This window comes from Podarcis filfolensis, assembly GCF_964270895.1.
Source record: "Podarcis filfolensis genome assembly, chromosome: Z".
NCBI lineage: Eukaryota > Metazoa > Chordata > Lepidosauria > Squamata > Lacertidae > Podarcis > Podarcis filfolensis.
The window spans coordinates 8,848,508-9,131,430 of NC_139617.1; the positions used below are offsets into that span (position 1 = coordinate 8,848,508).

Consider the following 282,923-nt stretch of genomic DNA (forward strand, 5'->3'; position numbering starts at 1 on the left):
TTCAAGGCACACACACACACCACCCTCATTCTTAATTGCCCAGTCATCTGTACATATGCAAATTTACATCATGAGACTGTGGTCCGAGTCTTGTAACTGTTTAGCAGCAGCCCCCCCCCAAAGCGGATGTTGAACCTCCTGACCATTGGCTGTCGATCTAACTGGTTCCATAGTGGTACATTTTGCTGCTACAAATGTATTTGCAAAACAGACGAACCCCCCCCCCCCCAGCCTTTCACCCCTTCCGGTATCTGTTGGGATGTTTTTGTTCCCCTATACATTGCTATTTCCACCCTCTTCCTAAACCGAGCTTGTAAAAAGATTTGCTGCTGCTTCTTCCAAAAGGAACCTGATCATACGAAAGGAAAACAGCTGGGAAGCCATAAATTTTTCCCTCCCCCCCTCCCATGGTTGACAATGAATGAGAGTTATGTCTGGCGCTCTCAGCATTGACTCAGAAGCTGCATCAGCATTTGCTGTGGCAGAGAAGCATCTTCTGAATGAAGCCGAAGGAGAGGCAAAAGGCGCAGAGAACAGAATGAGCATCTCTTTCTATCTCTCTCTCTCTCCAACCACCCACCCCTGCCACCCACAACATCCCAATACTACGATGCCAGTGGAGACATCAACCTTCCACAGCTTCATGCAAGCTTTTGGCACTTTAAGAAGTTGTGAAAGCCAAGCTGATTACTCCCAATGACTGGTGCTCTACTTGGCGAAACAGAATTGCTCTCCTGTAAGTAAGCAAAGACCATCTGGCATTGCAGTTGATCAAGGTTTCCCTCAAAGCAGTGCTTCCAGGAGAATACTTAAGGGAATGTACAACAACTCGAGCCAAAACCATACTTAGAAAAGACTTGTTAGCAGACGAGTGTTGAGAACAGGTTTCCTATGCCTAGAAAACATGGGTCCGAGTGGTTTCCCCCTTGGCCTGCTCCTTTTGAAGGAAAACCCACTCTTTAATGCAAAATCGGATAAAACATCAATCCAGATGTCCGTAACCACCATTGCTAGTATCCGTAGTTAGCCTTATATCCCACAAATTTGTCCAATCCTCTTTTACAGCCCTTCACCTGAGGGTGGCGTTTTCTACCAGATCATAGTCTTACCTACAGTAGGACTCAAGACAAGTTTGAATCCTTCTGTACTCTTCTTGGGACTTATCAACCTCCCAGGCTCCCACCCTCTTCTTCAGAAGTGGAGCGCCTTCAAGGAATAAATATCTGGCCTGGCTCCTAACAGTCTTCCTGTCGGTAGCAAGGGAAAACTAGGTATAGAAGGAGAATTCATGGATGGCAAGACCCAAGTTTGGGGATGGTACTCTTTGGTGAGAGAGCCCCAGTAGAGATTTAAAATTACAAAATATGCAGCAAAGCAAAGGGTGGAATATAAGCTGTTAGACCTTTCAAATACCCCCTTCTAAGCCAAAGTTCCCCTTCTCCCCTGGCATAGAAAAATAGCACGTTTAGTAAGTTAAAAATGGTTTACTTACAAACTCTTCATAGGTCAGATTCATGTGCTTTTCCATTTAGCTAAGACCTCACACATTGAACTTCCCTGGTAGGAGAACAAAGGCTTGATAACCTAATCGATTCCAAGGTGAGCTATCCCTGGCAGGACAGCTTACTCTATGGTCTTAATTCCTTCACGCATTCATAAGACTTAAGCATGTTGGTTATATGAGGCTGGTTACCCCACACTTTCAGCTCCACTTAACTCCCACATAGTTCATTGTCAGCAATGGCAAGCTGGCTGGAGAGGAGATGGGGCTGATTTCTCAAGGGAATCTGGTCCCGGGGCTGAGAAGCCCAGCTCAAGAGACTTCTTCCAGGTGTGAGTACATGATGCTATTTATAATGGTGGAGAGCTGCAGTCAGTCGCTGTTGGCAACCAACAATGGACAATGACCTTGCCAGAGGAATTATTGAAATTAAAGAATGAAAATTGCAACGTGTGAGAGGGACTGAGCAAGTGAGGGTTGGAATGTCAGGGGAGTTAGGGAAGGATTATTTCTCGAAGACACCATGAGAAAGGGACAGAGAAGGCATATGCACAGGGGCCTTTTGCATATCCTTGGACAAACAGGAGGCGAGAATGAATAGATAAGGAAGCTCATAGCCATGCCTTGTGCTTGTAGCTATGCCTCGTGATGAACTGCCTCTTCGCTTATTTGAAAAGTAGATAAATACTGCTGTTTGATATGCTTGTGTGTGTCACACCCTCAATACTTGCTGGTTGCTGAGGTTGTGGCATACTGGCCTTGCAAAGCCTAAATAAACATCCTGTTTTGCTGAGCTCTGAAGTCTGGATTTTATTGAATGTGCAGGCTGAACCCACAAGGTGTATGGTATTGAACCCAGATATGTCCCCAACGGTACCAGTGTTGTGGAACGCTGAAATGCAAGAGTCCCATGTATTGGCATTCCACCCACTTCTGATGACACACTTATTTACACAAGCATTCCCTTCATCTCTTGACCCAAATCTCCTGTTTAAATTGCTGTTTCAATGTGGGTTGTTTTTTCCCCACTGTGATTGTGCCTCCCATTTTCCTGAACAAAGAGAAGTGTGGGTGCAAACGTCTGGATTTTGTAAAGCTTAAAAGAAGCCTACTGCACAAAAGTAATAGTAGCATCAGTTGCTCTGCCCATTTTTTGTCGCCGGTAGCAGCTCTCTGGGGTTTCACATAGTGGCCTTTCTTCGTTTTGCTGGACATTGTACCTGGGGCTCTCTGCACACAAAGCATACCCTCTGTCAGTGCCACTGAGCTATAGTCCCATTCTACTGAGTTCAGCAGGTCTTATTCTCAAGGAAGTGAGCTTATGGTGGCGAGTTCATACACCTCATTGTTCTGATGCAGCATGATGGATTATGTAGTGTCAATCAGATGGGCCTTATGGAAATTGTAGTCAAAATGTCTGCATGCGCTATGCCAAGGGCATATAATTCCTTTGCATCAGTTGTTCACTGTGATGTCTAAGCAACAATAAAGATTGATGGACCTTTGGCTTCCTTTGTGAGTTTATTGTAAGCATTTATTTTGTGCCCCCCTTTAAAAATACACAGTGTATGTACATTTAGAAAAAGATGTCATCTGAGAAAGGACACTTGGTATTTTGTTGCTATTGAACTGAGTTTGTGTTTATTTAATTTTACATGCGCAATGCAAAGAGTGGGGGAAGTTCCTTGTGGTCGCTGGAGTCGCTTTGTCTTAAGAGGCATCAGTGTTATGTGTCTCCCTAGCTAACATTTTATTTGGGGTGGCTGCCCATCCCATCCCATTTACGTAACCGCTGAGCATCGCATAAGGAGCCCATTTAATTTTTGACCTTTTGTCATCTGATCTTCCACTCATGCCAAATATCTGTGGGCACCAGAGGAATGCTTTCAACAAACAAAAACAGAAGCAGGGAAAACTAGCAAAAACTTCATCTTCTTTGGGTACATATGTATTTAGCCAAAGCCTTGGTCTACAAAGTTTATTTTTTAATATATAAATTTTATTTTTCAGTTTTAGAGATTTTTTTACATACATACAAATTGAATAACTTCCGAATGGACACATTCCCTCCACCCCTTCTGTGGTTTCTTATAATTTTAATTTATAATATTGCATTTCCTATGTTTTCCCATTTATTAGTTACTCCTTACTTTGTTAAAGAAAAAGTAGGGAGTAACTAATAAATGGAATAACATAGAAAACTGCTTGTTTTACGTTAATCCTGATGACCTCAATTGTATATGAAAACTTTTAAGATCTGCAAAGTTGAAAACTACATACAAAACACTGAAGAATGCTGGTCGGTGGGGAGACAGGGAAAATAACAACTCATCATTATTTATTTATTAAATTTCTATCTCCCCCTCAAAACAATGCAATTTAAAATAAAGACATATTTAAAACATACTGCAGAGGCACAAAAGCTACATCTTATTTGTTGAGGGCACTTGTACCCTTCTCCTCAAAGTCTCCCAGAATGGTTTACATGCAATCAATTAAAACAAAGCTTAAAAAAACAACACACTAGCAAACAAGTCACACAAGGGGGGAAAAACAGGCTGGGAATGGAGGGGGTGGAAATCAAAACTCCGTCACCTTTTCTTAAACAGTTTTTCTTTTAATGAATAGCTGGCACGGTTAAGGGGCAGGAGGTACCCAATGGAGCTACTCCTTTGGCAAAGCAGATGGAATGAGCCTTGCTTCCTATCTCTCCCACTGAGATAGTTTGATGGAACAGCTGCCCCCAGGTGATGGTTGCTGGAGAGGTGGCCAATTCTTCAGTTGCTCAACTACAGTTCTTTCATCTTGTAAAAAAACATGACTTGGAAGATTGGATAGCTAGATCGTGTTGGGAGCAGATTGAATAATAAAGTTGTTTGCATGATGAATTCAGCTCTCAGCATGCAGAATTTTGCTTCTTTCTTTTTTTAAAAAAATGCACCATCCATATAACCTTATTTCTAAGGTTTGAAATTACCAATATGTTTAGATTAAGCAGTGCTTTTCAACTCTGGGGACCCCAGATGACATCAGACTACAACTCCAGTCACTGCTCCAAAATTATGGGCGCTGTGGATGACAAGACACACACACACACTGTTTTGGTCCAAAGGAAAGCAGAACAATATGTTTGGCATCAGCTTGGCTGCAGGAGTTGCCAGAAGGAGGCGTACAATGCGTCTTAGTGTAGGGTGTACTCCGTAACTGCTGCTTCTCCCAAAGATACCTTGCAAGGCAATGGGTACGGATTGTTCCCCAGGGTTTATTCCTGAAGCCTTTCTCACAAATGAGTATAGCTGCAAGGCTGAAGATGTTTAGGATCAGATCACCACCATATAATTAGCTACCAGACAACAGGTGAGCTCTTTCTCCTTTCAACTTGGAAAGGTACTGCATGCTCTCCTTTGCTTTTTGTTACTCAGCTTTGCAGAGGGAAAACATTCTCAGTTTTGGGACATGTTCAAGGGTAAATGGGGGGCATGGTGTTTTAAGAGCATTTATTGGAATGCTGTTACTAATAACTCTGATCATGTTGTTGATCAAAGTGCAAACTCTCTTGCTTTTATATTTCTTTATGCTTTGGGAACACAATTCTAGGCCCATTTCTTTGCTTGGAAAAGTTGTCCCTGTCCATGTAGACCCTGCAACAAGAAATATTGACACTATTGAAGAATAAGCACCTGTGGGCTAAAACATGGTCTCTGTGTGTTTGTACATACCACCTCGAGGAGTATCCACTAACAGGGGGCGGGGATGTTCTAGTCTTTTTTCTGCCTTTTACAGCAGCCTGGGAAAGCTGCAGGAATCCGTGATTGAAGCTTTTTTTTAGCGCATGAAGATAAAGTGTGACCAGATAAAGCACCTGAGACAAAGTTGACAACAACAACAACCTGCATTCCAGCATGGTTTTTTTTTTAAAAAAAAGACTGATAATCTTCCTTCTTGTTTCCCATTTAATTTAATTGGGAGCCCTTTGTACTCTAGATTGCTGTGCCAAAAAAGAAGAAGGGAAAGGGAAAGGATGGTCTGCAGCTGTGATGCTACTTAATACAGTGTAAAGGACATTTCTAGCTAGGATTCGGAAACCATTAGGAATTTAACAGTCTAGCTGCACTTGCAAAATGTTTCCAGTTACAGTTTTATGCTATCCCACTTCCATCCCTCCTCCTGCTCATCTTTTCCCAATGGCTGACAGAATTTCCTGTGACTTTTTTGGGGGTGGGGGGAGAATCACCCTCCCTCTGTCCCTCTTCTTCCAAACTAAATGCAAAGTGCGTAGCTGGACACCTTTCAATCTTGCTTCAAGCCTGGATATGGCACTGAAAACTCCCTTGGTCACCCTGGTCTGTTGGGGAAGTGCAGTTTGCTGGTTTTCCTTGACCTCTCAGTGGCTTTTGATACCACAGTATCCTTTTGAAGTGGCTCTGAATGTTGGAAGTTAGGGGTACTGTGCTACAGTGGTTCTGCTTCTGAGGTGGATTTCAGAGAGTAGGAATGTGGGACTGCTGCCTGGCCCCTTGAGAGCTAAATTGTGGGGTTCCTTGGGGGGTTAGTCTTGTCGTCCCCCCATAGATGAAGTTACTAGGAGATTTTGTCAGGGGAAGTTGGATTAAAGTGATGACACTGTGCCCTATCTCTCTGCTGCATCTGAATCAGGAAAGTTGTTTCACTGTTTCCTGTAAGTGGAAATGGGCTGGATACAGACCAATAAATTGAAACTGAACCTAGGCAAGATGGAGGTACTGTGCATTGCAGACTCTCAACTTCAGGAAATAGGGAAATGACCAGTTCTGGACAGAATTGCACTCCTCTAGAAGGAGCAGGTGCATAGCTTGGAGTAATCCTTGCTCCATATATATTGTTTGAGGCCCATGTAGCCTTGGCTATGACTACGTTATTCCAGCTGTAGTTGGTTTGCTAGCTGTGGCCCCTCCTGAAAAGGAACGGCTCAACCACAGAGCTCCACACTCTGGTAACTTCCAGATAAGTCTATTCCAATTTGCTATGTGTGGTGCTGCCTTTGCAGAAGGAGTTCAGAAATTGCAACTAGTACGGAGGGTATCTCTGGCCAGACACTTGTGCTGGTCTTGAAAGATCTGCACAGATTGCCAATTTAAGGTCATCATATAAAGATCTAAATGTCTTTGACCCAAAATATCTGAGGGAGCACCTTTCCCCACATTGATCTGCCTGGGTGTTAAGATCAGCAAGGAAACCCTCCATGGCTCATGCAGATGGCAGTACATGAGAGGGGCTTCTTTGTGGTGGCCCCCAGGTTCTGGAATAACCTAACACCTGAAGTGCATCTTGCTTCTGACAATTGGTGAAGATGTACTTCTTTATCCAGGCCTTTGTTTGACTAGATATCTCCCTTTCTGCTGCATTACTGTGCACTGCTATCCTGCTATTCTGTAGTTTAATTGCACGACTTTAACGTAATTTGTACTTATTTTTAATTGTTATTTTTTGTAATGTGCTCTTGGAGCATTTGGTGAAGGGCAGCCTATATGTTTGAGAATTAAAGAAATCTCACCACCTTTTCCCCTGCCCAAACCCACAAATAAGCCAGATTTGGCCAACTAACAGCAAGTTACTTTTAAAATTCAACAAGTTAAGACTGTGCCATCCAATAAACTAACCTCAAAAAAAGTAAAAGGGGAAAAAAGTGTGCATGTGAAAATTCCAACACCCCCCCCCCCATTTGATCTACGTCTGGGAAGGAAGTAAATGCTGACACCAGAGACTCATTTTATTTTAATTATGCTGTTTCTTCATTAAGAGCTCAAATCAGGAAAGATCTAGTTATGATTTCAGCATAGCAATTGCTTTTTGCTGCAAAGGTAAGAAAATGTGGCAGATAAAAGCCTTTTATCCATAAACACCCTTCCCACAGCAGTGGTGAACCTGCAACCTGATGGGACTTAGAGTCCAACCACATTCAGAGGGCCATAGATTCCCCATCCCTGTGTTAAGCGATGGGGAACAATCCGTGCAGAACTGAAAGGGTCGGCCTCAAGAACACCTGGAGACTGGATGAGGGCAGACTGACACTGATGGGGCAGTGCCCTAATGGGCCAGCCGCCACTGTTATTACCTTCTACTTCTGATGTTCAGTGGTAAGTGTCCACATCCATGTATCCAAAATGGCAGCACTCCCTGGCACATGAGGGGGAGAATCCCAAAGGTTTGCAGAAACACAGAAAGTATAGATTTTTTTTGGGGGGGGGGGAGAATCCCTAGAAGAGGAGGAGACAGTGAAAATTGCCTATTGAGGTTGAGCATACACTCAAAATGCTGACAGGGGTTTTTTGTGGGGGGAGGGGCAGGAATGAAAAACCAGTCGCAGGATAGAATGGGGCACCTAGAAACACAAACAAGTGCTTCAAACACCAACATTTTGTTGCAGGTCTCCCCTTGCAGATCTTATATAGAAGTCATTGGATATGTTAAAAAGGGGAGGGGGGAGCCATTTTCTGGCACTCAAAGATGCTACACAAAGCAGTGACATACCTGTCCAGCTGGCTCTCTTAAACATCACTTCACACATTTCAGAAAGTGTTTGTTTCTTGAGAAGTATTACATTTCACCAGAGTGTTCAGTCCCATGTATAAGAAAGATCTGAAGGGGTTTCCCCCCCCCCTCTTTAAACAGTTTAATCAACTTTGGAAGGAACAGGTCATTGTGGGAACTCATTACCAGCTCTGGTTGGGATCCAAAGGTTTATGTCGTCCCACGCAAGCCTGGTGGGGTTTATTTTTAATTTTACTTTCAGCAGCTGAACCCTCCATGTATCGTATAACAGAGTGCTTTTGAAACTCCCCCTAGTTTGAGTTTCTTTCTTTCTTTAAAAGAATTTTGGTGTGCAGTATGGTGTCTGAGAAAAACAGGCTCATTTATTATGGGGAGATATATATATAACATAAAGTCTGTAAATTGGGGTAAGGGCTGTAACTCAGGAATGAGGCATCACACTTCATCTGTTTCATTTTACAAAATTTATATACTGCTTGATTTTAATGAAGCCTAAAAGCAGTTTACAAAATGAATAAAATAATAAAGCCAACTCTTTAAAAACATCCAAAAACAATTGCAATCAAAGATAAGCTACAAACGAGAACAGAACATTCTACATGTACGGATAGGCTTTCCTAAGCAAATATGTTTTAAGTAGGCATTGAAAAAGAGTACACAGTGAGTACAGCTACCCCAACCAGGGTAACTCAGGACTGCATTACCTCAAGGACCACCTCTCTCCATATGAACCTACCTGGACCCTGAGATCATCCTCTGAGGCCCTTCTCTGTGTACCTCCTCCACGAGAGGTCTGGAGGGTGGCAACACGAGAACGGGGCCTTCTCTGCAGTGGCTCCCCATTTGTGGAATGCTCTCCTGAGAGAGACTCGCCTGGCACCTTTGTTACATATATTTAGGCTCCAGGCAAAAACATCCCTCTTCTTCCAGGCCTTTGGCTAATTAAACAATCTATGGCCTTTTAAGCTGTGTGTGGTGGAAGGTTATTGGTTTGTTTTGGTTCTTATTTTTATTTTGCATTTTGTGCTGTTTTTTAATATTGTAATTTAATGTTGCGAGCCGCCCTGAGATCTGCAGATGAAGGGTGTTATACTAATTTAATAAATAATAATAATAATACTACTACACAACTGACCAATTTCTTGGACAGAGGAATTTCTTGGACACAGCACCTCCCTCTTGCCAGGATTCAAGCTCAGCTTGTTCTTCCATGTCTGCCTCACCACTGCATCCAAACACTGATTCAGGGATTGCACAGCCTCTCCTGATTGAGGAGAAATAGAGCTGAGCATAATCAGCATACTGATGGCCTCTCGCCCCCTAATGACTGCTCTCAGTGACTTCCTATAGATATTAAATAGCATGGGGGATAAGATAGATAACTTTCCCAAAGCCACTCTCTGGACTTGGTTCTGAAGGAAGCAGAAGTACTATAACACACAGTTTCCTCATTTCCCATTCCCCAAAGCCACTGCAGGAGGATATCATGGACGATGGTATCAAAATCCAACAAGAGATCAAGAGGCAAAAGCAATAATCACACTCCTCCCTGTTCCACACTTTGCATGCAGATGGTTCTTGGGTCCAAACCCAGTGTGATGGCCTGGGATTTGGACTCGGATGCTGAACCTGAGGGATCCCAGCCTGCACAGGATTCCCCGCCTCCAGAACCAGCTGAGACGGGGCTGGGGCATGAACCTGAAGGGTCCTCACCTGTGCTGAATCCTCAGGTGCAGGCATCAGCTGAGTCTGCTGTGGCTCCTGAGGTGATGGAGGACCCATTGCCTGCAGGTGCTCCACTCTCAGCCCCGACAGGGGAAGAGGAGGTTGCCTCTGGGTCCAGTAACCCTCCAGCCTCTCCTGAGCTGCAGAGGCTCAGGGCAGAGAGGCGGAGGGAACTAAGTTTCCGCAGGAGGAGTGCTCGCCTCCAGGCCAGGAGAGGCGAGTCACTAGAGGATTGGGGCAGCCCTATGCCTCGGGGCAGATAAAAGCCAGCCAGCCCCAGTCCCAAGTTGTGAGAGCAGCATTGTTGGTTGCTAGTTCCTGCCTGAACCCTGTCCTCCTTTCCTGCCTGAGCTCTGGACCCACCCTGGCTCCCTGCTTGCATGCCTGTTCCTGACTTCACCAGACTCCCTGCCCAGCACTCAGCTTCAGCTACTATGGACTGCCTCCATGTTGCACCTTTGACCATGGACCGGACTTGGACCTCACCTCTCAGGTAACCCATGGGACCAGCACACCCAGCTCCTTCTGCATCTGGGATTGTAGAGAAGCATTCCTATTCAAAGTAGACTTCCCTGGATGAAACAGAACAATTGTGTGACTTTGGGGTGTGGAAATCTCCTACGTTCTCCTATGTAGATTAACCTTGAATCTCAGAGGTTGCTCTTATGAGTGGAAGCACTTCTAGACTGCTTGGGGCTGAGATTCAATCACCTACGGCTTCCACAATTATATCTGATTGGGAGGTCTTGCGAGAAGCAGGGGAGCCCGACCCATTAGAGCAAGTAGGGTGTCGCCCCACCAACCTCAGTCTGCCTTCAGCCAGAGCTCCACCTCCAGGAAAAGCCATAGTTCAGTGGCAGAGTATCTGCTTTGTATGCAGAAAGCCCCAGATTCAACCCCCAGCATCTCCGCGTATGACTGAACTCCTGGAGAACTTCTGCTGCCAGTCAGAGTAGAAAATACTGTGGGCCAAACTCAGTGTGTGGCAGCTTCTTCTGCCTGCCTTCTGACTTACACAACCAGTCCAGGAGACAGACTGCTTGCCAGCTTCCTCCTGCTTAATTTCAGTATTGCAGCCCAATAACTCTGCAGAGAAGAGGATGGGGGCAGGACTGGCATTAGTTGGCTCTGCCTGTTTCCATCTACTGCTGTCATCTCTGCCTTCCACCCACCCAGTCCTAATAGGCAACAACCACTGCTGCCCAGAAGCTCATACTTTTTGAGATGTGGTAACTAATGGATGCGGGTGGTGCTGCAGTCTAAACCACAGAGCCTAGGACTTGCCGATCAGAAGGTGAGTGGTTCGAATCCCCGCGACAGGGTGAGCTCCCGTTGCTCAGTCCCTGCTCCTGCCAACCTAGCGGTTCGAAAGCACGTCAAAGTGCAAGTAGATAAATAGGTACCGCTCCGGCGGGAAGGTAAACGGTGTTTCCGTGCGCTGCTCTGGTTCGTCAGAAGCGGCTTAGTCATGCTGGCCACATGACCCAGAAGCTGTACGCTGGCTCCCTCGGCCAGTAAAGCGAGATGAGCGCCGCAACCCCAGAGTCGTCTGCGTCTGGACCTAACGGTCAGGGGTCCCTTTACCTAACTAATGGGAACATGCACTGTGGAAGTGCAGGATAGCACTTGCCTGGGTGCAACATAATCTAAACTCCTCACAAACAAATCAGAGCAAGTGCTCAGCAAATAGTTGACACTGTCAGATCTCTCTGCAAAGAAAAAGGAAGAATGACGTGCCCCAGTGGTTTGGTTGGAATATTCCACTAGTTTTAGCAGGAAAGTACGGTATGTGTCTTTCTCTTTTTCAGCACCAGGAGCTGTTCACACACAAAAAAGTGAAGCCCTTATGGAGTTCCCCATAGTAATGACTTACGTTTTCATTTTTAACCCTTATGCACAGATTGATTTACAGATGCTGCAGTGGCCAGCTAGTTCTTTGATTAATGCCAAAAGTGGTCAGGTGTACACAGGGGGAGCAACTCTATCCTTTCCTGTCTGAGTCCCTTGGCAGTTGAGGTTTTTTGTAATCAAAAAAATGCAATTTGTAGTAATAGCTGCAGAACTTTTAGAAGAAGAGGAGGAGGAGTTTGGATTTGATATCCTGCTTTATCACTACCCAAAGGAGTCTCAAAGCGGCTAACATTCTCCTTTCCCTTCCTCCCCAACAACAAACACTCTGTGAGGGGAGTGGGGCTGAGAGACTTCAAAGAAGTTTGACTAGCCCAAGGTCACCCAGCAGCTGCAGGTGGAGGAGAGGAGACGTGAAACCCGGTTCCCCAGATTATGAGTCTATCGCTCTTAACCCCTACACCACACTGGCTCTCCAGTGTTGTGTAGATCCTAGATCCTAGAAGGAGGAAAGAGAGCATTTAAATAATTTGCACAAATTCAGTGCAGTCCTCAATAGACATCCCAGTGTGTGTTGAGACTCATGGCAGGGAGGAAGATATGGATTTAAGAGGTTACCTGTACTTTAAAATGAAACATTATGTTTAGTTTATGGGGGGTGTTGGTGTTGGTGTGTGTGCTGGTTGAGTCTGAAAAAACAACAAAAAACAGCAGTTCCCAGACTTGAACTGCCATGATAAATACATTAAAGCAGCAATACTAACCCCATTGTGGCAAACTGGATGCTAGACTGGGACACCTTTGGTCTGATCTGACAGTGCTCTTTTTAATTTACTGAAACTTTTCTAGAGCTCAAGGTGCCTTTCTGAAGGGGAAGCTGCTCTCTACACCCATTGCTCTGGTCTTGGTCCTTTCCAGTTGGGAAGCATATCTGGAGCAGTAATTCACACTGAAGGGCACCAGAAATAGACTGGCTAAAATTCTTACCCAGTCTCCAAACTAGCCTTTCCCTGCTTCGGTGCCCTCCAGAAAATTCTGGACTAAAACTCCCCTCAGCCCCAGTATGATGTCCACTGGTCAAGAATGGTGGGAAATGTTCTCCAACAGCATCTGGAGGCAGAGCCGACCCACCCCTTGGACAAGGTGTGGTGACTGCCTCAGGCAGCAGGATCCAAAGGAGGAGGAGATTCTGATAGGAGCTCTTTATTTTCTCTTTGTTCCTGGTGGTGATCTTCATTCCCCTCTTCTTCCTTTTGTGGCTTGCCTCAGGTGCTAAAATGTTTTGGGCTAGCCCCGCCAGAGGACACCAGGTTGGGAAAGGCTGTGCAAAATAAACATTTTCAGGTATAAGAATGAAGCATGCCTCCAATTTTAACTCAGGGTTGGGGGAAGCTAATTTCAGAGATGAATCCACACCTATCATAATTCTTCAATTTCTCAGTCCAGAGTAATATGTGTAGCTTCTGAGAGGCTAGTGCTATTGTGACAAAGCATTCTTTCCCATCATTAAATTTCAAACTTCTCTAACTGTTGAGTGGTCTGTAGGACCATTTTAAAGCAAATAATGGCTTGCTAGAAACCCAGAAGTGTTATTTCTCGTTGGGGATAGAAGGACTCCTGAATTGCAGCGTTATCAACACAGGTCAAACAGCTATTTCTCTTTCAAAGCAAGGAGTTGAATGCACTTAACCTATACATCTCAACCGTCCTGATAAAACCAGGACACCCTGCTTTTTCACAGGAGAGCATGGTGCCCATTTTGGGCAGTGCAATCTCATGTCGCAATCTCATTCGGGGGGGGTGCTTTTGGGGGCTGCAATCCCACACAGCTCACTTGACTTGTGCAGGAGCACTGCCCCGGAAGACGTGCATCCCAGTTTTTTCACCTCAACATGTTTGAGGGTATGATTAGCCCCCCACCCTTACTAAATACTTAAAGTAATATCATACCATTTAAACACTTACAGCTTCCCCCAAAGAATTCTGGGAACTGTGGGTTGTTAACGGTGCTGAGAGTTGTTGGGAGACAGCCCTCCCATCTCTCTCACAATTCCTAAAGTGGTTTAACAATCAATCAATCAATCAATCAATCAATCTTACCAGGGAACTGTATCTCTGTGAAGGGAAGAGAGGTTTCCTAACTACTCTCAGCACATTTAAAGACTACAGCTCCCAGAATTATTTGGAAGAAGCCATGATTGTTTAAACTGGTTATAATACAATGGTACCTCGGGTTAAGAACTTAATTCATTCTGGAGGTCCGTTCTTTACCTGAAACTGTTCTTAACCTGAGGTACCACTTTAGCTAATGGGGCCTTCCACTGCTGCCACCGTGCCACTTCTGTTCTCATCCTGAAGCAAAGTTCTTAACCCAAGGTACTATTTCTAGGATAGCAGAGTCTGTAAACTGAAGCATCTGTAACCTGAAGTGTCTGTAATCTGAGGTACCACTGTAGTGGTGTAGATGTGGTCTTAATTGTGCAAAAGCATTGGAGGAGGCTGTGGTGAGTAGTGTGGCTTGAGGGGAACATGGCCTAGGGCCAGATTCAGAAATGTGCATTTGACTTCTGGGTCTGAGGTTCCACTGCTCCTAGCTTATGACAAGAGTGATTCACTTAGAACTATAGGTGAACTGACAAAAAAAAAGTGTCCCTCATTAATTATGGCACCTGTTCCTGAATGTACTTAAGACGGCTAACTCATTTTACTGCCCCAAGTCTTTGATCGTTCCTTGCCATGGAGAAATTAAGCAGGTTTAGCTTTATCTCACTGCCAAAAAAACAAAACAACCCTCAATTGTTTAACTTCTGTTCCCATGTGAAATCCCTTGCTTTTTGATGTTTTATCTTGCTATGTATAACAGGGCATTAGTTCACAAGAAAAGCTGTTTCATTTGTAATGCCAAATGAAAAGAAAAGTCTGTGTCACAAAGCTGATGGTCAAGGAAGTGGGCATTAAATAACAGTTAGAAAAGTATCACCATTTACATATTGGTACTGAAATTTTAAAGTCTGAAAACATATTTATTTAATTTCGTTTTAATTCCAGCCTTTACATTTGTTCCCTTCCTAAGACATGTGGCAATGCATTAAAGTAAGATACAGCTAAAAGGCTAACACTTCTTGAGAGAACCTTTCCACTGTTGCTTGTTGACATCCGCCTGTCTCGAGAGACAATGGAGTGCATTTCTGGGGGTGAACTCAAAATGCTGCGTGGTCAGCACTGAAGTGACCTCCACAGGGTGCTAGCCTGGGTAGTGTGCATGGAGATCCTGGACTGCCCAGATGACAAGACCCCCCTCTCGGCCTTCCTGGTGTGGTCCAAAGGAAAGCAGGGCAAGATGTTTGTCACCATCTTAGCTTCAGGAGTTGCTGGAAGGAGGTGTACAAGGCGCCAACCAACCATCTTAGGGACTCCACTCTGGATTTGTGTAAGGTTTACTCCTTAGCTTTTTCTTCTCTCGAAGGTGTTCCATAAGGTTTAGATTAGAGTCTTTCTTCTCCTAGATGGGCTAGCTTCCCCAGTTGACAAGCCCCACCTGCCCCTCATTTCCCTCTACAGCACAAGCAGAAACCGTGCCTGTGGACATGGTTCAAGTATTGACAATGGCAACTAGCATTCAATACTTTAGTGTATGAAAGTGCAGTCGTGTGGCGGGTATGCATCATTTACATTTTAAAATGTGACTTTTAAAATATTGTATAAGAGTAATCCCAAATGTTTTTGAGTGCCAAAACATTTGAGTGAGGTTTTATCATACTGCATTGCCAAAAAAAGCATAGCTGTTCTATACTTTGTATTGTTATTCATATTAACATATCCTATATTGGTGTCTGAATCTAACTTTTTTAAAGAAAGTTGGATTTTTCTTTTTGATTTTGGTTGAGAGTTTTTTAAAAATATGCAAAATGCCAATGAGATTGAGGGGTGTATGTGTGTGTGCAGTGAAATCTTTGCTAGATTATATTACCATATTGTGAAAGGCAGAGCTGTTTCAGTTGCCATAATAAAATGTAATTTTTCCACAAATCACGCAACCCCAGCTCGCCCTCCCATCCTAAATCATTTTAAGAAGTGTCCCATTGAAAAAATTACAGTTCAATCCTTTACATGTCTATTTGGATGAGAGTCTCTTTGTGTTCATGTTATTGATTTCAGGTAAAAAGACTGTAGCCTCAAAACAGCACGAATCAAAGTATTAAACAAGTGCTTACTGTTATTTTCTGTTCATGCCAAGGAGCCTTAAATAGGCTCAACTTTGGCTAGCGTGGCCTGATTTGTTTTTCTGTAATGGCTTACCAAACTGAGCTTGGACTGGGGTTCATTTGGAGATTCATTACAGACTAATTGCTTTAGTGGTGTTTTGAGTCAAGATATTGCTGAGATCTGCGAACCATTTGTTGATGCATTTGTGAATGGTCAGACTCCTATTAAAGTTAATCAGCTTAAGCTTGCTTTGTGGTCTGTGGTCCCCAAGTATGAAATGTCTTAATGAAACAGAAGTACTTTCCTTTGGCTGATTATTCTCCCACAGCTTTGAGCGAAACACTTTGTTAAAAGAATTTGTCTATATTTTAACTTTTCTGAAAGGAGGCAGTGGAATTTCCTTTAGTATAATTACCTCTGTCTCACCAACCTTCATCCTGGTCTCAAACGGTCTCTGTAAAACTTCATCACTGGTTTTCTTTCTAATGCACTGAACCAGGACATCTCTTGGCACCTTTCTTAGTTTTGCACAGAGTGAGTTGGTTCCGTGTGCCTTGTCTATCTCTCTTCTTAAAAACCGAAGTCCAAGTTTTATTTTTCTTTTTAATCCCGCCTAATGAGAATTAAATATAGGGAAATTATGAGCACATTAAAACCAATTTTAAAAGGCAGGGGAATAAAATAGCATTTTTATTTTCTCTTTCTAAGTGTGGCAAAAAGCATTTGTTAAGTCTGTTTTGGTGAAGCGATCCAAGACCTGGAGACTGGAAAGCACCTTTTTCATTAGGAATGGAGTACATTTTCATTAGGAATGAATTTGTCACTCGCTCTGACAAATGAAAGGGTGAAATCTCACCCATGTTATATACAAGCATCTTATTAGCAGCACGAATGCTTTTTTCTGGGGGGGGGTGCAGGGGTACGCATACCCCAAAACATTGTGTGAATCTAAATTTGGCCTCATTGAGGGGCAGTATTTCAATATGAGTAGGAAAATGAGAATACCCGAAAACATTTTTTAAGAAAAAAACCCCTGAGCTTATTTGCTCTGTTTACATATCTGTCTGTCTGTCTGTCTGTCTGTCTGTCTGTCTCCCTCAGTTCCACATTGATACATGTCTATATACAATGATGGTCAAGGAATAGCCAACTTCTGTATTTTGGGGTCCCCAAGATCAAAGGCAGCATGCAATACATTTTCAGCACCTACCCATAAGGGAAGGGCGAGGGGCTTCTGCAGCCCAAAATGTTTTCAAGTGCAACCTTCAGGGACAGATTGTGTGTATAGCAAAGGTGTCAGAAGATTGCCCTGTGAGCCTGTCTTTAACTTTGCCTCTGCACATTCATACAGAGATAGTGCTAACCTACCTTAGCAGAACATTCATAGTTTTAAGCCCTTGATGGAGACAGTAGCTGACTCACTGATAGATGGAAGGGAGAGTACTTGGCCCTCAAGCAAGAGGGAGGAACGGGTCACAAATCTTGACTTGCCATGTCATCTGAATGTGGTTTGTTTCTTCAGGCCACAATCCTATGTTTGGGTTTAGTGGTGGGTCGTCCCACTTGCGCTGGTGGAGGGGGTGGCTGCAGTGCTTTGGAGGGGGGAGTGGTAGCATGCATAGCTCTGCTGCTTGTTCCTAGTGGTTTGTGGTTTATGGCTTCCTGTAATGTGCAAATGTGGTCGGTGCATTAAGGCAAGCCATTTGATAACTATGGGCATATGTTTCAGCTCATTTTAATACTGTATTTTTATAGCCCATCCTGGGACCTTATGGTGAAGCATGGTAAAGAAATCTGATTAAATAATACACAACAAAATGCACACCTTTTATCTGTTACCATATGTCCACAAATGGAAACAAGAAAAATATGATGAGTTTGACACCACCTGCTGACAGCATGCCCCCCCCCAAAAAAACTACTTGATAAGGGATGTGACCCTTAACTGCCTGTCCCTAATTGAAATGTCTGGGCAATGTTTTGAAGTCTGTATAAAAGTCCATATTAACCCCTAGAGAGCAATCCTAACTATGGACAGCTGGTGTAACTTACGCTAGTGTAAGTTACACTGGAATAAATTACCCTTAGGGACACAGGTGGTGCTGTGGGTTAAACCACAGAGCCTAGGACTTGCCGATCAGAAGGTCGGCGGTTCGAATCCCTGCGACGGGGTGAGCTCCCGTTGCTCGGTCCCTGCTCCTGCCAACCTAGCAGCTCAAAAGCACATCAAAGTGCAAGTAGATAAATAGGTACCGCTCTGGCGGGAAGGTAAACGGCGTTTCTGTGTGCTGCTCTGCTTCACCAGAAGCGGCTTAGTCATGCTGGCCACGTGACCCAGAAGCTGTACGCCGGCTCCCTTGGCCAATAAAGCGAGATGAGTGTCACAACGCCAGAGTCGTCCACGACTGGACCTAATGGTCAGGGGTTCCTTTACCTTTTAAATTACCCTTATCCAAACTCCATTCAGGAAGAATGTGGAAGAACTTGACTTGTAGCACCCTTTTTAAGAGCTATGTCTTGCCAGGTTGCTAGGTAAGGTGACTGAGGAAAGACATTGTCCCTTCCCAGCTCCTGCAACACCCCTGTTTTGGCATTTATGCAAGTTACACTGGCTGAACCTCAGCAGACTGGTTTCAGAATCAAACCTTCTTCTTGGGGAACTCTGCGAATTGTCGCTCTGATCTGAGGAATAGAGGCCTCCTAACAATTCTCAGTGCATTTAATAAATGTCCCATCAATTTGTTATCTCAGGATAGGTTTGCAGCATAAAATAACAACATCCAAAAGAGCATAGCAACCAACAGAATGAAATGGCTTAAAGTGTCCACGAAAATTAAACCTCAACACTGAATACTAAAGTTTGTACTGGTATATCTACTGTTCAAGGACACATTCCTTGAGCAGAAGCCTTTGAAGGTGCAGAGCAGGGCTGGCAGTATGTGTGTGTGTGTGTGTGTGGCTTAGGCAGCCACCCTGAGACCTAAGCTTGGGTATTGTGTACAGCAAGCAAATCTGCAATGGATTTCTCGAGCCAAGCAGAATCTGACTAACGCGACATTCTCTCACCCACGCAAAAGTTGCGAGGGATTTGACTTCCGAAACTACACCACTCATCTTTAAGCTTACTTCTCATATGTAATAAATTCTTTAATTTGTAGTTTGATTACTGGCGCTACTCATCTTGTCACTTCAGTGCAACATTATCCTGTGCTTCTACAGAATATAAATTAGCGACGTCTCTCCTCCAGACGGAAGTTTGATAAATTTTCTAACTGATATACATGCAGAGCAGAATCCTCCAGGAGTTGCCCAGAAGTGATTTAAATGACAAGATTTTGGACTTTATTATTACGATTAAGTTCCCACCATCCCTGCCAAAAGAGAAGTTTTTTTATTATTATTTTTTGTCAACTCCTGCACAATCCCAGAGGGCTATAAGTAGTATTGTTTTATAGTGGTTTATTTTACACATATTGCCACTGGATGCAATCGTGTATCTAATATTTGTAGGAAGGAAATAGAGGTTGTGAATAATTTCAGTAGTAGTGCTTCTCCATGACAGCCATTTGTCTGGCTTTGTGCACTTTTGGATCAAGGCCCCCAGAGCTGTCACTGTGCAGCAGGAATGATGCTGTCATCTGTCAGAGTGCCAGGATAATGGACCCTCCTTGAGTTGACAAGTGAATTGGGTGATAACAAGACTCCTAAACTTGTTTGTGACAGTTTGGTATACAGTGAGGATGGGAGCCTGCGGGCCTCTAGGCTTTAGTGGACTCCAATTCCCATCAGCCCCAGTCAGCATGGCCAATGGGCAGGGGTGCTGGGAAACGTAGTCTAGCAACATCTGGAGGATTCTGTCCCTCTGGGACAGAGCAAGTGTGAGAGTGAGGAAAAATCAACAGAGGTTGGGCACCTCTTTCCCTTTCTTTCCTGCAGTTCCTACTTCAGTCTAGCAGTTTCAGTGGCAACACTCCCCTGTAAAAATGTTTGCATTTCTAACAAAAAAGCTTTAGGTTTCTGCAATTAAGTTAGATTAAAGCACTCATTCGCCCTACCACAACAAATCCACTTCAAAACAACAACAGGCTTTCTGCTATTTTGAAAGTGATGGTGCAATCCATTGAAAAGTGTAGGATGATCAAATGATGAGTGGGAAGATGCAGAAACACCTCATAAGCAAATCAGGATGAATGCTCACCATGACTTTGCTTCACAGTGGCCAACCAGATGCTTTTGGAAAGCCAGTAAACAGGACCTGAGCACATCAGCACCCTTATGCACTTGCAATTCCCAACAACTGGTACTCCCAGTAGCTATTGATAGTCTTCTTGTTCCTGACTTTGCCTGATCTTCTTTAAAAGCCATCCAAATGGCTTGTGGCAGTGAGTTCCATAGTTTAACTGCGCATTGTGTTAAGTAGTATTTCCTTTTGTCTGCCCTGAATCTTCCAACATCCAGTTAATTGGATGCCCATGAGTTCTAGTATTATGTGAGAGGGAGAGAGAAAAAACACATTTCTCTATCCATTTTCTCTACCCCATGTATAATTGTATACACCTTTGTCATGTTCCTCCTTACTCAATCTATCTTTAAATTTTAAAACTCCAAAAGTTGCAAAGCTTTCCTCATAGGGGAGTTGCGTTAACAACAATATTATCCTAGCTACTAATTGCTGTGGGATGCGGGTGACACTGTGGGTTAAACCACAGAGCCTAGTGCTTGCTGATCAGAAGGTCGACAGTTTGAATCCCCGTGACGGGGTGAGCTCCCGTTGCTCGGTCCCTGCTCCTGCCAACCCAGCAGTTCGAAAGCACGTCAAAGTACAAGTAGATAAATAGGTACCGCTCTGGCGGGAAGGTAAATGGCTGCTCTGGTTCGCCAGAAGCGGCTTAGTCATGCTGGCCACATGACCCAGAAGCTGTATGCCGGCTCCCTCGGCCAATAAAGCAAGATGAGCGCTGCAACCCCAGAGTCATCCATGACTGGACCTAATGGTCAGGGGTCCTTTTACCTTTACCTTTACTAATTGCTGACGGTAGATTTCTTGGCTGTAACTTCCTGTGTCTTTGTCCATGGAGTTTTCTTGGCAGGGATACTGGAGTGGCTTGCTGGTTCCTGCTCCAGGTGGATCACCTTTGGTCAAAACTCTCCACTATGACCTGTCCATCTTGGGTGGCCCTGCACGGCATAGCTCATAGCTTCTCCGAGTTATTCAAGTCCCTTCGCCACGGCAAGGCAGTGATCCATGAAGGGGATGCTCCAACTACCGCAAAGAATGCTCCAACTACCGCACAATTGCACTCATTTCACATGCTAGCAAGGTTATGCTTAAAATTCTACAAGGAAGGCTCAAGCAGTATATGGACCGAGAAGTCCCAGAAGTGCAAGCTGGATTTTGAAGAGGCAGAGGAACCAGAGACCAAATTGCAAACGTGCGCTGGATTATGGAGAAAGCTAGAGAGTTCCAGAAAGACATCTACTTTTGCTTCATTGACTATGCAAAAGCCGTTGACTGTGTCGGCCACAGCAAACTATGGCAAGTTCTTAAAGAAATGGGAGTGCCTGATCACCTCATCTGTCTCCTGAGAAATCTCTACGTGGGACAAGAAGCTACAGTTAGAACTGGATATGGAACAACTGATTGGTTCAAAATTGGGAAAGGAGTACGGCAAGGCTGTATATTGTCTTCCTGCTTATTTAACTTATATGCAGAATTCATCATGCGAAAGGCTGGGCTGGATGAATCCCAAGCCGGAATTAAGATTGCCGGAAGAAATATCAACAACCTCAGATATGCAGATGACACAACCTTGATGGCAGAAAGTGAGGAGGAATTAAAGAACCTTTTAATGAGGGTGAAAGAGGAGAGCGCAAAATATGGTCTGAAGCTCAACATCAAAAAAATGAAGAGCATGGCCACTGGACCCATCACCTCCTGGCAAATAGAAGGGGAAGAAATGGAGGCAGTGAGAGATTTTACTTTCTTGGGCTCCATGATCACTGCAGATGGTGACAGCAGTCACGAAATTAAAAGACGCCTGCTCCTTGGGAGAAAGGCAATGGCAAACCTAGACAGCATCTTAAAAAGCAGAGACATCACCTTGCCAACAAAGGTCCGTATAGTTAAAGCCATGGTTTTCCCAGTAGTGATGTATGGAAGTGAGAGCTGGACCATAAAGAAGGCTGATCGCCGAAGAATTGATGCTTTTGAATTATGGTGCTGGAGGAGACTCTTGAGAGTCCCATGGACTGCAAGAAGATCAAACCTTTCCATTCTGAAGGAAATCAGCCCTGAGTGCTCACTGGAAGGACAGATCGTGAAACTGAGGCTCCAATACTTTGGCCACCTCGTGAGAAGAGAAGACTCCCTGGAAAAGACCCTGATGTTGGGAAAGATTGAGGGCACAACAAGAAGGGGACGACAGAGGACGAGATGGTTAGACAGTGTTCTCGAAGCTACAAACATGAGTCTGACCAAACTGCTGGAGACAGTGGAAGACAGAAGTGCCTGGCGTGCTCTGGTCCATGGGGTCACGAAGAGTCGGACACGACTAAACGACTAAACAACAACAACAACTTCCTGTGTGTAGATCACTTATGTCATCAAAATAGCACTGCTTGTAGACAAACCAAAGGGCAGGTTTAGGAGAACCCCAAGTGACCAAAGAACAACCCGTTTTGGAAAAAATAAGGGGAAACAAAACTAGCCCAAGGGGGCGTTGAGCTAGCTCAGAATCCCCTAAACCAGTGGATCTTACAGGGTGATGCATGGAGAGGATGGTAAGTGTGCCAGGAAGATTCAAAGACAATTGAATAAACGTTTAAACATTTCAATGTGGTGTGGTATAGTATCGTATAAATATAATTTGTTTTTGGGTGAACAACCAGAAACAGTATTCACACCTCAGTTCAAGAGCATTGGCTATTCTCCTACAGTTCTATATATTGTGGTGAACAGTGATTTTCAACTCTGACAAACATGAAAGATCAGAAAAGAGTAAGGCTTCTCTGTGCTGATGAGGATGTGAGAGCTTGTTTGTCTCAAATTAGACCTAATCTAAATGAGATTACCCGCCAAAAGCAAGCTCATACCTCTCATTGAGTTTTTATACATACTTAAGGTACATACAGTGAGGGGGGAAAGTATTTGATCCCCTGCTAAATTTGCCCGTTTGCCCTGATGAAGAAATGACCAGATTCCAAAGTAGCCACCATGACCAAGACCAAAGAGCTGTCCAAGGATGTCAGGGACAAGACTGTAGACCTGCACAAGGCTGGACTGGGCTACAAGACTATTGCCAAGCAGCTTGGTGAGAAGATGGCAACAGTTGGTGCAATAATTCACTAATGGAAAAAACACAAAATAACTGTCAACCCCCCCCCTCGGTCTGGGGCTCCATGCAAGATCTCATCTTGTGGAGTTGCAATGATCAGGAGAATGGTGATGAAGCAGCCCAGAACTACACGGGGGGGGGGGGCTTGTCAATGATCTCAGGGCAGCTGGGACCATAGTCACCATGAAAACAGTTGGTAACACACTATGCCGTGAAGGACTGAGATCTTGCAGAGCCCGCAAATCCGCTTGCTCAAGACAGCACATGTACAGGCCCACCTGCAGTTTGCCAATGCACATCTGAATAACCCAGAGGAGAACTGGGTGAAAGTGTGCAGGTCTACAATATTGTCCCTGACATCCTTGGACAGCTCTTTGGTCTTGGTCATGGTGGCTACTTGGGAATCTGCTGGATTGATTGCTTCTGTCCACAGGTGTCTTTTGTACAGGTACTGTAACGAGCTGGGATTACAGGTAAGACCTTTCCCTTACAGCAGGTGCTTCTAATCTCAGCTTGTTGCATACAGTGAAGATACCAGGTAGCCTGACATCTGGCTGGTTGATAGGGGATCAAATACTTATTTCACTCATTATAATGCACATCAATCTCTGATTTTTGTCTTCTGGGTTTCTGGGGGTTTTCCTGTTGTTATTCTGTCTCTCACAGCTACAGTAAACCTACCATTAAAATTATGGACTGGTCATTTCTTCATCAGGGCAAACAGGCAAATTTAGCAGGGGATCAAATACTTCCCCCCCTCACTGTATGTTAAGAGGCTTGTTTATAATATATTTTGGGGGTGTTTCATGTTACTATGTAGCTGCACTGTTTTATACTTTCTGGGTGTCCCAAGATCACACTACAAAGTAGTTCTGTTGTCTGTTATAAGTCAAGCAATGCCGGGAGTTGTTTCTTTTTGTTTTCCAATGGATTTATCCAATTAAAAAAATTGGTGTGGCACAATCAAATTTTTATTCTGAAAGTGTGGCCCAGAGAAATAAGTTTGAGAGCCAATGCCTTAAACACAGATTATCTTTTTGAGGGGAAACTGTAGGGTGGGGTGAGGAGACAAGGAATGAAACACAGGGTGTGGGGTGGGGTTCAGCTCAAAGGCCATCTTAGCTCATAGGCAGTTTGGGGGGACCGTATGACAGTCATGGGTAGAATCAAAGGTGAAAGTGGAAAGGGCAATGGCTCTGACTCTCTTGACTTTTTGAACAGTGGGCTACTTGTCCACCCAAGTCCCAGAAGTAAATTTCATTGAATCCAACAGGGCTTACTCCCATGTAAATTGGGCTAGGATTGCAGCCTGGGTTTTCTCACTTGCTTGCTATTGCTCCAGTTCAAAGGTTTGGAAAGCTTTGCTTATCTGCTCATGTCAGTGGGAGTTTTGGTGGGAAATGAATGAAAACTCTTTCAAACCACAGATTAAACACATGGCAGATAAGCAACTGGCAGATATCTCTCCCCCTCACTTTTCAGGAAACATTATTAGGGCGGGTGCGGCAATTATTGGGAATCTTGGAACTACCACAGGGGGGACTGGCAGGGTGAGAGAGGAGGGGTGTTAAATAGAGTGTCAATCCCAATGTGAAAGAATATTTAGATTATTGCCACATTAGGCTTCTCATAGATTTAAATTAGAATCGGATTAACCTCTGGCTTTGTAAGCACATGGGGTCTGGCAAATTGTACCCTGCAGATCACTTTTCTTCTCCATTCATAGGGGGTTTTTTTTAGCTACAACAGGGAATATGTTTAACTATGGAAGTTAGAGGGAATGACCTAAGTGCCTGGACACCCAGGGAGCTGTTGTACCTAGAACAGAAAAACAGAGGTCTGGCTTGAAAAGAGGCACTGGTCATTCCAGATGGGGAAATCCTCTAAAAAGAGGATTTAGTACTACAGTTTTTCACTACCCATTGCTTTCCAACTTTTAGCAAGCCAAGGCAGATTTTTTCTGAATATCTTTGCTCCTCTTATTCCCAGCCCCTTAAAGGTGTGAAAGAACGAAAGGTGTGCACCCAGAGGAGTCCACCTACCAAGCATTTCTATGAGGCAGTGTTCTGCCCAGAACAGTGAGTCATGCAGGGTTGCAGCAGCAATTCTCAGCGTTTGTCTTGTACCTGTTTGGAAGATGGATGCTGGACTCATGGGCCAACAGCATCCTTATGTGATGGCTCCGCACATCAATGTCTTAACAAATAGTGCTATGGATACAACCCTGCCTCATATTATAATAAAATGAACACTTAAAACCATTAAATATTGTATAATAAGTAATAAATCTTACAAAATACAGATAATCTGTACCTATATCTAGCTTAAAGGTAAAAGGACCCCTGACCATGAGGTCCAGTCATGGCCGACTCTGGGGTTGCAGCGCTCATCTCGCTTTACTGGCCGAGGGAGCCAGCGTACAGCTTCCGGGTCATGTGGCCAGCATGACTAAGCCGCTTCTGGCGAACCAGAGCAGCGCACAGAAACGCTGTTTACCTTCCCACCGGAGCGGTACCTATTTATCTACTTGCACTTTGACGTGCTTTCGAACTGCTAGGTTGGCAGGAGCAGGGACCGAGCAACGGGAGCTCACCCTGTCACGGGGATTCGAACCGCCGACTTTCTGATCAGCAGGTCTTAGGCTCTGTGGTTTAACCCACAGCGCCACCCACGTCCCTATATCTAGCTTCAAAAGCACTTCCAGTGGTGTCCTTTCATAAAGCTCAGTAGGCAGCCTTGAACCCATCACAGTTTCCCAGCCTAGACTTCCTTACAAGGTTGTTGTGAGGATAAAATGAAGAGTTCCTTGTTGGAAAGACAGGATATACAGTAAATGTAAGTCCTGTAAACGTGTGAACCCTGCTACTGCTGTTACAATCTTAAAAACGGCCTCTAAACTTATTTGGAGGAAAGCTTCACTGAGCTCAGAGGAGCTTCCTTCCACCTGCACACAACTTGGCAGATATACCTTCCTCAGAAAAATATATTTGGTACAGTACTTTTATAAACTTTGTTGGGTCAGTAACTTTCTCCATAGTGCCACGCTCATTCGGGGTGACCTAACTGAAGTCTTATTCAGTTAGAATTTGACTTATATTTGGGTGTTGGGGCAAGCTGAAGTTCTGAACTTATTAAAAAAATGTGCATTTTTCTAGTTGTGTAGTTTAAGCATGGATGGGGAACATGACAGATGAAAGTTTAACCCCATGGCATCATGCTTCGGTAATAAGGTTGTCCGATTGCAGCCCGGTTCTCTTTTCCCAAAACACCTTCTGCGTGTTTATCCCCCCCCCCCCCGCATCCAACAGAATTCGAACCCAAGCGTGTCAGAAAAGGACTGCAACCGGGCATCCGACGAGGAGATCCCATGAAATACACACCCCACGTTATCAGGGTATGCATTCCTAAATGCCGCTCCAAATCATTAATACGCATTGCCTCATCGGAAGAAAATCAGCTGGGGTGGTTTCTGCAAAAGTTTAGGTGTGCTGAGGCGCCAGACTAGACTCGGAGAGACAGGTGATTTGCGTACAAGCCCCTTGAACTCTGCGTGGGCTTGACTGCCCGAGCAAACACAGGTGGCGATCTGGATGCTTACTAAGATCCCCGATCTTGCAAAGATGAAGATGATGAAGAAGAAGCGCCCTCCAAACCTGCCAGGGTCAGGTGGGCTGTGAGACGATCGCTCTGCAGCTCTTTACCTCAGCTGTGTGTTCTGCTATTACTTTACTACTGGCAACTCCACGAACTTCCCACCCCTTGTTTTTTCCCTATTTCCAGAGTGGTTTGTGGCTTGGGTTTTGTGTGTGTGTTCCCATTCTGCCAGGCGGGTGTTCTTTTTGAATGAATGACTTAACCGCTCGCGGCCAATAGGCGCTGGGCCCTGCTTAATATTCAGGAGCCCCTTGTCCAATGGCAGGGCGAGGAGGTTGTTTTAAACGGCAGAGCCCCGCAGCCAATCAGGCCGCTCTCGTAGGAAGCCAACGCGAGGCTGAGCCACAGCTACTAGCGCTGAGTCTTAGCGCGTCGTGTGTGCGCCTCGCTCTCTTCCCTTGCATATCGCCTAGGTTAAAGCGAACAATACAGGTAGGTTTCGTGGAGCACTTTGCAACTTTTTTCCGGGGGGAGCGGCTGCTTTGCTAGCCCTTCTTTTTAATTTCCCCTTTTAAAGAACAAAACAACGCGCTCCATTTTTAATTGGGGGAGGGAAAAAAATCTTTTGCATTTTTATTTTATTTCATTTCTCTTGTCTCTCAATATCCCGATCAACTTTTATCTCTTGGCTTCCCACCCACCACACCGTTCTTTAACTAGGCGTGGGAAATCAAGACTTGTCCCGAATCCTGGTGTAAATGGAGCTCGGTTTAATTTTTATTTATTTATATTTATTTTTAATGGGGTGGTGGTAGCAAAAAGGAATGGGGGACGGAGGGCGACGGCGCACGGCAAGGCTATATATAATGCATTCTCGTCTCTTACTCTGTAAGGGGGGGGCGGCGGGAGATAATAAAGATCCACACACAAAGTAGGTGCCGGGGCGGGGGGCACGCGTGGATTTTCCGCTGGTGCATTAACTTCCCCCGCATGGGCTGCGGGGACCTCCCGCTTAACGGGCATGCCAGCCCGGTTCCCCGCTTCTCCTCCACGCGTGTCGCCTCCTGCCCTGGGCTCGCCTTCTTGGGGAGAGAGGAAAGTTGCCTTAGCCGTGCGCATTGCTGGTGCCTTGCTGTTTATTCTGCATTAATAATGGCTGTCGCTTTAGCAGCTGACAGGGATAAGCTCTGCGCGTCCCGGAGAGAGAAGGGAGAGATGATAATACACATCTCTCTTCTCCCCTCGCCTCTTTATTCCTTTCAACTACAATTTTTTTTTTGAAAAAATGTATATTTTTATTCCCTTTCCCTCTCCACCGCGCCTTCCGACCCGTCCCGAACCTTTCGTTTCCTCCCCGTCTCCTTTTCCCCTGTCCGAAAAGGTGCCCCTCGTCCCCCTCCGACCGCCGCTAAGCCCCGGACCGTTTCCCTTTCGCCCCTTGCTACATTGCTTTTTGAGCTGAGCTCTTGTGTGCATTAATATGGCTGGCGTTTCGGTGGCACTGCTGAAGGAAGAAAGACGCGTAAAGGCAACAGAGAGGCGGGGAGGGGGAGCGGCGCTGGGAAAAAAAACCCGGTGGGAGCCCCCAGAGCCCCCAAACCTTTCGCTTCCTTCCCCGGTCTTCCTTCCCTATCCGACCGTGCCCTTGGCGGGCTGTTTGGGGGCCGTTTTGGCTTTTTCCAGCACTTTTATCTCCTTGCGATTCGGCGCGGCTGTGTGCTGAGCCAGGGCTTGTAATGGCTGCATGGCAGTCTTTGTTATACAGGCTATTGCGCTAAGCAGGGACATGGGAGGAGAGGGGGGGTGGCTGCTTCAAAGCTGCTTTTCCCCCCCTTCCCGACCCCCGGGCGCCCCCAGACCCCCCTCATAGGAAAGAGCAGAGCTTTTTCTACAAGGCTGGCTTGTTTTGGGGAGCCTTGGTGCTTCGGTTTCCTTTCCTGGGGGGTTCATCCGAGCAGACGGGTGCCGGTGGCTTTGTTAGGGATAGCAGTCTCGCTGCCTTGTAGAGAAGCCATTTTAGCGAATGGAGCTGGCTGGCTATGGGCGAGGGGGGAACTCCATATCCCTGCCTTAGCAAAGCACCAAGACTATAGAGATAGCTATAGCAAGGGCAAGAACCCCGCCGCCTGCCCCAGCTCCAGCCGGCTTTGCCCCCTAGGGCTAAAGGCACCCCGTAGGAGAGCCGAAGGGATTATTTGAGGGGTACTTTCTTTCATGAGTAAACATTACACAAAATGGAAGATGAATTATTGGTGTCTTTCGTGACCTGTCGTTTTCTCTCTCCCCCCTTCTCTCTTTTCACCCAGCTTACCGGAGCCACTCCAGCAAATATATAGCAATCCCAGGCATATCCCAGCTGCGTTCGCTAAGGCAATAAAAGGGGCTTTTTTAAATGCAAGTTGTCCCAATGTAGTAAAGCAAAAAAGGAGGACGCGGGGGGGGGGATTCCCCCCCAATGACCTTGGGGGCGGGGGGAGTAAGGGACAGAATTTATTTATTTTTTTAAAAAAGAAAGGAATAAAGAAACGAAATGTGGGTGGGTTTTTTTCCTCCTTCCTCCGAAACTTTTTCAGATAGTCATGCAGCCTTTTAATAAGGGACTGAAATAGGATTTTTTAAATAAAAATTTTTTTTCCGAAGAAAGGAAATTTGAAAAAGGGAGTGTTGAGCTCTTTTTTTTCCTGGGGAGGAAGAAAATTAATTCCAACTTCTAAAGACAGCGTAGTACAAATAATTATTTAAAATACATTTTTTTTAAAAAAAAATCACGAACAGTTTTTTCTCTCCTTTTTAACCCCACAAATGGTTGCTTTTTCAGGAAACGAGATGGGAAAGGTGCATTCATATCTAAAAAGTTAGCAACTGCTCTGGAAATTAAACAAACAGCGACCAACCTGACATCGAAAGTATGCTGTTGCTTTACCAAGAGAGCCAGTCTTATAACTTGTGCTGTAATAAATAAACTCTTTAAACACATTTTAAGCTGTTTTTTGAGATATGGGTTTTAAAATGCTGAAGTGCCCACAGATGATGCATGACAGCTACTCTGACATGAAATGCATTTTATTTTATTTTTAAGTTCTGAAGCAGTAGCAAGGGAGTTTTCCTACTGGGTGGGCCAGCCAAGGAATGCAAGTCACAACTATGTGTATTAGTTAACCCTTTTAATACTTTGGTATTATGGGCTAGTTCACACATGTGCTTCACACTGGAACTTGGGAAGCTGCCTTCTGTTGAGTCAAGTCCATCTAGCCCAGTGTTGTCTTCACTGGCTGGCAGCAGCCCTCTAGTTTTTCTGAATTGGGTGCATTCCCAGCCCTACCTGAAGATGCCAGGGATTGAACCTGGGACTTTCTGCATGCAAAACAGATGCTCTGCTATTGAGTTATGGCCCTTGATCATCAAATGTAAGCAAATCAGCTGGAAGTTGATGCTCAGTCAGGTGAAAATACCATACAATAATGATGTGGGCAAGCCAACAGAGGACTTGCATGATGTCCATTTCGACTCAAAAAATACACACAACTTCCCAGTGGACAGAAATGGGCACGTTTTGGCTGATAACTTTTAAAAGTGGTGCGTGCATGCATGCATGAAAGTGCAAATACGCTTTGGGCAATGCAACTGATGTTTTCTTTGCCTGGTATAAGCAACATAAATCGCCTGTTGCGGTGGTAGGTGGTGATTTTTTCCGAATGTCTTTCCAGGGAGTAAAGATGGCTAAAGGTGACCCGAAGAAGCCGAAGGGGAAGATGTCTGCTTATGCCTTCTTTGTGCAGACCTGCCGTGAAGAACACAAGAAGAAGAACCCGGAAGTTCCTGTCAACTTCGCAGAGTTCTCCAAGAAGTGCTCAGAGAGGTGGAAGGTACTGTCTGCAAGACCCAAATTCTTATACTTGCAATAAAGACAGCAGCCTAATAAGAGAAGCATGTGTGCTTCCTGCACTTTAAAACACACAGAGACACACTTTCAGCTTTAGGAACAAAGCAGCCTCCATTAATTCAACTCATTAAGCCCCCACTTTGAGCTTTGTGGCACTTGTCTCAAATAACTGCAGAGAGATTTGCAGCCCAAGTCAAGAGGTCTAAAACCCTGCTTGAGTCATCGCTTTCAGCAATGAGTATTCATTGGGCATTGCCAGAAAACTTTCAAGCATTCTTTATATAGTCTTAGAGGCTACAAACTTATAAATGAGAATGGAAGCTCTCAGGAAGCTGAATTCTGCATCCTCTGATTTTAAGGGTGGGAAGGAAACGTGGCCCTATAGGGACACTGGCCATGTTGGAGCCCTAAACATCTGGTGAGCACCATGTTGGCTACCCATGCTCCGTTTTTTCTGGAATGGCAGCATTTGCACAGGTCTAGCTACGGCTGATCAGTCAAGAAGATGGTCTTAAAATCAACATACAGTGTGCGAAAGGAGCAAAAGGTGCAAGCCATCATATCTAGCCTTAATTTGGAGCTTGCCTCCCATGTGTACAAAGCATGCATCAATGAGCTGGTAGTCCTACAGACTTGGGCAGGGGGCACTTGGAAGGTCATTTCTGTGTACACATGGCTGAGGGCATCTCAGCCAGGTTTTTGGAACATAGGAATCTGCAGTGGCACACTAGCCTACTTGGGAAGGCAGCAACTCTTCAGGGTCTCTTTCCCATTCAATAATTTGTGCCTGGGACCTTCTGCATGCAAAGCCAATCTTGATATATGAACCTGCCTTTGTTTGTGGCTCTTTTGGGTGGGTGGGGAGAGGAAGGAAGGCAGATGAGTAACTGCCTGCATTTGCCTTTCAGACCATGTCAAGCAAAGAGAAGGGGAAATTTGATGAGATGGCTAAAGCTGATAAAGTGCGGTATGATAGAGAGATGAAGGATTACGGACCAGCAAAGGGTGGTAAGAAGAAGAAGGACCCCAATGCCCCCAAACGGCCACCGTAAGTAACTTCCCTGCATCAGTATACATACATAAACTTACTCCCAGATTTGTTAGGTAGCAAGATGCAACCTACATTCAAACAAAGTTAAGAAAGAAACAAGTAGATCTGGCAGTAGGAAGCCAAAACAGACCATTGGTCCACCTAGGCCAGTATTGTCTACACTGACTGGCAGTGGCTTCCAGGGTCTTTCCTAACCCTACCTGGAGATGCTGGGGATTGAACCTGAGACCTGAATGCTAAGCATGTGCTCTACCACTGAGCTATCCTCCCATACCCCCCGGGATATCAGACAAGCTACAATAAAGCACCTCTATTTATTTTTTTTACAAACCCTCTTCAGAGCTGGCTGCAACTTCTCACTCTGCTGCTTTTGGTGAGAGTTAACCCATTATCAACAACAAACTGTTAGAAAGACTTGAGAGTTTTCAAGATAGTCATGCAACTGCTAATTTAAAGAAACAGCAACAGCAACAAAGTTAATGCTTTTGAAGGCTGCTAATGCCTGATCACTTAAGCTTTAAATCTTGGCACTGAGTAGTTGATTGAGAGTGGCACCGTTTGCCACTTATGTGACTATCTTGGAGGTGGGGAAAAGGAGCTTGAAATCTTGACTTCCCTTAGTGACCCTGATCTCCTAATTTTATTATTTAATGGCGCTCCAGAGTGTTCGGTGTGTCATAACATTTAGTGCTTAACAACAGTCCTGTAAGATGAACCAGAAGTTGCGTCTCCATATGACGGGGTGGGTTAGGGATGCGGGTGCTGAGGACTAGTGACTTGCCAAGGCCCATCTAGTGAGGTTTTGTTTTTAAAAAGGTAGAATTTAAACCCAGAAATTCCTAGCTCCTGTCTAGGTTATATCTTCTCTTACTGGTTTCGTTCTAGTCAAAGTGTTAGGGATTTCTGCTACCTCACCCCACAACAAATGCCCCAGGACCTGTAATAGTGCGATGCTAAAACAGTGCTTATAAGGAGTAGCGCTGTCTGCTGTGGGTATAAGCCTCAGTCTCGTGAACTCCTCACTCGATTCTCTGCTGTGAGCAGGAAATGGAAAGCCTTTGCTTCCAGTCTTGCAGCAGCCATGTCCAGGGGAGCATTCAAGGCCAGGGCTGAGGCGTGCAACGCTAAACCTCTGTAGTGTTGCGTCAGAACCAAGTAACTGTGGAGAGGAAGCTAGACCAGTTTTTTTGAAGTGTAGGTAAAAGACCCTTGGCCCACCACACCAGCTCTCAACTGTGGTTTGTCTTCTCCCTCCCACCCTCCACAAGGTCTGGATTCTTCCTGTTCTGTTCAGAATTCCGTCCCAAGATCAAATCCACTAATCCTGGCATCTCCATTGGAGACGTGGCAAAGAAATTGGGTGAAATGTGGAACAACCTCAGTGATGGGGAAAAGCAGCCTTACAACAACAAGGCTGCAAAACTGAAGGAGAAGTATGAGAAGGTAAGGCTCAGGTGGCTTCTGTCCAAAGGGACCCTTGTTTGCATTTGCTCCCAAAACAAAACTTTGTCTCATGGCAAACACTTTGAAGCAGACTTCTCCAACCTGGTGCACACTCTAGGTGTTTCATTGCACTACTAGTTCCCTTCAGCACTAGCTAGCACAGGTAGGAGGGCACACTAGTTTGGCGAAGCCTGCTTTAGAGGTGAACTGCGGTGTCCCCAGTTTGGTGGAGTATTTTCCAACTTAACAGGGCATTCCAAGCCAGCTCCTTAACTGGGAACGAATTCCAGTGACATCTGCGAATGCAAACTTACCAGGAAAAGGTCCTTAAAGGCATCTCTCTTGGCTCCAAGGCCTTCTAGCACCGGCAATGTATGGTATGTTGGTCTTCATGTCACTGGAGGAAACCTAGGCTTTGGCTGGATTGGAATTAGCCCACCCCGTCCTGGAGGCTCAAGGCAGAAACAAATTACTGAAACACTCTCAGTACTGAACATTTTAAAGCTTTCCCAACTTGCCCTGGCTCCTAGAAGCCAGAGTGCTGGTTTGCTTTTTTAAAATAAAGTTGTAAAGCTGCAACTTCTTTTTCCATCTCTTCTCCATCAGCCATCGCAAAGGAACAGTGATGGGCTGTGCTAAAAGGCTTGAAAGCTTCATAATTCTAAATAAGAGAGTAGGAAAAGCCCTGTTGGATCAGGCGTGTAGTGCAATATCCAGAGGTTCAACCAGATTCCTATAGGAAGCCTGCAAACAGGACCTGAGTCTCCACAAGAGATGATATTCCCAAGAGGTGGTATTTTAAAACATTTATTCCCCTCCTTTTTCTCTTCACAAAAGGGAGTTGCTCAGAGCAGCTTACAAATATAAAAGAAAGCATAAGGCACAAGTTATCAAAGCTAAAAATGGCAGCAAACCCTCCACAAATACCAGCATTTGAATCAGTACAATTAAGCATCAACACACAATTCAAAAGCTTGGGGAGTGTTTTCAGTTGCTAGAAGAATACAAATAAATGAAGAGAGGTAAACATTGCTTCTTGCCACAAGGAATTCTGCAGATGGGGTGCCACCACATACGAGGCCCATTGCCCAACCTTATTTCAGAAGACTGTGGTCTATGCAAGAGATGTGCAACAGCCAGTTTTTAAAGGAGAGGCAGATGCACAAGAGATCCCTAGGAACAATAACACAATCTTGAATTGCACTTGGTAATGGACTGGTAGGAAGATGCGTACATACAATTCCACATGTATTCTGTTAGTGAGCAGAGAACTGATACAGAGTTCTGATCTGTTTTTTTAAAAAACCAAAAAACCCTGTAAGGGGCTTTTTTTGGGGGGTCTAAGCTCTAAAAAGTTACATGCATTGGAGGAATGATGCAAGGTTCTTAGGCATATCAGTTAGGTGTAAAATTACTATGGGAGAGGTGTTCTGACGTACGCAAGTCAGCAAAACTCTTAAGGGAAAAGCAGCAGTTAAGATAAGTTTCCAAGGCTATTGTTAAAAGCTTTTGGTTAAATACACACCATTTATATAAAGCACATGGCTTCCCCCCACAGAATCTTGCAAACTGTAGTTTAAAGCTACTGGGGATTGCAGCTCTGAGTGGCAAGCTACAGTTCCCATGACTCTTAAAAGTGGTGCAAGTGTGTGTTTTTTAGTATATGGTGACCGTGTGCAGAAGGGACCAAACATGAGTCAGTTGAAAGGGGCTGCATCACATGTGTACACATACCTTACCTATCAAATCAGGACCACCAAAGCAGATCTCTTAAAGTAAACCAGTTAACACCCAGCACATTGAATTGGGACAGGAAACATACCAGAAACTAAGCTCCCCAGAAAAAAAAATCTGTTTCTGTGGCTCTTACTCTAAACTCATGGCTTGCAATTTGGAGGTGCCTTTTGGCACCTCTTGTAAGCAAAGAGGCAGCGGGTGTCACTGATCAACTTGTTCAGGGGCTGAGAGTTCTGGAGCATCTTTGCTCTCTTCTTCCTAACAATTAGGGCAGGAGATAATGCAACTTTCCTTAGCTCGTGTAAATCTGTATAGCTGGAACAAGGAACATGTGGCTGTCCAGAGGCTGTTGCAGCCCCTAGCCAGCACACACCATTGTCAGGGCTGATGGGAGTTGTTAGTTGAACATCTTAAAAAAGGGGACCACTGCTGCTCTTTTTTTGGAAGGGGGTTTACAGAATTTTGACACCGAATCTTGACTTCTAAAAAGCGCAGAGTGTGACGTTGCTAGCTAGATGCCTAGAGCTCCTTGGGTGAATGGGAGGCAGTCCTCTTCATGCTATGCACACATCTCCAGGTGGAGTGGCATCTTATGGGGGGGTGCAAGAGGCTTGGGGCCCCTTGTTCAAGTGGCAACCCACCCACTGTTCTCTGTAGGCAAGCCATTGTTTCTAAACGCAAGTGTTATAGCCGCTAAGGACCACCACCAGCTTCCAGCTAAAGAAGTTGCAATGTTACAAAGTCAATCCTCCGTACTGACGGTTTTGTTGTGTGTGTGTTGTTGTGTTTTTTTTTAAAAAAAGATCCAGACCCACCCTTGTCATCTCCCCACCTCTCGCAAGGTGTCCCATGGGTGACTTGTTCAATAGCGCTCTTACCTTCTTCCATGTGAGAGAAGCTATTCTGAGTCACTGTCCCACTTAAAGGGGGTTGGGGTGGGGGACACACCTGCTGATTATGCCAATGCCAGTGAAACTCACCCTCTTGCTGTTGCAGGATGTGGCTGACTACAAGTCTAAAGGCAAGTTTGATGGTGCAAAGAGTGCCGCAGCTAAAGCTGCTGCTGCAGCTCGGAAAAAGGTAGAAGAGGAGGAGGACGATGAAGAAGACGACGAGGAGGAAGATGAGGAGGAGGAGGACGATGAATGAGAAACTGTATAATATTTGTCTCCATGTGAATACCATAGAGTAGGGGAAACACCATTTGGAAAAAGAGAAAACAAAACAAGGCACCTGTTGCTTAAGACGGTGTCTTCATTTGCCCTTTTTATTAGGCTTAAATGACACAATTTGGATTCTGACCACGCCGTACGTAGCTCCTTTGGGGAAGGGAATTTCGAATAAAACGTGCTCTAAGGGGGGAAAAGAAGGAAGGAAAAAAGCTAAAAAGCAACCAAACCACGGTTTACGTTAAGTGGCCGCGGGCGCCCTTAGGCACCCTGAAACTGTAACAAAGTTGTACATATTTCCAAACATTTTTGAAACAAAAACGAAACAAAAAAAAGTGGGAGCAAGGCGCTCTTGTGTTCTCCTCAACTCTGTGCACTTTCCTGTTGGTGTAACAAAGCATTTAAAAATGTTTCTCAAGCATCTTATTTTTTAATTTGTAAGGTGGTGTTTTAACTATATGGTTATTGGCTAGAAAATCCTGGGTTATAAAACTGTACATATCTATAGTTTGTAAAAACTAGACAGATTCTTGTGGTTCATGCTTTGAGCAGTGATGCCCTCAGGGTGGAAAGGCATATGACTAACTGAAGGTTGTAATGTTCTTCCACGGAGGGGTCGTGTCTCAAAGCACGCTCTACGAAATTAGATCTATTTACACTACAGTGGGCGTCCATTTAGCTTAAAGTTGTCTTTCTGTATATAGTGAAACTAGCATTCTGCGGCCATTCTTAGTTGTGGAAGGGGAGGGGGGGGACTTCAGCTGGCATGAGAAAATGTATGGAATCTTTTTTTTTCTTTCCCTTTTTTTAGTTAAGCGGGGTAGTTTTGAAACGGAAACTGTAGGTCTCTTCGTTGTCAGCTTAAAACGTGAAGAGAGGGCGCAGAAAACAAGTTCAAAAACACTCTGTACTTAAAAAGAGAAACAAATTTGCAAAAACGTTATGTTGGTTTTTTTTGTATGTTTAGAATGCTGAAATGTTTTTGAAGCAAAAATAAACAGTATTACATTTTTAAAACCTCTTGACAATATTCTAAAAATTTTCTGCTTTGAACAAGGTTCCCTGCAGCAGCAGCAGCAGCAAAAGGAAACATTAGCAGTTCTGGCAGCGTCAACCCAGCCAGTGGACCAGTTTAAAACTTATAGCAGATATTTTCCCCCACTTTCCCAAGGATGAACGTGAAGCACAGTTTCAATACTGGTCTAGGAAAGGTTACTACTTGAGTTAAAGATGCTATGCAAGTTTGAGTCTCTTGCTCCTTTGAAAGTAGGAGGCTTGTGATATTAAATTGTGAGAATTACCACCATTTGGAAAGGTAGGTGACTAAGGGGGAGCAGATGTTTCTTTCTAGCTGTGTTGGGTACCTTTATAGCCCAAATGCTATGCTTTGTAAATATTAAAATGTGCCTTTTTTGTCCTGTGTTTAAACTGTTTCAGACTTGTGGTGTTTTCCTGCCTTGTCCCTTGCCCACCAGCAGCCCGGGTATTGGTAGGAAGAATATTAGATGGCCATAAGTATTCATCGTTGAATCTTGCAAAGGCAGCCTTGGCCACCTTGGTGCATGGGTTTTCAGCACTTCTGCAAAGAGATGGGTTCAATGCTCTTTGGGTGGGTGTGTGTAGGGGAGGAAGGAGGGTTGTAAGTGCTATGCTTGGTTGAGGAAGCCCAAGTTACAGGATAATCACTCCAGATCTCAGCAACCTCTAGCGACCTAAAGGTTTACCCACACTTGCTGTACAGGATGAAGTTATTGGATGAAGATAATGTCACATTGGGTTACAGTGGGTTGGGGACACACTAAGATCCAGGGTAAGCTAGGCGCTTTTGGGTCCTATTGGAATCAGCGGAGACAACTTCTGTTGATCTTTGTGGAAGTCAAATGCAGCTAACTTGGTTTACACCCCACCCATTGTAATCAGAAAGGTTTGCTGTGCTTGGGTCACACCAAAACGAATAGGACAATTCAATTGGTTTTTTTAGGGAGTCCCAAGTGCAACTAAAACTTCTGTGTCAACATTTAGCTACTGTTCTGTTAAATTCTCACCACTCTGGAGTAGATTTGGCTGAAATGGTGATGTGCCCAAGGCTATCCAGTTTGATTTAGGGCTGAGCAACAATTTGAACCCAGCTCTTGATGGCTTGAGTCAAACTACTGCTTTATTCTGCTGCTCTAGGTACACAGCTTTTAAAATAAAACCAAGCGAACAGAGAATTCAAAAGAAAAGAAAATTGGAATTTAGTTTTAGAAATGCTTACTGAAAATACATCTCAATAACCTACTTATTAAGAGAGAGTCATTTGTACCACTCTTGGGAGAGTGTTCTGTAATCTGCGGTGATGGGGAAGATCCTTTCTATTTTTCTCACTATTTACTCTGCTCTTCACCTGGGTAAAAGAATAGACCAAACAACTTCAGCTGAGCACCAAGCGGCTGAAAAGTCAACTTTTGGTGGTAGTTTGAAACTTGAATTTTTATTCCTGGACTCCTCTCTCCGTCCCATGCTAGCTACATGCATGTTGTGGGGTTTTTTTGTGCAGGAGAGCCAGCAGCATATGTACAGCTGGGAGTCCTATGAAACTGACCGCATTTGGGGAATCTGGAATCTGCCAAAGCTGGAAAAATGGTGTGTTTGTGTAGGCTGAATACATGTGCAATTCCTTTTCTTCATCTTGTGGAAGAATTCCACTGTATTCTCACCACCAAAAATAAACTGGTAAAAACCACACCATGTTCGTTTGTAGCTGTGGGTAGTTTTAGAGCTCCTACCTAGCATGGTTAAGACTGAGCTGCAAATAAGGAAATCTCCAATTCAGTCCCTGTTTTTGGCCATCGGCTTGCTAGAGTGTCTTGCCTTAAGGCAATCTCACTCCCATCTGCTCTATGGGGAACTTCAATATGTGCTTATTTTATGATTGGGGCTGTTTGTTGAATTGAACTCAACAGCCTTCAGGGATACCCCGACATACCCTGATAGGAGCTGCTGTATTTTGGTGCCTTCTGACATGTCAGAAGCCCCAGGTGATCTCATGGGGAACAGTCTTTGATTCCTCTTCCACAGCAGTACTGTAAAAATGAGGTGGAAGATTACAGAATGGGTTCCTCTACCCCCTAGCAGGCTATAACTTCTCCCACTTTTGCAGTGCAGGCTTGGTATGCCTCTAATTTTACAGTTCGGGCAGCAATGTGTTTAGCTGATTGCTAGCATGTTGTTTTTAGTTTGATTGGAAAAAGCTTCGCTGCCCTAGTAATCATCAGTGTGAAAAATGCTACCCAAGGGATCATCTAAGAAACATTACTTCTATCCCAAATGAAGGACTCTTGGCGTATGTGGACACACCGCTCTGCGTGGGATGGTAATGCCCAGAAGTACACAAGCAGCATCTAAAGGCCAGCCCCATGTTTAAAAATAACAAGGCTGCAGCTGTATACTGGGTGGAATAGTGGGATGCAGGTGGTGCTGTGATCTAAACGACTGAGCCTCTCAGGCTTGCTGATCAGAAGGTCAGAGGTTTGAATCCTCACGATGGGTTGAGCTCCCGTTGCTCTGTCCCAGCTCCTCCCAATCTAGCATTTCAAAAGCACGCCAGTGCAAGTAGATAAATAGGTACCGCTGCGGCGGGAAGCTAAACGGCGTTTCTGTGCCCTCTGGTTTCTGTCATGGGTTTGTGTTTCACCAGAAGCAGTTTAGTCCTGCTGGCTACATGACTCAGAAAGCTGTCGTGTCAACAAACGCCAGCTCTCTCGGCCTGAAGCGAGATGAGCGCTGCAACCCCATAGTCACCTTTGACTGGACTTAACCGTCCAGGGATCCTTTACCTTTGCTGGGTGGAATGAAAGAAAAAATCATGGGGAAAGAAGATGCTATTGAATAGGGATTAGCAAATGAGGGGCCCCAACCCCTTTGGAAAAATAAGCACCATGCATGTAGCCAGGTGACTTCAGAGGGTGGGATTTGAGGGATAGGCTTGTCATTCCTGATTGTACCTTTCCAGCAGAACCAGTTGCTGACCCAAAACATAAATCTCTTGTGATGGGGGCGGGGGACTAATAAAAACTAGCGTTTTCCATGAAAAAGCAGTATTCCAAGCAGCATACTTTGTGTTTCAGGAGAACCCAATTTCCCTCCACTGGCCATGCTTCAGTCTATCTCAGGCTGTGTACGATTATGGGTCATTTCTAAAATATGGAATAACTACTGATAAGAGGTGTGGGTTCTGTAAAAATGCGTGGCTGGCAAGCATGGCCAATGGCCAGGGGTGATGAGAGAGTGAGTTCAGCAACATCTGGAAGGCCAAAGTTTGCTACTTCTAAATGATGGTGCAGCGCAAGAGCTGGAATGACTGCAAGCTCTGGGCTCAAAAACTCTTGACTTGAATCATATTTCAATGAGATTCTTGGCTAAGGACTGGATTGGTTGTCCATACATGGCAATACCCTAGTTTTTTGGTTTATTGTGGTGTATGTGTTGGATTGCACTTGCTGCGTGTTCCTCATTGCTTGAAAATCCTCAGGTGTGTTCTTACTTTTAAGTGCTTGCAAACGTTTCTGCCCATCCAGTTACCTGATCTGTTCCTTTTATGGGCTTAGCCAATGTGGAATCCCCCAGATATTTGCAGGTTCCAGATTCCATCAGCCCCAGTCAGTATGGCCAAACAGTCAAGGGTGATGAAAGCCCAGCAACATAGGCAGGGACCAGGTTGGGTGTCTCTGGCTCAACTTCATACCTGTGCAAAGACCCTTTATCTTGCATGCTGCTTCATTTAATAATAATAATAATAATAATAATAATAATAATAATAATAATAATTGGCTGGCACCTGAATGCTGCCGGTTTTGAACTGAATGGAAATATATATATGGCTGGAAGGGACTGTAGAGATGGGGCTACCTTTGCATTGTAAGTGACAGGAGTGGTTTACAAGAGAGCCTTTCACCTACATGATTCTATGGGAAAGACCTCCATAAAGCAAAATAAACCCGTTTTATTCCATCTTCACAACACATCATTACCTGTCAATTTTTGTGTTTTGCGCGATCTTTCACGTGACAGGAAAAGCCGCTTCTGGAAATCCAGCGGGATCTGGCAAACATTTAGCACTCATTACTGTGTTAATTGTTTCCGGGGTGGGGATGGAAATCCCATTGCAACCCTGTTAACTCAGAAAATCGTGGGAGCTTTTTCGTCATCTTCCTTGCAGTTTACACATCGTGCTGTTCCAGCACCATAAAACATTAGTGTGATATGCCACCATACGATTGAAAGCCACAGTTGCAGGATGGCTGGGAATTGCTACCTGTAGCCGATCTTCTGTTCTCGGTGGGGCAACTTGCTTCTCCATGGAGTCACATCAATGCAAGTCTCGGGGAAGTGTGTGTGTGTTCTCAGTGACTTGTCATCCACACCTCTCTCAACCAAGGAAAATCCCTGGTTTTTCCTGCAGGGCAAATTCCTGTGCAATTAGAAACCATTCCCATGCTAATTCTGTGTCGATGGATTCTGAGTCCGGAGTATCTAAAATATTGTCATCTTGCGAACTTAACAGTGAACTTGTTGCTCCTTGTTCAGAAAATGGCATCATCCATGCACAAGCAACATCAGGCTTGTGGGAAAGACCCAAGTTTTGCAGGAGAACAAAAATGGCGGGGTGGGGAGCCAGGTTGCTGGGGAGGGAGACGGTAGATGAAAGGGAGTCTGCTGGGAAAGGCCATGGCCGTTTGGAATCATGAGCATATTTTGTTGGAGGTCACACTCATCATTTCCAGTGTACGTATTTCTGTTTAGGAACAATTATTTGCCACTTAGAAAAATGAAAGAACTATTAAGTGGCTTACAATACCATTTCCCTCTCTCTTCATAATACCAATTAAAAAACAAGTTACATAAAAATCACCAGTAATAAAAATCGAGTCATTAACTGCTTATGTCAAGTTCTCTAGAACAAAGAAGCTTTTAGCAGGCACTGATGAAATACATTGAGTTTGTAGTGGGTTCCAAAGTGTAGGCACTGCCGCACCAAAATGCCAAATTGATGTGGTGCACTGGTAAAATTTGTGCCAATTTCACAGATCTAACGGGGTTGGTGAGTACATACCGAGTGAGGTGATCTTCCAATATATATATAGATGCTATATAGAAATGATCACTCGAATAATTATTTTGTGTGGTCAAAACTTCCCTGCATTATCTTAATAACCTTAAGAAATGAAGTGCATCTTACAATCTTTGAACCTAAAGAAAAGCAATATTTCAAAACTTCTGTGCTGCTTTCAAACCAAAAAGAGGTAAACCCCACAATTCTAAAAATACTTCTCTGTGTTGAAAGATGCAAAACACAAGCTACCACAGCCAGGGCTTAAGAGCCAGTAGCTCCAGTAAGATACAGATTTATTATAAAGTTTTTTTTTTAGTTTTTTTAAAAATTTTTTTATTGATTTTCCAACATGAATTAAAACACATTACAACTAACAATACATAGACAAACAAACAAACATATAAACACGTATAATTTCATAACCTCTTTTTCTTAGGCCTTATTTCAACGACTTCCCCATACCTCCCTTTTCTGCATCCCTGTTTTGAACTTTTTCAGCAACCCCTAATTTCAATTACTTATGATTCACTTTCTTTAATCCTTTTTCTCTTACCCAATCATTTATCGCTGCAATTCTGTTTTACGTTACCCATGACATTTTAGCACTCATTGATTTTACAACAGTTCTTAAGATAAACTTTAAATTTCTTCCAATCTTCTTCCACTGTCTCTTTTCCTTGGTCGCGGATTCTGCCAGTCATCTCAGCCAGTCCCATATAGTCTATCACCTTCGTCTGCCACTCTTCCAGCGTGGGTAGTCCTTGTGTCTTCCAATACTTTGCTAAAAGAACTCTTGCTGCTGTTGTAGCATACATAAAGAACGTCCTATCTTTCCTTAACACCAATTGGCCCACCATGCCCAGGAGAAAGGCCTCTGGTTTCTTATGAAAGGTACACTTGAGGACCTTCTTAATTTCATTATAGATCATTTCCCAGAAGACCTTGATCCTTGGGCACGTCCACCAAAGGTGGTAGAAAGTACCTTCAGTTTCATTACATTTCCAGCATTTATTAACAGATTTATTATAAAGTTTTTCTGCCCTGATACAGATGGGTAGGACCTCCTTGCCATAGCACTACTTTTGTTTTGCGATTGGCTGAGTGGTGCAAAGACTGGCACAACCTTCTACAAATAGGTTCTGTTATGTACTGAGTTGAATAGGATCCAAACTGCAGCAGTCTGATTGGTCCTAGAACAATAGGATCCAAAAGGCAGCAGTCTGATTGGTCCTAGAACAATAGGATTCAGAATGCAGCAGTCTGATTGGTCCTAGAACAATGCAGCAATATGATTGGTTGGCAGGAAACACCCAATCATGCTCCAGATAGAAGTGAATCCACAACCTGATTGGCTTACAGTAGAATTCCGGAATTAGCCAATCACGTGCAGCCCATTGTGTAAATAATGTATATAAAGCAGATACCTTGAGGGGACTTTCATTCATTCCTCCTCACCACTATGAGCTGAATAAAGAGCATGAAATCACCTCGCGACTCTGAGTATATTTCACTGGCGACGAAGGTGGGATCCCGCTGAGCTGACTGCCACACACAGCACCGCAGCACCGCCACCTGCCGCACCGCTGCCTCGCACCGTGTATCCAGGCTTCAGCTCCGGGACACAAGGAACTCAGAATGGCAACTGACAGCAGCTTCTCGCCGTTCAACCCAGCATCTGGAGACTGGGAAGCGTACGCCTCCCGTTTCACCTTCCTCCTAGAAGCCAAAGGGGTCACCGATGAAGAAGACGCCAAGAAGAGGGCAATATTCTTCAGCATCTGCGGAGAGGAGACGTTTGAAATCGCCCGGGCTCTCCTTGCACCCGAAGACGTCGCTACTGTTCCATACAAAACAATAATGGAACAGCTGAAGGGGCACTTTTCGCCACAGCCCTCTGTGGTGGCTCATCGAAATGCCTTCTATGCAAAGCGGCAAGCCCCTGGGGAAACCATAACTGGGTTTGTGACCTCTCTCCGCCAAGCTGCCCGGTTCTGCAACTTCTCAGAGCTGGAGAACATGCTTCGTGACCGCCTCGTCGGTGGCCTGAAGGATGAGAAGCTGCAACGACGCCTCTACGCTAAGAAGGACCTAACGTTCCAGGTCGCTCTGGAGGAGGCCCTGGCAACGGAAGCTGCCGAGAGGTCGACGCAAGAGGCACGGCCGAGCCAGCCGTCCCAACCGAGGGTCCACCACGAAGACCTCACCGACGACTCAGGATCCAACAGGGAGGAGGTGCACCGAGTACAGCAGCGCACTCAAGCAGCCCACATACCACAGCTGCCTCGACGAGAAGCAGGGAACTGCGCAAGCTGTGGAGACAGTCACGAGAGGAGAACCTGCCGTTTCCGCAACGCAGAGTGCAGGCAGTGCAGAAAATTGGGACACATCGCCCGGGTGTGTCGAGCTCGGCCCACCCGACGCCAGGCATCAGATGACCAATCCAAGAGCCCCAGGTCCCGGGGCCCAACACACCAAGGCAACTCGACGGAGCTCACGGACTTCCAGGTATACCAGTTGCCCCACCCCAACGTAGAGAAAATTTATGTAGAGGTACAGATAGAGGGGGCCCCATGCCGCATGGAGCTTGACACGGGTTCAACTCTATCCATAATCTCAGCAAGGACCTTAAGGAAACTGTGTCCTACTGGGGGTCCCAAACTCAGGCCGGCCCCATTCACCCTCCGGGACTTCCAGAAACGTAAGGTCCCCACAATGGGGGTGGGGACCTTCAGGGTGCAATACCGAGGGCGGACACGGCAACTGGACTTGCTTGTGGTCAAGGGCCCCTACATTAGCTTACTGGGATTGGCATGGTTTGGACCACTGGGGCTAGCCGTCACCGGGGTGAACCACACTACCTTACAAGTGGACGTGGACGCCATATGCAAGGAATTTCCGGGGGTTTTTGATGGGAAATTGGGACAGTATACGGGCCCCCCCATTGCTCTACAGCTTGACCCCGCAGTACGACCAGTCAGGCTCAAGGCCCGCCGGGTCCCGTTCGCCCTGAAACCCCGTATAGACGAGGAATTGGACCGACTCGTGGAGCAAGGAGTGCTGGAGCCGGTGCCTAATGCCCCCTGGGAAACCCCAATCGTCACACCCGTCAAGCCGAATGGTTCGGTCCGCATCTGCGCAGACTACAAATGTACCATAAATAAGGCCCTCACGGCCCATGCATACCCAGTGCCAGTGGTCAGCCATGTCCTTGCCACCCTGGCTGGGTCAAAATTTTTTGGCAAGCTGGACTTGGCCCAAGCATATCAACAACTGCCAGTAGATGAGGCCACAGCAGAGGCACAGACGATTGTGACGCACAGAGGAGCGTTCAGGGTAAAGCGGCTGCAATTCGGTGTCAGCGTGGCACCAGGTATATTCCAGAATCTAATGGACTCTCTCCTTAAAGGGATTCCTGGCGTCACCCCCTTCTTCGATGATGTGTTGATTGCCGGGCCCACACCAGAGGAGTTTGAGGACCGCCTCCGCACCGTTCTGCACCGTTTCCAGACGGCGGGTCTCAAGGTGAAGCGGGAAAAATGTCTACTTGGAGTGCCTCAGGTGGACTTTCTGGGATTTATGGTGGACGCAGAAGGGGTCCACTCGACTGGGGACAAGGTACGGGCCATTTGTGATGCCCCAGCGCCCAAGAACAAGACTGAACTTCAGGCCTTCTTGGGACTATTGAACTTTTACCATTCCTTCCTTCCCCACAAGGCGGCGGTAGCGGAGCCCCTACACAGACTCCTGGACAAGCGGGCCCCTTGGGTGTGGGGCCAGCGCCAGGAGGCCGCATTCCAGGCAGTCAAGGACTTGCTTGTCTCAAACTCGGTCTTGGCACACTTCGACGAGAGGCTGCCGGTGGTGCTAGCATGCGACGCCTCACCCTATGGCATTGGCGCTGTCCTGGGACACCAACTCCCGGATGGAAGAGAGGTACCGGTGGCATACTTTTCCCAGACACTCAACGCAACCGAGCGGAACTACTCGCAAATCGACAAGGAGGGTCTGGCAATCGTGAAGGGAGTAAAAAAATTCCATGATTTCTTGTACGGGCGGCCCTTCACCGTGGTGACTGACCACAAGCCCTTGCTTGGCTTGTTTGCCTCCGAAAAGCAGACCCCCCAAGTGCTGTCTCCTCGTGTCCTCAGGTGGTCAATTTTCCTTGCCAGCTACCAGTATGCACTGATTCACCGCCCTGGGAAGGCGATGGGCCATGCGGACGCCCTCAGCAGGCTACCACTACCGGAAACAGGCCCCGACCCAGCACCTGCACAAGAGGTTATGAGCCTGGAGCTGCTTCCCGACGGCCCCATTCAGGCACAAGAAGTTGCACACCATTCCAAGAAAGATAGGGTCATCTCCCGGGTCCTGGACTGGGTGTGGAGGGGATGGCCCAGCAGCAGCCCCGGGCCAGAATTCGCCGGCTACACAACCCGCAAACATGAACTGTCGGCCCACAAGGGGTGCCTGTTATGGGGAAGCAGGGTCGTTGTTCCCCAGCCCCTCCGCAAAAGGGTCCTCACAGCCCTACACGAGACACACCCAGGGGTAGTAAGAATGAAGGCCCTTGCCAGGAGTTATGTGTGGTGGCCGGGGATCGACGGAGAGATAGAGGCCTGGGTCAAACACTGCCAGGCCTGCCAAGAATCCCGCCCAGATCCCCCAAGGGCCCCAGTCCAGTCCTGGGAGTCCGCCCGAGCACCATGGTCACGCCTGCATGTGGACTTCGCTGGCCCCTTTCAGGGGAAAACATTCTTCATAGTGGTGGACTCCTACACCAAATGGCTGGAAGTTGCACTGGTACCGTCCACTTCTACGTCCGCAGCCATCCGGGTACTACGCAGGCTGTTTGCAACCCACGGGCTCCCTGACACTCTCGTCTCAGACAACGGGACTGCATTTACGTCAGGAGAATTCCAAACCTTCACAGCGCAGAACGCCATCCGCCACATCCGTTCGGCGCCATTCCACCCTGCCACCAATGGCCAAGCAGAACGTATGGTGCGGACCACCAAGGACACCCTTCGCCGCATGACGCAAGGGGATTGGGAGTACCGCCTTGCCACATTCCTCCTAGCACAACACAGCACCCCCAGCTCAACGACTGGCCGGAGCCCCGCTGAACTACTAATGGGTCGGCGCCTTGCAATCAGATTGGACCGCCTTCACCCCGATAGAGCTCAGGATGAGGTAGTGGTGGGGGAAGGCAGGAACCCCCGGACCTTCGAGGCCCAGGACCCAGTGTACGCAAAGAATTTTGGGGCAGGCCCAGCATGGGTACCCGCCACAGTCACCAGGGTCACTGGTCCCGTGTCGTACGAGGTGCTAACGGATGGGGGGCAATGCTGGCGCCGCCACTGCGACCAGATACGGCGACGATTCCCGGGAGAAAACCAGGAGGAGGAAAGGTCAGAGGAGTCCCAAGGGAACAGAGGGGCAGTGAGGCCCATAGAGCAGGAGGGGCCAGCAGGAGAGGCAGAATCAGTAAATACAGATAGGACCCGCGAGGCCGAAAGGACACCGGAACCAGAACCACGACTGAGCGAGCCGGTTGCACCAGACCAAACAGGCCCATCACAGTCAGCATCCTTGGAACATGAGCCAGAACCTGAACCCCGGACCAGGGAACACCCCAGGCCGCAACGCACACGTAGGCCACCGGCGTACCTCGAGGACTATGAATGCGACCTCCCGGGCAGGACTGGAACTTAGAGGGGAGGGGTGTTATGTACTGAGTTGAATAGGATCCAAACTGCAGCAGTCTGATTGGTCCTAGAACAATAGGATCCAAAAGGCAGCAGTCTGATTGGTCCTAGAACAATAGGATTCAGAATGCAGCAGTCTGATTGGTCCTAGAACAATGCAGCAATATGATTGGTTGGCAGGAAACACCCAATCATGCTCCAGATAGAAGTGAATCCACAACCTGATTGGCTTACAGTAGAATTCCGGAATTAGCCAATCACGTGCAGCCCATTGTGTAAATAATGTATATAAAGCAGATACCTTGAGGGGACTTTCATTCATTCCTCCTCACCACTATGAGCTGAATAAAGAGCATGAAATCACCTCGCGACTCTGAGTATATTTCAGGTTCGATGCAATTACTCTTATTGGGTGGGTGGGTCATGCCTTGAAATGCAATCAAGCAATCTGTTGAAGGAATTATTGGTTGCACAGAGAGGAATAAATATAGGAGGTGATGATGAAGGCAGGAGTTCCCAAACAATGTGTCACAACTAGAAAGTGCATAAGGAACAGTGGAAGCTGCCTATGTTTTTCTGATAAGCTTTCCAGAGCAGAGTTGATTAGCTCCAGTGGAGCATCTTTGACAGGTGGGTAAACCCACTTATCAATCTCTTGACATCACTATGGCATCTCATGAGACACAGGCTGCCACACCCACCTATCTAATCCATTGCCTGCCATCCTGTCTGGGCAGGGGAGAGGGGGGACTGAGCTCTTTTGCAGCACTCCCCCCCCCCTTTTAAATTTGCTCTTAGAGCATCTAGACTCTAGAGCCTCAGGCAAGAGGACTTTTTGACACCACCTGCTACCTGATTCCTTTAACTGGAGATTTTTGGGTTGAACCTCAGACTTTTTGCTTGTAAATTAGGTTCTTTACCACCAAGTGATCATCCCTATGAATGCCATATCTGAGCTCAAATTATCTTTTTGTAAAGGAGGCTGCTTGCTGTGCACCTGTATGAATAGTTGTTCTGTACTACCACTCTCCCAGTCAGCCACCGTTGGAGGACGTTAATTCTGTCCCATCTTTGCTTCAGGCATGACTGGAGCATTTGCTTGGTCATGTAGTGGGGCTACAGAAGGAGAAGAAGGTGCCTGCTGTATCTCTGTGTGAGTTACCGCTCTGAACTTGCCTTCTTTCAATCATGCAATACACCAGGAACAGTAAGTTACATAGGAACATGGCATGGGGAACTTAATGGATATCTGATCATTCTTTATGACTTCAAAATAAGGTAAGCTAACCTGGCTGCATTTGGGGATCTGCCAGCTCATTCTGCTGGGTGCCTCAAAGCCCTACCACGATGGTACCACTTTGCAGGTGTAAGACTGTGGTGGGTCTCCCTTTTTAATTTTTTTGGGAAAGGCTGTCCCAGTGGTCACGTGTCTGGGAAATGTCAGTCAAGGTGCATTTCAGAGGGGCATCTTGACACCTTTTTTTTAGAAGTTCATTTTTATTAAAGAAAAAATAGAACACGCAACTTTCCTCTGTTAATCATTTCCTTCTGTTCTTTGCAAACTTCAGCCTGCCAGCGTTGTGCAAGAACTGGTAGCTGATTTGCTTGGAATCATTTTCATTTGAGCTACGGGAACCTCAACAGACAGCTATCACCTTAGAGATACACACAGCCCAGACCGTAGAAGCCCCTTTTAAGGTCCACCGTTTGTGCTCACGAGCTGGGCTGATCACTTTCTTTCTTTGCATTATTATTAGGCTTTAGCACACTTGAAATTTGACTTGGAGTTGTGGGTTGGTGCTTAATGCCAGAACAGGACTTTGGGGGCAGAAGTCCAGGGCCTCGCTCAGCAGAATGAACAGAGGGCCCTAAAATACAGCAGGCCTTGATAACCACAGGTTGGGTAACCAAGCTCTTGCTTCATATGGGTGAAGCAATGCATGTTGCCATCTAGACCAACTATCAAGTTCAGAGTGTAAAATAACCTGATTACAGCACTGCTGGTGGTTTTTTGTATGGAGTTAAGTTTCCTTGGTATAGGAGGTTAAGTTCTTGATAGCATAAAACTTGCTACTCCTTGAAATGCAAACAGGAAAATGTCTGCAGACACGGCAGTGGTTTTGTAACACTTAGGTTTGCTGGGCATTCTCAACGATTCTGGTATCAGGTTGTCTCTTGGACAAAATAAGAGGGTGTGAAGGCAGGGCTGCAGGATGCACGATGCTCTGAATCTAATTTTCCAAGCCAATATGATTTTTAAAAGAAAGGAACAGTGCCTTACCCTGAGTTAGTTCGCACATAATGCTAAACAAAACTATAGCTTAGTAGTATCACTGTACCACTGTTATAAGTCATGGTTTGTTTTGGTATGTTGTCTGAATCTGGGCTTGTAGTTTGTCTTGCTCCGGATAAACCAAGCTTTGTTCTTCGGTTTACAACCTGTAGTTTTGGAGGAGATGACAGTCTAAGCCACATCCATTGTTTAACTCTCAGCAACAGGAGGAAGGAGGAAGGAATATTGCAGAAATACTTTGTAGAAGAGAAAAGGCACTGAATGAAAATAGAAACACCTAAGAACCACAAAGCTTTGCAAGTGCAAAGTGGTTGTGGAGGGCTAGTTGTTGCAGTAATAGGACACAGAAGTATTTGCTTTATTAAGGCGATCTCTTTCAGCAAGACAAAGTAAGATGCTGATGTTCATTTGCATGCGTTAATTTGCCTGCGTGTGATAATTTAAAGGTGTGCTATTGTCTAGTGCTGGGAGCCTAGGGGCTGATGGCTGAGGAAGGCTGGGAAGAGCAGAGGAGGTGATAAACTGAGAAACAGGAGACCTGGAAGTGACATGCCCCTTCAGAAGGGGTGGTGGTTTGAGGTGAGGACAGGACAGGAGGAGCATCTGGAAAACCATCATATATACAGGAACCAAGACCAGGGAGAGTTTACTCTTTACAGGGAAGGGTAAACAAATGTGATATTGAGCATTGCTGAACTTGTATTGAACCCGCAACCATATGGATTAGACATGGGGTATTTTGCAGGGCTGGTCAAAGAAGAGAATTCATGCACTGCCCAGAATACTCCTGGCTTGGGCTACTGTTCTGTTTTAACGACTTGGTAATATGCATGCATCTGCCCCCATTCATGAGAACAGAGCAAGCAGGGCATAGCTGTCAACCGTCCCTTATTTGGCGGGAAACTCCCTTATCCCAGCGCCGTGTCCCGCTGCTGTCCCTTATTGATGATGTCCCTTAATTTCCCCGGGTTTCATGCTCGCCCGGCTCGGGAGGGAAGCAGTGGCTCGGGGTCCTCCGCCGCGAGAGAGAGCGCGCGCATGAGCTGCCGCATCTCCGTCTCTCCCTTTTCCCCCTCAGGGGCACATCGCGAGGAGCTGGGTAAGCAAAATCCCTTATTTGGGCTGCTGATCCCTTATTTTTGAGGCTGTTGGTCCCTTATTTTCAAATCTGTAAGTGGACAGCTATGAAGCAGGGTGATCTCTGAAACGTCACATGCAAAGTGTACATTTAAAGCAGAATTGCGTTAAACCACTAGAAACAGTTGTGGTTTCTTGGAACAATCCTGGGAACCCTAGTTTGTTACGGGTGCTAAGAGTTGTTAGGAGGCACCTCTTCCTCTCGCAGAACTACAGTTTCCAGCATCTACTCCAAAGGATTGGAAGGAGCAGAACTGGAGGAAATTAGTATTTTCTTCTTCTTAAGTGTGAATTCGTCAGCCATTATCTTTGGCTGCCGCTCTGTGTATATGACTGACTGTGTTGCCTAGCAGCCATCCTTATCCGTCTGCCAATGTTCCAAAACAACAACAACAACAACAACAACAACTGAGGGGGAAGGTTCTGGCCGACAGTGCAGGCTGTGGTGGATGGCCTGAAGTTATACTAGACCAAAAAATCTTATGGAAAGGACAGCCAGGCTGCACATGCTATATACATTTAAAAGCACATTTACCACCTTAAAGAATTCTGGACATTATATTGGGTGGCATGCATATCTGTGGTATGACAAGGTTAAAGCTCATAAAGCATTTAAAAATCATATTGTCAGAAGAGCATTGTTTAATGTTTGGACAAGATATAAAGATTTACTTGAAAACAAAACCCCAAGGTGGCTATCACCAATGGTCAAGCTTGCAAAAATTTACCATTTGCCCGATAATAAATGTTGGAAATGTAAAGAAACTGAAGGTACCTTTTTTCACCTTTGGTGGACGTGCCCTAGGATTAAGGCTTTCTGGGAAATGATTTATAATGAATTGAAAAAGGTATTTAAATATACCTTTGTGAAGAAACCAGAGGCCTTTCTCCTGGGCATGGTCGGCCAATTGGTGTTAAAAAAGGATAGAACTTTCTTTATGTATGCTACAACAGCAGCAAGAATACTCATTGCAAAGTATTGGAAGACGCAAGACCTACCCACTCTGGAAGAATGGCAGACGAAATTGATTGACTTTATGGGACTGGCAGAATTGACTGGCAGAATCCGTGACCAGGGAGAAGAATCGGCAGAAGAAGAATGGAAGAAATTCAAAGACTTTGCAAAAATATTGTAATATTAAGGAACACTGAGTGATGTTGGATTGAAATTAAGGGGTTATTAGCTGTAATGATACAAAAGAATATGAAAAAATAGTTCTTTTTTGTACATAAGTAAAAGTATAAGTTACAATAATTTAAGAAGATGGATTGAAAATAAGGTTTATAGCTGTAATGCTATGAGATAAGGATTTGCTGGATGAATAATTTGAACTGGAATACAAGAAGGGGAGGTATGAGGAGGTCAAGGAAACATGTTACTGGAAAATATGACATGAAATTTATGTGTTTTTAATATTTTTTCTTTTTAATCTTTTTTTCCTCTTTTTTCTCTTTCTTTTTGATTTGTATAAAATGGAAAATCTTAAATATCTAAAAAAAAAAAAAAAAGAATTCTGGACATTGTAATTTGTTAAGGGTTGCTGAAAGCTGTAACTCCATGAGGGGCAAACTGCAGTTCCCAGAATCCTTTGAGAGAAAGAATGAGCTTTAAATGTGCTTTGAAGGTCCCAGAAACCTGGTTTATTGTGTTTTATCAAACAGAAACTATTTTATCCATATTTACAGAAAGGCAACTGAGTAGTCATATGCCTCTATTTCACCTGGTTCTAACTGGCTAAATCCTCTGGAAGCTTTAGGTTCCCTTCCCTTCCGTGATGCTGCTTTCAAGGAGGGAGTAAGGTCTCACCCACTTCCTAAATTGCACAAAATTTATTCAGCCGCCAGCCAACCCCTTAACAGGCCCTGGTAAGCAAAAGGACTAGCTTTGGTATGCCACAGCTACAAGAGAGAATGAAGTTCAGCAGCAGAACATGTGCTTTGCATGCAAAAGTCTCAGGTTCAAATCCTGCCATCTCCAGGGCTAAAAAGAAAAACCATTGGAGAGCCATTGTTCAAATGTGAACAATACTGAGCTTTATGAACCAGAAGTTTCCTATATGTCAGTTACGGGAAAATCTCTTGGCTCCCAGGGCCTAGATCCTTGCCAGAATTGGCCTCATGCGATAAATGCATCTCAATCACCTGATGCTGCAATGATATCAGGTGACTTGGCACTTTGAATTCCTAAAGCTGGGACTTCAAAGCACCTTGCTAAAATGGAAGGGGGAAAAAAACCTTTGTTTTGGCAGAGGTTTCAGTGCAAAATCACTTCCTGATCACAAGTGATCTGCACTGAAACCCCTTTCTAAAACGAAGGTCTGTCCCGTCCCCCCCCCCCATTTCAGCAGGGTTGTTGTGGAGGCTACGGGGGTCTGTGTGCATATAATGAATTGTGTATATGACAACAAGCTCTTTAGAGGAAAGGTGCGATACAAATGCAATAAATACATAAAAGATTATTATTATTATTATTATTATTATTATTATTATTATTATTTTATACCCTTCCCTTCCCAGCCAAGACCGGGCTCAGGGCAGCTAACACCAAGTATAAAACAACTGATTAAAATACAACTTAAAAACAAGATTGTAATACAACATTAAAATGCTCATTTCAGGAGAAACTCAAATCAAAAACTTTTTGGGGATGAAAACGTCAAATCTTCACCAAGGCCAACTATCCAGACTGGTCCTATGTGGGCCAGAAAAAAAGCCAAGGAAGTCCCCAAATAGTAGTTCCATCACAGAAGGAGAAAGGAAAAAGGATAGAGGGGAAGGGGATCAAGTTGATTCCAAGCCAAAGACCAGGTGGAACAACTCTGTCTTACAGGCCCTGCGGAAAGAAATAAGATCCTGCAGGGCCCTGGTCTCACGAGGCAGAGCGTTCGACCAGGCCGGAGCCAGAGCCGGCCTGGTTATACCAGGCCTTATACCATCTTTCTTAGTAGTATCTGATGGCTGTTCACTCCTCCCAAGGAAGAGGTGTCCGTAGGACTGTAGCCTCAGGTGAATGGGGTTCAGTCCTCTTAAATCTGTTACGTTTCTGTAGCTCTTTTATTCAGCACATGTTGGAAGAGGGACGTTCTGAGTGCCCAAATCTTATCTAAAGCAAGTGCAAAACATTATCTTGCTCCTGTGGTTTCAAAACGACCCACCACTTTCTATGGACCTCTTAATAGTATTAAGTGCCAAGACTGATACTCAGTGCAAAGTGTCAAGTGTTTTCTTTCCTTTTTTAAAAAATGATCTTATCGATGAAACAATCTAGTGCTGAATCAAAGCTATGCACATGCTGTGCGTCCCCATTTCCATTGTATGTTGAGTGGCTGGGTACATTTGGTATTGAGTGACTGGGACACACACACACACTGTGTTCTGAAGACATTTCACACAGTTCCTGTGATATTAGGCTCTAAGGAGCACTTGGGTTGCCGGAGCACACTGAAGTGAGCTACTGCAGCGAGTGAAATATTGGAGCTGTTTAAAAAGGTGACCCCTTATCTCGCACACTGAAATAGCATGACCTACAGCAAGGAGCAGCTACTTAGCCTGCTGTGAGCTTGGTGTAAAATAACCCAAGAGAGGACTCTTTCGTGCTCTCTGTGTGTTTCGAGGGTAAGGGGAGCACAAAATCATGTGGTGCTGGGTTCCGAATGAAGCTGCTAGATGTGGTGGCAGAGAATGAGCATTTCTACCTATGCTGCAGGCTTGTGCTATTCTTGCGCTGCTAGAGTGGTCCCTTCCAATTCTACATTTCCATGATGGTGGCTTTTGTTTTCAGCAAAGTGCATGTGCATTGCCGGCAGCCAACCAACTCTCGCTTGCCACTTTCGTCTGTCTCACTGGCATTCATGCCTTCTATTTTGTCTAATTAATTAAACCAAAGTACTGATATGAAAAAAGAACCAGCTTAGCTCCTTCAACAGTGATGAGAAGGTCTCTAGGGAGGAAGGTGCATGGGGAGGAGGGAGAAACATTAGATTATTAATTGCTTCATGTGCACCCTGAAAAGGGCCATGGCTTCTGCATGCATCTGTTTTGCATGCAGAAGGTCTCAGGTTTAATCTATGGCACCTTCAGTTAGGGCCTCAGTGGTGCACCTTTGGAGACTTAACCTAGGGCAAAAAACATGTCCAGCTCCCCGCCTCCGCTCCAGATGCAGTTCTGCCCAGCCCTAAGTGAAGGTGCCAGAGATCAAACCTACACTCAGCTCTCACCTACAAGCTCCTTGAAGCTGTCAGCATGTGACAGCGGCCACACCATGGGAACGGCTTTTGACCGGCTGGCTATACCAGGTGAGGGTAGTCGATGGGTCTCAAGCCCTTGGTCAGTTAACGACTTTCCCTGCAAGCAAAGACAGGCTCTGACAGATTGAGCGAACAAGACCCAACAGTACGTCCAATGGTCAAGAGGGCAGATTCTGCACATGGTTTACAGGGAAGTGAGGGGCTAAGGGGACTTGCCCATCTAGGAAAAGGAAATGAAATATACTCGGAGTCGAGAGTGGATTTCATGCTCTTTATTCAGCTTATAGTGGTGAGGAGGAATGGAAGTTCCCCCACAATATCTGCTTTATATACATTATTTACACAATGGGCTGCACGTGATTGGCTAATTCCGGGATTCTCCTGTAGGCCAATCAGGTTGTGGATTCACTTCCACCTGGAGCTGGATTGGGTGGCTCCTGCAGACCAATCATACTGCTGCATTCTGAATCCTATTGTTCTAGGACCAGTCAGACTGCTGCATTTTGGATCCTATTGTTCTAGGACCAATCAGACTGCTGCATTTTGGATCCTGTTCAACTCAGTACATAACAGGAAAGTTCTGGTCCTAAACTTCCGCTGCCTTGCAGCATATCTTTGGAAGAAGAAAAAAAGCTAAGGAGTAAACCCTACACAAATCCAGAGAGTGGGGGGTTGTTATCTGGGCAGCCCAGGACCTCCATACACACTGCCCAGGCAGGCTTGTGCCCCCATAGAGGTCGCTTCAGTGCTGCTAATGCAGCAATTTGACTTCAACAAATGTGGTTTGTTACGGGGACTGAGAGTTGTTAGGAGACCCCATTCCTCAGAATGTCAGTTTCCAGAGTTCCCTGGGAAGAGGGATTGTTAAGCCACTCTGGGAATGTTAGCTCAGGGAGGGGCATGAGGGTCTCCTAGCAACTCCAGCACCCTAAACAAACTACAGTTCCCAGGATTTTTTTTGACACTGCATTAAATGTAAGCTGCAGATGTGGCTATGGTTGTTGCTACTGTTAAATAACTGGGAGTCAAAATGATTGCTGATCAACTGCAAATCACCCCAAGGTAGATCCAGGAGAGCTTCTGCTCACTCCTGGCTTAGAGAATGCAGGCAGACTGAACAGCACACATAGCTCTGTCACCAACACCTTGCATTCAATTCCTACTTCCTACAACATGCTGTCTGAGGTAGCTGCTTCATTGTCTAACAGTAGGGCTGGTCCTGCTGCTGTCAGGAATTTGTACCCCTGCCCAGCTAAGGATGAAGTAGGCAGAGGTAGATCCCACCAACTAACGCCAGTTGTTTTGCGATGCTTTGCAGGATGTGGGAAGGGGAGAGATCCTTAGGAAGCCAGCATAAAGTGTAAATTAGCTGCCCAACGGAGCACTTCTCTCTCCTCAGCTTGGAAAATGCAGCGTTCAGAAATGCCCAAACCAAGGCTCTGTAATGAAGAGGAGGTGGAGGGGAAATCTGCATATGGTGTGTGTAATGCCTTTATGAATTGGGTCTTTAATAATTTACATGACCAGTTTAATATGTTGAATACAAATTATCCCTCTCATATGCTGTGCTGACAAACATAAAAATGGAGTAATCAAAGGCGTAATAGCACTACAGCAAAAAGACATAAAATGTCACTAGAAGGCTTAGGATAAGTTATTGCAGGCAGAGTGTGGCTCTATGACTCCCTGGTGCAGTTGGATGCAGTGCAATTTCGTCTTCGCACTTTGCATGCGGGTTCAAAAAGCCACTGCAGTACAGTAATACAGCATATGTTTTCACATGCCGTCATTGATAACAGTGTTGGTCTTTTTAAAAAGAGAATTATTCTCTCTCTCTCTCTTTTATTAAAAAAAGGCAAGAAGAGTGTCATTAAAAACAGTAATTACAATGTTTTGCTTTGGCATCTTGTGGGTTGCAAAATAAAATAAAATAATCCCACTCCTATCTGCTAAGTGCATCCAATTCCCCCCTCCCTGTGATTTGACGGATTTAGGAGTGTGGTATTATCTTGCCATCTTCAGGTAGTTGCTGAGAATTGCATGTTGCCCTGACAGCCATCAGGAATGCTGGGGATGGCAGTCTGTTAACAGTGCAATGGGATGTGGGATGTGTTAGGGCTTTTCACAGTTTCACACATCAGCTGGGGGGAAATGTGTGAGTTATCCTTTCATCTCCCAATATACTGGAAACCTTTGTTCCAGGGACATAGGAATTCTAAAACTGTCTAGTCACATGTCCTTGGCTCCCACACAGAGTGCAAATTGTATTTGCTTAATAATAATAATAATAATAATAATAATAATAATAATAGCAAGAGTTGGGTAGAATACAGAACTGTGGAGTTGGAAGGGGTCCCAAGGGTCATCTAGTCCAACCCCCTGCAATGCAGGAATCTTTTGCTTAGTATGGGGATCAAATCCTGAGATTAAAAGTCTCATGCTCTACCAACCAAATTATCCGAGCTGTTGACCCGAGTCAACAGTGTGATGAAGCAGCAAAAAAAGCTAATGCTATTCTAGGCTGCATCAACAGGACTGGCCAGATCAAGGGAAGTAATAGTCCCACTTTATTCTGCCTTAGTCAGACCACACTTGGAATGCTGTGTCCAATTCTGGGCACCACAATTTAAGAAGGATGTTGACAAGCTGGAACGTGTGCAGAGGAAGGCAACCAAGATGATCAAGGGTCTGGAAACTAAGCCTTATGAGGAGCGCTTGAAGGAGCTGGGTATGTTTAGTCTTAAAAGAGGAGACTGAGATGAGATATGATGGCCATCTTAAAATATCTTAAGCAACCTTGTTGTCTCCTGCTCCAGAGGCTAGGATCTAAACCAATGGCTTCAACTTACAAGAAAGGAGATTCTGACTAAACATCCGGAATAATTGTCTGGTGGCAAGAGCTGTTTAATAGTGGAACGGTCTCCCTTAGGAAGCTGTGGGCTCTCCATCCTTGGAGGTATTTAGGCAGAGTTTGAGTGGCCATCTGTCATGGCTGCTTTAGTTGAGATTCCTGCATTGCAGGCGGTTGAACTAGATGACCCACTAGATGTTAAGACTTTGGGTCTATTAAGACCCCTAGATCCTTTTCACATGTCCTACTGGCAAACCAGGTGTCCCCCATCTTATATTTGTGCAGCTGGATCTTCCTACCTAAGTGTAGAACCTTACATTTATCCCTATTGAAATTCATTTTATTAATCTGGGCCCAGTTTTCCAGTAATATTGAATCCCAGTTCTGTCTTCTGCGGCATTAGCTACCCCTCCCAGTTTGGTTTCATCTGCTAATTTGATGAGAATCCTCTCAATTCCTTCACCCAAGTTATTCTGGGTTGATGAGGAACCATTAGTGAGCATTGTTGGGGTTCGGTCAGTCAACCAGGTACAAATCCAGCTAACAGTTACCTCATCCAGCTCACATTTTACCAGCTTCCTCGCAGGAATATAATGGAGGACTTTATCAAAAGCCTTACTGAAATCAAGATACAGTACGTCCACAGAATCCCCCTGATCCACCAAGCTTGTAACTCTCTATCCAATGGAAGGGAGGGAAGGAGAGTCATCTGGCATTACTTGTTTTTCAGAAACTTGTGCTGGGTCTTAGTAATCATAGATAATGAGTAATTAATTCCATATGAATTAAAGAGATCTCATTTTTTAATATATTAAGGAAATAAACTATTTAATTCACATTTTGGAAAGCATGGTTCTTCTCTTACTCATAGTAGTGGCATGTTATTTGGTAGTGTTTTGTAACAGAATTCTTACAGACACAGAACAGGTATTATGTGGCACCTGCAGTAGTGCCAATTCTACTGATTGAAGTGGACGAGTTTGCATATGCGAGGTAAAGTAGTTAGGTTATTGCAAGACTTGGAATATCAGTGCAAACTAGACAACAAACAAACAAACAAACAAACAAACAAACAAACAAACAAGTACCTTAAATAAAAAGCAAGCAACAAAATGAACAGGGTGCATATTATGTGAGCCCATGTGTTCGAAAGCTCACATTTAATACACGTACCTTTTGACATTTTATGAAATGTCATAAGCACATAAGTAGAGCCTGGCTGGATCAGACCGAAGACCCATTTAGTCCAGCATTTTTGTTCCCATGGTGGCCAACCTATGGCAACACCGTAATCGGGACATGAGTGCAATAGCATCTCTCCTGCTTGCGGTGTTCAGCAACTGGTAAAAGATACCCAAGAGGTATCTTTTATACTTCCTGCTGTTGCCGTGCTGTTACGATGTTTATCGTGTAGGTAAAGAAAAACCTTGTAGTGCTGTGTAATATCGGCCAATCAAACTGGAACCCCTTGTAAAACATGTCCCTGCATGCAACAGGTAGCCATTTATTCCTTCTTATGGAGAAGGTGCACACTGCCGTTGTGTAGAACAATGTTTTATTGCTCACTAAAATGGTTTATTATTAGATCACATAGTCATGTCTGAGAAGGAAACATTCATAGCTCCATTCCATAGTGATGTCTTTAGAGAGAAAGGGGGAAATCTCTCACTCAGCCCTTCGCATTCCTCCCCACAGAGTGTTGTGAGAATTGTAGTTTCCTAGCAGGAGGTGCCAGTGCCAGGCTAATTTGTGCCTCAGGCAAGCCCACCTTGTCCCCCCAAATGGCTAACTTCAATTTTCAAAAACAGATGTCTTATGGGGGGGAAAGGAAACCACAAAGCCTGAAACTTCTAAATTGATTTTAAATTGCAATAATATGTAATACAACAGCCATTTATTATCTTTCTCAAATATGAAAGAAAATGATTTAGCACACACATCATTTTGAATAATCTTGTGATGTTAAGATTTAAGCCTCTTAAAAGTTTCAATTCCAGGCACATCAAAATTCACTTTGTGTGTCTTTCCTCTGCAAATTTTGCCACCCATTTCTCCTGGTCAAGTGCTGATGCTTGGGCATGTTCAGCTGGTAATAGTTGCCAAGCCAACTAGTCTCTTTTGCAACATTATTCAGCGCATGCAAGTTTTTATAAGGTTTGAGAAATTGCGTTCACCACTTGCCACTGACACTGGAAGTGTGAGGAAGATCCTAAGAGCCACAGAAACATTCAGCGCGCTATTCAGGAGTTTTTGTTGTAGTATGAAGACAAGCATTCCTTGCGGCAGCATGGACTTTGGAAGTCTTCGAGCGATTGCTATATATTCACGGTACAGATCTTCAGCATCAATATATTTGTTTACATTATGCATCAATGGTTTTTACAAATTCTTGCAGGCCTTAAGTACATCTTCAGTATATATAATTTTTGAAGATGCCAAATAGAGGAAGCCAAATAGAGAATTACCATGGAATGCCAAGAACTCTGATAAAGCAATCAAGCATTCCATATATATATAGTTGGTTTTCCATGGAGCGGTTAGTCCTGCAGGAGAGCCACCAAGAGTGCAGTTGGATCCCACATTCCCAAAGATTAATCCCCTTTGGGTTCCCAGGTTCACAGAGCCTTGTGCTCCTTTCTGATGGCCACGACAGACCAGAAGTCCAAGCATTCCAATATTGGTTGCCAATGTTGTTCTTGCCTAACTTTCTGCTGGTTAATAACATCAGCTGTTCTCTCACCACCCCCCGCTTTGATAAGTGCAATTCAAGTTCTCTCCAGGTTTGATAAATGGTCAGAATTGTTCTCATGTGAAAACAAAATTGCACCAATGTTCTGACAGTCTTTCAAATCTGTTTGTTGCAGGTTTGATGCACCTTTTGTGTTTTGCTGAACAATTTACAGCAAAACAAAAACAAAAAACAAAACGCAATATCCTTTGAGACTGAATATATCAACCATTAATGGCACATTTCTTCACCATTTACTAGTCTCCCAGAGATATCACCTTGCCAACAAAGGTCCGTATAGTTAAAGCTATGGTTTTCCCAGTAGTGATGTATGGAAGTGAGAGCTGGACCATAAAGAAGGCTGATCGCCAAAGAATTGATGCTTTTGAATTATGGTGCTGGAGGAGACTCTTGAGAATCCCATGGACTGCAAGAAGATCAAACCTATCCATTCTGAAGGAAATCAGCCCTGAGTGCTCACTGGAAGGACAGATCGTGAAGCTGAGGCTCCAATACTTTGGCCACCTCATGAGAAGAGAAGACTCCCTGGAAAAGACCCTGATGTTGGGAAAGATTGAGGGCACAAGGAGAAGGGGACGACAGAGGATAAGATGGTTGGACAGTGCTCTTGAAGCTACCATCATGTGTTTGACCAAACTGCGGGAGGCAGTGGAAGACAGGAGTGCCTGGCGTGCTCTGGTCCATGGGGTCACAAAGAGTCAGACATGACTAAACGACTAAACAACAACAACAGTCTCCTTTTCTAGTCTATAGGAGAAAATCTTGTTTTTGGTCTTTGGGGAGGGAAACCATGTGATACAAGCTGCTACAGTCCCATGCTGAATTATAAGCTGTTGCAAATTATCACTGCAATAGTTAAATCAGCCATAGCTCACTAGAAAAATGTAGACATTTTCTAAATAACATTAATACAAGACTGTAAGCTTTAAAATTAATATACAAATGCCCTTAATTGTATGTGTCTTCAGTCAAAGGTCCGCAGGGTGGCAAAATGAGAAAGGGCCTTTTCTGTGGTGGCTCCCCATTTGAGGAATGCTCTCCCCAGGGAGGTTCATCTGTCTCCTTCATTATACACCTTTTGGTGCTAGACTAAGAGACCACAGGACCACAGCTTCCCTATCCTTGCTGTGCAGTCACCAAGTGGGGTTGGGCAAGATCATGGCTGAGGAACTTGTGTCCCTCCAGAATGTTGGATTCCAAGTACTATCAATTGCAACCAGCATGACCAGTGGTCAGGGACAAAAAGAGTTCTAGTCCAAAACAGGGCCATAGGTTCTGGAGGGTCATAGGTTCTTCAGCCCTGGGCAGTATAAACATAGGTCGCTTCCTCTTCCATGCTCAACTTCCTCAGAGTGGTCAGGTGAACAGACAGCAACTGAGCTGTGATTGCACCTTCCTCTTGCTGCATGCTGACATGAAGTAAGCTGAGTTGTTATTATTTATTGATAATATTTATACACTGCTTACTATGCAAAATTCATAAGTGGCTTGCATAAAACCCAGTAAGGTCAGTACTAAAGAAAAGGGAAATCCATACATAGCATTGTAAGAATGGAAAACGAAAACAGAGAATCCATCAATAGAGCATTCAGTAAAGCATCAATAAATAATGAAACAGACCAGCTTGTTGATCTGCTGGTTGTACAGCTAGGGCTGCTTGGCTGATTAGGATGATGACTTGGTCCAACAGGAGAAGCAGGGCTGGACAGAGAAAAGTGACCAGAAGCGGTGGCTGGCCGGCCTGGCAATCTGCTGTTGCAGCTGCCACCACCAGTCCCCAGGCCGGCTTACCAAATTTTGTGGCCACCCTCCTGCACCGCTGCTCCTGGTGTGCATTCTTTCTCCTACTTCCTCTTTATTTATTATTTTGACAATTTATATACCACTTAATTACAACGTTTTCTAGGTGGTATGTAGGTAAGGTAAAGGTAAAGGGACCCCTGACCACTAGGTTCAGTCGTGGCCGACTCGGGTTGCGGCGCTCATCTCGCTTTATTGGCTGAGGGAGCCAGTGTTTGTCCGCAGACAGCTTCCGGCTCATGTGGCCAGCATGACTAAGCCACTTCTGGCAAACCAGGGCAGTGCACGGAAATGCCATTTACCTTCCTGCCGGAGTGGTACCTATTTATCTACTTGCACTTTGACGTGCTTTTGAACTGCTAGGTTGACAGGAGCAGGGACCGAGCAATGGGAGCTCACCTCATCGCAGGGATTCGAACCGCCGACTTTCTGATCGGCAAGTCCTAGGCTCTGTGGTTTAACCCACAGTGCCACCCATGTCCCCTGGTATGCAGGTAACTCAGCGCAATAAAAATAAAGGCTATAAAATAAGAATTCAGTTAAAACATTGCTGGAATAAAAAAGTACTCAGTAGGTGCCAGAAGTCCAACCAGGTGTGTTTGTTTGTGTGTGTGTGTGTGTGTTTGTGTGTGTGTGTGTGTGTGTGAGAGAGAGAGAGAGAGATCTGACCTCAAGTGGCAGAGAGTTCCACACACACATACACAGAGTTTTGGGCACAGAGTACTTGAAACCACTTGGTGGATTCAAGCTGCACTTCCAAGCCATGGCGATGCAGCTGCCTCAGGCAATTATCATTTTTGAATCCTGAAAGGGCACCATATATTTTTTTGTTATATAATTTCTGATTAACTTGTTTTTACTGCCAAGCAGATGTGCTTGTTGGATTTTCTTCCATGCCCAGGCTTGACTAATTTGGACCTTGATGTTGGGGAGAGGGTGGGATTTCCTGTTTCACTTCAGAAAGCGGGGGCATAGTGTGGGGACTGCTGAGGGGTGGGGGAGTAGTGACCCTGGGCACACAGTTTTTGAGGGAGTGCAAACCAGGGCCCCCCCAAACAGGTTTCCCCAGCCTGGTGTTCCTCTCTGCCCGCCAAGGGCCAAGTCGGCTGGCCAGGCTCCCCTCTGCACAGGTGGGCAAGCAGCTCAGTGCAGCCTGTCTTTGCTCCGGTGATGGTGGGGTCATTCCGGAGGCATCAGTGGTGACGGCAGGGCTGGCATCCCCCTGCCCAGTGTGCATGTGCCCTGCCTTCTCCTAGCATGTGAATATGCTCCCGCCCTGGGCATTGGCAACCAATGCTACACCACTGTCAGAAATCAAAATATCTTGGGAAGATGTCATGCTCACAGTGTTCATGGCAAACTAGTTATAAAGTATTTGCTGTTGTTTTTTTTGTTAATCCCAGAAACAATGTGCCTGCAGTACCATCAGCAAGAGACTCCTCAGGCACACACAGAAGGCTCTGGGCTTGATCACTTTCCTTAATAAAGTTCAGATGACTTTACGCACATCGTTGTAAACCTCTTCATGCATGGAGTACCGGTAAATGTCAGAATGTGACGCATCAATGTCTAGAGCCGGCCACCGTCTGTTTGCTGTTCAGCACTAGGCGTTGGAAGGCTTGCATTCTGACAGTTAGTGCAACATCTCCATGCAGGAAGAGATTTTTAATTATGTGTGTAAAGCTATCAGAATGTTATTAAGGAAAAATTCAGTAAACAAACAAAGAAACACACGCAACAGTTTTGCAGCCTCTTCTGCTTCAAAACATTTCCAAAGAGTAAGGAAACCACCTCTTCGGAAGGAAATACAATTATCTATTCCCCTATTCCAGTCAAAGAGCAGAAATGAAAAGCTTGCTGCTGCCCTGTTTCCCAAGCTGGCGTGGTCTTATTTCTTCAGGGGAGCTAGAGGACTGCATATTGGCTTTCTGCCTCGTTTGGATAACAGATGGCAGATTGCTACTGCTTGCACCAGAATCTAAGCTTGGAAGTCTCTGGCTGTGGTGTAGGGCATTTTCCTTCTTCATGCAGGAGGAAAGACAGAATTGCAAAGCAGGGGTAAGGAACCTCAGGCCCAGCTTCTGAGACTCTGTTCCACGTGCTCCTTTACTTGCCATGAGATGTGTCATGAGACAAATTGATTAATTTACCGCTGCGTGACAAGATGCACTCTTGAACTGGGATCACACCTCTTGCTTGCCTGGGTGAAGATTGAAGAGATGTGCAGATACAGATACCTCTGGGTCTTGCAGGACTGGGATGGAGCCAACTGTGCGAAGGTAAGAGCTGCATAAGTTGCTCCACCCAGTTTTTACCAGTTGTAAACCTGTGGTTTACAGGAGAGGAGAGTTGCTCCTGCACTCAGGTCCTCTTTGCATGCATCCCACAAGGATCTGGGTAGCTGCTGTGAGAACAGGTTGCTGGGTTAGAGGGTCCTTGGGCCCTGATCTAACAGGGCTCTTCTTACGTTACACATGCAAGGCTTATTCTCTGCTTCCGAACACCACAGGGACAGTTTGATAAGGTGGGGCTCAACAGAATGGATGTTGTTTCTTCTGTTTCTTTTAAAATGACTTTGCTGTTCGTTGTCACTATCCTCCCCACACCCTCGCTTGTCCCCCATTTATCTCTTCTGACCTATGCATTTTCAGCAATGCCTTTTAACAGAGCCTGCTGCTGAGAACATAATATGTTCTTGTGTACATCCATTACGCTCTCACAAAGCAATTTGTTCAGGGCCGTAAAGCCCAGTTCCTGTAATTGATGGAGCGGTTGGGCAGGGGGGCTGCAGAGGGAGGATCAGCAATAAATTCCTTAAGAGGAAACCTCTCCAATAAAATAATAGTCACCTGCTCTTATCAGGTGGATTCTGATAATAAAAAATTAGCATTGGAAATGTTATGCAGAGAGCCCACATTATGGTTCCGTTTACAAGCATACTCCCTAATTAAGCGCTCAGGGTCTGTGAGTAGGGAGTGTGTAAATATTCTTCGCCTTAATTTCTCTGGCATGTTAGTGGCAGCTTTAAAACAGGATGCACGCTGCCAGGTCCTCATAAAATTTCCAATAAACGGTTCCAAATCAGTCACCGAAGTCACTGATGGTGGTGGGAATTCAGTGGGAACTGTTATCATTTGCCTGGGAAAATGAGCCTACACAAGTTGGGTGTTAGGCAGCTCCGCACCCCCAGGTGACTTCTGGGGGCTCAAATGCTGCCATAAGGTAAAAAAAAAAAAAGGTAAAGGACCCCTGGACGGTTAAGTCCAGTCGAAGGCGACTATGGGGTTGCAGCATTCATCTTGCTTTCAGGCCAAGGGAGCCAGTGTTTGTCCACAGACAGCTTTCTGGGTCATGTGGCCAGCAGGACTAAACCACTACTGGTGCAACAGAACACCATGACGGATGCCAGAGCACACGGAAATGCTGTTTACCTTCCCGCTCCTGTGGTACCTATTTATCTACTTGCACTCTGATGTGCTTTTGAACTGCTAGGTTGGCAGGAGCTGGGACAGAGCAACGGGAGCTCAGTCCATCTCGGAGATTTGAACCGCCAGCCTTCTGACTGGCAAGCCTAAGAGGCTCAGTGATTTAGACCGCAGTGTGTCATAGGGGCATACCAGTGCTTCTGTGCAACCTGCTTGTCCTGTTTGTTCCCCTTCGTGTGGCAGGGAAGCTGACCGTTCTTTTGATTTTCCCACAATGCACCTGATATAGCCTCGCTTTCAACCATTTTGGAAAACTGAAATTGGTGTGCGGATTCTCAGACCCAGACACTGCCTCCCGTCAAGGGAGTGGGAGTGTAAATCAACAGGCAGCCTCACTATTAGGGCACTTCGCCAGGGACCTAGCATAGACCCTGCTGTTATGTATGAGGCCCCATATAAAGCATTGCCGTACACATTTAAACAGTCATGGATCCCCACCCCCAAATCTTACAAACTATAGTCTGTTAAAGGGTGCTGAAGGTTGTGCAGCAACCCCCTATTCCTCTCAGAGAACTACTACATCCAGAGTAGCTTCACAGGCAGTCCCTCTTTCCAGGGAATTCTGGGAATTGTAGCACAGCTGAGGGGAAGAGTAGTCTTTTACCAGCTCTCTGCACCCACAACCAAATATAGTTCCTGGGATTTTTGGAGGGAAGCTGTGAATACTTTCAGCAGTATGATACTGCTTTAAATGCATAGTGCTAATGGGCCCACACATTCATACCCAACCTCTCCTCCAAGAAGCTCAAGGTGACGTATACAGTTCTTCCCCTGCTCCATTTCATGTTCACAACAACCCTGTGAGGTAGATTAGGCAGAGAGACAAGAGGCTGGGCCAAGGTCACCCAGTGAGCTTCATGGCTGAGTGTACATTCCTGGTCCCAGCTTCTGGTGCTGCTAGACATCAGGGTCTCCCCTAGTTCCTTGGAGTGTCAAAGGTGGACAAAGTCTCTGAGCACAAAGAGGCCATGCTATGTGCTTCTTGCCAGATGTTTACCAGTTGGAAGGGACCTCGAAGGTCATCAAACCCAACCTGCCACCAATGCAATAAATCTGTAGCCAGGATCCCTGAAAGGTAGCCATCCAGCCCTTCTCTAACGGGGGAGAGCCTACCCCCTTCTGACGCAGCCTCTTTTGAACACCTTGTACCATCAATAAATTATTCCAAGTGTCCATTCTTGCAATTCCAGCATATTGGTTTGGGTCCTACCCTCAGCATGGGACGCGGGTGGTGCTGTGGTCTAAACCAGTGAGCCTCTTGGGCTTGCCGATCAGAAGTTTGGCAGTTCGAATCTGCATGATGGGATGAGCTCCTGTAGCTCTGTCACAGCTCCTGCTAATCTAGCAGTTCAAAAGCACACCAGTGCAAGTAGATAAATAGGTACTGCTGTGGCGGGAAGGTAAATGGCTTTTCTGTGTGCTCTGGCACTTGTCATGGTTGTTCCGTTGTGCCAGAAGCGGCTTAGTCATGCTGGCCCCATGACCCGGAAAGCTATCTGGTGGACAAATGCCAGCTCCCTTGGCCTGAAGTGAGATGAGCGCCACAACCCCATAGTCGTCTTTGACTGGACTTAACCGTCCAGAGGTCCCTAACCTTTATCTTTACCTACCCTCTACAGCAAGTCTTCATCCATCTGATGCCCTTCAGTTGTTGTTGGACTACTGCAACTCCCATCAGGCACAGCCAACAGGCAAAGTTGATGGGGCTTGTAGACCAAATCATCTGAAGGGCACAAGACTGTTCCGAAACAGCATAAAACAAAATTGTTGTTTGTGTGTGCATCCCTCGGCATGTAACTTTCTGCCCCAAGTGTGTGTCTCTGACGGGAAGGAGCAACAGGGTACGTTCTTGCTACCTTGCCCTGTACGACATCCTGGCGGGGCAGTTGCCCGTTCATTTTCAGAGGAGGTAAAGTACTTCTTCAATTGATGGAATAGTTGATTGCCTGTGCTTCTGTGCTGCTTTTCATTCAAATGAATCTGAAAGCAGCTTGCAAACAATAAATAACAATAACAGAACAAAACAGAATGAAACATCACAAATCTGGCATAAATCATATGAAGTAATTTACAAGTCATCATTAAAATGATTGCAATCTATAAACCACTATTAACAAAAATAAGCTAAACATCACAATTGCAGCAAAAGTCATGTTATATTATTAACAAATCAATACGGCATTTATCATCTGTTGGGATCCACCCCCAGAGAGGCTGGGGCAACCCAGCCGGATGGGCGGCATATACTAATACTAATATTGTACTACATACTACTACTAATAAGCCATATGAACAGCATTGCAGGTCTCTGTGTGATAACTGTATTTTTGTGCACATGGGGATGAGTGCTTTTCTTCCCCCAGGTAAAAGGGCCCACACCCACTGCAGAAGCTGTTGAAATATTTTTGCGTTAAGAGAGAGGAGCCAGGGAAGAAGGCAGGCAGGCAGAAGAAGAAGAAGAAAGGGAAGCATGAAAAAAATGGACAGGCCTGTTGTGAGTCCTGCCTCCACACAATTGCTCTCTTGTCTCCTCGCCTATGCTCTTTGCATTCCGCTTTTAAATGCATTCTCCTATGATGCGTCATGAAAAAGCCGAGGGGACGGGTAGCAAGCTGGTTGAAAAAGCTCTCCTCTTTCTCTAATTGGAGACAGATCTTGAAGACAAATGGAGCCACTGTCCTTTCTTGCTGAGGAGAAGGAGGAGGCAGCCTTCTCATGTGACCAGCATAGCTTTCTCAGGCCCTCACAACTGGGCCATGTTGACAACCAGGACGCAAATTAAGTCCTGCAGTAAAACCCATTGTCAGGCAATTTATCAGTGGGAGAGAGAGAGAGAGAGAGAGAGAGAGAGAGAGAGAGATTCCCCTTGATTTATATAGAACCATGGCTTGTTTTAAGCTTTATATGCCAGCCACAACTTTTCGCATTAGGCCACAGTGTGCCTTTTAATATGAGTAACCTTTAGCCTGTGCAATCCAGCAGTCTGCTATCATTCAGATTGCAGAACGTGAGGGTTTGTGAGTGAGTGAGATGCTATCCATTCACTACTCTCCTTTCAAAAGTATAAACAGGCTTATTTTAGAGGCAACTGGCTCTTAGCAGTGCCTCCGATAACACCAGGCAGCTGGGAATCCTGAGAATCACAGAGTGATTCCTTCCTAAACAGACTGTTTCCACCCTCCCCCTCAGTGTCAAACATTTTTTTGGATCCGAAAAGCTACACATATGTCAGTGTGAAGGATGGGAAATCTTTAGTCCTTCAGGGACACTTCCAGACTGTTGCCATTTTAGGTTGGTGATTCAGTCACATACGGTACCTGCAAATTCAGATTGTGCAGTTAAAACTGATTAGGTGGTCTTACACGACAAACCTCCTTCTCCTGCCAAATACCTGACTTTTTGCAGTAAGGAAAGTGATGGGGAAATGCACTGAAAAGTGTGGGATAACACTAGCTGTGATGCAATGTCATCTAGCCTTCTCGCAAGCAAATCAGAGCAAATGCTCATTGAATGGCCAGCAGGTCATCTGCAAGCACCTCAGACGTAGCTGGACTCCCATTTGTAACGGAATAATTCCATCCCTGAGTGTCTGTGGTCTTGTCCACTCTTCTGCTTCTCTTATTGCTTTCCCCGGAAAAAAACCTGCTGCCCACCACTGAAATGGAACAAACGTCAATTCTACCCACCCACCCCCATAGCTTGGCATTTATTCTAATTCAGTGGTAAACAGTGAGTTTTTCCCAAGTAAAGCAGCAGGACAAATAAAAAGTCTCTCAGACACATGTTTTCTAGGCCTGGGTCAAGGGGAAGCGTGAACGAGCCCTCTGTCAGCTCTTTGAAACAAATACTAGGCTTAGGCAGAGAACCTAACTGGACCTAATACTCCATTGTGATGCACAGACTAAAGCAGACATTGACAGCTTCTCTATTTTTGTGGGAAACTGTAAGTCAGCCTTCTGCAACCTGGTGTCCCCCAGATGTTTTGCACTCCAACTCCCATCAGCCCCAGCCATCGTTGCCTCTGGTCCAGGATGATGGGAGTTGCAGTCCAAAAACAGCAGGAGGGCACCAAGTTGAGGAAGTCTGGTGTATATGCTATATCTCTCACATGCTATTTTCTATTTGTTGGGAGCAAAAGTGTAAAATAATAATAATAATAATTATTCTACGTCTTTATCAAAAGTTGGTGGATTCATCATCGGAGACCAGATAACAACAGTATCTCCTTGACCAACTGTTAGCCACATCTATGTCTGAAAATTGGATTTGCAGAATCTGGATTCGAATTTCTGCTCTGCTAGGCACCCTAATGTTTGGCTTGGCCTGCTTTACAAGGTCGTTGTGAGGTTCAAAATGCTGCTCTCAGCTCTGTCCGGGAAGTGAAAACGAGGCAAACATTCCTCTATTTAGCAGGAAGAATTAAATATTGAAGTTACTCTAGCAGCTAGCATGACCCTTGACAGAGAGAAATCAGAGAAACTCTATGTATAATTCAGCCATCACCTTACCGACTCTTCAATTAGTAAGAGCCTTTTGGAATGAAATACTAATTTGAAACATTTTGTCCTCAATGTGCCGCCCACTGCGATTTCAGTGTGTCAGTTTGTAAAACTTCACATTAGAGCTGCTGTCGCTTCCTTTTAAACTCGTCCCCTTTTAAAGTGAACTAAATCTGGGTCATTCCAAAAAATTATTTCTAATGGTGCTAATTCAAACCCACCTCCATAGACCAGGGGTGCTTCAAGACTGTCACCTTTCTGTGGCATTCAAGTGCATAGTTATTTTCTGCAATTAAGGTGGAATACAGCACTCTATAGCTCTGGCACAACAAATCCTCTTAAAAACGACAACACCGTCTTTTTGCAGTTAGGAAAGTAACATGGAAATGTTCCAAAAAGTGTGGAATTAACAAATTGTTAATTAGAAGGTGTATAAATGCCCTCAAAGTAAATCAGGATGAATACTAATCATTAACCACCCTTTAAACAAATAAGAATAAATGCTCAATAAAGACCAGGCACAGGAGAATTCTGGACTGAGACTATTTTCAAATGGGATTCTGGCAAATCCAGGTTGCACAATTATAGTTGATGGGAAGGTCTTTATTGCAACAAACTCACTTCCTCAAAATATTAGACTTTATGCAATAAGGAAAGTGACAGGAAAACACACAGGAATTTGCAACCCTTGTTTTGATGTAGTACCATCTAACCTCCCTACGAACAAAACAAGGCAATGCTAATTAAATAGGCAACTTCATCTAGTCTCCTAGAAAATCAATCAGGATGAATGGATAAACAGGTGGTCTGGAGAAGCCCCAAACCTCAAGGGGAACAAACAGAGGAGTGTGGCTGTAGAATAATGATTTACAAAAGCCATTCTCCCTAAAACGGCATGCATCATTTCAGAAACCCTGAGCTATATTTTATCCTTTATAGTCTCATTAAATGTGGTATGTTTGGCGTAGAAGAAGAGACAATGGCAGATTTTTCTGTTTTGATTATGAATTGTTCAGTGAAATGTTATGCTTGTATACAATCAAGTACAATGTCTTCTCTAGTGGGTTTGTTTAGGGCAGGACTGGGCAAACCTGTGGCCCTCCAGATGATGTTGAATTCCAGCTCCCATCATCCCTGGCGATTGGCCATGCTGGCTGATGGAAGTTGGCATTCAACAGCATCTGGCTCCACATCCCTTGAATAGCCAAGGAATTGAGAGCCTCAACCTCAACCAACTGAGCTAACTGACGATATTATATACAAATGCGTTCCAAATGTCATTATACTTGTCCACACAAGGAGCACATCTATAAGCCGCAAGGGTCATCATAGCTTCCACCCATTGATTAAATGGAGCCGTACACTTATTGTTCCAGTGCATCAGTATCAGTTTGGCACCTTCATTGTACAGCTTTGTTGCATGCTGAAAATGCACCTCCTTACCTTGACCTTTTGACAGGTTCTCTCTTTTGTTTTGATGGACCCACTTCTTCTGCTGAATGTATGTTGCTCTGTCCATTTTACAATTGCATCTGTTTTTATCATTGTTGTTTTCCATTGCTTGCAACCTGCCCTGGGACCTTGGGTGGGTAAGAAACACTATAAACAAACAAACAAACAAACAAACTTAAAACTTGGAAAAGACTGCACGGCACTGTGAGCTACTGTATCTAGCTCTGGTCGGCTTGCCCGAGCTTTTAATTAGCTCAGATTCCTGTAGCGGCAGAACCAACATCTTCCCAGTCTGGCTACGAAGGCAGTGCTGGGGTTTTAGAAATGCACATGCCAAGCTGCTCATTTTCACAGGCGATTGCCCCATTGAGATACTGTATTTGTGAACTCAAGTGTTCCTCCAGTGCGTCTGTATATGAATGTAGGGACATTCTTTTCCTGGGAAATCTGCAGTTAGGGGAAAGGAATGTGAGGGCTACTGTCTACTGGAAGAGAGGGGGCTCATTGTAAGTTTCGGTCCAGCTCCACGTTGCATCGAGGGGGTGGTGAGTGTGCTCAGCTGCGGGGAACTAGCAGCAGGCTTAACTGTATGGGGTCTGCATTACTGCAGAGAGGACACACACATATCCATGCAATGCCTCAGCACATTCATCTCTAATATAACCTGCTTGCTAGTTCAGCATCTCTTCAAGCGGCACACTCTGCATCGGCTACCTGCTTCTCTCTGCAGTTCTGCTCATCCCTTGGCCTTCCTGGCTAAGTTGCTGTAAACCTTCTAGCAGTTAAGAAACTGGAAGCTGGCAGGGTTATATTTTGAGACCCAGGATCAATGCCTCTCTCTCTTTCTCTTTGTCCTCTCTGGTTGGCATCTGTCTGTCTTGAGAGACAAAGGAGGAGTGTAGCTTTGGGGTGAGGTCAAGCTGTTGGAATGTTGCAGCGCCTGCTTTGGCTGTAGAGACTGATACGGGAGAGATATGCTTTGTTGCAGCTGGGGCAGAGGAAGGCATGCAGTTGTGCTGCTGCAGATGCACCAGGGCGTTTCTTCTCTAAGTGCTCCTGCCACTTCCCCCCAGAAGAATCCTATTGTTCTGTTAACCCAGTAGGTTGGGGTAGGGAGCATTTGGCCATCCAGATGTTGCTGGTTGACAACTCCCAGCAGCCCCACCAAGGATGGCCAATGGGCAGGGATGATGAGAGAAGAAGGGCAGAGGTGTTCCCCACCCCTGCAGAAGGTTGAGGCAGCTCTTGATTCTTCAGCTTTTTTATGCCAAGGTTAACTAGGGTACTGGGTAAGGATGAAGTCTCTCTAAAGTAGTGCTTCTCAACCTTGGGTCCCCTCCTGCTGTTGTTGGTCTACAGCTCCCATCATCCCAGTGGTCCTGCAAGTTGGGATGGTGGGAGCTGTAGCAACAGCAGGGGACTCAATTTTGAGGGGGGAAACTGTTTCAATGTAAGGGTGAGGAACCTCAGGCCAGTGTGCTGAATGTGTCCCCTCCCCAGCCTCTCTGTCTGGCCTTTGGGACTCTCCCAAGATCTAGAACACACTCCTTCTCCATGGGCCACACCTCTGCTCTGCATCCCCTTTGAGTGCTTTTGCTTTGTTGGAATGTGTCTTTGCACTCAGATAGCATTTCTAGCTTGCCTAAATGGCAGATATGGAGGGGGTGTTTGTGTGTCATTCAAAAACTTCCAGATTTTATGATGCTGGAAAGTAGCCTCTTGTACAAAGCTAAGAGTTCCACCTGTTGTTCCACCCACTTTTGGCTGTAGCCCCTCCCACTTTGCACTCTGGCTCTGCTCCCCATTGCCAGGTGGCACCCCAAAAGGTTGCACGTGAGGGAATGTGGCTCCCTGGCTGAAAAAGCCCCTTAAACCTGCTGCGAACCTCCCTGGGGACATCAAGGAATCTGAAGGAAGGTCACGGGCAATATGTTCAGGGAAGGAGTTTAATTGAAATTGATTCAACGGCACAATCTGCTCAAGGAGCAGTTTAAAAGGTTTAGCAACGGCACAAATAATGGCAGGGGTGAAACAAAGGTCAGCTAACGATTGCAAGATGCAGTCCTGCTTCTAAAATGCAAGGGTAGGTAGATGCCCCTCTGACGCAGATTAAATTGCGGCAAGCTTTCTTTATATGTTTGTTGTGAAGGATTTGGGTTTGGACAGCAGAGATTTAAGACTGCTAGGATGAATGCTTTGATGTTCCTTAATGGTACGTGGTCCAGGCACATCATTTGCCAGGGAAATTACAGGTAAATGGCCCAGAAAGACTAGGAAACACTTGGAGAAGCTGACTGACCCCACTACCAGCACTTGCAATGAAGGGTGATGCAACCCAATCTGTATCTGTCCTGGATTTGAAATTGCTTTTACCTATGAAATGTATTTTATTTTTTACATATGGAAATGTTTTTAATTGTTTTTTAATTGTGTAAATGTTTTTATTGCCAAATTGTTTTGAGATATAGTCTGGGAAGCAATTTATAGCTGTAAATAAATCATGTGTGTTTGTGTGTGGGTGTGTGCATGTGCGTGCGTGCAAATATCTCTCCCCCACGCATAACTTGTTTTCTTAATCCATTCTTCTCCCTCTTTCCCCCCCAGTCAGTTCCAAAACTGAAGACTTCCTTGCCTGGCTACGTTATGACTGCCCAGACTGTTTTTCTCCAGCCCCTACCCAAGCAGGTAGGGAGATTTCATAGCTAGTAGGCACCAGCCATCACAAACCAGCAAGGAACATCTTTAGTTTCACTCATTAGCACTGAAGGAGAAAACATCACCTGCCATCAGCTAAAGAAAAGCCAACTGAAAGGTCATGCTTAGTTGTGGTTGCCTAGGCAATAGGTACACAAAATCAAAAAGGCATTGGAGAGCTGTGAAAGAAGAATTCCTGGTCTCCCCCTCCCCATAATTTCATATCTTTCCTATTTCTTTTCCATCTTTTTTTATCTGCTCCCACCCCCCCACCAAAAAGTTGTACTAATGTATGTTAAACTGCTTTCTCTGCCCTTCAACCTGGATTTTTATAGACGTTATTTTTCTTTGATTAGATAAGGATTTAGGATCAAAGGGAGGTATAAATAGCTGCTTACTAAATGGATCTAGATTTTGCGGGTATTGCAGTCATTCAGACAGAAAGCCCTACAAGTTGGACTAATGCAGCTCTGCGTGTCTTGTGTGTCTTTTACTGGGGTTGTTGGGGGAGGGGGAAAGAGACCTTTGATAAGATGTAAATTGCTTTTCTTTAAAATAACAGATAGATGCAGATTTTCCATTCATTTGGCCTTAAGTAATACTTTTTTTAAAAGTCTGCTGCATTCTGTGGCTTTGCATTAAAAAATGGATTAACTCCACATCAGATGAAAACGACATCCTTGTTTTATTTTTCAAGCTTGCATCTTGGAAAACGTCATACTACGCAATTTGGCTACAATAGATTTCTTTAGATTCCAGTAGATTCCCGCCTCAAGTTATCTCCTGCTTTGCTGATATGGGTTGCCATATTTTGAAGAGCAAAAAAGAGGACACATTTGCTGACTTCTGCTTTTAGCACTATGAAAACTCTGCCCATGAAAAAGAGGACATGTCCTGGAAAATGAGGACATATGGCAACCCAGATATAAAAAGCTGTTGTGCTTCTTTTTACATCTGTGTGGGTTGAGGTTGATTTGGAGGTTTCAGCTGGTGGAAGAATGCTGTAGCTAGGTTGCTTGTGGCTACTACTGCCAGCGGGACGCGGGTGGCACTTTGGGTTAAACCACTGAGCCTTGGACTTGCCAATCAGAAGGTCGGCGGTTCAAATCCCTGTGATGGGGTGAGCTCCTGTTGCTCGGTCCCTGCTCCTGCCAACCTAGCAGTTCGAAAGCACGTCAAAGTGCAAGTAGATAAATAGGTACTGCTCTGGCGGGAAGGTAAACGGTGTTTCTGTGCGCTGCTCTGGTTCGCCAGAAGTGGCTTAGTCCTGCTGGCCACATGATCCGGAAGCTGTATGCCGGCTCCCTCGGCCAGTAAAGCGAGATGAGCGCCACAACACCAGAGTTGGCCACGACTGGACCTAATGGTCAGGGGTCCCTTTACCTTTACCTTACTACTGCCAACATGCAATTCCTTGCTTGTGGGATTTGCACTGGCAGCCAGTCTGCTACTGGATCCAAGTTCAGAGTGTTGTTGGTATTAATATGAAAGGCCCTATACATTCAGGACCAGGCTGCTTGAGAGACACTTTCAACCCTTATATAAGCCTAGTGGGTCACTACAGTATGTGGGAGAGCTTCTCCTGCAAGTCCCAAAGATATTGGAAGACCTTTTCACAGTGACTTGGAGCAGATCTTTCAGTGTGGCTGCCATTGTAGAGATAAGACAGGTGCCCATCAACTTAACTTTACAGAAACAACTGGAGATATTTTTGTTCTAATAATAATAATAATAATAATAATAATAATAATAATAATAATAATTTATACCCCGCCCATCTGGCTCGGTTTCCCCAGCGACTCTGGGCAGCTTCCAACAGAATATTAAAATATAATAGTCTATTAAACATTAAAAGCTTCCCTAAAGAGGGCTGCCTTCAGATGTCTTCTAAAAGTCTGGTAGTTGTTCTTCTCTTTGACATCTGGTGGGAGGGCGTTCCACAGGGCGGGTGCCACTACCGAGAAGGCCTTCTGCCTGGTTCACTGTAACTTGGCTTTTCGCAGCGAGGGAACCACCAGAAGCCTCTCAGCGCTGGACCTCAGTGTCCGGGCAGAATGATGGGGGTAGAGACACTCCTGCAGATATACTGGACTGGCTTTTCCATGAGTGGCCTCTGCCATGGCCACGGTTTTTATCTAATGTTGCTTTTAACTGTTTTTGTTGTTGTTGAATTTTGTAAAGTGTATGTGTGGAAGGTGATTAATAACTAACTAACAAGATACATAACCTGATTTCTTCCTAACTTCCACTCCAACCATGCACCTGTGACTCAGGTTCATGCATCTGATGAAGTGCATTCTGGTCTATGACCACATATGTGATAATAAATTTGCTAGCTTTTAAGGTGGCATTTAAGGGACGTGGGTGGCACTGTGGTCTAAAACCACTCAGCCTCTCAGGCTTCCTGATCAGAAGGTCGGCAGTTTGAATCCCCACAACGGGGTGAGCTCCCCTTGCTCTGTCCCAGCTCCTGCCAACCTAGCAGTTCGAAAGCACACTAAATAGGTACCGCTTCAGCAGGAAGGTAAATGGTGTTTCCATGCACTGCTCTGGTTTCACCAGAAGCGGCTTAGTCTTGCTGGCCACATGACCCGGAAAGACTGTCTCCGGACAAGCGCTGGCTCTCTTGGCCTGTAAAGTGAGATGAGCGCCGCAACCCCAGAGTTGTCTGCGACTGGATTTAACGGTCACCTTTACCTTTTTTTAAGGTGGCATAAGATTCTTTGTGGCTTTTGTAGAAAGGGACTTTGCAGGTTCTCACCTCGGATTAAAAGGCAGGGGGAAATTAAATTACCGTAACCACTGTCCTCCTTAAAGCTTTTGAGTAGGCATGTTTCTTGTCTTCCAAGCAGCAAAAGAAAGCTCCCTGTCTCTGCTGTCACTCTCCCTTCCACCATGGTGTGTGTATATGTGTGGAGGCTGCCAATGAGAAGCCGAGATGATCAGACGCCTCTTTTAATGGATCCCACCCCCACCCTCTCTCAAATCCCCTGGTGATTGTTTGACAATCCTGACCTAAATTAGGAAGCCATAATCTTTGTATGCTTCATTCCCATGACTTCAAAGATAGGCACAGAACTCAAGCGGCTGAGAAAGAACAGAGGTTGCCAGCTTGACATAAAATCATAGCACTAAGGGACCCCGGTGTCATCTAGTCCAGCCCCCTGCAATGCAGGAATCTTTTGCAGGATCCATAGTTCTGCTCCCCAGCAGAGATTGCAGGCTCTTTCTGCTTTTAAACACACACACACACACACACACACACACACACACGTAGAAGCACAAAAGAAGCAAACAAACACACAACCTGCTTTCCTTCCTTTTTCCTGGTCAATACATTGATTGGCGGAGGGATTTCCCCCTGAAATGTAAGCTTAGCGTAGAGTGATTTTTTTTCAGTGGCTGCAAACTCTAAATTTAGAGGTGGTAAGCGGAGGAGACCTGCAACGAAGGTCACATCTGCACCAAGCATTTATAGTTCTCTTATACCACTTTTAACCGTCATGGCTTCCCCCCAAAGAATCCTGGGAACTGTGGTTTGATGCAGGGGCTGAAAGTCTTTAAGAGACCTTTGTTCTCCTCACAAAGCTACAGATTCATGAAGGTAGCCGTGTTGGTCCAATGCAGTCGAAATAAAAATTAAAAAAATTGTCCAATAGCACCTTATAGACCAACTAAGTTTGTTCTGGTATAAGCTTTCGTGTGCATGCACACTTCTTCAGATACATTGAAACAGAAGTCACCAGACCCTTATATATAGTGGGAGGGTGGGGTGGGGTATTTCTCAGAAGGGTAGTAGGAGATGGGTGATTGGCCCAATGGGTATAGTAAACCTGTTGATGACTGTTAACGACTGCAATTAGTCCAACAGGAAAAAGCAAGGGATAGCATGCATATGCATGTGTAATGAGACAAGAATCCAATATCTCTGTTCACACCAGGCCTCTCCATAGTTTTCAGTTTGGTGGTAAGATGTAATTCAGCAACTTCTCTTTCAAGTCTATTTCTGAAATTCTCTTGTAATAAGACAGCAGCTTTGAGATCTTGTTTTGAATGTCCTGGGAGACTGAAGTGTTCTCCTACTGGTTTATCTGTCTTGAGAGCTACAAAGTAGTTTAGCAGTCAGTCCTTCTCCCCAGGAAACTGGGAATTGTAGCTTCATGGGGCCTTGTGACAACATGGTGTGGATAGATCGAAGTTAAGTTTTCCTTTCCTCTTTTTATTTATTTATTTATTATTTTTATTATTATTTACAATGCACATACAACCACACATATACCAAAACTTAAATACAAACAATGCAGAAATACCAACATAAATACTACATTTAAGTCACTTCCCTCCATCATTATTTGTCATTTCTTTTTTTTAATGTTCTTATTTACATTGCAATTTGTATCTCTCATCCTTGGTATTGTTGTTTTACTAATATTTTGTTTTCTGAGTCAACTTTACAAACTTAATCTAAACATATCAGCATGTTGTCTTTAGAACAGTGTTTGCTCATGTATTCTTCAAACCATTTCCATTGTGACCTTAGTTTCTGGTTTGTTCGATATCTTATTATTGCAGTTAATTTTGCCAACTCAATAAATTCTAAAAGTTTATTTAGCCAATCTTCCTTTGTAGCTATGTAGTTTCCTTTCCAGATTTTAGCAAGTAGGAGCCTTTCTATATTTCTATAGAAAGAGGAACAAGACAAGGCTGTCCCTTATCCCTGTTACTTGTTCATATTAATATTAGATATATTAAATTTGGTAACAAGGAAGGAGGAAGAAATCAAGAGGATTACGTTAGGGAAAAGGTCCTTCAAGCTGAAGGCTTTTGCCGATAATATAATATTAACAGTAGAAGATAAAAAAAAAGCATCCCTAAAGCTTTAGAAAAAATAATAGAATTTGGTGAAGTGTCGGGATTCAGACTCAACAAAGCCAAAACAAAACTAATGGTCAAAAATATGCAGGAAGAAGAAAAAAAAAAGATTTGAGAAAAATAACAGGATTGGAAACAGTCAAAAAAGCAAAATATTTGGGCATCCAAATTACAATGAAAAACATTAATTTGTATGAGGACAAACAAAAGACTTACCAGTTCTAAAAAAAAAAAGGGAGAGCCTTACAAAGTTCACACAGAAGTATAATATTGTTTATTTTAACTCGCCTGTGAAAACAACTCAGAGGCTATTAAGAAGAAAAAGGATAACATCAAGAAGATTGGAAGATGGGACTGGTGAACATTAAAAGCAGCACAAATATGAGATGATCGAACCCTACTGAGCTCAAAGCATGGGAACCCCAAACAAAATTTATAATTTGCCAAAATATTCAGATTTTATGATTTGTATTGGTATAATTTGGAATAATTAATGTGGTATGATTGGATTGTTTAATGGAAAACTTAATAAAAATTATTATAAAAAAACTATAAAGAGACCTGGAAAGAAATAAGAAGAGATCTAGAAATCTGGTCAAGATTGAAACTATCATTCTGGGGAAGAATTTCAGTAATAAAAATGAATATATTGCCCATTTTGCCTCTTTCAGATGATTCCAATCATAACAAAAAAAAGATTGTTTCGAGAATTGGAGGAAAGTTTTAACAAAATTGATCTGGCAAGTAAAGAAACCGCGCATCAGTTACAAACTATTGATGGGTAAGAAAGAGAGAGGAGGATGTGCGTTGCCAAATTTCAAAATTTATTACGAAGCTGAGTGTTTAATCTGGATAAAGGATTGGATTTTATTGGGAAAATTAGCTATGTTAGACCTAGAGAGCTTTGATAATAGATATGGGTGGCACGCTTACCTGAGTTACGACAAAATAAAAGTCCACAAAGGATTTAACAACCATATTATCAGGAGTGCTTTATACAAAGGGTGGGCTACATATCAACCATTGCTAGAACCAAACACACCATGGTGGCTGTCTCTATTAGAGGCTTTCACGGTTAAAAGACTAAATATGACAGGGAATTGGGCAATGTATAGGGAACTATTAAAAGAAGAAGAAGACCAGATAAAGTTGAAATTAATTGAAGATATAAGGCACCACTTCACAGACTGGCTTCAATACCATCAACTAAGCAACCTCTTTAATTTGGATAAAAAATTAGGCTTTGAGAAGGAAGACTCAAAATTACAAAAAGTTGTACTGGGAAATAACAAAAAATTATTATCAAAAGTATATGATTTATTATTGGAATGGAATGTAAAAGATGATGTAGTAAAAGAAGTGTGTGAGTGTCTGGAAGCGGTTGGAGGATGGATGGCGGCTAACAGATTGAGGTTGAATCCTGACAAGACAGAAGTACTGTTTTTGGGGGACAGGAGGCGGGCAGGTGTGGAGGATTCCCTGGTCCTGAATGGGGTAACTGTGCCCCTGAAGGACCAGGTGCGCAGCCTGGGAGTCATTTTGGACTCACAGCTGTCCATGGAGGCACAGGTCAAATCTGTGTCCAGGGCAGCTGTTTACCAGCTCCATCTGGTACGTAGGCTGAGACCCTATCTGCCTGCGGACTGTCTCGCCAGAGTGGTGCATGCTCTGGTTATCTCCCGCTTGGACTACTGCAATGCACTCTACGTGGGGCTACCTTTGAAGGTGACTCGGAAACTACAACTAATCCAGAATGCAGCAGCTAGACTGGTGACTGGGGGCGGCCGCCGAGACCATATAACACCGGTCTTGAAAGACCTACATTGGCTCCCAGTACGTTTCCGAGCACAATTCAAAGTGTTGGTGCTGACCTTTAAAGCCCTAAACGGCCTCGGTCCAGTATACCTGAAGGAGCGTCTCCACCCCCATCATTCTACCCGGACGCTGAGGTCCAGCGCCGAGGGCCTTCTGGCGGTTCCCTCATTGCGAGAAGCAAAGCTACAGGGAACCAGGCAGAGGGCCTTCTCGGTAGTGGCACCCGCCCTGTGGAACGCCCTTCCAGCAGATGTCAAAGCGATAAACAACTATGTGACATTCAGAAGACATCTTAAGGCAGCCCTGTTCAGGGAAGTTTTTAATCTGTGATATTTTATTGTATTTTTGGTTTTTATGGAAGCCGCCCAGAGTGGCTGGGGAGGCCCAGCCAGATGGGCGGGGTATAAATAATAAATTATTATTATTATTATTATTATTATTATTATTATTAGTACAGATCAAATGGGCCCAGGACATCGGACAGGTAATATACCTAGAACAGTGGGATAGGCTTCTAAAGGCTGATATAAGGTTCACCGCCTGTTATTCTATAAAAGAAAACATTATGAAAATGTTTTACAGGTGGCACATAACACCTTCAAAACCTTGCCAAAATATACAAGTCAAGATGCAATCTTTGTTGGAAATCCAAGGAGGTAGAGGGAACCATAATACACTTATGGTGGGGTTGTGGAGAAGTTAAAAAAAATGGAGTTGTGTGCATGAGGAATTTAAAACATACTCAAAATTCCTCTAGGAAAAAAAACCTGAGGCATTTTTAATGAGCATATTAATGAGTCTGTAACCTGAAGCATATGTAACCCTAGGTACCACTGTATTCCTTCTATGAAGTATAAGATACACTAGTCATTTATAAATGACATTTTAAAAAATATCTTCCATCAATCAAAATGTGATTCACAATTTCTCCCCTACAGTGGTACCTCGGGTTACATACGCTTCAGGTTACAGACTCCGCTAACCCAGATATAGTGCTTCAGGTTAAGAACTTTGCTTCAGGTTGAGAACAGAAATCGTGCTCTGGTGGTGCGGCGGCAGCAGGAGGCCCCATTAGCTAAAGTGGTGCTTCAGGTTAAGAACAGTTTCAGGTTAAGTACGGACCTCCGGAACAAATTAAGTACTTAACCCGAGGTACCACTGTATTTTGTTTGCTTTATTTTCTAAGCTACTGTTTTGGCCCAAATATAAGCTGCACCTGCAAGTAAGCCGCACCTTTAAAATTCAGGGGACGGGGGGAGAAGAAAAAATGACAATACCCAAATATAGGCTGCTCCCTTAAAATTCCGCATGCACTCACACTCCCATTCCATCTTACCATATGTCTGTTTCAGCAGCAATACCGTAAAAGCCAATTTTTGTAAGGTTACGAATTTAAGCCGCAGTTTCCCTTTTCACAGACAGAATTTTTTGGGGAAAGTGCAGCTTATATTTGGGCCAATACGGTATGTGCAAAATGAATAAAAGGTATTAAAATCAATCAATGCACATCAATTGCTCCAATGTAACTAACAGCGAGACTAGTTTTGACATATAGCCATCATAAAAGGGTCTTTAGCACTGGACTGTGTAGAAGAAGCTAATGTGTGTAGAATCATAGAGTTGGAAGGGACCCTGGGGATCATCTAGTCCAACCCCCTGCAATGCAGGAATATGCAGGGATCGAACCTGCAATCTTGGCGGCATCAGAAACACGCTCTAATCAACTGAGCAATCCAGGAAGAAGCTAAGGAGCTGAGTTCAAGTTGCAGGCTTACTGTATTAAAAGTGCATATAAAACATTAACATTCTCATAAGAATGCCTATGAGTTATGCACACAGAGACTCACTATGTAACAGCCTCAGGAAGCTTTGCTGGTATGCTTAGCAGCAGCAGCAGTCTGGTGCAGTGGTTAGAATGTTGGACTAGGACCTGGGAGACCTGGGTTCAAATCCTCGCTTAACCATGAAGCTCCCTGGGTGGCCCAGCGCCAGTCACTCACTCTCAGCCTAATCTACCTTGCAGGGTTGTTTTGAGGATGAAATGGAGAGGAGAACTATATACGCCGCCTTGAAGGAAAGGTGAGACAGAGATGCAACAAACCAATAAATATAAAAATCAGCTCAGCCCATCGAAAACCTGGAGGGGAAAAGGTAAGGCTTTGTCTGACACTGAAAAGATGTTAGCAAAGGCACCAGGCAGGCCTTACCAGGGAGAGCATCCCCTATATTCTTCACCTGTTTATTTTATTTCATTTACATTTAGGTCGGGGCCCTCCAAGCCTGTCTGGGGGGGACACCCGCTTTCACCAGGTCTTTGCTGTGAGTGATGCTGGGATGTTTCACTTCTGTTTCCTTCATTTTCTTCAGCTGTCTGCGCTTCTGTGTGGTGTTTTATTTGTTATCCTTCCCAGGGCAGGGTCCTGTCCTCTTGTACAGTGGTACCTCGGGTTACATACGCTTCAGGCTACAGACGCTTCAGGTTACAGACTCCGCTAACCCAGAAATAGTGCTTCAGGTTAAGAACTTTGCTTCAGGGTGAGAACAGAAATCGTGCAGCGGTGGCGCAGCGGCAGTTTGAGGCCCCATTAGCTAAAGTGGTGCTTCAGGTTAAGAACAGTTTCAGGTTAAGAACAGGTCTCCAGAACGAATTAAGTAGTTAACCCGAGGTACCACTGTACTTTGCAAGGCCCCACGCACACTCATGGAACGATGCTGACATAAGCAACACTTCTTTTTTGTAATTCTGCCAGGATGGACTGGTGCACTGTCATCTCAACAGTCAGGTGCAGAGGTGAGTTAAGGAGGCTAGAAAAGGATGAACAGGGTGGCCCCAGTTGGAGGAAGAGAGGTGGGGGGTGAGGGTTACCTAGGGGGATACTAAGAAGCAAGGGACAGCAGTGGGGTCAATGACAATTTGACTTTCAACAGCGGGCATCACTGGATAAGTTCATTATTTTTCTTGAATTATCTGGATATTGAATGAATGTGCAATTAATTGTTGCTGTTTTGAACCTTATTGTTTTGTTATCGTCCATAGTGGGTTGTGGAAACTGCTGTTCTGAATAATGCATTTAATAGGGTAGGGGACACTGGGGGTTAATTGATGGAACCAAGCAGGCAGTGGCATGAACATTTAGGGACCACCAAGCAAGAGGATTTTAAGGCATGGGGGACAGCTGTTTTAGAGAGGTTTCCCAGCAGAGAAAGAGCAAGTAGCAGAATCATAGAATTGTAGAGTTGTAACGCCTGCTTCTTGGGAGAAAAGCAATGACAAACCTAGACAGCATCTTAAAAAGCAGAGACATCACCTTGCCAACAAAGGTCCGTATAGTAAAAGCTATGGTTTTCCCAGTAGTGATGTATGGAAGTGAGAGCTGGACCATAAAGAAGGCTGATCACCGAAGAATCGATGCTTTTGAATTATGGTGCTGGAGGAGACTCTTGAGAGTCCCATGGACTGCAAGAAGATCAAACCTATCCATTCTGAAGGAAATCAGCCCTGGAAGGACAGATCGTGAAGCTGAGGCTCCAATACTTTGGCTACCTCATGAGAAGAGAAGACTCCCTGGAAAAGACCCTGATGTTGGGAAAGATTGAGGGCACAAGAAGAAGGGGACGACAGAGGACGAGATGGTTGGACAGTGTTCTCGAAGCTACCAGCATGTGTTTGACCAAACTGTGGGAGGCAGTGGAAGACAAGAGTGCCTGGCGTGCTCTGGTCCATGGGGTCACGAAGAGTCGGACATGACTAAATGACAACAACAACAACAAGGGACTCTACGATTCTCTATACAGGATTAAAACAAGAACAGCATAAAGAAGAGCCCAATTATCTCATTTTACTCATCAGATTAACAACACAACCAATAAAGACCACATCTGTTTATTAACTGCAGCTAGATTAGTTATTGCGAAAAACTAGAAAACTTTAAATGCAAATCTTTTTGAAGCATGAGTTTTGCAAGCATGGGATGCTGTGCTGATGGACAAATTAACCATTTCACAAAAAGAATATCGATCTTGGGGGGGAAAGGACTCACACCTTCTGTACGACATGGTATCCTTTTATTGACTTTGTTAAGACAATCAAAATGATTTTCACCCTCCATCGACTCACGGAACATGATGGAGAGACACTTTTATTTAATTGCCTTTCTTGAAACATCGAAAACTACAACCACCATCCTCTGTTTTTCTTTCTTTTCTGTAACCTACTAAACTCTGTATTCGCCGTACAAATATGTTTTGTTGCTTGAAATTAAAAATCAATAATAATAATAAAGAACAAAAGAAGAAAGTGAGCTAACCTGCAGGCAAACCTTTGTCATAGCAACTTAAGGAAAGAAGGAAAAGACAGCATTTATGGGGCTGGCTTCCCCAATGGAGAGCCAAGGAGTGAAATAATTGACTTAAGGGGGATGGTAATTACACAACTGGTGATAGAGAGATTAACAGGGAAGAAAAACTGCTTTAATAGATCTCAGAAGAGCTCTAAACTGCTCTGAGTGAAGAGTTCTCCAGGGTTCCGTGTGTCCCCCTCCCCAGGCAATAAAATTCCCTAGGGCCCCAAAGCCCCTTGGGAGAGGCTCTCACAAATTTTATGCTGAATAATAATAATAATAATCTAAGAGCAAGTTTGCTAAAGGCCACACGGTGGCGCCATCAAACAGCTTCCTTCCTTCCCAGGATAAACTATCCTGTGTTCTGAGACTTCCAGCACTTTTGCTTGGTGAAATGTATATTCCCTCAGGGGCTCTGAAAGCTGCACCATTCTTTTCTGATCTGTTTTATGGGTTACCTCTTCCCATTCACGTCTTCTCACCACTGCTCTCCTCTCTCCCCCATTCAGCATCACAAAACAGCTCTCGGGCCAAGTGCTAGAGCAATTATTAAGGCGATGGGTGTTTTTGTGTGTGTGTTTTTTAAAAGAGAAGTGTATATTAGATTATGCTGAACAGCACCTGCAAACGAGAAACAAATGCTAACTTTCCTCTTCTGGGAGAGGGGGAGGGGAGGACTAGGTGCTAAATATAAGTGCCAGCATCCTGGGTGATGTGACCCATGCTTTGAAGAAGAAGATAAAACTGGTGGTATTTTTAGCTGATGATTAATTAATGCAAATTAGTATCTGGGAGTGGAAGAGAAGTGGAAGCAGCAACATGAGAACGAGAGAGGGAGCATGTGCTCAAGGGCATGCTGTGAAATGTGCCAAATTTCCTACAGACAATTGCTGGGAGGGGAGAGGAGCGGGCAGGGTGCGGTAGCTGAGACAGGGGTGAGGAATCTTTTTGGCTTACGTGGGGCAACTTTGACAGGTGCATAGGACCACCACCCCTGTCCATCATCTCATGCCATAATGAAGTACTGATAAGGACTGAGCGGAGAGTTCAGCCCTGCTCTCTGCAGTGGTCTGAGCAGGATTTAACCAGTTGAAAGGTGGAGATGAAGCCTGCTATTTTGGCTGTGCACACCAGTTCCCTGATCACCCCATCCGCTAATCTCACCCACTTATCGAAGGGATGCTACTCGATTGACAGTTGGGCATGGGTTTAGAAAAATGGCTTTACGGGCCAAATTTAGATGCCCCGGGGACCAAGACTGGCCCATGACCAGAGGTTCCCCACTCCTCCTCTACTTGTGAAGATAAAGACTAAATCACACAGGTGATATTTAGACTTGTTGCTCCAAATTCATTGTGCCCAATCCTTATCTTCCTAAGGCCCACCATATTTATTGATCATTCATCCTGATTTCCTGGAACAAAACTTAGACAGAGGTTAGATCATATCTGGACATTACTGAGCAGTTGCACTGATTTGTTCACAGGGTAATCATATGGGCATTCCTTCTGATTCATTGGCACACTTTTCATCCCTGTCACTTTCCAAACTGCAAAAGTCCTTTTTAAAAAGTGGCTTTGTTTCAGCAAGACAACAGAGGTCTTTAATCCACCTTAACTGCACAAACCTAACATTCCATAATGCACTAGACTCCCTCCTGCAAAACACTGATAATCTGGAGGCAACCTTAAATGCTATTATGAGGGCTGCCCTGGTTAATTGGGCTCAAGTTTGTTCATATGGAATTTTAATTCAAATATCTACAAAGATGGTAGGTGCCAAAACACTGTCTTAAAAAAGAGATCTCCCTTTTTCTTGCACACAACAAAGTAAGTTCTTCTGAGATATGCCTGATGGCACATACATATGTATCTAAAAATAAAAAGGCTGCTTTCCCCCCACTTTGGAATGTTTGTTTTACAAATATGCAAGTTTAATTGGTAGGTAGGTCAGTCCTACTATGAATCAGAATAATTCATCTGCCTCAGGTGGCAAATGCTGAGATTCAAGGAGTGGACAGACCTGTGTGTGCCTCCCTTCGCCCGCTAAACTAGCCTACTGCTCTCAGGTGCAGCAGACAACATGGTCCTATTGCTAAGGAGAGTGTCAAGGGCCAATATGACTGGATTTGGTATGTGCAGTGGAGAGGCTTGCTGATACCTTGCCCTTCACTTCAGGTAGCAAAATGTCTTGGACCAGCCCCTGTTAAAATTAATTGGGTTGGTTGAGCCACCCCAGTCTCATCTTACCATCTCACAAGAACAAAAGGAGAGCCCTTCTGGATCAGGCCAGAATAGTTCCACATCTATTCCAGCTTTTCACAGGGGCAAAACAGAGGCTTCTGGGAAACCTGCAAGCAGGACCTGAATGTAGACCAGCGTTCTCCCCTCCTGCAAGTAGAGTAGGGCCAACCCAATCCAGAAATGTATCTCATCACCTTTGGAAACCATTTTTTTTTTTTTTGGTATATATAATTGTTTCCATTGAAAGATTTTCTACAGATAACAAAGGTACATCTAACATCTCTGTTTTCAGTTCATAGAGTCCTGTCTATAGGTCAGTTACATTTGGTGTTGAGACACTGGTGTGAGACATTGTGAAGATGTGGGGAGAAAGAGGGGGGGGGAGAAAGAGGTGGGGGTAATTATTTTTCCTTCTTCTGCATTGTGCATGTGTGGGGTTCTTGCATCAGCATCACATGGATTGGTTCTTTATTCATTTGCTCGTTTTCATTTGGTGGTAGGAGAGATTGGAGAGCTCAGATCATAGTTGCATTCAGTTTATTGCAGTGTGTTTTCTATGTGGTTGGATGGGGGGGTGTTGGGTCAAATAAGCCTTATTGATTCACATACTGTTGTGGGGGGGGGGGTTATGTTGTCTTGCTGCGCTGTGTATGTAATAAAGGGAAGTCACACCATGGCGAAGGCATCCTCTTTTGTTTGTCCCCGGGCTAATTTCAGTTAGTTTATTAGCTTTTCTAGTATGGGAAGCCATTCATGTTGATGGTCATCACTGTATCTTGTGGGAGTGAGTTCCATTGTTTCCTAGAATTCGACACCATGAGGACCCAGATATGGGACTAAACCAGTCTTCCCCAACCTGGTGCCCTCCAGATGTTTTGAACTATAGCTCCTCTTAGCCTCAGCCAAAACAGCCATGCTGACTAGGGCTGATGGGAGCCAAAACATCAGTTGAGGAAGGCTGAACTAGATGGACCTAGATGGATCCAGCAGGGACCTTATTACTCCCTTAGGCCACTTTGTGTCCCTTTCAGTGTCTCCTCCAAGGTTTGCACTGGGTGGCACAGCTGCAGCATTTGGGTTTGCAATGCTTGCTTGTGTCGCAGGCTTGAAGGTCTGCTGGAATCCGAAAGGATGGAAAGCTTGAAAGAAAAAACCTTTTCTCCCTTTGCTTCTGTGGGTCTCTGTCACCAGAGCCGTCTTTCCCATAAGGCTTAGTGGTGCGTCGCGCCAGGGCACCGGCCTCTCAGGAGCGCCCCACAAGTGCGGGAGCTGCGCAGCTTTGCTGGCAGCCTCCCCTTTCCCTGCACACCTGCCAGCTGCGCCCTGCCAACTATAAGGCTGGCGGGCACACAGCTTGCCTCCCAAGCATCTGCAGGGATCGCTCTCCTCCTGGGGTGGCTTGGGAGGGGCGCAACTTCACTCCTAAGCCTCTGCGAGGATCACTCTCCCGCAGTGGCATGGGGGAGAGTTATGCCTCCCCGGATGGCTGGCAGTGTGCAGCTACAGCCACCCCAACACTATCCATGGTAATTTGGGGGTGCTGGGTGGATATTTGCACCCCGGTGCCATATCGGCTAAAGATAGCCCTGTCAGTTGCCTTCAACTGAAGTTGCCTTCAGTGTCACTATTTACTGTGTAAGTATTCCTGTATCTGGTGCTGGATGTGCCCCTTCACTATTGATCCTCATCCTGCATTTCTCCTAGCGAGCACACCTTTCGATTTCTACTCCATATTAACAAAACAAAAACAAAAAAGTTAAAAACAATTGCATATAAAATGGTTAAGAACAATTGCATAATAAGGTAGAATCATAGACTCGTGGGTCGGAAGGGATCCTGAGGGCCATCTAGTCCAACCCCCTTCAATGCAGGAATCTATTGCTGACTATGGGGCTTGAACCCAGGACCCTGTCATGAAGAGTCTTGTGCTCTACCAGCTGAACATTGCATGGCAATTAAAATATATTAAATATATTAAAACAAAACTCTAAATATAAAAAACAGTTTAAAACATCAGCACATACTTAAAATAAATTCAGATCCAAGACAGATAGCAACTGAGATTTTAGAAGGCTTGTTGGAAGAGGAATGTCTTTAGCAGGCATGGAAAAGTCAACATGGAAGGCACTTTGCCTCTATGGACAGCATTCACATTTCACATTATTATCCCTGTTGTTATTGTATAGCCAGCCCCCTCCTCCAAGGAACTCAAGGGGGTGTGCACATGGGTCCCCTCCCACTGCCCATTTTCCCCTAAGAACAACCTTGTGTGGGCAGGTTAGGCTGAGAGGCAGTCCCTGGCCCAAGGTCACCCAATGAGCTTCATGATGGCTAAGTGGCGAGCGACCAACACTCTTAACCATCCTGGCTCTCTCCCTTCCTCTCTGTGGCAGAGGAGGAACAGGTAGAAGTGGGAAAGCATATTTGAGCCTCCACGTCAATCCTTGCAGCTGGCTAGAGAGCAGTAGATCATCCCCAGCTCCGCGCAACGCGGAAAGCCTGCAAGCGCACGGCAAACTAGCGTTTGCCTTATTCCAACACGCTTCTCCAAAGTCCCCATTTTTACGCGCGGCTCAAGGATAGGAAAGGAGGGCACAGCCGCGCTGTCCCAGAAGGGCAGCCCCAGGAGGCGCCCTCTGAGGTGGGAGGGTTTCCCGACTTATTCGACGCTCCTGGAAACAGGGGCGTGAGCGTCTGTGTGCGTTTTTGTCTTTTTTGCCAGCCCGCGAGAGACAAAAGCGCAGCGTTTGGGTACCTCCTTCCCGGCGCTTCGGGAAAGGCAGGTGACGGGAGAAACGCCCGCCTCCATGCTACCCCGCGCAGTTTGAGACGCTTACCGAGAGAAGGGGGAGGACCCGTCGCTCTTTCCAGGCGAGCTAAACTTTTGGAGTTGGGAACCGGGCGGCTCAGGCTCTGCGGGCGCGCCGCGGGCGGGCAGTCAGGCGCTGGGGATTCTTTGCCGATGGGGTGGGAGTCCCGGGGAGGGCTTTCCCTTGCTCGGGACCTGCACAGCGGCGGCTGCGGCGCCGGAGCTGCGGGGAGATGCTGGACAACAACGCGAGCTGCCCGGAATGCCGCTTCCAGCCTGAGGCGCGCCACTCCCTGGCGGCCGTGCTCATCTTCACGATCGTGGTGGACATCCTGGGCAACGTCTTGGTGATCATGTCCGTGCTGAGGAACCGCAAGCTCCGCAACGCCGGTGAGTTTTGGCCCGTGGGAAGGAAGGGAGAGCCTTGGCTCCGGCCCGCTGATTAAGGCTCCTCTTGCTAGGACAGGGAGGGATTATGTGGGAACCACCACTTCGAAGGCCAGCACGTGGTAAGGTGCCGGAGGGCGCGGGCCGTCTGTGTGGCCCTGTTAGGGCAAATGCCCCCTGCACTTCTGACCGCCAGCTGTACAAAAGTATGGTAAGTGTCTCATCTCTTGGTAAGACAATAATATACATCAAGGGGAGACAGGTCATAGTGGTTTACTGCATGTTTACTGCAGAAGTTGGCTTTTAAAGTGTTTAAAGTCATTCACACCTACTTGACTTTATAATCCTTGACAGCAATTCTGTAAGGCAGCCCAGGTTTATTATCCTCCACTCCCATATTACGGGATGGGGCGGGGCGGGGCAGAGAGTTGAAGCTCAGAGTAAGGTTACCAGATTTTTCCCCCAATGAATCCGGGGACACTTTTCAACCTCAGTGGATTTTGTATGGGGGCTGATTTGTAAATCCGGGGACTGTCCCCGGGAAACGGGGACGTCTGGTAACCTTAGCTCAGAGGGAATTTCCTAGCGAAGAGCACCTCGTGTGTTTTATGATACAGCCGGTTTTCAAACCAAGGACTTCCGAAAAACCCATAGCTGACAGCGCATGCCTATAGAGAAGTAATTCCCACTTTATTCAATGGGGGGCTGCCTGAGCCCTAGGAAGCGCATTTACGATTGCTCAAGGTTACAGGCACGTTTACTCAGAAGAAAACCCCACCGAGCCTGACAGGGCTCTGCTTTCGCGTACGGGTGTATTAGAACACCCAGCTTCTTCCCTCGAGGAATGCCGAGCATTGCAGTTTACTCCTCACGGAGTTACAGTTCCCAGCAGCCTTTCACAAACTACCGTGTCCAGGATTATTTGAGGGAAAGAACGTGACTTAAAGGTATAGGAGGGTGCATGCAACATCCCCGTGCAAACAAGACGAAAGAAGCACTATGCTGCTGCAGCAGCAGCTATCAGTCTTAAATTGCCCTTTGTCTATAGGGAACCCTCGTTTTAGCTTGGCCTGGAAGTTTGCCCTCCTTCTTGGAGTACTCAGTGCTAACCATACAAAAAAGATGCGTGTCCCGTTCCAGAAGGGTCATAGCCCAGTCCTGGAGCACCTGCTTTACCTGCAGAAGGTCCCAGGTTCAATCCCTGGCATCTCCAGGTAGGGCTCAGAGAGATTCCTGTTTGAAACTCTGGGGAGCTGCTGCCAGTCAGTGCAGATATCATTAAGCTAGACGGAGCAATGATCTGACTTGGTAAGGCAGTTTTCTATGTTCCTTATGTTCCACTTTGGGGCTTCTTTGAGTGCACACATTCCAGTTCCTCCTTTGCCTTTATTGTTGCCTTCTTTCTTCCCAAAAGAAAGTAGGGAGGAAGCACCTTTCACTTAGGGCATCACTGTAAAATGGCCCACAAAAGTTTCTACCCCACCCCCAATTACAAACCTTTCGGCAGAGGAGGGACAGAGAGCTTCAGAATTGGAAGGAACCTCAGAGGTCCTCTAGTCCAACCCCCAGCCTGTGCAGGCAATCTACAGCTGATAGGGAAAGTGATTTGGGCTGCACTCCCACACACACTTCCTTGGCAGTACATCTCATGAACTCAGTGGAATTTATTCCTCACTGTATATGTATAAGATTGTGCAGTTCCAGTTCATGCCCCTGAGTTTGTGAAGAGCGTTTCCCTCATTGTCTGGACTACCATTAGGAAAACAAGTCTTCAGAGGAGGAGGAGAGAAACCTCTGTGTGCCCAGCGATCATTTCTGGTTTTTAGAAATAAAATCCTGCCTGCATGTAGGGCGAGAGCTGAAAAAAGGGCTTTTTAGAAGAAGATTTAGGCTCAGCACAGTCTAAGGACCCTGGATCTATAGGAAATGTAATAGCCGGAACGCAGAAGCATGAATTGCAGAGACAGTGCAATGCAGAGAAACGTTTCCTGGCGTGTGTGCAATGCATCTGATCAGATCTTTAGACATGGATGAGATCCCTAAGAGGGAACCAGAGTCTCTCAACTCCAACTTTCCTCCAATAATAAATTGACCATGAGATTGCTTTGAGGATGGCAAATCGGAGTGGGTGTGAAAGGGAACTTGTCGACAACAGCTTTAAAGTCTCTTTCTGGGTGCAGATGTGTGAGGGAAAACCAGACCGATGGCAAATACCAAGAATGTTAATTTATTTCATTCATTCTTCTGTCTGTATTTATTTGATTTAACTAAGCTTAAGTACAGATGATTGAAATAATTTGCATATTCTTCCCCTGTTCATGCCGTCTAAACTTTCTTCATTCTTGTGTTGAATTACAGATTGAAACGCCTGCGTGTATGTTGTAAAATGCCACACACATATGTCTGGCAGAATAAAACAACACTTTTACTCAAACTGACACTGGGGAGAAAGAAACAACAACACCAAAATTAAACAATAAGAGTGAAATAAACAATTAAAACAACAGACATGAAGAGCTTGGAAAGCTCTGCCTTAGGAGACCATTTTAAAGGCTTATGGATCACACTAAGGAAGCCAGTTTGTCTTACTTTGTCTCTGGGATGGGGAAGTCTCAGCCTGGGGGCCAAATACTCCTCATCTCGTCATGTGGCCCTTGTGATTCTTCCCAGGTCACAAACCCTCCAGAACCAGACCCATTATCAGCCCTCACTCTCCTGGAGTAGTTTTCCCCCCTGGCTGGGAACAGCCCCCCCTCCCCCGATACAGTGGTTAAGAACTTAATTTGCTCCGGAGGTCCGTTCTTAACCTGAAACTGTTCTTAACCTGAGCTACCACTTTAGGCAATGGGGCCTCCTGCTGCCGCCACATGATTTCTGTTCTCATCCTGAGGTAAAGTTCTTAACCTGAGGTACTATTTCTGGGTTAGCAGAGTCTGTAACCTGAAGTGTATGTAACCTGAAGCGTATGTAACCCGAGGTACCACTGTAATGAGTTGTACGTACCTGGGTGGAGGATAAAAAGGTGTGTGCCTGCTTGTAGAAACCTAACCAACTGTACAAAGGTAAATTTTGCATTGATTCCTCTGCCCACTTTTGCCTTCTCCTGGCACATTGGCTGGAGGGGAATGTGCTCTTCAATCTGAAAAGGTTCCTACCCTTGTTCTGTCCCGTTTGCTTTCAGTTCTCAAGGCTTCAGGAAGAGCCTCATTTTGGGCAGCGTGGCAGTGTCAGCCACCAAGGTCCTCCTCACAGTAAACCCCTAAGTAATTTGAAGAAGGGATGCGGGTGGCGCTGTGGGTAAAACCTCAGTGCCTAGGACTTGCCGATCGTATGGTCGGTGGTTCGAATCCCCACGGCGGGGTGAGCTCCCGTCTTCCGGTCCCAGCTCCTGCCCACCTAGCAGTTCAAAAGCACCCTAAGTGCAAGTAGGTAAATAGGTACCGCTTTATAGCGGGAAGCTAAACGGCGTTTCCGTGTGCTGCGCTGGTGCTGGCTCGCCAGAGCAGCTTCGTCACGCTGGCCACGTGACCTGGAAGTGTCTCCGGACAGCGCTGGCCCCCGGCCTCTTAAGTGATATGGGCGCACAACCCTAGAGTCGGACACGACTGGCCCGTATGGCAGGGGTACCTTTACCTTTACCTTAATTTGAAGAAAGGCCCATAGCTAACCAAGGAAACTTGTGTGTGCAGCATGCCCGTGTTTCTAATACACAGCTGAGCATCTCAGCACTGGAGAGTAGGACGCATTCTGCTAAGAAGGTGTGCCTAAGGTTGAAATCTCCTGGAAGCTTCGTGTTTTAAATCACCGGGAAGCAGTAAAGAGCACGGGGCAGAGACAGGGAGAGAGAGAGAGAAAAACAGACATCAAGTGAAAGCAAAAAAAACCAAAAACCAAAAACAATGGGGGGGGGGGAGAATTTTAGGGAGTTGATCTTTGGGTTTATTGAATGTTTCACTGAGTTGAGGAGCCTCAATGTGATGAAATGGAAACTTTACTTCTCTGCAGAGACACTGAAGGAGGAAGGGGGGTGCGGTGGGAGCAGTTCGCCCTGGGTGTCATCCATGAGGGGGGGTGACAGCGCCCCCCTGCCCCCTGGGATGCTCGCCCTTCCCCTGCGGGCAGCTAGCGCCACCCCCCAGTGCGCCACTCCAGGTGCCGGAGCAGCTAGCTCCGCCTCTGCGCAGAGAGCCCTCGCTTGTTATCTTGCTCCAGCGACGACTCCTAGCCAGCATTTATTTCTTATGGCAAAGGACTAGCTTGTGGCAAAATTGTGTTTTTCTTCTCTTCAGCACCCTCTCTCTCCTTTCTCCTTTTTTTAAAAAAAAAATATAACAGAGCATATGGAAGGCTGCAATTGTCCCATTTGCACACCCAATAATGAGGCACTCCTCTCCAGTTTAAAAACCCTTTGGAGAGGTATATAATCAGCTCACTTCTTAGGAGCAGGTTTGGGATTTCAGACTGAAGTGCCAGTGTACCTTATCCTTCCTCAAGGGCAATTACAAAGTTCACATTGCTTTGTAGACTTTGAAAGGCACTGTCTCTAATTGCTTCGTATAGTTTTGTTTCCTGGGAACTTTATATGTGAAACTTTTTGAAGTTGGGTAAGTGTGAGGGGTTTCTCTTTCTTTCTTTCTTTCTTTCTTTCTTTCTTTCTTTCTTTCTTTCTTTTACTGCAGCAAAAGACAATTGAGCAAAACAGAGCAGGAGGTGCGGACCTTAATTCCCTGTGTATATAACATTGCTATTATTTATTACATTTGTTGGGAGCATTTTGCAAAAAAGAATAGTAAAAAAGAAGTCTTTAACTGAACAAGAGGTTAAACAGTGGATAAAAAAACGATTAAAGCCAGAAATTTTAAAACAAGGTATAGTAACATAATAATGACAAGTCTTAATCCATCCCACCCAAGGGGGGGGGGCAGGGGGGCAGCTCCCCCTTAGATCAAGTAAAACAATGGAAATATTTAACTAGCTAACCAATCACATCGGTTCTGCCCCCCCCCCGCAATCAAGTCCTTCTCCCCCTAACAAAAATCCTGTCTATGCCCATGACTGCCATAGAGGTATCTGTGCTATACATTTGAAGCAGTGTCACTCCCCCCCCCTTTTTAAATAATTTTTATTAACTGGCCAATCACATCAAATTAAAGCACATCACATAAATTCCAAATTACAAAGCCAAATTTTTAAATTTTGTTGGGGGAACCCATACCTCAAGATCCAAAGGGGGATTCAGATCATCTTCTTATTACTGCGTTAATGTCCAAATCAGTCCAAACAAAATTCATAATTCTATCCAGTCTTATCTTGGTGTTTCCACATCATATCTTGTTCATATAATTTCTATTTTTCCTTTACGATCTCTTCTGTTAGTCTCCTTAAGCCGATAAGCAAAATAATAATCCTGTGTGGATTTCCCGTTCCTCCACTAAGTCCAGATGGTTTCCATATATCTCCTTCGTAGATAGCATCGCTCTTTCCATCATAAATTTGGCATTTGTCGCTCTTAAGTCCCACCGAGAAGTTGATCCACAATATGTAAACAACTCTATTTCTCTCTTTCTCCTCCCAGACCCAAGAGCTCCAACAATGCCTCCCAAAATGGCGACGGCATTTTTAACTGCGTCATTCCAAAACTCTTAGCTTTCCAGCTTCATGTTGAAACATTGCTTTGGTTCGAAAGTTTATCTCCACACAGCCTTAAATCCACAGCTTAAGTCCTTAGTTTCTGACTCATTAGGGGAGGGGATTCTTGTTAAATCACATAAGAAAAAGGAAGGCAGGTTTTTCCCCCCTCCCCCCCTTTGTCATACCGTATCTTGACGTATCTTCTCATATTTTATTCTTGTCTTGTTATCAGAGATCTCTTCTGTCAGCAGTCTTTACTCCCCTTTTTCCTTGAAGCATGTGCAATTTATCTCGTCCAAATTGTTTCTTTTGAAGATGCTTGCAACTAGCGGCGCGAATCAGGGACGGCGTCCAGGAGTGCCGGAATCCCACAGGAGGGCTTTGTGCCTAGTGCCCCCACCCCCACAAATTTGGGGGTGGTATAGGGCACAGCAGGCAAGGGCCGTCCCCCCCACAATCCTGGGGGGTTAAGGAGGCTAATTACCCCCATCATAGCCTCCAAATTACCTCGTGTGGGTCGGAGAGATGTTATTGTCAGCCATCTTCCGATGCGCCACCTAGTGGCCCCCGTCACTCCCCTTTTGACCATGGTGGCTTCCACAAATAATCCTGGGAAGTAAAGCTTGTTAAAGGTGCTGAGAGTTGTTAGGCGATCTAACAACTGGCTGTTCTCCTCACAGAGGTTCAGAATCCCCAGAGTTGCCTAAAAAGAGGGATTGATTGTTGCACCACTCAGAATCTTAGCTCTCTCTAAGTGCTGTTACAGTTCCCAGGTTTCTCTGGTGGAAGCCATGACTGTTTAAAGTGGTTCGTCACTGCTTTAAATAATGTAGATGGGGCCTTAGTTACCAAAGGCTTGAATGAAGGAAAAAGTCTTAGCCTAGTGCCTAAAACCCTGATAATGGTAATGGCAGGCGTGTTTCCCTGGGGAGAGTATTCCATAGATGGAGCCACCACTGAAAAGGCCATGCAGCCACCCTCCATACCTAACTTGGGTGAGCCACACAGAGAAGGGCCTCTGATATAGACTTCAAGATCTGGGCTGCTTCACCTGGGCAACATTTATATCCTGCCTTTCCTCCAAGGAGTTTGCAGTAGTATACCTGCTTCTTCCCTCACCTCCATTTTATCCTTCAAGGTAGGCTAGGCAGTCACTGGCCCATAGTCACCCACTTAGTTTCATGGCTGAGCAAGTCCCAATTTAGCACTTTGCCAAGGGTGAAGAAGTGGGACTGATGAGAGCTGAAGTGGAATGACATACGAAGGTCCACAGAACCCCTCCATCCCTGCACTGTGCCACCTGGTTTCTTGTATTCTCTAATTATACACCAGCTATCATGTCCAGTGATTGTAGCATTAGAACTTGCTTGGCCCCTTACAGTTTTTCCTCTGTTTTAGCCATTGCATCCAGGTCTGAGCATAAGTTCCTCTGTAAAATCTACAGCACCAGGGAAACGTGGGATTGAATCGCCCACGTCCACCCCCTCCGTCGCTTGTTGTCACTGCACTTGATGACTTTCAAAGGAGCGTGTGAACCGACAACCACTGAAAACAGTCAGTGTTCATTATCAAGGGTACAGCAACAGTAATTGCAATAAGTTATCAGAACCAGTAGGGGGCGGAAGGCATAAAGGTATCCTATTCCCTGGCTGATTCGTTCTTAAGTGACTACCTGTAGATTGTTTTCTCAGGCATTATTTCTTTCCTCCTTCAGTCGGTTAGCGCTGTGCCTTCAGTTGGTTACACTAATGACTTCATGATGGCCACATATCAGCTTGGCTTTGTTTGCCAGGAGTATCACGCCTTCAGGTTATTTATTCTTTCAGTTAGCCGTCTTACCAGACTGTTTATTTCTGCACTTTGCTGCAATATATATATATATATATATATATATATATATACACCAAACTCCAAAATTCATATTGTGCATTTCAGAGTTCTATGTTGTCCTAGGTTGGGCCTGCACGTGCAGCAGAAATGGACTGTACCACTTTGAATATTGCTTTGGAATCCTTCTCCCAACTGGGGGAGGAAACAACTACCTGCAAATTGAAAAAACACTGGGGGGGGGACGACCCCCGGCTTCCTGGCCTTTTGGCTTCTGTGCTGGTTTTTCCTTTTTATGGGGAGGTTTTTGCACTGGGGAGTATCTGAAAATATAACACACACACCCTTTCCACCTGTGCTCCCCATCTCATCCCACCTTGTTCAATTGCTGCATGTGTTTAGACAAAATCCAGATAATCCCTGTAATTACCTGGGAAAGTAGGCGAGTTTCCTTATCACCATATTACAGACGGGGAGACTGAGGCTGAGAGAGAGAGTCTGGTGAGGCTTGAATCTGGGGCTTTATTGCTCATGATCCCAGCCACTGCAGCACACACAAGACTGCAAGGCAAGGTGAGAGGGAAGTTCTGCTGGCCTGGCAACGGCCCATTCACACATACAAATCAACACTGGCTGCCGCAACCTCCTTGAGCAGCCCTTGGAAACTTTGCATTTGTGCGAAAGAACTTTGTTGGAAAGGTGATTGAAAGTTCTGGCCCCACATGCAATTCGTCACTCAACATGGCAGTCACTGAGCAATGAGAAGATTCATAGGTGAAGTCCTCAGATCGGAAGTTATTTTATTTCTCTTGTTCTTTGAAGTGGCCTTGACTACTAAACCAGAGGTTAAGGCAACTACCTGCTGCCTATTCACCCATGGTGCTTTGGGAAGCTCTCCATCCTAACTCCTTATTTGAGTTGGTCTTCTCTGTTGGCCACTCCCAATGGTAGGCAGTGGGCAGCTCCTCCTCCACATCCTAATTATATCTGCTGCACAGGCAGATAGGATCTCCAGGTAACAATGAAGAAGATGAAGGCAGCTCTTCTCTGATATGTACCTGGCAACCGCAGTTCTCTGTAACACAATCAGTCCTGGGCACTGTAGACACTTGCAATGACAGCTGTGCATTAGAGTACTGAAAAAAGGGGCCAGGCACGGGCAGCAGTGACCCTTACCTGAGAATACTGCCTGTTGCCAAGTTTCAGTGGCCTGGGTGGGGAGAGGGAGCTGAGAGCTCAGAGGTGGCTCTTGCACTGAGAAGCTGGCAGTAGCAGTTCAGTGGCCCACCACACAGGGGAGCTATGCAGGTGAGTGGTGAGCAAGGATACAGGTGTGTGAAGATTGATGGGGAAAGCCCTGGCTTTTATGCCTATCTTTTAAAACTTGATACTCAGTTGGGAAAGGGGGGAATACCCATGGGATAACCTGGTCACTGTAGGTGGGGATTATTATAGAGCAGGTGGAAGTATTGACCTGGAAGAGGTTTAGATGATGGCTATTGTTGACCATAGCCATGGGAAAGGGATGTGGTTGTGTGTTTTTTTGCCAAGGACAACACACCTTCTGCTCATGAGTTGAAGCTGGGCTGGCAAAGCCAATTATACTCCCTCCCCCTTTGTGTCACTGGTGTATGTAATAACTTTCCAAGTAAGATTCAGTTGCTTTTCTTGGCTGGGCTAAAGGAAAACGGATTAGAGTACATTCAGAAATAGTCACTCTTGGAGTTAATATTAAAACAACTGAAATGCATGCTGTCACAAGGTTGGAATATCCCATTATTTTTTCAGGACTTTTGCAGGCACCTGCTAAGCTTGAGATTGTTTCTGGTAGCATCTGCCATTGAATTGTTCCTTTGCCTTGTACAAGTTAAAACCAGAAGGTGACAAGTTAGGAGGTGGGGTTGTGGGCAAGGCAGGTCCAATGGCTAACCAAAGATTGTTGTTCCAGTGTGGCTGAGCAGGAAGATCCAGTAGTTAGCTGGGTTGGGGAGAGTCAATCCAGAGCCTAAAGGTCTTCTTCTGAGAAGCTGTGTGCTGCAGTTCAATGGTTCACCACACAGGGGAGCTGCACACTGATCTGGCAGCTGTTAACAGTCATACAGTAGACTTGGAGGTGGAGAAGGGAAATGCCAGTGTGTGTGGAAGCCAGTTTGACTTTCTTGTCATGGACAGATACTATCTTAATGTTGATTTGGATTGTTGGTGACTGGCTGAGAGGATATCCTGGTAACAAGGAGACGAACCACAAGAGGGCCAAGGCTCAGCCCACTTCTCCTTACCTTGACCATTTCAGTACTTCATATTCTGTTCCTGAATAGAAAGACGGGGAAAGGCAAGCTGCATTCTTCAGGGGGCCAGGTTCAACACGTAGGCTGCCAGTTGCTGACCCTTAGCAGAAATCTCAGTTAAATGCATCCCAGTGTTTATCACATTACAGTAACAACAAAATACTTGAAGATGCTAAGCTCTTTTAATTCAGAGAACTTTGGAATCCATCTTTCAAAAAATCCTTCATTTATTCAGATACTTAATTTTATTACGTTTTGTATATTTTTATTCTTGGTGGAAAGCATGGTTGAACAATGCCTGATTCTAGAAGGGGAAGAAAATACTTAAAATTTTGTAGAAATGAGTTGGCAACTATGGGAATTAAGAGGCAGGTTTCCTTCAATGCCCGGTGTGTTGGCAAGTTCAGTTCTCAGACAAAGCATAAAATAAAATAAAGCAGATCTGAACAGAGGAGGGAACAAGAAGCTGCTAGACCTCAGGAATTCAGATCTACCTACTTGCTCTGAAATGCACAGTGTCCCTTTGTATAGGCTCTATGGTGATGGGAGCATCAAATAACCTTTTAATTGGACCTGCTTCTTTTAATAGCCCCATCCAGATGGCAGTGAAAGCTGATCTCCGTTTGCCCTTGTGATATCCTAAGAGCAGAGTTGTCAGCTGCCATTACTGCGAAGGGGAAGGGAGCCTGAATCGAAACATCACAGGTCAGCTGAATGGCAACAGCGGCACATCTCCCCCTTCCCTAAATTAGATAGCTGAAAAGAGGAAATTTAGAGGGGAAACAGGAATTGATTTTCACGCGAAAGAGCTGTGTGAGCTTAACTTTATGGCACTGAAAACAAATCCCTATGCAGAGCACATCCACAGAGCTGCTCTGCTCCTTAAAATTCGGAATGCATTTTTGTTTTCTTCGTCTGGAGCAAGGCTGGGGGGACCCAAGGGCCACATTCTCAACAGGTCAAACTGTTGAGGGCCACATGCCTGTGCTGAGCGGGCCAGAGGCAAAAGTGGTCAGAGCTACTAATGTAAGCTTCCCCTTTGCACAGTAGGCTGCAGAATTATACACAGAATCACAGAATCGTAGAATTGGAAGCGGCTGCCGAGGGCCCTCTAGTGCAGGAATCACAGCCAAAGGATCCCTGGCAGATGGCTGTCCAACTTCTGTTTAGAAACCTGCAATGAAGGAGAGCCCATCACCCTCTGAGGGTGTCAGGAGAACCCAAGCACTTCCCCCTCCTGAAGTTTTTCAGCAATGGGCGTTCAGAAGCATCTCTCCCTCCAACCATGGAGGCAGAGCGTAGCCATCAGGGCCAGTAGTCGCTGACTGCCTTACCCTCCATGCGTTTCTCCAATCCTCTCTTAAAGCCATCCAAGTTGGAGGCCATTGCTACATAAGGACATAGGAAGAGCTTACTGGATCAGACCTGTTTTCTCAGTGGCCTCCTTGTCTCTGTCCTCCATCCAGAGAAGGAAGAAGCATCAAGGACACATCCCAGGCAGGCCAAAACCCTCAGGACACATTCAGGCCCTGGGGATGGTATTTCTTATCCCTCTATCACAGCTTATGGGCTGCTCTGGTGCTGGAACTCCTGAGGAAGGTGGGGTGGCGAAGGCTGCGCCTGGTCTGAGATACACTCCTCTGTATTCCCAGCCTCTTCCTCTAAGGATGGGGAGTTGGGAGTCCTGGGTCATGTCAGCTGCCTTGAGAACTGTCATTAAAAGCGGATATAAATAACTCAAATAAACAAATGAGCAGGCACGGTGGCTATTTAAACCCTACCAATAATCTCCTGGAATCGCTCTCATCAAACAATGCATGCTAGCCCAGCGGTTTTCATGATGGGTAATCTTTTTATTAGAGGATGTTTGATTTCAAGTCAATGTGCAGTCTGCAAAGCGGCACATACTGTTCCTGGGGGGATTCAGGTGCATTGAGAGGAGGTTTTCAGGAGGCAACGCTAGAGAGAAGCGTAAAGATGGGCTTTAGCTCAGTGGTAGGGCAACTGCCGTGCATGCAGGAGTTTCCAGGTTCAGTCCCCATCATCTCCTCCAGGTAGGCCTGGGAGGGGCAATACTGAGCTGGATGGACCAGAGGTATAAGTCAGCATCCTATGTACCATATTATAAGGCACGCAAGTCCTTCCCAGGATTGCTGAACAATGCTTCACAATGAAAGTCTGGCTAGCAAATGTCAAAAAAGGGAGATTGGGGCAGAGCCAGTCTCACTCTGCATGGGGTTGGTGTCTACTTGCAGCCTCCAGTCATGGTCGTTTGGCAGCAGCAGTGCTTCTCTGAGAGAAGGGAGTCCTCTGAAGATAACCAACACATTTCAAAGTATTGGGATTGTCAGCAGCTTGTAAGGAACCTAGAGCACTCTGTGTGTGTGTGTGTGTGTGTGTGTGTGAGAGAGAGAGAGAGAGAGAGAGAGAGAATTAACAAAGGCAAAAAAAGTTGTTTTTCATTTCAAAAGCTTTCCAGTCCCTTGACCTTTCCTTAAATAATAAGCACCCCACTTTGCAAAGCGGCATATCCAGTCATTAAAATGCATTAAACTACTTTAAAGAGAAGGAGAAGATGCAACAGTAAATTTACAGGAATAGAACAAATGCTTGCCCTCTTAACTGGACCTTTGAAATAGTTTGCTGCACACCAGCAAGTCCTTACGGCTTCTCCAGAGAACTCGCTCAGGAAGAGAAGCCTTCTTTTTGTTTCCCAGTGGATGGCCCTGTAAGGACTTTTTCCTGCATGGGAAACCCATTTTCTACACAGAGGATTTCTTTTGTCCCTCTTCCCCCTTGGCGTGGAGAGAAGAGCTAGAACAAGCAGAATTTTTATGGTCTGCTGAGAGTCCAGCAGGGGGTTTGACAGACCTAAATGTAGGAGTAGAATTGGGGGAGCAAGCTGGTTCCCCTTTAAGCTTTTGTATCATGTGCACAGCTCTCATTTCAGTATATTTGATGAGTTGATATCAGTCCAATGCTCCATCTCATGGATGATCTATGGCAAAGGTAGCCAATGTGTTGCCCTCCAGATCTTGTTGGACCACTCCTTCCAGCATCTCTTAGCATTGGCCAAACTAGGTGGCTTTGGTCCAAAATCTGCAGGAAACCATACTTGCTACTCTAGATCCATGGCATGCCCAGATCATGACTCACTATGTTGGAATCGGTAGTGTGGCAATTGTTATCTTGGCTTGTTCATTATAAATATATACCGGTATATATCCCAGTCTTCCACTGGGTAGCTCAAGGCACCATGCATGGTTTCCTCTCTCCGGTTAATCCTCACCACAACCCTGTGAGGTAGGTGAGGCTGAGAGACATTTAGTGATCCAGAGTCACCCAATGAGCTCCATGGCTAAGTTGAATCTGGGTCCTCCCAGTTCTAATCAAATGCTCTGAGGCCAATGCCTGCTTGGTTCTCAGATGCCTTGGTACTCAAACAACTCGGAACCCAAACACTGCAAACCCGGAAGAAAGTGTTCCGGTTTGCGAATGTTTTTCGGAAGCTGAACATGCTCCGTTTTGAGTGTTATGCTGAGGTCTGTCTGTTTTTGCTATTTATTTTGCTTTTTTGTTTTGTTTTTGTGACTGTGTGGAACCCAGTTCAGCTACTGATTGATTTATTGATTGTGTGACTGCAGTACATTGTTTATTACTTTCATTTTATGGATCAATGGTCAAGTTAGATCGTAAAATTCATGTTAAATCGCTTCTTTTAGCGGTTGTTTTTAAAAGCCTGGAGTGGACTAATCCATTTTGCACTACTTTCTATAGGAAAGCGCACCTTGGTTTTGGAATGCTTTGGTTTTGGAACGGACTTCCGGAACGGATTAAGTTTGAGAACCAAGGTACCACTGTAACCTAAATTGAGCCTACAATGAACTTGAACTGAAAGCAGAATCCACACTTTTTAATTATGAGCTGACTTTTCCTCTAGCAGGGTTATACACTGTGGAATATTATATTTATATATATTTTTACCGAAGTGGTTCCTCAGGTGGGGCAGAGCTACTCTAGTGTCTGAGTAGGTGGATCACTGCTGCTTACCAAGTGAGGAGGTTGAGGCAGTGCAAATGATCCAACAGTAGTACTGAATGGGCTCTGCTGGTGCGTTTGTACCACGCAGGCATTCCCACACTGCCCTCCTGCTAAGCAGCAGCAGCAACCCACCTGATAGGAAGCTAGCAAAGGGGCTCCACCCCATCCATTGAGACACTTGTGGTTTATCCCCTCGGCAAAATAGAATTTACTCCAGGTTTGCTGCAGCTACATTGCTGGAGTAAGACTGGAGGAGAAATTTGATGGTTCACATTTAAAGGTGACCTTGCCTAGTTCATGCTTCCAGAAACAATATGCAAACCGAAAGGCAGCCACCCTTCAATCTTTGCACTTCTCTAAATTTTGCAATGCAGTTCCCTAGCCAAGTAATGAGCACAAAAATGCATATGCTAAGGTATACTGAAAAGTCATTTTGTGTGTGGAAATAACACACAAAAAAGGGACGCAGGTGGCGCTGTGGGTTAAACCACAGAGCCTAGGACTTGCTGATCAGAAGGTAGGCGGTTCGAATCCCTGCGATGGGGTGAGCTCCCGTTGCTCGGTCCCTGCTCCTGCCAACCTAGCAGTTCGAAAGCACGTCAAAGTGCAAGTAGATAAATAGGTACCGCTCTGGTGGGAAGGTAAACAGCATTTCCATGCGCTGCTCTGGTGCACCAGAAGCGGCTTAGTCATGCTGGCCACATGACCTGGAAGCTGTACGCCAGCTCCCTCGGCCAATGAAGCGAGATGAGCGCCGAAACCCCAGAGTCGTCCACGACTGGACCTAATGGTCAGGGATCCCTTTACCTTTACCTTTTAACACACAAAAATGCAATACATTAGGGGAAATTGCTTTGCTAAAATGTATATATTAGGCAAAATTGCACAGTGTATATTAGGACAAAACTGCACTAATATGTTGACTATTATTATTCTTTTTAATAATAATAATAATAATAATAATAATAATAATAATAATAATAAATTGATTGAATTCATTTATGAGGGACTAAAAAGACCTGCAGATTGATGTGGAAATATGTACAAGTGAATTTAAGATTGGAAAAATGAGAAATGGAGAGAAACCGAAACTGAAGGATTCACCCATGCCTATGAGTAAAGCTGAAATACTGAAATCTAAAGCTGAAATGTACAGGATTTTTAACCGTCAGGTTCAGGTCCTAAGATGTTTTTTCAACATGATCCCCCTGAGATTTAGGTCCTGGCAACAGAACACTTTTGCTGTGCACTTGTTTTAGTTTCATCACATCCTAACCGTTGGATATATGTACTTGCTCCATCCAAAGATTGCATGTTTATGTGTACACCGAGACCACCTTGGGTGTACGAACCCAGAAAGGTAATGCATGAAGAGACGCCAAGCTAAACGTGGTGTGCATTCATGACTTGTGTAATAATTCACAGTCCAGAAGACAACACAATAGCAGCTGGATTTACCATGCTAGGAGAGATCCCAGACACTAAAGGTACACAAAGCAAAACAAAAGAACATCAGGGTTTGATATTTATGTGTCATAATATTTTGACAATGCATTTCAAGAATGCTATGCTTGCTACTGGAATCTGCGCAAAGACTTGATTATTGCTTTTTATTGAATTTTAATGGGATAAATTGTTAAGTTTGGCTGAGTCACTTCTGCCTAGCGGGGTTGCCAGTCAAACTCTGGTGCTTTTGCACGGCTGTTTTTGTTTAGGGCTAATAATGCGTGAAGAGCAGGTTCCAGTCTTTTGCATTCCAACACCAAAGCAAAGGCTTTTTATAGACATATCCATTTGCACAGAGGTCCATGGCATATTGGTCCTCGTTACGCACATAACAGAAATAATCATTCTGTAATGTTCTGCTTTGGGTGCTGTGTAGGAATGACCAGATGCACACCTTGGCATCGCTGAGTGGCAAGAAACCACACAGCTTTATTGCGATGCATAGATCCAAAATACACAGTACAACAATGACATCAACAGTTATTAAGGCGTAAGAGTGGCCTTGCTAACCAACAGAGGAGCTTTAGTCTACATATACTGATTTCTGATCATTACTGCCTGTGAGAGAAATTTTGCTACAGCCAGAGTAATAATATCAGTCTTATCCTCAAGGAGCACCTTAACACAAAAGGATTCAACTACAGTTAGGTAGCCGTGTTGGTCTGCCTTGGTCGAAACAAAACAAAACAAAATAAAAAATAAAAAAAATCCTTCCAGTAGAACCTTAGAGACCAACTAAATTAGTTATTGGTATGAGCTTTCGTAGTGTGCATGCTACTGGAAGGAATTCTTTAATTTTATTTCATAAAAGGATTCAGCAATTCCAGGTTGTTCTGTTAATATCGGTTTGATTAGAAGCTGTCTAACCTGTTTTTTTACAGACGACAGAGTAATAAAATGTGTTCCACACATTCAACATCCTGGGAACATGTGCACAGCTTAGCTTGGTATGGTATGCCAGCCAATCTTCCACTCAGCACTTCAGATGGAGACATTTAATCTGGCTTTAGAAAATAGATGGTACGGTCAGATTCTTAAGTTAGGGAGATAAACAGAAAACCCCACAGATATTGTATTCCTAAAACAGATGGGCCACAGGTCACATATGAGCAAGGTACAAAAATACTTTATAGTCTTTGAAACATATTACAGTAAAGGTAAAGGACCCCTGGACGGTGAAGTCCAGTCAAATGCGAATATGGGGTTGTGGCACTCATCTCACTTTCAGGCTGAGGGAGCCAGCGTTTGTCCACAGACAGCTTTCTGGGTCATGTGCCCAGCAGGACTGAACTGCTTCCGGCGCAACGGGACACCATGACGGAAACCAGAGTACACGGAAACGCCATTTACCTCCCCGCTGCAGTGGTACCTATTTATCTACTTGCACTTTGACGTGCTCAGTGGTTTAGACCATAGCGCTACCCGCGCCCCTGTATTACAGTATATAGCACCATTGCCACTATCGCCAACCTTAACTGCACCTACTTTAAAACTACCAGATCTCATCTATTACTTGTGCTTGCTGCTTTTTACTCATGCATTTGGGGATAGAGTAGCTCATGTGCTGGTGTGCCTACTGTAGGACTTGCATTTTGCAGACATACTGTTGTGTTGAGTAGTTGTGGCTTTATTGTTTAAATACTGATTTCATGGCAAGTTAGCTTGGATTAACAATGTTATTGAGGCATCTCCAGCACAGTATATTTTGCATAGCTGTTTATACATTTGAAGCTCAAAAGTTAGTAATCACTAATCAATCGTACCTGCCCGCCCACCTGCTGTGTTGCCTTTGGTCACACTGGCCCTTGTGTTGTCGACTAGTCATCCAAATAGAAGATCAAATAACTCAGGACTAGAAATAGGGAACGTATGGGATGGATGCATTATGTGGCTTCGACAGGCTTGGAGTCCATGACATGCACCATTGCGGTAGTGTTGTCTAATCTCATCTGACACTACTAGACCCTCCAAATGTCCCTGTTTTCCAGGGACAGTCCTGGATTTACAGAAGCCATCCCAGTTTCTGATCTGATCCCGGAATCCCTCCTTTTCCTTAGGATGTTCCTATTTCCATCAGAGAAATGTTGGAAGCTATGAGCTACATGCTTGTATTCAGTAATGTAGGTCCAGATTTTACTATCAAAGGCTTGCAGTGCATATGGATAAGCATGGCCATTTTGCCCATGCCCATTTTGCCCATTAAGTCTCTGGTCAGCTGGAAGGCATGGGGCATTCTTGGCATGACAGCATAGTCTGGCATGCTCCTGGCAGGGCCCCCTGGTTGCTTAGCTCTCTGAGGCCCGGGGCAAGTGTAACTGGTTTCTTCCCTAGCCTGCGTGGTCCTGAGGCAGCCAGTGAAAGCTCTTAAGCACTGGTGATAGTGTCTCGGTAGCTGCCGTGTTTTGCACCAGATGGAACTTCTGGACCAGGGCCAAGGGCAGCCCCACATAACAGTGCATTGAAACAATTGAATCTTGAAATTACCAATGCATGAATCACCATTCCTGGGAACTGGGCGCTCCTGAAATACCACAGGTGGGTTCTTTTAAGGGCTGTACAAAATGCTTAATATTGATGGCATGGAAGTTGAAAAATTCTTCCTGCCACAAGTGAGTGGAAACAGAACATGCTTAAATTAGCACAACGTGAGTGAGTACTCTGCTGTAGACATGAGTCTGCCTGAGCATTTTCAAAGAAATGTGTGGAAATCCCCGAGTATATATATAATTAGGGGATTAGGATTCTATTAGTATCACTCTCCCTCCCTCCCTCTCTTTCTCTCTCTCACACACATGGATAAAGATCTTCAGTTTGACTAATATTATGATTTTATTGTTTGGAGAAAGGCAGGAGGTTGGGTTATTTTTGGTTTAACATCATTTCCATGTATTGCTTAATACCAAAGTAGGACTATGCCTTAATAGGAAGACTACACACACACACACCCAATCCTTTTAAGTCATCTTCCTAGTAATTGCCTTCTCTGTTGTCGTTGTCGAATCCTCCCCAACTCTCTACCAGTAGCAGGATGAAGAAGCACACCTTGATTGTACCCTGGATGGCTCTCTGTCCTCTATCAGGATTGCTGATAGATGGTGGATTCAATGAGGCCAGAATCCAATTTGATTTATTGCCTTTAAGCTGCAGGGGCATTCTGGATTTGGACTGCTGTTCTAGGAAAGTAGGCATTCCCTGTGTAAAATGATATTGCCAGCGACTGACATTTTGATTGTCTCTCAGCACTTGGGATCATAGAACAAATCTCAGTGGGTGATCGTAGGAAAATCTCTGCTTTCTATAAAAATAAAGTCACAGTCCTTTGTGTGCAAATTAAATTCTGTGCTGGGATACTCATTAGAAAGGGGATGCACACATATAAGATAAAGCTCCATAAAATCTGGAAGAGGGCAAGGTTCAGTGATGGAGGCCATAGGTTCAGCCTCAGAAGTGTTGGAACGACAACCAGGGAAACACAGGTTTGAATCCATATTCATCCTCCTAAGCATAAGACTGCACTTGCCCTCAGTGAAGTGACACGTTACCATGTGTTAAATTCTGTGCTGGCATTTCTGGCCTGGTGGCTGGTCTTGTGAATGTGTCAGGACATGTCAATACGAGGCCCAGTGCGACAGAGTGGTTAGTCTAGGATTGAGGAGCCAGTCACTGTCCCTCAGCTGAACCCACTTCATAGGATTTTGGGTGTTAAATGGGGTGTGTGGAAACAGAATCATGTCCCTAGCTTAGGTTTTACTAAATGCAAAAAGCGTTGATGCTTGAGCGTGCGTAGAATCTGGGACACATGCATCCTGTCTGCCTGGTTGTCGTTTTGAAACGGAAATGCTTCCTTGTAAAATGATCCCCATCTATTGCAATAGCACCATGACGATCCCATCATTCTTCCAAAAAAATTTCTAGCCAGTGATTACATGGACTGAGAGTGGCATAATGAGCTTATTAATTCTGAATAATACATGGATTTGAAAGCTTCTGTCTAAAATGAGATGAGCTCTTTTATAGCGATGACCTAGCAGTACAATAAACCAAGAGAATTTATGGGGAATACTTTAACAGACAGAACGGTGGCTTGACCCATGAATAAATCAATTTCTTTGAATCAACTTGCAGGCTGGGGTGGGGTGGGGACAAAATCTGCAATGAGCTGAAAGTTTACAAGGTAGCGTATTGGATAAATGTGTAGAAGGCAACAGATGCTTCTCCAGACTTCAGGGTTTACAGCTGTGCTGCCTTTTTGTGGAATATGGAATCCAGTTCAGACTTAATGGCAAACAATAATTTGCCATGGTATCTTGAATAATGCTATCGTCTGAGCCCACCAAATCAGGACCTGAAACCATAGTTTGTCTGAGGCTTGTCTGCAAATCACAGTTTCAGCTAACTAGTTTGGCATTAAGCTGAACCAACAAAACCATGGTTTGAGATGCTCTTCCAGCTGTTCCAGGTTACTGAGATTCATAGGGAAGTCAGTGAAGAGAGAGACTGCATAAACCATGCTTTACTTGGAACACAAATTATGGTTTGGAGTTCCACATGTAGAAAGTTTTCCCATAGTTTCCCCTTCAATATAAGCTGCTGCTTCAGGTTTGGTCACTCATTGCGAGCAACCGGTAGTTAGAGTAGTCATATAGGTTGTGGCCATTTGAAACCCAACCTGCCCCCCCTGTGACTGCTGTTCACTTCCATGGACCTCAGCCTCACCTGGACTTTGCACACTTGTTTATTACAGTCATAATTCTGTGATTCCTCCCATGAGTTCAAGGTATTCATGTCCCTACTCAAATAAAATAAAATAAATAAAATAAAATAATAAAATAAAATAAATACTATTCTGAGAGATAAATAATACTCCAAGATAACACATCCAGCATAAAACACACCTAAAATGTAAATCCATATATAACAGTGCAGGATAACATCCCAGCTGCTGGTGAGGAACACCCACACATATATATAGTTTGCATTTCTCTGACACTTAGGTCATCTTGGGGACCGTCCTTAAAAGTAGCATCTCCTGACTCCAGACTGCAGTTACACATTCGAACTTTTTGAGTCCTAAATCTGTATATACGTGACTGGGAATTGTGTCTCACTCTCTTCCTGATTAATGAAAGAAGTAATAATACCAAGGTGTTCAAAATGAATCTGTTTCCTTTGGGTTTCTAAGGTGACATGCCAGTTTCTCCTTTATTGCTAAATCCCGAAGTTTGGTGCACCAGTTCTAGATATTTGGAACTATAAGCATTTTCCCATTGCTGTACCATCATTTAATTTGTTGCCACAAGCATAAACCTAATCAAGTCTTTAGAAGGTGCTTCTACATTACCATCAAAAGATACAGATAATAAGCATGGGCTGCAGCCTTTAACCATGTTCCCTCTGCTAATTCTATCCTTACAACGGCCCTGTGAGTTAGGCTATGACAGAGAAAGAGGGAGCGACAAGCCCAAAGTCACACAGTAAGCTTTGTGGCTAAGGAGGGATTTATGTGTGTTTTTCCCTGATCCCAGTCCAACATTCCACTACACCCCTTCCCTCTAACAACGGGAGTTGTACTTCAACAATATCTGGAGAGCCACAAGTTGCCTGTTCTGCATTATCTGGATGAACTAATTACTGGCAAATCAATGTTTTGGGCAGTGTTCAGCAGCAGTCCTAATAAAGGCTATAGTCTAGCAGAGCCAAAAGACACAGGTTGATGATAGCATGTTGGCAAGCTGTGCCCTCTGGGACTCACGCCTTGCTTTTCAGTGTCCGGTGGGTATCTGTTCTTTTTTTTGGCGGGGGGGTCTCCGTTTAAGTCATTGGCTGGGTGTCAATGAAAACAGTTTGTTCCATTGCCTTTAGCTTCTTGGTTGCCAGTTCCAAAGAGATCCTTGGCTTGCTGCATTCAACTGCTGCGGCATCTTGCTTGGATGAATGCGCTGGTGCTTTTCCTAAGCATATTTAAAAAAACAAAACACTTCAAGAAACAAAACAATGGCTAAGTAATAATTGCTGAAAGCATTGCAGTGTTGATGGAAGGACAAGAGCCAAATTTGAAGGGCAGAAATATGTAAGCAACAACATCAAGAGGGATATTTCTTACTGTTGTGGGTTGTATATCTTCACTTTATTGGACTGGCAGTGATGTCAGCCAGATGACTGTGTCCCTCTGTGAACTGAGAGCAAATCCCATAAAGAGAAGGGAATGTAAGAGAACAGTTATTAAAATTTGGTCCAGTAAGGTTTTGGTTGTGTGTGTGCTTTGGAAAAACCCCCGCAGTGAAGTCTTGTGTCACCTTAAATACTTAACAGATTTATTGTGAGATAAGCTTATTTGGTGCCACCTGGTATTTTATGAATTCTGTAGTTGACTTGGCATGAGGAAAAGTGTGTGCGTGTATATCTGTGTGTTTTTAACAAGGTGTCACATTTTTGAACTGCAATCAGTTTCAGAACTTGCTCTACCAAGTTACACTGGGTGCACTTGCAGAAATTTAAACAATGCTAAAGAAAGGGGGGGGGGGACACATTTTACATCCAGGCAGTTTAAATGAATGTAAAGGTTCTTTAGCCACCAATTTATATATTATGTAAATTGAGTAAATTGCCTGAGGTCTCTTTCCTTGCATAATCTAGATCGCATCTGCACCACACATTTAAAGCAGTATCATACCACTTTAAACAGCCATGGCATCTCCCAAAGAACCCTTGGAACTGTAGCTGGTTGAAGATGCTGAGCATTGTTAGGAGACTCCCTATTCCCCTCACTGAACCACAGTTCCCAGAGTAGTTCCCCTTTTTTTGGGAAACTCTGTCAGTTTCCTCCTCTCTAGTCTCATTGTTGTCCCTTGCAGAACTCAGTTGGGTGGAGAATGGTGCAAAATGTGAATTAGTTGGCTCTGCCTGTTGTTGGGTTTGGCTCCAGCTACTGTTTGGGCTCCCTGTTTTCTGCCCTACCAGCCACAGCCACACAAGACCCAATGATCAATAAGCTCCACCCACCTGTGGGGTGTGTGGTGGTGGAGATAAGGATCTTGCCTGGTGACTGGATCTGGTTCCCCACACCATTTTTAGATGGCTTTGTAAACACTCTGCCGTTTGCACGCAGTGTTATTTGTTTGCTGGCAGCTGTTAACAGTCTGGCAATGGCAATGACTGAGAGTTACTGCTATTCCTTCCAGGTGGGTTACACATTTTGTAAGGAAGTGGTTTTCTTGTTTATTTATTTTTTAAAAAAACCATTAAACCAAGCTTGCTTAAGTGAGAGTGTGGGCCTGTTGCCATTTATGAAACCACAGGACTCGGTCCATCAAAACTTAATGGATGTGTTGAAGGAGTCTGCCTAGCTGAATTCTGAGTATCATTAAATAAGATGAAATGCTATAATCTGGTGTGCCAGGCAGCCCCCCAGAATTACGCTTATGCACGTTAACTTTCCAAGTGACGCTGCAAAGTAAAGAACTCTTAATTGGATTGTCTCGCGCTGGCAGCCAATGCATGCTCATCTGTTATAATGAAGACTTTGTGTTCTGAGAAATGTTTTCTCCGAGGACTGGAAAGTAGTTAGGCTTTCGGGACAGGCAATGGTGTTGCCATTACCATGGTTAAAATGAGTTTTAAAATATCCTTCCCCACCCCTACCCCTTTTCCCCTTTTTTTAGAGTTCTACACCCAGTTTTATAACCAATGATCTGGAATGGCTTGAACAAAGATTTCCCAAACTTCTGATAGATGAGAACTAAACTAAAAGACACACGGGAGATTTAGAAACACTCTCTCTGCTTACAGCCCTGCCCCTCTGAACCTCAAACTAAATGTTAATAATTTATAGCCCACTGACTAGAAATAAAAAGTTATAGGATGTAAAATACAGAGAAAATACAGAGAAATACAGAGAAAAGGTGTGGGGGGAAAACCTCAGAAAGCAATAATAGATTAATGGAAACAGTGATAATTTTTGCAACTTACCTGTTAAAAAACCAGAGCTCTCCATCCAATAAAACGATCAGAGACTCTGAAGACGGGCCTGGGATGGTCTGTGTAATGGAGTATTATCACAGTTTCTCTGCCTCTCTCATCACCCCAGGATAAAAAAATCCAGTTTTTTTAAAAAAGTGCTGCTGATTCTACCTCTCTGTTATTACAAGGACAGTCTTGTTTTCATGATTTTTTGGTATACATATGCCCTATAAACTTTTTGAGGGAAATGCATTGAAGCCTGCAAAGGAGGTGGGGACCCACTTTTCTGTATCTGGTAATAGATAGTCAGTTCAAATCAAGCAGCCTATTCTGAAAACCGGAACCTGGCAAACCTGGAGGGATGCTTTTTTGTTTGGTTTTCAGTTGAAAAGCAGTTGCGTGCAGCTCCTTGTTTCAGTGGACTGCCGTGACCTGCATATCCTTCTTCCCCGCTTATCTTCTGTTAAAAGTCACCATCTCCAGGTTGCTTTTCACTCTGCAGGGGAAAAGACACAGGGATCCTGTTTCAGGACAGTTTTGAGTTGGGGAAAGAGGTGCAAGAAGCACCCTCAGCTCTGCAGCATCTCTGCAAGAGGAATAATGTAATGACAGAGTTGCACCTGGTGCAGAGATAGCATCAGAATCACCTGCCTTCTACACCTCCAACACAGGCAAAAGTAGATCTGTGGCCCTTGCAGAGAAGCAGCGGAAAACACTCTTCCATTCTTTATACCACACAGCTTTGGCTGAGCAAAGAAAACTGAGCGAAGATATGGAATTAGCAGACTTAGGAGTCCTTGTTAGCACAGGTGTCTTTAGAAGCACCTTCATCCTTTCCAGCTTTATTTGAGCTTGTTGGCTTTATCTCACCATCTTCTTATTCCAGAGAAAAAATTGCGCACAATTTTTTGTGCACCAGGAGAATCATAGCTGAAGCTTGTTCCTTGTTTGTCTCTTCCTCCAGCTTCATATGCCTTGTTGGCTATTGATTCTTTTGAAGAGAGTTCGCATCGAAAGCAAGATATCATTATATTGTAGGATGGGGTGAGGGGTTGGTTGGTTTAGATATTACCTTTGGGTCCCCTCTGTAGTTTTATACCTGTATAATGTTGAAGGAACTGTTGAAGTGGTCAAACCCGTCTCTTGGCCTTCATACACACTAACCTGTCTGTAGCACCAAAATGTAGTTTTTCCTCAATCCAGAATCGTTCATCCACAAGGTTGTGTGTGGTTACTTGATAGGTCTTTGATTAGGTTTCCCATACGTTTCCCTCCCTGCCCAGGTGAATGAAGAAAGAAGTGGTAATTGCAGACTTGAGGTATGCCCTCCCACATCATTGGGCAGGTGTAGGTACACATGTGTTTTCAAACAGGTACAGCCAGTGCTACTTTTCTAGAAAAAGAGGTGCCGGAGCTCACTGTGAACTTCTCCCTTCTTCTCTTAGAATGGCAATAGTGCCCACCTGACAGGTGCTGTCGCTGAGCTCTGATTGATGAGCTCTGGCTGAGGGAAAATACCCTGAGTACAGGGCAATGCAGAATTAATTGGCAGTGCACATTTATTTTTGTAATGCAACTAGTTTCTCTTGAAGCACTTTTCAGGGGCAAGAAATATGCAGTAAACCTAGTGTGTAGACTACATAGAAAAAAAGCAAGTACTCAATCTCCAATGATTAGGTTATCCATGTCTTTTCCTCCCTACATACAGCCCAGGTGAATGAAGAAGAAATTCATGATTGTAATCTTGGTATACACCCGGAGTCAACAGGTAGTTGAAAATACACCCCTACATTGCTAAGGCAGCCTAAATCTGTTTTAGCCTGTTTTTTTCCATGGTCATATGGTAGGGCAGTGATTTTCAACCAGTGTGCCGGGGTGCCTTGAAAAATGGTCAGGGGTGCCGCAGGCAACATTGGCCTCCGTCTCTCTTTCTTTCCCTCCCTCCTCTGATGCCCTCTCGTGTCTCTGCCTCCCAAAGGCTTGCACAGCTGTTTGTTGCAGCAGCACCGGCTATAAGCTCCCCAGGTGAATGATGTCTCTGGGGCTGGCCAGGGGGTGCTGGTTGCCAGGAGTTGAATAAGCAAGCAAGCAAGCGGAGGAGGGAGCCCAGCCAGCTAGTCCTCTAGCCCTTGCTTTTGGGAATGGACAGACAAGTGGGAGACCAGGCAGGCAGGCACTGCACTGGCCTTTCTTGTGCTTGCTGTGTGCAAGGCCTGCCTGGGAGCTGAGTGCCCGGTGCTGAAGGGGAGACAGTCTGCCATGCAGGCCCGGCAGTGCCCGCTGTTGCCACTGCTGCCTCCCAAGGTAAGGTGCTGGCCTCACAGTCATCTTTGGCCAGTCTCTGTTGGGCCACTAAGGCTGGGAGAATTTTCTTCCCAGGCCACTGTGGGGCAGTGTGAGGAGGCACCTCTCTTTGGGGCAGGGAGGGGCAGCTCAGTGACCAGGGGCAGCAGCAGCAGCTGCCTGGAGGACTCCCAAGGAGAGGGGAGAGGAGGCTGGGGGAACTCTACAAGGGAGGGTGAGAGGCTGCCAGCTCTGCAGGCAAGGGGTGACATAACTGGGCTCCTGAGCCCCACAGGACTGCCTCCTCACATTGAGTGCAGAAAGAATGTAGGGAGCCGTAGACTCAAAAGGTTTGAAAACCTCTGCTGTAGGGTAAAGGAGAATCAATATGCAGCGAGCTTTTATTTTAGGCATAAAGCCAATTTCTCAAGAAGCACTTTTCAGGGGCAAAAAAGTATGCAATAGATCTTGGTTATATGTGGATTACATGGAAAAAACAAGCACTTGATCCCCTTTGATTCTAGAAAAAAAATGTTGTGTAAATGCAGCCTTTGTTAAGTTAATGGATGTAGCCAAGCCTATCATGTACCTCTTTGAGGGACTAAAAAGAGTTGACCGAGAAAAACTGTGTTGTCATAGAGACTACTTGCTTGAGATGCTTCCAGAAGAAAGGAGAAAGACCTCTCCGCCACCTTCCATGGCAAGAGGCAATGCAATCCTGTAAGGTGTAGGAGAGTAATAGGCCAAGGATCAGTCTGGTGTAAACTCTTGCAGGTGTTCAACAAGAGGACGTGCACCAGTTGGAAGCAAAGCAGTATGTCTAGCCCAAACCTTTTGCAGGTGCGAATGGCATTGAAAGCCAGATTGCATGTAACCACCTTTATAACATCAGGAGCATAAGTCAAGATGTTGGCATCTGTCTGTCTTGGGAGGCAATGGAAGAGTGTGTCTTTGGGGGTGAAGTCAAACTTTTGGAAGGTTACAGTGCCTGTTATGCCTGTGGAGACCAATACGGGAGAGACATGTTTTGCTGCAGCTAGGGCAGATGAAGGTGTGTGGCTGCGTTGCTGCAGATGCACCATGGCATTTCTCCTCTCTGCGTTCCTCCCAGCAGTCATTTCTCCTCTGTTCACTGTTGTGGATACACAACCTGCCTTGTCTTTAGGCACTGTGGTTGTCTTGCAAGGGATTCTCACACAGCGGGGTTGATGTTGCCAGCCTTCATATGTTTGAAGATGAGTGCACAATGCAAATGGCGTCTGAAGGAGCACTGAGAGGCTTGAACTGCTTTCTGTGCTGAAACCAAAGCTATAACTTTGGGGAACCCTGGAAACCCAGTAGAGAAGCAGGGTCTGCTGGAATGTTAATGCCATGAGCCATCATACACTCAGTCTGCATATGTGTGTAAGTAAAACCATATACAGTGGTACCTCAGGTTAAGAACTTAAATTGTTCCGGAGGTCCATTCTTAACCTGAATCTGTACTTAACCTGAAGCACCACTTTAGCTAATGGGGCCTCCTGCTGCCACCGCGCTGCCACAGCACAATTTCTGTTCTCATCCTGAAGCAAAGTTCTTAACCTGAAGCACTATTTCTGGGTTAGCGGAGTCTGTAGCCTGAAGCGTATGTAACCTGAGGTACCACTGTATCGCCAGTGACACAGTAGTCTCTGGTAACCTGCATTCCAAGGAAACCCAACCTCAGGTCTGTGCAGGCACCTCAAAAGTATCTCACTGCTTGGAGATTGGAGTGCATGCAACAGTGACATTCCTTGATTCAGTCCAGCTTTCCTTGCTTCAAAACACAGCTCCAAGCACATGAGAACCCTTCTCTTCCAAGGAACATTAATCCATGACTGGCAGAAAAGGCTTAACAGGCAGCCTAAGATTCTGGGTGGACTGTTTATGTGCAGGGAAAGTAGGGGGTGGGCAGTTTTCTTATTTAATGGTTGTTGCCACTTCAAAAAAGAAAAAAGAAAAAAAAGAGGATGCTTAAGAGCAAGGGAAGGATACAGCTTTCCCAGCAAACTTTGCTTCTCTTTTTCACTGGACAATAAGAACCTTGGCGGAAGATTGAGTTACTCAGAAAGGGAAACCAGAATCAAAGCCAGGGGCTTACTCTGCATGACTGACTGGCTGATCCCTAAAAAGGATTCCATTCTCAGTTCCTGAAGGCATGTTCCCAAGCTCAGCTTCTCATAGGGGGTTGGACTCGATGGCCCTTGTGGTCTCTTCCAACTCTATGATTCTATGATTCTATGATTCATATGAGCTTGGAAACAAGCTGGAGGTAAAGTGAGTTAGACTGGGCTTTCCCACTTGCAGAATGAGATAGAGAGAAGCTCTTGCTAACCTGGTCTCATAACTTGGTCTGTTACAGACTGTTTTATCCCGTGTTGCAAATGTGGAGAATACTGTCTGCCCTGCCCTTGCAAGTAAGTCTAACAAAGTCACTGGCATGAGAAAATCTTTATTGACTCCTGTGCCCACCCTGTGCCTGCACTTAATTCACTTGTAACTACAGTACTAATTTGCTCACAGAATGCATATATTGTTTTTCAGTGCTGTGCTATCAAAGTAGCGCGTAATTAAATCAATTACATACAAGCAATTTAGAATTAATATATAAATAGCAAAAACCCCTAAAGCCTGCTTTAAAAAAAACTCTCACACAACAAAAATAAGCAAGATCAGTTGTAGATGACGAAAACGAGAAGCGGTGCAAACCCACAAATGCAGAAGGGCACAGAATGATATTCACTTGTTTGCAAAACACCAGTACATCTTTTCAAACCATCTTCCCAAAGGTTGACTGAATGCATGGAGGAGCAGCAAGATTGCGGCTAATGAATGCATTTGAATACCACTTGGTGAGGAACAGACATTGAGCATGGCAAGATCTGTCAGAAGAAGAGTCAAGGCCAGGCATAGGCAAGCTCAGCCCTCCAGATGTTTTGGGACTACAATTCCCATAATCCCTGACCACCAGTCCGGTTAGCTAGGGATCATGGGAGTTGTAATCCCAAAACATCTGGAGGGCTGAGTTTGCCTATGCCTGGGCAAGGCTATCTCACATCTGATCGCCTTCAGAAGATTATTTGTCTTCAGCAGGATGAGGAGACAAGGGACAAGCTTTTCTTCTGCGCTTTCCTATCCCACTGCATCCTGGCTCCTCAGGGACCTTGGTCTCCTTCTCCAAATGCTTTGGGGACTGTGTGAAGAACTCCCCCATTCCTTTTTGCTATGGCGGTGCTGGCCTCACACACACACACTGGATTGCCACCAGCATATTTACTTTCCAACTTTCTGTGGAGCAGGAGAGGAACCCCCACCAGCGTTTCGGGAGCACAGCACTTTCCGTGGAGCCCTGGCAGCCACCACTTCATTATGGTCCACATTCACACCCACTGCTGTTCCTTGTGACACATGAAGCAAGACATCTGAAATTAGGCTGTGTAGATCTTTCATGTGCAAAGCACATGTGCAGCAGCAGCAGCAGTCCAGCTATGTGTGTGTGTTACTGGTATGGCTGTTGACACTGTAATATGAGAAACAGATATCAGAAAGGCAGCACAAGGCCCCTGAATACTTAACCCATCTCTCACTTGCAGGAAATTCTTCTGTCCTACCTAATGACCCAAAAGCTTCTCATTCCCAGCCATGGAGATAGATTGGGGTGTGTGTGCGTGAGCAAATGCTCCAGAAGGCTTTGACCACTAGTAATGGGGAAAGCTGCCATTGCCTTCTGCCCTAATAAGCCATCACCTACCACTTTCTGGTAGCTAAGGCAGGAATGTGGGGCGCAGGTGGCGCTGTGGGTTAAACCACTGAGCCTAGGACTTGCCGATCAGAAGGTCAGCGGTTCGAATCCCCGCAACGGGGTGAGCTCCCAATGCTCGGTCCCTGCTCCTGCCAACCTAGCAGTTCGAAAGCACATCAAAGTGCAAGTAGATAAATAGGTACTGCTCCGGCGGGAAGGTAAATGGCGTTTCCATGCTCTGCTCTGGTTCGCCAGAAGCGGCTTAGTCATGCTGGCCACATGACCTAGAAGCTGTACGCCGGCTCCCTCGGCCAATAAAGCGAGATGAGTGCCGCAACCCCAGAGTTGGTCATGACTGGACCTAATGGTCAGGGGTCCCTTTACCTTTGAGGCAGGAATGTTGGGGGTTTGCATTTGCTGAATGACCTTCTGCCATCTGTAAGGGAGTTGTCAGGGAATGAGGTCTTGCACCAGCATGCTGTGCAGCTGCCAAGGCTCAAATCTGCAAGCAGTTCCTCAGAGTGGAATCCCAAGTGATGTGTGAGACTGTGGCTGCTGACTGGTGCGTATTGTGACTTGAAGGGCCAGAAGACAGGGAGCCCCATGGTAGATGGACCTGGAACCAATGGCAGGTGGAACGGGCTCATTCTAGTTTTGTCCCCGTTGTGCTCCCTGCTGTGTTCTACAGGGGCAAAACAGAGACTAAGGAGATGGAGGAAACTGACAGTAAAGGGCTGCCCCTTGTGGTGGTTTTTTAAAAAAATGATCCATATTCTTTATTTGTTTCCATCGTTTTGTACAAAAATGAAAATAGCGAAGGGGAGGGGAATGCTGTCGTGGGGATTATTGACGTCACCACCAGACATAATCAGCAGGATAGCTGATTGCTTGAACAGAGTTCTCCAGCTCAGACATGACCCTCTCCCCTCTAAAAAGAACCCCACACAGTCACCCTCTCATCCCCACCCTCTCCCACCAACCCACCCACCTGCTTCGTGAAAAGTCAAAGAGTTTGACACAAAACAAGCTTTGGTCGCTAGCAGTAAACATGGGAGTTACATTCGTTTTGTCTCCTAGTACACAATAATGTAGCCACGCAAGAAGTCGCCATACATTCAGCGCTCCCTATTCCGCAGTGACCCCGAGTACAGACTTGGCACCGGCCTGACTGCAATTTACATTGCTTGCCCTAATGCATAGTGTCCATCACTGTCTAAAATGGTAATGATATTGCCTATTCCAAGCAGGGATTTATTTGCAAGACCAAGCTGAAGAGTTTTAGAAACCATCTTGTCATTTAAAAAAAGGTCGGGGAGACTGACCTAAAGAATTTCCAAAACAATTCTGCAAACTAGTGGGTGGAAGAAGCTGCAATCAACCCCCCCCAAGAACATTGTTCCTCTTGGCTTGCAGATAAATCACTGTTATTTCAGAAGTCCAATTCTCTCATTGGTCGTAGGAAGATAGGGGAAACTCCCCCCACCCCTTAACCAGCTCTCATGTGGGAAAGTGGCAAGGTGCAAAGAGTGTGCCCCCTCTATGCCCCTCTGGTGCAAATGCCCACCACATGCTTTGGCTATTTCTCACACCCTCAAGTTTGTGAACAATCATCAAAAAGGAAAACTGGAAATAAGCCAGAAAAATTTACATAAGATATTTACAGATACTAAATATCTAAGAAATATCTTAGATATCTTATAATAAATATCTCCTCGTCTGGCCGGGGCGCAGCCACCTGCAAACTGCTGGTTAGAAACAGACCCCATTCTGCACCTCTGGTGGAAATGGTGGACTCTAGCTGAAGCAGCCTCCCCTCCTCTCTCCCTTGGGGTTGTTTTAAGGAAGAAACAGGCAGATGGGGTTGACTGAGGCAGACAGACTGAGATTGGTGAGGCAGTGCTCCACTTGTAAACTTGGAATTTAACCTTTGTACCTGTTGTATAGTCAGAAAGATGGGTGACAGACACAGCCCTTTATTAGAGCAGTTAGCACTGCTCTAAGTCTCTGAACAACAACGAAGCTGCCTGTCTTATATAATGCTCAATAACTTGTAACAGTAACGATTTCCAATTAACTACCCAATAGGTGAAAACAACTCTCAATCCTTCATTTGCATACTGGTGGCCCAGAGTGAGAACTGCAGCCAGTCTCATAACAAGACCAAAGAAGAGAACTGCAGGCTGTGCTGATAGGCCAGAGTGGCTCAGGTGATACCCCCTGGGAGCTGCCATTTTTTTTTTCTGTGGTGGCCATCATCTGCCCCTCAGCCCTGCAAGTTCCTTGTCAAAATAGGGCATTCTGGGGCATTAAGATAGCAGCTGCTACCTTGATGGAGCTTTGAAGAGCTCCAGTAAGCCCCCCCCCCCGCCAAAACATTTCCCACAACCTCTGGAATTAGCAAAGGGTGGGGTTGCTCCCACTGATTCTTACACCATGCTCCCCAACCCAATTTGGATGGAAAGTTTGGTTTTCCAAATTTTAGCCAGCTCTATTCTTAACTGCATTGGAGTTGGACCTGACAGCAAGCAGTATGAGAAGCACTGGTGGTTCATCTTGTCACCAAAAGGACAAGGAGGTAAATAGAGAACTGTCGATCACTACTTCTTCCCAGTTTCACCTGCTTCTCCAGTGTTTCTGTTCATGCCTGTGAAACTTCTCCACCAGCCCCCAGCATCACTGATGACGGACTGGTGTCTTTGACATCCTTCTGCACTGCAATCATAAAGGACTTTTAAACTTAAAGAGCTTCTCCATACGCAGTGGAGGCTTGGTCCATTTGGGCAAATGAGGCACTGCCCCCAACAAACTCAGTCAGCCTCCACCTCTCTTCCTCCTGACTTACAGCCAATTCAGGGGTGATAGCATTTGCTACTTCTTCTTTAGTCTCAGTGTTGCCGTTGCAGAATTCAGGCAAGAGGAAGATGGGAGCAAAACCAGAACAGCCTCTCTCTGTTGTAAGTATCTGGATCAGCCTGCTGTCAGCTCTGGCTCTGCGTACTCTTAGCCTCCCTGCATTCAGCCCCACTGGCCCCAAACGGGCACCAGCCACCACGGGCAATGGGTTAACTTCCATTACTGCTTCATAAGGCATATTTTCCAGGTGCTCAGCATTACCCAATACTTATGCCTCCCTTGATCCCAGAACTGATCCAAAAGGGAATGAGAAGCACGTGGAACATGCATCCCAGTACTACTCTGGGATGGCTTTGTGCTAAAATTAAAGACCTCTGTCTGGTTTGCATAATTCTTGGACTCAACAGAGCAAAATGGCTTCATTTTGTTTATGTTGGGTTCCTGCCATCCTAAGTAGCGTTGCCTTGGCCTCCCAGTTATTCCCAAGTGGGGAAAAGTCCTTTAAAATACAAACATACACAAAAAGGTGCTTAAATCTTTTGGACGGATGGATTAGGAATGGATTTCTATGCGAAATGAGCCACTTTGGTGGTTTATGCTCCACCACAGATGCTGCTAGTGGTTTAGGCAGCTTCAGAGGCATGTATTAATTTGGGATTGCATCCCACTGTTTCCCACTCTTACCGTATTTTTCGCACCATAGGACGCACTTTTTCCCCTCCAAAAATGAAGGGGAAATGTGTGTGCGTCCTATGGTGCGAATGCAGGCTTTCGCTGAAGCCTGGAGAGTGAGAGAGGTCGGTGCGCACCGACCCCTCACCCTCTCCAGGCTTCGCACACCTCTCTGCAAGCAGCGGGAGCCCAGCGCTGGGCTCCCGCTGCTTGCGGAGACTTGCCTGCATGCCGAAGCCTGCGCGCGCTGAACTCAGCGCGTCCAGGCTTCGCGGGCCTCTCCGCAAGCAGCGGGAGCGCTCCCGCTGCTTGCGGAGAGTTGCCAGCATGCCGAAGCCTGCGCGCGCTGAGATCAGCGCGCCCAGGCTTCGCGGACCTCTCCGCAAACAGCGGGAGCGCTCCCGCTGCTTGCGGAGAGTTGCCAGCATGCCGAAGCCTGCGCGCGCTGAGATCAGCGCGCCCAGGCTTCGCGGACCTCTCCGCAAACAGCGGGAGCGGTCCCGCTGCTTGCGGAGAGTTGCCAGCATGCCGAAGCCTGCGCGCGCTGAGATCAGCGCGCCCAGGCTTCGCGGACCTCTCCGCAAACAGCGGGAGCGGTCCCGCTGCTTGCGGAGAGTTGCCAGCATGCCGAAGCCTGCGCTGAGATCAGCGCGCCCAGGCTTCGCGGACCTCTCCGCAAACAGCGGGAGCGGTCCCGCTGCTTGCAGAGAGTTGCCAGCATGCCGAAGCCTGCGCGCGCTGCGATCAGCGCGCCCAGGCTTCGCGGACCTCTCCGCAAGCAGTGGGAGCGCTCCCACGGCTTGCAGAGAGCTGCCTGTTTGGGGGCTGGGGTCGGGGGAAGCTCGAGCTTCCCCGGCCCCAGCCCCGCGCCTGGGGGGGGGAATAATTTTTCCCCTTTATTTCCCCCCCAAAAAACTGGGTGCGCCCTATGGTCCGGTGCGCCCTATGGTGCGAAAAATACGGTAATTGTTTTAATTGCTTTTATGTATGTAATCTTTGTAGATGTAAATTGCTTTGGAATGCCTCATAGGAAGCAATTTTTCAATGAAAAAAAATATTATTATTATTAACAGAGCAGATGGATGGTGTATATTAATATATATCAGTGATGGCTGATGGATTATTCTTATTGTTAATGTGAGCTGACAATATTTATTCTTATGTTTTGTGTATTATTATTTTTTTGTATAAATTTAAAGAGGACTTGGGTTGACTGATTCATGGATCTATTAGCATATCCATCCCTGATTTTTACAGATCTAATTTATTGAGTTGTTCTGAAGATAAAATGGTTATTACAAATAATTGTAATAGAGATGGGATGGGATGCACAGATGGGGTGTAACTGTGGTGGATTATCTTCTTTGCATGCAAAAGACCTCTTCTTTTAATCCACGTAGGATTGAAGACACCCCTTTCTGAAACTGTTAAATAGTGGGAAAGATGGATAGACACAACTCTGTTGGATTCACAGCTCTTTATTACAGGAGTTAGAACTGCTCATGGAGTCAGACTGACTTCAGCCTAGCTGGCTGCTTTAAGTAACTTGTAACAGTAACAACTCCCAACTAGCTAACCAATCAGTGAGCGACAGTTCTCAATCCTTCATTTGCATACTGGTGGCCCTGAGTGAGAACTGCAGCTAATCTTAATACAGTGGTACCTCTGGATACGAACGGGATCCGTTCCGGAGCCCCGTTCGCACCCAGAAGCAAATGCAACCCGCGTATGCACGTCTGCGTGGGTCACAATTCAACGCTTCTGCGCATGATGTCATTTTGACCGTCTGCACATGTGCGAACGGCGAAACCCGGAAGTAAAGCGTTCCGTTACTTCCGGGTCGCTGTGGAGCGCAACCTGAAAGCGCTCAACCTGAAGCAACTTCAACCCGAGGTATGACTGTACCCCGGAAGTGTCTAGACAGCACAGGCAACTCCCCCTGCTTTCGTTGGGGTTATGTTGTGGGCCTCCGCATGCATAAGTAAAATGAGCACCATCTAAAGCCTCTAAACACCTGTTTTTTTAGCTGCTCTCCATTCTCTTTGTCTTCAGAAAGCCAGAAAGGACAGGGAACAATGCGTCTGAGCAATACAGCTTCCTGCCCAACAGCTATTGAGAAGGGTAGTGCCACAGTTGTGAGAGCTCCCACATGCCATTTTAGAGCTCATAAGTTTTTTTAAAAAATAATAATTTAAACCCTTACTTCTTGAATTTTGGCTTGCTGAGGTCCTCTTCAGGCTCTGGGGAGGGTCTCCTTACGAACCACGAGCACTTTTCAGCTCTCTCCCACCACTTCTGGGTTTGAATGTATTCATTTATTTATTTTGTGCCGCCGTGCATGTGTGCAGTAGTGCAGGAGTTGATTCTGCTCAAGTGGGGAGTTGCCAGGACTAAGCTAGATGGATCAATCATCTCAGGGTCAGGCAGCTTCCTATGTTCTGTATAAAGGATGGTTGTAGCTTTCCATTCAGCGGCAAAGGGAAACCTATAAATAATCCGATTTTTATGAGGACTCATCAGAATTGTTATGAATACTTCTGCAAATGAAATAATATGCAAATCTATTATAAAATGTCAAAATAGGTCCTTCTGTCCTTTTGGCAAAGCTCAGCATATATTAAAAAAGGCCTATTTTGACTGACAGCTGATTAGAAAACCAAAATTTCTTTTTCAGATTTTATGGCTGTCAAAATAATACAAAACTGGAGATTGGAAAAATCTGGTTGACAGGAGAGTAGCCAGAAATTAGTAGCAGAGATGTGCTGGCTCACTCATCTGAGTCCAGCCTGGTGTTTGAGGTGATGCAGCTGTCTCCAATTTCCTTTGCTGGAATGTCATAATGTCACAAATCCAGCTGAAAACTGAGCAGGGCTTACTACTTTCTGCAGGGGTTTGGAAAGTGGTCTTGGTAGATATCTTGGTTAAGCTAGACAGAAGCTGGACTGCAGACAATATTAGAAGTGGGTTGATAATTCATTTAATTGGTTGTTAATTTGGGGAAGAGGGACGCGGGTGGCGCTGTGGGTTAAACCACAGAGCCAGGACTTCCTGATCAGAAGGTCGGCGGTTCGAATCCCCACGACGGGGTGAGCTCCCATTGCTCGGTCCCTGCTCCTGCCCACCTAGCAGTTCGAAAGCACGTCAAAGTGCAAGTAGATAAATAGTTACCGCTCTGGTGGGAAGGTAAATGGCGTTTCCGTGTGCTGCTCTGGTTCGCCAGAAGCGGCTTAGTCACGCTGGCCACATGACCCGGAAGCTGTACGCCAGCTCCCTCGGCCAATAAAGCGAGATGAGCGCCGCAACCCCAGAGTCAGTCACAACTGGGCCTAATGGTCAGGGGTCCCTTTACCTTTTTTTTAATTTGGGGAAAATAGGTTGAGCATTTGTTTTGCAGGCAGAAGGTCTCTGGTTCAATCCCCAGTATCGCCAGGTAGGGCTGGGAATGTCCTTCTGAAACCCCGGAGAGCTGCTTCCAGTTAGTGTAGATAATAATGAGCTGGATGGACTAATAGTCTGACTCTGTATATGGCAGCTTCCCATGATCCTAGTCCTCAGTGGTTCATCTGAACATTATGTTTTTGCCAAATATTGGCAATGCATCTGTAACCGGAAAATCTAGGTGCGAGGCTGCTCAGTCACCCAGCTGGTCGGGCAGAGCCCACAGGTCCCTACAGAATAAAGGAAGGAGTCCAGCCACCAACCGGAACAAATAGCTGTAGACCAAAGTTTATTGCGCAACAGGTTCAAAGAGAAATTTTGAACCCTGAGGATAGGGTGGCAATGACTTTTAAAGGTTTCCCACCATATCCCAGAATACAGTTCGTTTAGCATCACTGATACATTATTGCCACATCACTGACATGTCACAAAAGGGGAGGGGTAGACAGGGGGTACACTAGTTTAACCTTGGCAAACATGTCCAGACAAGTCCTTGGTACAAGATTAGCATAAGCAGACATGTCAGGGTAAGACCCAGGTACAGTGGTACCTCGGGTTACATACGCTTCAGGTTACATACGCTTCAGGTCACAGACTCAGCTAACCCAGAAATAGTACCTCGGATTAAGAACTTTGCTTCAGGATGAGAACAGAAATCGTGCTCCGGCGGTGCGGCAGCAGCAGGAGGCCCCATTAACTAAAGTGGTGCTTCAGGGTTAAGAACAGTTTCAGGTTAAGTACAGACCTCCGGAACGAATTAAGTACGTAACCAGAGGTACCACTGTATAAGATTAGCATAGGCAAACACCTCTGAAGTCCCACCACCCAAAGTACAATAGAACTTCCTTTGCATGTCTGGAGCCTGAGGCAAGTCTGGTGATGAGATTTGGCTTCCCTTGGAGAACAGCGAGCCCAGCAATTGTCACCTCTGGGCATTTCCTGGGGTAGGAGGTGTGTACATATGTCTTCAAGCTTGGGGAGGTGGCAGGGGAAAGAGTCCTTTTTCCAAGGGCAAAATGGTGTTGAAATGGAGGAACTTGGCAAAGGGGTTGATTTTATATGATTCATAAAGCTAGGTATATTCCCTGAGCTGTCAAGTCGAAAGGATACATTCAGGCATAATATTTGTAACTGTTAACAACTTTAAAGATGTGACCCCCCCCCCCGTAATTTCTGTAACACATCTTTACTATATGTCTGCTTATATATAATATGTAATGAGTTTAAGGCATGATATGTAACAGCCATACAAGGGTTACGTGGCTCACCTTGAGAGCAGCAGCCCCACATCTCCTCCCCACATATTCTTCATAACATCTAGTAAAAGAAGACACATGACATGAGTTCCCTGTCCACTCAAGGAGCTGCCAGAGACATGTGAAAGTCTCAGTGCAATGATGCCACACCAGTGTTTTCTTCTCCTGGCTCATACCAGGGAGAACCAAGGGCTAGGAGAAGTGGATCTGTTGCGGGCCTGGTGCCAGCATCTGACATGATCAGGCAGGTGCCAAGACCCATGAACATAGGAGAGGTCACCGGGAGCTGATTCTGGCTATCAGTCTCCTCCCCCTCCCCCTCTTTTTAAAAAACTTGTTTACCACGGCAATGTGTATGCCACAGAGAAACGTGCTAGCTGAAACTACAGCTGCCTCCCATCTCCATTTCCCCCAAATGCCTCTGGAGCCAACCACATCAGGGGCCTGAGGCAATATAGTGAAAAGGACGTTCCACTCAGGGCTGCTTTGCTTCTTACTATAAAGGGACCCTTGCTCACCACTGGGCGGAGGTGGTGGTGGTGGGGCATGGCTACCAGCCTAGCAATGCCTTGTTTGTCCCTAGAGATCCCAAAGATGCTGGTGGGAAAACCTGCCTCCTCCTATGTCTTCAGTTATAGATGTCACACTTGTGGTTCCAAGAGATTTGAGAAGATGCTGGTCTTGGTCCAGGAGGCAGCTGTGTTCCATCAAGATAAGCTTAGGTTTTACACCAAATGCATGTGACTTTTCCTAGAGGGAGCTGTTCCAGTTGAGATGGCCCAACTCTGAAATGTTTCTAAGGGTTGGTTCCCAATGGAAATCTCCTGCAAGGAAAGGGGTTATTTGCATGAATTTAAGTATATTAAACTTGCATAACAGTGATGAGCTGAAGTTTCTCATGTGTGTGTGTGTGCTGAATCGAACTTCTGTTGGGCAAACCCCCTGGGATAACAGTTCTAAAAACTTCTTAGCCAGTTCCAAACTTACATTGCCCCACCCCCTTCTCTTTCCCTTCCAGTTATCATCTGGCGGTGGTAACTAGGAATACTCACAACATCCCCTGCCCCTGAATGCCTTCAGTGCTGCTCTAGTAGAACCACAAGCACACAGACGTTGGGAAATGCAATCTTCCCAGGGCACGCAAGTGCTCACTCTGATCAACAGGCGCCCTGGGAATTACATGTTTCAAGGCTCCTTGCATGTTGCATGTTGTAATGTGAATGCTCAGGAACAATGAGCCCTGGGGCATGTGGTCTCCGAGGGCTCATCCAGATTTCTGCTCATCCTGCCACTTTCCCCGGGGAAATGTTATGTATTAAGAGTAGCTGCAGTTCTCACTCAGGTCCACCAGTATGCAAATGAAGGATTGAGAACTGCAGCTCACTGACTGGTTAGCTAGTTGGGAGTTGTTATTGTTACAAGTTACTTAGTATTATATAAAACAGACATATACATATGCAAATCTGTCTGTCTCCAGGAGCAGTTCTAACTGCTGTAATAAAGAGTTGTGAATCTAACAGAGCTGTGTCCTTCGTCCATCATTCCCTCTATTTAATAGGAAACCCGTTCCATAACGCTGAATCAGAGCAAGCATCAATTGGATTTCCCCCAGATTGACGCTAGCTCCAATTCAGTGCTACAGAGCAGTTTTCCCAAAGGAAGTGGCAGGGACAAGTGGGAAACTGCTTGATCCCATGCCTTCTAGGCACAGGAGAAGCAGAAGCGTGGGTAAGCCTTAAGATTCCTGTTGCAAATACTAAGCCAGGCATAGACAAACTCCAGCCCTCCAGAGGTTTGGGACTACAGTTCCCATCATCCCTAGCTAACAGGAGCAGTGTCAGGGATGATGAGAATTGTAGTTCCAAACATCTGGAGGGCTGGAGTTTGCCTATGCCTGTACAAAGCTCTTAGAAGCCATATAAAACAACATTCCCAAGTGTCCCTGGCATTAAGATGTTACCAGTGCAACACTGAAGACACCAGAGAAAGAAAGACTCATTCCCTGTATGGGGCAGCTGCATATTCCTGCATTGCAGGGGTTGAACTAGATGGTCCTCACAGTCCCTTCCAACTCTACAATTCTGTAATTCTTTGATTCCAAATTCTAAGTGCAAGAACTTTTTTGGGATGGGGGAGGGAGGGAATGCTGTTAGATTTGTAACACAGCTGAGCAGGAAAAGTTCATATGCTGAGAAATGTAACTGCGAACTCAGGTGACAGCATTATTTCTAACCTTTAACACTTTCAGAGTTCAGAAAATTACATCCCCTTTCACTGTCTGCAGCCTCTGCAGGTCTGCCTGCCCTATCAGTCCATCATGAGGCACATAAGACACATTGTGGTGCTCCTGGGGAAGGCTGCCATAAGTTATGCGGCAGAAGTATTTTCTAGTCCTTGCTGCTAGAGAGCTTCTGCCACTTGGGGGGTACCCGGCAGTGGGCAAGATCCCCCAGCAACCTGACTTAGAGCTCATCCAGTCTTGTTGCTTTCTCCCAGGGAAACACAATATTTACCGCTGAATCAGAACAAATGTCAATGGGGTTTTCTCCCATATTGTTACGAAGGTTTCTTGTCACCCTCAATCTCCGCCAAGCAGCAGCAAGATTCCAGGGGTTCCATGCACTCAGCCGGGGTTGTCGTTTCCATTGGGAAAACTGAGGCACAGTGGAGGCTAGTTCCTTTAATAAATATGGGGTTTATTTTAAACATATTTGCACCTAAAGTCTTCAGTAGCGGGAGTGCAGAACATTACACCCCAATAATGTCTCTCATTGTCCCTCTCATAGCTTCAGCAAGCTTGGCTCCAGAGCTGCAGTCAGTCATTGCCCCTCGTCTCTTGGTGCAGCCTCTCCAGCTACAGCCACTTCTGCCCACTTCCTTCTCCTTGTTCCCAGAACATCTTTAGATTTCAAAAAGGACACAGGTTTTTGTGACATCATGACCCCTGTCACCTTGGCAACCTCCCAGATCTCCTGGTTTTGTCCACTCCTCAGAGTGGCAGCTTTCTGCATTGCCAAACGCCCTTACAATGGCCCAGTGTTTCTCAATGGCTTTGCACTTAGCTAGCCTGCCAGGCTGGTTTGCATAAACTAAACCAGGAATTCCTAGTCTGGCACAGTTCTGCAGCTTGCATTTCCCCCCACATGTGCCAAATGTTATCTAAATACTAAAAGGTAAAGGTACCCCTGACCATTAGGTCCAGTCGCAGATGACTCTGGGGTTGTGGCACTCATCTCACTCTATAGGCCTAGGGAGCCAGCGTTTGTCCGCAGACAGCTTCCGGGTCATGTGGCCAGCATGACTAAGCCGCTTCTGGCAAACCAGAGCAGATAACGGAAACACCGTGTACCTTCCCGCCGGAACTGTACCTATTTATCTACTTGCACTTGACGTGCTTCCGAACTGCTAGGTTGGCAGGAGCAGGGACCGAGCAACAGGAGCTCACTTCGTTGCGGGGATTTGAACCGCCAACCTAAAGATCGGCAAGCCCTAGGCTCTGTAGTTTAGACTGCTGTTTATTAATTTCAATTTTTCATTAACAGACTCTGGTACTTTAGATCTATGGCATTACCAGCTTCTTACAGAAGACCAGAAACCGTCACTGACTGCTGATTTGGAGTTAAGCTTGCTGAAGTTATGGGAGGGGCAACAAGAGACACTATTGGGGCATAACGTTCTGCACCCCCTCCATGGAAGACTTCAGATGTTAAATATGTGTAAAATAAACCCCATATTTCTTAAAGACATTAGATTTTGCTGTGCCTCGATTTTTCCAGCAGAAACACAACCCTGGCTGAGTGCATGGAGCCCCTAGAATCTTGCTACTGCTTGCCAGAGATTGCAGGTGGTGCAGAACATTCATAACCACATGGTCATTCCAGACTCTCATTTGAGCAGAATTTATAGAGAGTGTTGTCAGTGCCAAATGGATTGCGGTAGCAAACCTTCATCGTTATGTCAGCTTCTTGCGAATGCTCCTTGTCTGCTGCCTTCAGTCATTCTGATGGTGATGGATGGCATGTGATCCCATGAATTTAATGGTTGCCTGTCAAGTGACAAGTACTTCCTCAGTGCCCATTCGTGTTTCACTTCAGCGCTATGTACTAGGAAATCCCACATGCCAGTCTCACTTTTCTCAGTGTCCGTTGACAGATTGCAGTGTTTGAATAAAAAAGAGCATTATCTTCAAGTGGTTGTGAATCTCTGCTTCTCGTTTGCCCTCTGCCAGGTTAAACATTTGCAGTGTTACACTAGATGCTGTCAGGGGTTTCCTCTTCCTTGAACAGGGAACTGTGAGGTCCAAGGTTGAGGCCTTTGTTTGGTGAGTTCTGCAAAGGCTCAGACCTCTGTGTCCTCATCATTGTGGAGCAGCCTCTGTGATTGATTGGGAGGCGGAATGAAGCCTCTGGAGTGGTCAGGCCTAGGATAAATACTTGAAGAACTGTATTCTGCCTCTGCAACAGAACAGTATCTTGTGCCTGCTCTACTTCTGGCTACCCGATTGGAAAAACTGACAGATTTGCCTATCCTTTTGATAGTGACAGAGACCAGAGCCCTAGGAAGTCCTCAAATGCCACCTCCCAGGGCACTGAGCCCAGGGCATTGAGCAGGAATGAATGAATGAATCTTTATTTGTGTCAGCCATCAGCCATAGCACTAAAACAACGATACGATATACAAAGAATAGAAATCAAAAAGTCAATTATATAAAATACACTTTAGGGTTTTGAATCAATAGTCAAATAGTGGATCTTATTCTGATTGCCCCAGCTAAAAAACCTTGCAGCCTTTGCTGTCACCTGCTCATCTGAGCAGGACTTTAGGGCAGAAGTCTACAGCTCCACTCAATGGAATAAGTGGGAGGGCCTGCTAGTATAGCATGCCTGACTTATTTATTGCTTCAGACAGCACAATATGTTGGGTCTGCCCTGGAAAAGCCTAATTCTCTCTACACTCTCCGAACTTAACTCCTCCTGAGCTGGGCTACTTCTTCTTTCACACACACCATGGGAAGCACCATAGCTCAGTGGTAGAGCATCTTCTTTGCATTGAGAAGGCCCCTGGCCCAGTCTGTGACACCTCCAGGTAGGGATGGGAGAGGCCGCTGCCTGGAACCCTGGAGAGCTGATGATCAGGATAGATTTGGTTGAGCTAGAAGGGCCCCGTAGTCTCAGTATAAGGCAGCTTCCTGCGTCCTTATCCATCTGCACACCCAACAGCACAAGATCGGAACTGTTGTGGCTTCCTTGTTGTTGTGTTCCCAAACAACAGAAGGAACTTTATAGTTCTTTCCCAGCTGAATACTTGAAATGTGTGGGCAGCAGGAAAGTGAAGATCAGTGATGGGAAGGATCTGGAGATAAATATGTTTTCTGTAAATTTTTCAAAGTTATAGTCCACCACAAGATTCTCGTGTTTATCTTTCTGGGGCTACAGGAGCATATGGCAGGCTTATTTCTGTCCGTATGCCAAATTCTATTATCTGTTTGCAGAACACTTTTATTGCCTCCCCAACCACGCTAAATATTTACTTTTCCACTTTCTTAGCTTTTACCCCCTTTGCTTTCTTAAACTCAGTTGACCTTTCTATATATTTTTATTAGCTCTTGGCCCGCATTTTTCAAAACCTGTGTGTGTGTGTGTGTTTACAAAACTGGTATGGCTTCTAAATAACAATTTCAACTCAGAACGTATATTTTCAGATTCTTGGCATGGATCCATTTGGCAAGCCAATGGAAGGAACCAGAAATACCCAACTGGAGTGATCTGGGTGCCCAAGGGAGTGGAGGAATTTGCAGTTGATTGAATTGATCACTTTGTATTGAGTAGAATTCTTCCCTACTCCTGCCCAAGATTACCACTACAAAGCTATATTCCCATAACAGTGCATTTTCCGTCTGGCCTCTTCATTCCACAACTTGAAAGTCAGAGATACAAATACCGTACAATTTTTATTAGCTGCTACCGGTTTTAAGGAAGGGACGCAGGTGGCGCTGTGGGTAAAACCTCAGCGCCTAGGACTTGCCGATCGCATGGTCGGCGGTTCGAATCCCCACAGCGGGGTGCGCTCCCGTCACTCGGTCCCAGCGCCTGCCAACCTAGCAGTTCGAAAGCACCTCCGGGTGCAAGTAGATAAATAGGGACCGCTTAGCAGCGGGAAGGTAAACGGCGTTCCGTGTGCTGCGCTGGCTCGCCAGATGCAGCTTGTCACGCTGGCCACGTGACCCGGAAGTGTCTGCGGACAGCGCTGGCTCCCGGCCTATAGAGTGAGATGAGCGCACAACCCTAGAGTCTGGCAAGACTGGCCCGAATGGGCAGGGGTACCTTTACCTTTACCTTACCGGTTTTAAACCAGTGGCTGAAGTTTGAATCTGGTGCAATTTTATACTTCAGAACTCTTCTGTAAGCTGGTGGTGTGCCCTGAAAGCTGGGCCAGATGTTCTTTGGATATTAATATTTACACAAGCCAGGGGTTTAACTATTTCTTCATCTCTCTTCCCACCCCCCACCCAGGCAATATCTTTGTGGTCAGCCTGTCTGTGGCAGACCTGGTGGTGGCTGTCTATCCCTACCCTCTTATATTGACCGCCATCTTCCACAATGAATGGACCATGGGCGACATCCACTGCCAGATCAGCGGCTTCTTCATGGGCCTCAGCGTGATTGGCTCCATCTTCAACATCACAGCCATCGCCATCAACAGGTACTGCTACATTTGCCACAGCCTCCGGTACGACAGGCTCTTCAACCTGAAGAACACCTGCGGCTACCTTTGCCTGACGTGGCTGCTGACCCTGGTGGCTATCCTGCCAAACCTTTTTGTGGGCTCCCTGCAGTATGACCAGAGGATTTATTCATGCACTTTTGCTCAGACGGTGAGCATGTCGTACACCATCACTGTGGTGGTGGTCCATTTCATCATCCCTCTCTCCATTGTGTCCTTCTGCTACCTTCGGATCTGGATCCTCGTGATCCAGGTCAAGCACCGGGTGAGGCAAGACTGCAAGCAGAAAGTGCGTACGGCTGATGTGCGGAACTTCCTGACCATGTTTGTGGTCTTTGTCCTGTTCGCAGTGTGCTGGGGGCCATTAAACTTCATCGGCCTGGCGGTCTCCATCAACCCTTCGAAGATCATCCCGCAGATTCCAGAGTGGCTTTTTGTGGTGAGCTACTTCATGGCTTACTTTAACAGCTGCCTCAATGCCGTGATATACGGCATTCTCAACCAGAATTTCCGGAAGGAGTACAAGAGAATCCTCCTTGGCCTCTGGAGTCCACGCCTGCTCTTTCTTGACGCCTCGAAAGGTGGGACGGAGGGGGTTAAAAGCAAGCCATCCCCGGCCGGAACAAACAACAACCAGGCTGAAATCTTATTGTAAATAGAAGGACTATTTATTCTGCTCTGTCCATATGCACTATGTAAAGCTCATCTTCTACATGCTATCACAAGGGCCAAATTTGACTCGTACAAATGATTCCACCACCTTCTGTCTCATTCTCTCTCTCTTCAAACAATGGGCTTGTTATTATGCTTTGTGAGAGTCGGCTTATGGTTTCCTAGGTTCTGCTGAGAAAGAGCATACACTTTTGAAGCAAGAAGCCTTCTTTGGCCACCAGCTTACAAGGTTGCCCTGGGGCAGCTGCCTTAAGCTCAACTGGACCCTTTTATCCAGGCCAGGACTCTCTGCTCTGGCTGACCAAACTCTTCAGCATCTGGGGCCAAGAGGTCTATCCCACCCTTTCAGCGAACAATGCCTGGGATTGAACCTTCTGCGTGCAATGCATGTGCTCTGCCACTGACCTGTGGGTTTATCCTCTCTCAGCATTAGTGCACGCACACATGTGCGCGCATGCACACACACACACACACCTCATTCACATTCCCACTGAAGTCATGGATTTGTGTAAAGATTTGCAGGATGGTGCTTGCCTGTCTTGTTCTCTTCAATGCTGCTTTCCACAGTGTGCCTGATCGATTTGGGATGCGTGTGCTGCACATATGCGATGACTCCCTAAGACAAGAAGCATTCCAAGAAGGGTGCATACAGCCTTGAGAATGTGCTACTTTGTGCACTGTCCTTCTCTGTAGTGTTCTACCGACAGATGTGCCATGCTCTGCTCCTTCTGGTGTGCCTCTGCTGGAGTGTGCAAAAGCTCTAGGCTGCATGACCAACTTTGCGCTATATTAGATTACTGTATGTGTTAACCAGTGCTTTGCCACCAACCTGATGATATATCTCCAGCAGTTCTTCTTTAAAGCTTAGCAACAAATAGCTGTGTCCTTGCCAGGCTGGACACATTAGTGTGCCATGAGATGGCTGCTAATGTGGCATGCAAGGTGAATTACAGACCATTAAGGGCTCATGTAACCTCACAGCAATCATCCTGGAAGGATGCTGCCCATTGGGCTTCTGTATGAGCCACTGTTCTCAGCTTTTCCAATACAGAGGGATGCCCAGAACAGTGGCTTGTACAGTAAAACAGTGAGGATGAGCTCACCTGTAGAAAGGCCGTTTTATTTATATATGCTCTTAAGAACAAACCTTTTGCAATGTATTATTTAAGTGTGCCTATTTTTTTAAGGAAATAGCAAAAAAACAAAAAAAAGTATGCCTGTGCTGTTAAAAATTAAAGTGTCTTAACCAAAAAGCAGGGCATAAAGCAAATCAAATCAGTTTTTAACCTGCGGTTGATGGGTTGCTATTTAAATGTGAATACAGCAGTGACATGTTTAGAACAGCAGGACCTGTGGCAGTCCATCAGAATGTACCTATTCCTCAAGTGTCTAATTCAGCCCCAGCAGGGGAGGGAAGAGTCAATTTAGAAAGTCTGAAACAAAAAGCAGCTTTGTGGGGCACAGATTGGCTGGCCCTTCCCCTAATCCTTGGGCCATGTTTGCACTGGGGTGGGAGTGGAGTTTGCACTTGGAAAGCAAAATAAAGCCACAGATGGATGAATGCATATCTGCAGGATTGTCCATGTACTGCATGTAAATATAAAGAAAGCCAGCCAGCCCTCCCACCAGAGGAATGTTGGGAAAGGCAAGACCAATGACTGGGCTGGCATATGATTTGCTGGTATGAATACCTAGCATGACAAATTCCAGAGCTGGGAATAATTGAGGTTCACTGGCAGCTGAGGGTTATGCTGTGGGTTCTCTCTTTATATCCAGGGCGAGGAATCTGCAGGTGTTGCTGGACTCCACCTCCCATCAGCACCAGCCAGGACAATGAATTTCTAGGATGCTGTAGTCCTGGCAACATCTGGAGGTCATTTGTCTTGCTTTCTGTGATGTGTGTCTTTCTCCTAATCAACACTGTGCCCTCTCTCTGCAAGCCCAGGTATGGGAAATCCTATCATTTGGGAAAGACCAGAAGTCTAGCTAGCTCTCCAATGTTTAATCAACAAATTGGCTGAATTAATCAGTTGAGATCAATTCTGATTGACAAAAATCAGAAATTGGGGAGAAATTGCTGTAAAATTGGAGAGCAGTTATTTTCCCATAGGAAGAAATGTATATTAGGAGAAGCTCACACACAAAAAAGGCTGGTGAATTCTCATGAGGACTTTTCTTTTAAAGCAGCTCAAGCTGATTTGGAAATGTGGAAACTTGAACGAGGCTGCAGAACTGAAGAACAGAGAGAAACTCAAATTGACAAATTTGCTGGCACTCTACCCTCAGTTATAGGAAATTTATGAATATGGCATTGCTACAGAGGTTTGGATTTTTAGAGTGCAGAAAAAATAACGGTAGGGCTCTACCTCACCTTAGACTTATAGAATTGTAGAGTTAGAAGGGACCACAAGGGCCCCATGGCCCAACTCCCCACAATGCAGGAATCTTTTGCCCGACCAGCCTCACCTTTGTCCATATAGATATATAATCTGCAATACAGCAGTCTTACTAAAACTTGAATTTTGAACTGGTTTACAGCCACACACACAAGGGCAAACTGCAGGTGATATTAAATACGTCATATCTAGCCTGCAAAATGGTGTATTTGTTTTTTGTTTCTTTAAAAAATGCAATTTGCCTCAGCAAGGGGTGATAATTAATGGAACCAGAGGCTGAATGAAGGGGAGACTGAACCCTCCCCAATGTAATTCAAACAGAAAGGACAATTATAACAACAGACAAAAATTAAAATATGAAAAACAAAACCATAAAATAGGCATGCAGAATGAGTAGTTCCACATGAGTTAGAATAGCAAAGTCTAAGTAAAGACTGTCAATTTCATCAGATTATCAAATCTAGTTCCGGATTTGACAGGCTTGTGACAAGGATTGTATTGAAAGCAATGTTGTATATGTTGTAAAGAATTTCAAATCATATAAAAGGTGTCTGGAGAACCTAAAGGTTAAAGGTAAAGGACCCCTGACAGTTAAGTCCAGTCGCAGATGACTCTGGGGTTGCGGCGCTCATCTCGCTTTACAGGCCGAGGGAGCCAACGTTTGTCTGCAGACAGTTTTTCCGGGTCATGTGGCCAGCATGACAAAGCCGCTTCTGGCGCAACGGACCGCTGAAACCAGTGCAGTGCACAGAAACGTCGTTTACCTTCCTGCTGGAGCTGTACCTATTTATCTACTTGCACTTTTGGGCATGCTTTCAAACTGCTAGGTTGGCAGGAGATGGGACCGAGCAACAGGAGCTCCCATTGTGGGGATTCGAACCGCCGACCATCTGATCGGCAAGCCCAAGATGCTCAGTGGTTTAGACCACAGCACCACCCGTGTCCCCGGAGAACCTAGACCTTGTTAAAATCTCAAATTATGTGTGATTTTCTCCACTACATCTATATTCCAGAGTGAGTGGCATCAAACGCCCAGTGTCAGATTTTGGGCTGGTTTCCACTGAGTTGCAATTACTATTTGTGCTGCCAAGATAATATATAAGACCCATTCTTTCTGACAATATATTTACATTGGTATCCACAAAAATATTCAATAACATTAGATTTTGGCAACAAACAATAGTTTCTTTAGTAACATCTATTATTTCTGTCAAAATCAAATTCCAAAAATCTTTCACAAATGGACATTCCTACCCTAAATGAAAATATGTACAAAGTTTATTGCAACCCCTCCAACAATTAGGTGATATAGAAGAAAACATTTTCTTACCTTTGCAAAGGAGTGTGATACCATCTGTGTAATAATTTTAAGAAAAAACGGAAACAGATTTTAAGGGTCACAATTCCCAAATTTTATTCCAATCCTTGGGAATACAGTCATACCTCGGGTTGAAGTAGCTTTGGGATAAGTATTTTCGGGTTGCGCGCTGCAGCGACCCGGAAGTAACGGAGCGTGTTACTTCCGGGTTTCGCTGCTTGTGCATGTGCAGATGGTCTAAATGACATCATGCACAGAAGCGGCGAATCGCAAACCGCGCATGCACAGACGTGGGTTGCATTCGCTTCTGAATGTGGATGGGGCTCCAGAACGGACCCCGTTCACATCCAGAGGTACCACTGTAATTTGTGTGCCAGTATCTAGTTCCCATATCCATAGATCCATAAGCTAGAGTACAATTTAGAAACTAATCATTCCACCTCCATTGTGCTTAATAAATTTTAAAATTGCCTTAAGAGTCTCAAAGCTTGTATTTTTAAATGTTCTTTTGTACTAAAAGTATGAATTTGATTAAAATCTAGTTTGTGTAAATGTTTGACAAAGTTAATGTTATCAGGTTAATAGATATTGGTTGATTATTCGTATATAAATCTTGTAATGTGTCTAAACCTTTGGATTCCCAGTGTTCAGATTGCCTTGCTGGAAAAAAATCTGGGTGGTACGATAATAGGATTAATGGAGACATAATAGGTGCAAATTTACATTGTCAGATTGTCCATATTTGGATAGTACAATTAGTAAATGGATTTGTTAAAGAGTTCAATTGATTTGGTTTAAGATCTTTAAATGCAAGAGCTTGTTAATGAGAGATGTTTGGAAAGTTTAATTTCAGTGTCTATTCTGTGTTGATTCAGTTCCCCTTTTATTATATATAATAATTGTCTCAGTTGAAATGCAGAGCAGTAGAAATATAAATTAGGTGTACTCCATTCACTGGATTTAGGTCTGCTTAATAAAAAAAGGATTTACCTTAGTCTAGGTTTTCGGTTTGGGAAAATAAAAGTCATTATTGTAAGTTGCCGTGTTTTCAATAATTTATAAGGTTTGGAATAAAAATAGAAAGCAAGGTTAAAAACACCTTCTGAGAGATTTTTGGTTGAGAGATTTTTGGTTTTCCACATTTTTATTATATGTTTGTAATTGGATTATAGTTCATGTGAAATAATGTATGCATGTGTGAATTGCTAAATTTTAGGTCCTAAATTTATTTTTTAAATGGTTCATTTAGAGAAGTTGACTGAGCAACCAGGCAGAGAAACCAGATAGAAACCAGATTGCATTGAGTTAGAAAACACCTCCTTTTAAGCTAGTATTTATGTGGAGGGGAGAGAATGCCTATGCAGGATTTCCCCCCAAAGTCAATGCCAATTTTAGAAGAAGAGTTCTCCTAAGGACTTCAGTAGAGCTAAGAAAGGAAAGAGTTAGATTCTTTCTCTACCCTGGTCTGATAACTACAGCCCTCCTGGCTGATGCAATCTAGCTTTGTTTTGGTTGTGTTTTTTTTAACCAGGCAGGTTCGAATGAGATTTGTAATTTAAAAATTCTGTAATACAGTAAAATAGTGACTACAGAAATACAAATCAGATAAGTGGAATATGGATCCTCTCTTAAAAGTAATTATTAGCCCTTATAGACTGTAGCTCCTCCCAGCCTTTCATCCCGGGAAACCTACCTTTCCCTGTCTCTCACCCAAGGCCCTCCATAAATCATCCACCACCTCCATGAGTATACAGTTTATAGACTTTAATAAAAGGCCCCGGACATGGAACTCCAGAAGAGGAGGAGGAGGAAGAGGAAGAGGAAGAGGAAGAGGAAGAGGAAGAGGAAGAGGAGGAAGAAGAAGAAGAAGAAGAAGAAGAAGAAGAAGAAGAAGAAGAAGAAGAAGAAGAAGAAATAGAGAGAAGGCAAAAGAAATATTAGAGAAAGATACAAAAAGAAAACTTTTGATGTTCCACCTGCCAGCTACGTAAAAGAAAGAAAAGGGATTATTAAATGCAAAGTCTCATTTAGAAGCAATTGATGTTTGGGCCTTCTGAAGAGCACTGCAGCTTGTTTGAATCAGAAGTGAATTGCCAAATGACTCTTTGGCAGCTCCCCAAACCCATCAGAGGCTGAGATATAAGAGCCCTCATTTCGCTCAATAGCTTCCTCTAGGTGTGAGGTCAAACCGAGCCAAAAGCTGGAAAGGTTATTGCTACAAGCCAGAGTTCCATGGGGCACAATCATAGAATCATAGAACTGCAGAGTTGAAAGGGTCATTTAGCCCAACCCTCTGCAATGCAGGAATCTCAGCAAAAGCATCCCTGACAGGTTGCCACCCAACCTCTGCTTGAAAACTTCAGAGGAGGGAGAGTCTACAACCTCTTGCCACTGTCAAACAGCTCTTACTGTCGGAAAGTTTTTTCCTGATGTTTAGTCGGAATCTCCTTTCTCAGAGATTGAAGCCATTGGTTCGAGACCTACCTCCAGAGCAGGAGAAAACAAGTGGTCTGTTTTCTCCAAAGTTGATTTCCCCTCAACATATTTGAAGTAGCCTCTTCTGTGTGTATCCTGTAGCTGCTGGAGCAGGGCTTCTGTATATCATATCCCTTAGTTACAAAGTGCACAATATAACAATGCAGTTTTTTTGCTGCATCTATAAGAGCCAATGCTTGTTTGTTCTTAGCACTGTGCTCCTCCAAGTAAATACGATCTTTAATTCATCTCTAGCACCCACCTTTTCTAGGAATCGTGCCAAACAACTGCAGCATCTCAGGAGCTGGTCACCACTAAGTGGTCTGAACAGCATACATCTCAGGACACATCAAGTAGTAACCAATTGATTTTTATTCAGAGTGCGCCTATTAAAATTAATGGGCCTAACTTAGTCATGCTCATTAATTTCAATGGGTCTATTCTGAGAAAAACTATTCTGAAGTATCACAGTAGTAAGATAATATACATAGTTTTGTGCCAGAAGGACTTGGGAGTTAGAAACGGTTGGTGCAAGGCACAATAAACCAGTGAATCTTTATGATTAGGATCACAGATCAGCCACTAAGTTACAATCAACAAATACAGTTTTACAGCTTACAGGCCAGCAAAAGACTATGTAGAATTAATAGCACAGCAAAGTGCTAGGAAGTGTGTCTTTGTGTTGTTGCACATTCAGTCACACTAGAATGGGTTGCTAAGTGCTCGTGCAGTTGGCAAGGAGATTTAAGCATCTGGTTTCTAGTAGCACTTGCAGATGCACAGAAGTTTGCCACTTTGGTGGTGATTTAATTAGTGGAGTTTGACAGAAAGAGGGAAGGGTTAAAATTATCAGATCTGCTTGGAGGTTTGGTTTAAACAGGTATAATCAGTGCTTTTTTCTGGGGGGATACAGGGGTACACATAACCCTAAACATTTTGTCCTTTTGTCCTTTTACTGTATTTATTTTCCCCCATTTGAACTATAAAATGGTGATTTTCTTGAGTCAAAATGAGAGAGAGAAAAAAACACTGGGTATAATATATAAAGAGTGATTGTCCACATTAATATGAACAATATAATAACACGTGCACAACTGTTTCAATGCACGATTGGCTAAGACCAGACACATTGGTTGTAAGGAATGCATGAGTATCTCCCATAAAAACAGAGGGTAAGGCGCTAAAATGGGTCAGAGTAAAAGCTCTACAGCATAAGACACACTGCCCTCATTTGTTCAGGAGATGAGATTCCAGTTGCTTTGCTCCTCCCTGGTCATTTTGCTGCAGTGCTGCACTAAACCATGGTTGGCTTTAGCATGTCATCAGAATCTGGGTTCATAGTTTAGCTCTCCAAGAAAAAAAAACATTAGGTTTGTGGTTTGTCTGGAGACAGATGAACCATGAGATTCAGATGACATGCTGAACCAAACCATGGCTTATCTCAATGCAACACAGTGGCAAAATGACCTTGGATTATTTTGATTGCAGCTCTACCAGTCTACAGAGGGGCTGCAGAATGCATTTCTTAATTTCAAAATCGTATTGTGATTGCTCAAAACAAGGAGATTTAATTTCTAATCCCCAGGGAGTCCAAAGTCTACCCCAGGTCCTTGGACCTTCCCACCTTGAAGTTTGGGTGGTCATGCCTGCACAACTTTTCTGTGAGCTGTGGATGAAAGGGGATCAGAGTGACTCTTGGCGCAGTTGCCATGTGGATGCATGGAATCAACATTCAGGAGCCCGATCAAAGCACCAAGTATAGGGCAAGCCCCTTGAACAGCTGGTTGTCTGGCATTCAGGAAGCGCTGCAGAAAGCCCTTTGCAAGACCAGTGCTCAGCACTTGCAAGGCCCCGAGCACAGGGCTTGCAAAGCACTTTGCACTCAGTGCTTCCAAAGCACCCAACAATCCACAGGCTGTCAGGCAACTGGGAAGCACTCTGCTTTGACTTGTGTTGGTGATCTGATGTTGTTATGATGTCAGATGACTGACCAAGCAGGGCATCCCACCCATTTGTTAAAAGTTGGCCGAAAGGGGCATAAATATCTGGCCTCTTGGGTAAAAAGGATTCCCCACCCCTGATGTGGAAGCACCCTCAGAAAAGGGTGGTGGGGTGAATATCTTGCAGTTAATGTCGGCCAAAGCTGGTGAGAATACATTTGTGTTGACTTAACCTCAAACTCTGTTGACATTTCTGGAGAGATTTGCACAGGTCCACCCAGTGCTTTTTGCACAAGAACCCAGTGAGCCTTAATTGTTAATTAGACTCCAAAGAGCCTAGTGATTTCAGGTTAATTTATAGCTAGGACTACAGTTTGGAATCAGTTCTTGCTTATTGCTTGTATAACAAGAAACCTGCTTTTCCTTAGCGCTGGTTCTCACGCACAGGTCACCTTTATTTTCTCCACCTGGTTGGTGTGCTCAGAGGTAGGCAGATTTGTGGTGATCTGGACTGGTACAGGGAGACAGCCACAGAGACACCATTGATCCCAGCACTTATCTCTTTACTGATAAACAATTACGTGGAACAAATAAGCAGGGCTAACATGTGTGAAATGGTCCATAAATGCCCTTTGCGTAAAACTGCTCAAAATTTTATCTATTTTTAAATTAGAGTTACAAATGAGAAAGAACAAATATGTCACAGGGTGAAGGTAATTGTATCACACTTTTTCTTAGAGGATGCTGATGACTGTTATTTAGAAGATTTTAAAAAATGAAACAGGGGAGAACTATATATTGATCTGCACTGTGAAAAAATTGGGAAAATGAAATTATATATTGATGTTGTGTCTACCTGAATACAGATTGTTGCCTTCAAAGTGTGATTGGTGGCTTTGTTAATAAAGATATATTTATTCCTTTTACCTAGCATGTGTCTGTTGCCTGTATTTTGTGCCTTTGGAATTACTGCTGCATTGATACAGGGGAAAGAGCCATTTGATTTTAAATCAGGGGGTCGTCATCCTCTTTAGGATCATAGGCAAGTTCTGGGTTTTTGAGCAAATGCTTCTCATATTCCTCCTCCCTCCTCCCCAAGAAACGGGGGGTGGGGGAGCAGGTGCACAACACTTCACTTTCCAATGGATGATTCCAATCCTATTTGTGGATTTCTGTCCTTAAAAAGAATTTTTATGGTAAAGACTAGTTCATTTCCAGTTCTTAGCTTGCGTATAGACAATAGCACCCCAGACTGCAGATGGGGGCTAACCTAATATACCTCTCTGCAGAACAATACCCTCCGCATAAGACAATAACATGCCAAGAAGTTTTCTGATTTCTTACAAAGATCCCAAAGAGAGTGGACAGACTCCCAAGTCTGAACTGGTACCGTAGTCCTTTCGGGATGAGGAATCTAGAGTTACAATAGAGATGTTTCCGAATTACTTTGGAAACTGAAGCAGGAACGGAAATTGCCAGTTATTGCTTATTTGTCCCATCTCTAGAACGTAAATCAATCCTGCAGGGATCTTTGTTTGCTGCTGCTGCTGCTGCTTTAGTTCACAAACAATGCTATGAGATTAACCACACTGAGTGGGCCAGAATGTGGTCTAAACCCCCCTTTAAACCCATATCAATGAAAAGGAAAGAACTCACTCTAAAACTCACCTGCAGGTGGTACCTAACACCAAGGAAATTAGTGCTAATACACCCAGGAACCTCACCAAAATGCTGGAGAGGGTGCACCTCCACAGGCACATACCTCCACATGTGGTGGGAATGCCCCCAAATCCAATTATTCTGGACAACAGCCATAAAAGAAATATGCAAAATAACTAAGCAGGTATTAGACATAACCCCAGAACTGGCCCTACTAAACTGGCCCTACTACCCAGAACTGGCCCTACTAAATCCTTCCAGGATAATAATGCCCACTCACATCACAAAGAACTCATAACCCACCTACTCTCAGCAGCCAGAAACATCATAGCCAGACACTAGAAAGACTTGTCAGGAGTAAGCATGGACCAATGGTACCAAATAGTATGGGAAACAGCCTTACTAGAAAAATTAACCAATACTGTAAACTGAAACTGACACGGGGACAAATAGAAGAAGATGCCTTCACCCTGGTATGGCTCCCCTTTATTACAAACACAGCCCAACAAGACAACGACAAGAATCCACCAACAGCATACAAATCAATAGGGCTAACCTGATCCAAAACACCCACCCACCCCACTCATACATGAAAACAAAGTTCACCACAGCTAATCACAAATGAACAACCACACCCTAGGCCAACCCCCAACCTCTCTCAACACCAAAGGAACACAAGCAAATAGCAAAGAGAACCTGAACAAGCGACACTGACTCAAAACCCCACACATACATTAAGTAAAATAGAAACATCAACACCCGACCTCACCCCCACTCACCATTCCTTCCTCCACCTCTTTCCCCCTTTTCTTCCTAAAGTAACACTGTCTCAACAAATGAAACTGATCTGTAGAAAATGTAATTTGTAAAAAAGAGACATTGCACATACTTTTGTAAACCAAGAAATCTTTAATAAAAATACATTTTAAAAAAACAACTGCAAAATATATAAAATATTACAAGTGCTGTAACACTCAACTCATCAGAAAATCAATTAAAATTTAACAAAATAAAAAGAGAAACAGAATAGAACAATGCGTAATTGTGGACATCTCGCACTGTTTTTCTTGTGCTGAGTAGCATAATGATAATTAATCGTGTAAAAAATTTCTCAGAGGCTGAATTGCAGCAGAATGGAGACAGCTCTGCATGAATATGGTCCGGAGCAGAAATCTATACCTTCTTATATCAAGTCATGAAGCCTGTAGGGATCTGGTTTGAGTTGACACAGGAGAAGGGAGTAGAGAAAGGGGCTAAGTGGTGGGAACCTAGGTTGGAGGTGGGGAAATCTCCCCTTCCCACCCCAACTTCAGTTGCTTTGGAGATGGGGAGCAGGGATGCCAGCTCTCCCCACCCACCTTCATGTGGACTGGAGAGCCCCAGTGGAGGATCATGGGAGGGGGGGAGTGATCAGGTGAAGGGTGAGGTGGAGCAGGAGCCTGGACAGAAAGGTGCAGTCTTGTCTCCTATAATGAGGCTCTTTTGATTCCTCAGTTTATTTGGGACTTCAGAAAGAATGGAAAGAGTGAGGCCAGTAGACCTGGTATAGGAGTGCCAGCTTAGCCCCACAACCGTGGGTGCCTGGGGAGGCGTGTAAGGCCCTGGCACTGAAATTTGTGGGTGCCCTGCCCCTTCAGGGGGAATTTTGTGGGTGCTCGGGCACCCAGGGCCCCAGGGAGCAGGCACCTATGACCTGGTAGCACACCATACAGGCAGAACCTTCTGGCCTTACAATGTACATATGGAAGTAAGAGACAGGAGCAAAAACCTCAGTCCCACACTTCCCTCTCTGTACGTTCAGTCAAGGCACGCAGAGGACATTTACAAGGGATTTTTAAGCACCTCTGTTTACTCAAGAATTGTGATTCCCTAATGCTGTCTCCAGGTGGCACTTTTAATTTTACTGTTCCATTATGTTCAGTGGGGCTTATTCCCAAGGATTGCACCCTTGGTCTTTTTGCTGCTAGTTAAATGGATTGTTTCTGCACTCTCACACACAAGGCAGGTCCTCAGATCTGGCTGGCTGCCAGCTAGAACCTCATTAAAGTTGTCTTGAGCAATTAAAAAGGGATTGTAGCCATTAGCATTTATGAATATTTACGGCTGATGGCATTATGTAGCTATTTGGGTGTGAATGTTGAATGTTTTAATGATCATGGAGTTTGCTTTAGTTCTTGTGAATATATACTGTTGATAAACTGTACTGCGAAGAACAATAAACATAAAGGTAGAGATTTAAACTGCACTTCAAACGTTGCACTCCGACCACTCACCAAATTATACAGTGTTTTAAAAACACAGCAGATCAAGAAAATATTATTCATGTCTATCCAGTTGTTTGAATACCAGTTAGGTCAGCCTTCTATCTGGAGCATTCCAGATGTTGCTCATCTACAACCCCCATCAGCCCCAGCCAGCATGGCCAATGGTCAGAGGTGATGGGCGTTGTCATTCAACAACATCTGAAGGCCTGGAAGTTTCTCACCAGTAATCAATGCTCATTCTCTGCAACAGGTGTCCTTCCTCAACATTCCATGCTTACTTGAGATCTAGGATCAAGCTCAATCTTTCTCAGGCTGTTTTCTTTTTAAATTTGCAAATGAACGAGCACTCTGAATACATGGGGAGCCACACCCTTAAGTCTGCAGAAATCACAACCTTGTCTGTCAATTTTGCCCAGTTTTGCTGTCCTGATGATCTTCAGATGACTTCTGTATTACATCTTCATCCCCATTTGCACAAAGCTTACACAAAAGACAGACTATATCTGGTCTTTATAGATTTGTCTGCACGCAGGTTATGCAAAACTGCACTCATCCTGATTTGCTTATGGAGGTGGTTATATGCCTTCCTGTTAATCATTAATTCATGCCACATCTTTCAAAGCATTTCCCCATCACTTTCCTACCTGCAAAAACCTGTTGCTTTAAAAGAGGGGGGGTTTGTTGCAGTAGCGTGACTGAACACTTTAATCTGCTTTAATTGCACAAACCAAAATTCCCCAACGTGTGGTCGAATCCTTCGCACAAAATACTGACAGCCTGGAGGTGTCACATGTTTGCTATTAGATATAGGAATGATGAATAGTTAAGTTTGGATTCCAAACCTTCATTTGTCTTCCCCACTTTTGTAATTTTCCTTTGTGTATTACTGCAGGATAAACAGTAGCAATTATTACATTATTTAATCACTTGCCTTTATTTATTTTTACCTATTTACTACCTTTTAAGAAATCCAAAATTGTTCTATGGTTATGCTAGATGTCAAACTGTTCAATTATAAGAGTACATAGCAGCTGAGAACCTGCACAAGCAACGCTGACACAAAACCCCACATATATTAAGTAAAATAGAAACATCACCACCTGACCCCACCCCCACTCATCTTTCCCTCCCCTCCACCTCTTTCCTCCTATTCTTCCTAAACAAATGAAACCGATTTGTAAAAAAAAAAAAAGTTACATGGAAAAAAAATAGGAGAGACATTGCACATACCTTTGTAAATCAAGAAAATCTTTAATAAAAATACATTTTAAAAAAGATAGAATTATAAGAATACATGTTCCTAAGATATAAATGATGTTTAATATATACTTTTTAATGAAAGCTGGCTTATCTAGGAAGGGATACAAAACACAGAAAGTGTGCACTTACACTCAATTCTGTGAGAGGTTTAATTATTATTAAAAGCAAGCTCGCGGGCAGTATCAATGCCTGTCAACAGATATTGGAAGCAAAGGATGATTTAATAATCCAAAGGTAATTAGAGAAAAACAAAAGTATTGCAGATGGCTTGCTATGGAAGCCATTTCAACAATGATATGAAGAGACAAAAGAGAGCTTGATGAATGAAAATGGGCTCAGTTGTGGTATGGTGATGAATTTAGATGCTGGCAGCAGCCCAGCTGGACACATATATGCAGCTGAACGTTGTGCCTTATTCACTTTCTTCACTGGGCACCCGTGGCTTTATCATATCACTTTCTCCCCCAAACCTGCTCTTTGGGGGACCTTTGGCCCATCAGATGTTGCTGAACTACAACTCCCATCAGCCCCAGCAAGAATAGCCAATGGCGAGGGATGGTGGAGGTTGTAGTTCAGCAATATCTGGAAGGCCAAAGGTCCCTCACACCTGCTTTACTGTAACAAGGGGCCTGTTCTTAGCACAACTGTACGGCTAGGCAAAAGGCTTTACTCTAAGCAAAATGTTCAAGTTGCTGGCGCTTCCAGGAGGTAAACTGACGCAGCCACTTCAAGCAGTGGAATCCAAGTAGCATGTCCGAAGAAGCAAGGAAAAGTGGTTGGGTTGGGTTCCAGTGAGATTTCATGAGAGCCCTGCAAAATTTCATGGGAATGCCTCACATGTGTCCGGAGCAGATCTTTGAAACTAATGAAAGCTTAAGCTTCCGGGCCTCTGATCTCAGAGGGGCCCCAGAAGCAACTTGCTTAACATTTTTGGGTCTAGTAGACCCAATTGGAGTCACACTGAATTGAGTGAAACTGATTCATTTTGTGTTGTATATATTTCAACAATCCCAAAGTTTGACAGTCAGTAGCACAGATGTGGCAAAGTGTGGTGATCAGCCATGGAACAACCCCATTGAAGAAGACAACAGTGGTTGCCCAGGCCTCACTACTGCTTGCAAAGGGGTCCCCAGGACAGTTCAAGTTTCAGGGCCCCCAAAATGTAGTTCTGCCGCTGCTTGGGTCTTAGGAAGGTTGCACTCACCAGACCCTGGAAGGAGCTGCTGTGCGACCTCAGTGCTTTGGCGAGGTGGCAACTCACAAGGCAACACCTTCCTGTTTCGCCTCAGGTGGCAGAATGGGCTGGGCTGCCCTTGCCCTGGGGGAGCTGTTGAGAGTGTAAGCATTGTGTACCACAGGTGTATCTCTGTCTCCACTAGTGCAGTGACATTCATGCCATATCATCAGGTTACTCAGATTTAGGGTTGCAGCTGATGATTGGTCATCAACACCTTTGTTCTTCTTAACAGCTTCTCTCCCAGCAGATACCTCATCTGGAAAAACCAGCTTAGCCTTCATTTTTACACTGCTAAGCCATCTTGCACTAACATTATTTCAGGGCTCCTTGGGCACATAGGAAGCTGCCTTATAGTGATTCATACCATCAATCCATCTAGTTCAGTACTGTCCACACTGACTGGAAGCAGCTCTCCAGCATTTCAGGCAGTGGACATTTCAGCCTTACCTGGAGACACCAGGGATTGAACCTGGGACCTTGTGTATGCCAACCAGATGCTCTGCCACTGAACTACAGCCCTTCCCCTTACAGCAGCCCTGTATGGTAGGTCAGTGTTATTATCCGCAGGTGACCAATTTCTCGAGAGTACGTCCAGCTGAACACAGTGTGACGTATTTACAAATCAATAGGCATAGGATCAAGATAGTTGCTTGCTTAAGTCCAACCACTGTATCCACAGCTGAGATTATTTTTGAGCTAGGAACTTCAAACCTCATATTCTTAGCTACTACTCTGCACCAGCTCAGTGATTCATTGTGTATACGCACAACCTTTATTACAGTTCATAGAAAGTGCAAAGTTAAATAATTACCAAATTAGGCTGATTCCTCCCCACCCCTCCAGGCTAGCTAAAGGCCACTGTAACTATTCCTGTGTTTTGTATGTTCTTTACCATGGTCATAATGTGGTGTCGAACCATTTGCTATCTCATCTCCTATTCACATATTTGGAACAATATCTCTTCCATAAGATCCCTTCCAGAAGGGATCAGAGATCAGAGTGGAGATTGTAGGCTCATTTCTTTCCTCTGTAATTCATGGTGTTTGTTGGAACTATATGAATATCCCCCCACCCCCCAAAAAGATCCAATGGCCGAGCTGCAATGCTTTTGCTGTTCCTTGAGTTATGCATCTGTCATATTTAAAAAGTGTAATTCTTTCCCTCTCGCTCTCCTCCTCTTCCTATGAAGTATGACCTTAAAGGTCTACCATCACTTTTTTCTTCTGATGTGTCAGCAGCTAATGTTTCAGACAGCCAAAGGTGAAACCTCATTCCTAAGACAACGTCAGCTTTGATTTCGCTGATTCCTTATATGAGCATTGCTTCAACCAACGCCATCAAATATTTGTCTGCTTTTTCTTTTTCTCTGTTCCAAAGAGTTTGTTAACTGAGTTGCAGAGAACTGTTGCTTGAGGGCTGAGCCATATTAATTACAAAGAAAATTGCCTTGCGCCAGGGCAGAAAACGACACAGATTAATTTGTAGAGCAGTTTAGAAGCAGCATTCTCGAAGACGTCTGCTCTGCAAAATACTGAAATCAATGGGAAAGATAGAGCAGAAGAACACCAAACATTGAATGCCCATTCAACACACGTCTAAAGCAGATGACATCACCAAAAAGAATCATGGGAACAGTAGGCAAGGGAAATGGTAGCCCCTGTGAGGGAAAAATTATGGATTCTTTGCGGGGGAAGCCATGTGCTTCGAAAATGCACAGAATGTGCTTTAAATGCATAGTGTAAATCTTTCCATAGTTCTTGCATAAGGAGAAGGCTGGGTTTTTAAGGTGGTTTCATACCAGAGATATCAACCATTGGCATAGGATGGGGAAAGCAGAGGAGCGGTTGCCTTGGACACAACATTGTTAGCAAAACTTGAACACCCTGTGCTGCCTCAATACAGCTGCGTGCTTCTGTAGCTGGTCTCTACTGAAAAAAGCTTCTCCAGGCGAAGCAGTACGTGACATCTCCAGACAACAGAACGACTCCTCTTTTCTTGTTTCTGTGGCTGCGATCTCCTGGGTGACACAGACACTATTAGGCAGTTGAATGTGCATGTGTACTCTGCCCGTTTTCCTCCCTCCCACCCCCACCCCCGTGCGCTGGCAACCCACACTTTGCCACTGGTACAACTACCATTTGGAGGGAGACCTTTTTGCACAGGCCATTGCCGTTCCACGTACAAACATACTCAGACCCTGGGATTGGCATCTGACCCTCTCTGTGAGTCTCCTTCCAAGGGTGCTCAGAGGGTGGTAACATGAAAATTGGCCTTTTCTGTGGTAGCAATGCCCCCCCTCCAACTTGCAGAATGAACTCCCTAGGTAGCTGGACTGGCATTAACTTTGCCAATCTTGCAGTGCCAAGCAGGGGCATATTAGTCTCTCAGGTATTTGGATAGCACTGGTGGTCAGGCTGTTGGGGTTTAGGCTGTGTGGAAGATATGTATGTTTTGTGCTGACTGAGGTGCTGATTCCGCCCCCCCCCCCCCGCCGCCCTTTGATGAACACTTTTAGTACTTTGCATTGTTTTATTGAACTTCTTAATGTATTTTGAATTTATTACTGTGAAATGCTTTGGCATACCCTTGGGTGTGTAAAGCGATGAATACATTTTCAGAGTATGAAGAAGAGTGCAGAAAAAGAGATGATGTGTGGCAATTATTAAAATAAAATAAAAGTGTCTTCCTGGGTGCACATAGACAGTTATTCTGGAGAGCTGGTTTTCACCTTGTAAGGTGAGGGTTCCACAATGTGGGTTGCACCAGCAGCACTACTACCCTGCACAGAAATCAAGAATCGGGTCCCATAATGCATGTTTAGGGGGAAAGGCATGCCCCAGGTGTGAAAATGTTTAAGACTGCTGCTCTAGATTATTTGACTTCTTGGTTAATCCAACTCTGAACACCTCTAGCATTTACAATTTCCTAAAAGCTGAGCAACAGGGGTAGGGACACCCAGCGAAAGGAACTGACAATAGATTCAGGATTGACCAAGAAGAAAATGGTCCTTTATGCAGCACATAGTAGCGCAGTACCAAATCCAGGCTCTATGAAGGCTCCCATCATAGAATCATAGAGCTGGAAGGGACCCTGAGGGTCATTCTAGCCCAGGCATAGGCAAACTCCGGCCCTTCAGATGTTTGGGACTACAATTCCCATCATCCCTAGCTAACAGGACCAGTGGGATGATGGGAATTGTAGTCCCAAACATCTGGAGGGCCGGAGTTTGCCTGTGCCCTCGATAATCACAACCATGCCACCTCAGTCACACACCCTTCTTGATTATTTTATAATTATACAACAACAGTTAGAGATGTATTGCAACGATCAGTGTGTCTCTCCATGTGCTGCCTCTCAGCTAGATCTATTTTCTGTGTTCCTGCAAGGGTAAATGATTTGGAGTGCTCTAATATCTTATTTTGGAGTGGCTTCAGTTGTGTTTTCCTTGAAGTTCCATTGTACAGAACAGAAATTGCACACCATTCCCTGGAAACTGAAGCACCTTGTGTTGCCAGTGGTTTTAAAATTCTTCGGAGCATATAGAACAACGGCTCCATCATGCTGCACACCTTCTCCAGAGTGACCCTAGGAACCAATCCTCAGTGGCTGACTCACTTCCTTTCACTCTGATTGGCTCCAATCAGCACAAAACGTAAGTTTCCCCTTCCAAGCTGACTGGGTGGCTCCAGGGCATTGGAGACCATGCTGCAGAAATACTAATGCATCTTTGAATGCTCACAACCCCAGACCACTGCACCTTTGCTTGTGTGGCATGGATGTGCAACCAGTGACCCTCTAGATGCTACTGGACTCTAGCACCCAGCATCTCCCGCCAGGGATCAGGGATAATTGGAGTTGTACTTCAGCAACACTTAGGGGGCCACAAGTATCCTCTCCCCTCTGGTTTTAGCGGAAGAAGGTGAAGGGCTTCTCAGCTGGGAGTTTGAATGCTTTCTGGAGTTAAGACAATATATGATACCTCTCTAAATTGCATCTGTTTGGTGTGGAATTTATGTGTGACATCACTTCTGATGGGCTTGGCTCTTGCCCAGATAGTGTCTTTGTGATGGATAAAGCTGCAGTTGCCACTTTGGGCTTGTGACAGAGGATTCACACAGACTGTTCAATTCTCTAAATGAGTTTTGAAGGTAATGAGCAACATAAAAGTTTTAGGACCGTCATTTCCTTCCCATTGCAGGTTTTGAAATAGCGTCAGACTAAGAGAGTGGCTGTTGTCTCTAGGAACCAGAGCCAGAATGGGAGCAAAAGGTAACAAGTACAAAAGATAATCCAAAGAAGTTGCTTTATCGCAGGTCAGACCTTGGGTCCACCAAAGTCAGTATTGTCTACAGTGAGTGGCAGCAGCCCACCAGGATTTCAGACAGAATTATACTCCAGCCCTGTCTGAGGATGCCAGGGATCAAATCTGGGGACTTCCACATGCAAAGCTGATGTTCTACCACTGAATTATGGCCCCTCGGTTAAATCACAACAGTTACACCCTCCATCAGAGTTAAGCAACAGCGGATTAGTGCAGTGGATGAGGGTCAAACTAGATGTTAACAGACATAGGTAGCAATCTCTCAATGGCTAAAAAGTAAGAAAAACTCCAATTGGAAGTGGAAGAAGGGACTGAATGCACAACCCTTTCCCTCTGATTATTTTGGATCTGAAAATTTCCCTTCCCCAGTTGCTTTTCCACCCACAGAGGAATATAGACAGCACCAATAGCTTTTCCATCACAGGTGGAACAGCAGCTTAAGTGTGTGTGGGTGTGTTTGTTTGTGTATTAACAATTTATTTCGCTAAATATAATTATTTTTAAATCTCAGAGCAGTGTGCAATGAAAATACCATAATGACAGTGGAAACGCAAACAACATTAAATAAAACCATTTTTTAAAAACAGGCTATAAAGCAAGATTGAAACACAGACATGTGCCACCGATACAGCTGAGCAAAATACAAAACAAAAATAAAAAAATTTAAGGGTGTCCAATGCAACTTGGGTAAACATTTACATTTTTGAGAAGCAATGAATGGTGATTACTGTTTCGTCCTCACTAATTATCCAAAGGACGTGGATATGCTATCACCAAGGAGCCCCACTTCTGTGTTGTTGTCACGAAATGACAATCTGCTTGTCATGGACCAACCAAAAAGGCCACATTCACAACACACATTTAAAGAGCCATGAGATGCAGCTTGTTAAGGGTGCTGTCTACAGAGTTGTTAGCAAACCTATTTGCCTCTCAGAGCTAAATTTGCTGGAGTTCCCTGGGAAGAAAGTTTGTTAAACCCCTTTGGGAACTGGAAGGAGAACAGGAGTCTCCTAACAACTCTCAGCACCTTTAGCACACTGCAGTTCCCAGGATCCTCTGAGGGAACCCATGACTCTCAGCAGGCTCTGCTCCCTGCCCCTTCTCAGGCTTTTTTCCGTTGTGCATCCTGGAACAAGAGAAGAAAGAGCCATGTGGATTGGCTCTCAGTTCAGCAAACGCTGTAAGTGAACCGAATCTCTCTGAAAGGAGATTTTATAGCCTGCATCTTTGCTAATCCAAAGATTCCATTATCCTTTTTGTAAGGACAATTTTCCTGCCCACCCCCCATATAAAAACTGTCTGGAGCAACAACTGAATGGGGTGACTGGTGATGACATATACATAACACTAGAAGCCTGGTTGTCTCTCATTGCCCAGGTCCCAGTGAAGGCCTACTTGCCCCCTTTCCCAGCTAGGCCTTGCCAGATGGGTCTTCAGAAAGGAAAGGAGAACTTGAGATAGGAAAGGAAAGATAACACGCACAACTTAAGGCTGGGCCTTCTGAAAATACATGATAAATTTGGTTTTCCCTCCCACAAAACTCATCCCTCCTTATGTTACTGGACTACAGCTCCTAGCATTTCTGACCAGCAGGTATGCTGCCTAGGATTGATGGAGTTCAACAGTATTTGGCGGTCACCCCAACCCTGCTTTGCATTTTGTGCGGGGGAGGAGGGGGAGAATAAAATGAAAGTGACATGGTGACTCTTGGTGATCAAAAGATTTAATATTTAAATTTTCTGTTTTACAATTTAAAATACTCATTTAAACATCCTTAAAATATCAATGACTTTTCTTCTTCTCTTTCCATGGTTCTTTTTGCATATCATAAATCCCTGCATATTTTACAAAAACTAAACCATTCAGTATTCCATTATTGCATCCATCATTATTTACACTGTTGAATTTATCTTAATGCTGCCAACGTTTTCAGGTATACACAATTCCCCCCCCCCAATATATTCAATAAACATTTTCCACTCTTCTCTAAACGTATGTTCTTCTTGTTCTCTTATTCTATATGTTAAGTCCGCAAGCTGCGCATATTCATCAGCTTAAGCTGCCATTCTTCTTTAGTTGGGACCTTGCTCATTTTCCATTTTGGGGCTAAACACGGGCTGCAGGAGTGGCATACATAAATGACCTTTTGACACCAGGGAATTTTTAGTCTGAATTATCCCCAACAAAATGTTTAAAAGCACTTGCTTACAGGTTTCCTGCAGGTGTCTGGTTGGCTCCTGTGAGGACAGGATTCTGAACTAGAATTGGTCCAATCTAGCAGGCTATTCTTACATTCATACCTGTAATTGGCTAAGCACCTCCCCCATACGGAAATCAGTGTGTCTCCTATTATAAGCGCTGCCATCTCCACCTGTGGCAAAATGTGAATGAGTTTCTTTTCCATGCTAATGGCTTCTTTCATACACTACTTCTTTCCCATGGGAAATTTAGAAATTACAGCAGCAGTTAAGAGGTTGGCACTAAAGCTCAGTGCTATAAAACATCTTTGTTTAAAAAAAACCCCCAACTTTCTAAACCTGTTTCAGTCTGGATGACAAATATATATCATTAAGCGCGATTAAGATTTTGCGATGGCCTATGCACCACGCTTAATTGTCCTGCGTTTATACTTTCCATTTTTATCCCATTAAGGCCAGGGACTGTGATTAAATGGCACTAAATTAACTCCAAGGCTCGTATGCCAGGCTGTGGACCTTCCTATGTTTTAATACATCTTCTTCTCGTTTTCTATCAATGTATAAGTAAATCCCAATTTTCATTTCTGTTTTGTACAGCTGGGTCGGTGACGGGAATTCAAATGCATTTTCTGGCATGTAAGGGATAGAAAGTGGCAATGGATCATACAATTTCTCTTCCAGTAATTTTCCACAGCAGAACAGATGAGGAGGTAGCATTTGGGGAATGATGCCCCCAGAGCAATGGGCAAGGGATACGCAGGATATATTAGGTCCTGTATTCCAGAGTACTATAAAGCACTTACAAACTGAGGCATTGTATATACGTTTGAAACAAGAGCTGCCCTTCCCACAGGCTTACAACATAAATATAGACATAAAAAGCATTAGGGAGGAAAGGAAAGGAGTGTGGTGTAGTGGTTAGAATGCTGGACTAGGGTATGGGAGATCTGAGTTCAAATCTTCACTCAGCCATGAAACTCTGGCTTTGGCCAGTCACTCCCCTCTGCCTAAGGGAGAAGCCAAGTAGCACTGGATCTTTGACAGGCCATTGGGCAGGGCTGTTTGGCCTTGACCTCTGAAGCAATGCAGCTGAATGACCACTGAGAGAGAAGCTGTTCTGGAAAGAGAGGAGCCAAGTGGGAGTTAGCTGCTGCCAGGCTGATGGAGGAGGCTCCTCTGCCTCACCTCCCCATTGCAACCTATTGGGCATGTCGTTGAGGCAAGCTATCGTGGCACCAAATGGCAATTGGCCAAGCCAGTGGAGGGGGAGATGCTTTCTCACCATTGCCAGGTGGGATGCTTGCTGAAAAGGGCAGTTTATTTGGGACAGGAGGCCAAAGGGCAGCTGCATCCTAATTTCAAACAGATACAAAACTAGGAAAAAGAACATGAGAAGAGCCTTCTGGATCAGGCCAATGGTTCATCTAGTCCAGCTTCCTGTTCTCACAATAGCCAACCAGAGGCCTGGGAGAAATCCCCAAGCTGGACTTGATCAGCAACTGGTAGTCAGGAGCATCACCACCTCTGACCATGAAGACAGAGCTCGTGGCCATTGATATAGCCTTGTCCTCCATTAATTTGTCCAGTCCTCTTTTAAAGCCATACAAGTTGTTGACCATCACTGCCTCCACTGGGAGCGAGTTCTATAGTTTAAATTATGAAGGATGACTTTCTTTTATCTGTCCTGAGTCTTCCAACATTCAGATCCATTAGATGTGCTAGGTGAGGGGAGAACAACTTTTCTCTACCAAATTTCTCCATGCCATGTGTAATTTTGCAAACTTATATCATGCCATCTGCTACTCATTCCCACCCCCTTCTAAACTAAAAAAAAGTCTCAAATGCTGTAGCCTCTCCTCAGAGAGGAGTCATTCCATCCCCTTGATCATCATTGTTTGCCCTTTTCTGAACCTTTTCCAACCCTGCAAATATCTGCCTGGAGGCCCAAACTCTACACAGTATACCAAACACAGTCACGCCATAAACTGGTGCAACAGCATTATGATAGCAGCAGGTTTTATTTTCAATTCCTTTCCTAATGATCCCTAGCATGGAATTTGCCTTCTTCATAGCTGCCACACACTGGGTCAACACCTTCATCAAGTTATCCACTATGACTCCCAAGGTCTGTATAATAAAATTACAAACTGGAGGAGGACAAAATCTATCACCAAAATAAATGGGACACTTAAAAGAGAAAGGAGGAGTTTAGCGACTATGGTTTTTTTTATTTTTAGTAGCAATAGACAGGGAGTGATAAGGGGGAGGAAAAGAATAAAGATGTGATATCTAGGGAAATACTTGGGGTGGGGTGGGGTGGGTGGGGGGTTAACAAGAAAGAAAGAACCCACAGCAGAGACCAAAGAAGGGAACATAGAGAAGAATCAGAGATGAAAGATAAGCAGGAGCTGCTAAGAGAATGAATGTGCTTAAATTGAATAGGAAAAGGAAAAGATAGTGAAATCAAACAGAAGGAGGTGATGTTATGTATTATTCAGCAGTTGTTAATACCACCAAATATGTCTGTCTGTCTATGTTAAAAAAATGCTGAGGCTCTTGGATGATAAAAATTGTCTGCATCCCTGCTTTTAGGACAGGTGATGTATCCTCTCCTTTGACCATTTTTTACTTGGATTCATCACCCAGCTTTCCTCAGAGCTCAGCTTACGTAATATACAATATGAAGATACAGTTCCCTGTCTCTAAAGTATTATGGTCTGATATAATATGCCAGCTATGTTGATATGCGTGCTATTATTTGAGCGATTTCCATTAACGGCAATGCTGTTTGTCTTCTAGCGGCTCAGCAGGTATCCATGATGGATGATTTCTGAGCTTCACTCAGCCTTGAGGATCTTTCTTCATCATGTTTGATCTGGACTATATTTATCAATTACTTTTTTCTATTTTAAAAAAGCCTCCTTTCTGAACGGAGCTCATCCTATTTTATCTTCACGATAACCCTGTGAGGTAGGTTAGGTCAACATGCCCCTGTCTAAGTTCCCTGTTTGCAGAGAGCTTTTATGTGTGCCCACAAATGTGTGTGCATTTTTTAACTCAAGAAAAATTGAGGTTGTGGGTGAAACACAAGTACCTATGGACATTTGATTCTTCTGTCCAATCTTTAATGCCTTGCTTTGCTCCTAACCTCCTGAATCATGACTCCTGAGCTCTATATCTGCTGCATGGCTACTTGCCTGAATAATGATCTCTTTCTTACTTCCAGGTAAGCGTCTCTGTCTGCCTGTTTTGGGACAGAGGAACCAGGACACAACCATTATTTAGCCTTTGGAGAAGATTAAAGTAGACACATGAAAGCTACTGTCAGGGAACTGTCATCTGAGACGAAGGAGGTGAAAGGGCTCATGGAGGGTGAGAGAGACCACTCAGCGGAGGAGGGGACCAGCAGGAGGAGAAGTGGAGTTCCAAGGGAAAGTGAGTCGGAAGGAGGGCTCAGAGACACTTCAAGCGAGAACAGTGGGGAGGTTTCAGGACCTCCCGTAGGGACACCCACTCCTCGGCGGAAACTGTCACGCCGAGAGTCCAGAAGACGCGTTTCCGTTAAGGAGCTTTTATGCTGGAAGAAGTTCCGTAAACGCCCACTGTCCGATTCTACGAGCGATTGATGGAGCCATGCTTAAGGAGCTCCATCACAGACAGAGGTTTGGGAACTTAGCCAAACTCTGAGGGATCAGGATTTTACGCACAAGCAGCTCACCATCCCATCACAGCAATCGGACAGTCCCTGAAAGCAGCTTGTGCAGAGAGGCATCATGAGCAACCCAGCCGGAGCCGGAGGAGCAGCAGGAGCTGGAGAAAGTCCAAGTCTGGAAGAAAGGTACAGAGTGTTGGAACTCCAGCTAGCAATGCAAACGGCGAGGCTAGAAGAAAGGAGGGCGCAGGATGCAGAAAAGGCAAAAGGCGCTACACTAGCAAGAAAGATGCCAGGAATGGTGCAGAAGTTTGGGGGGGACCCCAGGAACTACCAAGCCTTTAGGACAGAGATGCAGTATGCTCTCGAACTGCAGTTTAACGACTTTCCCGATGAGGCATCGCGAGTGGCGTTTGTGATTGGCCATCTCGAAGGAGGGGCGAGAGACTGGGTCAGGCCCCTGATGGCAGGGAATAGTGACATGCTGAAGGACGCGAGGAAGTTTTTTCGCGCCATGGATTTGATGTTTTCCAGCGAGATTGAACAGGGACTGGTGCGCAGACAATTGATGGCTTGCAAACAGGGGAGCCGATCGGTTCGTGAGTACTGGACTGAGTTTACAATGTTGATACATAAATTGGGGTGGGACCTATCGGCGGAACCCATTCAAATGCTCTTTGAAGAGGGGCTTTCTTCGGCGGTGAAAGACGAACTTTCCCGGGCGCCCAGGGCGGAGTCTATGGACCAGCTGACCAAATCAGCGCTGACCATTGGAGCGCGCCAGGAGGCAAGAGCCTTGGAGAAGCGGGAGGGGAAAGGAGAGCGTTGGAGGGATTTCCACATTCCAGAGATTCCAGAACCAAGTTTCCCGCCCGGAGAGCCGATGGAGGTTGGAACAGCGCGCGCGCGCGCAGTTTCAAATCCCAGTGAAGGGAGGAAGAAGGAGGGAAAGAGCGCCAAGAAATGTTATCTCTGCCAGCAGCCAGGTCACTTTGCCAGAGTCTGCCCGCAAAGAAAGGAATGGCAAGGGATGGCGGGAGCTGTTGGGGGGAAGGAGGAGGAAGTCCAGGAGCCAGTAAAAGCCAACGCCTGTCTGCCACTGTCAGGGCACTGCAGACAGGCCAAGGAGCAGTAAAAGTGCCCACTCCGGAACCTCCAAGACCAGCCCTAGTAATAGAGGTGTGGCTAGAGCTGGCAAACGGATACCCACTGAAGACCAAGGCGCTGTTGGACTCAGGCAGCTCCTATAATTTTATGAGCAAGGAGTTTGCAGCTGAACACCAGATACAGACACTCCCTTTAAGCAACCCCCTGCAGGTCACCACGATCGATGGGAGGGAGCTGTTGGGGGGAGAAGTTAGCCTACAGACCGTCCCAATGGTTATGAGGGTGGCAAGGCACACCGAAAGGATAGCGTTCAATGTAGCCACCCTGGGAGGGGCGCCAGTCATTTTGGGAATGAGCTGGCTAGCGTTGCATGACCCGCTGGTGGGCTGGCATCAGAGAGTGGTCTCCTTTGGGTCAGCACATTGCCTGGAACACTGCAAAGAGGGGAAGGTGCCAGAAGGGGCAAAAGCCTCCCTAGCAGGGACGGAAGTGGCGGACAAAGGGAAGGTGCCCAAACAATACGCTGACCTGAGCAAGGTCTTCAGCGAAAGGGAAGCAGATAAACTACCACCGCATAGAGACTTTGACTGCCAAATTAACCTGGTCCCTGGGGCCCAGCTCCCTGTGGGCAAGCTGTACGCCATGTCAGACAGGGAAATGCAGGAGTTGAGGGAGTTTATTGACAAAAACCTGAAGAGAGGTTTCATCAGAGAGTCCAGAGCGGTGGGGGGCAGCCCAGTGTTTTTTGTGGACAAAAAAAACACGGATAAACCGAGATTGGTCGTGGACTACCGGCGGTTAAATGCCGTGTCAGAACCAGTGACTTTCCCCATGCCCAGGATTGATGACATTTTGACCAGGGTGAGGAAGGGAAAGATATTCACGAAACTGGACCTGAGAGGAGCTTACAACCTGATACGAATAAAGAAGGGGGATGAATGGAAGACAACGATGTTCACCCCCCTAGGGGCTTTCGAATATCTCGTTATGCCCTTTGGATTACAAGCAGGCTCCGCCTGTTTTCAATCGCTCATGAACCATGTACTGGGACCTTTGCTCTACAAGAATTGCGTGGCCTTCCTCGATGACGTGCTGATATATTCAGAGAATGAGGAGCAGCATGTAAAGGATGTCAGGGAAGTGCTGAGCCAGCTGCAAGCAAACCAGTTGTGGGTGAAATTGGAGAAGTGTCAGTTCCACACCAAGGAGGTGGAATTCCTGGGGTACCACTTATCAGACAAGGGATTAGCCATGGATCCAGGCAAGGTCCAGGCGGTGCTGGAATGGAAGACACCGAAAACGAAAAAAGATGTGCAAAGGTTCTTAGGGTTTGGGAACTTTTACCGTAAATTCATCAAGAACTTTGCCCACTTAACGGCTCCCATCACGGACTGTCTAAGCAGCAAGAAGAAATTCGTTTGGACGGCGGAGGCGGAGCACGCTTTTGAGGAATTGAAAAAGGCATTCGCTTCGGAAGAACAGCTCCTGCATGTGGATTTACAAAAACCCATGAGAGTGGAAACTGATGCCTCAGACCGGGCGGTGGGGGCGGTGCTGCTTCAGCCAGGGAGCAATAAGTCGGAATGGAGACCGTGTGCCTTCTTTTCGCGTAAGCTGAACAAATCCGAGAGGAACTACACGGTATATGACCGAGAACTACTCGCCATTCACGAAGCGTTCCGGAGATGGAGACACGTACTAATTGGCGCACAGCATAAGGTGCAAGTGTGTACGGACCACAAGAATTTGGAGTATTGGAGAACGGCACGAGTGCTCAACCAACGACAAGTGAGATGGGCCCAGGAGTTCTCCAAATTCCATTTTGAAATCTGCTATGTGCCAGGTCCAGAAAACATCAGAGCGGACACTCTCTCTCGCAAACCAGAATATTTGGAGGGGGAGGGAGCGCCAGAAGAGAGACATATTATCCCAGAGGACCACTGGGTGTGTGGTGCGGCCTGGGTGGGGCAAAGAGAACTGGTAGAGGGAACGGTAAATGATGAGTACGCCCAGGATAAGCTCAGAGGTTTAAGGAGAGAGGGAGAAGACCCCGGAGGTTTTGAAGAAAGAAACGGGGCATTGTATTACAAAGGGGCGCTATATATACCCGAAGGGGAATTGAGGGGGAGAGTACTCAAACAGCTGCACGACAATCCCACAGCGGGGCATTTTGGGCAACACAAGACCATGTGGTTGGTGACCAGGGAGTTTTGGTGGCCCAAGGTGAGGGAGGATGTACGGGAGTATGTGAGAAGGTGTGACCAATGCCAGAGAGCCAAAGGAGAAAGGCGGGCACCAGCGGGGTTATTAGAACCGTTACCCACACCAGAACGACCGTGGGAGGCGGTGTTGATAGATTTTATGACTGATCTGCCCAAATCCCAGGGGAAAACCGCCATACTAGTCGTAGTAGACCTGTTAACTAAGATGGGTCACTTTGTAGCTTGCTCACATGCAGTCACGGCGGAAGAGACAGCGAAATTGTTTGTAGAACATATTTTTAGGCTGCATGGCGCCCCCTTGAGGGTGGTTTCCGACAGAGGGAAACAGTTCACGTCCAGATTCTGGAGGAAGCTTAAGAGCTTGTTGCACGTAGAGGTCAACTTTTCGACTGCCAGGCACCCTGAGACCAATGGGCAGGCGGAGAGGGCAAACGGTATCCTTCAACAATACCTGAGGTGTTATGTCAATGACAGAGAAAACGATTGGGTCGAAAAGTTGGCACTAGCGGAATTTGCTTACAATAATGCGGAGAATGTGTCCACCGGGATGAGCCCCTTTTTGGCTAATTATGGGTGCCACCCCAGGGCGTTTCCAGGGGAAGGAGGAGAGAGATGGAGTGTTCCGGCCGCGGAACTTTTTGTAGAAGAAATGGAAGCGATCCATCGTCAACTCCAACACAACTTAGAAAGGGCCAAAGAAGAATATAAGAGGCAGGCAGACAAGAGCAGAAGGGAAGGCGAAACAATTAGGGTGGGGAGTCGGGTCTGGCTATCAACCCAAGGATTGCCGTTCAAGGGGGGTTGCAAGAAATTGAGACCCAAAAGATTGGGACCATTTGAGGTCATCCAACAGGTCAACCCAGTGGCTTTCAGACTCCGGTTACCGAACCACATGAAACTGCACCCGGTATTCCACAGGTCATTACTGTCACCATACAGGGGGGAAGGTGAAGGGATATCCACACGGGGGCCAGCCATAGAAGAAAGGGAAAGACGCAACTATGTGGCGGAAATCATCGACTCCAGGTGGAAGGGTAATCAGGTGGAGTATTTGGTCGCGTGGGAAGGGGAACCGGAGTCAGAAAACACCTGGGTGAAGGCAGAGGAGGTCCATGACGAGATCTTGATCGAAACGTTCCACCAAAGGTTCCCCAGGAAACCTCAGCCAGTAGCGAGGTTCCGGAGGGAGTACTTTGGCACCACCGACGATGAGGAGGAACTGGAGGGATTCAGGGAATCGGAGTTGGAAGGAGGTACAGACTCCGAGGAGGAGGAGTACTTGGAAACCGGAAACAGCAAAAGGTGGAGGGAAGTGTTCGAAACTTCGGAAGATGAGGGAGGTTCCTTCAGGGGTTTTGCTCCCTCGCCTCCCGCAGAGGAGGGGAGGGAAGGGGGTGAAGGGGGCCCTGGAGGGGAGGTGGATGTCAGGGAACTGTCATCTGAGACGAAGGAGGTGAAAGGGCTCATGGAGGGTGAGAGAGACCACTCAGCGGAGGAGGGGACCAGCAGGGGGAGAAGTGGAGTTCCAAGGGAAAGTGAGTCGGAAGGAGGGCTCAGAGACACTTCAAGCGAGAACAGTGGGGAGGTTTCAGGACCTCCCGTAGGGACACCCACTCCTCGGCGGAAACTGTCACGCCGAGAGTCCAGAAGACGCGTTTCCGTTAAGGAGCTTTTATGCTGGAAGAAGTTCCGTAAACGCCCACTGTCCGATTCTACGAGCGATTGATGGAGCCATGCTTAAGGAGCTCCATCACAGACAGAGGTTTGGGAACTTAGCCAAACTCTGAGGGATCAGGATTTTACGCACAAGCAGCTCACCATCCCATCACAGCTACCTTCAAGTATCTGAAGGGCTGTTACACAAAAGATGGAGCAGGCTTCTACTCTGTTTTTCCAGAAGGCAGAACTACTGCCAACAGGTGGGAATAGCAAGAAAGCTGACTTTGATGAAACATTGATGAAACTTCCAAACACTAAGAACAGTTCAACAGTGAAACCAACTGCCTTAGAAGATTCTGGGTTCTCCTTTGATGAAGGCACTTTAAGCAGAGCCTGGTTATCTGTTAGAATGCTGTCATTTCATACTACATTACAGATTCCTCATTGAGCAGGGGTTAAACTACCTAAGTCCCTTCCAAGTCCAGGTTACTATGACTCTGTGATTTCGGATGCATTGGGAATGGGTTATTTTGCATTGATCCAGTAGGAAATTAAGAGTCATCTGACTCAAGTGTGGCCATATAGATTGTGATGACTCTTTTGTTTTGAATTTTGCCAGGCAATCAAAATTCAATCACAAGGAGAAAAAATTTTAATAGTAGGAGTTTATGCACCAAATGAGGGGAAATCTGAATTTTTTAAGAAATTGCATGAGACATTGTTAGACTACATGGATTACAACATTATCATGATGGGAGATATGAATGGAGTGGTATCTACAAATATGGACAAGTCGCAGAGACAGATTGTAACTAAAGATGGCAGACTACCAAAAACCTTTTTTGAACTGACTGACAATATGGACTTGATTGATATTTGGAGAATTAAGAACCCCTTAGGAAGAGAGGGAACATTCTTTTCTGAAGCCAAAATGACATGGACTAGAATTGACCAAATATGGATAACTAGAGGACTGGCACCTAAGATTCGAAAAGTGGAAATTTGCCCAAAAACTTGCTCCGACCATAATGCTGTGAAAATGGAGATGAAACTAACACCAATCGGTTCCATCAGATGGAGGATGAATGACACCTTATTTAGAGATCAAGAGGTTGTTAAGAAGGCCCAAAAAACCTTGAGAGACTATTTTGAGATAAATTTGAATACTATTATTGAAAAAATAATAATCTGGGATGCAAGTAAAGCAGTTATGAGGGGGTTTCTGATCCAACAGAATACAATAAAGAAGAGAGCCCAAAATGAAAAAAAAGATAAAATTTTGGAAAAAATAAAAGAGGGTGAGAAGAAACTGAGAGCGAAACCAAAGTCACAAGAGATTCTGAGAGACATAAAGTTATATCAAGTGCAATATATGAAGATGATGAACCAGGAAATTGAATGGAAAATTAAACAAATGAGACAAAAGACATTTGAATCGGCTAATAAATGTGGAAAATTGTTAGCTTGGCAAATGAAAAAAAGACAAAAGCTCAATACTATCACTAATTTGGAAGTGGAAGGAAAGAACATTCAGAATCCAGTGGAGATTAGAAAATGCTTCCAGAGGTATTTTAAACAGTTATATACACAAGGGCCACAGAAAGAGTTTGATATAGACCAATTTTAAAAAACAAATGGATTACAAAAAATCTCTCAGGAAAACAAGATAATGCTGAACCATAAAATTACAGAACAGGAGGTAGAAGGTGCCATTCAGAATATGCAGTTGGGTAAATCTCCAGGGCCGGATGGTTTAACCTCAAAATATTATAGATCTTTGAAGGATTGGTTAATTCAGCCACTAAAGGAGGTTTGTAATGAAATTTTGGAGGGGAAAAAAGCGCCAGAGTCGTGGAAGGAAGCTTATATTACACCTATACCGAAAACTGAGTCGGAAAAGACACAACTTAAGAACTACCGCCCCATATCCCTGCTCAATGTGGATTACAAAATATTTGCTGATATTTTGGCTAATAGATTAAAAAAAGTATTAGTGGAAGAGATACATAAGGACCAAGCTGGTTTTCTCCCAGGTAGGCACTTGTCTGACAACACGAGGAACATTATCAACATTTTGGAGAAGTTGCAAGTGAATATTAATACTAAAGCAGTTTTAATTTTCATAGACGCGGAGAAAGCCTTTGATAATATTTCTTGGAATTTTATGAAGAAAAATCTCCAGGGGATGGGGGTGGGTCAAGGGTTTGAAAATGGTATAAGTGCATTTTACTCAGAACAAAAGGCTAAGCTAATAGTCAATAATGTGATGACAGAGGAATTTAAGATAGAGAAAGGTACACGACAAGGCTGCCCAATTTCCCCATTGCTTTTTATTTCGGTCCTGGAGGTTTTGCTAAATATGATTAGAAGGGACCGTCTGATTAAAGGTATCCAGGTCGGAGCCAAACAATACAAATTGAAAGCTTTTGCAGATGACCTAGTTTTGACGTTACAAGAGCCAGAATCTAGTACGAAAAGAGTATTAGAACTGATTCGAGAATTTGGTCATGTGGCAGGATTTAAGCTGAACAAGTCAAAAACTAAAGTTCTTGAGAAAAATTTAACACCGATTGCGAAAGAGAGGTTTCAGAAGGAGACAGGTTTAACATTAGTTAAGAAAGTAAAATATCTGGGGGTTAATATGACTGCTAAGAACTTAAATTTATTTAAAGATAACTATGAGAAATGTTGGACAGAAGTGAAAAAAGACTTAGAAATATGGTCAAATTTGAAGCTTTCCTTGTTGGGTCGAATTGCAGCTATAAAGATGAATGTATTGCCAAAAATGTTATTTCTGTTTCAATCATTGCAAATTTTGGACAAGATGGACTGTTTCAAGAAGTGGCAGAGAGACATTTCTAGATTTGTCTGGCAGGGCAAGAAGCCCAGAATAAAATTTAAAATATTAACTGATGCAAAGGAAAGAGGTGGATTTGCCCTGCCAGACCTTAAACTTTACTATGAATCAGCAGCATTCTGCTGGTTGAAAGACTGGCTGCTTCTTGAGAACACAGACATTTTGGATTTGGAAGGTTTTAATAATGTTTTTGGGTGGCATGCATATTTGTGGTACGACAAGGTTAAAGCACATAAAGCATTTAAAAACCATATTGTCAGGAAAGCATTGTTCAATGTCTGGATAAGATACAAAGACTTATTGGAAAATAAAACCCCAAGGTGGTTGTCACCAATGGAAGCGAAGGCTCAGAAAAAGCTCAATATGGAGGCCAAATGGCCGAAATATTGGGAAATATTGGAACAAGAAGGAGAGAAATTGAAATTGCAGAGTTTTGAGAAATTAAAAGATAAAGTGCGAGACTGGCTTCATTACTATCAAATAAGAGAGGCCTATAATTTGGACAAAAAAATTGGCTTCCAGGTGGAAAAATCAAAATTGGAAACAGAACTGTTAGATCCCAAAACTAAGATACTTTCAAGAATGTATAACTTGCTGTTAAAATGGAATACGCAGGATGAAACGGTTAAATCTGCAATGATTAAATGGGCACAAGATATTGGTCATAACATTATGTTTGCTGACTGGGAACAGTTGTGGACCACCGGTATGAAATTTACGGCATGTAATGCCTTAAGAGAGAATATTATGAAAATGATATATAGGTGGTACATGATACCAGTCAAGCTTGCAAAAATATATCATTTGCCTGATAACAAATGTTGGAAATGTAAAGAAAATGAAGGTACATTCTTTCACCTTTGGTGGACGTGCCCAAAGATTAAGGCTTTCTGGGAGATGATCTATAATGAAATGAAAAAGGTATTTAAATATACCATCCTGAAGAAACCAGAGGCCTTTCTCCTGGGCATAGTCGGCCAATTGGTGCCAAAGAAGGACAGAACTTTCTTTATGTACGCAACAACAGCAGCAAGAATACTGATTGCAAAGTATTGGAAGACACAAGATTTACCCACCCTGGAAGAGTGGCAGATGAAGGTGATGGACTATATGGAACTGGCGGAAATGACCGGCAGAATCCGAGACCAGGGAGAAGAGTTGGTGGAAGAAGATTGGAAGAAATTTAAAGACTATCTACAGAAATATTGTAAAATTAATGAATGTTAAAATGATGATTGGATTGAATAGGGGGTATTAGCAACAAAGTTAAAAAGAATATGCAAAAATGAATTGATAATGGATGAAAATATAGAGTTATAATATGTTAAGATACAGAGTTAAGATAAATGAAAGAGGGTAAGGATTTGCTGATTTGATTATCTGAATGGGAATACAAAAAGGGGAGGTGTGAGGAGGTCAAGGAAACAAGTTAATGAGCATAAAGTTATAAAAAATGGATTTGTTTTTAATTCTCTTTTACCTATTTGTTTTTTGTATATTGTATTTTTATTTGTATTTCTTCTTTTTTATGTATTTTTTTAGGTTTTCTTTTTTTCATTTTGTTCTTTTCATATGTTCTTTTTTGTATTTTGTAAACTGATGTTTTTGTAAAATTCCAATAAATATTATATGCAAAAAAAAAAAGAAGAAGAATTTTGCCAGGGTTCCAGCTTATTAGCTCTAACATCCTCCATAGCGCAGAATCAAACTCTATGAATAATACATGGGATCCTGGGAGGCAGCTGTGAAATCCAATTAGTTTAGCTGAAATTTGCATATCAATCAAGGGCAAAATATTTCTTGCTCAGCTGCTGCAGAAGTAGCCTTTTAAGAGATTCAGGGTGCACACTTGTAAATTCTGCAGGCAGTTGTAAATAGCAATAGCTTTATTTAAACGCTGGGAACTTTTAAAAATATACACAAGTCATCTGGGGGAGGAGAAACCTCTACACTGGATGCACAAGTATCAGTTGTAAATTATGAGCTCCCAGGTAATAGCTGAGAGCCCAAGGGTTGGAGAGATAGTGCTCCTAGGTGACAGCCAGGTGCATGGAGTGAATAAAGTTAAGTTTGGTGCTAAAGAGTTCTGTCCTGAGGAGAAGTTAGGAGAGGAGTCATTGTGGCCCTAAGTGAGAGGGTGGGGAGATAGATGTGTTGGTGAGGCTGTTTGTTATGATTTAGTGCCTAGAGCCCTGGATAGCATCATTCTTGCCTCAGTTTGTTTGGATCTTCAGTTAGGAGAAGGCCAGTGGCTTGCTCCAGAATTCTGCTCTCACAATGACCAACTAGATGCCTCTGGAAAACCCTCTAGCAGGATCTGAGCAGAAGAAGAAGAAGAGGAGGAGGAGGAGGAGTTTGGATTTGATATCCCGCTTTATCACTACCCGAAGGAGTCTCAAAGTGACTAACATTCTCCTTTCCCTTCCTCCCCCACAACAAACACTCTGTGAGGTGAGTGAGGCTGAGAGACTTCAGAGAAGTGTGACTAGCCCAAGGTCACCCAGCAGCTACATGTGGAGGAGCAGGGAATCGAACCTGGTTCATCAGATTACAAGTCCACTGCTCTTAACCACTAAACCACACTGGCTCTCTCTGCTCCTGTGGCTTCCAGCAACTGGTATTCAGAAGCATTGCTACCTCTGACTGTAGAGGCAGAGCACAGACATCCAGGCTAGTAGCTATTGATGACCTTCTCCTCCATGGATTTGTCCAATTGTCTTCTAAAGCCATCCAAGTTGGTGACCATCCTTGCCTCTTGTAGAAGTGAGTTCCACAGTTTGTGTACTGCATGAGTAAGGGTCCCTCCCCCCTTTGCCTGTTCTGAATCCTACAGCTTCACTGGATATTCATGAGGTCTAGCCTTATGAGAGAGGGAGAAAAACTTTTCTCTATCCACTGACAATTTGTTGATGATTTGTTGGCTGGTACCAAGCAGCTGGGATGCGGGTGGCACTGTGGGTTAAACCACAGATCCTAGAACTTGCCGATCAGAAGGCTGGCAGTTCGAATCCCCGCAACAGGGTGAGCTCCCGTTGCTCGGTCCCTGCTCCTGCCAACCTAGCAGTTCGAAAGCATGTCAAAGTGCAAGTAGATAAATAAGTACTGCTCTGGCGGGAAGGTAAACAGCATTTCCATGCGCTGCTCTGGTTCGCCAGAAGCAGCTTAGTCATGCTGGCCACATGACCCAGAAGCTGTCTGCAGACAAACGCTGGCTCCCTCGGCCAATGAAGTGAGATGAGCGCTGCAACCCCAGAGTCGGTCACGACTGGACCTAATGGTCAGGGGTCCCTTTACCTTTACCTTTACCAAGCAGTTGGGTAGTGCATAATATGGGTTGAGGGAGTGGGAGATCCAAGAGTGCACTGAAGTGATTGCATGCTGTGGGAAGGGAGGGATTGTGTGATAAATGGTACTAAAAGGTAGGGAACAAGAAGTAGTGTGTGCTGTGGAACTTACTCCCTAGTAGTGTGCTGAGGATGGCCGCCTAAAGCCTGCATCCCTAATTTGCTCAGCTAATGTTTATTTTGTATCATTTGCCTCCCGTCCTGGAAAGCCAGACCAGCAGGCGTCCGAAATTATCCCCACCCCCGGACATTTGTTTGTTAATTGTGGGGGGGATGGAAAGTTGGTGAGAGCACCCTTTAATCCCCTAACTTCTGAAACTTTTCCTTTGGCTCTCTCCCTGCGATGAGATTTTGCTGATTTGCAGCACAATTGAAATCCAAGATCCGCTGGGATAAGGGAGTTTGGATTTGACAAATCTTGGGCTTTCCTAGATCAGCCAGGGTTCAGCTATACCTACACCGGTGTAAATTCCTCATGCTCCCTGAGGCAGAGATACTGAGTCCCTCTTGACTCAGTTAACAAAACATACAGCAGCATAGGTCTCCCAAAAGGCCGGTGTTGGTGTGGGGCAAGGTAATGGTTAGACTAATTACAAGTCTGTTCATTACAGCTATGTGGCCTAGTTCCAAATCCTTAAAACTCAGACCCACACTAATCTGATCGCTCAGTCAGGGATTCATGATTGGAATTTGAAATAGAGTATCTATGGTAATCCCAGCCTAGACTTTGCTGACTTCCTATAGTTAGGATTCATCAGTTACATGTTTTTGCTTGCTATGGACATTTTATTGTACTCTATGGTAATTTTAATACGCTGTTCAGCAGAGCTGTTTTTCTAGAGAAAGAGGTGTCGGAACTCACCATGAACACCTTCCTTGTTCTCTTATAATGGCAGCAGTGCCCACCTGAGAGGTGCAGGAACTGAGTTCTGGCAAATTCTGGCTGGAAAAAAGCCCTGCTGTTCAGCATTTGGGGGAGGTTTTGGGCGAGAAAAAGGTGTTATATGAATAAATTGGATTAGTAATTCTAATAATACTGCAATGTATTATTGCAGTGTATTACATGCTTTGGGTTTGGGGTGTGACTTTGCTCTGTGCTGATTATGGTAACATCACACAGACACTCCTTCTCCATGCAGACTTACAACAGGAAAGCTTCACAGTGATATTGTGTAGACAATCCTAAAACCATCCTTTGGCCATTTATAAGACCTGGTTGTTTTCCAGCAGAAGGAAAATGAATCAGTTTCAGCCCAAGGGCTTTCTCCCCCCCCCCCCCCAGTGACACACAGAAAAAAGCTTCTTAACATCCCTACAGGGCTTAGCAATCTGAGCCCAAGGTGTGTGTGGGGGGGGAGGATTTAAAAAATAAAATAGAGATGGAAAGGTTGTGCAGAGAAAGGTCAGCTGTTGACTTAGCATGCTGGCTGATTGTGTTTGACCCCAAAGCCTTTGTCTGCTTTGTTTGGTGATGTGGACATGGTACATAGAAGGCTTTCTGGAAAAGCAGACCAGACATCAGATTCAGAACTATGAGTCTGTTATACACGCAAGAACAACTGGAAAATGGGGGGCAATGGCTGTGTCTGTTCTGCAGGCACTTTGGGAGAGCATGAGACTCTTAACTTCAGGGTCATGGGTTCAAGCCCCATATTGGTCAAAAAGATCCCTGTACTAGATGACCCTTGTGGTCCCTTCCAACTTTACAATTATATGATTCTATGACTGTGCATTTGTGTGTACTGTGATGAGGTCTGAGAGCTGGTGTTGTGCAGTCAATAGAATGTCTCACTACAGACTCATCCTCCCTTCCATTTGCCCTGTCACTTTCCCTTTGGGGAAAACCCGCTGTTTACTGCTGAATTGGAGCAAATATCAATTGGGTTTTCCCCGGACTGAAGATTTAGCACTAAAGAGTGGGTTTTCCAGGGGAAATGATGCGGCAAAGGTAAAAATGCTCAGACTCTTGCCTAGAAAGCACGGGGGAAATGGGAAACTGCTCAGACCTGTGCTTTCTAGGCACAGGACAAGCAGAAGTGTGGACAAGTTCTTAGGTGGGTCAGATCCAGGTTTGAATGTCGGCATGCCCATGAAACACTGTGGGGTAACCTTGACATGGTAATTATAAGGTTGTTCCTTTGAGGCAAACCATCATGAGGCAAGCAGTCCTGCAGAAGGCATGAAATAAACATGCAAACAAAAGCAATAACAGATAACGGGGAAAGTTATTTGGAGGACTAGTTTGACATCTCTTGACCATAAAGCGAATGACCGTGAAGTCCATTGGTCTTTAAGGGTGAGCCATAACTGCTCTTGAGTAGCAAGTGGCCACAACTGCCTGCCTCTTACAGTATGCAGCCCTAAATTATAACCATGCCATTAGCTAATAATGGGTTGGCATGTATATTTTGCTACCCCAGAACTGTGAATGGAAAGGAATGGAGGACTTGCATCCCAGTAAGATTCTCTAGCAACTATTGCAGTTACTAGCTATTATTGCTGCATTAGCACCATACATTTAAAGTACATTTAAAGCACATCCCCCACCCACAAGGATTGGGGATTTTACTTTTTCAAGGGTGCTGGGAATTGCAGTCCTGTACCAGAAGTAAACTACAATTCCCAGGATTCTTTTGTGTGTGTGCGCATGCTATAAATGCATGGTGTGTATGCATTCTGAGTAGTACTATAGCACTGAGCACTATTGCTATCACACTATATTATCTCTCCTCTACCCAAACCTGCTGCAAACCTAGCTTTTACAAGGCACGACACTTAGCCTCTACGAAGACCTGTGCTGTGCTCTACAGGGAAGCTGTCACACACACAAAAGAACCATCATGTTCTACTAAATTGCCAATTCTCCGTTTTGAATTACCTTCTGAACTTTTCCTCCTCACCCTAGCAGGGGCCTGGAGACAAGAAGTCTGCTCTCTCTTGTCATGCTCTCCTGCCTGAGCTTCTTCTGACATGAATCTGAAATATCTAGGCATTCAGCTTAGTCTGAGGCAACATCAGAGCCAGTGAGGCAGGGAAACAAGACCAGAGACATTTAAAGGACATTTGCTGGGTTCTGTTTCACTCTTCTGAGCTGTTACCCTGTTTAATCAAAAGTGTGTTTTTGATTAATCAAATGCCTTTTTGAGGTGCTGTGCACATTGAATTTACCTGCACATTGCATCATTCCCATCCCACACTATTTGTCAATAATAATAATAATAATTTTTATTTATACCCCGCCCTCCCCAACCAAGGCCAGGCTCAGGGCAGCTAACAAGCAATAATAAAAACAAGTTGAATGAATACAACTTAAAAACAAGATTAAAATACAGCAATTAAAATACTAAAACATTAAAATATTAAAATGCAGCCTCATCACAGGAGGAGAAAGGAAAAAGAAACACAATCTGAAACACATCCTGTGGGAATTGTTATAATTCATTGTCTGCCGAGAATAGACTTCTTTTTCTAGAAAGAAAGGTGTCAGAACTCACCATGAACACCCTCTACCTTGTTCTCTAATAATGGCAATGACTCTCACCTGAGAGCTACAGGAACTGAATACCAGTGAGTTCTGGCTGAGAAAACAAAAAAAAATCCAGTCAAAGGCGACTATGGGGTTGCGGCACTCATCTCACTTTCAAGCCAAGGGAGCCGGCGTTTGTCCACAGACAGCTTCCCAGGTCATATGTCCAGCAGGACTAAACCACTTCTGGTGCAACTGGACACCGTGACAGAAATTAGAGTGCACAGAAATGCCATTTGCCTTCCCGCTGCAGTGGTACCTATTTATCTACAGTGGTACCTCAGGTTAAGAACTTAATTTGTTCTGGAGGTCCGTTCTTAACCTCAAACTGTTCTTAACCTGAAGCACCACTTTAGCTAATGGGGCTTCCTGCTGCACCCACACCGCCACCACACAATTTCTGTTCTCATCCTGAAGCAAAGTTCTTAACCCGAGGTACTATTTCTGGGTTAGCGGAGTCTGTAACCTGAAGCGTATGTAACCTGAAGCGTATGTAACCCGAGGTACCACTGTACTTGCACCGGCATGCTTTCGAACTGCTAGTTTGGCAGGAGCTGGGACAGAGCAATGGGAGCTAACTCTGTTGTGCAGATTCCAACCGCCAACCTTCCGATCAGTAAGCCCATGAGGCTCCGTGGTTTAGACCACAGCGGCATCTGCATCCCATATCTTCTGTATATCAGTATATTAACACAAGTGTGTGTGTGTGTGTGTAACACAAAGGACTCAGCTATACAGCTGCAAATAAAATGTTTTAAGTGTGTTTTAAGTGCGATATACAATGTGGCACAGATTGCGATGGTGAGCCTTATGGAAAATTAAATGCATTTAAAAAAATGCTTTTTTAAAAAAGCATTTTCATAATGGTTTTTATATGTGAGTAGATTCCATCTTAGTGCTTGTAGAAACACCAGCTGAGCAGAATAGAAAACACAATTTTTGTTGTGCACTAGTTTGAAAGCATGTCTACCTGTGTGTACAAGGATAGCTCCTGCCACTTTGGTGATGTTATCGTACAAATGTGTGCACAATCTCAAATCACTATGTACAAAGGTGCACCAGGGAAACCTCCCCCCCCCCACAATACTAAGACAGGCTCAATATCTGGAAAACAAACAACATTTTTAAAGAAAAGGGGGGCAGAGGGGCAAATGATTGTTGCTGAATCTGTACCAGGGAAACCTGCAGTCTTCCATATTTTGCTGGCCTCCCTTAGTGACCAACTCCCAGTGACCCTGGGTCGCAAAGCTAACCCAAGACATTTTAACACCTGAGGTGGTCCCAAAATGGCACACCCCCTCCAGGGAAGAAGGTGTGAGGGAAGATCTACATCAGGAGAAAGCGGGGGGGGAGGGGGCGATCAACCTGTCACCTCGCCTTGCCTTATGGGTCGGCCGTCCCTGCTGGGTTCCACGCTATCTGAGAGGGATAGTGTTTCTGGCTAGCACAGAGTGAATCTTCTACTCATGCCTACTCTCTCCCTTTAAAATCCACAGCTGCTACTAGACAAAGGATGAATAATATACCCACCCATTATCAATTAGCTGCCAAATTTTCCTGGGGTCTCTTTAGGTAGTGAGGCAGATCAAGCATGAGGGTGTTAAAATACAAAGAGGCTATGGCAGGTTTATGGAACAAGTTCTAAAGTTTACTAAAACAGGAAGAAAATATGGATATATTTTTTTTTAAAAAAAGAAAATGTTGCGTATGAAAGCAATAAAAGCCCAGAAGCAGAACTTGCTTGCAGGCTGGCTAATGATACAAATGTTGCAAGTTGGTCTTATGCTGCCTGCCCAAATATTTCATCATCTCTTCCCTTTGAAAATATGCTGCTGTGTTTATTATTGAATCTATACTCTGTGAATGGAGAAAGGGGGTTGGGGAGCATGGATAGTTAATAGCATTTCTCGATTTTAATGAAGGAAAGTCAATTCACCTTGAAGGAAATTCCCCTGGACTAAATGAGATTGAGCTATGTGTTCTCCCCTGAGAAATTCCCCATGGTAATTTCATTACAGAAAGAGATTGTGGGTTTTTTTTCTGGTGTGTGTTTTTTTAAACCCTCTCAAAGTCAAACTCTTCTGCAATTGTTGTTTGAGCTTGACACAGATTGTATGCATTACTCTGTAGTGGATTTCATCCACTTTCAATGAGCTTGAGAAGTCAGATTTCAGACTGTGATACTAAGCAGCAACATTCATTGAGTAAAAACAGAATACACTGGTACCTCAGGTTACATATGCTTCAGGTTACAGACGCTTCAGGTTACAGACTCCGCTAACCCAGAAATATTACCTCGGGTTAAGAACTTTGCGTCAGGATGAGAACAGAAATTGTGCTCTGGTGGCGCAGCGGCAGCAGCGGGAGGCCCCATAAGCTAAAGTGGTGCTTCAGGTTAAGAACAGTTTCAGGTTAAGAACGGACCTCCAGAACGAATTAAGTTCTTAACCCAAGGTACCACTGTACTTGAAGAATAGTAAAAATAATTTATTTTTTGTACCTGGCCATCTGACTGGGTGGCCCCAGCCACTCTGGGTGGCTTCCAATAGAATATAAAAGAACACATGATACACCACACATTAAAATCTTCCTCATACAGGGCTGCTTTCAGATGTCTATGGAAGGTTGTAAAATTATTTATCTCTTTGACATCTGGCAGGAGGGTGTCCCACAGGACGGGCGTCACTAGCGAGAAGGCCCTCTGCCAGGTTCCCTGTATCGTGATAGGACCTGCACGTGGGGTTCTCTGATAATACATGGGATTCTCAGTGCCTTCTCTCTAGTTTTCCACCTAGGCTTCCACTCTTATTTAATCTGGAAATGGCATCCTCCATTCTCTCACTTTTTATGGAGAAACCAGACCATGTAACTGCTAGCCTCCTGCACCTCAGCTTTGTTCTGCATTTCTCGAATTGCATAAACTAAGCTATGACCTCTTCTAAATGTATGTGTCTATGAACTGTTCAGTGCTCTCTTCACTGACTGGCAGTGGCTCTCCAATGATCTCAGACTGGGATCTTTCTTACTCATACCTGCAGATGCCAGTGATTGAACTTGGGGTCTTCTGCATAACAAACATGAACTCCTGTGCTACAGCAAGCAAGAAAGAAAAGCAGTAAGTCAAGCTCTAACCTTCACCCATCAATAACAGGAACAGGCTCACTAGGGTAGGGTTTCCCAAATGTGGGTCTCCAGCTGTTTTTGGACTACAACTCCCATCATCCCCAGCTAGCAGGCCCAGAGGTCAGGGATGATGGGAATTGTAGTCCAAAAACAGCAGGAGACCCAAGTTTGCGAAACCCTGCACTAGGGGACAACCAGATTAAAATTCTGTATAAAAAACTTGGGAAATAAACAGGTCTTTGCTGGGTGATAGAAAGATGATCAGGTAGGTGCCTGATGGCTTTAAAAGTGGATTAGATAAATTCATTGAGAATAAGGCTAACTTTGGTTGCTAGCCATTTCTGCCTCCACTGCTGGAAGCAGAATGCTCCTGAATACCCTTTGCTGAAAATCATCAGGGCCCTGTTGCTTTCAGGGCCTGTTTGGGCATCTGGTTGGTCACTGTGTGACCAGGATGCTGAACTATTTGTCCTTTGGCCTGATCCAGCAGAGCTCTACTTAAATTCTCAAGTGCCGAATTTAATACGATAGCAATGCCCAATCCCAGTTATTAATCAGGCAGCTGCATACTGAGTTTTCCAAAGAGTCTTCAAAGGCAAATCTAACAGCCACAGTTTTGCTAACATAAGCAGAAGGGAATGGCCCTAATGACCTTTGAATACTAGTGTGATACTGAATCTACAGCGTTGCATCCCTTGATATTCAAGGAATCCATTTTATAATCCAAACTGATAATGGGCTGCAGTATTCCAGGGAAGCTAAATCAATGCTGTCAACAAGAAAGCATCTGAATACAAAGAAGATTATAAGGGATTTCCTTTACACAAGCTGGGGATTTGGAACTGATCTATCACCTCAGTAATTTCCAATGTTATGCCTGCAATCTTATGCAGTTTTACCTAATAATAAATCACTTTGAACTTAGTGGGTCTTATTTCTGCATGATCATGGGTAGGATTGGGCTGTATGTTCCCAGTTGTTGTGTTCTTTTACATTATATTCTGAATGTCCAAAATCCAAATGCAATGCCATGTTTGTTTTAAATAAGCCTTGATCAATCTTAGGTCTCCACATGTTGTTGGACTACAAACCGCATCATCCCTAGCTAACTGGACAAGTGGTCAGGGGTGCTGGGAGTTGTAGTCCAACCACCTCTGGGGACCCAAGGTCGAGAAAGGCTGTTTTAAATAGTGTTATGTGGTGATCACGGGACGCGGGTGGCGCTGTGGGTAAAACCTCAGCGCCTAGGACTTGCCGATCGCATGGTCGGCGGTTCGAATCCCCGCGGCGGGGTGTGCTCCCGTCGTTCGGTCCCAGCGCCTGCCAACCTAGCAGTTCGAAAGCACCCCCAGGTGCAAGTAGATAAATAGGGACCGCTTACCAGCGGGAAGGTAAATGGCGTTCCGTGTGCTGCACTGGCTTGCGAGATGCAGCTTGTCACGCTGGCCACGTGACCCGGAAGTGTCTGCGGACAGCGCTGGCTCCCAGCCTATAGAGTGAGATGAGCGCACAACCCTAGAGTCTGGCAAGACTGGCCCGTACGGGCAGGGGTACCTTTACCTTTTATGTGATGATCAGCACCATGGATAGCACTGTGGCATAATAATAGACTCTTCCATGCCATTCTGGTCCTATATGATCATAGAGATAAACAGTTTTCATCTGTGGTGATATGGGTATGGGAAGGGTAGCTGCATGGTTTGGGCAAGGAAAGCTCGACGTGATACAGGAAGGAACATCAGCAAAGCGTTTTGGAATGAGTGTTCCCAAAGAAAAGCATTGCACAAATGTTCCATCTTGCTCTCTCTCAAATAAATCACAAGAGGCTTTTGTGACCATTAAATTTAGTAGAGATGGTGGCTTTAAAGTAAGATTAGAGAAGTTTGTGGAGGATCATGGCATTAAACAGCTGTTAGCTATGATAGTTGCATGGAGCATCCAACATGAGCAGTATGCCACTGAGTAAGTGACTGGAGGCGGCAACAGCAGGGAGGGCAATGACTTTATGCTCCACTGAAAAGCTTCTCAGCAAGCATCTATCTAACCAGCTATGGGAAATGGGTGGCCATACTGACATTGCTTTGTCAAGGCTACTCCTTTGTTGGCATCTGTCTGTCTCAGGAGACAATGGAGGAGTGAAAGCTTAGCCCTGAGATCACCAGTATGGCACCCTTAAACACCCTGGTGGTGCCCAGCAAGACCTACTGTCCGTTTTTGTCTGCATTTTATTTGTTTTGTGGTGTATATTGGTGCTTTGCCTGTTTATTAGGTTCTGCCAGTTTTTTGTCTGTCTTGTGGTTCTTAGATTTCCTAATATGCCTCCTGACCTAAAAAGTCGAGGAGCCTTGGCATTGGCACAAGCATGTGCATGGGCACAAGCAGGTGCATTACAGACAATCAGGGTAACTCCTGGGTGTCTAATTGTGGGGCTAGACAAGGTGCCCAACACTGGGAGCAGGGCCAAGAGCAGCGCCCCACTGCTCTGCACTTGTCTGATGTTCCCTTCCACCTTAGGATGCTATTAGCTCCAAGGTGGGCTAATAAAATCCCTCAACAACTGTTTTACTGCAGGACTGGGGAATGCTTTTTAATCCAAGGGCGACATGCCTTCCTAAGCAGCCTTCAGAGGGACACAGTGGTGGGTGGAGCGAGAGGCAAAAGTGGGCAATGGACATACTGTTAATTTTACCTTTTTGAAGTAGGCCGATTCCTAGGCACACTCACACACCTTTCCCTGTTCTCCAACCAGACAAGAAAGAGTCGTTTTCATAGCTGAAGAACAGATTCCACCCAAGCAGAACAAACAAAATAATACTTGAGGTGTGAAGAAGTGGAGGCTGTTACCTAGGAAGAGATTTGAGCGCCAGATAGAGGGGCCTGGAGGGCCACATCTACACCCAGGCTGGAAATTCCCTTCCCCTGCTTTCTCTTGTACATAGGAATAGGGATAGAATCATGGAGTGGGAAGGGACCCTGAGGGCCATCTATTCCAACCCCATGTGATACAAGAGTATGTTTCCTTTATTTTTTGTCCAATCACAAAGTTATGTTCATTACTACACAGGCTTCAAATTCTACATGCAAGTTATGTTAGAATTTCCCCTCTTTGACGAAACTTAAAAGCTGGCAGGAAAACTGGGTCGAAAAAAGATTTAAAAACTCGGATAGGTTAAGCAACATGCTTTTTTGTGTCACCAAAAACCTGTACTGAAATTGAAAGTGTTGTTTTGTGAAGCACAGCACCAATAAATTGGTTCTTGGTCACATGACGCCTTTATTTTCTAGTCTTGCATCACATAGTTTTTTGGGGGGAAAGAGAGGTTTCCGCACAACTGCTAACTCAGTGCCCAAGCAATGACATATATTTATGGGAGGTGATGGCCATTGTAAAAATGCTTCCTAGCTGTCTACAGCCTTCAAAGGAACCACAAGCTGAACAAACACAAAAAAACAGGTTGTGCCTTCTGCAAACAAACAAAAAAAGCAATTTGCAGTACTCGGGGGAAGGGGGTCTTTAAAAGTAAGCATACTTCACAACGACAACATTACTATTACGGTTACTGCTTAAAAGCAAAGTCTGTCAATCACCTGATGACATAATTTTTATTGTATTTTTTGGCTGCATTATTTGATTTCAAAAATGCCTTGGGCCCCACTGTGATCCTGATCAGAATCCACCTCACCTATTTGCAGTGGAAATAATGTGTTGCTGGCGGCAATGGCTCATTCCTCCCGTCATACATCTGTGGTTGCCGGATTCCTGTCCCAAAACATGACAGCAACTCTCACTTGAAAATAAGGAAGGAATATTTATTCAGGTGAATGGCAGCACAAGCTCAGCAGCAAGCATGGAAAGTCAAGATTCCAAGGCACATGAACAAGGCAAGAAGTTCACAACCAAATGGAAGCTACAAAGTTGTCCCAACAGTAGACAACCCTTTTCCCTCCCAGCCTTTAACAATGAAGCAGGGTGGATTCACTTATAAGGCTTTCTCTCACTGGATTCTAGACACATCAAAGAAGCGTTTCAGTTAAACACGTTGTAAACTTTGTACGAGAAATTGGCAAAAACAGAACTCCCATAGCCCCATCTGGTGTCAGAGTGTTATAATGTATATACAGCGCATATGAAGCGCTTTTTCTTTTGCCAGTGTAGCTGAGTCCCCTGTCCCTAGGGTTCTGCACTACAGATTACTCCTCAGAGTTGCAATTCCTTGCTACCCTTAATAAATGGCAATGTCCTGAATTCTTTGAGGTGGGGGAATGTGCTTCAAAGGTATGGTATACCCTGTTACGAAAAAGGAGCAATGCAGAAGCGTGCTCCAGATGGCTGGAAAGCCAAACAGGATGTTGATGTTTTGGGACTGTACCGTGGGAAGCAGGGACAGTCTATTATGTGCTCTGAGCACCGGATGTTAGCTCAGAGTGGCACATGACCCTGTACTGGAAGTACATGGGTGGAGTTATTCTCTCTCTGCAGCTGGGTATCAGAGGGTACAGACATGTTTTCTCTGTACTGCTGGAACGACAGAAATAAAGACATGTAAATACATTTCTGTCTGTCTCTCTCCCCTCCCTGGGAGTGAGGGAGGAGGGATGGTTGTGTTCTTCTTTCACGTTGGGAAGAATCGCCGATTGGAGACCTCCTTTGATCCTGCCGGGAGTCGCAGACAGGAGGTCACAAGGATTCAAGCCGGGCACCTGGAGGGTGGCCAAATTCCTCTGAAGACAAGGCTTGAATCAACATATGGTAGCAGACGCTGCTGGTTATCTGATCCATGGGAATCAGCATGAGAGGTGAGAGGTTGATGGATCGTGTGCCATCCTCTGCACCAAGGAAAGAAGATAACGTCTGAAATTGCAGCCAGAAGCTGAACAGACGGCTGGCCCCAAGAGGGGGTGTTTTCCAAGCAACGGAGCCCCAAAAAGGTATGCTGAATATCGGGCTAAAAGTGTGAATGCAGATTGATTTATTCTCTGGTTCACGAGAGAGCTGCGTTTGGATAAAAACAGCTCTGAAAGAAAGGCTTGCATACCAGAAATTCCTGTGGTGAGATAAGGATTCCCGTCCCGGGGAAGGTTGCTAAGCAACGACAGTCGGACAGTGGAAAACTACTGACACCTGGGGCTGGCTCAGTCAGAGCCGGGAAAGCGAAAGTTGTTTTGACTTTCGGACAGCTTTGAGAATTGCCTGCCTGAGAGAGAGGCAGAAAGACAGCTCAAAAAGGAGCTTTTGGATTTTAACTAGCTCGAGAGTGGAGAGCTGAGGCTTGGATTCAAAATGGATGCCAAGGACAGGGGGAGGGAAGAACGGAGTTCTAATTCCCCCACTGATGTTGCTACTGGAGAGGATGCTGTAGCTTTGAACGTTGTCCGATGCTACAATTGTGGACAGACTGGGCATCTTCAGCGGAGCTGCAAGAAGCCATGCCAGCCGAAAGGAGCGAAGGGCCGCTCAGCAAAGCCTGAGGCAGCAGGCAAAGGTCATACCAAGTCTATGGTGGAACCTGCAAGGGCTCTGATGGCGAAAGGAACCACGCCAGATGTTGGGAACTCGTTTGTAATTGACACTGGATGTAATTTTCATATGTCCCCGCACAGAGGACTCTTTTCGACGTTTAAGAAGCAAAGCTTCGCTGTGGAACAAGCCAACGGTCAGAAGCTGGAAGCGACCGGAAAAGGCACTGTCTATCTTAAGAGTCTGAACTTGACAATAAACAATGTTTACTTGGTTCCTGAATTGAAGTTCAATCTGCTGAGTGTTTCGCAGATTGCAAAGAAAGGACTGAAACTGTCCTATGATGATAAGAGCTGCAAGATCTTCAAAGATGGAGAGTTATATCTTTCTGCCAGACAGAAAGGTGGACTGTATTTGTTGGACTTTGAGCAAAGTGATTACATGGAATGTAATTCTGAGTCTAACTTGATTTCTCTTGCAGGTGTGACCAAAACAAGCGCCAAGAAGGTGGCCAGGGTCGACAGAGCGTTTCAGCGGGTGTATGCTGATGTGATTGGTCCTCTAGAACCATCTAGAGGCAATGCAAGATATTATCTTGTGTGTGTGGATCATTTCTCTAACTTTGTCTGGGTTTATGTGTTAAAGAAACCACAGGAAGCCTTGAAAAGGTTTCAGGAGTTTTGTGACAAGGTTAAAGATATGCATGATGCTAACATTGATTGTCTTTTGACAGATGAGAAGCAGATTTTTCTTTTACAGGATTTCCAGAGGTTCCTGCACAAGAATGGGATTAGACACAAGGTTGCTGTTTCAGCGGAAGCGTGGAACAGGGGTGTCTGTGTAAAAGTGAACAAAGAATTGCAAAAGGGGATGAATGCGCAATTGCTTAGTTCACATCTGCCACATGAGTTCTGGGCGGAGTCACTCATGTCGTTTTGTCATGCATGGGTGAGAAAGGTTTCGAAAGAGTTGGGACGTTCTCCTTTTGAGAAACTGTTCCAGAGAAAACCTTCTGTTGCCCATTTCAAGGTTTTTGGGTCTCATGTGAGGACAGAAGCTCCAGGTGGAGTAAAGAATGCCAGAGGCATTTTTGTGGGGTATGAAAAGGGTCTCTACAGAGTAATTTTGTCTGAATCTGGTCAGGTGATTCTCACAAAATTTCTAGAGAGTGCTCCTGAACAGGAGAGAGTGATAGTACACACATTTCCCACAGAGGACGATTCAGATGATGATGATGATTTCACAGAGTACAGTGGTACTGAGAGCGACAGTGATAGCTCAGAGAGCTCTGTTGTCACAGTCATTGAGAGGAAATCTCACACAATGGATAGACCTTCACAGGTGAAGGTTGAGCCACTGTTTACTGTTGGAACTGGTTCTCCTAAGAGTCCTGAGACAGAACCAGTGAGCAGAGAGGATCAGCACCTCATACGCAGGTCTGAGAGAGTCACAAAGGGTGAACCACCCAAAAGGTACTCAGAAGAGTATGCTAATTTAGCTGTTGCATGTGTTGCTGTTGTACACAACCGAGGACAGGTTGGAGCTGTGTCTAAGTCAGAGACAAAGACACAACAGAGAGTTGCTAGCCAAGGTAATGCAGATGCACTCATTCCTTGGAAGCCAGACAACCAGAGAGGTACACTGGGGAAACCAGTGGCGGGTAGTTCCAAGGGTGGAACTGAAACAACAGGGGAGTGTTATGTGTATAACAACTGTTTGTTTTCTTCTCTGGATCACGCTTTGCTTGCCGCAACACGCATTGATTCTTTTGGGGGAGGATGTTACGAAAAAGGAGCAATGCAGAAGCGTGCTCCAGATGGCTGGAAAGCCAAACAGGATGTTGATGTTTTGGGACTGTACCGTGGGAAGCAGGGACAGTCTATTATGTGCTCTGAGCACCGGATGTTAGCTCAGAGTGGCACATGACCCTGTACTGGAAGTACATGGGTGGAGTTATTCTCTCTCTGCAGCTGGGTATCAGAGGGTACAGACATGTTTTCTCTGTACTGCTGGAACGACAGAAATAAAGACATGTAAATACATTTCTGTCTGTCTCTCTCCCCTCCCTGGGAGTGAGGGAGGAGGGATGGTTGTGTTCTTCTTTCACGTTGGGAAGAATCGCCGATTGGAGACCTCCTTTGATCCTGCCGGGAGTCGCAGACAGGAGGTCACAAGGATTCAAGCCGGGCACCTGGAGGGTGGCCAAATTCCTCTGAAGACAAGGCTTGAATCAACATACCCAGCCACAGTCCTGATCCAGCTTCCCCACCCCACTTTTCCATGCTGGCTACATACCAACCAGCAACCAGGTACACAGGACTGCACTACATGATGAGCATGATGACTGGCTTAACCTTGAGAAAGCCAGTAGTAGCCAGTGCTGCTTGTTAGATCCCTTGGTCAGTGATGGCTGGTCCCCCTATTGTGAAAGACAGAGATTGGAGAGGGGTGGGGGAGGATGAACCCCAGGACAGGACAGGAATACAGGAAGCTGCCTTATACCAAGCCAGACCACTGGTTCATCCAGCTCAGGAATGTCTACTAACTGGCAGCCAATCTCCAGGGTTTCAGGCTGGGGTTGGGGTTGAACCTGAGACCTTCTGCATGCAAAGCAGATGCTCTTATTACTGAGCTACAACCCTTCCCATAGCTAGGGGGCTGGCTGAGATTAGTGGGGCATTGGCCTAATGGACCAACCTCCACTATTTGTTCTCTTTCCTTTTTTAAAAAATAGGTTATTCAAAAAAGATTTATTCAAAAGTAACAATACAGTTACAATACATTTTCAATCAATACATTCCCCTCCACAGACAGCTCTGTGATCATGGTGGCATTAAAATATCCTGTTCTTCTTCAATAAAAGAGAAAAGCGGAGACACGATCTGGTCTCCCTTCTTTCCCTTCTTTTTACCCCACCCTGCTTTCTCCATCTTATTCCTCCCTAACCCACTCTTTTTAGAAATGAAGTTTGATTGTACACAAGAGGAAGTAGATGCTGTGCAACGTGTACCGGACATCAAGCTATGTGGTGTTTGAGGCACCATAAACCCCAAGTTCCTGATGTACAGGCTGATAACTTGACCTGGAGGTCCAGCCAATTTCTTTTGAATCCAGTTCTAAGGCACTATTAACACACTCCCCAGAGCACCAAGAAGTCTCTTTGAGTTCCAGCAATGTCATCTCTGAGCAAGCAATAACAGGAGTAAAGAGTTAGAATTGTGATGTCTGCCTAAAGTGTGCTCTGGTTGGTGTATGGGTTGGGTCCAAAGGGAGACGGTAAGCTATAGGAGAGCAGTTCGTAACTGCGGCCCTAGGTGGGACTTTCAAATGCCAAAGGTGAGGCCTGAACAGTGGAACCTTGACCTGGTGCAGCACCTAGGACACCATCCTCTTCCCTTGTGAGTAATGCTGCTTTAATACTGCATCAACCACACTGACTTGTTTCTCAGGTGAATTAAGAAAGGAGCTTGATGCAACTTATTCTCATGTAAGTAGACAGAAGATTGCAGGTAGCAGACATCATTCACCAAAGTAGAAATCATAGCAATTGCTCCAGGGTCATACAGTGGGCTTAAAGGCTGAGTGAGTGTCAGGGAACTGTCATCGGAAGAACAGGTGGTGGAGGGGCTCCCAGAGGTTGAGAGAGACTTATCAGCAGAGGAGGGAACCAGCAGGGGGCGAGAAAGAGCTCCAAGGGAAGGCGAGTCAGAAGATTGGCTCAGAGACAATTCCAGCGAGAACAGCGAGGAGGTTTCAGGACCTCCATTAGGGACACCCACTCCTCGCCGGAAATTGTCACGTAGAGAGTCCAGAAGACGTGTTTCCGTTAAGGAGCTGTTATGCTGGAAGAAATTCCGTAAACGCCCACTGTCGGATTCTGCCAGCGACTGACGGAGCCATGCTTATGGCGCTCCGTTACAGACAGTGGTTCGTGGACTTAGCCCAACACTGAGGGATTAGGAACTTTACGCACAAGCAGCTCAACATCCCATCACAGCAATCCGACAGTCCCTGAAAGCAGCTTGTGCAGAGAAGGCATCATGAGCAACCCAGCCGGAACCGGAGAAGCAGGAGGAGCTGGAGCCGGTCCAAGCCTCGAAGAAAGGTACCGGGTGTTGGAGGTCCAGCTAGCGCTGCAAACGGCGAGGCTCGATGAGAGGAGGGCTCAGGATGCAGAAAAGGCAAAGGCCCCCCCACAAGCAAGAAAGATGCCAGGATTGGTGCAGAAGTTTGGGGGGGATCCCAGGAACTATCAAGCCTTTAGGACAGAGATGCAGTATGCTCTTAATCTGCAGTTTGATGACTTTCCCGATGAGGAATCGCGAGTGGCGTTTGTGATTAGCCATCTCGAAGGAGGGGCGAGAGACTGGGTTAGACCCCTGATGGCAGGGCATAATGAAATCTTGAAAGACGCACGGAAGTTTTTTCGCGCCATGGACCTGATGTTTTCCAGCGACATTGAACAGGGAGTGGTGCGCAGACAGTTGATGGCTTGTAAACAGGGGAGCCGATCTGTCCGTGAGTACTGGACTGAGTTTACTATGTTGATACACAAATTGGGGTGGGATCTGTCAGCGGAACCCATTCAAATGCTTTTCGAAGAGGGACTTTCCTCGGCTGTGAAAGATGAACTTTCCCGGGCACCCAGGGCGGAGTCTATGGACCAGCTGACCAAATCAGCGCTGACCATTGGAGCACGCCAGGAGGCCAGAGCCTTGGAGAAGCGGGAAGGGAAAGGGGAGCGTTGGAGAGATTTCCGCATTCCAGAGATTCCGGAGCCAGCTTTCCCGCCCGCAGAGCCGATGGAAGTTGGAACAGCGCGCGCGCGGGCAGTTTCAAATCCCAGTGAAGGGCGGAAGAAGGAGGGGAAGAGCCCCAAGAAATGTTATCTCTGCCAGCAGCCAGGTCATTTTGCCAGAGTCTGTCCACAAAGAAAGGAATGGCAAGGGATGGCAGGAGCTGTTGGGGGGAAGGAGGAGGAAGGACAGGACCAAGTAAAAGCCAGCGCCTGACTGCCACCATCAGGGCACAGCAGTCAGGCCAAGGAGCAGTAAAAGTGCCCACGCCAGAACCTCCGAGACCAGCCCTAGTGATAGAGGTGTTGCTAGAGCTGCCAAACGGACATCCCTTAAAGATAAGGGCGCTATTGGACTCAGGCAGCTCCTGTAATTTTATGAGCAAGGAGTTTGCAGCAGAACACCAGATACAGACTATCCCTTTAAGCAACCCCTTGCAGGTGACCACGATCGATGGGAGAGAGCTGTTGGGAGGAGGAGTCAGCTTACAAACCGTCCCAATGGTAATGAGGGTAGCCAGGCACACCGAAAGAATAGCGTTCCTAGTGGCCACCTTGGGAGGGGCTCCCATTATTTTGGGGATGAGCTGGCTAGCGTTGCATGATCCGCTAGTGGGTTGGCATCAGAGAGTGGTCTCCTTTGGGTCAGCACATTGCCTAGAACATTGCAAAGAGGGCAAGGCTCCAGAAGGGGCAAAGGCCTTTCTAGCAGGAACAGAAGTAACGGACAAAGGAAAGGTGCCCAAACAATACGCTGACCTGAGCAATGTCTTCAGCGAAAGGGAAGCAGACAAACTACCACCGCATAGACCCTTTGACTGCCAGATCAATCTAGTCCCTGGAGCCCAGCTCCCTGTGGGCAAGCTGTATGCCATGTCAGACAGGGAAATGCAGGAGTTGAGGGAGTTTATTGACAAAAACCTGAAGAGAGGTTTCATCAGAGAGTCCAGAGCGGTGGGGGGCAGCCCAGTGTTTTTTGTGGACAAAAAAACACACGAATAAACCTAGACTTGTAGTGGACTTCCGGAGCATAAATGCAGTGTCGGAACCAGTGGCCTTTCCCATGCCCAGGATTGATGACATTTTGACCCGGGTGAGGAAGGGAAAAATTTTTCACTAAACTGGACTTAAGGGGGGCATACAACCTGATACGGATAAGGGAGGGGGATGAATGGAAGACAACGATGTTCACCCCCCTAGGGGCTTTCGAATATCTCGTTATGCCCTTTGGATTACAAGCAGGCTCAGCATGTTTTCAATCGTTCATGAACCACGTGCTGGGGCCTCTGCTCTACAAGAATTGTGTGGCCTTCCTAGATGACGTATTAGTCTATTCAGAGAATGAGGAGCAGCATGTAAAGGACGTCAGAGAAGTGTTGAGCCGACTGCAAGCAAACCAACTGTGGGTGAAATTAGAGAAGTGTCAGTTTCACACCAAGGAGGTGGAATTCCTGGGGTACCGCTTGTCAGACAAGGGGTTAGCCATGGATCCAGGCAAGGTCCAGGCGGTACTGGAATGGAAGAGACCGAAAACGAAAAAGGATGTGCAAAGATTCTTAGGGTTTGGGAACTTTTATCGGAAGTTCATCAAGAACTTTGCCCATTTAACGGCTCCCATCACGGACTGTCTCAGCAGCAAGAAGAAATTTGTTTGGACGGCAGAAGCGGAGCAAGCATTCGAAGAATTGAAAAAGGCCTTCGCTTCGGAAGAACAGCTCCTGCATGTGGATTTACAAAAACCCATGAGAGTGGAAACTGACGCATCAGACCGGGCGGTGGGGGCGGTGCTTCTTCAGCCGGGGAAGGATAAGTCGGAGTGGAGACCGTGTGCCTTCTTCTCGCGGAAGTTAAACAAATCCGAGAAGAACTACACGGTATATGACCGAGAACTACTCGCCATTCACGAAGCGTTCCGGAAATGGAGACACTTACTAATTGGTGCACAACACAAGGTGCAAGTATGCACGGACCACAAGAATTTAGAGTACTGGAGAACGGCACGAGTGCTCAACCAACGGCAAGTGAGATGGGCACAGGAGTTCTCCAAATTTTATTTTGAAATTTGCTATGTGCCAGGCCCGGAAAACGTCAGGGCGGACGCTCTCTCACGCAAACCAGAGTATTTGGAGGGGGAGGGAGCACCCGAAGAGAGACATATCATCCCAGAGGACCACTGGGTGTGTGGGGCGGCGTTGGTGGGGCAAAGGGAACTGGTAGAGGAGACGCAGAATGATGAATACGCCCAGAATAAGCTCCAAGGTCTAAGGAGGGAGGGAGAAAACTCCGGAGGTTTTGAAGAAAGAAACGGGGCATTGTATTACAAAGGGGCACTATATATACCCGAAGGGGAATTGAGAGGGAGAGTACTCAAACAGATGCACGACAGCCCTACAGCAGGGCATTTTGGGCAACACAAAACCATGTGGTTGGTTACCAGGGAATTTTGGTGGCCCAGAGTGAGGGAAGATGTAAGGGAGTATGTAAGAGGGTGTGACCAATGCCAGCGAGCCAAGGGAGAAAGGCGGGCACCGGCGGGGTTGTTAGAACCGTTGCCCACACCAGAGAGGCCATGGGAGGCGGTATCGATAGATTTTATGACTGATCTGCCGAAATCCAAGGGGAAAACCGCCATACTGGTAGTAGTAGACCTGTTAACTAAGATGGGCCACTTTGTAGCTTGCTCACATGCAGTCACGGCGGAAGAGACAGCTAAATTGTTTGTAGAACATATTTTTAGACTGCATGGCGCCCCCTTGAGGGTGGTCTCAGACCGGGGCAAACAATTCACGTCCAGGTTCTGGAGGAAGCTCATGAGCTTACTGCACGTGGAGGTCAATTTTTCGACTGCCCGGCACCCAGAAACCAACGGGCAGGCGGAAAGAGCAAACGGTATCCTCCAACAATATCTGAGGTGTTATGTCAATGACAGAGAGAACGATTGGGTGGAAAAGTTGGCGCTGGCGGAATTTGCCTACAATAATGCGGAGAATGTGACCACCGGGATGAGCCCCTTTTTGGCTAATTATGGGTGCCACCCCAGGGCATTTCCAGGGGGAGGAGGGGAGAGATGGAGCGTCCCAGCCGCAGAACTTTTTGTAGAAGAAATGGAAGCGATCCATCGTCAACTCCAACTCAACTTAGAAAGGGCCAAAGAACAATATAAGAAGCAGGCAGACAAGAACAGAAGGGAAGGTGAAACCATAAGGGTGGGGGATCAGGTGTGGCTGTCCACCCAAGGACTGCCGTTCAAGGGGGGTTGCAAGAAATTAAGACCCAAAAGATTGGGACCATTTGAGGTCATTCAACAGGTTAACCCCGTAGCTTTCAGACTCCGGTTACCGAACCACATGAAACTGCATCCAGTGTTCCACAGGTCATTACTGTCACCGTATAGGGGGGGGGGAAAGAAGGGGTTTTCCCACAGGGACCTGTCTTAGAAGAGAGGGAAAGCAGCAACCATGTGGCGGAAATCCTCGACTCCAGGTGGAAGGGTAATCAGGTGGAGTATTTGGTAGCGTGGGAAGGGGAACCGGAGTCAGAAAACACCTGGGTGACGGCAGAGGAAGTCAATGACGAGGTCTTGATCGAAGCGTTCCATCAAAGGTTCCCCAGGAAACCTCAGTCAGTAGCGAGGTTCCGGAGAGAGTACTTTGGCACCACCGACGAGGAAGAGGAATTGGAAGGATTCACGGGGTCAGAGTGGGAAGAAGGAATAGATTCCGAGGAGGATGAGTACTTAGAAACCCAAAACAGCAACCGGTGGAGGAAAATGTTCGAGACTTCGGAAGATGAGGGAAGTTCTTTCAGGGGTTTTGCTCCCTCGCCTCCAGCAGAGGAAGGGAGGGGAGGGGGTGGAGGGGGCCCTGGAGGGGAGGTGGATGTCAGGGAACTGTCATCGGAAGAACAGGTGGTGGAGGGGCTCCCAGAGGTTGAGAGAGACTTATCAGCGGAGGAGGAAACCAGCAGGGGGCGAGAAAGAGCTCCAAGGGAAGGCGAGTCAGAAGATTGGCTCAGAGACAATTCCAGCGAGAACAGCGAGGAGGTTTCAGGACCTCCATTAGGGACACCCACTCCTCGCCGGAAATTGTCACGTAGAGAGTCCAGAAGACGTGTTTCCGTTAAGGAGCTGTTATGCTGGAAGAAATTCCGTAAACGCCCACTGTCGGATTCTGCCAGCGACTGACGGAGCCATGCTTATGGCGCTCCGTTACAGACAGTGGTTTGTGGACTTAGCCCAACACTGAGGGATTAGGAACTTTACGCACAAGCAGCTCAACATCCCATCACAGTGAGGTTTTGAACCCAGGTCTCCTTAGGCCCTAACGTGTACATTGCAGTACCTCTGTAAATCACAGTACAATATACCATATTTTTCCATGTATAACACGCCCCCGTGTATAAGACAACCCCTATTTTGGGGGACTCCAAATTAAGAAAATAGGGGGAGATTGCCCAGAGTTGTTGAGCTTTTGGGGGGGATTGCCGAAAATTGCTCACCCCCAATTTTTAACATTCATTTACAATAAAAAAATTGTCTTAGGGGTTGGGGTTGAACCTGAGACCTTCTGCATGCAAAGCAGATGCTCTTATTACTGAGCTACAACCCTTCCCATAGCTAGGGGGCTGGCCGAGGGCAGGGTGAGATTAGTGGGGAAAACTACAGTACTTAGAACCCTTAATGAACTACAGCTCCTATAATTCTCTGAGGGAAACCATGACTGCTTAACGTGGTATCATAGTTGGATTATGCCTGGCATTGACTCTGGCTGCAGCTCCTGTTGGTTCCTCTGCCTTCCAACCCACTGGTCCTAGTGATCACCAGCTACCACTGCCTGGAGCTGCCCATTGCTGGCCCAGTAACCCCAGATCCAGTGTCTGAGAATTATTGCTAAACTACCAGTTACTCCTCACTCCTCAAACTAGCAAAGAATGAGGGCAAAGCCCAGCAGTTAAAAGTGATTGCAAAATAAGTATTTCATTATTATTATTATTATTATTATTATTATTATTATTATTCCTCAGAATTGCTTCTTAACAAAAGTCAGAATTGCTTTTTAAAAGAGAGCAACAGAGGTGGAAAGTCTTGAATGCTATCAAGAGGGTGCTGAAAATTTCTACTTTCCTTTCCCTTTTTTCTTTCTGAAAGAAAAGAAGTGCTTGGAAGCAGAAGGTGCATTTTGAAATACTGCTCCTGTTATAGTTGAGTAGGTTTCTCCAGCATTGATATTCATAAGTCTTTTTGTGTCTATGTACCCAGGTTTCATTTCATCATATTTCTAATTGCTTTGCAGGAAGTTGTGCATCCATAATGCCTCCAGCTGCAGGTTTTCTTTTAGGAGGAAAAAACATATATTGCAAAATGTTAATGATTACCTCTATGCCCCCACTCCCAATTGGCTAATTTTAACGCAGTTGGTGGGCCCCAGCAGCAAGATTGGAACACAGGAAGCACATTCATTCATTCTGTATACCATCTTTCATTCAAAGATCACAGGGCAGTTCACAACATAAAAATACAAAATGAGAACACAAAATACAAAATAACATAATAAAACCAAACCATACCTTTAAAGCCTTTCACGGCCTCGGACCCTCGGACCTACGGGACCGCCTCTCCCGGTATGCCCCACGGAGAGCCTCAAGGTCCATAAATAGCAACACCCTAGTGGTCCCGGGCCCTAAGGAAGTTAGATTAGCTTCAACCAGAGCCAGGGCCTTTTCAACTCTGGCTCCGGCCTGGTGGAACGCTCTGACTCATGAGACCAGGGCCCTGCAGGATCTGATTTCTTCCCGCAGGGCCTGTAAGATAGAGTTGTTCCGCCTGGCCTTTGGCTTGGAGCCAATTTGATTCCCTCCCTCCCTCTCTTTCTTTTTTCTTTTCCTTTCTCCTCCTGCGATGAGGCTACATTTTAATATTTTAATGTTTCAATATTTTAATGTTGTATTTTAATTTTGTTTTTAAGTTGTGATCATTCAACTTGTTTTTATTATTGCTTGTTAGCCGCCCTGAGCCCGGCCTTGGCTGGGGAGGGCAGGGTATAAATAATAATAATAATAATAATAATAATAATAATAATAATAATATTGTTTTCACTGACTGGCAGTGGCTTTCCAGGTTTTCTTTGAGTTAATCACCCTGCCAACAAAGGTCCATATAGTTAAAGCTATGATTTTCCCGTTAGTGATGTATGGAAGTGAGAGCTGGACCATAAAGAAGGCTGATCGCCGAAGAATTGATGCTTTTGAATTATGGTGCTGGAGGAGACTCAAGAAGATCAAACCTATCCATTCTGAAGGAAATCAGCCCTGAGTGCTCACTGGAAGGACAGATCCTGAAGCTGAGACTCCAATACTTTGGCCACCTCATGAGAAGAAAAGATTTCCTGGAAAAGACCCTGATGTTGGGAAAGATGGAGGGCCCAAGGAGAAGGGGACGACAGAGGACGAGATGGTTGGACAGTGTTCTCGAAGCTACCAGCATGAGTTTGACCAAACTGTGGGAGGCAGTGGAAGACAGGAGTGCCTGGCGTGCTCTGATCCATGGGGTCACGAAGAGTCGGACACGACTAAACAACTAAACAACAACAACCACCTTGGTAAAACAAACAAACAAACAAACACCCTCTTCCTGTAGCCTTCTGAGAGCAGTACTAATGGGGAACGTCCCAAAAGGTATGGGAGTCAGGCCACGTTTATCGGACAACAGAGTAGGCATTATGCATTGCTATTTGGCAAGGTACCAGGACCTTCCTGTAATTCCCATCTCATCGTGACACGTGCTGCTTGTTTTTCATTTTTCGTTTTGCTCCCCTCAACCTATAATGCTGGCATGCAGCCATCTTGACCTGCGCTCAGTTTGCCAGATTAACAAATAAAATTGTGGCTGCAAAAGCAAAACTAATGATGAGAAATGTAGCCGGCGCACGGAGGAAGCAGGGCAAGAGAGGGGTATGTAAATAAATGTCTGGCTGAGGTATGAGGAGCCTGCAGACATTTAATCAGAAAGGGAAAACACTGCTACGATAAGAATTACCTTGAATCATTTGTGACAACGTACAGTCCCTGTTGCTACAAAAACACGTTGAAAAACAAATGTGGTGTGGTAAGTAAATCAGGAAGAAATCTCTGCATGGGATAAGATCTGAGGGTATATGATGCAGCTATCCAGGCCTGGCATCAGCACCTCCTGACACTAGCAGGCACCTGCCAGGGCTCCAGGGCTCCTGGAAGATCCCAGTGGTGCCGATGCCAATTCTGGGGTTCCCACTCCAGGTAGCAGACAGTTCATACCCTCCAACATTTCTCTGATGAAAATAGGGATGTCCCATTCCATAATGATAATTTTACTATTTTTACCCCCCACACTTTACTGGGTTGCCCCAGCCACTCTGGGCAGCTGCCAACATATATAAAAACATAATAAAATATTAAATGTTAAAAAACCCAAAAACTTCCCTATACAGGATTGCCTTCAGATGGCTCAGGGGTTGGATAATTCCATACGTTTCTCCAATGAAAATAGGGATGTCCTAGGGAAAGCGGGACATTCCAAGATCAAATCTCTAAATCAAAAATGTCCCTGGAGAATAGGAACACTTGGAGGGTCTGGACAGTTATGAGCTGTCATTATACATTTCCCCAACTGCCCTGAGGTGCCAGACATACAGGTAGCCAGCTGAGTATGGAAGCCCCAGGACTCAGAATTGTAATTAAAATGTAACATTGAATTTATTCTAGAGTGAATCAGAAATCTCCCAGAAAGTCAGGACTCTTTCGACCCCAGATCCAGCACTGCCAATGTTATTGTCACACACTTTGATGACATCACCTCAAGCCATGGGAAGGTAGAGGGGGAGACTTGCTACAGATCTATCAGCATTGCAGATTTAATCAACCTTAATAACAATCAGATGGATTTTCGCATCCAGCAGGTGACAAGCAATTGCTTAAGCATCAGTTGTTGTTGCTTGTCCTTCTTACAGCAAACACAAACAGGAGCTTTGATTAAAGACTTCAGTCTTTTTCCAAGTCAAACTTCTCTTTAGGAATTAGTGTCAGGTTGCATGCATGCCATAAAGCACATCGAAACCACTAAGAATCCTGAGAACTGTAGTTTACTACTTGGAGAGCTACCATTCCCAGCATTCTTGATCACCTACAGTTCTCAGGATTCTTTTGAGTGGGTGTGACATGCTTTTGATGTCCTTTAAATGTATGGTGCATACATATCTGAAGACTAGGAAGAGAGGGACCTAGTTTAAGTCTCCACTCAGCCATGGAGCTCACTGGGTGATCATGGGTCGGTTACTTTCTTCAAGACAAACCCATCTTACTTGATTGTTGTGAAGATTAAAGGACTGGAGGGGAAAGTGTGTATGGCACTTAAGCAAAGGTGAGATAAACAAGCAGTAAATATCCTTCAAAGAAAATCAACCATCACTTCCTGGGACATCTGTTTCTTCTATCGATTTACCAGAATGATAGATCCTTCCCTTTTATATTACAGTGATAAGAAACACAACATATTTTCTTTTACGTCTGCTTATGAAATGAGTCACAAAACCTAGTATACTGCTTTCATGTTTCTGGGGGAATTTTTTAATTTATTTTCTAGGAGCATAAAATTGTATGGCTGGAAATGACCGGGATGGTTTTGATAGGTACAGTAACAAAGGCAGTTTTGTTCTTCCCCACACATTCCTAGATCAACCCAGATAATGGAAATGAGAGCAGGGATCAGCCACATTCCAGATGGACAAATTCAAAAGAGCAGAAGGATCAAAAGCATCCTATTTCTAACATCCGCAGAGAGACAAGTGCAGAGCAGGTTCTAGCCTGTACTAAATAGCAAACATTCTCTCTGAGATTGCTTTCAAACAGAGATAGAAGTATCTGTCCATTTTGACCCTGTCTGTTTCTCATTTTTCCAGACTTAGATGTGGTTCTCTGCAATTTGTGACACACCCCCCCCCCCGCCATTCTCATTTTCATATAGTTTTAACTCTTGTACACATTTTTGCAAGCTGTTTCCCCATATACAATGCATTTTGTTATGCCATTTTCCATAATACATTGTTTAATGCATACTTTCCCCTAATATTTTTGTACCCATAGTTTGACCGGACAACTACATCACAAAATTCGGGTTACAGAGAATTCTAAAGGATAGCTGTGTTTTCGTTCATGTATTATTTCATTGTGATTTTTTTTGTAGATTCACCATTAAATGCAAGCTGAATCAATCTCTCCCTCACCCGTACTTCCAGACCACCTGTTTAGAATCAAAGAATCATAGAATCTTAGAATTGGAAGGGACCCAAGGATCATCTAGTCCAACCCCTGCAATGCAGGAATCTCAGCTAAAGCATCTATGACAGATGGCCATCTAACCTCTGCTGACAAACCTCCAAGGAAGGAGAGTCCACCACCTCTCGTGGGAGTCTGTTCCACTGCCAAACAGCTCTGACTGTCAGAAAGCTTTTCCAAATGTTTAGTTGGAATCTCCTTTCTTGTAACTTGAAGCCATTGGTTCGAGTCCTACCTTCCAGAGCAGGAGAAAACAAGCATGCTTCCTCTTCTATGTGACGGCCATTAATATATTCAAAGATGGCTTTCATATCTCCTGTCAGTCTCCTCTTCTCCAGGCTATTGAGGATTCATTCTGATTTGTTTGTGGGGAGGTGGATAATGTTATGTCACACTTTCTACTGCACCCTCCTGTCACTTTCCCTACTGCAAAAATCATATTGGGGGGCGGGGTTTGTTGTATTGTGCCGGATCTCAAAGTCAACCATCTACATATCCCTGGGGAAGCCATAACTGTTGAAAGCAGTATGATACCACATTGCGTGTATAGTGCAGATGGGGCCTATGATGCTCTTGGCATCCATCTGTCTTGAGAGACAGTGGGGTGTGCCTCTGGGGTTAAAGTCACACTGCTGCATTAGTAGCACCAAAGTGACCTTCCCAGGATGCAGGACTGGACAATTTGTCTGGGGGTCCTGATCTGCCCAGATGACAAGGCCCCCCTCTCGGCCTTACTGATAGGGTCCAAAGAAAAGCAGAACAATATGTTTGGCACCAATTTAGCTGCAGTTGTTGCCGGAAGGATGCGTACAAGGCACCATCCAACTGCCTTAGGGACTCCACACCAGATTTGTGTAGGGTTCACTCCTTAGCTTTTTCTTCTTCTGAAGATATTCTGCAAGGCAGCAGAGGTTTAGGATAAGAGTTTTCCTTCTCCTAGATGGGCTACCTTCCCAGGTTGATGAGCCCCATCTTCACCACTGGGCAGAAATTGCCTTCTTGACCACTGGACCCAATATTGGTCTTGTTTACTCAATCTACCAGAGCCTGTCTTTGCATGCAGGAGAAATCCTTAACTCACCAAGACTGGTTTAGTCGGCCAGTTGAAGCTGTTCCCAGGGCGTGGCTGTTGTGGCATGATGACAGCTTCCAGGGGCTTATGATACCGACAGATTAATTATAATCATTGAATCACAGAATAATTGAGTTGGAAGGGACCACAAGAGCCATCTAGTCCAACCCCCTGCAATGCAGGACTGCATCTGAATAAGAAGGGATGGCAGGCATTATTAAGGGAGGAGGAAACCGAGAAGAGAGGTTCTGGGGCAGCATACTTCAGTGAGGAGCTAAGTGGCAGAAATATAAGTAAACCTAAAAGTGTGGCTGGGGATGAAAAGGACCATAATCTTGAATAACCAGTTGGCTTTGAACATACTAGACACAGTGGGACTCTTAAGGTACTTGAGGGAATAAGATACATTAACTCTGGTCCCTACTGGCTTTGTTCTCATGCTCACAGAGCTACAATGGCCAGAGTTCATTAAGGAAGGAGTGACTTTATTTGAAAGCTACAGAAGATCCACGCTACAAGTTCAAGTGTACTGAGGTCAACAACTGAAAAACAGCACATTACATAAAACCTATACACTTCCTCCCTTTACAACCGTTATTTTCATAAAGCTTACTTAAGATTTTATGTGGAAAGGCTGTTACATACCTTGGAGAATATGACGTTTTAGGCATACTGGGAATTTAATGCCTTTTGATCTATTATATATCTGAGTTTCAAAAAGACCACTCTCGTCTGAAACCACGGATTTACGAAGTCTTCACCCATTTGTAGAGCAAATATTTTGATTCAATTACAGGGTGAAGATATTGTATTGTTTTAAGGTCTGGGATATATTTCCAGTGTTTGTTTTAACAGCTTTCTCCCTTTTGCAAGAAAAATCCACGCCATTCCTCATCTCTTCTTCCTCCTGGGTTGCTTCATGAAATGTTTTAGCTTGGATATGCCAGATGCAGAAAATTCCTGGAACCAAATCTTATGCCTCGGTAATATTATTGTAAAAGGATGGCAACCGTACAAATCACAAAACACCTTCTGTTGGTGTAAAAAGCAGCAAGGCTGCAATGTCACAGTAGGCAGCCAAGAAGAACAGATCAATATTTGTGTATGTGGTAAGAGAACTGTCTGTCTTCCAAAAAGAAAATACAATATTAAGAGCTGGGACTTCACTCTGAGTACTTTGCGCTATATGTCACAAGCTGTTTCGATTTTCAGGGGGAAGCAGTTAGCAGTGGGAAAAGAACATCCAGGGACTCACGAACTCTGCTTCCCTGGGTACTTGCTTTAGATTTCACATTTTTACCTTTTTTGTGGAGTGGGGGGGTTGTTGTTCTTCCAAATGTGTTATTGTGTGTTGTTGAATTTATTAATCCTTAGGGTTCTATCCAATGCTCAAAATGATGCATAGGTGGTATTTAACACCAGTAAAATTAGCGAAAATGTATAGAAGTGCTTCTAATGTTTGCTGGAAATGTAAGGAGAAAGAAGGCACATTCTACCATATGTGGTGGATGCGCAAGATAACTAAAGCATTCTGGGAAATGATTTATAATGCGTTGGAAAAAATATTTAAAATAACATTTGTGGGGGGAAACCAGAGGCATTTTTGCAAGGCATTTTGTAAGGCAAGAGATTCTGAGAGAGCAAAAAAGATTATTCATGTATGCAGCGACAGCAGCAAGAATACTACCGGCCCAGAGATGGAAAGAAGACGAAGTTCCAACCAGAGAGGAATAGCTGATGAAGATGATGGACTATGCCGAAATGGCAAAAATGACTGGGAAAATCAGAAACCAGGAAGAGGAAATTTTTAAGAAGGAATGGGAAAAAATTATAATGTACTTAAGAGAACAGTGTAAACAACTAAAAAACTTTGGCAGGATTCGAGTAATGCTTGTAATGTACAAAAAAAGGAGGAAAATGGACAATATACTTTTAATAAATTAGAGAAAATAAGATAAGCAGATAGAAAATTGGATTGATAATGATAACCATGGAAGGGCAGAGGGAAGTCAAGGGATTCAGAGAATCCTAAATGAGGAGGTGATGGATGAATGTGAATTTATATTTGTTATGTGAAAATCAATAAAAATATTATCCAAAAAAATAGACCCACTGAAATTAATAGACTATCTCAGGTCCATTAATTCCAATGAATTTACTCTGAGTAGAATGTAGTTAGATGCAACCCTTAAACATCACCCTGGGTTGTCACCAATTTTGGAAATGATTGGTCAGCTTTGTGACTTGGGCTGCTAAAATTTTGCTTATATGCAGATAGAGTTTAAGCAGCAGGATTGCAGCCTGCATAATTACTTCTAAGAATGAGGGTAGTTTGGATATTGAAATATTCTGATATTTATATATACACCAGTATATATCATTAGAAAGAAACATACACATGTATCTTCATTTACTGGTCTTCCAAAATATGCTGTCCTTAGGTTAGGGCTTCTTTGTCGTACTTAGCTTTAAAATGGGAAGTAGTCAAATTAATGGAGAATCATCTATGAATGCCCACTGGCATTTACACATGGGACCTGCAACCCAGTGTTGCAGCATAAAGTGCTCCTCTTCAGAGTTGCAGGGCCCCCTCCATGCCATGTTCCAGGATTATGTTCCTTGCATTATTTCCATTCTCCCCTCTATCAGGCAGAGAGTATTCTGGGACCCATGAACATACTCAGACCCCTTTGTACTGTTGCCGGGGGGGGGGGGGAGTGACATTATGGAAGGATTTTGGCACTTACATAAAATTTAGGTTTCCCCTGACCTTGCAGACACCTCTCTTTTGTTTTCCAGAGTCCCCATTTTGACTGTCAAACCCAGGGGTCCTCAACCTTTTTTTCTCTGGGCTACACTTTCAGAATAAAAATCTGCTCACACCAAACCAATTTTTTAATTGATAAGAAATGCATTGAAAGGGAAAACCACAAACAACTCCTAGCAGTGCTTGATTTATAACATGGAACACGACGACTATATGATAGGATCATGAGACAGCCAGAAAGTTTGAAACAATGCAGCTACATAAGAACAAGATTCATTCCCAAAATGTAGTTACAAACGAGCATCTTACAAATGTACCCTCAGTATGTATACAAACTCAACGAGTGGTGAGATACTCTTGCTTTCGCTTTGAAAAGATACCTATCTACATTCGGCAAATAAAGAATTTTTTTAATGCTATACTATACTACATTGGAATTTTTACATTTTTCTTTAATTGTCCTTGAATCTTATCTCCACACTTGCCATCCTTCCCTGCCACAGTAATGGAGCATGCCACACCCTTTTGAGAACCACCGGGCATTGGCACTCAATGCTTGAGCTTGCTATTAAAGGGAGGGGTAATAAAAAGGGCTCTCTATGTCAGATTATACCTCCAAATGATAGATCCTAGAGGACAAACTGTGGCACTGCTATTGCCCTGTCCTGCTTGTAGGCTTGGCAAAAAAAAACCACATGGCTCACTGCTGTTGGAAGCAAGACGTTGGACAGCCCACGGTGTGCATTCAGCTTAATCCAGAGGGACTCATCTTCAGTCATTTAGCTCATTATTGCATAAATGTTCCATTCCCTTGCCCAAGGCTGTTTCAGGAACTAAACAAATCTTCTGCTGCCATCGGAAAATAATAGACAGGACTGCTAACTTCCAGCAGCGGGGAAAATAATTCTTTTTATACCACCTTTGATTCTTCCTTCTGATTTTGTCCTGGCTGGCAGCACGATGTAACATCGCTGCAACATGACTGCCGTTGACAAACATGCTCAGCTCCTCCAGGAGAAAGTCAGTCAAGGAAGTCATATAAAGTGAAGGAAATGAGTGGATCGCCTTGACTCACCATCAGAGCCAATAAAGCAGAAGAAATCTGCTTGAAAAGCCAACAATGTTCTCCGCTGAGCAGAAATAGTTTCATTGATCAGGATAGAAGTTTAGTGTCAGTCGGTAATGAATGGATGGCTGGGGGAAAGAAATAAAGAAAGTTGCCTTGCCTTATACTGTGGCCACAGTCTCACCATATATCTAAAGCTCTATGTTACCACTTCAGTCGAAGATTTCTGGGAGCAGTGGTTAGGAGACCCTTATTTCCCTCCCAACTACAACTCCCAAAGTGGTTTAACAGGCAAGCCCTCTTCCCAGGAAATTTGGGGGATTGTGGTTCTCTGAGGGGAATAGTGTCTCCCAAGAACGCTCAGCACTCTTTATCAAAATGCAGCACCCAGAATTCTTTGCAGGAAGCTATGCTTGGCTGGATCTAGACACATCAAAATAGAAATTCAGTTAAACACGTTGTAAACCTCATATTGGGAAATCACGTTGGCAAAAGACAGGACTCCACAGTGCCATCTGGTGTCACCGTGTTATAATGCGTATAAAACGCTTTGTCTTTACTAATGTAGCTGAGTCCCATGTTTGAAGTGCCACCATAGTGCTTTAAAAGTATGGTATAAATGTGGCCTGAGTCAAACTCACTGATTGATCTAGCTTTGTATTGTCTATAGTGGCTGGCAATGATTCTCCATGGCTTGAAGCAGGAGTTTCCCCCAACGCTACCTGAAGACACACCTCTTTACCCTGGCCTTTGTCCAAATTACATTAGCCACAAGCCATAGGTATTCTGTAGTTTCTTGAGAAATACTGTTGCTTGGTGCATTATCCCCCAAACTAGCTTCCATCCAACATAAACTACAGTTAAGCTGAGGTGTGAACCATAGCTTTTTTTTGCGGGAAATTCCCTTATTTCAGCACTGTTTCCTGCTGCTTCCCGCTGCTATCCCGGATTGTTAGATATCCCGTAGACTGTCCCCGGGACTGCTGATCCCTTATTTTCGAGGCTGCTGATCCCTTATTTTCAAATCTGAAAGTTGACAGCTATGGTGTGAATATTTGAGATACCATTGCACATGTGCAGCCAACACCTTTGTTGAAAAATAGTTCAGGGGGTTGCAGACGTGGGGAAACAAATCAGGTAATGCACATTTGATGAAGACACCCCTGCCTCTCTCTGATGTGTACAGCAATGTGAAAATGCAACTTAAATAGCAGCATGAGTGGAAATAACCCCACTGTATTTTTGCCACTAATATGTACAAACCCTGATTTGATTAAAATGCTTTAAGGAAGGGCTCTCTTCTCAGGGATATAAAATGTGCTTGTTTATTTTCATATCCCTCCTTTTTAAGTTGGAAGCTGACAAGTGGATGACCACAGCAAAAAAATAAAATAAAAATCATTTTGTTTTTTTAAAATATTTGTCTACAGTGTACAAATAATCAGGGTCTAATTGACTTCAAAAGCTTCTCTGTAATATAGAACAGTGGGTCATTTTCTAAAGTGGGTTTTGAAATTTGTTTGCCTCTTAAGACATGCTCTGCAGCAAAACAAGTTGTTGTTCAGTGTTGTGGCTAGTTTCAAATCTCTTATTCCTATAATCTGCAATGGAAGGATTTAATGGTTTATTATTAATGTCTGCTGAGCGATCCTATTTTGTACGGAGATAATCTGCTACCCTCTTTGGCACTTTGAAGTTCAGCCTTGTAGGAAATTAGTTTGTCGAACAGATGGGGATCCAAGTGCTGCAGGTGAGATGTCATTTGCAACCCCATTTGAGACTATATTGGACAGATGAAGTAGATACAAAGAGCTGTCTGCATTTAGAGCTCAGGGTCACTTTCTACCAAAGACAGCTTAGGGAACTACTCCCACAAATATCTCTGTAATTGGAAACAACGGTAGTACTACTTCTTCAAATTCAGTTGCATTAGCATTCCTCAGACAGAAGAGCTTTTGCTTGAAGATGGTAATAACATTGCTACTTCTTAAACTTTGGCTGTTCCTTATTTTTCAAACAAGATTTTCAGCCTGATGCTATGTTTGTTTACTTGGAAGAAAGTTCCACTGGGCTCAGTGGGAATTATTCCTAAATAAATGTGTTTAAGATTGTAGATATACACTGCAATATCATACATGCCTACTCAAAAGTAACATCCATTGTGCTGAATGGGACTTTTTCCTAGCTAAGTGTGTTCAGGAGTGCAGCCTGAGGAACACAAGTTAAGAAGACTGAGGTTTATTCAGGATACTTTTAAAAATGAAATGTCCTTGACTTTTTTTTTCTTTATTAAAATTTTGTTAGGTTAATCTTTTCTATATATAAAATCTGATGACTGGCTGCTTGCACATTGCAAGTAGCTGTAAGCAATACCCCAGCTTCCTTGCTGCTTTGAAAAGAATGTTACAGATTGTACGTTAAAAACCTTTTCTCTAGAAAAACAGGCCCGTTCACCTTTAAATATTCTGCTCTGCCTCCACTCCTAACTTGTGGCTTTTGCAGGCGCTCACACAGTGCCTTCAGCCCAGGGGTGTGAACCTGTTGCCAACCAGATGTGGTTGGACTGAAACTGAAACTCCCATCAGCTCCAGTCAGCATGGCCAATGGCCAAAGATAACGGAAGTTGTAGTCTAACTATATCACATTACCCAACCCTTTGATATGTGATGCTTTTAGTGCCCTTAGTCTTCGTTGGGTGGAGTGGACCTGTAGACCTCAAGGTATTGTTGGGCAGCAACTCCCATCATCCCTGAGCATGACAGCTGAGGCTGATGGGAGCTGGAGCCCAACAACACTTGGAGGGTCCCAGGTTCCCCATCCTTGCTTGGAAGGGGCTATCTTAACTTGGCTCTCTTTCTCTCCCCTTTAGATGTGCTCCTTCAAGTGGAGTGCCAAGATGAACTCCATCCTCCTGTAAACCACCTGCATGAAATCCCAGATTGTTTGATGAGACCTCTGTCTAACATCTGTCACAAATGTAACCAGGAAAATCAATACCAGCAAAGAGAAGGGTCAATAGAATCATAGAATTGTAGGGTTGGAAGAGGTCAGTGAGGGTCATCTAGTCCAACCCCCTGCAATGCAGGGATATTTTGCCCAACATGAGACTCAAACCCACAGCCCTGAGATGAAGAGTCTCATGCTCTACCCACTGAGCTATCTGCCAAAAAATCACATCACTGATTTAATCTCGGTTTGACAAATGTCAATGCAACTCAGATCTCAGAGCCGCATTGACATTTGGCCAAACAAAAAATTAATTTGTGCCAGAAGAAATTAGGGGAGCTGCCAAAAGCACAGATACACCAACCAAGCTCTAGAAACACTCCGTAACAGAGTGTCAGCAGTGATCCTGCCTCTTTGTTCCTGTCTCTGTTCAAAATAAATTCACCTTTGTTCCAGAACGAGCTCTGTTACGTCAGCCAGGTAGATGCCTAAACAGGGGTCATGTGGAAAATTTTTGAGATCTATAATAAGCAGCTGATGGCATAGGATAACCAGGTTCCAGTAACTAAAAATGGAACAAAAGAGCTATTCTGAACCCTTAACAGAGTTTCATTCAGCAGAAGCTGCCCCAGCATTCTCAGCATCAGACAAATAAATGGTTGGCTTCATGTGAACTTTTCTGAACGCTATGGGGATGTTTTATCACCTATGGATCTTCCCCACTAAAGGAACATAGGAAACTGCCTTATATCAGTGGAACTGTCAGATCATTGTTCCACCTAGTTCACTATTATCTATATTGACTGGAAGCATCACTCCCATGGGTTTTGGACAGGGAGTTTTTAAAGCCTTACCCAGAGATGCCAGGGATTGAAATTGGGACCTTTTGCATGCAACACAGATGCTCTACAACCGAGATATGGACCTAACCCATCTGCAGGGGCACGAGCTCCAGCTCCTTTGTCCCCCCCTCTATATTTTGGGAGTTGGGGCTGCCCCCCATGTCCAAAAAGAGCAGATGCGAAGCACAGAGCAGAAGGTGGTGCAGTTCCAGTGGCTGGCTCCTTCTCCTTCTCCTGCAGTCTCCCGCAGGTGTGTGACACAGAGCTGAGCTAGAAGCAGGCAGAAGCTGGTAGAAGCCATAGAGTGAGAGCCATGCATGATTTCTGCTTAAATCTAAGGCTATGACTATGGGAGAAGCAATACCTTCTGGGGTGTTAATGCTGTGAGCCCCTCTATCTTAGGATCAGGTTGTATATATGTGTAAATATCACACAGACATATCACATAGACATCACAATGTCCGCTGTCCTTCACTCCAAGGAAACCGAACCCGGCGTAAGTATCTGGTAAGTATCTGGAACACCTGCAATCGCACACCACTCAGAGATTGGGGTGGCATGCAACAATACATTATCTTTCTGCCCATGAGGCTTCATCTTCCCCAGCTTTATAAGCAACAGAAAACCATTGCTCAAAACAAGGCTGCAGGAAAACATGGCTTAAGTGCGCAGTCATTATACACAAATTATGTTTACTTTGCAGTTGTTGCCTCCCACCTGCTCTTCTGGAAATCTGGGCTATAGAAAGCTTACAGGTGAGTGGGAGACACCGCCAAAGCTTTTAGTTATGTTCTGAAGACAAGTCAACAACAGGAGGTTAGCTACTTGCTTGCAAGTGTCATTTAGGTCAAACATGGCCGGAATTGCTAGTAGAGTGGTTTGCCATTTTTGCAAAAGGACACGGCAGGTTTATATTTATATGAAGACCTGTTTCCTATTATCTATTCTGCCCTAGGGCTGAAACCCAGCTGGCATTTCCAACTAGCTCAAATCACATTTACTTTGTTGCCAAGTGCAGGTCCTTAATGGGCTGCTGCACTTTAACAAGTTGTATAAAAGGGTGGCTTTTGCTAAATGCATTTTTTTTTTTTTGGCACTATGTGCTGCAATAGTAGGAAAACATGGAGCTATCTATCAGATTGTGCAACCCTTAAAGGTTCCAGAGAATTCTCAAGGTCTGAACCCAATTTTTTTTTTCATCAACTGCATTTTCATGTACCATATACTTGCTTTCTTATGTTTCCTTTAATATGCAAAACAGCATATTCTTACTGTCCATCACATTTTACTATCGGTCCAATTTAGAAACCAAGGTGACCACATATGTATCACCAAAAGAACAGGACACAAACTTGCATAAAATAGTATATGCTAATTAATTTTATATATGCAAACTTAGAAATAATGGCTGAAATTTAACAAGAAACAGACTACATCTCACCATAGCAAAAAAAAGGACTGTGGTCAGGTTACCTGTCTGCCTGCTCAGAGCTGTATCCAGCTTTCTCTGTCCACTAGGGGAATTAGAACATTGCACAACACAGGAATCCAATGCAAGAGTTGTGCCCATGGAAGCTCATTGCCCAATAAACTGTGCAGAGATTGCAATCTGCTTATGCATTCTCTTGTGCAGCTGGTACAATACATTTCACCACTGTAACAAGCATGCTGCTGAGCAACTTTAACTTAGCACTACAGGATACAACTCTCCGTCCTCTGTCCTGAGAGTAACAGTTGATGGACAACTGCTGCTGCTCTCCCTACTATAGGCACCAACTCTATGGGGTTGAGGACAGCTCAGCCCCCCCCAAGTATGTGGAGATAGAACTGAGCCTCCCCAATCTTGAGTGGCCAGGCCCTGTCCATGGTGGTGGCGGAGGGCCCCGTCGTGCCTACCCACAGCAGCAGAGGTCCGCCCCGGGCCTCGTGGCCTCCTCCCGACATGCATGGTGTCACGTGTGACATCACACACACACACACAAGCAGCCAATGTTATTCCCCAATGTTGTGTGGAACTCGGTGCCTCAGATTACTCTTTATCTTGACTAGACAGCCCTTCAGAGAGAGGAGCAGGAGTGGGCAGACAACAAGGTTGTTGAATCAACTTGGGGTTTTTTAACTGGAAAACCGCAACTGGAGCCAGGTGCAAAAAAAAAAAAAAAAAAAAAAAAGGTGCAGGAGAGCAGATGTGGGCGAAGTTAAAGTACAGGGTAGGTAAAGGTAAAGGGACCCCTGACCATTAGGTCCAGTTGTGGCCGACTCTGGGGTTGCGGTGCTCATCTCGCTTTATTGGCCGAGGGAGCCGGCGTACAGCTTCTGGGTCATGCGGCCAGCATGACTAAGCCGCTTCTGGCGAACCAGAGCAGTGCATGGAAATGCCGTTTACCTTCCCGCTGGAGCGGTACCTATTTATCTACTTGCACTTTGACGTGCTTTCGAACTGCTAGGTTGGCAGGAGCTGGGACTGAGCAATGGGAGCTGACCCCGTTGCGGGGATTCGAACCGCCGACCTTCTGATCGGCAAGTCTTAGTCTCTGTGGTTTAACCCACAGCGCCACCCACATCCCTCTAAAGTACAGGGTGCTTCTGAGCAAATGCTCGGCCCAGGATTTTGTTTTCAGTACCAAAACTGAGTTCAGACCCATCACACAAAACTTTCTTCATCTCAGCAACTTAATTTAGCAACAACATAAATCAAAAGCTTAGAATGCACACTCCCATTGCTAGTTTTTAAAGCAGCGCTCACCCTAAGAATGGTACGTACACTTGAGATAGCCACTGTGCATGCTCAGGGGAGCGTTTAATGAATGTTGTGGTGTTATTTGTGCAGAATCAAAAGATCTACCTTCTGTATACCCTAGAAACATACTATTATAGCATGTGGGATGTTAGCATCCAAAATGCATATGTAAAGGGTTAATTGCAAGAGCTGTAGAATTCTGTGCTGTCATTCACCTGAGACAGTTATGGTATAAACAGTCTTAGCAGATAGAGCAGCAGGTATGTTCTGATGTGCTGCTGTCTGCCTCAGTTAGTTAGTCTGCAACAGTTTAATCTATGAAAGACGTATTAGCATTTTAAGAAACATCCACCTGTACAGTATAATTAATCTGCAACTGCAAGTACAGTAAGTAAAAGCTGCATGTTCTTTTAAACTTTAAAAGAGAGTGTCTTGCGTAGTTTTTTAAGGAGGGGAAAAGAGAACTAATTAAAGGGTGAAACGAACCAGGGCTATTTTTCGCATACTTTGCAAACGGGAACCAGAGTCTAATTCCCACAGTTACAGGATTGGTGGGTCAGACTGGATGATTTCTAAGGGTCCGTTCCAGATCTGTGTTCTTGTATCTGTGGGGTTAGAATAAGAGGAAACATACTAAACCAGTCAGACCAGTTTCTTTGTAAAAATAATTCTTTTAGCTGGCCAGTGAAGAGCCACCATTTACGTGTCCAGAGAGTTTGCCCTGTTGCCATAGAGACAAATGGAAGTTGGAAGTGGCAACAACTTGTAAGGTAGAAGAATAATAGCCACAGTTTGTGTGGGGGTGAGTTTGACTGAAGCTTGGGAGTGGAAAGGAAAAAGAGGATTCTTCTGCTCTGTGCTTGACCCAAAGCAATGATCTGGGGAACTCTGTGGGAACCTAATGGGGAATCAAGATCTATTGGAGTGTTAATGCTGTGGGCCCTTCCTTCCGTGGTATGCTCAGGTTATATATGTGTGTAAATAAAACAGTACCATATTTTTCCGTGTATAACATACGCCCCATGTATAAGACGACCCCTTTTATTTGGACCGCAACAAAAAAAATTGGGGAGGAAATTGCCCAAAGTTGTTGAGCCAATCACTCTACAACCTGCCCACCAATGCAAATCGCACACATCACTGCAGCTGCCAATCGTATGAATGCTTGCTGCCCAAAGCCCACCTGCACATTCAACGCAACAACAGCCGATTGCACCCATGCCTCGCCGATGCCGTAAATAGCCCGCCCAATTGATGCAGCCACACCCAATTGTCAGCAGACCTTGCCACAGCAACCAATCACACCCCCAATCGGCGCTGAAAATCTCCTGCTGACTACTGCCACCAATTGCCCATCCTCCCTCTGCTATCTGTGTATAAGACAAAACACAATTTCTGACTATTATCTCTAAGGATAAAATATTGTCTTATACATGGTAAAATACGGTATATTCTAAAGACATCACAGTCTCCACGGACCTCCATTCAAATGAAACCGAACACTGGATAAGCTGTGGAAAACATGGAGTATCTCACTGCTTGGAGATTTGGATGCATACAACAATACTTTCTTCTGGAAAGTAAGACATATGGATATCCTAACAGAGACATTTAATGCTCACTTGACCCCCTACTTGTGCTATCCCTTGGGATACCATCTTATTTTCCCCGACCCTGTTCCAGTGCCATTAATACCCACCATACCAGAAAAAGCCAATTAATCAACATAATTTCTGTCTTTCAGTCTGGGGCTGTTATTTTTGTTTTGACACCCCTACTAGCAAATACTATGAATCACTTCATTTTTATTACCCCACAAAACCACTGCACTCAACCTGTTACATCAAGTAAATGCAAACTGGACTTTATAGAGAACTAAATGCATCTCCAAAGAACATTCAATTCCACATTTCGTTTAATTTACGGATGTGGCTGAATGTTCCCTACCTGAAAGGGGAGTAATTTATGACCTGGCATTAGAATGAATGTAAATGGGATAGATGCTGGTTTCTCTTTCTTTCTCAGAATTACAATTTAATCCACCAGGTTGCTTCAGCATGTTACTTAGCTATAATTTTAAAAAGAGAAAACATATTAAAACTATATCTTGTCTGAGCTTTTCAACGCTTGGTTGCTCAGCTAGTTTCTGAGAAATGATCAGGCAACCACTTAACTCCAGCCACAGCCAAAACTAGGGCAAATTTAGAGTGGCTCCTTCCCACACAACTCTCAATATCTGCTTTGTGCTGCAAGCATTCAAGCGGCAGGGTGGATCATGTTCTCACAGTGGCCAACCAGATGCCCACAGGCAGGACCTGAAGGCATTCCTGATCTCCCTTTCTGTGATTTTCAGAAGCTGCCATTTAGAAACATAATGTATCCAGACTGGTGGGTTTGTTCCCCCAGGTATTCTGCAACAGCCATGGGAGAAGCAAGACCCTCTTGGGGTGTTAATGCTGTGAGCCCTTCCATCCTAGGCTCAGGTTGTATCTATGAATAAACAAACTATAAATCCTAAAGACACCTCTGTTGTCCCTTATTCTAAAGAAACCGAACCCTGGGTAAGCACCTGGAACCTCTGGAATTTCGCACCACTCAGAGACTGGGGTAGCATGCAACAATGTATTTCCCATTTGCAATGAAAAGGCCTGTCATAAAATCACACTTTAAAGATATTATCACAGAGGCTCTAGTCTTTGTTATTAAACTGCAGCAATATTACATCTATATTTCCTAAAGTATAAAGGTTGTTTTATTGAAATTACTTGTGCTGGGCTGATTCTTTCCAGAAATAATTCACTGGGCATGTAACTAGACTGATGCAGATGGGGCGTAATAAACTTTCCTGTGCATGCCAGGCTTGATGCAAAGTTAAAGATTAGTGAATAGAATGGGGAAAGTAAAGCTGGAGATAATAGGGAGAAAATAGAGAGGCAAAATTCAGTGGCCTTTCAAGGTGGGACTTAAGCTGATTTGGGTGATCTTAACCTCACTTACCTGGAAGCAGGGAAGAGAGAATCTGCCAATTTCAGTTTATGCCAGTTTTCCATTTTATATACTGTATGTTAAATTCACATTAGTGTGAAGTTCTCCTAATACACTGGTGCCTCTGGATGTGAAAGGGATCCATTCCAGAGCCCTGTTCGCATCCAGAAGCGAACCCGCGTCTGCTCGTGCCGCGATTCGCTGCTTCTGCACATGATGTCATTTTGACCGTCTGTGCATGTGTGAGCGGCGAAACCCGGAAGTAACGTCACCACAGCGCACAACCCAAAAATACTTATCCCGAAGCTACTTCCACCCAAGGTATGACTGTATGCACATTTGTGTGCAATTTTGCCTCGTGTGCCCATTTTCGCAGTGCCATTTATCCTAATATAATGCATTTTGTATGTTTGTTTCATGAATGTGTTCACATTTTGAACACATTTCACGGCTGGAGAACTGTACTGCAAAATTCATAGAAGTGTAAGTATCAATGGAGCGCTGTTTCAGTTTGTGTAGTTATTTTAATTTTCATAAAATGTGAGTTAGGCAAGTCTGCCTTTAAATGCAAACTGAACTGAACTGAATTTCCCTCCTGCTCTTACCTGAATTCAATGTGATTTACGTCTGAGTAGGCATGGTTAGGATTGCTCTACAGGTTCTAGAACCAATTTTTCAACATCTGCACCACATGTTTAAAGCACTATTCTACCACTTTAATAGTCATGGCTTCTGCCAAAGAATCCTAGAAGAGGGACTGATTGTTAAATTGCTCTGAAAATTGAAATTCTGGAAGGAGAAATTGAGTCTTCTAATAACTCTGAGTCCTTAACAACATACACATCCCAGGATTTTTCATTTTTTATTTTGGAGGGAGGACAGCCAAGTGGCATAATAGTGCTTTGAAAAATGTATAGTTCTCCAGCAGATGATGATGACAATGGTGATTTTTACCTCCCCTTCTCCATAAGGCTCCAGAGCAAATTACAGTAATTTAAAAATGTGATGTTAATGAAGACTTTTTTCTATTCCAGCAGGCATCTTAACTGAATTCTGATTTTATAAGTTATAACTGTACCCCTCATTTTTTAACTAATTGTACTCCACTTAGAGACAGTTGCAATTAAGCAGTAATATATAATAATAATACTTATAATATACTTATAATAATAATAATAATACTTTTCATTTATATATACATTACAACAATTATTCAATCATAATTTTAACATTTCAAACTCCGACTCCCTTACCCCTCTTTCTGTGGTTCTTTACATTTCTTTTCATCTTCCTGCATACTCAAATTATCTTAACATATTCTTTTATATATTTTGAAACTGCAGGTTTTTACATTAATCCTGCCAATTTCTTGATCTGTTTACAGTTTGTTTGTAAATACTCAATAAACCATTTCCATTCCTTTCTACAAAAATTGTTTCGATTTCTTATTCTCCTGGTAAGTTTTGCTATTTCTGCGTAGTCCATTAACTTCTGTATCCATTCTTCTCTTGTTGATACCTCTTCTTCCTTCCTTTTTTGGGCAAATAACATTCTTGCAGCTGTGGCTGCATACATAAATAAATTTCTGTACTGTTTCGGTGGTTTTGATCCCATAATTCCCAAAAGAAAAGCTTCTGTTTTTTAAATAAATAATATTTCAAACATCTTTTAAAGTTCATTATATATAATTTCTCAGAAAGATTTAACCTTACTACAAGACCACCACATATGAAAAAAGGTACTGTCTTTCCCAGCACATATTCAATTTGGATTTATACATTTTTGCCAATCTACTAGGTGTTAGGTATCATCTATATAACATTTTCATATAGTTTTCTCTTAAACTATAACATGCTGTAAATTTTAAATCCATGTTCAATAAATGTTCCCATGCATCCATTTCTATATTATAACCAATATCTATTGCCCAGGGTATGACTGAAGATTTCACTTGTTCATCCTTTGTCTCTCATTCCAATAACTTCTTATACAGTTTAGACAGCACTTTAACATTTCAGTTTAACAGGTCTCTAGTTGTGATGTTTGTTCCCCAAACCCCTGCTTTATATCCTTTTTAAATACTTTATTCAGATGATGATATTGTAACCATGTTACTAACATCTCTGGTATTGACTGAAACAAAAATAACATCCGTGGCAATACAGTGGTACCTCGGGTTAAGAATTTAATTTGTTCTGGAGGTCTTTTCTTAACCTGAAACTGTTCTTAACCTGAAGCACCACTTTAGCTAATGGGGCCGCCTGCTGCCGCTGCGCCACTGCTACACGATTTCTGTTCTCATCCTGAAGCAAAGTTCTTAACCCGAGGTAATATTTCTGGGTTAGCGCAGTCTGTAACCTGAAGCATATGTAACGCGAGGTACCACTGTACATTCATTTTAATGGTCAACACTCTACCCAATAATGAAAGTTTCATTCTACTCCCTATTTGCAAATTCCTTTTAATATCCTCCCAAGTTTTCAAGTACAGTAGAACCTCAGCTTATGTTACCCTTGGGTAACATAAACTTCGGGTTGCAAAGTGGCAAACCCAGAAGTATTTTTCCAGGTTTCACAGCTCGCATATGCACAGAAGTGCTCTACACGCAGCACAGAAGTGTTCTACGCATCGTGTGCATGCGCAGCCACTGTCTATCGCGCTACACATATGCGCAGAACAGGCACTTCTAGTTGCAGAAACCTTGGGATCTGACCGGAGCTCCGGAACAGATCCCATCCGCAACCAGAGGTACCACTGTAATTATCTTTATACAAATTTATATTCTTTGCTGTTAATCACATACCCAAATATTTAATATTGTTTTTGATCTTTAAGCATGATAAACTTTGTAATTTATTTTTACTCTCAACCTTCATATTTTTTACCAGGAGTTTGGTTTTATCTTTATTAATTTTAAGACCTGCTATTTCTCCGAATAAAGCTGCCAAATGCACCCCTGCATTGCAGCTCCGATGCTCCCAGTGGCTGTGTGAAAAGTCTCCTGCCATATTTGCCCTTTTAGAAACCAATAAACACATCAAGACTTGACACCAATGGTTGGTGTTTATAATACACTGGCTTGTGCAGCCCATTCCTCTATAAGGTCATGATCCACCTTCTCCCTAGGGTTTTGGAAACTGCTGCTTGACTCCAACTATGTCTTCTTAGGAACTGGGATGAATTGCCAGGTGGGATGATTGACATTTATTGGAGCAACCTTCTTGCAAAACAAACAAACCTGATTTGGGCAGCCTGCAAAATATATTGCAAGAGGAGGAAGAAAGTCTGTGGCTTCGTTAGAATTTTCTAATTTTCACTCCTTTTAAAAACTCTTTGCAAACACCAACACATGGCTTGCTACCTCTCTTGAGATACTGAGGGAGCAATGGAGATTCCTGCCCTTTCAAACAAGCTGGCCTTCATTTCCTTCTTAGCAGCTCCATCTAGAGGACCTTAGAGGCAAGACTACAACCAGGATAAGACAAGCAGTTGCCAAACACCCCACCCCACGGCACTTGAAAACTACTCATGGCCTTCTCAGAGCACAAAATACCTGTTGCAGCAATTGCAGTGTCTTGTGCTATGTTCTGTATGGTTTTAAATGTATTTAAATTGCTTCTTTTGTTCATTGTACTACAATTTACATTCAACAGAATTCAAACCGTAATACAGTCGGACCTTGGTTGTTGAATGCCTTGCGACTCGAACGTTTTGGCTCCCAAACGCCACAAACCCGGAAGTGAGTGTTCCAGTTTGCAAGCATTTGTTGGAAGCCGAATGCCCGACGCGGCTTCCGCTTGAGTGCAAAAAGCTCCTGCAGTCAATCGGAAGCCGTGCCTTGGTTTTCAAACTGATTCCGTTTGAGAACCAAGGTACAACTGTACAATAAAATAGGATGGATTAAAAGAAGCAATACAAGTACAATTAAAAACTGATATTGATATTTAAGGTGGACATGCTGTGGACTGCATGAACAAACCTCATAGACTACTGGTGGTCCATTTACCACAGTCTTGGAACGCCTTGACTAGCACTAGTTTGGGCAATAGTACAATATATGAAAATCAGGGTGTTTTTCCCTATTAGGAGGAAATACAGATATATGAAAACAGGAAAATGCTTGCAACACCCAAGCAGCACAATCCATGTTTATCCAGAAATATGCCCCAATGAATTCCACTTCCCAGGTGAGTAGAGAATTGCACCCAATCATATTCCAAGGATTCATGCCCAAGCCCCACCTACACATGTATGTACAAGCAAACACACAGATGGGTGTAGCCGGGGAGGGAGTAAAACAATAGAAATACTTAGCTGACGAATCACGCTGGTTCTGCCCCACCCCCAACAGAAATACTGGCTATGCTCATGCACACACACACACACACACACAGAGAGAGAGAGAGAGAGAGAGAGAGAGAGAGAGAGAAGGCTCTACTCAACCGTTATAAGTTTTACTGCCTTTGTTTTCTGGCTGATGTATGGAAATACACATAAATCTGACCTTTGGAGAGTTTCTAAGTAAACCATTTTTAACTCACCAAGCGTGTGGTCTTTTTCTGTACTAGGGAAGCGGGAAACTTTGGAAGTAACTCAGAAGGGCATATTTTAAAGGTCTAACAGCCTACATTTCCACACTTTACTTTGCTACGTTTTGTGATTTTAAATCTCTGCTGGGGCTTTCTAACCAAATAGTGCTTGCTCCAAACCTGGATCTAGGTAAACCAGAGAATTCTTGTTTTATTTTACCATATTTATTCTTTTCCTTTTACCATAAACCAACAGATGCAAGAGAGGGACAGGGTAAGTGTCCTCTTCGTACCAATGTAATCACATGCAGGGGAATGCCTCAAAAGGGCTTATTACATCTCATAATGTGGTCATTATGCTTCTGTTAATGCAGTCTGGTGGAAGTTTTTTGGCTGGTATATTCTGCTACATATCATTGATGCAGTAATAGTACTTTAGTGGTGGGTTTATACTGGGACATCCACACATCATTCCTCTTTATAAGTTGGTCTGTGATGCTTCCCCATTGTTATTGTATTATTGCCACTGGGAGGGTTATTTTTGCACTATGGCACAGCAGAAGCAGGACAAAATAAATACAGAAGACCCTTGGGTTATGTTACTCTCGAGTAACGTAAACTTCGGGTTGCGAAAGTGGCAAACCCGGAAGTATTTTTCCGGGTTTCACCACTCGCTCATGCGCAGAAGCGGCGCCTCTGGATACGGATTTTATGGGGTGCACACGGACTCCCAGAACAAATTAAATTCGTATCCAGAGGGTCCACTGTAAATAGATAGATAGACAGACAGATAGATCTTCTGTGGTATAAAAACTGGACTTTTTTTACTGGAAGTTACAGGACTGAAACAAGTTACGCTGATTGGAAAGAAAGTAGTGTGTCCATCCCAAAACCTTTGCAGGTCCAAACAGTATTGAAAGTGTGATGGCAGGTAACTGTCCCAATACCATCATGAGTACAAATAATCATGAATGCATGGATAACAAGGACATCTGGAGGGCACCTGAGATTGCATTAGCTTTATTTGCAGCTGCATAACACTGCTGGGTTATATTCAAGGTAATCATACCACTGCGAAAAGCATCTCTCTCCCATCCTATACATATGCCTTTGATTTGTTCTCCCTAAATGCAGGGCAGTGTGGAAGTGAAGGAACATACCTCTCTGCCTTTTTTCCTGTGTTGTCTCTGATGAAAAAGCACTTTCTAGGCAGGGTTATTACAGTAGTAATATCACAGAAATTTTATGAAAAGGGAAACAATTCTTAGCATTTTTATTTTTTTTCTACTGCCATTACAGAAGATGACAGCTTCAGAAAGTGGCTCACGGGCTTCTGTTTTCAGTTCTGATATACAATATGCTATTTGGATAACCATCGCATACACAACAGTCTGTATGGAGAAGCAATCTTACTAAAATATGAAAATAATTGCTAATTATTTTCCTATTTCCAGTTAGATTGTTTCTCTGTTAAGACTGATGTACAAGAAATGTCTCATCCCAATGCTTTTCTTGCTGGTCAGAATTAATCTTTGAAAAGCATGCAATCCTTATTTTCAGTATATTATTTACTCTGTTGGCAGTAAAACATTTGCTGCTAAAGTAAATTATTTCAGATGGAGTCTTCAAATCATTATGAAGAGTGCAATTAAAACCCAGGCCCAATTAGCAAATTAATGTACACTGCTAATCTAGCTTGCATATATTTAATTCCTTGTAATTCCAGATCGCTCTGAAGATATTATTTTTTTAAAAAATTAAAAATTGGCAAGTGTAAATAACTGACCTGTCGCCACAATGATTAATAGCTTTAGAGCAGAGGAGGGGACGTGGATCAGGTTGTTACTACCTTCGTGCCATGTATTTCAGCTAAGTAAAAGAATCACCCTGATAACGCAGTAATTTCTATACACTGTGCCACAATAAATAAACGTAATGGCTTTTAAACGGGGATAATTTGACTGATTATGTTGCTGGTTTATTGGCTTTGGCTTAAGCTGTGTTTTGATTTCATTTCATATGGCATACATATCCCACCTTTCGTCCAAGGAGTTCAAGATGACATAGTTCATCCCTCCCTGCATTTTCTCCTCACAACAATGAGGTTAAGGTGAGAGACTGTGACTGGCCCATCTCCACCTAGTGAATTCCATGGCTGAATGGGAATTGGAACTCTGGTGTCCCAGGACTGAGTCTGACACTCTAAATACCTAGACCACACCAGCCCTCAGTGCCTTTTGCACTGTTGCTTCTTTTTGATACCCCTGCAGATATGGGAAAATAATATCTGGGATACAGCAGTGTCTGAACATCTCACCAGACACAGGAAGGCAACTGAAGGGATAATGAAGAGAAACACCTTCCGTTATGTACTGAGCTGAATCCTAGAACAATAGAATCCAGAATGCAGCACTCTGATTGGTCCGTAGGAGCCACCCAATCCAGCTCCAGGTGGAAGTGAATCAGCGACTTGATTGGCCTGCTGGAGTAGCCAATCAGGCTCCTGGATGAAGTGAATCAGCAACCTGATTGGCCTAAAGGAGCAGCCTGGAATTAGCCAATCACACAGGGCCCATTGTGTAAATAACGTATATACTGTATAGCTAGACTTTTGGGAAAAGATTCATTCATTGCTACTATGAGTAGAATAAAGAGCATGAAATTCACACTCAACTCCAAGTATATTTTACCTTCCAAGAAACGTGGACCCCTTTCTTTAACTATGTTAATGACCAAAACCAAGATCTTGTTATACCAGCCGCTCAGTCTTCTCAGTGGAGAGGTTACATTAACTAATAGATCTGAACACTGAATGTGTGAGTTTATGTCTAAAGTCAATGGATAGAACAAACACCATAAGATGTACTGCTGGATAAGTGTTTAATGGTTCTTGTATTATTATTATTATTATTAAAAACCCAGTAAATATTTGTTTAAAAACATCACATAGTTATAATTCTGTGAGCTTAAATTGTGTTGTGTTGTTAATATTGTGATTTTATGGTCAATAACTGTTATCTTGTCATGGTGGAAGATGCAATTTCAGTAAGTGTTGCCAAAACTCCCTCTTTTGCATAACTATTCAAGGTGTCGAAGCCCTGCCCTCTTTTGCATCCAACCACCTAGCTGCTTAACCTTTCCTCTAAAGCTGGGGTGCTTAATGGAGCACCCTCAGGCATGCTCCTAGGACCTAGGCACACCTCCAAGGCCATGCTCCCAATTACTTTTAAATGAGTATATTGGCTTTGCGGGGGGAGGGGGTTGTTTGCTTGGGAAGCTGCCTGTTTTGGGGAAGATATTGCCAGTTTTTCTGTCAGTGTTTTTGTCTTTTGTGGGGGTGTAGGTATTTTGCCTGGGGTTTTTTTGGGGGGGGATGTTGAGCATTCTTAGGTTTTATTATGTGAAATATGTATTTACTACAGTTTCTTAGGTTTCCAAATACGCCTCCAAGGTTCAAAAGAGCTGTGCTGTTAATTGCATTGGTGTGTTTCCACCCTCCACCCCACTCAGAAGCAGGGCCATTTAAGCAATTGTTTTATTTAGTTCATTATCAGACAATGTTCAGTGAGTAGAATCTGCCTTCCAGCTTCTGGGCTTTGAAAGAGTAACTGTTATAATTTCACCTGCACAGTAATGGGTATCACTACATTAATTTTTTTTAAAAAAAAAAAAACATGCCAAGAGCAACAGTTCGAGAGAAGTTTATGGGCTGGGATGCATAAAGGAATTAAGAGAGTTCTAAAATGACTGGGAACCTAAAAGCTTTCCATCAAAGCAGGCTCATTCACAATGAAGAGGGTAATGCAGATTACTTCCACAACTTGTTTTAAAAAAAAATAAATTATTAACAGTTTAAGGAGTATAAAAGAGAGAAAAATAATTCAACAAAACAATACAATACAAAAACAAAAACGCTACATAACACTGACACTAAAAACATTAAATTAACAAAATACAACAAACACAATTTAAAACACATCCATAATTTCAGTATCTTATCTTTCATTCACTTATTTCCACGACTTCCTCACACCTCCCTTTTTGTATTCCACTTCAATTAATTGTTTCAGCAAATCCTTTCCATCTTCCTCAGTTTTCTGTCCTGTATTTTATCTTAACTTATTTTAACCTTATTTTTTTCCCTTTAATACAATAAAAATTTATTTATACTTAATTCCTTATAACCTTTCTGCTAAAGCCATATAACTTCATTCCAACATTTTTCTAACATTCTTTAATTTTACAGTATTTCTGTAAATAATCTTTAAATTTTTCCCAGTCTTCTTCCACCAACTCTTCTCCCTGGTCTCGGATTCTGCCAGTCATTTCCGCCTGTTCCATATAGTCCATCACCTTCATCTGCCACTCTTCCCGGGTGGGTAAATCTTGTGTCTTCCAATACTTCGCGATAAGTATTCTTGCTGCTGTTGTTGCATACATAAAGAAAGTTCTGTCCTCAGATTACTTCCACAACTTGAACTGCATCCACTTGTATGATTAATAAGAACACTATTGATTGTTGTCTTAGCATTTCTTGTACTGATGGCTCTTTCATTTGGCAACAGAGCATTTTGTTATGCCTAAAGACAAGCAGAGAAGAGGCTGAAGAATCTCAGCCCTGATGGAACTGCTTTTAAAGGATGTTAAGTAACTTCCTCCTCTCAATTTTTACTAAAGAAGAGTGCTTCTTAGCAACTCGGAAAAGTGGTTGCTCATCACCAGCTTTGTAAATAACATTCACAAGCAAGTTACTAGCAGAGTCTTAAGACGAGTTGCCTGTGCATTTCTACATTACGACCTAAAGCTGAAATCCTCTTCTGTAAAGATTAGGAGTACGTGAATATTTGTTGTTTAGTTGTGTCCGACTCTTCGTGACCCCATGGACCAGAGCACGCCAGGCACTCCTGTCTTCCACTGCCTCCCACAGTTTGTCAAACTCATGTTAGAAGCTTATATGTGAATATAGGAAGCTACATTATACTGTTACAAAAGTTGGATCCCTCCCTCTCTCTCTGCTGAGTGGTGGCCTATGGCGCTCCAAGCACTCCCCCAGAGTCTGTGGTCCTTTGGAGAATTAAGACATAGAGGAGACTGTAGTAGCTTTAAGAAACATGGTTTGTTCACCTCTTTACACCTTCAGTCTGCATAGAGGGAGTCCAGATCTTACAGCATGGTCATTTCAAGAAGAACTTGTCCCTGCAGCAGTGCACCCTGCCTTCAGCCAGCCTGCGCCAAAATGGATCCCAGTCTCTTCTTCTTTCTCATAACCCCTTGCTACCAGTCTCCCTTTTCTTGTCACCTCAAACACAACCTTCCAAACCCCTGTTTCTGTTCGCACCTCAGGGCAGGAGGGGAAGGACAGTGCTCTTGCATTGCCAATGGTCCTCCTTTGTTTCTTAATGGCCCCAGCCTGGCCAGGTCGTTTTGCATAGACTAGCCCAAGAATTCCTCTGAAGTTTGTATTTCTCCCTTCACGTTACAAATCATCAAAAATCCACCACTGATTAATTTCTTGGGTTGCTTTTTGGGGGGTGTCCCCCTCCCTAATCTAGAACACTACTGAATTAGACCACTGGCCCATCTAGCTCAGTACTGTCCACACAGACTGACAGCAGCTCTCCGGGATTTCTGAACCGTCCATCCTAGCATTGTCTGGAGATGATGGGACCTTATACCTGCAAACCAGATGCTCTATCACTGAGCCAAGGCACTTCCCCAAATGTTGGAGGGCATGCTTGAGCTCCATGCCAGGAAATGCTTCACTTGCTGCTTTATACTGAGTCAGATCATTGGTCTATCTAGTCTCCTAACTCCTCTCAATACCCTTAAACTCCTGGGGCAGGGGGAGTCATGGCTGTTTAGTGGTGTAACTCTACTTTAAATGCATAATGCAGATGGGACCTGGGCTAGAGCCATTTTGCCTGAAGAGCCTCTTCATGGGTGTGTGTATTCTGCTATGCATCTAGACCAAGCATGCCCTGTTGAATGAAATGCTACTTGAACCACATGTGGACTGGTTGCAATTCTTTCAGGAACAAAGCAACCCACTTGACACATATACTTATCTATGCCACTTACTTGCTGTCTTCTGGCAAGGGGCTTTGCAAAAAGGTCACATTCTTATGAAATATAATTACTGTATAATATTGCACTCTAATCCTAATTACAAATGAATTATTATTTCTAAAGGCACTTGGCACGCAGCACAAAACCAAAATAGAAGACAATCCCTGCTGGCAGGCATGCCTGTTAAAATGTCACAAACATTTGCAGAGAAATGTCACAGTCTGTACCTCTTGCATCTCATGACCTTTTGGCCTCACTGTTAACACCCCCCCTCCCAGCTATACATATGTAAAACCTGCTAGGGTCTATGGAAGCCTCTGCCAGCGTATGTGGTGCTCTGGCACTGCACCCAGCTCCCCTGTATAGTCTTCCCACTCTTAACAAAATGTACAGTTCTGATCTGGGTTTCAACGGATATTTCTATAGCCTCCCTTTATTCCTGCTGCCACCACAGATTCTATTTATCTTAATATTCCACTCACAGCATAGCCAAATATGAGACATGTGGTATAACACAGTCATTTGTTAAACATCAATAATTGAAAGGGTTTTATAATTACTTGGTGTAAAGCAGAGGTTCACAAACTTATTTGGCCTACTGCCCCCTTTTTAGAAAACAAACTTCAGCACCCTCTTGGAAATCTACCTTCTTTAAGCAAACTAATAAAAAGATGCGGCAACAAATTTGCGCTTCCTTTAGGTAACTATATTTCTATCTATGTCCTACACATAGTAAAGAAAGATGTTGTTGTAAATAAGACACCCTGAAGCTAGAAGAATCCATGGGGTGGACAGGAGCGAAGTCTGCTGGTTCAGTCTGATCCACCCCAGGGGCAGGGCTGGCACCGCAGCCCACCACCCACTGGCCAAATAGGCAGGCAAACTGCAATCCAATTCCTGGGCTTGAGTGAAGCCAAAAAGAGTTCACCCTAGGCTGGGAAACACACACACACCCCAGCATGACCGCTAGATCCATGGGAGGTGTTGTCACCATTCCACAACAGATGCCCGACCTGGCAGTAAGTGTCATTACACAACAGATGAAACATGTTTTTTTCTAATTTCTCTTCTCTTCTTTCTTTATACTTCCATAGCCCCCTTATTTTTATTCAACGCCTCCTGATTGCACCTGAGGATACTACCGCCCCCCTGAATCGTTCCCGCACTCCTGGGGACAGTATGGCCCACTTTGGGGAACACTGATGTAAAGCATATGTTTTCAGTTTATCTTATTACCTTGTTGTTTATACAAAATGGCTAATACACTACTAACCCTATTTTAGATAAAATAACTTTGCTCCCCATCCACCACCAACTCTCAAGCTATAAACCACCCACTCCCAAACTCAACTCCAGCTCAACTGACTCCAAACTCAACTAAACTGAGCCTCCACTGTCTTGCCATCAGTAGTCAGACTTGCTTTTTAAACTCCAATCCAAACAACATTCACGACCAACATTCCAAACCCACCATCTCTCATTCTCTGCCTAACATTTTCCTTACTTCCTCTAATATACTTACCTGTACATTAATTGCTCTATTAAAACACATGCACACAATTATTTAGTGGTGTCCGCCCTGTGGAACGCCCTTCCATCAGATGTCAAAGAGATAAACAACTACCTGACATTTAGAAGACATCTGAAGGCAGCCCTGTTCAGGGAAGTTTTTAATGTGTGACATTTTAATGTATTTTTAATCTTTGTTGGAACCCACCCAGAGTGGCTGGGGAGACCCAGCCAGATGCGCAGGGTACAAATAATAAATGCAGTCCTAAAAAATGTTTATTCAGAAGTAAACCCCATTGAGTTCAATGAGAGCTTACTCCAGAGGAAGTGGTTTAGGACTGAAGCCTAAAAGAGCACCTTAATAGACTTGCAGGAGAATCATATAGCCATCCACACAGAAGTAAGTTACATTCTGTACAATGGGGCTTCCAGTGTTAGGCTGCAATCCTGTGCACATTTACTTGGGAGTCACCCCCTTCAATACAGTGACTTCTGAATTCATTGCATATTCTAAGCATTTTTGCCGAGAAATCTCATTGAGTTTAACGGGTCTTAGGTTGCAATCATCACCCCACTTACCACATAGTAAGCCCCTCTGAATTAAATGCAACTTATTTCTGAGAAGACATAGGACTACAACCTTTCTAACCAGTAAGCGTGCTTGAGGTATAGGTTCGCTGTGTGCATAACTATTATATCACTCACATTGGGACGATGGGTGCATTTCGGGTTGCCAGGTCAGGAACATCCCAGACCCTGAGATTTCATGGCCCAAACCTGAGAACGAGAGTCAGGCCCCAGTGATGCCATTAAGCATGATTATATTAAGTATTAATCACAGTCTCTGATAGCATGTCATTCCAATAAGAAACACAAAATCAAATACAAATGAGCAAATATGTCACAGCCTGGAAATTAAGATCCATAGCAAAAATGGATCTACCCAGATCCAGCTGAAGTGAGGGGATCATTCCTTCTGAGCCACTTATAGAGCCTATGCTTGCCATGAACGGTGCTTGTGAACAGCTGGTGCTAATGATGCAATTGGCAGTCAGTACCTTATGCATTTAATTTCCTTCTGACCTGACTAACTATACCCTCCTCACAAAAACTTATGCCAGAACTTCCCAACCCAAAGTTTTATTTTCTTCTGCCTCAGAGGCAGCCCACACCTCTCCTGTTTTCTCCCTTAAATGATTCACCTCATCCCCACTCCACTCCACTCCAAATGAAAATAAATAATCAATACCTCCTCCAGTCCAGACTTCAGTTTCCATGGTCTCTCAGCATTCTGGTCTCCCCTGATCAATCTTTCCGCTTGCTTCCTCCAGCTCAGTTGATAAAAACAAAAGGCCATGCAGGAGTTGCTGTGGGCGGCAGAGGCAGCACAGCTCTTGCTCTTTATGCGCTCCTCTCACTTCACACCAGGTGCCTATTAGCACTCATGGCTCCCTCCACTGGAGCCCATTTTGATCACATTCGAAACGTACCCTTGACACCCGCAAGCACACACCAGCTGACTGCCATGAAGAACATCTTGTACTGTGGCTATTCTTATTGTAATTATTTGTATGTTTTTAATAGATTTTAGATATGTATACTATATGCTAACTTAGCAGTTCGAAAGCACACCTGTGCAAGTAGATAAATACATACCACCACTGCGGGAAGGCAAATGGCATTTCCGTGCACTCTGGCACTCGTCGCGGTGTCCCGTTGTGCCAGAAGTGGTTTAGTCATGCCGGCCACATGATCCGGAAAGCTGTCTGTGGACAGCTCCCTCAGCCTGAGTGCCATACCCCATAGTCAAATTCGACTGGATATAATCATCTATGGGTCCTTCACCTTTACCTTTTAGATATGTATACATTTGTTATTCTATCAATGTCTTTAATGGTTGGTTGTTTCTGAGTTTTCAGTGGTTCTCATTTTTGTCCGTAAGCTTCCTTGAGTCCTTTCAGTGAAAACGGCAGGGTACACAGTGGTACCTCGGGTTAAGAACTTAATTCGTTCTGGAGGTCCGTTCTTAACCTGAAAGTGTTCTTAACCTGAGGTACCACTTTGGCTAATGGGGCCTCCCACTGCCACTGCCACTGAGCCACCACCGCCCGATTTCTGTTCTCATCCTGAAGCAAAGTTCTTAACCCGAGGTACTATTTCTGGGTTAGCGGACTCTGTAAGCTGAAGCGTCTGTGTTATGTATTGGGTTTAACACATTTTATGTTACAAGGCGCGTTCTAACCAATCGTATAAGCGTTGGTAGACAAACATTCTAATGGCAAGTAAGTGCATGCACTTTCAACTGTCAACTGTCAATGGTCAGTTCATGCTCGTTATTGTTATTGTGTTGTCCAGTTAGTTCAGTTCTTGTTTTCCTATGAGTAAGCTGTTGTCACTGACAAATGTTGAATAAACGTAGTTGAGGAACTTATACTGCCTTGGACTTCTGACTTTTTCTGAACATTTAACACTGGCAACTAGGATGGGATAGATGAGCTCCCGCTGGCTGCCAAAGGCCCAAGACCACACCGCAGCACCGTTGCCTGCCGCCTCACAATAAGCGTGAACTCACCGCAACGCTGGACTCAGCAAATAGTCCCAAAAACAAGACCGCACCTGCCGCGTCTTCGCAACCACCCACAATCACACAAGTGACTGCTCCTGTCCGAAGATGGCCACCAGTCATAGTCGGCTGCCACCGGACTTTGATATGAGCCATCCTGCAGAGTGGCCGCAGTGGCTCCACCGAATAAGGAGCTACATCTGACTACAAAGCTTCACTAGGGAGGCAGACAAGGTGCATGTGCTACTGACGGTGCTGGGAAGTTCCGCCATCGCTCTACTGGAAGGTCTGATGGCACTCAGGGACATAGAGGCATGCACTTTCGATGAGCTGACACAGGCTATGACAAGACACCTCGCGCTTCAGCCAACTAAGAACCACTGCTGCTACAACTTTGCGCACAGAAAGCAACAAGTGCAAGAGTCAGCGAGTGAATACATCACAGTGCTCCAGGCGATTGCGATGTATTGCCAATTCGCTGACATCGAGGAACAACTTCTCAAAAGGTTCATCAGTGGTGTGCGAGACAGCCGTCTCCGCCACAAGATGCTGGCAAAAGACAACATCACGATGATGGAAGCAATGAATATGGCCACTGCCTTTGAGAAGGATAATGCCCACGAGGCGGCCCACAGCCCACGTACCGAAAAGAGAACTCACCGCATCCAGTGAGACCAGTCGTCATCCGTAGATTCCTACAATGAGAATGTCCACTGAGCTTCAGACCAATCCGACCAACACCACCACTCCCAAGCTACGAGAGCATCGTTGAACCAGCAATCATCTGACGCACCTCGAGTGACCTGTGCCAGCTGTGGAGAAAACTCAAGACAGAGGGAACCCCATGTACTATGGAGTTGGATACCGGCTCATCCTACTCCATAATATCTGCTAAGACTCTGAAAGAGCTTTGCCCTAACGGCGGTCCTCCTCTCCGCCGGGCCTCCGTAGTGCTGCGGGACCTCCAGAGAGAAAGAATCCAGCTAAAGGGGATGGGCACCTTCAAGGTCCAATCTAAGAAGTACGCCAAGAATTTGAACCTCATCATCAGGCCCATTCATCATCAGGCCCCATCATCAGGCCCATTCACTAGCCTTCTAGGCCTAGCATGGTTTGGGCCGTTAGGCTTAGGTATTTCAGGGTTTAATCAGATTTCCCCAGGGAAAGTGCCAACACTTCCTAATGGTGGTTGACTCTCAGTCCAAGTGGCTCCAGGTGGTGCCAACCTCAACCATGTCCACTAGAGTGACAAATAGCTCAGGAAGCTATTTGCGGCACACGGCTTGCCAGACACACTGGTGAGCGATAATGGGACCACTTTTACTTTGGTGGAATTCAAAGAATTTGTAACCAAGAATGGAATCTGCCACATTTGTTCCACTCCTTTTCACCCGGCCACTAACGGCCAAGCTGAACGCATGGTCTGTACTACCAAAGATGCGCTTAGGCGCAAAGTGCATGGAGACTGGACTCTCCGGTTAGCGGAGTTCTTACTGGCCCAACACATCACCCCAAGCGCAGTGACTGGCCAGTGGAGTTGCTTATGGGGAGGAGGCTCATTACCCTCCCTGATCGTATGCACCTTGATCGGGCTTTTGAGCAACGGCCATCCACTGTGGTGCAGGGGGCTCCAAGAGGGTTCTCCCTGGAGGACACTGTGTTATGTCCGAAACTACGGGCCTGGACAGGGTTGGGTCTCTGGTATCATTGCTCACTGTACAGGTCTGGTTTCCTACGAGGTAGGGTTGGAGGGGGGACTGGTTTGGAAGAGACACCTTGACCAGATCAGAGTCAGGGCACCTCCGAACACGGAACTTCAAGCAGAACCAGAGAACAGAGAAATGGGTACTTCGGGAGATTCTGTGCCCAGGCCAGGGTGGGAACCGGATGGGTTGCCGGTGACTGAGTTACCCCAGCAGAGCGACTTCAGGCTGAAATCCTCAGAGGCTCCATCAGCAGTGACCCCTTCGGAGCTGGCCTAGCTGACCGCCCCACTCAGACCGCGGGTACCGGAGGAACCTCCTGAGTCACCCACTTGGACACAGGAACTGCGACGGTCCCAGCGGGAGAGAAAAAGGCCAGCACACCTTGATGACTATGCTTTTATGTAACAAGGCATGTTCTTTTTTTTAAAAAAAAAGATATTTATTGAAATTTTACAGACAAAGGAAAATTACAGAATAAGAAAAGAAAAAGAAAAAGAAAAAATACAAAATACATGAAAAAATAAAAAACAATTAAAAACAGATCAATCTTTTCGTATCTTATATTTCAATTACTTGTTTCCTGACCTCCTCACACCTCCCTTTTTTGTATTCCAATTCACATAGTTAATTCAGCAAATCCTTTCCCTCTTTGTTTTTATCTTAATTCTATATCTTAACATATTATAACTTTATATTTTCATCTAATTATCAGTCCATTTTTACATATTCTTTTTAACCTTATTGCTAAAGCCACTTCATTTCAATCCAACATCATTTTAGCATTCATTAATTTTACAATGTTTCTGCAAATAGTCTTTAAACTTCTTCCAATCTTCTTCCACCAACTCTTCTCCCTGGTCTCGGATTCTGCCAGTCATTTCCGCCAATTCCATATAGTCTATCACTTTCATCTGCCATCCTTCCAAGGTGGGTAGATCTTGTGTCTTCCAATACTTTGCGATGAGAATTCTTGCTGCTGTTGTTGCATACATAAAGAAAGTTCTGTCCTTCTTTGGCACCAATTGGCTGACCATGCCCAGGAGAAAGGCCTCTGGTTTCTTCAGGAAGGTATATTTAAATACCTTTTTCATTTCATTATAGATCATCTCCCAGAAAGCCTTAATCCTTGGGCACGTCCACCAAAGGTGAAAGAATGTACCTTCATTTTCTTTACATTTCCAGCACTTACTATCAGGCAAATGATATATTTTTGCAAGCTTGACTGGAGTCATGTACCACCTGTATATCATTTTCATAATATTCTCTCTTAAGGCATTACATGCCGTGAATTTCATACCTGTGGTCCACAACTGTTCCCAGTCAGCAAACATTATGTTATGTCCAACATCTTGTGCCCATTTTATCATAGCAGATTTAACCGTTTCATCCTGAGTATTCCATTTCAACAGCAAGTTATACATTCTTGATAATGTCTTAGTTTTGGGATCTAACAGTTCTGTTTCCAATTTTGATTTTTCCACCTGGAAGCCAATTTTTTTGTCCAAGTTATAAGCCTCCCTTATTTGATAATAATGAAGCCAATCTCGCACTTTATCTTTTAGTTTCTCAAAACTGCAGTTTCAGTTTGTCACCCTCCTGTTCCAAAATCTCCCAATATTTTGGCCATTTGGCCTCCATATTGAGCTTTTTCTGAGCCTTCGCTTCCATCGGTGATAACCACCTTGGGGTTTTATTTTCAAGTAAGTCTTTATATCTTGTCCAGACATTGAACAGTGCTCTTCTGACAATATGGTTTTTAAATGCTTTATGTGCTTTAACCTTGTCATACCACAAATATGCATGCCACCCAAAAACATTATTAAAACCTTCTAAATCCAAAATGTCTGTGTTCTCAAGAAGCAGCCATTCTTTCAACCAGCAAAATGCTGCTGATTCATAGTAAAGTTTAAGGTCTGGCAGGGCAAATCCACCTCTTTCCTTTGCATCAGTTAATATTTTAAATTTTATTCTAGGCTTCTTGCCCTGCCAGACAAATCTAGAAATGTCTCTCTGCCACTTCTTGAAACAGTCCAGGTAACAAGGCACGTTCTAACCAATCGTATAAGCATTGGTAGACGAGCGTTCTAATGGCAAGTGCATGCACTTTCAACTGTCAACTGTCAACGGTCAGTTCATGCTCGTTATTATTATTGTATTGTCCAGTCAGTTCGGTTCTTGTCACTGACAAGCTGTTGTCACTGACAAATGTTGAATAAACATAGTTAAGGAACTTATACTGCCTCGGGCTTCTGACTTTTTCCGAACATTTAACAGTCTGTAACCTGAAGCGTCTGTAACCCAAGGTACCACTGTAAATATATAAGAACAACAGACACCTTCACTCATCTTCAGTGGCAAACTGCATGCTCCAGCACTGGGAGGGTGGTATGCATCCCAGGGGCATGGCGTGCATCCTGGGGGCATGACGCCCGGCACAGTGGGGGGGGTGCCCGGCATGTGTCCGGGGGGGCGGCTGCAATGGCACCCCCCTCCCCAATGGTGCAGGGGGCGGTGCACTCCTCCTCGTTCCACCGCCAGTGCTCATCTTTTGTTCTCCATTCATTCACAATCATGCCCCAACTTCAATATCCACCTGTTTTTGTTGATTGGCTTCCAAAGCTAAATGCCAACCAACTGACATTCACAAACATCAGCCTGCTTCAGCCTTGAGGCATCTACGTACCTGTTTCTGAATGCTGACTTTACCAGCTTCCACCCACTAACATCTGCTAGGTCCATCATTAGACATCAACAAGCTTATGACCATGGATTATCAGATGCCTTCAAGACGTGATCCTGCTCAGCAAGTGAACTTGCCTTATTATTGCTCCACAACATCCTGCAACCAGATCTTTGCCTCCATCCACCTGCTCAGCCTTATTATTGCTCCACAGCATCCCATAACCAGATGACTGCCTCCATCCACCTGCCAGTTCACCTTATCCAAGTGGAAGAAGACTGGGCAACCCTGAATCTTACAACCGTTTCTGCTGTGTTCTGTTGGAGAAGAGAAAAATGCCCACCTTTATATCCACTCAGTTGCCATGTACAATTATGATGTCACAGGTAGTCTGCAACCAACGGCAACCCTGGAGGTGCATCACCATAATCTCCTGAGGTTCCACAATGGTGGGTGCACCTCAGCAGGGTTGTATTCATGTGCTTGTTTAATATTAAAAAATATAGACCAACCTTCATCTCTACAGATACCATGGGGGGGTGCACCACTAAATGGTTTTAGGGGATCATTTCAGCACAAGCACCACATCCCTCTGTAGGCAGACACCACTGCAACCCCCCTCTGAGGGTCTGTGCAATAATTTGCAGCTGGCTCTTGCCGGGTTGAAGCTTGCACAGTCTTCTTAATAATAATATAATTAAAATGTAAGGCGCTCTCACCTACCAGGATATACAAGCTCTCCTCCTGCCACCTGGGAGTGGCCAGACAAACCTGGAAAATTCAGTTCTGGCAAACCTAGGTGTGTTACACACACACACACACACGCGCGCACACACACACACACACACACACACACAGAGAGGTTGTAAACATGGGAGCCAAAAGGCTATGAAAAGAGATACAGCCTGACAGTTATATGCAAGGCTGATATTGTTAAAAGCCACCACAGAGTGTTCTATTAATGCTTATTACATCGTATTGCATAGTAGAGTGTTGCACAAACATAGGCAATGTGATATTAGGCCAGTAATTAGCTGTCAGCCTACATCACAGGGTTGCTATAAGGATAAAAGGGGCTAGGGAACAATATATGCTACTTTATGAGTTTCTTGGAAGAAATGCAAGACATAAATGTCCTAAATAAATAATAGTTGTTGTGATTACTTTTTAATCTTATGGCTTTGATTTTATGCAGTGTTAACTTCTAACTCTTCCCAACACCCACTGTTTTAGTAATAATTGTTGCTGCTAATTGGATGTTTTAAGAGCTTGATTTTAATTGTTACCTGCTCTGGGAACCCCAGGTTGAAAAGTGGCAAGCCTGCTCAGACATCTAATTTTTTAATACACTGTTTTCAACTACATTTTGGTCAGTCTGTTATATCTACCATTTTAAAATCTGTTTTTATTACTGTTTTAAAAAGGCATCTTATACCATTTCATATCATCCACTAATGAGATTGTTTTAAAGCAGTTCTGTATATAAATCTTTATATGTATCAATCAATCGGTCATTCTTGACACAGCTTTTTCTCTCTCTCGCTATTTAAGATATAGTGTATTAATATTTTCCCAGTGAATTTGTACTGCTGCTGGGGGTTTTTTAAGTACAAATGATAGCTGCAGATGAACCTGTATGAAACAGGCTACACTGGCCACAAAGTAATTAAAAATTAATTAAAAATAATAAAACATATAAAATATTGGGTTATTACCAACTAAAGCTGTGTACACCGCTGTATCTCAAAAGCACAATTGAAACGAACACACACACACACAAGGATTCTGGGCACTTTAGTGCATTAAGTGCTGTTGCGAATTCTGTGAGGGACAAACTACATTTCCCAGAATCCTTTGAGGGAAAGAAGCGCATTTTGAAATATGAGGGGAAAACAACATTTCCCATAATACTTTGAGGAAGAGGCTGTGCTTCGAACCGCGTGCGCACGCAGCCTAGACTAGCCCACCCCACCCCCTCCACCCCGATATTAAAGGACCCCCACCCCGATAATAAGGATTCTTTAGGCGGGTCTACTCCGAGTAGGACTAAAACCGGTTACATTCGCTTGCCGCCCCCAGTCCCTCACAGCCCTATTCACATCCGGAGAATCCGCAGGCTTTTCATTTATCATGTCTACCTCTACCTCTGGTGCTCACAAGAGGGCGCTCTGGGAGACGGTCTAGACATTTCCCGAAACCGTGAGAGACAGTCTAGGCACCTCTCTCGCTCTCCTCCCTTCTGCTCAGCGACGCCGGCGAGCCTTTTTTTTCCCGTCGTCACGTGACCGGCGGCCGCGGTGGAGGATGGGAAGGGAAGGCATCAGCTGACCAGGATGCTCTCTGCGCGCGCAGCTTCTCCTGTTCCCTTCGCCGCTGCCGGAGAGGCAGGGGGTAAAAAGGCTCATACCGTCCCTGTCATGGAGCGCTACGACAAGGCCGCCCTGAACGCGCTCTCGCCTCCCGATCCCAGGTTATAAATTAAAACAAATAACATAAAATGGAGAGGGGGAGGAAGCGGGTGGGAATGGAGGGGGAAAGTGCTGGGTATGCCTACTCAGAGGTAAGCCCCGTTGGCTTCAACGAGGTTTACTACCAGGTAAGTGAATGTAGGATTGTGGCCTTCGCTTGCTTTGACGGCGGGGGGGGGGGGAGGACGTGCGTGTCTTTCCAGTGACTGATATGGGGGGGGGGTGTTTGGGATTTTCCTGCACGTCAAAATGAGGAAGCGAAACAGGGACATAAGAAGCTGCCTTAATACCGAGCCAGGCCACTGTTCTATGTGGCTCAGTGTTATCGATTTATTTGCAATAAAAAGTTAAAGGCATGGGTGGGTGGGAAGGATTTTCTTTTTAAAAAGAACACCCAAAAGGCCGTTATTAGAGGCTGGGTAGGGGAAGCTCTCTTTGATTGCCTGGTGGAGTAGCAGAGATTGGTGCAAGAAGGCGCCCGCTGAATCTCTACTGGCAGCAGGGTGTTCATTCAAATACCTGAAGGCTTGGTTTCTACACTGGCTGGCAACAGCTCTTTGGGGTTTCAGGTGTGGGGCCTCCTCAGCCCTACCTAGAGGTGTCAGGGATTGCTGCAGAGACTTCCTGTCAAGGGGAGAGGGATGGAGTGGAATGTTCTCTCATAAGAGTTGGGAGGGTCATCTTGTGCAACCCCTTGCAATGCAGGAATCTTTGCCCAATGTGGGGTTCAAACCAACAGCCCTGAGATTAAGAGTCTCATGCCCTACCAACTGAGCTATTTGACTTACCATGCTAGCTTTTTGGTGCAGCCCATAGGCATAAGTGGGGATAGTCACTAGCTATGATGGATTTAAAGGGTGATTTAGGCAAACCTGGAGGAAACGTCTTTATCAGCAGCTACCTGATGATTGGCTGTACGGAACGCCCATTTAGTGGAAAGCTGAGATGATGGATTTAATAAATAAATGAACATCCTGGAGAATTGGAGGCAGTATGCTGCTGAATACCACAGTAGGGGCGGTGGAACAGTGGGATAGGGTATTGTCTTCATTTTGGGCTAGCATGTGGTTTGGTTTTGGCAGGGTGTGTGTGTTGTACTTCAGTTTGATCATGCAGGCCTCTGGAAAGCATGAGGAGGAGAAAGAGGGTTGGATTGAAAATTGTCCTGGTGGGGGGTTGGATATGATAATCAAAAAACCAGAAGGCCTTTTTCAAAGTTATCTTTTAAATATGTTCATTACTGAAATTAAAATTCAGTTATTTAAAACAAAAACAAGTGTTCCTGTTGTCACATGTAGTTTATGACAAAACAAAATTTCTTGTCAGTTTTAACCTTGACAACTGATCATGACTGGAATTCATATTACCTCTTATTCATGGTGGCAGTCTATAGCTCTTTAAACAGTATATCTTATGGATATATTGGGCAAGGTCACCCAGTAAGGTTTGCAGCTGAGTTGATGTTTGAATCCAGTTCTTTCCAGCCAAAGTCTGAAGCTCTGACCACACCATTCTGGCTCATTACTTAGATCTCAAGGAGCAAATGCTGTTCAGACAAGTCAGCCCAGAGTACCTCTGTATGTAAGCAGGAGGTGACCAGTATAAGCCAGTTTACATTATCTAAAAGGACCTGTTTTTGACATTTAGACTTGGCCAGGTCACTTTATTTTGGTATAAACAACTAACTCAACAAAGCAAGCATTGACTAGTGGAAGCCCACATAAAAATAAGCTGTGATTGGTGTATCAGATTGAATGTAAAATCTAACATAACAAGCCAAATGCTGTATTTGCTTATGGAGCTTAAAGTACTACTAAAATGTGCTTGCATTTGTGATTCACAGTAGCAGCTAAGAAATTTCCAGTTTCCACTAGGTTGCAGTGTTGCATCATAGGCATTTCAATGCTGAAGCAAAATCTTATTAAAACAGTATCTTTATTTTATATTTTTCATCTTTTTTTGGTTAACAAAGACTTCTATAGAACTTGGCCCTTTTGTGTCAGAATGTCACAAAACTGTCACAAAAGCTGTTCTTATTTTATCTATAAGCCACTTGGAGTCCCTGTTAGGGAAAAAGGCAGAATATAAGTAAATAAATACAACAACAACATCACTCTGGTCAAGAGGCCAGAGTAAAGAAATGCATCTTCAGTGTATGATGAAAGGTGCCAGAGTGGGAACAGCATTCCACAGTTTAGGGGCTGCTGCGGAGAAAATCCTCTCCTAGGCTGCCATTCCCCACATTTCAAAAAGTGGGGGAAGTACCAAGAGGGCTCCCTTTGCTGTTCTTAATAGCTGAGAGGGTATGTAGGTAAGGAAACTTTCATATATTTGGGTCCTAAGCTATTTAGGTCTTTAAAGACTAAAGTGAAAAGTTGGATGCACACAATTCCCAGCCATTTGCCTCATCCAGCAAATTTGGAAGCAAGCCCAGTTACTCCAGTATGCCTGTAAATCTATCATGCCTAAAATAAAGATGCTTAGTGTAAAATGCCACATAGGGTTGTACACAACTAAGTTATACTCAGTATAGAGTTACTGAAATTAATGGACCTAAGTTAGTCATGTTCATTCATTTCAGTGGGTTTAACTCTGAGCAGGACCAGCACTGGATACAACCCATACTCATCTGCGCATGCAGGTTGGCTCCTCTATCAAATTGAATGGAGATTCCTGTGTGGAAAAGATAGGTGCTGGTATTTTTCTGCACACGTGGATCTCTGTGCTGGGTCACCAGTTGTGCAGTTGTGTTAAATTGGTTGTGAGATTCATTCTCACAGCAGCATCTGAAATAGCACTTGCTTCTGTGAAAACATGCCCTTTAAAATGCAGGTGATCTATGTTTAAATTACCGTATTTTTCACTCTATAGGGCGCACCAGACTATAGGGTGCACCTAGTTTAGGGGGGGCGCGGGAAATAAAGGGGGGAAATTATCCACCCCGCTGGCTGTCTTGGCTTCTTCTTTAGTCCTGGGGCTGGGGCGGGGGAAGCCCGAGCTTCCCCCGACCCCAGCCCCCAGAAGGTCCGGGAGCGGCGGCAAGGTTGCGTGCAACCTCGCCTTCGCTCCCTGAGCTTGCTGCTATCCGCAAGCCTTCTGAGCCCGGCGGGAACTCCCGCACCGACCCCTCTCGCTCTCCAGGCTTCAGCGAAAGCCTGCATTCGCTCCATAGGATTGAGCCCGGCGGGAACTCCCGCACCGACCCCTCTCGCTCTCCAGGCTTCAGCGAAAGCCTGCATTCGCTCCATAGGATGCACACACATTTCCCCTTCATTTTTGGAGGGGAAAAAGTGCGTCCTATAGAGCGAAAAATACGGTACATATTTTCCTTCCTCAATATGTATGCAGCTGGTATCCAGAGGGAGCTGTTTGATCACTTGTTAATCCATTGAGAGGTATTTGATTGCTTGTTAATTCTGGTTGTAATACTTGCCAGGAATGCAACTTTCACTCGATAGAAAACTTTAGTATTAGCATTAGAGTAAATGTTATCTTGTTTGTAGACTTTGAGAATTTTTAAATTCCTATCAATAGTCATTAAATTGAACAATATGGCATACTTATTGGCGCATCTTCGTAGTGTCTGTCAAAAACAATAGCCTTAATTGTTTCCCATAGGCAATATTAATTACCAGTAGTAGACTTGTTCAGCAGTTCTGAGAAGTGTGTGTAATTCCACAAGTAAATCCATCATTTATTGGTTGATTTCAGAACAACTAAAAGTAGGCTACAATCCTAAACCCTGACTTGCAGTGGCAGGCCCTGCAGGGCTGCACTGTGAAGCCCTGCTATTCATGTTGGTCATGACAGCAGAAACAGGAAAATGCCCCTTCACTACAGCAGCAGCAGGGCTGGTACAGCAAAGAAGCCTGGATTGGGCCCGTTACCATCATGTGAGGGCAGTGGGGCCAGCTAAGGATCCAGCGGATCCGGTGCTGCCTAGTCTGTTTCTGGGTGCGACGACTACAGATAGAGTCCTAACTCTAAAGCAAAAACATCTTCATTACTACTGCAGCAGGATCCCCTGTCCACCCAGGGTGTGGTGGGATGAAGAGATGCCTCATGGCACAGTACCAAGACATTGTATTATTACCTTCTTCTTAGCATTCTGATTACTGCAGTATGAGCCTGCTTAGTTATTCATTTTCACTTATCATTTGTTACACTCCTAACATGCTTTTTCAGCAAACACTGTTTTGCCTCCTTCCTTTCTTAACTGTCTTCCTTGCACCTCATCCATCCTACAAATGCCAGGTTAAATGGACATTGGACGTTCCATATGTCGGGCCTGGCCCTGCTCAAGTTTCTCACACTGTGATTTGTTTCTTGCAGAAATGAAACTTCATTAGCTTCGACCCTAAGAACGCTCCTGTTCTTCACTACTTTAATGATTATGTTACCCATTGGGCTATATTTCTCATCAAAGGTATACGTATTTGAAGGTAATTTTCTTTATTACTACCTGCTTCTTTTTGTTATCTTTGCTTCTTTTTATCTTAAAAGTAAATCAGTTATTTGGATTATTTTTTAAAATTACATATTGGTATATGGTAAGCAGTATTTCTTTGGGTTTTATATTCTCAGGATTTGAATAATAGCAACGAGCACTGAATATTTTGTTGACACATTTGTCAAGATGTTAAAGTATCAAAACACTGAAGGAGGAGGCTTTTCTGTGCCATTCTAAATTGATTGTGCAATGTAGAAACCAAATTCTTCGTAAAACTTGTTTTGAAAACAATTTATGGCAGTGTCTCCCATAAAATTGTTTGTGACTTGTCTATGGATTTGGGGCTGAAGTTGGAAGACAGGACATCCAATGCATTAAATATTCATATTGATTTTTCATTGTGTTTTTATTGCTTCTTTCATTTCTTATATTGTATTTTTATGATATTACAGTAAAAATGCAATTAAAAGCATCTAGCACAGTGCATTACAATTGGGACTGTGGGCTGAAAAATCCCTAAGTGGCTTCTTATAGCTCAGTCGATAGAACCTGAGACTCTTAATCTTGGGATTGTGTGTTCAAGCTCCAAAGATTCCTGCATTGCATTGCAGGGATTTGGACTAGATGACCCTCAGGGTCTCTTCCAACTCTAAAATTCTATGATTCTATGATCCTCAACAATGTTCCAGTGCTCCACAGGGGAATAAGTTGTGTTGGAGATAGAGCAGTGCTCCTCGTAGAAACCAGAAGTTATCCTACCCTTTCAGTTAGAAAATTGGCACAAGCAGAGCTCCTCCTAAATTACTAAAGTGAGATTTGGAAATTTCCAAATACAATTTATTGGATGAAAGGGCAGTTGTCATTACATAGCTGAACAGAAGCAGCTTACAAATTTTCTCCATCCTCTGAGTCATCCTCTGGTTTAGACTCTGGAAATGGAAAAACATACTCACGAAAATGTACCCAGAAATGTAACATCTGTTTTCTTGGAATATATGTGGTCTCTCCTTTTTATGTACGTTTTCCAAACAGCACTGCAAAATCTGTTCTCTACATTTCTTTCTTTATATTATTTATATCCCACACCTTCAGTGCAAATACTCCCAATGTGTACTAAAAACAATTTAACTGCAAGCAAAAACATTTTAACAAAACATGCATAACTTCACCCAAGGAGATTCCCTCTCTGCCTGGCTGGCGTAGTGCCATTGGCAGACTGTTGTTCCTTGGCACACGAATTATCGGGGGCTGCTTTTTCCCACGGCTGGTACCCACTGCTGAGGTGCCCTGCCACTTAGCAGCAGCCCACAGGCACTTGGCCTGTGATCTTGCTGGTGTCAAAAACTTGTGTTCATTTTTTTAAAATTTATTGTAACCCATCTTGAATGTTCGGAGCATAAACACTGAAAATAAGGGCGTGGCTGATATATTTGTGTATGTGTTGGTAGGGCTGCTAAGTTGTACCCTCTGTCCCTTCCCAGTAATAATAATTTTAAAATGTGCATAACTTAACTTCAGAGCTTCTGTTCACTGCTATTAATGGGCAGAAAAAGGTATTGAATATAACTGAGGTGGTGTGTGACAGAGTCTTCACCAACCTGGTGCCCTCCAGATGGTTTGGATTGCAATTTGCATCAGCCAATGGGAGTTGTAGTCTAGAACACTAGGGGGCTCCAAGTTGGTGAAGGCTGGCATGGAGTAAAGAAGTCCATTATGTTTGCATATGTTGGCACGGAAGACTGTCAATATACATGACTTACCTCTCTGTGTGTTGCTTTCTTCATAAGTGAAGCTTATCATAACTAAAAACATTCTTGCAGCACAGTCTTTGCATGTCTACTCAGAAGCAAGTTTCATTAGGCTTACTGTCTTGTAAATGAGGATAGGATTCAAGACTCAAGCACTGATAATCTTCTCTAGGTTGCAGCTGTCTTGTGAACCATAGAAAACCCTCAAATCAAGGACATATTTATGACACTGGAAGAGTTTTATAGAAGCCGAGGGCCTTAAAAGGAAGACATAGTTTTACTTTAGCCACTTCTGCCCTAATCATACAATCTTTTTATCATTTAAATAATTTGGTCACTAGAAAATATGAAGGCATTGGCTGATTTTTTTACAGGCTTCCTGTAAGTTTTAATGCTTCTTCTCTCTCCCACCCTCCTTGTTCTTTTAGGTTCCTTTGGAATGTCAAGCAGAGACAGCTATTTTTATGCCGCAATAGTTGCTGTGGTAGCTGTTCACGTCGTGCTCGCTCTTTTTGTCTACGTGGCATGGAACGAAGGCTCACGGCAATGGCGGGAAGGGAAGCAGGACTAAAAGTCGCCGCTGCAGCGTGGCAGGCAAGGAGAGGATGTTTCCAGGTGGAGCGAAGCCCCAGAGTGTAAAGTCTAATAGTCGGTGTTTGAAATGGGACAAGATGGGGTTGCATCATTCCCCCATTCCAGTAGCATTTTTAGTTTTTAAATTACAGCTCTGACTTCATGAGCCTCAAGACCTGGCAGAGTTGGGAAGACTAGAAGGGAGCCTCAACAGGACAACCCTGGAATCAATTTTCACAATCTGTCTGCAGAGAGCTCCTGGGAAACATTTGCTTGCTTAGTAACCTGCCTAGAACTGCTTTGAAATGAACATCTAGATAATTCGTAAAGTTGAACATGAAGAATTTCAGAGCTTCACCAACAGAGTTTGGATCAAAAATAGTTGAAGTTCTTTTAAATAGATTTTATTCCTGTGTCTTTTAGATTGGGGGGGGGGTCAACTTCAGGAGCCTTGATTGACAGTATGCTGGCTACACTTCATGGTTAAACAGAACACCAGGTGCTTGAAAAAGTGGCTCCGTATACTTTTTGATGGAGAAGGAAGGATGCATTGAGTCCTGTCCAGGAGCTTGTAACTTCAGGCCACCTGTTAGCACATTTTTGAATGGTGGCTTTTAATGTAGGATACCTTTCCCCACAAAGTATAGAGTCTACCCTAATCTTGACTCTCAATTCAGTTATCCCCTTCCAAGAAATGCTTTTCCTCAACAATGGAATGTTTTGCCTAATTTCCAAGAACTGTGGTAGAATTACCACTGACAGCGTTACCATAGATTTCAGTAATAGCGTTAGGCAGTCCTAAAAATGTTTGTGCATTGTTTGTTGAGACCCAAGAATGTATCTGTTTGTTAGCTCTACTTGGAGTAGGGCCATTGAATTTAGTGGACATGATTAACTTAGACCCGTTAATTTCAGTGGGTCTGCTCAGACTAAAACTTGAGTGGATAACACCCCCACTGTTTGTTTTAATAAATGTACCTGATTTGTGTTGCCCTCTCACAACTGATACTTTTAAATATCTTTAACATTTCATACTGTCACCTTTTCCATAATGTTGCCAGATAGCCATTGCTCTTCTTCCTCAACCTGTGTCTTTGTCGATAAATGAGTTTCTTAGTATAGCTTCGAATGCATGTGTAATCATGGACAAATGCACAAATCTTTTGAACAAATTGCCACTTTTATTGATTAGACTGGTGGCAGCACTGGTCCAAAATCACTTCTTGATTTCACTGGAACCTGCTACACAGGATTCAGCACACAAGCACAGCTGAAATGCAGCAGTGTGCAGCTGGGAATTGTACCTGTTTCAGTAGCTAATGTGAAGTGCTGCTTAAGGACAAATTTTTCCTTAAGGTGAAATTAACTTCCACAACTTTCCTGATAATATTTTATCATTATGCTTCCAAAGTTTTTACTCTGTTTTTAAATCCTAACCTAAGAGATAAATCCTGGGATTGAAAATGTTTACAAATGAGAACCTCCTACTTGTGTTACTATAAATCACTAGGAATATTTTAAAACGTAAGGATGTAGAATAGTGACAGGGTCTTAAGGGAGTCTCTAAATAAGATGTATCCTTTTTAAAGGAGGAGGAATCTAATGTTGGGCAACATGCTGCTGGTTCATCTGAATTGCAAATTTTGTAGTATATTGTGTTGAAATTTCTCTTTCCTTCCCTTATCTATGGAATTGATGTATTATGAACCTTTTTAATAAAACATAAGCATATAGCATAAATTAATTGTGGACTCAAAAGTAAATGCAAAAAATGAAACGGTTGCTGTTGAATCATCACTTGCTAGCCAGCATGTTTGCAAAGTAATATCTTACCTTCAGTTCTGTAGTTTTCCTGATTACTTTCTATACATTGGCTCTTATGACACACTGGGTGAGGATCCTTGGTGCATGCCTGTATTAAGCCCTGTCCACCAGAATAGGCTTCCTTCAAGTGAGAAAACTTCTTTCAGCATAGCCATGTTGTCAAGTTCCTAATATGTACTCAGCATACTGTTTGGGAGAATGAATGCTTTTCTTTTACAGTGAGTCTTATGTGATTTTTCTTTTTTCAGTAATTGGCTCCTGTACTCCTTTCCATAGACAAAGATTTCTGCTTGCTGCTTGTCATTCCGTCCTGTTCGAACACACTCTTAATAATGTGGAATAGATAATATGGCATACATGTTTGCTTATATTCTGGTTTCTTCTGATCTGTGTATGTGTTTGGGACAATGGAATGACAAGCAGCAAGGAGGTACACTTAGATGTTCTTGGAAGTATCCTTATATTGGAAACTGAAGCTTTGAATCATATCAAAACAGTTGTTCTATGTTATTTCATTCTTCAGAAGTCATAGGGAAGACCTTTGATTTAACACTGGAAGAATACAAGTAGTGTATTCTTGCAGATGAAGGAGCAGGAAGGGAATTTGCCTAAACTTTTAGCCAGCTTCCAAATGAGCTTGGAAGAACTGCAACCCTTTGCTTTATAAATGTGCCTATTGCTGCCTACAGTATGTTATGATAATCATAACAGTGGCTGGTGCTGACAGTGCTGGGCACTAGCTGGGGTCCAGACGCAGTTCTTAAAGTACCTATTTCTGGGATACAATTACAAAACTCTTGAAACCAGAAGTGGTCCTTGGGTAGACAATGTGCTGTGTTCTTCCTCTGCTTAACCCACTCCAGTAATAAGCTTGAATGATGGCTCCTCTTGTTCTTTTTTTGAAATAGGAAGTTTTACGACACATACTTTATCTGCTAGCTGGCAAAGGATGTAATGCATCTTTTAACACTTTGCTTCCTGCCATTAGGTCAGGAATGCCATGCTTGTCTGTTAAAAGAGTCACTCAAATGGAGGCAGAGGAATTAAGTGGAATAGAAACCCTTGAAGCTCGATTCCATTTTTAATACTTTACACAGCAGTCTCTTATGTGTGACTAGACAGTCATAGCTCAGTGCTGAAGCACCTGCTTTGCATGCAGAAGGTCCCATGTTCAATCCCTGGCATCTCCTGGTAGGGCTGCGAGAGAACCCACTTGGAAGCCTGGAGAGCTGCTGCCAGTCCCAATACTACTGAGCTAAATGGGCCAAATTTATCACTTGGTATAGGGCAGCTTCCTATATTCCTTCTTGCGTACTGAAGGTCCCAGGTTCAATGCCCAGCATCTCCGTGTAGGGCTGGGAAACAGTTGGTGTGGACAATACTGAGCTAGATAGACCAGTGGTCTGACTCTGTATCAAGTAGCTTCGTATGTTCACAACATTTTTTTATTTGTGCAAGCAACTTCCTCCAATGCATCTTGGCCTGAGGTGGTGAGAGCTCACCCACCTGTTCCCCCTACCCAAACATATTCTGTAAAAATGCTGCCTTTTCCCTACCATTTTCTCTCTTTAATTGTTATTTTTATTTATGTATTCATTTATGACTTGTTTATGTCTCTCTTATGGGCAAATATCTGTACACAGCAGCTTACAAGTAAAACAAAAGTTAAAAGTGCAGAATTTAAAGTGGTACAAAGGCAACGGTAGGGACAAAAAGTATGGAACCGCAGAGAACCTAATTGACTCAGACTATTGCCCAGTGAACATAAGGATTGATTAGTGATAAAGACTGGCACCTGGGATCTTCTATTAAAAAGCAAGCCTGGATGTATGATAAATTCCTGCCTGCATTCACTTTTTCCTGTTTTGTGACTTCTGGTCAATGGCTGCTGATTGAGCTCTGAATTTATCCTCTCTCCATGTTTTCAATGGGAGAGCAGCAGCTTTTACAAGGAAAGAAATGAGTGGAGCTGCTGTACTGAAGTGCTCCACCACTGTTCCGAGCATGCTTGGCAGCAGCGACGCTCAGCAGGAAGGGAGAGCAGATGTTTAAGCACGATTTTCATTAAGCAGCTCTTAGACTTTTTTAAAAGGAAGACGTCATGAATGAGAACGGCGACCTTTCTCTTCATCATGTTCCAGCAGAACAACAGTGGGAATACAGGCTCCTCAACTGAGGGCAATTCTCCTGGAGGACATGTATGTCTTGTGCATCCTAAAGACAAATGGGCTTTGTATGCTTGTTTGTGGTCCAATCAGGTGCCTTTACCAGAAGGCTGTGTCTTGAAAATGAGATTTGGTGGGGGGTGGGGAGTTTCTAGTGCAGGGATGAGAAACTAGTGGTCTTGCAGACATTGTTGGACCACAGCTCCTATAATCCTTGCCCACTGGCTGTGCTAACTTGAGACTAATGAGAGTTTGAGCCCCAAAAGCATCTAGAGCAGGGGTAGGCAACCTAAGGCCCATTGGCCACAAGCGGCCCGCGGGGTCATTTAGCCAGCCCATGAGCTGCCCCCAAACCGAGCCGCCCACTCGGTGAGTCCCCGCGTGCTGCGCTAAACTGGCAGTGCGTGGGGACTCTGGTGCCAGAAATCGTGTGCGCGCTCACACGTGCGCAATCTGGCCCACAGAGAGATCTCTGCTGGAGTGAACCAGCCCAGGCGAAGTAAACCTTGCCGACCCCTGATCTAGAGGGCCAGAATTTCCCCCATCCCTGCAGTAGGGAATAGGAATTAAGAGGTTGAGTGTCCTAGAGAGCGGGGTGTGGAGAACCTTTGACCTTCCACATAGGCCCAACTCACATCATCCCTGTGTGTTGGCTGTGATAGCTGGAGCTCAACAACAGCTGGAGAGCTGAAGCTTCCTGATCCCGTATCTATTCCAAGGCAACGGTGCTGTTGTCAAAAGTACGGGAAAAGACATGTCCATCAGTCTTAAATCTCTCACTACTCCTCAGTGTGCACCCGATGAGGCAGTTGTCCCCAAAAACCCTCTTTGAAAAGAAATAAATCCCCAAACAGGCTCAAATTCTGCTGATATTTTCTTCATTATATTGGGATGTTTCCCCCTATGTTCTTTAATAATAAAGATGCATTCCCATCTACAACCCTAAAAGTTCCTCTCCACTGTCCAGTTTTCGCTGAACAACTGGTGGAACAGTCTGCCACCCCCTCCAATCTCTTTCATCCTCAAGAACCTCTCTGAAATGTACAGCAGAAGCAATCAATTGATTCTGAGACACAAGCCTGAACTTCATATCCTCTTACAGCAGTGACTCACATGTTAAAGCTGAAACTTATCTCTATTCCACCCCCAGCTAACAAGTTAGAAGTGAGATGTGACTTCTTCTTTAAAAAAAATAAAAGCTGACTTGCCCAGTCATTGAGGTTCTTGGCATACTGAGTTCTCAGGATAAGAAAATTCAGAATTTCCTATCTCAGTGGAAATCGATATGTGTTTGTGCCTGTGTCAGAGGAAGACAACCACTTCGCTATTTGCGGTAAGTAAAGTGCACTTTAGTTTCTTACATAGCTACAGAGAGCTGTGGTGTGGAGTGCTCTTGTTGAGGCTTCAGGACAACTCTGCTGTTTTATAGAATATTCCATTTACATTCCTTTCATTTTCCAGCCCCCTTCCCAAACGATGAACCTTCTGTAGCCACTAATCATACTCTGCCCTCACTGTTGTTATTTTTTGGGGGTTGGGGTCTCTCCAGTCCCCATCCCCCCGTATAGTGGTGGTGCTGCAAAAAACTTGGACTTCCTCCAAGTCTGCTAATGCATCCCTCTGTCTTATGCATGCAGGTGGCACCATTTTGCCTGCGTCATCAATGGTGCTCACAGCCTGAACATTGGAAATAGAGGGAATGATACTGCTGGGGGAGGAGAGAGAAGGATCTAGTTATTGGGTTTGTGAGGATGCTTCCGAAAGATTTTTCATCCAGATTTCTCAATTTTTGAAGTTCCAAATCACCATGGCTTCCATTCAGAAGTGGGACCAATGCATTAGGAACCCCCCATTTTTATTTATTTCCAGATTGTGTACAGTGCACGCTGCATGCACAGTTCACCATAGCTTTTGTCTCCTTCATTTCTAGTCTGCCAGTAATATTACCAATGCACAGAGCCAGCCCTACCAATATTAGGCAGATTGAGGGAATCACCTTGGATAGCAGATACATATAGCCCTAGCCGTTCCCTTGACCCCCTTGACCAATCCATTTCTGATGGAAGTCAAAGCTACGTGTTCCACAGTACCTTGTCATGCAAGTCTTAAACTTGCCTGCTCTCCCTCAGGGCAAAGAGTCAACAACCAATCTAATCAGCTTCTGGACACACCACGAGGGGAGGGCACCATCTTGTCAATTTGCCTCAGGCAGCAAAATGTCTAGGACTATCCCTGCCCTAACATGACAAGGGGGGGGGGGAATCAACCTTGCTGTGATGGTACTTTGGAATCTTGCAAACATACAGCAGGCTATATGGACTTTCTCCTGATCCAGTAATGCTGCTTCAGTGCTCTTGTGTCTATCTTGACAATTTCTGACTTAAGGAGTAGCAAGTACCCCTTGTTTGCAGAGCTCAGTATGTTCATAGGTGTCCCTATGGTTCTGCTGGGGAATCTCAAAACGGGATGGTTTGTGGCTTTCCAAGCTTCTGTATCTGGCCTTCAGGACTCTTACCAGAGCCTGCTTCTCACCCTCCTTGACTGTTTTTGCCTGGATGTGGAAGACAGACTGGTGTGTGTGAGCATGTGTGAAAACTATCCACCTGTATAAAGGTTAAAAAATAATAATTCATTGCTCCACCTATTTTCCCTCTGGTCAAATCCACAACTAGCATGTGGTTAGCAGAAGTTTATGCAGCCCTCATGCAGAGAAACATTCCCCACTCCTATGCTGTGGTATGCCTAGAAAAAAGCAGAATCTGTTCTTTTAACTCTTCTTCTGTTGAAAGGTGAATCAGCAGAGGTTTAGTCTTCTCCTTAAGAAGAGTCCTGCTAGATCAGACCAACTTGCCCTATCTGCTCTAGACATTTAAAGCAGTATCATTCCACTTCAAACCATCATGGCTTTCTCAAAAGAATCCTGGGAGATGTAGTTGTTAAGGGTGCTGAGAGCTGTTCAGACACTCCTATTCCCTGCACTAAGCTACACTTTCCAGAGTGTGTTAACAATAAATCCCTCTTACCAAGGAACTCTGGGAATTGCAGCTCTGCAAGGGGTAAACTACAGTTTCCAAGATTCTTTAGGGAAAGTCATGTGCTTTAAATATGCATTTCACTTGCAGTTAACTTGCGCAATTTCAACCTTGCATGGTTGAAAGCTAGCCAGTTGAAATTGCACAAATTAATTGCATGCAAAGTGGGAAGATTAAAAGCTCCTTTTGCATTGGGTTCTCTTGGCTTTTAAGCTCTCCTCCTTGCTTACCGGGACGCGGGTGGCACTGTGGTCTAAACCACGGAGGCTAGGGTTTGCTGATCAGGTCGGCGGTTCAAATCCCCGCAACAGGGTGAGCTCCCGTTGCTCGGTCCCTGCTCCTGCCCACCTAGCAGTTGAAAGCATGTCAAAGTGCTTTAAAGTAGATAAATAGGTACCACTCTGGTGGGAAGGTAAACGGTGTATCCATGTGCTGCTCTGGTTTCACCAGAAGTGGCTTAGTCATGCTAGCCACATGACCTGGAAAAACTGTGAACAAACGCCGGCTCCCTCGGCCAGTAAAGCAAGATGAGCACCCCCAGTCGTTTTCAACTGGACTTAACTGTCAGGGGTCCTTTTACCTTGCTTACCAGGCTCTTGGATGCTGTCATGAAATCTCAAGGAGAACTTGGACAGCTCCATGAGATCCAGCAAGAGAGCATACCAGAGCCCTGTAAGGGCCGCTTGGCATGCCAGCTCTGAAAGGTACGGATTGTTGTGCAGGGGTGGTTCCAAGGGAGCGGTTCAAGTATATATGTTTTTGTGCAAGCATGCCATCTCCAGAAAGTAAACCCAGTGCAAGATGCAGTTGTACAGGTGTATGCAACCTAAGGGACAGATGTTGTTTCTTCCATTTCTCCATCTGGCCACTAGGTGTCACATAAGAAGCTCACCCGCAGCAGATTCAAAGCGTCATCATAAAAAAAAAAAGCTTTTCCTTTAGGGAGCATTCCCTTCTGGCACCATGAAACATGACATGATGGGAGATCTATGATTGTGATTCCCCACACCTTTTTAATGAACTTAAGAAGCTGCCTTTTAAGGAGCCAGATGGTTGGCCCCACCCAAGTCAATATTAACTACGCAAGACTGGAAGCGGTGCTTTATAGTTTCAGGCAGGTCCTTTTCCTGCAGCCTTAAATGGAGATGTTGGGGGCTGAACTTGGGATTTTTTGCATGGATAGCATGTGCTCCACTACTAAGCTATGGCTTATCGGCCATATGAATTGGGATCACAGTGCTGCAGAAGGAGGTGTTAATCCTCTCCCCTCCCACACATCATAGAATCATAGCATTGTAGAGTTGGAAGGGACCCCAAGGGTCATCTATTCCAGCCCCTTGCAATTCAGGAATCTTAACTAAAGCATCCTTGACAGATGGCCATCCAACCTCTACTTAAAAACCCCCAAGGAAGGAGAGGCCTGGTTTTACTGGGGCAGTTGAGGGGTATGCCAAAGCATGGGATGAAACAGAATGGTTGGGGAGCATGAGAGAGAAAAAGAAAAATGTTAATTGTGTGCTTCACAACTGACATAATGCACATGGCCATCTAAAGCTGCCCCCCAACGACCATTAAGTCTGAAGTCTAAGATTACCAATTTGTTGCCACTTCTCAAATAATGGATACCAAGCAGGTAAATAGTTTCATATAACGCAGGGACTGGCAAACTTTTGGCCCTCCAGGGATTGCTGGACTACAACTCCCATTAGCTCCAGCAAGCATGGCCCATGACTAGGGATGATGGGAGTTGTAGTTCAGTAACATTCCAAAAGTTCCCCACACCTGCTCTATGCTAATCTGCTACAAAGGAACCTGGAATCCGTCACTATTACCTCATTCACTTGCCTGAGCAAGGAGAGTTCACCTCACCATTCTTGCTCTGGAAAAATATATATCCAGGAGCTGTGTTTTGCCTGGTACATCACTGCTGTGTAAATTGTGTTCATCAGCAGAATATATTACCTTGAGGGCAGAACTACAATTCCCTGGGGATATGCACGTCTTATATAGGAGCAAGACACTTTGAACAACTGGATCACAAACTAAATTAAATAGGGCACAGTATATACCTGCTGAATCCTGTGGATGTAATCTGTAAAGGGGAGGTTCTTTTTCTCTGCTTTGTTCATTATTGTTATGTGTTTGGCTTTGTTTTAATCAGACTTTGAGCCTTGGAGAAGGCCACGGAAATCTCCTTCATGGAAAGACATCAGAGATGAAGGGAGGAAAATAAACTTGACAAAACCAGGTCACTACACCAGCAAGAGAAAGAAAATATGAGCTGTCCTCCTGGATCAGAGCACAGCATCAGTTGCAGTGCAACCACTGAGGTGGTGCCGATTCCAGCTTAGGAAAGGGCATCGGTGGCTGGTGCCCACTGGGACTGGCAGCGCAGAAGGCAGGGAGGTCAAGAGGAGGCGGAGCCAGAGTCAGGGACAGGAAGATGCAATGAATTCTAATCTAAGTAACTACCAGCCAGCTGCCAGTCTCCCTTTCTTGGGCAAGGTGCTTGAGTGGGTGGTCATGCCAGATCCAAGGACTCTTGGAGGAAAAATGATTAAAATTGGGGTTTAGGCCCAGTGTTGGCATGGAAACTGCTTTGTCCACCCTGTATGATGACCTCTGCCAGGAGAGATGCAGGGGAAATGTGCCCCTGTTAATTCTCCTCAACCCCTCAATGGATTTCAGTTCTATCAACTATGGCAGGCATAGGCAAACTCAACCCTTCAGATGTTTTTTAGGACTACAACTCCCATCATCCCTAGCTAACAGGACCAGGGGTCAGGGATGGTGAGAATTGTAGTTTCAAAACATCTGGAGGGCCGAGTTTGCATATGCCTGGACTATGGTATCCTGCAGCAACAGCTGTCTGAGCTCGTGGTGGGTGGCACCACTTTGTGGTGGTTCTGGTCCTACTTGGATGGTCATTTCCAGAGGGTGATGCTTGGGGAGTGCTCTTCAGCCCCATGGAGACTTCATCGTGGGGTTCCTCAGGGTTTGATTTTATGCCCTACGCTGTTTAAAATCTGCATGAAACCACTGAGTGGGGTTATCTGGAGTTTTGGAGTACATTGTCAGCAATATGCTCTTGGCACACAACTCTGCTTCTCCTTTACAGGTGGGCAGGGGATGTGCTGGACCATGCCTTGCCTTAGTAATGGACTGGATGAGGGCCAACAAACTGAGGCTCAATCCATATAAGACCGAGGATACTGCTAGTAGGCACTTCCTCTGGATGGATGGATGGATGGATGGATGGATGGATGGATGTGGGGGGAGATACACTCCTTCTCAAGGAGAGGGTATGCAGTTTGGGGGATCCTTTGCTGTCACTTGTGGCCCAGGTGGCCTCAGTGGCACAGAGTCCCTTCCATCAGCTGCAGCTGCTCCCCTGTCTGGACAGGGATAGCCTAACTTCTGTAGTCTATGCTCTGGTGACCCCTAGGTTAGATTACTACAACACATTAAATGTGGGGCTGCTTCTGAAGATGGCTTGTGACCATAATCAGTGAAACTGCCATGTCCTATGTCAGGCCATTTTCACATCTAGCTCACTGCCATCTCCTCTGATGGGCAGCCATCTCTCTCAAAGAACGTTTTCCAGCACTATGACACAAGCTCCATTGCCACTCCTATTCCTGTGACTGTAATTTGTTATAAACTGTTTTTGAAAACGAACTTTAAATTTCTGTCACTCACCTTGGAACCTGATGGTGAAGGGCTGGTAAAGAAATCAGATAAACAGTAATGAATAATACGTTCCTAGCAGTTTTGGGGTGCTTAGGAGGGCTATGCATTTGAGATCTTGGCAAGACTTACAACACCTGGTAGGGTGAGCAACACATGATCTTTATTATCCTGTGGGCAGCTGTGAGAATAGCAGCTTCCCTTGCAAATTTGTCACTGGGGGAAAGTATGAACCAGAGTGATTTAGGAGAAGCTCTAGTTTTCGGGGGGCTGGTGGCAGGAAATTCTAGCTAATGCTCTTTGCCATTACGCTGCACTTCCTAAGCTATCATCAGCCACCGTGGTAAGGAACCCAGTGTGGGAGGAACCAAACTGAACTGGCCCACCCAGTGATACAAGGCACTAGGGCTGCATAGGATTCAGTACTGAGAGTAGCTTTGATGTGGCAGATGTGTCACTAGGTTGGCATCAGCATTGGCTTGCAGATGCATAGACTAGAGCACTTGGAGCTACAGGAGCCTTCCTCTCTCTGGGGCCTCCAGATGTTTTGAGCTACAACTCCCTGTCTGGTGCTAATGGGAGCTGTAGCCCAAAGCACCTGGAGGGTTCTAAGTTGGGGAGGGCTCTCTTACAGTAAGGTGTCATGGACTGGTTGAATGCAGAGGGATGGGGAGAGGAACCAGCTGGGGAACCCCCAAGGGAAGGAGGCTCAGAGCCCGGGGAGTGGTGGTGGGGCGAAGATGAGTGGTCAGAGGGAGAAGGGGGAGAAGATTGGGAAGAGGAGGTGTCGGAAGAGGTAACATGGCTTAGTAAGCTGGGTGAGCCTGTGGCAGAGAGAAGTCCAGAATCAGAGGCAGAAGAAGGCGAGTGGGAGGAGGGAGGCCAAGAGGCAGAGAGGAGTCTGGCTGGTGAAGAGTCACAGGTGTCTGTCCCTCCTGCTGCAGCAAGCTTCCCTTCCCCCAGGTCTCCAAGAACCAGGAGAGGCATGAAGCGGGAGGAGCAAAAGCAGACACTCAGGTGCTTGGAAAACACCCTGGAGAAGAGGAGACATAGCTAGCTATGGGGAGGCAGGGACCAATTGCTTCATGGGGGCAAGACCTAAGTTGCTGTGCAGATCCTGTTTTGCTAATAAAGAGTTAACTCCCGGTTGCTCAGTGTGATTTACTGCTGGCTCACTCCTGTCACAGGGATGGTGAGCCTTTCTCAACCTAAGGGCCACCTTCTGAGGGTCACATGCCGGTGGTGGGTAGGGCCAGAGGCGAAGCGGGTGGAGCAAAGAATATTAGCTCTACCATTGTACAGTAGGCTAGTGTCTTCACCCACTCACCCACCCCCTCTGTGCTTCAGGCAGGCAGGCAAGAGGCATTATACAAGTTCAAAGGCACATTCCAGAGGGGCAGAAATGCTCAAGAGCAGGTGACAAGCAAGGTTGGTGAGGGGTGTAAACTGGTAGACTGGGAGGGCTACACTTGGCCCCTAAGCCAAAATGAGGGTTCTTGTGTTAATTCACAAAGCAACTTGTGTTAATTCACAAAACAACTTTGGCCCAAAGGACCTTAAGGTCCATGTTATGTACTGAAGTTCTCACCCTGGGCCAGCAGGGGGATACTGTAGATAGTTCAGGTCCAAATAATAATAATAATAATAATAATAATAATAATAATAATAATAATTTTTATTTATATCCCGCCCTCCCCAGCCGAAGCCGGGCTCAGGGCGGCTAACAACAGTCAAATAATCCAACATTCTAAAAACATTTCATTATAAAAATTAATTAAAATCAAATTGATGGCAACCGTAAACCCAGTGCAAGCATAATTCTGTGCAGATTGCCAGAGAGAGTCAGGCTGCACCCTGACCAAAGGCCTGGTGGAACAGCTCTGTCTTGCAGGCCCTGCGGAAAGATGTCAGGTCCCGCAGGGCCCTAGTCTCTTGTGACAGAGCGTTCCACCAGATTGGAGCCGCAGCCGAGAAAGCCCTGGCTCTAGTTGAGGCCAGCCTAACCTCTCTGTGGCCTGGGACCTTCAGGATGTTTTTATTTGCAGACCGTAGGTTCCTCTGTGGGGCATACCAGGAGAGGTGGTCCCGTAGGTACGAGGGTCCTAGGCCGTATAGGGCTGTACATATGCAAATAAGGGGTCAAAAGTGGTACTTTTGACCCCTTATTGGTACTTTTAGGTACGAGGGTCCTAGGCCGTACGTATGCAAATAAGGGGTCAAAAGTGACGTTCAGTGATTGGATGGTTACAGAAAATGGTTACTGTTGCATTCTAGTGGAACTCTATATAAGCAGGCTGACTGAACCCTTCAGTTCAGTTCAGTTCTGGCCTGTGAATAAACAAGAGCTGTTTGAAGAATCGCTGTGTCGTCTGCTATGTTCACCCACAACTTAACAGTCCATTTGATTCCTGATACTCTGCCTTGATCACTAAGATTCTCTGATGGGGCACTTCTGGTGGCTCCCCATACCCTCATGTTTGGACCGTCTTTAGTGTGGAAGGCCCTGCCCTGTGCATTTACCTACCAGTAGAGGTCCAGTAGGAATCAGCCTTGCCTTCTTTTAGACCTTACCTGGAAATGTGGCCTACCTAGTCCAGCATCTCACAGTGGCCAACCAGATGCGTGTGGGAAACCCAAAAGCAGGAGCTGAGCACAAAAGGGTTCTCACCTGTGGTTTCTAGCAGCCACTGGTATTCACACTGCCTCTTCAAGTAGAGATTAGAACCTAGCCATCAGGCTCAGTAGCCATTGATATAACCTTATCTTCCGTGAACTTGTCCCATCCTTCTTTAAAGCAACGTGTGCATGTGAATCTCCTGCAGCAGGGAGTTCCACGTCCTGGGTCCCCAACAGAAAAGACCCTTTCACCTGTCTGTGCTCTGAAGGGGGAGAGATGCACAGAAGGGTCTCGCCAACCAGCATTCTACCCTCCTGGAGGAAAATAAGTTGTGAAAAGGCTTTAGTATTCCCATGCAACCAATGGCAAATGCACCAGCGGGTTGTACTGAAGGTGATGTGCATTGGTTCCATGTCTGATGTGTCACTATCACCCACATCTTATCTCATCATGAGCTCACCCTGAAAGTGCCCAGTGATTCTGATTGCGAATTTAAGTTGCTATGGAGCAGGGTGGCGGGTGGCGATGAGAGCAATAGGAAACCAGCAATTATTTTCCAGCACAATGCTGTATAAAACAACAATCTCTGGGCACAGAGAGGAGAAATGTTGCAATATAATTATTATGCTATATTGCCTCCCGGTTGCGTGTGTCAGCCCATGGCTGCAAAGGCAAACGAGTGCAAATAAAAGGTAAGGTTCTTTTGTTTTCACAAAGGGATGGTGATGATACAAATAATTAAAAGGCTGCATATGGTTTTGGTTGCAGAGGCTATAAAAGTGCTCGTCAATTGCAGCAATCTACCACCCACACAGTCTTTTTTAAATTTATTTTAAATTTAAGAGGGAGGGGGAAATCAACCTTGTTCCAAGAGAAGTGTACCTGGATTCTGGCTGGGCACAGCATACCAGCATGCAAGATCCCCCTAGTTCAGTTTTGCCTGCACTGACTGGCAACAGTTCTCCAGGGTTTCAGGCAGGGGCCATTCCCAGCCCTACCTAGAGACACCAAGGCTTGAACCTGGGACCTCAGGTGTTACAGCCCTTCCCCAACACCCCACTCAGTTCTGTGATGCTTAATTTTTAGGATGGCTTTGCAAGGGGATTTATTATTATTATTATTATTATTATTATTATTATTATTATTATTTATTATTATTTTTATTATTATTATTATTATTATTATTATTATTATTATTATTATTATTATTTATATACCACCCTATACCTGGAGGTCTCAGGATGGTTCACAGAATAAAATCAAAATATAAAACTACAAAATACCTAATCAAAATAAAAACAACAACCCAATAACCCCACCACACCAAAAAACCCAAACCCACATTTTAAAAGGACATAGCATGTCAATGTGCTATCCACTCCCATAAAGAAGCAGGGTGAGGAATATAGTCCGTATAAACTATATTTGTTTGGCTATATTTGCTTTGTCCCCTTCTGGGTTGTGATGTTAACCTTCCAAAGTAGACACAGGAGTGATGCAAGCTACAGATTTGATTGGCAGGTCACGACAACCTTTTCCAATCCACTTTCCTGACAATTTGCAAAGGCACAGTGACCTGCAATCTGTGCACGTCATGAAGCTGTCTCTTGAGCAAGAAGGAAACTAGCTCAGCCTGCTTCTTTCTTTGGCTTGCCAAAGAGGTTTGAATATGCTCTTTTTTCTGTGAATGAAGCTCACAAGATTGCTTCATATCACAATAAACTAATTATATTATTATTATTTTATAATAATATTACCTTTCCCTTACCTTTACCTTTCCCTTACCTTTCCCACCCCGACCTGGCCACAGTGATCCATGCGACGGTCATCTCCAGGCTTGACTACTGTAATTCGCTCTACGCGGGGCTGCCCTTGAAGCTGTCCCAGAAACTCCAGCGGGTGCAGAATGCTGCAGCGAGGCTCCTCACGGGGTCTCTGCCATGGCAGCATATTCACCCAGTGCTTTTCAAGCTGCACTGGCTCCCGGTGGAGTACAGGGTCAGATTTAAGGTGCTGCTTTTGACCTTTAAAGCCCTTCACGGCCTAGGACCCTCGTACCTACGGGACCGCCTCTCCCGGTATGCCCCACGGAGAGCCTCAAGGTCCATAAATAGCAACACCCTAGTGGTCCCGGGCCCTAAGGGAGTTAGATTGGCCTCAACCAGAGCCAGGGCCTTTTCAACTCTGGCTCCGGCCTGGTGGAACGCTCTGCCTCATGAGACCAGGGTCCTGCGCGATCTGATTTCTTTCCGCAGGGCCTGTAAGACAGAGTTGTTCCGCCTGGCCTTTGGCTTGGAGCCAGTTTGATTCCCTCCCTCCCTCTCTTTCTTTTTTCTTTTCCTTCTCCTCCTGCGATGAGGCTACATTTTAATATTTTAATGTTTCAATATTTTAATGTTGTATTTTAATCTTGTTTTTAAGTTGTAATCATTCAACTTGTTTTTATTATTGCTTGTTAGCTGCCCTGAGCCCGGCCTTGGCTGGGGAGGGCGGGGTATAAATAAAAATTATTATTATTATTATTATTATTAATATTAATTCGCCAATGAGAATACAAAATACATAATAAACAAAAACCAAAGCAAAACCAATAACCCCCTCCTACAAACACATTTTAAAGGCTATAGATTGTTTAATCAGCCCAGGGCCAGGTTACAGAGAAACATTTTTGCCTGGTGCCTAATTATACGTAATGAAGGCACAAGGTGAATCTCCTTGGGGAGAGCATTCCACAAATTTGGAGCCACTACAGAAAAGGCCCGTTCTTGTGTTGCCACCTTCCAGACCTCTTGTGGAGGAGCTTATCTTCCAACATTTCTCTGATGAAAATAGGGATGTCCTATTTTTTATTATTATTATTAGTAGTAGTAGTAGTAGTAGTAGTAGTAGTATTAATACCCCTCCTATCTGACTGGGTTGCCCAGCAACTCTGGGAGGCTTCCAACATATATAAAAACATAATAAACATTTTTTAAAAAACTTCCCTATGCAGGGCTGCCTTCAGATGGCTCAGGGGTCAGATAACTCCACACCCTCCAACATTTCTCTGATGAAAATAGGGATGTCCTAAGGGAAAGTGGGATCAAATTCCTGGATCAAATCAGAAACAGGAATAGCTTATGTAAATCTGGGACTGTCCCTGGAAAATCGGGACACTTGGAGGGTCTTGAAGAAAGGCCTCAGATTGTGATCACAAGGTTTTGATCAGTTCATATGGGGAGAGGCAGTCCTTGAGGTAAGGCAGTCCTAAACCCATGGGTAGACAAACTAAGGTCCGGGGGCCGGATCCGACCCAAACACCTTCTCAATCCAGCCCGTGGACGGTCCAGGAATCATCGTGTTTTTACATGAGTAGAATGTGTCGTTTTCTTTAGAATGCACCTCTGGGTTATTTGTGGGGCCTGCCTGGTGTTTTTACATGAGGAGAATGTGTGCTTTTATTTAAAATGCATCTCTGGGTTATTTGTGGGGCATAGGAATTCGTTCATTATTTCTTTCAAAATATAGTCCGGCCCCCCACAAGGTCTGAGGGACAGTGGACCGGCCCCCTGCTGAAAAAGTTTGCTGACTGCTGCCTAAACCATTTAAGGCTTTACAGGTTAAAACCAGCACTTTGAATTGGGCCCAGAAATTGATGAGCAGCCAGTGCAGTTGGGCCAGGATCAGTGTAACATGCTCAAACATTCTTGCCCCAATGAGCAGCCTGGCCCGCAAATTCTGCACTAGCTATTTGCTTTCTGAAAGGCAGCAGAGGCGAGAAAAGCATTAAGGCCATCCTCATGCAAGCTCTGTAGGAGACCGAAATGAGGGGAAAGTGAACACTAGGAACATAGGAATCTGTCTTGGACAAAAGTAGTACTGGCAGAAGCTCTTCAGGTTTTCAGACAGGACCTTTGACCATCCCCACTGGAGGTCTCCAGGGCTTGAACCTGACACCTTCTGCATGAAAAGGCCCGCTGCTCTACCACTGAGCTATGGTCCTACCCAACAAGCACATACAAGAAATCCGGGGGGGGGGGGAGGAGGGAGTGTGGAGGAGATGCCTCGTATTAGCTTGTTTTTCATTTGCTAAATTGCAAAGGATTAATTATCCAGATTAACTTGCATTGCTTCAGCTGCATCTCTTAGGTACCTGGCCAGCCATTTATTATGAAATGATTTTTATCCCTTGCTCCCTCCCTATCTTACCACTCCTGAAGGTTTTTGAATGAGGGAGTTCAGTCCTTCAAAGTCTCATTGATTTAAATGTAAGATATTTAAGTATGTGCTTCACGCAGCTTTGCAAGCCTACAGAGTTACTAGCTCACTTGGCCAGACACATCAGGTAAGTCATTTGTGCCACATCAATACCCCAAGGGGGGTGGAGTGGAATCCAACATGCTTCCTTTTTGCAAAAACTTCCTGCCCTGGTCACCTGGCATCAGTTTTGTGTCTTAAGTCTCTCTTCAATATCCTTTGGACTTCAAAATGCTCAACTTTGGCTGGATCATATTATTATATGTTACTGTTACATGCTTTGGTAACCAGGAAATACCTTTTTTATAAAACATTTTGCAGTTTTTTATTTGCAGAACATCTTATTTCTTCACATCATGTTTGTTTTCTCTGCTTCTGTTGCAAAGTGACCACATGCAGGAGCATTTTTTAAAGTCAACACAGTCTTGGTGTTTTTTGTTTTTTGTTAAGAGCTCTAGTCCTCCTTTTTATGAGATTTATGGCTTTAATTTCCTTTTGTGATGTCAAAAAGAGAGAGAAAAGAACAAAGAGTAACCCCTCCAAAAACAATCCCTATTTCGTAAAGGGCATTTACAGGATGGTTGATGTGAGTTGTATAACGGTGTCTAATTAAACTGTGGCTGTGCAGTGTAAATTTAACATGATTATCCTTTGCCTCGGCAGACGACTTAAGGGCAGTGATTTAGTTGGCAGTAGATGAAGACAGCAAGAGACTCAGAAGCTGCAACAAAATATTAGTACCCAGAAGCACTTCTCTGTTGTTGCTAATCGGCCAGGTACCAGACTTTCTTCACAAAGACAACCGCAGGTGTCAATGAGAAAATTACCTGGCAGATAGAATCTTACTTCTTTCTTTAAAACACACACATGCATGTGCAAACTGAGACTGGTTGCTGTGCCACAGACCTTAAAATCAGCGAATAAAGGAGTCAGTGAGAGGATTACGCCTTGCATAAGAGTTTTAATGTCTGTGCTGAAGGTTCAGGATTCATTTGTACTACATCTTGCAAATTGGCATTGGACTCGGGCAGGAACTGAAACAAATTGTTTGCAACACTTATGGATTCCTTTCCTCCCCCCGCCTCCACCCACCAAGAGTGAAAACAAGAGTTTGCTGGGGCTTACTTTCAGTTCATTTCAGGAAGCAACAAGTTCATAAGACCATCACGGAGAGAGTGAGGGTGTTAGATTGGATTTCTATTTGGTGTCATGCAATTAAATGCACCCCTTTATTTCATCTGCCCTCTGCCACCCTCCACTATAACCGCCAGAGTTATAAACTTTCCCTGGACAGTTAGGAATAAAAAACTATTTGACCCAGGTGTTATTTTGAGGGAGGGCTTTGATGTATTCTTAGGCAGCTGCTCTCAGTTAAGGGAGTGTATTAAGTAGCAGGTGTGTTTGTATACAAATGAGCAGCTATAGTTCATATCTGGACATTTTTAAAAGATCGTTTCTTTAGGGTGCAATCCTACACCCACTTACCTGGGAGTAAATCCCCAAACTCAATGGGATTTACTTACTCCTGAGTACACATGTATAGGTTTGTACACTCAGTGTAGTATTTATACCCTGCCTTTTAGCGCAAACCCATTGTAAGGTGGCTCACAGCAAAACAGAGAGCAATAAATCATTAAAAACAAGATCAGCAAGTTGGCAGTTGAAACAGCAGCATCTAAAATTACTGTTTTTAGAAAGGTAACTGGAATATTAAAGTTGTTAACATTCACTTGAAAGAATGGGGGAGTCTTTGAAAGCAGGGGGTGGGCGGGTGGGGTGGGAATCATGGCTTCCCCAATCCTGGGAACTGCAGTTTGTTAAGGGTGCCTAGCTCACAGAGCTACAATTCCCAGCACCTTTAGCAAACTACAGTTCCCAGGATTATCCATGACTGTTGCAAGTGGTATAAGTGTGCTTGTAGAGTGTTCCAGGAAGTTAAAATGTTTTCCCACTTGTCTTTCACCACTGCCATTATTGATGCCAGATTTGTGGTCATTTATTCTTTTGTATAGCAGCACAATGGGTGGTGCTTAGAGAACTTATGGTCCAAAACAGCTGGGGAATACCAGTTTGGAAAAAGCAGGAGTGTTAGCTATGGAGGAGAGAGCTAAACTATTCTACCATAATTTACAGCAGTTGTGTGCTTAGCATACTGTATATATAATAAATTTAAGCACTCCCCCCCCAAAAAAAATTCCTTATGCTTCACATAGCTACAATTCCCAGCACCCTTAAAAACTACAGTTCCCAGGAATCTTTGTGGGTGGTTAAATGTTCTTTAAATCTATGGTGTGTATAGTGTGTATAGTGTGTTTGGAGCTGAAAAATCCTAACAGCTCTCTCTCTCTCATTGCTAACTTTCCACAGATCTTCTTACTCAATTTAAGTGTTTCACTGAAGATGGGGCACAAGGCTATCCAAAGGTAAGAGCAGAGAAATATAATTTCTGGCCTGCTCTTGTTTTTTATTTAAAGAACCAGAGTGCTATAAAAAGTGATGGATCCCTTACAATTTTACAGCCCACTATGATTTAACTGAACTGCAATGACTCATTAGTCAGGAAGCTACTAATATGCCCTAAAGCAGCACGGAAAAAAAATACTTACCAAAACCATCTGCAAATTTAAAAAAATAAAAAAATTGCAGGTCTGCAGAAATTTAGAGCTTTGAGGCATTTTTTGCACATTTCATCTCAAACTGAAACAGTTTGCTGTGTTTTATGCCTCCCTTCCCACCAGCTAATTTAGTACAGTGGTACCTCGGGTTACATACACTTCAGGTTATGTACGCTTCAGGTTACAGACTCCGCTAACCCAGAAATAGTGCTTCAGGTTAAGAACTTTGCTTCAGGATGAGAACAGAAATCGTGCTCCGGTGGCACAGCGACAGTGGGAGGCCTCATTAGCTAAAGTGGTGCTTCAGGTTAAGAATGGTTTCAGGTTAAGAACAGACCTCCAGAACTAATTAAGTACTTAACCCAAGGTACAACTGTAGTACTAATAAATGTCTTCCAAATGTATAAAGTGGTTTTCTTTTCTCCCTGTCCCCACCACCACCACCTTACCCTACATCTTAATGAGTTTTCTTGGCAAAAGCAGCTTCAAATAGTCAGTCCAACATTCATCAGCCAAACAGAACAGCTAAAAGATCATCTCATCCCAAACAAGGTATAACCAATGCTACATTTCTAGAAAAAGAGGTGCTGAAACTCACCATGAACGACTCCCTTGTTCTCTTATTATTATTTTTAAATAATTTTTATTAACTGGCCAATCACATCAAATTAAATCACATCACATAAATTCCAAATTACAAAGCCAAATTTTTAAATTTTGTTGGGGGAACCCATACTTCAAGATCCAAAGGGGGATTCAGATCATCTTCTTATTACTGCGTTAATGTCCAAATCAGTCCCAATCAGTCCAAACAAAATTCATAATTCTATCCAGTCTTATCTTGGTGTTTCCACATCATATCTTGTTCATATAATTTCTATTTTTCCTTTACGATCTCTTCTGTTAGTCTCCTTAAGCCGATAAGCAAAATAATAATCCTGTGTGGATTTCCCGTTCCTCCACTAAGTCCAGATGGTTTCCATATATCTCCTTCGTAGATAACATCGCTCTTTCCATCATAAATTTGGCATTTGTCGCTCTTAAGTCCCACCGAGAAGTTGATCCACGATATGTAAACAACTCTATTTCTCTCTTTCTCCTCCCAGACCCAAGAGCTCCAACAATGCCTCCCAAAATGGCGACGGCATTTTTAACTGCGTCATTCCAAAACTCTTAGCTTTCCAGCTTCATCTTGAAACATTGCTTTGGTTCGAAAGTTTATCTCCACACAGCCTTAAATCCACAGCTTAAGTCCTTAGTTTCTGACTCATTAGGGGATGGGATTCTTGTTAAATCACATAAGAAAAAGGAAGGCAGGTTTTCCCCCCCCTCCCCCCTCAGTCATACCGTATCTTGGCGTATCTTCTCATATTTTATTCTTGTCTTGTTATCAGAGATCTCTTCTGTCAGCAGTCTTTACTCCCCTTTTTCCTTGAAGCATGTGCAATTTATCTCGTCCAAATTGTTTCTTTTGAAGATGCTTGCAACTAGCGGCGCGAATCAGGGACGGCGTCCAGGAGTGCCTGAATCCCACAGGAGGGCTTTGTGCCTAGTGCCCCCACCCCCACAAATTCGGGGGTGGTATAGGGCACAGCAGGCAAGGGCCGTCCCCCCCACAATCCTGGGGGGGTTAAGGAGGCTAATTACCCCCATCATAGCCTCCAAATTACCTTGTGTGGATCGGAGAGATGTTATTGTCAGCCATCTTCCGATGCGCCACCTAGTGGCCCCCCCCTCCCTTGTTCTCTTATTATGGCAATGGCGCCCACCTGAGAGGTGCCAGAATTGAGCTCCAGTGAGTTCTGGCTGGAAAAAAAAGGCCTGATTATAACCCACTGGCCCAGCCTCTGTGCTCAGATATAACTAAAGGTAAAGGGACCCCTGACCGTTAGGTCCAGTTGCTCTATAGGCCGAGGGAGCCAGCGTACAGCTTCCAGGTCATGTGGCCAGCATGACCAAGCTGCCTCTGGCGAACCAGAGCAGCGCACAGAAACGCCGTTTACCTTCCCGCCAGAGCAGTACCTATTTATCTACTTGCACTTTGACGTGCTTTCGAACTGCTAGGTTGACAGGAGCAGGGAAGGCACATATGAGTATCACCAACATAGCTTATTTTGATTCAAAGGCCTTTACCAATACGTAGGTGTCTTCCGATGATCTTGGGTATGAATTAAACATTTGACTGTGTGTTTCTCTTTGTTCTGTGCTCTTCCCCAGGAGATCTCTTTGTTTTTTTTGGGGGGGGGGCAGAAGCCAGAATATAGAATGAAAACACTTCCACAGCCCAGCCCCCCTGCCTCCACCTCCCCTTGTCTCATTTCCTTTTTGACACCCAAGCAAGCAGCTGACATCAAAGAAAACATTCTGTTTTTGGAAGCATTGCTAAACAAGTTCATACTGAGCTTTGCCCTATGTGGTGCTTGGTTTTTAAAATTCTTGCTCTCGTGTGCATCAATTTATCAAAGACAACAGTTAACCATGTCAGAGGTAAAGCATAGCTCAGGGACAGGTGCACTGCATGCAGAAGGCCTGTGGTTTTCTGGTCTTGGGTCACATACCCAAGTTGGAGGAAACCAACTCTAGGATGAGTCTAGAGAAAGCTCTGGCACTCTCTTCATTTCCACTCTGGTGTGGCTGCAAGGAAGAAATGGCAAGCTTTTGCCTCCGTGCACCACAGCCTAGTGTTGCATCTGAACCCTAAACTGTGGTTATTCCTATGCTTTATTTCTTTGTTGAAACAGAGCAGCTTCATAAACTGTGGACATTGGCAATGACTTGTTTCAGTAAACCAGGGATGGGGAATATGTGTCCCTCCAGATGTCATCGGACTCCAACTTTTGTCAGCCCTATCCAGGTCTCGAAAACTTTAGGATAGAGAGCTGAGGTGCCAGGGTACCGATTGGAATGGGCAATATTGAGCTTGATGTGCCAATATTCCAACTTTGACCAATCCATCTGAAGTACCCACTACCTAATTTCAAAAGTGGTTCAGAAAATGGATGCTTTCAAATAAAAGGCTTTGTCTCCACTTCTGCATGGCATCCAAGAGGTGTGCTGAGAACCCAGCAGCAGCCGTTCCTCAGCAGTTAATTCTCAGTAAGAAATCCTAAAACAGCCTTCTGCAGCATAGCACCCTCCAGATGTGTTGGACTACAGCTTCCCTCAGCCCTAGGCAACATGCCCTATGGTCAGGAATGGTGAAGGTTGCATCTTAAAGCAGGGAACATCCCACAGGTTAGGGCTGGTGAGAGGTCTGGGTTAGGAGTCCTGAGGGCTGGAGAGAGAGCCCTGGAGGTCAACATTTGATCCCCAGCCTGAAACTCTTCATTTATGGTATTGTTCTTGTCATTCCATAGGTGTATGGTGCCAATGATTTTCAAATGATAGTACTTTGAAAGCATCTAAATAAAAGTTGAATCAAATGGGTTTCGCCTTTGTTGTATATCCTAGTATGACCAAGTAATGAATAGTCTAGTTCAGGGGTCAGCAAACCTTTTCAGCAGGGGGTCGGTCCACTGTTTCTCAGACCTTTGGGGGGGCAGACTATATTTGGGGGGGGGGAATGATGCAAGAGCACCATAAGCCACGGTGGCTGCTTACCTATGTCTTGCGAGCATCAGGGGCTGGCGGCGGTGGCGGAGGGATGATGAGCAGAGCGCGAAAGGGCTCCAGAGAGGGGCTGCTTAAAATGGCGGCCACTGGAGCACTTGCTGCTGCTGGCATCAACAAAGCCCAGCCCCCTTCCTTCTCTAGGTAACACGACGACAATGTAGATACGCAATAGACAATCTTTATAGAATTCCTTCAAACCATAACAAGTACAAAATGAAATCTTTAGTCTCAAAGTCTCTGAAAATCTTTAAATGAAGCGAGGTACCAGACTGTGTACAATGAAAGAAGCTGTGAATCTTTGTGTATTCAGCAAATATGATGTCCAACACTGAACAGTGATTCTGGTTATTGACTACTGTTTCGTAGAATTCTTTGTCAGCGTGGTGGGAGGATATAGAATTGCTTCATAAACCCATCTTATTTCAAATGAATGTATGTAAATGAAAATATTAAATGCTGTGGAACAGTGCTCATGTAATAATGTAGTCATGGGGAACATGAGCACTGTTCCACAGCATTTCATATTTGTATATAAATGAAAATATCAAATGCTGTGGAACAGTGCTCATGTAATAATGTAGTCATGGGGAACATGAGAACTGTTCCACAGCATTTGATATTTTCATTTACATACATTCATTCGAAATAAGATGGGTTTATGAAGCAATTCTATATCCCCCCACCACACTGACAAAGAATTCTACGAAACAGTAGTCAACATCCAGAATCACCATTCAATGTTGGACATCATATTTGCTGAATACACAAAGCTTCACATCTTGTCTTTCATCATACACAGTCTGGTACCTCGCTTCATTAAAAGATTTTCAGAGACTTTGAGACTAAAGATTTCATTTTGTACTTGTTATGGTTTGAAGGAATTCTATAAAGATTGTCTATTGTGTATGTACATGGTCATCGTGTTGCCTAGACATTGCTGACGTTCTCTTTGCAACACAGGGGTTTGTTTGGTTACTACTTACCCTTCCTCCTCTAGGCAGGGCGCAGAGAAGCCAGGAGGGGGGAGACGTTGCCGCCACCACCGCCATGTGAGGGAAAGGGAAAGAATGCGTGCGCTGGCAATCCACGTGGCGATTCCTGGACCGTCTGTGGGCTGGATGCAGAAGGCAATTGGGCTTGATCTGGTCCGCAGACCTTAGTTTGTCAACCCATGCTCTAGTTTCTGAAGAATGGATGTAATCTCTAAGAGGAAGAGATCAGCATCTCCCTCCTCCTAGAGAAGAGAAGAGACTCCATTTCATTCTCAAAAGGTCCCTAAATGAAACAAACAAACATTTATAGTTTAGAAACTTGTCTCAAATGTGTTGTGGGAACTGAGAAATGTAAACCTAGCTGAACAATGAAGGTGGATCAAGATGCCTGATGAAACTAAAGCTAAAGCTAGTTCTCAGAAATGTTGAAATAAATACTGGACTGATTAATGTTTTGAAAACAAGCCAGTTTTGTGTTGTGTTCATGAGCACGGCACACTCTGGCTATACCTTGTGGGTGCCTGTTGCTGCAGGAATTAACACACCTAAGTGTTACCTACCTTGTTTGAACAATACACAAAAGAGCATGTTTATGCAGAGCAGGTCTGTGTAATTGGTCTCACATTTCTTTATTTTCTCTCTTTTATCTCCTTTCCCCTCTGTTTCTGGAGGGCACTGCATTGCCTACCCCGGGCCAATTTTTTAAACGCAGAGGAAGAGAAGGGAAGCAGGGCTACTCCATTGGCTTTGCTGAGAGATTTAGCAACTCATCCTTTGCCGGAACAGTTTCCACTCTAGTTGTTGTTGAAAGAACTTCAAGAACTAGGACCCAAGTTTGCTTCTTCCTCCCCCCTCTCAGTACTTTTTCCTTCTGTGCTGTGTGTTTCAGATTCTAAGCCTAAGGGCCAGGTCTGCCTTATAACTGGTTTTTGGAAGCCCCTCTGAGAGCTGGGTTAACGTGACTGAAATACATACATACATACATACATACATACATACATACATACATCTTTATTCAAATAAAATAAATATGATTTAAAACTGGGGTTGTTGTTTTTTAGCACATTTGAGAGAAGGGGAGGGGGGTTTTATTTACCAGCAACCCACTTGGTACATTCCCTATCCAAATGTGTATATTTAGGTTTATGGAAGAAAAATTCCCTATATTGCCAAAGTGCGGGGAGAGGCTGAGAAGGAGTGATGTCCCAATCAACCAATGGTAGAGCTCTTATACCCTTGCGGAATAACAGCAAAGGTGGAGGGTTTGAACCACACCTTGTCTCCTCTCCCCAAATCCTAAAATGAGCGGCTGTCAAGGGTTGTTTGGGTGCCGGTGGAGATCCTTGTATGTTTCGGCACTGCAGCTAGACTGAGGGCTTCAGCAGTTAAGAATGATGGAACCAAACCTACTCCACAGGGTTGTTGCAAGGAAAAATTAGGAAAGGGGGACTAATGTATTGCACCTTTGTCTCTGTAGAAAGGGTGGCCATGTGTCCTGCTTTGCATAGGACAGTTCTCTACTTGAATGGCTGCCAGGTCATAGAGTCAAAGAATTGTAGAGTTGGAAGGGACTTTGAGCACCATCTAGTCCAGATGTTGTTGGACTACAACTCCCATCATCCCTGAGCTCTGGCCTTGCTAGCTAGGGATGATGGGAGTTGTAGTTCAACAACATCTGGGGACCCCCAGGTTGAGAAAGGCTGATCTAGTCGTACCCCCTGCAATGCAGTTGTTCCATACAGGGATCTAACTTGCAAGCTTGGCATTATCAGCATGATGCTTTAACCCAGTGGTTTTCAACCAGTGTGCTGTGGCACCTTGGGGTACCTTGAATGATGGTCATTGGTGCCGTGGGCAACACTGGTCTCTGTCCCTCTTTCCCTCCCTCCCTCCTCTGATGCCCTCTTGCATCTCTGCCTCCCCAAGGTTTGCACAGCTGTTTGTTGCAGCAGCCTTGGCTACAAGCTCCCCAGGCGAATAGTGCCTCCGGGGCTGGCCAACAGGTGCTTTCCAGGCTCCTGTGGAGCAGTGTGAGGAGGCACCTCTGTTTGGGTCTGGGGGGTGGAGGGTGGCAGGCATCTCAGAGACTGCCCAGAGAATTCCCAAGGAGAGGAGGCTGAGGGAACACTCCACAAGGCAGGGTGTTTCAGAAAGGGTGAGAAGCTGCTAGCTCTGCAGGCCAGGGGTGACATAACTGGGCTCCTGAGTCCCACAGGCATGCCACAGAAAGAAGATAGTTGGTCAAGGAAGCCGTGGACTCAAAAAGGTTGAAAACCTCTGACTTAGTGCATATGAATTTCATGCAAATCTGTCCTGGTTTTTGTTTTGTTTTTTGCAAAAAAAAAATCAATTTTTGTGGCGCACAAGTGACTCCTTATCCATAGAGCAGAAATGGGAAGCTTTTGGCTCTCCAGATGTTGAACTACAACTCCCATCAGTCCAACTCCCATCAGTCCTAGCAAGCGATGTCTGGATGGCCCCAGGCTTCCCTATTCTTTCCTTGGAGCAAAGGCAGGCACTAAGTGTAACAGACAGCATTGTCATGGAGAAAGCTGCTTATCTGCAGTGAGGGAGTCTGGTCCTTCGCAGCAGAAAGGGCTGGGGAATTGGGCTCAGAGTAAGTGCATCTTCATAGGGCCTTCCCCATGACTTTTCCTGGAAACCAGTTTGCAATGTTTCACGTTGTCTCCACCACAGCTAGATGAAGCTGCAAGTGAAAGGCAGAGCTGGCATTCCGGCTTAACCACAAAGTAGTGTTTGATCATCGAACAATTATTCAGTATATGGTAGTTTGGGTTTAGCTTCAAAAACTGAAACCGATGACCTCATCAGGGCTGGCTCCCAGCAAACGGAAAATCAATTTGTAGAGCTAAGGCCCGGCACAAGAGATAAGTGTACTGCAGAAGCAAAAAAACAGTGTTAGCTGTACCACTTGGAAACTTAAGAAGAAGAAAAAGAAGCCTATATTTAGCTGCATGCTGTTATTTCTTTGCCTTTCATTCTCTGCGCCTAGATCCAAACCGCTGGAAATTTATGGAAGGGCGCTGCAGAGTGGTATGCAGTCGGCAGCGGAGGAGGAGGCGGATAAAAAGCACGCCTGTATCTTTCTTGAATGATTCATTGAAACTTTTGCCCTGCAAACATGCTCCAGTTCAGTTTTATTGCCTTTTTCTTGCCACCAGATAATTCAAGCTGTTTGTTTTTCCTAAGCAGGAGGAAGAGAGGAAATGAACCAAAGGGGCAACTTTTTACTTTTCTTTTTTAAAAAAGAGCAATTGTTTCCAAGATAAGAGCCAAAACAGACACCAGGATGGCGCAGGACCCCTGTCGTGGCTTTGTTGACATTACTTTTAAAGAGTGTGTGGGACTGTGGAGGGGTTTTAATTAACACCATTATTTTTATCGTAGCAATGGCACTGGGAAAGGGGCTGTTTAATCCTTTACCCCAGAGGTGGGCAGGACCAGAAGCAGAAGTGGGGAGAGCAATGAGTGACTAATTCAATCTTTGTGCAGTAGGCAAGTTTCTACACACACTCGCTCAACCCACTGCATCCTCCATCCATGGGCGTAGCCGGGGGTTTTTTTTTGGGGGGGGGTGGCTTTTATTAGAGGGAGGGAGGCCTTTTGTTGTGGGGGGCAGAACCTCAGTCTGCTACGTATTTTTGTTGATTCCCCCCCCAGCTATGCCCATTCATCCATTCATCCAAGCAAGCAAGAAACACTAGCTATGTTTGCACCACTGTTTACTGTGAACTTGCTGCGTTTCCAGTGCTGGGTTTTTAATCCAGGATCATGCAACATTACCCACAATGCAATAAGCATCCTGTACTTTTGCTATAAGCCACTACCGTTGGATGCATTTTTCCTTAACTCAGCTCCGCTCCAGTTGAAGTCCTTAAGCCGTTCATCATTGGGGGTAAAGACATTCCTGCGCTGCTAATGCCCCCCTGATGTGTACACACACACTGAAACCAATCTGACACTAATGAAGCTGTGCTGATGTGAACGGCAAGTGGGGGTGGCGGTGGTAGCAGGAAGCCTAAGGGACATCGCAGGGCAGTCACAACTATGACATTGTGAATCGAGCAGAACAGAAGGCAAGAGGTGATGGTGGAGGGTGCCAAATTTTGGCCTTGCGCAGGGCGCCATTGAAATTTGAAAGGCTGAAGTGTTTTCCCGCAGTAGTATGAACACACCCATTCAAGGGCACATTCCACCCAGGCAAAAACAGTGCAGATGTGAAGCAGGGCCATTGAGCGGTATAGCCTGAATAAAAGGGTGTGTTGCCCTGGGAAAACTCCAAGGGCCCAATAGAGATGGAGGGCCACATTTGCTCCCTTGCCCAAGTTGGAGGTTCCTCTCCTTTGCTCTATGTTGTTTTCCTGATTACCTTTTTCAAAAGGTCTCCTCCCTAGGGAGGAGAACAGGCATTGTATGGATACCAAATTGCTGCTTCTCTCCCACACTCCACCCGCATTAACAGTTGGTATGGAATAAAAGAATTGTAGAGTTGGAAGGGACCACGAGTGTCTACTAGTCTAACCTACGACAATGTGGTTAAGAGAGTTGGGCTATGACCTGCGAGAGACCAGGGTTCAAATCCCCACTCGGTTATGAAGCTCTCTGGGTAACCTTGGGACATCTCTTAGCCTAACCTACCTCACAGGGCTGTGGTGGGCATGAAATGGATAAGAGGAGAACCACGTGCAGCTCTATGACCTCCTTGGAAGATAAAGGCAGTATATAAGTGCAATAAATAAAACAAGCAATGAAACAACGCAGGAATCTTTTGCCCAGCATGGGGCTTGAACCCATGTCCATGAGATTAAAAAGTATCATGTTGTACTGACTGAACTAGGATTTCAATAAGGAAATTAGTGCAGGGGGGACAGCTGGAACAAGGACAATTTTCCAGGGGCCAGGGGCCAGTACTGGGCACGGCCAGAGGTGAAAGACCAACTGTAGGTGGAGCTAGCACCAATAAGAGCCATTGACAGGCAGAGCCAACTAATTCTAGTTCAGCCCTCTGCTGAGTTGTACAAGGGGCAACACAGAGACTAAGAAGGAGGATTTGTGTGTGGCACAATGGGTCAGTGCGTCTGGCTGTTATCCAGAAGGTTGGTGATTCGAGCCCACCCAGGGACAGCTATGGGCAGGATTACTACATTGCAGGGGGTTGGACTAGATGGTCATCTCTTCCAGCTCTACAGTTCTATGATTCTAAGTGCCAGCCCTTGGACTGGGTGTAAGGAAGAAGGCAGGCATGTGGGTCCTGGCATATAAAGCAGACTGAAGTTGTTGGGGATAGTGGCCCAATTGTCCTAATAGCCCAGCTCGGAGGAGGAGGAGGAGGAGGAGGAGGAGGAGGAGGAAGCAGGCATCAGGGGATGAGGCCTGTGCACTGAACTTACAACAAGCCTCTGCCATCCCCCCACATAGCTTGAGCACTGCAAAGCCTTTTCTTTCTTTCTTTCTTTCTTTCTTTCTTTCTTTCTTTCTTTCTTTCTTTCTTTCTTTCTCTCACCTCCCCACACCCCAAAGATTCCTGCTGTTTGTCTAGAACAAAGCCAAGGAATAAAATCTGGCAAGGAATTCACGATGACTTGAAGGGATAAGAATCCTAACCGCTTCTGCCTGTTGCAAGAATGACCATTTGCTGACAGTTGGAACTGCAGAGCCAGACAGTAGTTCTGAATGATGTCAGACTGGAGAAGTCCTCTGCTGTTCCTGTCTAGTCTTCGAAATGGCTTTTGTGGCCAGAGTGAAGTCAGTGGCGATAACCGCATCCCAACAAGCTCCCCCCCGCCCCGGCTCTTCGCTCCCCAGTCTCTCCCCTCCCTCCCATCTACTCCCGCCTCTGCCCATGCAGAAGTTAAATAAGAGTTGATATATCTCGGTTGGGAGCTGGAGTTGCTTTTGCGGTTACGTGGTGCTCTGGAAAGTAGGTTACTGGGTCAGGAACAACAAGTTCTGACTGTTTGCCAGGCTGCCCTTCCCCTCCTTCCTCTCCCTCCTCCCTTGATCATGTTTATGCTACTGTGACCTGTCGGGCTGAAATGGGTCTTTTTTAAAAAAAACAAAACACAACACAAAAAACACACACCCCATAAATGGTTTTGGGCAGTGCTGTGAAAAGAAGATGAAGAAAGCCGAGGCATATCTGATTGAACTTGCCCTTTCTTTTGAAACTTGTGCCAAAATAAGTGCAGGATGTGTTTCTGCGCGGCTGCCTTGCAAAAGTAGTTTGGAATCTGATAATGGGGAGCTGAGCATCAGTGTTCAGTAAGTGAAAATGACTTTTTTTCCTTACTAGTGAGAGATCCAAATAATGGCAAGGTTTAAACCACAGAGCCTAGGACTTGCCGATCAGAAGGTCGGTGGTTTGAATCCCGTGACAGGGTGAGCTCCCGTTGCTCGGTCCCTGCTCCTGCCAACCTAGCAGTTTGAAAGCACGTCAAAGTGCAAGTAGATAAATAGGTACCGCTCCGGCAGGAAGGTAAACGGTGTTTCCGTGCGCTGCTCTGGTTTGCCAGAAGCGGCTTAGTCATGCTGGCCACATGACCCGGAAGCTGTATGCCGGCTCCCTCGGCCAATAAAGCGAGATGAGCGCCGCAACCCCAAAGTCGGTCACGACTGGACCTAACAGTCAGGGGTCCCTTTACCTTTACCTTTACTTTTATAGATTCAAAAGGAGAGTGTATCTATCTATCCTATTAGCCTCTGGTGCAACCTTGGTGTTATTTTTTATTTTTTATTTTTTTTTGGTGTGTGTGCATCTGGCAAAGTCAAACCTAATTAGGTCCATGTAAGACCTCCTCCATGCCAGTTTTAGAAGTAAAATGTTTTCCACTATACTCGGGACATCTTTTCTCTTTGTGTCCATGCACTTTAACATAAGGAAGCAACTGCTTTATGCTAAGTCAGACCACTCTGTTCTAAGTTGCTCAGCATCATCAGTGGGGAGCCATGTCCCTCCAGATGTTGTTAAGAGTCCAACTCCCACTAGTGGAAGGCAGCTCAAGTTCAACCAATGGTCAGGGGCAATGGGAGTTGCCATCCCACAGGTTTGGAGGGCCACAAGTTCCCCATCCACAATATTGTACTGAGCACAATTCTCAGCCCTCATCCCTGGTCTTTAGTGACTGGCAGCAACACTCCAGGGTTGCATATAGGAGCCCTTTGAAACCTAGTCTGGAGACACAAGGGACTGAATTTGCGACATTCTGCACGGAGATAATGTGCCGTGCCATTGAACTATGGCTGTCTCCATAGTCCTAGCTCTTTGAGTAGCAGAGAACAAACCCTATTCTATTTGAACAGTGCTACTCAATATGAGGAACGACTGATAAGCACTCTTTGAATATGGTTTTCCTTTAAGTTGTGAACCTACCTGGTAGTATGATTAAGCCCACATTTAATCAATTTTCAAACCAAAATCTGTAGCTTTGTCAAATGCTTTTCTGAAATCAAAATAAATTATGTCCATGGCATTCCCACAATGCACTCAACTAGATTTAGAAAGTTACAACTCATCTGGAAGTTTGGGTTTTAGCACTCAATCAATGAGATTGGTTTTATTTTTCCCGGGAGTCTTTTTTGTTTTTATTTAACTGAAATCATCTTACTTCAAGGGTTTAACACCCTTTGACCCAAGAAGAACGCTTTTGTTCCTGCAGCCAGATTCTCTGAGCTCATAAATCTTTGGCATAAAAGTTGGCCAACTTAAAATCTGCTCGTTGACCTTGACCTGATGTTTGGAAAGTTTCTGAAATCTTGTTTTGGAAGAATTCCTGATTTGCAGCCAAAATGTGCTTGTGTGGCTTTGCTTTCAGAATTAGTGGTTTATTTCAGGGAGAGCAGCCTTTTGCTTTTTTAAACACACACACACACACACACACACACAAACACACTATAATTAGATTTTTAAAAAGATGCCTTCTGGACATTTCCTTTCACACCTTTGTTCTTCAGTTGCCTTGTATGTCCCCAGGCTCTATTATTTTTTCGCTACAATGGATAACAATACCTGCTCCATTATGTGTTACAGAACAGCCAAAGGCCTGCTTCATCTAGATGGGCAAGGAACTTTCTATGGGCGTTTGAGCTGCAAAGCTGCTTGTTTTCTCCTTAGGTAACTCTATCCTCCAGGGCAGCAGCAGGCTTTAAATGAAAAAGGACATGATGTCCTTTCAAATGTAAATTACCTGTGTTTGTGTTTTAGAATTAAAAAAAGGAGGGGGGGATAACCCACTTGGCACTCAAGGAAGGTACTCCAGATACCCTGCCAGCAGGAGAGTGCAATCTCCTTCTCCTGTAATTAGGACTGTTAATTTCCCTTTGGTTTGATATACATTGACTGTGTGTGCTTGAGTGTTTGTTGTGACTGAGGCTGTGTTCATACTTTACGGTTGGTAGCACAAAGATGTACAGCAGGTCTCCCAGTATAGAATTGTGCACAGTTGTCCTCAGGATGCTGTTTTTATCCAGATTGATTCTAGAGGCTAATGGGTGTGGGTACTTGATAACACTCTTGAAAACCCTCCCCTTAGTTAGGTTTCCTCCCCACACATGCCCCAGGTGAGTGAACAAGGAAGTGGAGATCTTGGTATACACCCACCCACAATGTGGTTGGGCAGATGCTGTAACACGCAGTTCAGCTGCATGCAAACCCAACAGCTGTGAATTAGAGCCCTGGCATCTCCTGGCCGCTGATGAGGGCATCTGGAGAAGGCCTTCCAACCATGCTCTCGGCTTCTGGGCAGGTTCATGCAGGAGCTGGCCATCCTTCAGGTAAAGGGACCCCTGACCATTAGGTCCAGTCGTGACTGACTCTGGGGTTGCACTGCTCATCTCGCTTTATTGGCCAAGGGAGCCAGCGTACAGCTTCCGGGTCATGTGGCCAGCATGACTAAGCCACTTCTGGCAAACCAGAGCAGCGCACGGAAACGCCATTTACCTTCCCACTGGAGCGGTACCTATTTATCTACTTGCACTTTGACGTGCTTTCGAACTGATAGGTGGGCAGGAGCAGGGACCGAGCAATGGGAGCTCACCCCGTCGTGGGGATTCGAACCACTGACCTTCTGATCAGCAAGTCCTAGGCACTGTGGTTTAACCCACAGCACCACCTGCATCCCAATCCTTCAGGTAACTTGGTCCTAAACCAGTTAATTACTGCTGTGTGAATAAGTGGCTCCTTTCATTCTCAAACTAGTGCATTTTTAAAAAAATTATCTTTATTGAGTTTATAAACAAAAATAATAATAAGAAAAAAGAAAATACAAATAGCAAAGAATTTCCCATAAACGAAAAAGGTAGCATTTAAGTTTACAAACTGCTCAAATCCATGTTCCAGTTCAATTAATCGTAGCTGCCTACATATAATTTAATATGCCTATATACAATGTAACAAACAGAAATAAAAAGAAATGTGAATACTTCTGATTAAGTCCATAATACTCTTCCTGCTGTAACCATTAGATCCAAACATAGCCTTCCTGCTTATATCCATTATTTAATTTTGTCATTATTGTTTTTTATATTAATACCATATGTTGTTATTCTGTAATGTCAGAATCCAACTAGTGCATTAAATGATCTTGTAGTTCTGGTGTTCAGGGAATGTAGCACATCAGTGCCCAATTATCCAAGGGACATCCTTGATGACTAGGTAATCAGTAGAATGCAAAAATTGGAGTGATATTTCCATATGGTTACACAGATACACCTGGGTAATGATCAGGCTATGTTTGAAGAGGAAATAGGAAGTTTTGAGTATTCGAGTTAGCACAGCACATACATTCCTGGCAAAATTTTGGTATGGAAAGAAGGGAGGAGACAAATTCTTCCTGATTTTGTAACATGCAAATTGTCTTCAAAATACAAAACAATGGCCTCAACTGGATCCATTTAACCCCCACCATTTTGCTGCAAGTGTTTGTGCCTTAAAAAAAACCCCACAATTCCCCAATGAGTTAAATAACTGTCCGTCACTTAAGCTCTGCCCCCCTTGCTGCGTAGGAGGTGAATGTTTCTCTGAAGGGGATTTAACCCAGTTATATAAAATAACAGAAAGCCATCCCGAATTGCTGCAGATAGATTATAGCTGCAGCTTTTGAGCTTCAGCTAGTGTCAATGGAATATTCCTGAAAATGATTATAATTATGAGACACATAAATAAATGTAAATAATGGCAGTTATTAAGTCAGCATACAGAAACATAAGCAAACCCTGAAACAAAAGAACAGCAGGAAGCAGCGAACAATGGAGTGAAAGTGTTCTTGTTAGACCATCCAACCTAAGCAATGGAAGATGTCAAGAATTCCTTGAAGTATGGATCCTCAGGACTGAATCTTGAGGGCTCAATCACATGAGAGCTCACTCCTGCCACCTCCACGGATCCTGCAAGACGAACCAATAAATATATGTGAAGATGTCACCTCGTGCCCTCTCCCAAAGCCTTTGAAATGCTGGGGTCAGCTGTAAGGCCAAAGTCCATGTTGCTTGGTAAACCAGCCGAAGCAGAACCATTTTGACTAAAAATCTGATGCAGCCCTAGTGCCTCTTGCAGATTATGCATCAGATTATGTGTCAGTTTATTTTCCAGCCACAGTGATCTGCCTAAATCCAGCATACCAATTCTCTAATATAATCAGGACTCTACCCCCCCCAGCTGGAACTTGCTGGAACTCAGTTCCTGCACCGCTCAGGTGGGTGCCATTGCCATTCTAAGAGAACAAGGGAGGTGTTCATGGCGAGTTCCGGCACCTCTTTTTTCTAGAAAAATTGCACTGAATATAATGATGATAACGATAATAATTTGCTAATTCTGCCCACTCCCTGCTTGTGCAAGAGATTGCCCCCAGCCATCTGGAGCAGACTGAAGGTGGGGGCAGCAGAGACTGAAGCAGGGCAAGGAAGGAGAAGCCCTGCTAGGTGAGCAGACATCGCCTCATGCAGTGGTGAAGCTTCATGCTCTGGCACCGGGGTGGGTGGGGCGAGAGCAGGCGGGGGTGGGGCTGACGCGCGTCCTGGGGGCATGGCGCGCCACCTGTGGGGTGTGGCGACCAGCGCGGGCGGGGGGGACAGCTGTGATGGCACCCCACCGGGATCGCGCTGCCGGTGGTGGTATGCTCCCACCGCCCTTCCTCCGCCGGTGGCCTTATGTTACATTGGATCCCTCTCATTATTTGTTGGTGTTTTAATTGTGGTGTTTTGTATTTTAAACATTTGCTTGCTTTGTAAGCTATGTAGATCATTTTTATTGATCAATAATGTGTGTGTGTGTGTTCCAAATAAGTTCTGATCTAAGTAGAGCCAATGAAATTAATGTGCCTAAGTAAGTCATGTCAGGACACGGGTTGCGCTGTGGTCTAAGGCTTGCCGATCAGAAGGTCGGCGGTTCGAATCCCCGCGATGGGATGAGCTCCCATTGCTCGGTCCCTGCTCCTGCCCACCTATCAGTCTGAAAGCACCTCAAGGTGCAAGTAGATAAATAGGTACCGCTTCAGTGGGAAGGTAAATGGCGTTTCTGTGCGCTGCTCTGGTTTGCCAGAAGCGGCTTAGTCATGTTGGCCACATGACCCGGAAGCTGTACGCCGGCTCCCCGGCCTATAGAGAGAGATGAGCGCTGCAACCCCAGAGTTGTCCGCGACTAGACCTAACGTCACGGGTACCTTTACCTTTACCTTTAAGTCATGTCTACTAATTTCAATGGGTCTGTTCCAAGTAGGCTTAGCATTGGATACAGGCTAATAATAATGTAGTGTGACTGTTTTCTTTGCCTCACTTCTCCCAGGGAAACGGGGTCCACTGAGCCTCAGAACATTGGACCTGCAACTCTGCTTGGGAATCAGCAGAAGCACAGGTTTATTAGAAAGGTGATAGCCTAATTCCAATTCCACCAGACTCAAGTGCATTTTTAATTACATTACCACAAAGATGCAGAAGTCTGTATGAGACAAGCCTCTTGAAGATTACAGCTCACCTCTGAGACTGGATGCTTTTAAATGCTCCTGCAATATGCTCACATATTTTTTCATGCAAAAGAGAGAGAGGTCAGCAGGATTCCTGCCTGGAGCATCTACTGATACCAGTTTTCTCAAGTTGCATTAGGCACTGCGGAATATTGCTCTCTCTTTCTCTCTCCCCCCCCCTTCTGTGATGAGGTTTTCTTGCTAACGTTTATGTCGTTTATGTCGGTTCTAAAGAAAAGAATTCCACATTCTAACTAGGCTCCCACATAGGAAATGTGTCAGGTTACTAAGCGTAAGAGGCTTTAGTCTAGGCAGGGAGGGAGAAGAAAATGTGTTGCTCCCTTAAGGAAGAATAAAATAAAAAAGAGGTCAGTGTGACTAGAGTAAAAGTGTGTCATTTAAACACGAAAGCAAGAGAGCAAAGGAAGCAGAATAGCTGAGGAAATGTTGCTTGCATAATTCCATAAAACTAACCTAGGGCATCTCAGGGGACCAATGATTGAGCCAGGAAGTGATGGCATATCCCACCCCAGTATGTTGGTGGAACAGAATTGTTCTTTTTCTGATCATTTTGTCATTCTGCGTCCAGGGCTGTGTGGGGATGGCTGGACCAGGGCTGGGGATCCTGTGGCACCCCAGATGTTGCTGGACTCCATTTCTCACCAGCATCAGCCAAATGGTTAGGGAAAATGGGAGTTAGAATCATAGAACTGTAGAGTTGGACGGGACCACAGCGGTCATCTAGTTCAACCCTCTTCAAGGCAGGAATCTTTTTGCCCAACTCGGGGCTTGAACCCACGACCTTGAGATTAAGAGTCCCATGCTCTACTGACTGAGCTAAGACCTGGAGGGCCACAGGGTTCCCAATGAATAAACCAAGTTGGTATTTTGTGCCAAAACATGCAGAATTCTACAAGGTGCAGAACATAAACTTTGCATACGTGACGAATAATCCTTCTGTGCTGTTTGAGCTTGTCATGGAAGCATACAGCCTGAGGGGCACATTCCATTGTGAGCAACCTTCCAGCAGCCACATGCCACCGGTGGGCAGGGACAGAGGTTAAAAAACAGGGCGGAGCAATGTCTGCACTTTTTAAAACCTTTGCAGAGTAGGCTGTTTTCTGCACATACTCTCTCACCTTGCTCCCATGTTTCACCCAGGCAAGCAAGAGTCACCACCAGACTTCAGTGACATATTCCAGCCAGGCAAAAACAGTCAAGGAGGGTGAAAAGTGAGGGGAATGTCCTGGGGAGAAGAGGGCATGTGGAACCGCCTAGTAAACATGAAAGGGAAATTTATGGCTACTGAGTCTTCTTTCCCTTTGTGCCGATTGGAACTATTCACAGTGAAATAAGGTGACTCATCGCCTTGGGATTGGCTCCTAGCCCCATGTTGGCAGTGCCGTTTTTGCCAATCTCCCATTAAAAAACCAAAACTTAAAAACGGCCTTTTTGTGATTTTGCCCCCCAAAAAGTTCAACAACTTTTCGTTCTGGATTTCCATTGTTTGAAAAATGGCAACCCTACATCAAGGGACGCGGGTGGTGTTGTGGTCTAAACCTCTGAGCCTTTTGGGCTTGCCGATCAGAAGGTTGGTGGTTCGAATCCTCGTGATGGGGTGAGCTCCCGTTGTTTGGTCCCTGCTCCTGCCAACCTAGCAGTTCGAAAGCACACCAGTGCAAGTAGATAAATAGGGAAGTGGGAAGGTAAATGGCATTTCCATACGCTGCTCTGGTTTTGCCAGAAGCGGCTTAGTCATGCTGGCCACATGACCCGGAAAAAACTGTCTGCGGACAAACGCCAGCTCCCTCGGCCTGTAAAGTGAGATGAGCGCCACAACCCCAGAGTTGTCTGTGACTGGACTTAACTGCCAGCAGTCCCTTACATTACCTTACATCAAGGGACAATTTTCCTGCATCCACCAAAGCTAAGAATTTAGGAACACTGAAAACACAAGTTGCTTCAGTTTCCAGAGAATGTTGTTGTTTAGTCGTTTAGTCGTGTCCAACTCTTCGTGACCCCATGGACCAGAGCACGCCAGGCACTTCTGTCCTCCACTGCCTCCCGCAGCTTGATCAAACTCATGCTAGTAGCTTCAAGAACACCATCCAACCATCTCATCCTCTGTCGTCCCCTTCTCCTTGTGCCCTCCATCTTTCCCAACATCAGGGTCTTTTCCAGGGAGTCTTCTCTTCTCATGAGGTGGCCAAAGTATTGGAGCCTCAGCTTCACAATCTGTGCTTCCAGTGAGCACTCAGGGCTGATTTCCTTAAGAATGGATATGTTTGATCTTCTTGCAGTCCATGGGACTTTCAAGAGTCTCCTCCAGCACCATAATTCAAAAGCATCAATTCTTCGGCGATCAGCCTTCTTTATGGTCCAGCTCTCACTTCCATACATCACTACTGGGAAAACCATAGCTTTAACTATACAGACCTTTGTTGGCAAGGTGATGTCTCTACTTTTTAAGATGCTGTCTAGGTTTGTCATTGCTTTTCTCCCAAGAAGCAGGCGTCTTTTAATTTCGTGACTGCTGTCACCATCTGCAGTGATCATGGAGCCCAAGAAAGTAAAATCTCTTACTGCCTCCATTTCTTCCCCTTCTATTTTTCCAGAGAATAGTATGTACATTTTCTCATGTACAATGGAACATCAAGGAAAACACAACTGAAGTCATTCAAAAATAAGATATTGGAGCTCTCCAAATCATTAGCCTATACACATGCACATAAAACAGTAGATCTAACTGAAAGGCAGCACACGGAGAACTGCATTGATCATTGCAATGCAATTACTACTACTACTATTACTATATAAGATTAAAACCTTAGAAAGGAGCATGGCTGTAACTACCACGAAGGGACATGTGCTTCTGAATTTGCCACCACATTACTTTCCTTAACAAGCAGCAGATCCCTGGATTCTTTGGCAGAAGCCTTGACTGTTAGTGGTATGAGAGCATGCTAAATGTATTTTGTGTGGATGACACCTAAGATTTTGATTCTGGGACTGTCTGCATGCAAAGTTCAGGCCTCTCCCTTATGTTCATCCCTAGCAAAGTTGCGACTGATAGAGGTGTTGTTGTGATTTTATAAGCAAGCAACTTGGCCACTTTCTGTAGGTGTGATAGACTTCTCAGCCATTTAGACCAGCTTGCCTGGGGCGTGTGCTTCCTCCTAATAAGCCTGGCACGATGTTGTTGCCTCAACGTCAGTGCTGTAAAGCTGAATGACTGTGAATCAGGAACATTTGCTACGCTCTCCACAATCCCAGTGGGTCGTTAGCTTTTTCTTTCTTTCCCCTCCAAAGATCTTAATTAAAGACTGCTTCCTGTTAATTCTCTCTAGCAGCCTATTAGAGCACCCTGGAGTTTAACTGCGCTCTGCTGTCAGTCTTTAGAAGTGGGGCAGTGCTTTCTTCATCAATATAGTTATGTGCATGAATTACTGCTTTGATCTGCGTGTGGGCTGTGTTTTCTTGGAATCTAGTCATGATCCACATATAGGGATTTGGGTGCACTGATGTGAAACCATTCAAGTTTTATACGGTTCAATAAGTTTAGGGTCTTTTCTTAATGTGGATCTGCTTTAGAAAAGAGCAGCTTCCAGGCTGTCCAATTCTACCACTGACCAATCATTGCTCTTCTACAGTAAGTAGCATGTGGAACTGAAATGGACATGGGTGGCACTGCAGTCTAAACCACAGAGCCTAGGGCTTGCCGATCAGAAGGTCGGCGGTTTGAATCCCCAAGACGGGGTGAGCTCCTGTTGCTCGGTCCCAGCTCCTGCCAACCTAGCAGTTCGCAAGCACATCAAAGTGCAAGTAGATAAATAGGTACCACTCTGGCGGGAAGGCAAATGGTGTTTCTGTGTGCTGCTCTGGTTTGCCAGAAGCGGCTTAGTCATGCTGGCCACATGACCCAGAAGCTGTACGCGTGCTCCCTCGGCCAGTAAAGCCAGATGAGCACCGCAACCCCAGAGTTGTCCGCGACTGGACCTAACGGTCAGGGGTCCCTTGACCTTTACCATAAGATAACAGTTTTTATGTATGGCTATTCCTTGGGCTCCACCATATGACTTGTTTATTGAGTATTCATTATGATTTGTTTAGGTTAGATTATGTACTGCTTGATTAGGAATGGCTTAGAAAGTGGATTCCCATTTAGTGCTGTGCTTACCTAATTCATACATTATGAAAACATCTGAGACCTGTAACACAGCCATCCTTCAAAATCCGCTCTTCTGCGAATGTTGCAGTGCGGTTCTCCAGCCAAGTAATCCATACAAAAAAACACATGTACAAATGTGCATGTAGCAAGTGCATTATACAAATGACATAAACCAAACAATTAAATAAAATCACTTTTAGATCCCTCTCCTCTTTGACATCCTTCAAACTGCCATTTATTGCTTTGATGTTTGGTTCATGTTAAAATGAATCTGCTGCTTTCTCCACCAAAATAGAAGAACGTCAAAGTAGCATACAACAAAATTTAAAACAGTTCAAGAAGGACACTGACAAACTGGACCGTGTCCAGAGGAGGGCAACCAAAATGGTCAAAGGCCTGGAAACAATGCCTTATGAGGAACGGCTAAGGGAGCTGGGCATGTTTAGCCTGGAGAAGAGGAGGTTAAGGGGTGATATGATAGCCATGTTCAAATATATAAGAGGATGTCACATAGAGGAGGGAGAAAGGTTGTTTTCTGCTGCTCCAGAGAAGCGGACACGGAGCAATGGATCCAAACTACAAGAAAGAAGATTCCACCTAAACATTAGGAAGAACTTCCTGACAGTAAGAGCTGTTCGACAGTGGAATTTGCTGCCAAGGAGTGCGGTGGAGTCTCCTTCTTTGGAGGTCTTTAAGCAGAGGCTTGACAACCATATGTCAGGAGTGCTCTGATGGTGTTTCCTGCTTGGCAGGGGGTTGGACTCAATGGC

At 44.7% G+C, this 282,923-nt stretch overlaps 3 protein-coding genes and 3 long non-coding RNA genes across 10 annotated transcripts; 5 read left to right on the forward strand and 1 right to left on the reverse strand.

The window, feature by feature from the left end:
- The first annotated feature begins 27,073 nt into the window (after positions 1–27,073).
- On the forward strand, positions 27,074–37,039 carry HMGB3 (high mobility group box 3). Of its 2 annotated transcripts, none has more exons than XM_083595758.1 (5): positions 27,074–27,231; positions 30,447–30,605; positions 31,531–31,670; positions 32,942–33,116; positions 35,850–37,039. In XM_083595758.1, the coding sequence occupies exons 2-5, from the start codon at positions 30,456–30,458 to the stop codon at positions 36,000–36,002; spliced, it is 618 nt and encodes a 205-aa protein (XP_083451884.1). In that variant the 5' UTR covers positions 27,074–27,231; positions 30,447–30,455; the 3' UTR covers positions 36,003–37,039. The 2 variants fall into 2 exon arrangements, with proteins under 2 accessions (XP_083451884.1, XP_083451885.1); XM_083595759.1 differs by lacking the exon at positions 27,074–27,231 and adding an exon at positions 29,051–29,109.
- A 27,612-nt stretch (positions 37,040–64,651) lies between these two features.
- On the forward strand, positions 64,652–141,316 carry GPR50 (G protein-coupled receptor 50; the record flags this gene model as incomplete). 2 transcript variants are annotated; one of them, XM_083595751.1, is made up of 3 exons in its annotated part: positions 64,652–65,177; positions 119,410–119,464; positions 135,521–141,316. In XM_083595751.1, 3 exons carry the CDS (start codon positions 65,118–65,120, stop codon positions 136,384–136,386), a joined length of 981 nt encoding a protein of 326 aa, XP_083451877.1. In that variant the 3' UTR covers positions 136,387–141,316. The 2 variants fall into 2 exon arrangements, with proteins under 2 accessions (XP_083451877.1, XP_083451876.1); XM_083595750.1 differs by lacking the exons at positions 64,652–65,177; positions 119,410–119,464 and adding an exon at positions 91,341–91,497.
- LOC310754185 lies at positions 111,146–234,250 on the reverse strand. Of its 2 annotated transcripts, none has more exons than XR_014543667.1 (4): positions 234,136–234,250; positions 232,715–232,786; positions 114,756–115,242; positions 111,146–112,738 (listed from the first exon to the last, which is right to left on the reverse strand). It is a non-coding gene; the product is annotated as an uncharacterized lncRNA (long non-coding RNA). The 2 variants fall into 2 exon arrangements; XR_014543668.1 differs by having other exon boundaries at positions 234,130–234,250.
- LOC310753939 lies at positions 209,892–221,122 on the forward strand. The gene is made up of 2 exons (XR_014543514.1): positions 209,892–210,340; positions 219,517–221,122. It is a non-coding gene; the product is annotated as an uncharacterized lncRNA (long non-coding RNA).
- Positions 234,251–234,275: 25 nt separating the features above from the next.
- Positions 234,276–242,970, forward strand: VMA21 (vacuolar ATPase assembly factor VMA21). The gene is made up of 3 exons (XM_083595765.1): positions 234,276–234,461; positions 238,792–238,901; positions 241,086–242,970. Exons 1-3 carry the CDS (start codon positions 234,325–234,327, stop codon positions 241,226–241,228), a joined length of 390 nt encoding a protein of 129 aa, XP_083451891.1. The 5' UTR covers positions 234,276–234,324; the 3' UTR covers positions 241,229–242,970.
- Positions 242,971–257,480: 14,510 nt separating this feature from the next.
- LOC310754183 lies at positions 257,481–259,531 on the forward strand. 2 transcript variants are annotated; one of them, XR_014543664.1, is made up of 2 exons: positions 257,481–257,790; positions 259,455–259,531. It is a non-coding gene; the product is annotated as an uncharacterized lncRNA (long non-coding RNA). The 2 variants fall into 2 exon arrangements; XR_014543665.1 differs by lacking the exon at positions 257,481–257,790 and adding an exon at positions 257,797–258,879.
- The last annotated feature ends 23,392 nt before the right edge of the window (positions 259,532–282,923 follow it).

Coding starts and splice junctions, on each gene's coding strand:
- HMGB3 (XM_083595758.1), top strand. CDS start 30,456: ATGGCTAAAGGTGACCCGAAGAAGCCGAAGGGGAAGATGTCTGCTTAT. Junction 30,606..31,530: donor AGTGCTCAGAGAGGTGGAAG/GTACTGTCTGCA, acceptor TTTGCCTTTCAG/ACCATGTCAAGCAAAGAGAA. Junction 31,671..32,941: donor AATGCCCCCAAACGGCCACC/GTAAGTAACTTC, acceptor ACCCTCCACAAG/GTCTGGATTCTTCCTGTTCT.
- VMA21 (XM_083595765.1), top strand. CDS start 234,325: ATGCTCTCTGCGCGCGCAGCTTCTCCTGTTCCCTTCGCCGCTGCCGGA. Junction 234,462..238,791: donor CTCTCGCCTCCCGATCCCAG/GTTATAAATTAA, acceptor TGTTTCTTGCAG/AAATGAAACTTCATTAGCTT. Junction 238,902..241,085: donor AAAGGTATACGTATTTGAAG/GTAATTTTCTTT, acceptor TTGTTCTTTTAG/GTTCCTTTGGAATGTCAAGC.